Source organism: Saccoglossus kowalevskii, chromosome 1 (genome assembly GCF_978046115.1).
Source record: "Saccoglossus kowalevskii chromosome 1, keSacKowa6.1, whole genome shotgun sequence".
NCBI classification, from domain to species: Eukaryota; Metazoa; Hemichordata; class Enteropneusta; family Harrimaniidae; genus Saccoglossus; species Saccoglossus kowalevskii.
Window position 1 is genome coordinate 38,366,315 of NC_140641.1, and position 288,358 is coordinate 38,654,672.

Consider the following 288,358-nt stretch of genomic DNA (forward strand, 5'->3'; position numbering starts at 1 on the left):
TTTGATGTAAATAAACAATCTGTTGTTTTGGTCCTCCAAGGACATGCTCGCGACTACCCCTCTACTTTAATATGAGCACAAAGAGAACATACAAAAATTTAACAGGGACTGTGTCATTTTCAATGACTTGTATTTACTGTTTTCAATTATTATACCATAGCCACTTGAACCGTAATTGTAAATGATAAAGTCAAGTCTGTGGTCAAAATATGACGTTTCAATGACTTTGCATGCAATAAATACAATTTGATTTGTGTATTGGAGATGTGCTTCTAATATAGTTAATATAGTATTCCTCATTTGTACTCAGTACCCTCGACACAGTTCTTTCTAAGCTTTATTTCATTGTTATTATGACCTAATTTTTTCTTGTTTTTGGTAAGAATTGTTCCCACCTGAACTTTGGCTATTGCTTTTCCTCCCGTTGAAAATTGTTTATTATTGTAATGTTTCAGAACTTTTATTCCAGCTTTTGCCCTGCATGGAAAAGGACAGGTTTGTAATGGTTGTACTTAATAAGTTTGCTGCAGAGCTAATATTCCAAAGACTGTTTTGGTAGAGTAATATTTCTATCCTATATTGAAGGTGAATCAAGAGATTGACATGGTTGAGAAGTGCCTAGGAGGCTGGGGTTGATTATTAATTATCTTGGTAAATTATTGCATATTTACAAAATTGGTAACACTTTAAACTTGTACTATGGTACTACTAATAAGCCAGTACATGACATTTTTATGATAAAATCAATAGTTGTGACTGTGGAAACTTCTGTTTAATATGCTGGATGTATGTAATTGTGGTCATTGCGTTTACCGTGGCTGGACTGGTCATGTATCCCAGTACATCAATACTGTTACAATATAAACATATACAAGTTGATTATTTTTATTAATTTATTCAGTGTTGCATTTAATGCTTTCAATGAACATCAAGAGTTGTATCTGTCCTGCATAATCTCTACCATATGGGGACTGATTTTGTGCAAAGCTCCTAATGAAATGCATATGCATGTTAATTTGTTGTCGTTATGTTGACCTGTTTTGTGCCCAGAAATGCACTTGAACACATCAACTGTTTGCTGAAGCACATTATGTTTTGCAATTTGATTCAAAATGGCTGATTGATTGAATCTTATTTTTTTTTTCAGTGATACATTGTACCATTCAATCAAACATCAATTTAGTTATTCATGGTGTTCCAAATATACAATTTGGGAGTCTTCTCCCATAAGTATGTCAACATCATAATCTCCATGTTGATAGAAGTATAATCCAAGCTTTTTTGTCTTGTCATAAATTTGTTGAAGCATAAACATTATTTCTTTCAAAATTACAAAAGTATCATTTTTGGGGTCGATGTGTTACAATTACAATTTCCCAGTTTAATGAACACTTCTTACATTCTGTTTCAAAATTTCTTTTGAGGCAACAATTCAAGTTAATTTGAACATTTTTAAAGTGTGACACCTCCAATAGAATGTAAACCCATTAATTGTATATTGGATTATTGGTGATCCGCTCAGCTAGGATTGAGATTTGTGTGTTTTTTTCTGTGTCTTTATGTATTAATTCTGTGATTTTTATTAGCTGGTAATGCATATATATGTATTACCAGCTATAATCTGTAAAAAAAATCCTGGCCCACCATTGCCATGGCAACCGCCATAAAACTGATTTTTGGATACTTTCGCGCCTAATGTATCTCCTCCTTACCAGGCTTGTAATAGCAGTGTTCAAATGATGTTTTTTTATTTTGGCAAAGTTGCACACCAACTACAGACCACCGACATAACGTTAGTACCCATACAACTTTGAATGAACTATAAATGCTGCATTTCATCAAAGAATCTAGAAAAAATAATCGCAAAACTGTCCATAAGAAAGTTTATCATCTTATCGAAATCTAGGTTAAAGAGTCAACTTAAAAAAAAATCAAGATGCACTAGTAATAAAGTGACTTCTGAAGAGTGAATGCTTTTTGCAAACTTCGTAAACCCCCTTCTGTTTTTGTTGTAAACTGATGTTAGCGTCATGTTTTTAAAGTGGAGCAGATTAGCATGCAGGTCACACCTTCCCTCTAGTTAGGTGTTAAAATCTGTAAATCATGGCCTTTCATTGCCATAGGAACAACAAAAAAAACTTTTTTTTTTTAGTACATTCACACCAAATTTTTCTCCTATAAATCTTGGAGTAAAAATCTGACATATCTCATTCTACTCAACGAGAGTGTGGTCCCGAAGTCCCCCCCCCCCCCATTCCCAAGAAATGTCTCTAAAGTTGGGTTAACTTTTCTGTTAGATCAAAATGCGACAGAACTCTGGCTATTTTGCTCAGTTTTATATGAGTGATTGGTCGTCGTCCGTGTCAATGTTTTACAATTTTAGACTTCTTGAAAACTACAAGCCTGAATGCGTTGATACTTGATGTATGTGTACCTTGGGTAGACCTCTTATATTTGTTCGTTTCATGTTGATATCTTCAATTCTCTAATTTCTATGAATATTTTTAGTAAAAAGTGATATTTTCGACTTCTTGTTAAAAACCGCAAGTCTGATTGCCTTGATACTATACATATAGGTACCTCAGGTAGACCTCTCTCAGATTTGTTCATTTCGTGATGATATCTTCAATTATCTAATTTTAATGAATATTTTTGTTGAAAACAGCAAGGCCAATTGCTTTGATACTATACATATCTTCAGTTCTTTAATTGAAATATGCATTGCTAACAGTGGAGCTATCTCAGCCGATAGGCTGCTTGTTTTTTTATAACGGCGGCACCCAGAAAATAAGCCAGACAAAAATGTTGCCGACCATCTCTCAATATTTATGATGGTATTTTATTGGACAAGATGGGATTATACATTGGGTGTCGCTATTGTATGATTAAAAATTAGAATATTTGCTTCTGCACTTGTGAAGTAAAGTGAACAGAAATAGAGGTGTGACTATTTGAATTCATGACTATTAGTGTGTGAAAAGTATAAGTACCTGTCAAGAACCAATTTTAATTTTCCTATACTCTCAGCACACGGGAGTTCTTTCTAAGCTTTATTTGATTTTCAAGCTTGTAAAATCTATTCATCACTATAAAACAACAACAAAGTGCATTTTTGTGCGTCTGCCTATATGCTCGGAAAATTGGCTAAAAATAAAACATTGTTGTACATAAAAGTAAGTGAAGAAGTAGTTTACACTGCTGATCATAAGAACCAGAAGACGATAGTTTTTTTTTATCTCTCAAGTCGATTACTTGCCCATAATGAAGCAGTGAGGTTTTAGCAAGGAATTTTATTTAATCATTGTCAAACTTTAAAATATTATCAACTCGTATATAATCTCAGTGCAATTCAAGATTGGTTTACCTTGCTTGTGTATTTATGTGCTTTATCTGATTGAACAGGAGTTGTAACAGATATCTGAGTGGAACCATGAAACCAAGACGGGTCTAATTGAATGCAATTAGACATTGATAAGATTAACTTGGTTTGAAAGTTCAAATCAAGAATACTTGAATGAATGTGGATAAGCACTTTTTTTTTACCTTGTCTGCATCATTGATGCAGGGAAGATTTATTTGGTTGGGTGCAGGGTCAATTTTGGTGTGACCATTTTGTATAACTTTAAAGATGCATGTGAAAATTAGGCTATAAAAACCACTGCAAAAATTTAGACCATTTAGGTCTTGCCAAAAGTAGACATTTATTTCTCCCATCAAAATCATGGCTTGTATATTTTTTCTTGTCACAATTTTGCTTTGATATATTGCTATACTATTTAGTAATTTGTCATTTTGTATTCTATAAGGGACCACAAGATTAATGTTCTAAAAGTTTCTTGGGATTAATGCATACCCCAGCATTTATAAAATTTATATTTATATGGAGTAAGATGCGATAAACACAACTCAGCCTAGTTTCTTTGGGTAAAAAAACATTTCTCACCAAAAATTGTACTTTCCTGTCGAGATTTGCTTGGGTATAATTGTTGCGCTATTTTTGAACTTGCTTACAATTAACATTTTGTTCCATGAGGCACCGAGATAATGTTGCATTTAATATTGAGTGATGAACATAGAGTTAATGAATTGTTATGACCTCATTATTATAAAATACAATTTGACTGGAATCCAAAAATAGACAGATTTACTTCTCTTCATACATTCAGATTTCACGCATGCATCTCTTGTGTCACATGCATGTATATTAATTTAATGATAGATTTCAAATTGGTCCTTTTTATGAAAGCTTGCAGTTCAGTTTATAAGAGGACTTTACTAAATCGTGCAATATGCTCTCAATGGGTATACAGTATAATGCTACCCCCTCATTTCTCTACTAAAATGCCCCTCTTTCAACCAAGAGCTATACCTAATGTTATAACAGCTATTTCATTGAGTTTCTAATACTATGCAAGAAAAATGTCAGTTTTATAGCTTTTAATGTGCTGCTGGTCTTTGAGCTTGAATCTAAAGCAAAATCATGTGTGTATCCAGAAGTACAAGCTTGATGTTCTTTATACAATTGCAACTAGCATTTCTTAAAACGTAAGTATTGAAGAAGTGTATTTGCAAATGGAACTCTAAGAGTGAACATCTGACATAACTATATTTTAGTTCAATTTCAGTCAAAGAACTATGCTGTTTGCTGGAGTTTCACCTACAAGCAACCTTTGAGAGGGAGAGTCTGGCATCAAACTTGCATTGACATTTTAACTACCATATTTCCTCTATTATAAATGCATGTCAGCTGAAATTTTATTTCACTGCTACGCTTGGTTAATCATTGTGATTCTGAAGTCTAGATAATCAGATAAATCAAAGTTGTGTGTTCCCAATTGATCAAATCTTATGACTGCATTTACAATGAACCAATCAAATTTATAGTTAATAGCATTCATTCAGAGTTGTAAATTCTGTAATCATGTAATGGTCTTTGGTACTTCTAGGTCTCTATAAAAGAACTGCCTAAAAATAGATCCTAACTACGTGCATGCGATAATTAAAAAGTACAGAAAAATTACTTTTTTAATTTAACTGCCACAGAACCAGTTAATGGATGAAATGTGGTACACAATAACTAGTTTTATTTAATGTTCCAAAATTCACTAATCTACAGTATTGAGGAGTGCTATGACAAATACCCAAAGCATCAATATTCAGCGACTTCAAGCAACTGGAAAATTATGCATCTACAGAGAAGTCGAGGATTTAGAAATTTAAGTTTGAAGGATCAGTCAGAGGGATAAAAACCTTGTACTATTAAAGTAAAATTGACTGGACAGTGAGGCCACAACATTACTTTTGAGTTTGGTATTGTTATGGACTTTGTATGGTATTCATCTTTTTGTAGCACGCGTTAAGTAAATTAAGTTGTATTTTAATGATCTAATTTACAGTTAGGATGCATCATTTATTTACATGCACTTACAAATCTCCCTCAATGCATTTTCATTCGGTAAAAGGGTGACACGAAAACTGTTCAAAATGCGACCTGTAGTCTAACAATGAATATTTTTTTGAGAGCGCAAGGGAGATTTTACTAAATTCTTACACCTCCACAAATTTGTCCATTGAAAAAGACATTATTTTCAGCCTACTTGGACTTGTGTATGTGTTGTCGCCACACTATCTGGTGTACATGTTGTGCATCTTGGACGCTATCTGGAGCTGATCACTTGCAGAAATTGTGGACTTCTTCCAAATTAAAAAAAAAATAATTTACCACCATGCACTGGTACTGATTATTTTTCACTTTTCATGTTTAGTGTGCATAGCTACACTTTTTAACCAAAAACCAGTGTTTTATACCGCCTTTGTTTTCATATTTGTAATAAACTTGTAACATTAAAAGTTGAAATTTTTTTTTACCAAAATGTTTTGTTTGCTTATTGCCTTGATTGCAAATGTGGTACTAGTATTTTAGTTGATTTAAGACACGGTTTTCGCAACTAACTGGGCTCTTACTTATAGTCTTGAATGTATCTGTGCAAATGTATATATATATATATATATATACACACACAAACACACACTAGTTTTACATTCAGGTCAATTTGTACAAATTGCTAGACAATGGTCATACTTGTAATCTTTAAGTTCCAACGGAGAAAGGATCTCTTTGAATTAGCAGCAAATCTGGCACCTTGTTCTGTTTCGCAACCTTGGGTGGATGAATCTGCTGGAAAATAGTGGTAGCCACTGTATTAGTTGCTGAAGCAGGTCTTGAACTGAAATGTGAAATCGCGTGTCCCGAGGGGAAAACAAATCTGTGATAGATTCAATAGTCCTGGAATTCCATTTTAGGTGTATGAAGAGAGTGCAAGTGCTTTGATTATCCAGACCAGACCAGACTGGTTTTGTGTTAAAATTAGAATATTAATCTACACAGATAGGTCCCTTAGTAAGGATCACATTTCTGGTTCATAGAAGTCCCCAGTTGGGACACTCATTGAGGACTTGCCTTTTTAGTAAGCTTTCGTACTTTGCCATGGGTGCAAGACGAGAATGGCTCAACATAAACAATAGATTAACAAAGTGTAGTCGTACTTGTGCCCCCCCCCCCCCCTCACCTTAATCTTTTAGCAGTTTTACTCTGTAAAATTTAACTAATCCTGATTGACATGGCGTGCTCCAGCCATTAAAGAGGAATTTAGGCAAAGATAAATTGATTCCCAAAATTATTCAATTGGGTACATGTATTTACAAGTTAGGGTAGGCTTGATGTAGTAAAATCACAAATATAAAAAACTGCATTGCCACACCACCTTTTAGTTACTGATTAACTACATTCAGTTAATAGATTTATATCATTGTAGGCATTAGTCCCCGTTGAACGTAGTCTGAAACGACAACTTGTGTTTTGGGTTCCGACAGATTTTCTTCAAAGCTTGTATGTTTAAAGAGTCATTTTTTGTACTAAACTTAGTCTTTATACCCGTTTCATGCACATTTGTAGTTCATATGCTAAATATTGTTGCAATATTTTAACATAATCTGACTACACTTTTCATTGTTTGATAAAGTCACTAAAAACATGACGGCTATATCATTGACTTGTTGAACTGACCAATCACCGACAACATGACAGTTGATACTTGCTAGTGTTTTTGTGCAGAAAAGTATATTTGTGTACTGGCCATAATCCCCTAACCTTCAAGAAATACGCGATAGATTTTGATGAAAGCAATACAAAAGCACTTTGTGCATAATATGCATTAGTTATCCATTTTCAGCTGCTGCAGATGTTTTGCGAGACTGGTAAATCAATGCTTTTAGACAATCCAAGTTTTGCATTCACATTTGCAACTTTGTCCGATAATTACTTAATTTGCATAACAATTAGCTAATATTCAGCTCCAAAGATGTGCAATGAAGATTGACAGTACTGGTAAAACTAGCCATCACTCTGAAATATCTAGTAATGAGCATCCTGTAGTGAAAAAAAAACGCATAGAAATTGTTGTTTCACCACAAAAAACAGTTTTCACTTTGACTAATAATGCCATTAGTATTTGTTTAACATTCATCAAGGCCTTAAGCAATGGTCAAAGGCCTTTTAACAAGGACCTAGTCAATAATCTGGGACAAACATTTGTACATGGTACCAACAAATGCCACCAGTGAAACATTCCTCACAAGCAACACCACGGTGTGCATAAAAACAAAAAACTACAGTTTCTTGAACTACACTTTATTTTACACTTATTCCTTTACATACAATCTTAGGAGACAGAAAAATCTGATGTACCCAGCTTTGAAAATACTATGCCTCTTTGCATCCAAGACCAATATAAATGGTACAATTGCCAATAAAAAAAATCATCTACGATCCTGATTACTTCAACTGGAGTTTCAAGGCCTTGAGCAAACGAGATAATACTGTCCCAGATCCCACGTTCTGTGAAGATATTTAAGACCGGAGCTCTTTATCAAACATGTACTCTCCTAAACCTTGACCAACTCGTTTCAGGTTTGTTACATAATCGGATATCTTCTTTATAGATTCAACCTGTTCTTCCAAGTAGCTTTCCTCAATAAAGTCCATCATCTAAAAAATGCAAAAATTTAATTAATAAATGCACAATCCAAAGAACGAGTCAGCAAGCTTGTACTGAGATTAAATGAGATCAGGTTTCAAGATAGTGTGAATGCCTCATCTGTGTAACAGACATGTTGGCCATCATGAATTTAGCATGGTTACCACATAAATTTATTTTAACATCACAAAAAAATCAAGGGGGCACTTTATTATCTAGCAACTATAATCTATGTACGAAAAATGTATAACTGTCATCCAATCTTAAGGTAATTAGTATATTTAGATCAGCAGCACATTATATTTATTCTCCAACTCACCGACTGTGCAAGCGAAATTTCCAGAATTGTGTCACATTTAGGTCAAGTATGAAAAATTATAGACACAAATTGCTACTGTAGATGCACGACATGACGCCCGATAAAAATTTTGATGCACTTTCAGTCTTAAAATGGCTGCCATTAGGCAATCTTGATTCAACTGGACATGTACACAATTGGTCACAAGACGTGCATCAAGGTCCTATTCAGTTTAAGCCAAATCCATCCACAAACTAAAGTTTACCAACAATTACAAGACAAATTGCTAAACAATTTTGCTGATTTTTGAGGGAAATCAATGTATGTATGGTGTTTACAAACTAGTCCTATGCGCTGCCAAGTTGAAAGTTGATAGAATTAGACATGGCAAAGTCTGTATTGCGACACCAAAAACACGCATTGGTGAATGTCTGAAATTATTGACATACAATGGAAACAGTACCATATATTTACCATATTCCAAACATGTTTTGGTATTTTGGGAGATTATGTCACAATTTCCAATTGCATCAACTGATCAGATTATTAATAGCCCATTGAATTTCAGGGGTGTGGTAACACATGAAACGGGCACAAGTCTCCATTTTGGACTATGCCCAAACAGGGACTAGTAAAACGGTCTTGTGATGTTCTATACACTCACTAAAAAGGCATGCTAGAAATAAGTTTTTTAAATGCTCAACATGAGTGGATTTAAAATAGAAATTTAACAAGTTCAATGATGGGGACAGTATCTTCTACAATACCTGGGAATCACCATGACCCTCGGCAACTGTGTGTAAATCTAACAAAGCCTGATTGACATTCTTCTCTAAAGCCAATGCAGCCTGCATAGCATCCAGTCCAGTGCCCCACTCGTCACGTTCTGGTTTTGTGATATTCTGCAAGACAACACGTCCACCACGTTTGTTCTGGAACTTCATTAACTTTTCTGCATGCTCACGTTCCTCATCAGAAGAGTCCTTGAAGAACTTGTAAAAACCTGGTAATGCTACATCATCACGATCAAAGTAGAAAGCCTGCAAAGACAAGTACCATTGTTGAGTGGTTTTAAAGTTTACTTTGGGGAAGAGAAAACTTCTAGTAAACAACATGACCCAACAATCATTTTTTAAGCAAATGACCTTCATAACATTGCCTAAGCGAGTCAAAAAAGACTAAAGGTTAGACCAGCGCTGTGTTCAATAAGGGAAATGTTTGCAAGCTTCTAGAGTGTTTTTCTATCGAACGCTGTGAGGTGACTCACTGGCATAACAAAAATTGCGGAAGGATTCAAAGACATTTCATGCTCTGAACCTACCCTGGTTACATTTTTATACTTCCTATTTTGTAAATTAAATAATTAGATTTTTTTGGCTGGTTATGTCATAAACATTCAATTTGAAATATTAAAAATGCACAGCAACAAATATTTTTGTCTTTTAAAATCATTAACATTTACCAATAACTGTTAAAATAGAATACAACTATGGACACTATTATAGATATTTTCCATTCATCGTATCACTCGCAAGTAGAGATGTTCTGTGAAGATAACAGTTAATGCCACATTGAGGTGTGTACCTATCTGGCTTATGTTTGCATACACTGATATTCAGCGAGGTGCGCCAAAACAGAAAACCTGCAACTGTTGTTGTTGTTGTTTTCCAACACAGGCAACCTTTATTTCTCGACATATCAGTTATCTCTGCCACCAAATGTTTGTTCACTTGCGCCTCACCACAATACCTTGGCAGATTCTATTCAGCCTACATGCATTTAATTACGCCTTCTTTTTTTCTTCAAGGCATTGTCAAATCACTCGTTATGGCTGTATCAAGGACGAAATAGATACATGTCGTTTACAATAACAAATTTCTGTCCTAACCACAGTAAATTGTTTTTTATTTTATCAATTACTGAAAATCCAAATAGGTCAGTATACTCTATTAAATGTTTACCCTATTTTTTACTATAATACTGAAGAAATACAGCTGTGAAACCCAGCCACTATGAAATATGAACATAGATTTTCAACTCATTCGTTGAAAACATAGCAACTGAATTTACAGTAGGTCTTCAGGGTATAAACTGAACTGATAAGCTATGATTTTAATATTTAGTTTCTTTGATTTGTTGGTTTGGTGTATTAACACACTGTTTGCTGAAACCCTCCACGGTAAAAAAAAAGCCAGCAAGCTATGAATAAAATAAAGAATAATACGAGAATAAAAATGTCACTGTCCAAAAACAGGCATAGTGTACAAACTTCAGGAGGTGGTGGAACACTAAATGACATGTCATGCAAAGGGTCTACTATAGACTTTTTGCATGTTTCGTATTTTGAAAGCCGTCGCCTAAATATTAGCGGCCAAACTGATACTTCTTCAACAGTTCGCTGTTAATACATAACCCCATGGTTAATATTATAGAAAAACATTACGAATGACGTCATATGAATATCATTAATAAGTAACACACAAAAGGTCAAATGTATCATGCAAATTCAGTCAAGGGCTCTAGGCGTGTCATATCTGTTTCGTCAACTAAATAAAAAGGACCGAATTTACCTCCCGAGAGGTACCAAACACCCCCCGGAGGTTCCCGGGAGTTGTTTAGTGGGACCCGACCCATGAATGTACGAGAGCTATCGTGTACGAAACTAGATCATGTGGTCGATTGTATTATTAGCTCTTGGCCTACGCACGATGTGTGTCGAATTATATGACACTCATTGATGGTAATAAAAACATTCTTGCAGTTTTGTTGCGCACACATTCTCTGGCAATTTTCCCTTCATCTCAATTCGCACCACAGACGTCACTCGAGCAAGATAGGTGTAGCTAGGACGTCATTTAGTTCATGACCAGACGAGTTTGCCAATTCAATTAGTAAAAGAGATGGATAAAAATGAAAAAGAATAATATTACGCACCATGGATTGATACGCATACGAAGCATACAGCTCCATGTTGATCTGCTTATTTACAGCGGCCTCGCACTCGGTGTGATAGTTCTGGCGACACTGGGAAGTCATGTTGATGCTCTTCTTGATGTAAAATCGTAGTTGAATAAACAATTTCGGTTGTTTGGGTTAGAAATCCGTTTCGTTCAAACACTGTTGACGCGGAAACACAATTTCTACTGGAACAGAATGGAACGAATACAGACCGTGGCGAGTATTTTATTGTGGGTGGCTGTCACTTCTATTGACAACACTCCATTGTTCTCTCTGGTTGAACCCGAAAATTTGCAAAATTGCCTCTCTATTTGCTACTCACTATTCACACATTGTATTTTTGAATTATATTTCTTTTAGCTAGTAAAGCTCGTTATTTGCGAAAAAAGAAACAAAAGATGTTAAATAGAGATGATACAGGCATTTAACAGGGGAGGATGCAACATTAATGAAACGCTCGAATGTGATATTTTATTGGTTGTCCTTGTAACGAATAACGTCATTGGCTATAACTGCTCACGTGACATATTGCTACAATGTCGTCGACGTCATCGAGGTTTGTGCCTTGCAATGGGTTAATAAGGTTTAATAATAGGTTAATAATAATAATCTTTGTTATCGTATTCTCTATGGGACTTTGATTATAAAATACAATAAAGTTATAGCAATGAAAAAAGTATAAGAGTATAAAAAAAACAAAGTTATTAATAGAATATAATAAATTAAAGTAAATGTTTTTATTTATTTTGAGGCAGCTGGTATTATTTAGTATTTGTTCTCTCGAATTTTAAAACAATCATGTATATACTTAGCAATTTGAGGAGCCATTTTTTTGTTTTTTTGTCTTTGTTTGAGAGGTAGTAACAAATGTTTGAGAACTCATTTTTTTCTTTTTTATAAAGGCCGCATTCTAAGAAGGAAGTGCTCTTCATTTTCTATTTCGTTTAATCGTGGCGGTATATTACCTCCATGATTTAATTGACAAAACTGACATTTTCTTTTTGAAATGTCAATGTTTTTATGTCTTCCAGTTTCTATTTCTAACGCATGAGCACTGATTCTTAGTTTGATCATGGATGACCTGTGGACGGGATTTTGCACAGTTTCTAAATATTTGTCAAAAGTGAATTTTGTTTTTAGATGTATGTATGTGCGGAGTTTATTCTGATGTTTTGTTCCCTTATTATCATCATACATTGAATCTAAACAGTATGTTTGAAAGTTGGCTACAAGCTTTTCAGAGACTTATTTAGGCAGCTTTTCATCTTTATTATGGGCTTCTTCCCAAATGTGACTCATGTTTAAATGAATCAACAGTTCTTTATACCAGATGTCCAATTATAGATGTTTAAATTACCGAAATGAATGCCGAGTCCATAGGTTTCTGAAAGAAGTGTGTTGTTCTTTGTTTGTTTGTTTGTTTTATTTTACACTAATTTTACACTTTATACTACTACTAATAATAATAATTTATTGACACAACACCGATATAGTACAATACGGCAGTAAATACAACTATTAACTACATTTAAAATAGAATTAACATAATAGCTAATGGATATCTTCCTGGCTCTAATAGGCAAGCAAGATTGATAGTTTTGCAGTTTACTCAGAAAATAGATTTACTAAATTTTACATGCCATTTTTCCAAACAATATAGCGGTTGGTAAATTATATTTACTTTATTAGTCTACCGGGTCCTGAAAGTGTGACTCAGCACTTTGATCTGGGCTTGGCATGGGACCAACAACGATGAACTTTTACCTTTTTCCAAAAGTCATTGAACTTTGTCGTTCAGGTTTGTATTAAAAAGAATGAGAACAAAGTATTCCAGTATCGAAATGTTGACAATTATTCAAAGAGCTTGTCAAAAACTTAAATCAGAAAATGTTAACTTGTCGTTTATTCAAACTTGGTATGAACATGGAAGGTACGAATATGGTATGAATATCACACATACAAGTAACTGCCGGCCATGTTGATTTTATTTCCATGTGTCCTTACCACAGTCGTCCTTACCCATTTTTCAAACATGCCTTGACGGATTTTGTTCAAAATGGGTACAAAGACAAGACACAATGGAACAAGCCGGTAGCTGAGATTAATTGGCGATTCGCTCATCTAAAAAAAAATGTTTTTGTTTGTTGTCATGGCAATGATAGGAAAGAATTTTGCCCCAATTGTTTCCACCAACTAGACTCGTGAATGCGTAAAGCAATGTGTGATTGACGTGTACATGCACCACGCCTTGCTATATAGAAGGGGACAAGTGTTATTTTCGTTCAACGTAATTGCAATATTTTTTTGTTCGTACAACGTAAATTGAAAAAGTAAATTCCGTAATTCTGTAATCACAGACTAGACGTACAACGTAATCAATCAAATATTTTTTCGTACACTGTAAAAATGTGTCATTTTTCTCCGTACGTACAAGAATTTTCTAGGTTTTCTTTTTTTATTTTCCGTAAAATGTAAAAACGTCTTTTTTTTCTTGTAAATTGCAAAAAGCCCTTTTTATTTCCCGTAAAACTATACCAGCTACCCCCTTGCCCCCTATATATAAGTGTTATTGGCTGCATTCAACAAGCCGCGTCGTCTTGTTTGCAGTTTTTGATTAGAGGTTTATTAACACCACTGCTTTAACCAATGAGTTCGGGGGTAAATAACGATTTTGGCTAGAATTTAATCTGTGTCATGTGCGTGTCAATCCAGTAAAAGCGTCAACTCAAAAATAAAATAGTAATTTTAGGCACACATTCAAAGAGGATACATTTAGCGCGAAGATACGAGCAAAAAATAAGTTCTCAGCCGTTGTCATGTCATGTCAAATTTTTCCACCTTTCTACAGTTCAGGTGTGATCTGCCTGTCAAGTTTGACCGAATATTGCACTTCCCCCAATCACAGAAAAATTAAAAAGCCGTTCCTGGTAAAAGGTTACCTCAACTTCGAGGTCAAATATCTCGGCATTATTCAATTGTACATGATGATTTAGACGTGCAAAGTCTATATAATTAACTGTCAATTTAGCCCTTTTAACGTGATCGCGAAAACTATCGTGACTGCAAAATATATCCCGACTGGACGCATCTGCAGGCGACCCCCTGCGTTGGAGTGAAAACCGGAGCAGAATCACTCCGGTGATTATGCTAATTAAAGTTGTCGACAAGCATTGACAACGATTCAGAGTGTAGCTGTATACGTCATATCTTATCTATGTTAATGTACGTGACCTTTCACTTCCGATTAGTTACTAGTATATCATTGGACTTTTACAGCGAGCGCAAGATATTTACATACACCCCATGCTAACGGGACAGTTAATCAAAACAACGGACCTGGGTTTCAGATGGGTTCAACTATTACAACGTGTAAGCGTCCAGTCAAACATTCATCAAACAATCATGTTTTACTCATTGTTGATATCGGACACTTTATTATTTCAGGCATACATATGCTCGTTCATTTAATAAATTCTATTTTGAACGTTTCGCGAAAAAATAAACATAGTCGATACAAATATTTTAAAACGCCCCTAACATGCAAGATATTGATGTTGTCACCATTGTAAACTCAAGTAAAATAATATATAAGAAAATTTAGACTTTATTCATAAAAAAAATAAACAAATCATTTAAGAACCAATGGATCTTAGACATGCATAATGGTAATAGAAAACAAACCTTGGCTAAAACAAACAAAGAACATACATACTTTTTAAACAAGATTTAAAAATTGAAAATTACCTAATTAATATGCAGAACCATGGTCTTAGAAGGTTAATTGCAAAATTCAAGACAAGCAACCATGACCTTAAAATTGAGAAAGGCAGACATTATAATGTGCCACTGGATAAAAGAACATGTGATATGTGCAGCCAAAATACAATTGAGGATGAGCAACAGTTTGTAATGAATAATGAAATGTCCAGCTTACAGTCACCATAGGGACAAATTATTCCTGACTGCACAAAATAAAGTTCCAAATTTTGATAAAGAAAATAGTCACAATAAATTCAATTTGATTATAGGAAACCATACTCCTTAGCTGCCTTCTTAAAAACAGCTATGGAACAAAACAACAACAACTATCAGTGTATTAGGTTACATTTTGTGTTCATTCTATATTCTGTATTCACCATTGGCTGTAAATTGTCTTTATTGTTTATTCATATTTGTTTTTGATTTGTTTTATATTTTTAGAAAAGTTTTTTTTTTTCCTTTTTAGACTTTAGTTTTTTTAATTTCTTTCTGTAAGACCCTTTTTATCCTTTCCTAAGGATTTTATGCGTCTAATAAATTATCCAGTATCTTGGAATCCATGCAATACAGTACAATACACAATAACACTTTATTATCACCATAAAGAAATTACAATCTTTTTGGGCTCTGGGTAATAAGGTAAAGTTAATGAACATGAACACAAATTAATTATCAAAAAGTATCAAAAAAAACAAAGAAAGTTACTAAATGCTTCTTATCAGGTTTGCATTATCAATGTATTGGATTTAGTGTTTTCAGTATATGTTTATCTGATACATTGATGATTGTCTTAAATTTATCTGTTTTGTCCATCTCATGTAAATTAGTAAATATTAAAGAGTTTTTCTTTGAGAAGAGTAAGCTTTACAAGATGTAATGAAGTGGATTTCATCCTCTAATACATTGCATGTTTTGCATAGTCTCTTGCAGAGTGCTGTTTTTGGACGAGTATGTCTTCCTACTTCGATCTGTAATTTGTGGCAGCTAAGCCGTAATCTTGCCAGGGTTTCAACATTATGGAGTTTGTCCTGTATGTCCATTGTTTTGCGTTCTCTCTGCTATTGTCTTAATATCATAGTTTATTGTAGTAGTCTTTAGATATCTGATATAATTGGTCTTTATTAATGTTATCGATGTAAATGTTGTATGTTGTTTTGATGTTGTTGAGTTTTTGCAGCCAAGAGTTATGATAACATTGTTGTTTCAAGGCGTCATATGCAAATGTTATTGACCCACTCTTGGTGATGTGCTGATAATATTTTATGGCTCTTTGTTGTACTAAGGATAAGGGTGTCAGTCTTCCTAATTCCATTCGACATCCGATATTGCTGCCTTTGTTGTTTAGAGATAATATCTGGCGAAAGAGTCTTGGGTGACATTTTCAGTGTCTATGTGGTCCCATTGTTGTATGTTTATATGTATTCCTAATATTTATGAGCCATATAATAGTATTGGTTGTTGTATAGCATCAAATAGTTTGGTCTTCAATCTGATGTTGTTCTTGTTTTTTGGGTAGATTGTTGATAGATTACGTTCTGCTTGTTTTGCTTTATCTGCCAGTATTTGTGTTGTTTTTGTCATGGTGCCATTGGAGTTGATGGTGATGCCCAGATATGTGAACTGATTTGTCTTCTGTAGTATTGTTTTGTTGTATGTGAACAAGTGTTCTTTGATTTATGTCAGTTTTATATGAACGTCATTGTTTTTGTCTTTTCCGTGTTCACTGTCAAGCCCCATTTCTCTGTGTATTGTTGTCAGTAGTGAGTTGATGTTTGCTTGGAGTCCAGACTTTGACTTTGACAGCAGGGCTATATCATCAGCGTACATCAGATTTGATATAGCCTTATTGTTGAGTTTTGTCATATGGTCTGTGTTGAGGTTGAGGTCTTCTGATAGATCATTTATAAATACATTGAAAGGTGTTGGGCTCAGGGGGCAGCCTTGTTTCACTCCATTTTCTAATTGGAATAGTGGCGAGATTTTTTAACGATGTCTTTAATGATGTTGTACATTAGGCCACTTATGTTGTGCTTTTTTAGTTTGTACAGGAGTCCATCTTGCCATACTGTATCAAAACATTTCTTGAGATCGATGAAGCAAGCATACAGATTTGTGTTCCTTGATTGGTACTTTTCACTGTGTATATTGTTAATATGTGGTCCATGGTTCTGTGTCCTTTCCTGAATCCTGCTTGGTTTTTGTGTATGATGTTCTGTGTCTCTAGAAAGTTGATAAGTTTTGTATTTAGAATAATTGCGACAATTCTGCCTATATTGCCTAGTTGAAATGCCACGGTAATTTGATGGATCTAATGTATTTCCTTTCTTATGGATAGGTGTTATTGTGTTGATGTTTTTTAAAGCTGTGAGTAATGTTCAGCAGTAAGTACATGGTTATATAATAATTGTAGAGATTGACTCAGAAGTGGGCTACCATATTTCAACATCTCCGGCGGTATTCCATCGATGCCATTGCCAGAAGATTTCCTATTCTCACTTTAGTTTTCTTAATACTGTAGTGATTTCGTGCAATGTTATTTTCTTGTTTTAGCTATTCGTTTGTTTTCTTCATGTTTTCAATGTTTCTTGGTGCTGCTTTTATCCTTCATGTCTGATCTTTGAAGTGTTTGAATTAAATTTAAAGTGGTTTATCCATTCTGTATATGGTATTTCTGATACATGTTTATTACCGGTATTGCTGTTGTTGTGTTTTGTGTAGTCATGTATTGTCTTCCAAATTAACTTCGTGTGAACAGTTCAGTTTTGAATGCAGTTTCTGATTTTGAACAACTATTATGTCAAGGTGTTTATCGAATTTTGTCGGATATCTGAAGGATATTTGAAACTGGTATATGGTGACGGTGTGGAGATGAAACTAAGTAGAAGATTCTAGGGAAAGATTGACTGGGCGATGAGTGTTCTGGCAAACTGGCAATGGGACCAGTAGCCGTGGTTTCGCGGCGTTTTTGGTCCCGAAAAGTATTTTGCTTCGTCTGTCAATTATATACACATCATCGGTATACAGCCGGATCCAGATCAATGACTTCATGAATAATTAATAGCAGTCAAATGCCCGCAGATGCGTCCAGTCGGAATTTCTTTAGCCGCCAGGTTAGTTTTCGCGATCACGCTAAAGAACATTTTTTTTTTTTTTGGTAAAACAAAAAAGAAGTCCCGATCGTGCAAGTCTAATGGTGATTGTGAATGTAATTTTAAGAGTTATCCAACATTGTATTACCAATCATGCGTATAGATGAAATTCATTATTGATCCGAAGCACTTCCCATGTAATATCCAGTGACCAAGCAATGCATGCGCTGGATGTTGATTTTGAAACACATCTATATTTATAGATTACTTGAAGAATGACACAACAACAACAACAACAACTTGAACAAAACACAAATGTGTCACAGAAATTGCTGATTCACACATCCTTACAGCGACGCCACGCTAAATTTCCAGGTTATATCGACCCTTGTTTGTATATTGGCAAATATTGTTTACTTGTTTTATACCGTTAATTTACACTGGTTCACCTCGTAAATAGTTAAGAATGTCAAGCTAAATCTTCCAAACGTTAGCCCGTGCTAAGGATCTGGGTATTAACACGGGTCTGATTTAATCCCGTTTCTTGCCGCCTCGCCTTACAAGGCGTTCCGTTCGCGCACGTTTTTTTTGTTTGTTTTTGTGTGGGCTAACGATTTTGACCCTTTAGCACCTGTATGCAAGCCAGTGTCATTGAAAACTTATCTTATGTCGTATGGATTGTCCATGGCACATGTAAAGTCTACATCATACTACGTGACATGTGAGCAAGGACACCCTGGGTCACATTGATGAAAACGCCACAGTCGTGCCACTAGTCAGGTCCCCTGCTCCAATTTCAACGCTGAGGGTGGTTAAGAAATTGGGGCAGGTGACCAGACTATCTCGTGCCACCAGCGTCCTTTGCACGAAACAAAAACGAAACATTGATTTGAGATCCCCCATCCCGACATTAGCGATAGTTAGGTATAAACCATTTCCACGCATCATAATATTTCGCATAACAAATTTATTCTATCAAACAGCTACATACGTTCAAATATTATATTTAATTTTTAGACGATTACTGCCATTTCTAATTTCATTCTCATTCTTTTAATTATAGCTGGAAGTCGACTATTATTACCCAGACTTTCAATTTTAATTAACGTTCTCTGTTTGTTCTTGTTTTAAAACCAATGTGTGAGAATATAAGCTGACAATATCACTTGTATTAACCATGTTATTCAATTACAATAAATAGGCATGTATTAAGGTGTTAAAGGTGTAATAATTATTAATGTGTATTGAAACATTTCATTTGAAATAACACTAGATACAATTTTTACTAGTAATTTGACGAAAATTGACCATTGACATAGATGTACGCTGAGGGCGCTCATTACTCTTGATTCCAAGCACTCACTACTGAAGAGTCTCTTTGTCGTACATGTATTCACCGAGTCCTGGTCCAACACGATCTAAGTTTGAAATGTGTCGGGCAAATTCGGCAATGGACTCCACCTGCTCTTTGAGGTAGTTCGATGTTATGAAATCGGCAAGCTGAAAAAGACAAACAAGAAAAAAATAAGCTTTAAAATTCAATTCTGTCATCATGCTTTCAAGTACTTAGTCGGTAGATTACTAAACATGATCCATTATACTAACTTGAAATCTACTTATATTTGTTTACTAATTTAACAAATACTATTTGTAACTGATAATGTAATTGGGTAAAACGCGGAAAAAGATTGTGCCGTTGGACGGTGCTGCCGAATTTAATGCGACCACGAACATATAATAGCAAACGTATCTCCCCTACAAACTTCACATTACCGGTATAAGCAGTTCCTCTGTGTAACTATAACGTTATATCTAACTGTCTCGTTGTTGAGAACAATGAATTCATTTTATCACTGACTGCTAGTGTCTCGTTTTTTGAAAAAAATAGATTTCCAACTTGCTTCTTGACTTTGGAGTTGTATTGTCACTTTGCAAATTTGTAAAAAAAAAATTCCGTGTATTTTACACGGGTACAGGGTACAGACAGACAGGCTAACCTATGTGCTTCTGAAAGTGCTCCTGTGTGCTAAAAAGGTTATTTTGAGGGTACTGAAGGGTCTATCCCCCATACAAACACATCTGCAATCATATACCCTCTAATAGATAGGGAACTGCGATATTTCCTGTGATCTATGTTACTTGTTACTTGTAAGTTGTAAAATTACTTGTAAAATTTAACCAACGGTTTCTTTCAACTCGCAGATTAAAACTCAACAAACTCTCGCCATTTGCGAGACGGTGTTATGCAAATCACCCCAAAACTCGTACACCGCGAAATGTGATTATGCAAATTACAGCTGATCACTCGTTTGTTAGAGCATGGAGGTTAGAGGGTCTATGCTGCAATGTAATTCTACAAGCTGTTAATTCAAACTACTAGTACGTTATACTTACGTGAGGGTCATTTTTGTTCTCAGCCAGATTAACCAATCGTAACAGCTGCTGATTTACTTCTTTTTCCAATACCAGAGATTGCCACATCGCGTCTCTTCCGGTATTCCAATCATCTCTGTCTGGTTGCTGAAACATTGTAAGCAATGTGAGACTCTGTCAAATTACATTCTTGAGTCTGCTACACTCACTCAGTCACTCCACTCAACCTTTAATTAAACACGGGAAACGGGAGGGTCGTCACCTGCGCACGCGCGGGAATCCTAAGCGACGATAACAACACACGCTAAAAACGCAAAGGCTTATGGGTACACGCTTGTTTGTAAAGGCGCTCTCCAATAAAGACCATTACTGACCATTAGCACTAGACCATAATAGAGAGGCTACATTATCATAATACAGAATAAGCGTAAAGTATAAAATACGTGGAGAAACAACAAAATGTAACCATATGGGTTTTGACATCCACAACTTATCATCCATAGTTTTACTCTTTACTCACGATACTCACCGGAACACTTTTCATTATAATTCTACCTCCTCTCCTGTTCTGGTAACCCATTAAACCCTCAGCATGTTCCCGCTCTTCGTCCGAGGCTTTCTTGAAAAACTTGGCGAACCCAGGCAGAGCAACGTCATCGCGGTCGAAATGGTAGGACTGCAGGAAAAGCGGAACATAGATTCATTGACAAGTGTAAACGCCATATTTATCAGTGATTGATGTTCGTTATATTCAAAATGACATGGTGGGTAGTAAACTCAAGGCAGCGTTTATTTACAAGGCAGTAATTATGCAGTATGATATATTGATGATATAACCCTTCCCCCATTTACCATCTCTCTACAATAGGTTAGGACGACAATATATGCCCCACATGTATGTTGTTGGCTTCCACAGTTTAACTTTTAACTCACCATCGTCAGGTACACGTGCGAGGCGTACAACTCCATTGCAATTTGGTCATTAATAGCATTTTCGGATTCGTCGTCAAAATTTTGACGACCCAATGGCACCTTGCTCTATAACGAAATTTGAAAATCATTATATTTATTAACTGCATGTTCGATTGTATTCCCCATCGCTGCATAGAGTATTTGTGTGACCCAAAGAATCAAGAACATTACATCACGATGGTGAAACCAGTCTTATGTGTCGTATGACCAATCATTAAACCACCTTTCATTATGAAAAGGTTGTTATTAGTATCTTTTACCCAAATCATATACATGTACCTCATAACAAAACATGTGACAGTGGTTGCCAGTATTACTATCACTATATATTACTATTATAAGATACTCAATTCTTGTTGGATCAAGTTCAGTGTGCATCCCATTCCTGCAATGAAACCTTGTCTTTTGGGAGAAAACAGAATACCAGACTTTCCACTAAGTTCTCTTCACCATTTTTATTTCAGCTCCAAAACAAATTCTGAAAACGATATGCATTACAGATTTTGCCGGTGGAGTTTGAACCACTGTTGTTACATGAATCGTGGAATTAATTGAACATGACAGAGGTCAACAGTACCACAAACTACGTATCTTATTCAGATTTTATTCAAAACGACAAAACATACGTGTTTATATTAATATTAATTTTAGTTATACGATAACAAAATAATGCGTCACCGAGTACGAGTTGTCTAGGTGATAGGACATCAGTCATCGAACTCGTCCTGTTACCGCGATGATAACTTCCATGTGCTCTCGTCAAATGGAGATACAGGATGAGATTTGCGTGTTACGCCCTCACCGATGACTACGCACAAGTTTAGTACAAAGATTTTGACCGTTACACGCATCGATGTTTACGCAGATTGGTGTTATCAGCTTGTAAATAAACTACGGGTTCCTGTAAACATGGGCTATGCAAGTGAATAACAACACTCATTAGCATAGCCACACCTTCAATTCACACTTACCCGGGCGGGCCTTTAAGCACCCGATCTACTAAGTAATACTAGTAGTTGAACCCCACTTTTCTATATTGTCGATCGCACGCGCTCAATATTTAATCTTTTCAATTAAATAAAAGAAAAGTACGTACGTATGGAAAAGTAATATTCGGATCTGTTTTTAGCATAGTTTCACCGGAATCCAATTCAACGTAGTCATTTACTATCGGGAATGATGTTCGCGCTGCAATGTTCTGAAAATATATTTGCCAAAATATAAATGTCAATTTTAATAAAACATATTATGGGCGCCGATATTTTTGTCAAAGTCTCAGTCGAGTGCAGGGACGTCTGTAACACCCCATTGTATTTGTGTAATAATGTTTGGCAAAGACATGACTTGTATATTTTCAATGTATTCTAAAATAGACAGGAAGATTACCAAAGTGTAATTTGTTGTAGAAACGCTGGTTTGGAACGTGATAATGTGTGAAGATTCAGGAATTTGAAAATAGCTTTTAGTAGTACATGTACTCAGGTCAAATGTAGTGCGCCCTCATTGCTGGGGTATTTTAAATTGACAATGTTAACATGGACCTTGGTTAGCACCGTGACCTGGTCTGATATTGAAATTGACAACTTCCATTACAGGGCTGGTTTATTTTCCGCAAAATACATTGTGTTTCAGTTAGGCGGGTGAGACCTGAAATGGACACAGGTCCATGGTGGTCTCGCTGCAGCCACAGTCCCTCTATGATAGAGGGACTGTGCTGCAGCGTTATATGAATTTCGATACCAAAAATAAATAGTACTGTATTACTAATAATACCATGCACTGCCCATTTTTGAAGATTCTGTGTGTGTGTGACTCGTCAATATTCAGTGTTTCCCCACATTTGTATGGTATTTTTTATCTGGAAATTTACATATTTGCTTGTTTTAGCATGCCGTTGGCTAGTAGATGCAATAACTGAAATAGTGGCGATAGAATCAGCTGAAAATTAAATCGATGCCCATTTTTTGTTGGAAATGTATTTTTCAAGTTGACATTCTTTACACAACGCCAGCAATTGGTAACACTCTTAACAGCGTGGACGCGAAATTGGAGTGTATTTGTCACGAACTCAGCTTAGGTCAACTTGTTATTATCAACACAGAAATGTTTAGACGAAAAAGTGCTGTTAGTGTGTTGTCTACACACCGACTACCAAACATAATGTTGTTTTCGCTCATTACAAACACATTTCAAAAATGGTCCCAGTGACTACCGCCCACAAACGCTAAATAGCACATATTTGAAACCCCCTTATATGTCACTAAACTTGGATTTGAGCGACAGTCCATCGTGCAATTCCATTAGTGTGCGCTACTGTCGGAAGGGGGTCTTCCGGGTACTTTATAAAGTGTGTTGTTTCATTGGTTATCGGAGTAAAAGTACCCGTATCAGCAACAGTATGCGTACTGCGAACCGTTTAATTCTCATTGTTACAAAAATCATGAAATTTAGGCGATTCACAATTTATTCGCCAGGTGTGACTCTAAGCGGTAAAACCTTTCCAACTCACCTTTTTATATGGCGTCGCAGTGTCCTGAATTTCAGATAGTACTGCTCCACATGAAAGCAGCACAATGGCGAAGAAAATGCAATATTTCATTTTTCCAATGCACTCGAGTAACAAAATAACAGAAGATGAACCACACACTGGGATGGTGCGTAGTTTTAATCGAATAAATAGCCGAAGCAATTCAGTTGACACGTTACTGTTCTTCCGAGATGTCCAAATGTCTTACTAAGTCCCCCCACTGGGACCGTTGCCAAAATTCCCTGTCAATAGGCCACATTGACTACGTCTGTTGTGTCACAGACTTTGAAAGTGCAGTACTTACAGTGACTGGAATCAGCAATTGGCTGCTCATTTTATAAATCATATACATGTATAAATAAAATATAAAACTATTGTAGTATTAAAGAGTGTTGGTCATCGCGCAGCACGTTTCAAATTTAATGTAAAGTAAGAATGTATTTTACACGCGTTTGAAGTCCCTTATCGAACAGAACGCGGCGCCGCGGCGACGACCACCGCCCTTTATGATGCAAGGAAATATTTAAAGCAATGAATCGTAATGCATGTCGACTGTGTTTTCGTATTATGTACATTGAATCCCAAAAAGTAAGTTCAATTCTTAAAAGGAGAGGTGATGTAAACAGCGAAATAAATAAGTATTGTAATATTGATGGGTGGCCATGACAGGTGTCACGTGAACACCATTGTTGCTGTTATCAAGAGTTTGTAGGTTCATGCATACACAATCCGACAGTTTCCACTGTATTCAAATTAAAACAGCCTGAGGGTCAACATTGCAAGGTTATCACACGATGCAAGAATGTTGATACATTAATATACGAAGACAAAATACAGAAGTCAGTGATATGAAGAGAATTTAATATATTTTATAATTTTATATAAATATCCAACAATAATCTATCAATGTTACTGACGAAACTACCCGACTATATACTATATACTGAAAACAGCAAGAAAAAATGTGTTTGAATGACACTGATTTTGAGAAACATTTGAAATAATGAAATTATTACACTATTTAACCGGATTTGAAATGTGATGTTTCTTTAGGGTTGTAATAAAGAAACTATCTATCAACATATTAGTTATAGTCCGTGAATTGCGACAGTGATTAGATGGTTACACTGTTTCAGGAGTCGATAAATCATCATGATTAATTGACAATGCATAGCCCTTGGTACATACTATATTATCGCTTGATCTTTGTTCGTGGCGGTTCAACATGAGTGAGTAAAATCTGATTTGAATCTGGTACAGGTAGAGGCTGTGGTCGTGTTTGATGTACAGTTGCCGTTTTTTAGCCGTTGTGAACTGTACAGTGACAGGTCTTAATGGTTGACATGTACATGTCAAGTTTTCTTTCACTCGATCGAATTGTGTTTGACAAGATGACTGAATTAAAAATGAGGAAATATCTTAATTTCTGAGCTTCATCAAATTCTTTTCGAAATACATTGAACAATTTTCTCCATATTTGGTATAATGGCTGTGTACATGCAGGGTTACTGCTACTGGTGCATGCCGTGATGAACTGGTGGTTATTTTGCATACCCATAACAGCGGGTTATTTCACCAATGAGAGATTATAATATTGTGAGAGTTGTCAGATTACTTTAGTATAATTTTATGATCTTCAAACATTTTGAGCAATATCTGAAACTTGTCTGATCCAAATGCCATTAGGTGTACACAACGACATGCTGTTTTCAAAATTAACACCACGGTCACCTCTCGTTTCATGGAGCAATATCCGGCGACCCCTAGCGTAGACTGAAAACGCGAAGAGCCGACGTCATTCGCCAGAAAACGCACCTAAGCCCTGTAAATCCTAATGTGAAGGAATAACAGACGAAGCCCGACGCGAAGCGCGGACTCGGCTCTGACGTCGTAAATGGAACGCCATCGAACCTTGCCGCTTCTTGACGTTGGCACGCCGAATAACTATTATTCCATTACTCGGTCAGTATTTCGGTGGTTGAAGACTCACTTGGAAACTTGTTTTCTTTTACAATACCGATAATATTTCAAGAAGATAATATCTTGCAAAAAAAAAATGTTTCCAGGATCGAACGAAAACGTAACGTAAGTAGTCTGCGACTCATAGTATACTGACGCGGTTATTAACGAACCTCCTACTTTCAATAACGAGAAAACCAATTGTAATTATTGTAAACACTGTAAATGCAGTTTTCATTTGTGTTTCCTTTATGAGCTTGTCTGGGACACCGAGTAACGTCATACAATGTTCACACCGACGGATCTTTGCATGACGGGCACGGTGCCTTCTATAAACATTAATTATTAGTGCTATATTCTTTCAATTGAGTTCTACGTCGTTCCTAAGTGTTTTCTTAGCAGTCGTAGCACAGAGTATGTGAAGGAATACTGGGTTCAATATTTCTAGATATATTTTTTGTAATGATAACAAAAAGTTCATTTTAAATTCTTTCAAAAAAAGAAGACGGATACTACTATTATTCAACCGTCGTATCATTCTTTCCCGTTACCTTTCCGTTATGACACCTACTATTTCTTTTTATTATTTTTTTCTACAGACTATCCTCAGAAGTCATTGATTCTAATTCGAGTAGTCCACTATTTGGAAGTACCTGGACCCAGTTTTCTGGTTTACCAGACGACTTGTTTAGTCATGTGATCCGTAGGGCACCACCGCAGACCACTGCGTTGGGACACGATTTAACCAGGGTGGGTATCCGTATTTTGTGTTCAATCATGATTGAATTATTCCAGCATTATATATATATATAATAAAATAATATTAAATGCACTATAATTTTTAAAATGTAATTTCTATTATATTACAGTGTTGTAGCGTACCAGATTTCGTGAATATTGGCGAAGTATTGCCGCGTTCATCTGCGTCTGAACCTTGTATATTACATTTACGCCATGCGGTTAGCTTACAAAACATTCCGAAGTACATGGGCGAAGTCAATTCCCATAGCAACCACCACAGTGTAAATCCTTCCACCAGCCGATCACTTAGATATTTCGTGGGTGGTATTGGCAACGTCAAACAGATGGAAATTTACAATTACTTCACACAATTCGGAAAACTCAAATCTATTTGTATTAAGAAAGACCAGCGAAATGGTTCGAGTAAAGGATTCGGCTTCGTAGAGTTTAGAGCTCCTCCGAGTTCTTTGATACAGAGTAAGTAACTATGAAATCCTGCAGCGGTCGAACAGTTTCTGGTATTTACATATTGGATTGAATGTGGCTATTATTTTTTCGACTGTGTTCAAAATAGAAGACCCAATACGTGAAATGCTAGTTTGCGTAACGTATAACTGTAACTTTATTTTTTTAGAAAATCGATTCCACACATTACCCAACGGGATGACAGTTGATGTGAAACCAGCTATTCCGTATGACAATCCCAAACCATCTAGTAATTCCATGGAATGTTCAACAAGTCCTGACGATGGTGGAGATAGTGAAATGGTTGGAGGTTTAACTGATGTTGATGTTCGTTTAGCACTGTCCGGTTGCGCCAAGGAGGTATATATATTACATAAGTGTGTCTGAAAAAGGAGTCGAGTCACTCTACCAGTAAAGAACGGTGTATTTTTATAGAAAAAAAAAGGTTTCCAGTGATAGAACTAGCCAATTTCCTTGACGATCTAAAACGTCCATCACATAAAAATATTTCTTATAAAATGTTCATCGCGTTTGAAATTTAACTCACTGATACCATGATGACGTCACACTAGATAGGATGTAACAAATTGACGTTACGACGTTGGTTGACATAAATATGTTGTCAACATATACATTGTTACAGTATTTACAACAATGATATCACGTGACTTCAAAACAGACACTATGGCAGTTTAAGAACAATATTTCCTTCGTTTTTTTACACAGAGAACTCGTGGTAAAGTATTCCTGGGAGGCACGCAGGGCTTGGTCGAGAACGACCTGGAGACGGAACTCCATAAAATAGGCAAGACTAAACTACTTCGAATCATGAAGAACCCGAACGGGAAACCGAAAGGGTTTGGATTTGTTACCTTTGACGACGAAATGGCTGCTGATAAATTAATAGGTGATTCAGATTAGTTATATATGTAGTTTCATGAACTACATATATTTTGAGTTGTTTAATTTCCCGTAATTCCCATCTACCGTGATCACAAGGGTTTACTGCAACATACGACTCCCGTATACTCAATTGTATTGGTTATTCAATTCTCCTTTTTTCAAAATAACAGCATGTAATTTTACTCCAGTGAGCATTGAATAGTTATCAACCTTTAATTGTGGAAAACGCCAACATCACGACATTACCTTGTCCAATAATACATATGGCGATATCTAACATGTACAATTTTCGTTTTGCAGTCGATGGTCACATCCTAGTGAAGGGGAAGATGGTGTACGCCTTGCCAGCTATAGACAAGAGTCACCTTACCACAGCCTCTGTGGGCTCTACAAAGAATCATAAACAATGGATACCAGTGGCTCACTGCCCATCACACCTTTAATTGATTAAAGGCTGCTCTTCGTACGCACTCGCATAATTATATAAATTAGTATACACATAATTACACATACACAGTGCAATTTTTTATCAGAACAACTTAAAACATGTTTTTTTTCAGAGACATTATATTTACCGACTACATTTACAAAAAATAAAGTCGAATCATTTGTTTTCTCCTTAAAATAAACTTTCCTTTATATATAAAAAAAAAAAAAATAAGGTACCTTCCATGCATCGACCAAGTTTGCCGACGGAACACATCTTGCAATTTCCAGTTCCTGTCCCCGGAGCGAATGAGCTGCTTAATTAAGTTGTTCGAGTTACGAATGAACGGAGCTACAAAAATACAACCACATCTAAATTGAAACACAATGTTCGAATCATTGGCAGAATAGTTGTTTTTGTTGTTTCACCACTGCCCTTTTAGTTTAGTAAATCAAACTTCCATAAACAATTAACCGTATTTCGAGTTACGGGCAACAAAGTTCACGGTGTTTCCCTGGCGTGTTTTTTTTTCAAGAGGTTTCTTTACATTTTTTTCTTCTTTCGGTGGGAACACTTTCAGTGAGTCAAAGTAGAGGAACAGCATTCAATTCAACATTTTAAATAGGTTTCCCGTCCGAAGTTTATTATTTTTAATATTACTAGTCACATTTCTATCTAGAATAACGGAGTTGACAACATCTGAATGGAATCTTGAAAATCAGGCACACCGTCACTGTCACGTTCAGTGATACCACGGACACATAATCAATCTCAATCGTCGCGGAATGCCAGAAAATGCCTGAGTTTCTGCTTACACGGGCCGAAAACTAAACGGTGACCACGAAAGAAATTCGCGGTCACGATAATTTTTGCAATCACGCTAAAAGGGCTGAATTGACAATTAATTATATTTTTTTTATAAAACAAAAAAGAAGTCTCAACTTTGCCAGTCTATCGTCTTACTAAAAGCATTACCTCCATGCTAAAAGTGACAATAGGATCGCTAAGAAGTTTTTGAGACAGACAGACAGACCAAACTCATTACCCCCTTCGCAGACACAGGAGGTAAGAAGGACAAAACACCATTTTCCGTTTACTGTGCGTTCATGCGTAACATCGTACAGAAAAACAGGCAAAGCAAATCTTAGTGTCGTGGTCTCAAAACTTCGCATGGGATTCCACCGGATTCCACAAACGCTGGGCACATTTGATGATGGTAAATTCACTATCGCTCATGTGAGGGCGCTGTCTGGGAAGGCGGTACATGTGACTATCAGCTGTGACAGTGGAGCAGACTAGACAAACAATAACATTCCTGAATGCAAAGATTAACCTGAGGAAGGCCCGTAAAATGGTGAGGTGATATGTAGGAACTCATACGTTTAAGAGTATATTGAGTTCATAGATTCCAACATTCTGGCGACATTTACAGGAAGTGAACGAGAGTGTAGAGTAGCTGTAGTGAGTGGGCGTACCGCACAGAATGTCAGTAACAAAACATCGGTCATAAGACAACAACAACATAGCTTTAATATACGTACTGAATGTTGAGGTACACCAGGTTTTCATTAACTCGTAAATTTGTTTTATTAACATTGATAAATATTTATAAAACATATATCCTGAATTACCTTCACGCTTCATTGAAACCCAAAAAAGATTGGTCGTATAGAAAGCATTTGGTAACGATCATTACCTAGGAGTCTTCGTGGGGTTTATTTAATCATTGGCCGTTTTACTGCTATGAACACAAAAAAATAGACACTATCAAATTTGATTAAAATGCTTGAAATTACATCAATTTGCTGAAATAAGTTTAAAAGCACGCAAATACAAGTAGTATCATTATCGTTTGGCACTGGTGAGACATCATTGTCAAATCAAATAAATAGTTCAGTTATTTCTAAAATCTACTCAACAGTAATACCTCACAGGATGCAGAGGTAACTTCTAAACTACTCTGTAAAGAAAAAAAAAGCTATATGTATTACCTATTTAGATCTTTCAATCTTTCCAAGAAATCAAAAAAAGCAATTAATGCTCTTAAAAATAAAGCCTCAGCTGAGGGTAAGGTCTGTAATGAAATGCTGAAACATGGTTAACAATATTTGCTAGATGCACTTTACAAAATGTTTTATATAGTTTATTACTCTTTCCCTGAACACTGGAGTACAGCCTTTGTATTCCTATTTTAAAATCTGAATCCAAATTAGACCCTTAAAACCACAGAGGAATTGTAATTTCTAGCTTCCACTGCAAATTATTCGCAAGTATTTAATGGCATTTGCTCAAAACTACTGTCTTTATATAATAATAATTTAACCAACACTACGAAAATACTGGAGCATTCTTTTATGGCAGTATAAAAATACTCTATGACTTAACTTCCAAATCAATTTAATCAATTAATTGTACTGTTAAATAGGGTTTTCTTTTTAAATGTGGATGGTGTATATGGTGTAATTCATTAATTGAAATCATGAGGTGTTGCTGTGTCTTGTACCTAAAGTAACCATCAGACATTGTTCAACAAAAAGTGTACAGTTTGCCGTATGCATATTGATAGTCCAGCCAATCATCAGTTATATGTTCCAGACACTTGATATTGGTACATACATGTATTTGTATCTCTAAGGGGAGACTGGAATTATTTTTTTGGTACAAAAAAGAAAAAGACCAGAACCATGCATGAGTGCTGTTCTAGCTTTGACCATGTTTTTATTTTAATAACCATGTTTTGACAGTAAACTTTATTCTAATAAAGATACTATTTTTATGAACTATTACAGAATCCATTCTTACCTCTATAGTCAACTTCACTGATATCCTTCACAATGAAAGGAACAACAGTAACTGTCTGTATCATAATGATCTCATCCATATTATCAGAGTGTTGCCTAGCAACATCTTCCCAGCCACATATCATTGTAATAATAGCTGATGACTTGGTAAGTGTAAATCTGTCACTAGTTAGTGCTGAGATCATACAACTCAAGTAAGTAACACAGTCAAGTTTGAGTGTATTTGAAATAAAAAATATATATAGAAGCATATCAAATATACATATCAAATTTGCAATGATATAAAATAATATACAATAGAATGCAGGTAATAAATGTCTGTGTATAGTTGAATGCTGGTATTATCATCAAGTGAATTGAGCCAGTAGTTTCTTCATGCTGACTTCATATTTAACACTTACAGCTGAATTCTTCATTGCATAAAATGTTGAAGTATTAAGAAGTGTCTGGCAAATGCTAGAGAGCCACATACCTAAATATGTCGCTGTGACCGTTTTCTTCATCGTTATAGTGTGTAACTTGCATCTATTGTTAGAGTGAGTGTATATTCTCGATAGCAGAGCTACGTCACAGAACGTTGCTGAGATACTCACCACTGTACCATGTATTTCTATGGGCTCTGCATAAGCTGCTGTGCTGCCAGTGAAAACAGCTAAAGTCGAGAAAATAACACAATCTCAACTATGAGACAATTCTGAACAACCAAATTTATGTATGTTGCACATGTAGGGGTGATCTTGTTACACTGTTCTGGCGAGTCTCAACAACTAGCCCAAAGCACAGTTTTTTGAGAGTTTTTGACCGTTGTTTTCCCCGGCTGTGGTTTCCATACAGTGAAAATGTCTGGTTTTTCACTCCTAAGAATATTCACCACAGATAAGTGAGTTGTCACTAAAGCTAGTGACAGTGATGAATTTTTTGCAAAAATTAAAGACTGAAAGCTAGCTGCTATATTCATTTCATGCATATCAACAAATTTCTTCATTCTACATATACAACATCTCTGACTATAGCCCTGTTATATAATTTCCAAATGTGTAATATTGGACTACTCTGATATGTTATGTATAAAAATTTGTTTTGTATATTAGAATTATTGCGGTGATATAAAAATTTTCTTCACAGGGATGGGATGATGTTAGTTTCCATGGTTCTGATCAGATTCCAACACCAAACATTGATGAGTTGGCTTACAGTGGTGTATTATTACATAACTACTATGTACAACCAATTTGTACACCTACAAGGGCAGCCCTCATGACAGGAAGACATCCTATACATTTAGGTGAGAGAAACACTTTTACAAAATTTACAGTATTAAAACACAAATCCTTTGCATGAGAAAAGTAGAAGCTGTTACGTTAATTTCGGTTAATTTGAACAACACAGATATATAACAAATATGCATGTACCTGAAAATAAATTTATTGTTGACCTATGTGCTGTTTACATATACCTAAATCAATATTTCCCCCCATGCATGAGAAAAAAAAAGACTATTGCATTTGCATAATTTTCACACTTTATAAGTTTACCATTGTTACAAATGTTAGCTGGCAAGGTATATATGTTAAAAAGTTAAATTGAGGTGTTTGGTCCTCATGCCACATGCACATAAATTTTGTGTTGGTAAACACATTGAATTTCCTACAACCTGGGACTTGGTTTTCTAAAAAAAAGTAATGATGAAGATGGCAAATTTTTTACAGCCATACAACGAAGAGTGTTATCTTTCTATAACCCCAAAAATTACAATTATTTGGGATTTTATATTTTGTCACTTTTTGTGCAATTGATGATTAGCTGTAAACTTAGAAGAGACAGTTTTAGAGAATTAGAAATGATCAGCTAATCAGTGCATAGCTTGTAACGTGTCGTTGCTAGACTACCAAAACTTTAGTTATACTTCACTTGACAACAAGTGACACTGTTTTTATAAGCTACCAGTATGTATACTGATTGGTTACAAGCTTGTTGTACCATCGGTAGTTCATAGCACGACATGACAAACAGTGGCAAAATAATAAAAAATTCTGTGATTTTGTGAACAGCTCGGCAGTCTTTTGTTTATTTTTGAAAGCCAGGTCCCGGCTAAAATGCATTGCCGGTACTTAAATTTCATCTTTCTCAAATATTCCAGTATTACCGGTATACCAGTATTACCGGTATTTTGGTTTCTCAGAGATTTATGTTGATATGATAGTTCAAACTTAGCACATATATATTTACATAGGTAGAAGTATTTTTCATTATGTAGTCTGTGCAAGATTACACTTTCAAATATATTGCTGATATTTCACCTTTTCATCACCAGACTTTCTCATCCAAATTTTTATGCACTTTTTTCTTATATTCCACAATATTTCTGTAAATGAACCCTAATTTTGGAGCCAACAGACACAATTTGGGTCAATATTCAGTTTTTGCTCAATAAATTGGCTATATTTGTTCCAATCTTTTGAAGGAAAATGCAGACTATAAACAGTACTACTTTGTGAATTTGTGATGAAAAGAGGGAACTGGTGGTGAAAAGGTTAATATAATAATACAATAAATCATGAAATATACTTACCTGTAGTCAACATATGTAATACCAAAATAAACATACAAATTAAGTATGTTATTATGTAAATTATGTAGCATCCAATGCTTTCAATGAACAGGTCTTCAAGATGGTGTGATAGTTGCTTCCCACCCGTATGGATTGCCTTTGAATGAAACTCTAATGCCACAATATTTGAAGCCATTGGGGTATGATACACATATTGTTGGTAAAGTGAGTATAATGTCACCTCAATATTCAAGAAAAATTAAGTGTACACCATTTGATTTTAATCAACATCAAATAAATGTGTTTTTGTTACAACAGTACCATCTTATTATTTTTGTAAAAAAAAATATCCAACTTTCAAATAAAGACCACCTGTCTATAAAGACCCTTTTATTAGTTGTTTTACACGTGTTTGACTCACTGTAATGAGGAATACTGAAAAGTAAAGTGTGTTTGGTAATTAATTATTTAATGAAATAATGCACAGGTCAATTCTGTGAAAACCTTCTTCAGTTACATTTTACATAATATTTTAAGGTACTATCTTGAAAAATTAACAGAATGCTTGTATTTTGCTTTCAGTGGCACTTAGGTTTTTTTGCTTGGCAATACACTCCATTATACCGTGGTTTTGACACTCATTTTGGTTACTATAATGGAGAAGAAGGTTACTATGATCATACGGCTGAAGAGCCCAAGGTAAGAGACAATTTGGATTGAAAGTTGTGTAATTTTCGGGTTTAGTTGCTGATTTCAATATACCTTATGAGCAGCGTGCAACATTTTGATTTGTTTACTTATTTACTGAAACTATTGGAATCCTGTCAAAAGTATATTCGATATGTGTTTTGTTATTAATATGGATTTTTCATAAAACAGGTGGCGCAATAAAAATACCACCAACACATAATTTATCAACACTAGACGACAACTAGTGTAACTTTTCTGAGTAATCAAAGCCAACCATATTCATTATAATTATCAGCTATATTGTCTCTGACTGTCTTTGAGTTGGTGTGTATGTGTTTTGTTTAGTCACTCATACTCGGCTTATTCAGTTAAATATTCAATCGATGTCACTGTCTAATTGTCAAACTGAATTGAGTTTGTTGTATTTTGTCTTTTCTTTTAACCTGAATATAAATATTAATATTCATTCCAAAATAAGTGGTAAGTAAAATAAACGTGGTACTGCTATAGTCAGTAATGTGCAGTCGAATGCTGATTTTAATGTGTGTTTTTTTTTCTGCCTTTACTTTAATAGTATATTGGTCTGGATTTTAGAAACAATACTGAATTATTCAAATCTGCCTATGGTGAATACAGTACAGAGTTGTTTACAAGTTATGCTGAGAAGATAATACACAATCATAATAAAAACAAGGTATAGGCATTAACAATTTTTAGCATGGTGATGGCGGACACACCTGTCTGTCTTCAAGTCAATAAACTGATTTCATTATTTTACCTACTCATTGCTATTAAACTTAGAATTCAACTAAAACTATACTACATGTACTAATACGGTGTGTTACTGAACAATAGGTTACATCCACCATATGAATGGAATAAGTTTCTGTTCTTGTTTCTATGGTGACATTAATTCATGTTCAAAGTAAAGAAGTAAAAAGTAGAAATCTAGAAGGATAAAATTAGTATGTAGACCTAACATTTTGTTTAATATTTTCAAACAGCTACTTATGAAATATATTGGTTGCATTCAATTATCAATTTTTTTTGTTTCTCATGTGACTTATTTATTAAGTTTGTCATATTAAATAAATGCATATCCATACTGTTATATGACGTCCCGTAATTTCTCTATTATTCTTGCATATACTTGTTAAATGAATGGAGTTAATTCAAAAAAAAAATTTAAGTTTGTTAGTCAGGTTGCAGTGCATTGTGGGGAAACTCATTTAAAAATAAGCCAAATTAAGTGTAATTTTTGCAATGTGTGTGATTGGACGCATTATCTGCGCACATTAAATTTGTACAAGGTGCAGCATAATACAAATTTGAAGAAACAGTTTTTTATAACTCTGAAATGTTTTATTTCTTGGGGTTTATTTTTTTCTAATATGTGTCAAGTCTTGAAACCTCTGTGAAAAACAATAGAAAATCTCAGGAAAAGATTTAAATATCAAGTATACTCGTTTCAAAAACACAAACTTCATGTGAGAATACGTTCTATCACACAGTGTGGTGGAAATTATGAAATCTTTAAAACCATTATTTTTATTTGTAGAAAATGTTCTCTACAAACTCATCATCCTCATCATTTTTTATATTTTCAAGGGTCATAATTTACTTCTTTTTCTTCATAGAACCTAAGTGTTAACTGTGTGTAGGATTTTTTCTAAAACTAAGTTAGTGACCCTCGATATTTATTATTGAATATAGAAGAATAATCACCCAACATACCAAAACGAGCATGTTTAAATAATTGTTTTCAATATTTGAAATAAAAGCTTTTTATAAAACCTTTGTTTTGGCAGCAAACATAGAAATATTCATTGATAATTAATGAAATTATGTAATGCACATGTATCCCAGATTAATGTACAGAAATACAAAGTTAGCATTTTGCATGAATGAAGACTTGTATTTGCCTCCAAGACATTATTTGTACTTTATGGTAAATCATAGCAAAATGTTATATCAAGACACAATATCAAATACGTTCAAATATACTTCCACATTGTCTGCTTAACTTATCATTTCTTTTTCCCAGCCATTATTTTTATACCTAGCTCACCAAGCTGTACACAGTGGTAATAGTTACAGTCCATTGGAAGCTCCGTACAAGTATACAAGTAGATTTCCATATATACAAGATGAAAGAAGAAGAACATTTGCAGGTAGAGTGACACGGCTGTAAACAAATCTGTCCTCAAATTGTTCAATGAAGCCTGTTTATTTCCTTACATGGTTTTATCTGTACAGTAATTTTGTTTTCGAACGAAGTCCAAAAACGGGGACTATTAATTTGGATTCGTTCCGTCAGTTCATCCGTACGTACATATATGGACACCCATTGATGGATTTCATTCAAACTTTACATGAAGACAATACATAATGTCTTACATATGCACGTCAACAAATCTGTCCTCAAATCTTTCAATGGAGCCTGTTTATTTTCTTACATAGTTTTATCTGTACAGTAATTTTGTTAGTCCCCGTTCAGGCGCAGCCTGAAAAGGGGACTACTAATTCAGGTTATGTCCATAATTCCGTCTCCAACATTTTCTCAGAAATTCTACAGCAGATATCAGTGAAACTTGGCAGGTTGATGAACATGTCCCCTCCGAGTATGCACGTAATTTTTTTTCCAGATCTGAAAATCCCAAGTGGGTCTTTTTCACGATTTTATCAAAAATTGCCTCTCCCGGCAACATTGACAAAACGTCTGCGCATGCTCAGAATAAATTAATTACTGTAAAATACTTTATTTTTGCTTGCAACATTTTTTTGCTATTTTCGCTGAAGGAATGTTTCAGTTAAAATAAAATCCAGCGAATATACCCTTTTCTTATATTTTACAGTCAACTTGTCAAAAATCAATGAAAATAAATTCAATACAAAACACCCAGAAAAAGTCTTTTCAGCGAATGATAATTCCAGCTGAAATAAAATATTTTACAGTAGATTAGATCTGTGAGTAAGGCTGCTGTTATTACAGCACGTGATTTCTCCATTGCGTGCAATTTATTATAGTACTGTTTATACATGTATTCTGTTTGGCTCAGTGGTCTCGTCTCATTCACTCGTTACTAGAAGAACTAGTAACTTTATTTGATTTCAAGAACTTCAAGAAGGCGGCATAAGAGACGTGTTTGCAAAGGTAAGTTTTCGAGTTTATTGGGGTACGATTGGTGTACATTTCGTGACGTACGGACGTGAATATTATGATGATTGCCAGCTTTATATTCTTGTGAAAAACCAAAAAAAGCAAACAATTGTCTCTAATCTACGAAACTAGTTTGTGAATTGTATACCCTGTCAAATTATTGTACACGAACGATTAATTCACGAGGACATAGTTTTCAAGTACCGGTAAATCGTTTTCCGGTCTTTTGCTTGTGTAGCGATTTCCGAAATATTCACAACTCGGGGGGGGGGGGGGGATTTCCCTGTGTCGATCAATTTATTCATTATATAATAGCAGGTTGCCTATGATTATATTCGTATTTTTTATGTTGTGAGCATTGAACTGTTAGTTGCAATGAAGATTTTGGCGATCTTGTGCGATTCAACATGGCGGATGTACAGTGACAACACGTGTATGGACGGTCGGTCGAGCAGTCTGCAACGGACCACAGTCTGTGAACGGACCGTGAAATCGCCCGTTTTTTCGGCAGTTTTTTTTTTTAATGTTTTGGATATTTCATTCACTCCTGATGCCTAAAACAGTCTAATTTATATTTTACCGTAGTCATTGACACCTATTCAAGAGTATCATGTTTATTGTGAATAGCGTGAATGGGTAAGCTTCGTTTCGACAATGGGCTGTTATTTCTGTGAACAATGTTAAATTATTCTTTAAATGCTCAGTTTATTTTTTTGAAAACAACTAATTTTTCGATTTAAAAAAAATCATGCCGTTTTCCCCGTCAAAATCAAAGCATAAAGATCTTGCTAAACATCGGTGAATCCCCTGTTGCGTTCACCACGAGGTCACTGAGCCGTCATTAACATATTTAAATGACCACGTGTACTGAAATAACATGGCGGATATCGCATCGCATCGCATTTACATTCGACTGAAATCATTCGTTTACGATGAAACTAAGTTGAATATTACTTCCAATTCATAAAAATTCAACGAATTATTTTTTTGTGCGTATTATAATCATTACTGAATAATAATAAACAATTGCAATACTTCGAAAACAAGTAAGTTATTCACTTGTGAAACACAGAATGACCAGATTGTGCTACCGTGATCATTTGCTACCGGTACTAACAACTAAGCAATGTATTCGTGTTTGTATTTATTCGAAACTTCTTTTAGAAAATACTTTACTTTTCGTAAACTTTACTGAATTTTTGGGGGGATTCAATTCCAACATTTCGCAATGCCAAACCAAAGGCCTTTCACTCTTTGAGTGTGACACCTAAACCAGAAGTTTTATGGTGTATAAACTGGCACTAAATGAAAAAGCCGTTGAACCTTATTCAAATTTATAAGTACATGTTATTATGTATTTAATTATGAAAACTGACTAAATTAAATGTGATCTTATTTTTAATTTGAACAGAATTATGATTTATATCGGTAATGACGTTTTCATCCAATATTAATAGTGCAATTGTTAAAATGCCTACCTACACATTTATTGTTTTTGTTTCTGTTGCCCTGAAATAGACATTTGTAAAAAAAAAAAAATTTAAAAATCATGCTTGATTCAAATTCAAAATAAAAAGATGTAGCCATGTAGCCCCTTCCTGTTATCTGTTTCCAACTTCTTCCAGAGTAAAACTGGTGAAGCCATGTAATTGCCATACAATCATAAACTGTGGGAAAACTTATATGTTATTGAAAATCTTTATTTTGTTGTCTGTGAATTAATATATTTGAAATGGTGTAATGGTGCAAAATATTCTCAAGCAATTGGTTTTCTGGTGGCACTACACTGTGCATTTATGCATGATCTCAGCTTACTAAGTGATGATGGTGGTTGAAATGGAAAACTGAATACAAAAATCCAGTAACATCTCAAACGAATTTCCGTCTGCTGTGAATGCATGTTTCGTTACATCAAATAAATAACCCAATTTTATTGAATGTATCCAAAAACATGGTACCAATGATCTGAAATTTCAGGAGTGCTCGCTGAAGGTTTATCAATCTTGCTTATTGTCTTGTTCTTTACCAATCCTGCATTTCAGTTACTAGAATTTATACTAAAAAAAAATAGTTTCTGTTTTTCTTCTAATAATTCGGCCACTCTCAAAAACAAATATTTTTCCATGGTCGAAATGCAAGAAGAATACAAAACTACTGTGATTGCATAGCGATACCTGTAGGGCCATTGTCAATTAGTTCGCCTGATCAACACAGCGTTATACATAGGGCTGATATTGAATCACGGAGAGTAAAATCTTGTGATACTAATCTCTAGAACCGCTCAGATTGGTACATACCGGTATGTCTTATGAACCCACCTGTGTATATCTTTAACAATACTCATTTTAAACTTTTTTTTTTTTACAGTGGTGCTGTGAACTGCTTCAATTTTGCAAGGCAATTTTTTCTGGGTTCCTACAACATGGAGTGTCAGGGACTTTATTGAAATTTCATAGAATCCTGAATATATCTAGAAGTGAAAATTAAATGGTTTACAGTATTTTATACCCATTAATAATGATGAAATGCAATAATATCACTGCACTAAAAAGACTTCAAACAATTATTGTTACTTCTCCATTGAAGGTTATGAGCAGACCAACCTTTACTGGCTTCCTTAATTATTACATGTACTTGCTCTGAAAACATAGCTTTTACAATTGTTTAAATTAACAGATGTTGTTCTATGTACAATGAATACATTTTAAATAATAAACCTTACTGTATTAATAAAAAATTGTATTTGACAACATGAGAATGATTCTGATGCCCAGTGGTGATGTTGAAACAAACCCAGGTCCTGGTAATATACTAAGACCTGATTAACAAAGAAGTCATGTACATCAAGGTTCACTCAGATTTATGAATGCAGTTTCTTGAGCAAGTATACATGTATGACAAATAGTTTTGTTGCACTTGTGTACTCTGAGATTCTGAACATGGGTCAGTGGAAGTTTTTAGTTGTCAGTACAAAACTAGATTATGGGAAATCACTTTATGATGAGTTGTACCCACATAGAGTACATATTCATTCACCTGTTTGCAGATGTTCCTTGTACTACTTTATAATCAAATAACGGGGACTGTGACATTTCATGTCTTGTTGTCTTTAAAACAAAGTAGTCATCTAGGTATTATACACTTCAGCAGTGTTTATTTATTGACCACATACTAACAAACAAAGTGTACTGACATTGTGTCACCATGCGTATTTTGAGAAAACCTCTGGAACTCTCGCTTGACAAACTCAATATACAAATGGTCAATGCCATCGGTGATATTTTCAATAATATTGGTATTCTACTCACTAGGAGACCATTTTGATGTTGCTATCATCTTCAGCCAAAGTGTTCTATCACAAAAGTATTTCTTGAGGCAAAATCAAACTTTGCTGTTGGTCATGTGACTTTACCCCCCAAAAATCCCATAATATTTTTTGATCAACAGTAAATTGTCAGAACGCAATTCTATCCTCAAAGGGGTCTATTAGTTTGTTTGGTATTAGATATAGTGTGAAAACTTCACCTTGTATTGAAATTTATAGTGAGAATCACAATTACCTAATGAATTGGTTTAGTATCACACTGTATTCACCTAACTAGGAATGGTATCAGCACTGGATGACTCTGTTGGAAACATCACAAGGGCACTAAAACACTCAGGACTCTATGAAAACTGTATCATTTTATTCAGCACTGACAACGGGGGTCCCGCTGCTGGATTTGATGCTAATTATGCATCTAATTGGCCGTTACGAGGAATCAAACACACCCTCTGGGAAGGTGGGGTCAGAGGTGATGGATTCATTCATAGTCCGTTGTTGGAAAAACCTGGACGGATTTCTACTGATATGATTCATGTCTGTGATTGGTTGCCTACTATATATCATATTGCTGGGGGTAATGTATCTAGTTTACCAACCAACTTAGATGGATTCAATGTCTGGGATACATTATCAAGGTACAGTAACTACACTTTACGTTATTTTACTTATTTGTTCTTGGAGATTAATTAAATTATTAAACCACAGCTTTGGGTGTATAAAAAAAAAGATGTCAATCAGATTTTATTATGCAAATCACACTCAATTGTGATGTATCTTGTTCAAGTGCTTCACGAAATTGTTCTTTTCGATAATCAAAATGTTTTCTGTCGCATATTATGAATATAAAAATGATAAATATAAGATTTAAGCATACTTCTTGTTGAGTTTAGGAAAAGCCATGTTTTAAAAATACATGAAACGCTTCAAAATGATACTGCACCTGATCCTAGGTATCATGATACCATGCACTCTCAATGACGGGGAAAGTCAATTGTCAAGAACAAAAGCGCCCATCAATCAGTGAATTCTACTTTCTTGGTTGATGCTTCAAGGAAGGTTTGCAATGGCTTGTTTGGGCTGGTGGTACTTATTCTAGACATTCTCCCATCATCCATATTTATATCTCTATCTTCAACACATTTCTGTACTGTTGGAAGCAGTGGCCATACTATACTATATATCATTTTGGGAATTTGCTGGTATCTGATTCACATGACTTTGTTTTGTTATTTTCTCATATTGATATTTTACTTTGTTGTAATATTACAAAATCAATTTATAACAAATAAGGGAAAAGCAACTCTTGTGGCAATCTCTCTCTTGATCCCGTGAGACTTTTGTGTCTTTTCCAAAATCTGAACGAGATCACACAGAATTTAGTTGTACAAAAATTCATAATATTGATTAGCCGTCCATTGAAAGCCTCCATAGATACCCAAACTGAATGGGAGAAATGACATCAGAAGGTGATGTGCTGACAGAGAACGGATAAGTAACTATGAATGAGAGTATAAAAATGCAACATGTGTGATTGTTGGATATATTGCAGGGGAACGCCATCTCCAAGAACAGAAATTCTTCATAATATTGATCCTCATAAAAACCACAATGCTGCTGCACTCAGAGTTGGAGAATTTAAAATTATCTTAGGAACAGAAGAACATGGAGAATGGGATGGCTGGTATGAGCCTGAAGAGTACACAAAAGGTAAGTCTGTATTATTGTGTTTACATGTAAAGTTTTTATTCATTATCAATCACTTATTGATAGGATGTCATTTGGCGACTAATGTTACTGATCATAAATAAACTGATCATGGAAACTGCTATATCCTTATAAATCTTTTGGAACATTAGGAACTACGTCACCAACATTGACGTCACATTCAAACACTTTTTTGGGTTACATTTAACGTAGACATACTATAGCCCGTGACGGAAATAGAATCCCATCATCAAGACAAACATTGACACAACACAAAATGTTTTTGTTTGCCATTTCATGTTCTAACCTGTGAATTATTACTACAAACAGAAACAAATGATTAATAATAAGGTTGTTCTTCAGATGGAGTCGCATCAACTTCTGCTAAGCGCCGGTCAATATAATCACCATACTGCTTTAGTGCATACTTTGCGATATTCTTGCGATATTGTAATACAGTGGCCCCTCGCTAAGTCGCGCCTCGGTAAGTCGCGATTCGGCTAAGTCGCGGGTACTTGGATGGCTCCCAAAATTTCTATTGTGTTTTGACAGCAATTTTGAAGTACAAAGACTAATGTTTCGTGGCATAGTGTTTTTAACTAACCGTTAAAGAGACAACTTAACACCTACTGTCCGTCAATTGCTGAGATGCAATGGGTGACGGCGGCCTTACTCAAGGTGTCAACAGGGGTGTCGAGTAGTGACCGTACGTACTTCTTGGCCGGTCCCATTTTGTTATACCTCTACAAAAACTCGCTACAATGAGTTGAATTCATAGCATTCTGATCTCTATTTCTCAATTGAGCAGCATGTCAAAGCGAAAGCTATACAGCCTGTTCGTACGCCATAAACTCACGGCGATCGACCGTGTCAAACCAAGTTAAGGGTTGCACGTGGTTGAGCCCACTATTCGTGGGTGGGTAAAAAATGAAAAGTAAATTTGTTTTCAAAGTTGACCAAGAGGCGGGACTGAACAGAAAAACAAGCGAAAGTGTCCGACAATGATGACACCGATAAAGCTGTTTACGTTTCTTTAAGAACGGTCTGCCGGAACTCCACTATCTGGTCCCATCACCCAATGCAAAGCATACAACTCAGATATGACGACTTTGAATTTAAGGCCAGTTCAGGGTGGTTCTTGCGATGGCAAAGAAGACACGCTATCGACACACGCAGTCTCAATCCAAGGCGAAGCTCGATCTGGGAACATTGACGCTGTCGGAACTTTTCCCGAAAAACTGAGAGAAATTATCTATGAAGGTGGTTATTTTGACGAACATGTTTATAATTGCGATGAAACTGGTTTATTTTGGAAGCTGTTACCGTCGAAGTCGCAAGCAACAGCAAGCGGCCCACATAATATCAGACACAAACAAAATAATCAACGCAATGTTTACAGCAAACATAATCATGATTTTATTCGAATACTGCCTGACACATGTGATGATACATCAATTAACTAAACCGAGGGTTTATATGTGCTTTTTATATGTTTTTCAATGCACGACCTCCCTCTTTCACGAGGTCCCTCGGTAAGTCGCGGCCCTCGATAAGTCGCGGTTTTTGCTTGGATCCCAACACCCGCGACTTAGCGAGGGGCCACTGTATTACAATACTTCAGAAAAAAATTAATACACAATTTTTGTCAAATAATTAATTCTCAAAGTTAAGAACTGTTCCCTATTAATCTGTTCCTTGAAAACCACAGTCAGTTATCATCAGTGGTATTGTTAGCCCTGAAATATAGATAGACTTTTATTGACTCCTGTGCAAAGCACACAATGGAAGTCTTTGCAGTAAGATAGATGAATCTTATTACAGACATACTCTAAGACAATACGATCTAATTAGTTTTGGGTTTATATTCATCCATAATAATTACCTAATTTGCATAATAATTTATTTTTCTGCTTTCCATCAATTTCAAAAGAATTAATCATCATGAAACTTGCTAAATATGTGCCCAGGACATATATGCACAGTTCATTTAGTTTTGGGTTGAAATCTATGCATAATCATAATTGCTGAATTTGCATAATAATTCCTCTTTTTAAAACAAACAAACAATTATTGCATTTTAATAAGACTTAGTATATAAGTTCCTATGAATAATGCATTAGTTTTGTATTGAAATTGAGCATACTAATTGCAATATTTGCACAATGTATACTCATCAATTACATCGAAATTTGGTTCATAAATGCTTTGGGGTAACCCAAAGATATTAGTTTAATGTTGAAAACTATGCATATTGATTATCAATTATTATTAGCCAATCAGAGAGAGGCGTTCTGAAATAAATGATGTAAAATCAAATGTATTTCTGTAAGTATTATAAATTTCAATAATGTTGATCATATTGTTTTTACCTAGTACATCTCAAGTAGCAGAGAAATACCAGTATTAGTTTCCAAACTTCTAATGTGGAAGTCTCCAATACACTTAGCACACAGGGGTTCTTTCTAAGTTTTCTTTGATTATTACCAAACGCTTCAGCGTGGTATTAAGAATTTGTTTTCAGGGTTGGGTGATACGAAGGTGGAAAATGGTTGCACATATGGGGGTAATCCCAGGAATTGCAATAGAGAGGGTTCAGGCCAAAATACAATATATAGTGTTTTCATGTTTCGTCTGATATTTCTGTGGTATTCTGCTGCTGTAACTAATGCAAGATTTGTTCTGAAATTTAGTGCATTGTGTGCACTTAAGGGTTATTCGTTTTTTGCTGAAAACACCCCTATTTTTTAATGGCAGATTCGAGCTAGGTTCACTCCCACTGGGAAATGTGCATTGTCGCTTGAATGAGAGCTAATTAAACACATTTTCCAGACCGGCTAAAAAGTATGTAACAGCCAATTGTAACAGCCTATCACGTGATTTTACTCAGAATGTCAACATGGAAAGAGGCTGTTCCATTTTATGCAGGAATAATTGGGAGTAGAATATGTGAAGGATTGTATAAGCAGAGATGTGTATACTGAAAAGTAATATCTATCCTTCTTTTGCATCGCTGAATCCCGGGTTTGAAGGAGAATGTAACAGCACACCACGTGGTTCGTTTGAATACAATGGTGAAGGGTTGTCACGATAGGGCACCGTCCGATCTCGATGGAATGTTTCGAATCAGTCATACGTAGTTTAAATTAAGTTAAAAGTTGCTCCATAGAATTGTGCATTGGCAAACATGACGTCACAACTGCGGTACTCCACTGACGGAATGACTTTCGTTGACAGCGGTCGTTGATGAGCTGCACGCTAGCTACAACTTCGCTTGTGATGTTGCTTGTTAGCCCTGGATTGGACGAATCTTGAAACCTCCTGGTACTTTGATGTTGATGGTCTATGATAAGCTCAGTCAACACACATCAAGTTCTCTCAATCGTAGTATTCCATGTGGTGTACATCTAATATGCCAAAAATGTTGCTGAACGATTTGAACTGGATAAAAATAGCAGACGAAAATTTGTTCGGTTGCCAATGAAAACAAGCCGGTAAGGCTGGTTAGCGGTCCGCTCTGCTAAAAAACAAGCAACATGTTCTTGGCTGTTACCATGGCAGGACATGAACGTGAAGCTAACGTTGGTTTATAACTAAAACCGGGCACCTTATACGAAGTTCGCAAAATAACATTCAGTCTTTAGAAGTCACCTTATTTTATTGCTTGGACGTATTCTGTCTTTAAATGTATTATTTCCAATCGTTTTGCGATAGTATTTTCTAGATTGGAGGCAACATTTACCTTTCATTCAAAGTTGCGTTGGGATTACGTTGATTCAGTGTAACAATGTCGGTGCCGGTGATATTTTACTAGTGTGCAACGTAGCCAAAATGAAAGGCATGATCATTTGAACACTGCTATTACAAGACTGGTAGGAGGTAATAAATTTGGAGCGGTGGGTAAGGATTGTTTTTCCAATTAGTGATTGAACGACCTACCTGTCAAGTATAAACAAAATCAGCCAAGCCAAAATAAAATCACAGAAGAGTTACTTAGTAGTTAAAAAGCCATATCTGGTGAACATGAACAATTACTCTAAATTTGGGCTCAACTTTCTCATTGCCGAAAAAAGATATCAAAAATTCAAATAGTAAATTTGTGCCCACACTCAAGCCGAATACAATGAGCTATGTCTGAGGTGTTGTATCCTAAATTTGTAGGAGATACATTTAGCTCAAAGCTATCCAAAAATAATTTTTTTGACTGTTGATATGGCAACCCTGGACCAACATTTTTCTGCAGATTTTTCCTAATAACTAGGGTGAAGGTGTGACCATGTTTGAGTGAAATCGGCCAAGCCAAAAAAATCACAGAAGAACTAATACGTGATAACACTGGAAATCACACACACACATGATTTGAGGGGCAATCCTAGGGGAGCGGATCGCCAATACCATGTTCATTTGCATTTTGACCGTGAAAATACCAAAAACATTATTGCATGGGTGATATGCAAATTAGTTTTAGTCAAAATAAGTGACTGCCAGAAGTACCATTACTGTTGTTCAAATTTCATTTCACTCGGCAAGTATATTCATGTACCCCAAGGGTAAAATATCGCACTTCTAAATATTGTTTATTTCTGCTATGTTTTGAAAACGCTACTCTTGAAAGGACTACTTTGTTTGCATATGGGGTGTGGAAATACCGATTTCATAGACGAATCAAAATAAACTGCAGTACATATGTAATAATGTGGTATACTTCATTTTTACTGAAAACATTTTTCCCCTGAAATACATTCCAGTGAAAATGCCATTTACCTCATACTCTGTTGAGACACAGCACAGAGAAAATTGGATTCACATGTAATGCTTGACAACGTTTCAGCGAAAATAAATTAAGTGAAATTGTATGTGACTTCATAAGAGTTCGAAATGAACAAATTATATGACACTCGACCCTACCACTCCATACACAATGTAAACTATACCCCCAAAACATGCTTTCACTCACGGTTACTACCGTGTTTCACCAGTGTATTCTATTTGACTTCAGAAGAAATTGAAATAAACAAATTATATGACAACGAACTTAATTATAATTTCAGCCTCTAGTTCAGCACTGATTAAATAAACTACCTCGTCTTTATGCCAACTTGAAGTTATCATTCATTGCCTACATCAGTGACTTCAAAATACATGTTTCAATCCCAGGAATTTCACTTGCTATCAATTGCATGGGACTGCCAGTCTTTCATGATTTTCTATTGTAATATCAATTTTGCGATTACTCTGAACATGAAGCTGTAACCACAGGCCGTCTAGGTGCTGTAATTAAATCCTTGTATAAGCACCGGTTAGGCAGGCTTGAACTATGCATGTGAAGTCAGCTGAGAGGTATATTCAATCCTATAGATTTCTCATTGTTTGGTAACTATTTGCTGCAAATGCAACAAAAATCAATATAAAAATATTACCCACACAGCATTCTACAGGTTACTTGTATCTTTTATGTGTTACAGAAAATAAAAAAAATGATCCCAGAGCTGCAGTTGTTTACTGTGGAGAAAAGCCAGGCAATGCATCTACTAACTGTAACTCAGGACAGAAACCATGTCTGTATAATGTTATCAATGACCCATGTGAATATCATAACATAGCTGATAAGTACCCAGGTAAGGAACCATGTCTGTATAATGTTATCAATGACCCATGTGAATATCATAACATAGCTGATAAGTACCCAGGTAAGGAACAATGTCTGTATAATGTTATCAATGACCCATGTGAATATCATAACATAGCTGATAAGTACCCAGGTAAGGAACCATGTCTGTATAATGTTATCAATGACCCATGTGAATATAACAACATAGCTGATAAGTACCCAGGTAAGGAACAATGTCTGTATAATGTTATCAATGACCCATGTGAATATCATAACATAGCTGATAAGTACCCAGGTAAGGAACCATGTCTGTATAATGTTATCAGTGACCCATGTGAATATCATAACATAGCTGATAAGTACCCAGGTAAGGAACAATGTCTGTATAATGTTATCAATGACCCATGTGAATATCATAACATAGCTGATAAGTACCCAGGTAAGGAACGATGTCTGTATAATGTTATCAGTGACCCATGTGAATATTATAACATAGCTGATAAGTACCCAGGTAAGGAACCATGTCTGTATAATGTTATCAATGACCCATGTGAATATCATAACATAGTTGATAAGTACCCAGGTAAGGAACAATGTCTGTATAATGTTATCAGTGACCCATGTGAATATCATAACATAGCTGATAAGTACCCAGGTAAGGAACCATGTCTGTATAATGTTATCAATGACCCATGTGAATATCATAACATAGTTGATAAGTACCCAGGTAAGGAACAATGTCTGTATAATGTTATCAGTGACCCATGTGAATATCATAACATAGCTGATAAGTACCCAGGTAAGGAACCATGTCTGTATAATGTTATCAATGACCCATGTGAATATCACAACATAGCTGATATGTACCCAGGTAAGAAACCATGTCTGTATAATGTTATCAATGACCCATGTGAATATCATAACATAGCTGATAAGTACCCAGGTAAGGAACAATGTCTGTATAATGTTATCAGTGACCCATGTGAATATCATAACATAGCTGATAAGTACCCAGGTAAGGAACCATGTCTGTATAATGTTATCAATGACCCATGTGAATATAACAACATAGCTGATATGTACCCAGGTAAGAAACCATGTCTGTATAATGTTATTAATGACCCATGTGAATATCATAACATAGCTGATAAGTACCCAGGTAAGGAACCATGTCTGTATAATGTTATCAGTGACCCATGTGAATATCATAACATAGCTGATAAGTACCCAGGTAAGGAACCATGTCTGTATAATGTTATCAGTGACCCATGTGAATATCATAACATAGCTGATAAGTACCAGGTAAGGAACCATGTCTGTATAATGTTATCAGTGACCCATGTGAATATCATAACATAGCTGATAAGTACCCAGGTAAGGAACCATGTCTGTATAATGTTATCAGTGACCCATGTGAATATCATAACATAGCTGATAAGTACCCAGGTAAGAAACCATGTCTGTATAATGTTATCAATGAACCATGTGAATATCATAACATAGCTGATAAGTACCCAGGTAAGGAACCATGTCTGTATAATGTTATCAATGACCCATGTGAATATCATAACATAGCTGATAAGTACCAGGTAAGGAACCATGTCTGTATAATGTTATCAGTGACCCATGTGAATATCATAACATAGCTGATAAGTACCCAGGTAAGAAACCACGTCTGTATAATGTTATCAATGACCCATATGAATATCATAACATAGCTGATATGTACCCAGGTAAGAAACCATGTCTGTATAATGTTATCAATGAACCATGTGAATATCATAACATAGCTGATAAGTACCCAGGTAAGGAACCATATCTGTATAATGTTATCAATGACCCATGTGAATATCATAACATAGCTGATAAATACCCAGGTAAGGAACCATGTCTGTATAATGTTATCAATGACCCATGTGAATATCATAACATAGCTGATAAATATCCAGGTAAGGAACCATGTCTGTATAATGTTATCAATGACCCATGTGAATATCATAACATAGCTGATAAGTACCCAGGTAAGGAACCATGTCTGTATAATGTTATCAGTGACCCATGTGAATATCATAACATAGCTGATAAGTACCAGGTAAGGAACCATGTCTGTATAATGTTATCAGTGACCCATGTGAATATCATAACATAGCTGATAAGTACCCAGGTAAGAAACCACGTCTGTATAATGTTATCAATGACCCATATGAATATCATAACATAGCTGATATGTACCCAGGTAAGAAACCATGTCTGTATAATGTTATCAATGAACCATGTGAATATCATAACATGGCTGATAAGTACCCAGGTAAGAAACCACGTCTGTATAATGTTATCAATGACCCATATGAATATCATAACATAGCTGATATGTACCCAGGTAAGAAACCATGTCTGTATAATGTTATCAATGAACCATGTGAATATCATAACATAGCTGATAAGTACCCAGGTAAGAAACCACGTCTGTATAATGTTATCAATGACCCATATGAATATCATAACATAGCTGATATGTACCCAGGCAAGAAACCATGTCTGTATAATGTTATCAATGAACCATGTGAATATCATAACATAGCTGATAAGTACCCAGGTAAGGAACCATATCTGTATAATGTTATCAATGACCCATGTGAATATCATAACATAGCTGATAAATACCCAGGTAAGGAACCATGTCTGTATAATGTTATCAATGACCCATGTGAATATCATAACATAGCTGATAAATATCCAGGTAAGGAACCATGTCTGTATAATGTTATCAATGACCCATGTGAATATCATAACATAGCTGATAAGTACCCAGGTAAGGAACCATGTCTGTATAATGTTATCAGTGACCCATGTGAATATCATAACATAGCTGATAAGTACCAGGTAAGGAACCATGTCTGTATAATGTTATCAGTGACCCATGTGAATATCATAACATAGCTGATAAGTACCCAGGTAAGAAACCACGTCTGTATAATGTTATCAATGACCCATATGAATATCATAACATAGCTGATATGTACCCAGGTAAGAAACCATGTCTGTATAATGTTATCAATGAACCATGTGAATATCATAACATGGCTGATAAGTACCCAGGTAAGAAACCACGTCTGTATAATGTTATCAATGACCCATATGAATATCATAATATAGCTGATATGTACCCAGGCAAGAAACCATGTCTGTATAATGTTATCAATGAACCATGTGAATATCATAACATAGCTGATAAGTACCCAGGTAAGGAACCATATCTGTATAATGTTATCAATGACCCATGTGAATATCATAACATAGCTGATAAATACCCAGGTAAGGAACCATGTCTGTATAATGTTATCAGTGACCCATGTGAATATCATAACATAGCTGATAAGTACCCAGGTAAGAAACCATGTCTGTATAATGTTATCAATGAACCATGTGAATATCATAACATAGCTGATAAGTACCCAGGTAAGGAACCATGTCTGTATAATGTTATCAATGACCCATGTGAATATCATAACATAGCTGATAAGTACCAGGTAAGGAACCATGTCTGTATAATGTTATCAGTGACCCATGTGAATATCATAACATAGCTGATAAGTACCCAGGTAAGAAACCACGTCTGTATAATGTTATCAATGACCCATATGAATATCATAACATAGCTGATATGTACCCAGGTAAGAAACCATGTCTGTATAATGTTATCAATGAACCATGTGAATATCATAACATAGCTGATAAGTACCCAGGTAAGAAACCACGTCTGTATAATGTTATCAATGACCCATATGAATATCATAACATAGCTGATATGTACCCAGGCAAGAAACCATGTCTGTATAATGTTATCAATGAACCATGTGAATATCATAACATAGCTGATAAATACCCAGGTAAGGAACCATGTCTGTATAATGTTATCAATGAACCATGTGAATATCATAACATAGCTGATAAGTACCCAGGTAAGAAACCACGTCTGTATAATGTTATCAATGACCCATATGAATATCATAACATAGCTGATATGTACCCAGGCAAGAAACCATGTCTGTATAATGTTATCAATGACCCATGTGAATATCATAACATAGCTGATAAATACCCAGGTAAGGAACCATGTCTGTATAATGTTATCAATGACCCATGTGAATATCATAACATAGCTGATAAGTACCCAGGTAAGGAACCATGTCTGTATAATGTTATCAGTGACCCATGTGAATATCATAACATAGCTGATAAGTACCCAGGTAAGAAACCACGTCTGTATAATGTTATCAGTGACCCATGTGAATATCATAACATAGCTGATAAGTACCCAGGTAAGAAACCACGTCTGTATAATGTTATCAATGACCCATATGAATATCATAACATAGCTGATAAGTACCCAGGTAAGAAACCATGTCTGTATAATGTTATCAATGACCCATGTGAATATCATAACATAGCTGATAAGTATCAAGGTAAGGAACGTTATCAATGATTCATGTAAAAATTATCGGATGAAATGGAGAAAAACTCATTTTGCTGTGTTCTTCTTTGATTATTTTACAGAAATTGTAAAAATGATGTTGGAAAAACTGTCTGCTTACAATGCCACAGCTGTGAAACCAGGCAATAAACCGTCCGATCCAAAAAGTGATCCAAGACTACACAACTATGCCTGGGAGCCATGGATTAACCTAACAGATCACACATAACGTGCATGGATAAGGGGCTATCCCCTTCCCATTTCTTGCTAAAACAATGATCTTATAGTCTTATATATCATCTTCAGAAACTCTTAGTGGCAAAATAAAATTCATTTTTTTGTATATAATTGCATTATAACATATTCTGTATAAAAGACTTTGAATCTACATTTAGTACAGTAACTACTCGTTGAAATTAATTATTTTCAAATACTGCTCACCTTTCAGTCTTATTTGTATCTATAAATCATTAATTTGAATTACCATGCATTTGTACATGTATTCTGTGTTATTTTGTACAGGGAGTTCAGGTCTGCGACCACACCTTCACTATGCGTGCATCAGAAATGGAGGTGAATATTGGCAAAACTGATCACAACAAAAGCCAGTGATCCCAGAAGGCAACAATTGTTCTTGCGATATGTTTTTATGGTGAAAGGCCAAAACGTATAACAGTGTATTTGAAATAATCAGCAAATTAAATGGATGCAACTCATGGCAAAAAAATGTCTTTTTCAGAAATAAAGTACTACTTTTGTCATAGAATATTTATTTCGGTTTAAATGTGTCCACAGTTTCCACTGTTTTGACAATAGAAAAAGATGATGACAAAAACACACTTTCAGAAAATTCTGTTATGAACTGAGATAGTTCCATAATAAGGTGTCTGCAAACTTGATCATTTTGTTGACAGATTATTCACTAGTATCATCAATTTGTACTTCGTACGTAACCTTGACACTTAATGTACAGGTATCACAGCAAATTACATTGGTACCTCCTATCATATCGTCATCCGTTATTACATACTCTCCTCCACAGCGACAATGGTAACCATAGTAACCATCAGCTGTAATTAATCAGAAACAGATGTAATCATAAGTAACCATGGAATAGCTTGCGACATTGTAGTTAGACATTAGCATGATTTGGAAGATGTGAGATTTGACTGTTACTTATGTTAAAGGGCTCAGCTTTAAACAATATGCTACAATGTATTAATTTTTTTTTAGAAATTGCAAATTCAGATTTACATGATTCATGTCAATATATATCAATCTGCTGATCAGCATCAAGTTTGGCATCTTCTGACTGCCATCAAGTTAGGCATCTTCTGACTGCGATCAAGTTTGGCATCTACTGACTGTGATCAAGTTGGCATCTTCTGATTGCCATCAAGTTTGGCATCTACCGATTGCGATCAAGTTTGGCATGTTCTTACTGCCATCAAGTTTGGCATGTTCTGACTGCCATCAAGTTTGGCATGTTCTGACTGCCATCAAGTTTGGCATATGCTGACTGCCATCAAGTTTGGCATCTTCTGACTGCCATCAAGTTTGGCATCGTCTGATTGCCATCAAGTTTGGCATCTACCGATTGCAATCAAGTTTGGCATGTTCTGACTGCCATCAAGTTTGGCATCTTCTGACTGCCATCAAGTTAGGCATCTTCTGACTGCCATCAAGTTTGGCATCTTCTGACTGCGATAAAGTTTGACATCTTCTGACTGCGATCAAGTTTGGCATCTTCTGACTGCGATCAAGTTTGGCATCTTCTGACTGCGATCAAGTTTGACATCTTCTGACTGCGATCAAGTTTGGCATATGCCGACTGCCATCAAGTTTGGCATCTTCTGACTGCCATCAAGTTTGACATCTTCTGACTGCGATCAAGTTTGACATCTTCTGACTGCGATCAAGTTTGGCATCTTCTGACTGCGATCAAGTTTGACATCTTCTGACTGCCATCAAGTTTGACATCTTCTGACTGCCATCAAGTTTGGCATCTTCTGACTGCCATCAAGTTAGGCATCTTCTGACTGCCATCAAGTTTGGCATCTTCTGACTGCCATCAAGTTTGGCATCTTCTGACTGCTATCAAGTTTGGCATCTTCTGACTGCCATCAAGTTAGGCATCTTCTGACTGCCATCAAGTTTGGCATCTTCTGACTGCCATCAAGTTTGGCATCTTCTGACTGCCATCAAGTTAGGCATCTTCTGACTGCCATCAAGTTTGGCATCTTCTGACTGCCATCAAGTTTGGCATCTTCTGACTGCCATCAAGTTTGGCATCTTCTGACTGCTATCAAGTTAGGCATATGCCGACTGCCATCAAGTTAGGCATCTTCTGACTGCCATCAAGTTTGGCATATGCCGACTGCCATCAAGTTAGGCATCTTCTGACTGCCATCAAGTTAGGCATCTTCTGACTGCCATCAAGTTTGGCATCTTCTGACTGCCATCAAGTTTGGCATCTTCTGACTGCCATCAAGTTTGGCATCTTCTGACTGCCATCAAGTTTGGCATCTTCTGACTGCGATCAAGTTTGACATCTTCTGACTGCGATCAAGTTTGGCATCTTCTGACTGCGATCAAGTTTGACATCTTCTGACTGCGATCAAGTTTGACATCTTCTGACTGCGATCAAGTTTGGCATCTTCTGACTGCGATCAAGTTTGACATCTTCTGACTGCCATCAAGTTTGGCATCTTCTGACTGCCATCAAGTTAGGCATCTTCTGACTGCCATCAAGTTTGGCATCTTCTGACTGCCATCAAGTTTGGCATCTTCTGACTGCTATCAAGTTTGGCATCTTCTGACTGCCGTCAAGTTAGGCATCTTCTGACTGCCATCAAGTTTGGCATCTTCTGACTGCCATCAAGTTTGGCATCTTCTGACTGCCATCAAGTTTGGCATCTTCTGACTGCCATCAAGTTAGGCATCTTCTGACTGCCATCAAGTTTGGCATCTTCTGACTGCTATCAAGTTTGGCATCTTCTGACTGCCGTCAAGTTAGGCATCTTCTGACTGCCATCAAGTTTGGCATCTTCTGACTGCCATCAAGTTTGGCATCTTCTGACTGCCATCAAGTTTGGCATCTTCTGACTGCTATCAAGTTAGGCATATGCCGACTGCCATCAAGTTAGGCATCTTCTGACTGCCATCAAGTTTGGCATATGCCGACTGCCATCAAGTTAGGCATCTTCTGACTGCCATCAAGTTAGGCATCTTCTGACTGCCATCAAGTTTGGCATCTTCTGACTGCCATCAAGTTTGGCATCTTCTGACTGCCATCAAGTTTGGCATCTTCTGACTGCCATCAAGTTTGGCATCTTCTGACTGCGATCAAGTTTGACATCTTCTGACTGCGATCAAGTTTGGCATCTTCTGACTGCGATCAAGTTTGACATCTTCTGACTGCCATCAAGTTTGGCATCTTCTGACTGCCATCAAGTTAGGCATCTTCTGACTGCCATCAAGTTTGGCATCTTCTGACTGCTATCAAGTTTGGCATCTTCTGACTGCCGTCAAGTTAGGCATCTTCTGACTGCCATCAAGTTTGGCATCTTCTGACTGCCATCAAGTTTGGCATCTTCTGACTGCCATCAAGTTTGGCATCTTCTGACTGCCATCAAGTTAGGCATCTTCTGACTGCCATCAAGTTTGGCATCTTCTGACTGCCATCAAGTTTGGCATCTTCTGACTGCTATCAAGTTAGGCATATGCCGACTGCCATCAAGTTAGGCATCTTCTGACTGCCATCAAGTTAGGCATCTTCTGACTGCCATCAAGTTTGGCATATGCCGACTGCCATCAAGTTAGGCATCTTCTGACTGCCATCAAGTTTGGCATCTTCTGACTGCCATCAAGTTTGGCATCTTCTGACTGCTATCAAGTTTGGCATCTTCTGACTGCCATCAAGTTAGGCATCTTCTGACTGCCATCAAGTTTGGCATCTTCTGACTGCCATCAAGTTTGGCATCTTCTGACTGCCATCAAGTTAGGCATCTTCTGACTGCCATCAAGTTAGGCATCTTCTGACTGCCATCAAGTTTGGCATCTTCTGACTGCCATCAAGTTTGGCATCTTCTGACTGCTATCAAGTTAGGCATATGCCGACTGCCATCAAGTTAGGCATCTTCTGACTGCCATCAAGTTTGGCATCTTCTGACTGCCATCAAGTTTGGCATCTTCTGACTGCCATCAAGTTAGGCATCTTCTGACTGCCATCAAGTTTGGCATCTTCTGACTGCCATCAAGTTTGGCATCTTCTGACTGCCATCAAGTTTGGCATCTTCTGACTGCCATCAAGTTTGGCATCTTCTGACTGCCATCAAGTTTGGCATCTTCTGACTGCCATCAAGTTAGGCATCTTCTGACTGCCATCAAGTTAGGCATCTTCTGACTGCCATCAAGTTTGGCATCTTCTGACTGCGATCAAGTTTGGCATCTTCTGACTGCGATCAAGTTTGACATCTTCTGACTGCGATCAAGTTTGGCATCTTCTGACTGCGATCAAGTTTGACATCTTCTGACTGCGATCAAGTTTGACATCTTCTGACTGCGATCAAGTTTGGCATCTTCTGACTGCGATCAAGTTTGACATCTTCTGACTGCCATCAAGTTTGGCATCTTCTGACTGCCATCAAGTTAGGCATCTTCTGACTGCCATCAAGTTTGGCATCTTCTGACTGCCATCAAGTTTGGCATCTTCTGACTGCTATCAAGTTTGGCATCTTCTGACTGCCATCAAGTTAGGCATCTTCTGACTGCCATCAAGTTTGGCATCTTCTGACTGCCATCAAGTTTGGCATCTTCTGACTGCCATCAAGTTTGGCATCTTCTGACTGCCATCAAGTTAGGCATCTTCTGACTGCCATCAAGTTTGGCATCTTCTGACTGCCATCAAGTTTGGCATCTTCTGACTGCTATCAAGTTAGGCATATGCCGACTGCCATCAAGTTAGGCATCTTCTGACTGCCATCAAGTTAGGCATCTTCTGACTGCCATCAAGTTTGGCATATGCCGACTGCCATCAAGTTAGGCATCTTCTGACTGCCATCAAGTTAGGCATCTTCTGACTGCCATCAAGTTAGGCATCTTCTGACTGCCATCAAGTTAGGCATCTTCTGACTGCCATCAAGTTAGGCATCTTCTGACTGATCAAGTTTGACATCTTCTGACTGTGATCAAGTTTGACATCTTCTGACTGCGATCAAGTTTGGCATCTTCTGACTGCCATCAAGTTTGGCATCTTCTGACTGCCATCAAGTTTGACATCTTCTGACTGTGATCAAGTTAGGCATCTTTTGATTGAATGTCAGCGTGCCTAGGGACATCTTCAAAGTTGAAAAGAAGGGTTGCTGTGGCAGGTATATGTTATTATTTTTGATTCATTTTCTAGTCACTTGCACACCAAAATCACTGACAACCATGATAACAACCGCTTGATGTTGGCATCAACAAGCAGTACATGCAATGCGGATGGTTAGGGTTCATCCAATGACAAGTGGAGAATATGACTGAAGGAGAGTGACCTAAACCAGCATTAGACAACACATCATTGACCCGGATTGTCAAATCCTGGTTTAATCTACAAGACAACTAGGAAATGGTAAAGAAATCGTTTTTGAGTGAATTAAAAACACACTGGATGGCACAACAAGATGCAGAGTTGACGTTACTGAAGACAGCATCAACAAGTAAAATATTATTTCAACTCAGACAGTGATAGTGAATTTCTGGGATTTTAATAATAGAAGGCAGTTCTGTATAATATGATAATGAGATTGAAATGTGATAGACATACATGTATCAGTATTCCAAATAAAGAAAACTATCAAAATGCTAAAATTCAAACTTAATATGCATCACAGTTTTGTTAATAAAATCTGAATTATATGAAACAAGACATGACATGTCATGTCATAGCCCCCGCTCAGAAAAAAATTTAAAAACTTATATTGAACTTGGTTTGTGTCAGAGTGAATTAATTCATTATGAGCTGTATTAAAATTCTGTTCAGAATTGATGTGTTACAATTTTAGGGGGTGGGGTAAAAATTTATTCATTTGGCTTTTCTGAGACAATTTATAACTTGTTAAACATATAATGCGATGTGCACTTGTAAACAATTATTACCTGTCCCTGTACCAACTTTGAACAAAACTGGATGACATATCTGAGAAAAAGCTGTTAACAGCTAGAAAAAGCTTGTTTTTTTTAGATTTTTGAGGGAAAAAATGGCCTCCAAGTCGTAAAACTTTATCCAATCAAACAGGGCATGAATGACACTGAAAGTTGCAACATATAATTTGTCCAGTTTTTGGTTTGGATGTAAATTGGCAAACATGATTTCTATGGCATTCTCAGCAAGAACACCAGAGAGCAACAAACAAGTACAACAGGTAAAATGACATGCAAGTATGCAAATCAGATCTGCAAATATGTTGAAGAGTCAGTGTTGTGTCTGTTTGGATAAACTTCTTTGTACAACTGTATTCCTAATACAAGAACACCGTCAATCACAGAACTGTTCCAGCGAAAAACTTCTGATATTTCAAACAGTAACAGAGCAAAGATACCATTTGTCATACAAGTACTAGCACCAGATGAAGAACTGAGAAACTGCAATGATCCTTGGTGTACATTACCTGTGTCAACAACTTTACTTCCCATGTACTTCATGTACAGATCTACATGTAGTTTGTGGCCCTGAATTAGTTTCAATATCTCTAAATAAGGACAAGAGTACTTCTCATATGACAATGATACAAATAAAGTGCAAGAATCAAGAAAAAATATTATCAAGTTTTTATTATCATACATTAATATTAACAAATCATGTGAAATTGAACTTTTATGTACAGAGAAACACATACTGTAAAGGGGGTAATTATTCACTGTGTTTTAATTTAGCTTATTTCGCTGACTGGAAAAATGCGCTAAATTAAAACACAGTGAATATGTAAAATTTAGCATAGAACACATTATCTAAATGACGAAACCGTGAATTTAAAACCCACTGAATATGCCTGAAATGGTAAATCAGTGAAATTTAAACCCAGTGAAAATTAGTCGTTTTACAGTATTTATGCTTTGGTTGACAGCACTTCTCAAAAAAAAAAAAAAGACGACCTGCAAAACTTTATACAATTGTCAGACATGCAGCGAATAGTATGATTTTGTAATACATTGTATATGCAGTTTCAGTGGCTTTGCTTTCCGAGAAAAAAATTCTGGCTCTGCACCTGAAAAAAACAAAAAAACATTTAGTCAAAAGTAAGCAGAGATTGTAGCATATATGCTCCCATTAGCTGTTAAATTTAATTAAAAAAGATATTTTCGTACTGTCTTTTCAGTACGAAAATATATTACTTAATATATTTATACCAGCCAGAAAGAAATTGCAAGTTTTCACTGAGCAATTAGGAATATACATGGACAACAATTGATGCATTTCTAGCAATATACTGTTTGAAAGGCTGCAAGATGTAATGAAGTAGCGAAGTAGTCTGACTGGCTGGGAAACTGCACAGTACATACAAAAATGTATGCTCATGATATATGAGCAGCTCCACCAAATATAAAAATATTCTTTCCATAGTTATGACTCTAATGTGAATGTGATTTTCCACTCCTTAGCAATAGTAGTTAGAGTATTGTATTGTACTGTATCGTACAAGTTTATTGTGATTCTATGTGTTTGTAATATTATTTTTAGCTTTATTTTATTTATTATTTTTGTTTAGTTGGTTAACTTTACTGTATCTTGATGTAGTTCATTTTATTTTTATACGACCATAGAACAACTCACTGTAGTTTGTTTTAATGTTGAATAAAAATTAAAATCAGTCACTGTATAGTGGTGACGTATTGCGCAAAATTGTTGCAAGGACAATACTTTTCTCGATTTGCGTGTCGTCGTGCGTCGATAAAAAATGCATGGAATAGTCGGCAGTATCGATCAAGTTCGTCTAGTGTGACATTCGTGGCTGGCGACAAGATGCCGTCTAATCGTTTAAATAGGCGTCAAAGAGGAGTGAAAAGCCCTAATTTGGTGCTACAATAGACGTCATGGAATGTTGGAAAATTACAGTCAATCAAAATCAAAGAAAGCTTAGAAAGAACTCCTGTGTGCTGAGAGTATTGAAGACATATTAAAAATTAATTCAAAATTACTTGTACTTGAGATATTGATGGAATAGCTGAAAACTAATTATGTAAATCAGGTAACTGATATGAACAGATTTAAGTGTAAAACTAATAAGGTCTGCACAATGTACCAAGTTTCATTGAAATGTGATTAGAACCCAAAAAATATTAATTATTATGCTAATTAGAGAGTTAATATGAACAGATTTTAACCCAAAATTAATCAAGCTGCCTATTGTCCTAAAGCATTTATGTACCAAGTTTTATTCAAATGTGATGATCAATACTTGAGATATCAGTATTAATTAATTATGTTAATTAAGTGATTAAGAAGCATACATATTTACCAAAAACTAATATGGTGTATAGTCCTAGGTTCATTGAAATGTGATGGGTACTCTTTAAAAGTTTCATTGAAATCCAATGAGTGGTTTGTAGACATCAGTGCAACAGCCATAGAACAGCAAAAAATTAACTCATTATGCAAATTAGGTAATTAATAGGCACACTTATTTATCCCAAAATTAATCTGGTCTCTGCATAGTCCTAGAAAATGTCGCAAGTCTCATTGAAATGTGATGATTAGTACTTGAGATATCAGGTGAAAAGCTGAAAATTAACTAATTATGCTAATAAGGTGATTAATATGCACAAATATTTACCCAAAAACTAATTAGGTCTCTGCACAGTCCTCAAGTAACTATGTACCAAGTTTCATTGAAATGTGATCATTACTATTATGCAAATTAGGTAATTAATATGTACTGATATTACCCTAAACACTACCAGGTCTGTGCAGTGTCATATGACATCTATGTACCAAGTTTTATTGAAATGTTATGATTAGTACTTGAGATATCAGTGGAAAAGCCGAAAATTGATTAATCGTTATGTAAATTAGGTAATTAATAATATTAACAGATTTTTACCCAAAACTAATCAAATCTGCGCAGTAGTTCAGAGCATCCATGTGCCAAGTTTCATTGAAATCCAATGTCGTTATGAGTGGTTCTTCAAAAATCAGTGGAACAGTCATAGAACAACTTAAAATCAGTTAATTATCATGCAAATTAGGTAATTAATATTTATAGATTATTACCCAAAACTAATCAAATTTGCATATTGGTTCAGAGCATCCCTGTGCCAAGTTTCATCAAAATCCAATGAGTGGTTCTTCAAATATCAGTGGAACAGTCATGGAACAGCTTGAAATCAGTTAATTATCATTCAAATTAGATAATTAATATTCATAGATTTTTACCCAAAACTAATCAAATCTGCGCACTACTTCAGAGCATCCATGTGCCAAGTTTCATCAAAATCCAATGAGTGGTTCTTCAGATATCAGTGGAACAGTCTTGGAACAGCTAAAAATCAGCTAATTATCATGCAAATTAGGTAATTAATATTCATAGATTTTTACCAAAACCTAATCAACTCTGCGCATTATCCCAGAGCATCTATGTACCAAGTTTCACCAAAATTTGATTAGTGGTTCTTGAGATAACGGTGGAACAAAAAAAGTGACATACATACATACATACAGACATACAGACTGCTTCGCACACGGGAGTCAAAAACTGTTCACATGACAACAACAAATATTCACTATATTCATTATGCATTATTTTTTTGTTGGTAGCACGGCACGGTACGGTAGCTTACTTGTTTTTGAAGTGTTGTAATTGTTGATTAGTACTCAGTAGTGATTATATTAACGTACAAAAAATAAATTCGTTGAATTGTTATGAAATGCAAGTAAAATGCAACTTAGTTTTATCGTAAGCAAATGTTTTCGGTTACATGTTAACGCTCGATGAGACAATATCCGCCATGTTATCCATGCCCACGACGCGTGTTTATAATGACCAGATAGGTCAAGTCGCTAATCAACCAATCAAAATGCTGGATGGTGCCCATGTGCTCAAATTACCATAAAGCATTTAAATATGACAGTTCAGCGACCTCATGGTGAAAGCAACACGAAAGACCAGATTTACCGATGTTTTAGTGCAATCTTTTGGCTTCGTTTCTCATGGGGAAAAAGGCAGGATTTTTTTAATCGGATTTAGAAAAATAAATAAACGTACCGTCCCAAATAAAAATGTGCCGGATGGAATTTTTCTGTGGAAAAAATAAACGTACCGGTACGTTTATATTGGGACATTTAGCGTTGTGGGCAAGCTCTCCTGAGTAGCGACATATTTTTAACTTCGCCTATTGCGTGATCAGTGGATTACGTAAATAAACCAACACTTTCAATGAGTACATGCCGACCCAACTAAACTTGTTTATGGCTGTTTATGAACAGCGAGGACGCATCTCATAGAACAATAGCTGTGGAAATCATAAACAAATGTAAATGTTGCGGAAATCAAGCATGGCGATAATGATTTTGAGCGAGGCAGAGTCTGGCAAGCGTCTCAGAGCAGCATTGCGCCGACACCACCACGACGTTTGAATCCCGGTGAGAGCACTGCAAACCTCTTAAGTCACGAGGTAAACTTTCAATTTACACAATACATAATCAGTTCCTACAACCATAATAAAAAGGCAGTTTTTCTGGCGAAACTCTCGCCAGGTTAGCAATAGTTTCTCACGATCACCAAACCGGAGACACAAACGATAATACAAAGTGTATAAATACCATAACAAGCACAGTTTCTTACCTTTGAAATTGACGAGACACAATTTTGTCCATAGAAGCGTTGCGCAAATAAAGATTCCGGGATACAATATCCTCACAAATGACTGATTTCCACCGAGACGAGAACTGCGTAAGCGTCATCAAAACTCGGATTAAACTCGGGTAATTTCGGGAAAAGTCGGATTTTGAAGGGAAAATGTTAAAAATCAAGGAAAAACACAGAGAAACTTTGAAGAATCGAAAAAATAACTTGATGTGCACCATAGCACCATTAATTTCTGTCTCTGTACCAACTCTGAACTTAATTGGATCACACATGTGTGAGAAAAAGCTGGTAACATGAAAATGTGCACGCACATTGCACAGACACAACCCAAATTAATACCCCCCGCCCGGATCGCAGATCCGGCGGGGGCTAAACATGTGACGTGATCATGTACACGCATGCCCATACCCTCAACAGGGAATATGTAAATTAATGTTTTCATGTGATACTCACCTTCATTGTAGTCCATCTCATCCAGATCTATTTCTGAATTCATTGGCCATTTTCTGCTCACTGCATTCTCTGTGATGAAAGAAGTAAATATTAACAAGTCATTGTTAATGACAGTCCCAAATTAAATTCTGTGTGTGTGGATGGACCTACATGTACATTTATATCTTAGATATGCCGGGACCAATTACATTCAAACTTCACACATACATCATATATAACATTATATAAATGCACATCAATTTGTTGCATGATCTGATTACAAATAATATTTCTGGCATTCTAGAATCGCATCTTGGTCATTTATGGATGGGTTTCATTCAAACTTGGTACATGCCATTGGACATTATAGGATGATGATGTACGTCCATTTGTTCTTCAGATCGGATTCAAAATTGCAGACCAGTGGCCATTTTGTTTTAATTAACGCTGTTCCAAAGCAAAATCTCTCAATATGGACAAACTTCATGATCAGATACAAGATAACTGAATGCTAATCATTTTAATGTTGAAAAATCATCATAATTAAGCATAAGCTTCTGGATCCATAGGTCTGACATGTTTATGTTCAAACTATATTACCGGTACTATAAACAAATCTTAATTTGATAACTAACTGGGACTGTGCCATGTATGGCTTGTTTGGTATGGTGTTACCCAATTACACTCTTAACAATGTTTTCATGGCGGGAAATTAAGCACTTTACAATTTAATGTGACATAAGTAAAACATGAACTAGTAACAAGTGACTAACATACTTTGTATCTTTGAGAATATACACCTTGTTAGTTAGAGTTTATTCACACCCACAGACGTATTCTGTTGTATAAGCTAATATGCATCTCAGGAGGAAATCTTGCCATTCATGAATTCATTTGCAGCCGGATTCACTCTTGTAAATTATCTATGTGCATTTTTTTAACGTGTATCAATTTATGACACATGCTAAATATCATTGAAAATAGTGCATCGGTGAAAGAGAGAGAGTAGTATCAAGGCCAAAAAAGAAAATGGCTGCCTTTCTCCCATCTTTGATCCAATTGTAAAACAAATTGTCATTAAATCACTAAAACTACAGACTGCATAATAATAACTTTATTACGCCGTATTGTGAAATTACATCTCAATTTTAGCTAATTGTAATAAAAGTATAACAACAAGAAGTAACTAAATCACATAAAAAAGACATAACTACTACTAGGTACAGTACTAATAGTGCTTAAGAGAAGAAAAATTTCATTGTGCTTGGAAGTTAGCAAGTAAAGTATAAGATGATTTAAGATAGGTAATAACATGTTTAATGAGTTTTATTTCTGATGTACCAGTATTCATGATATACTTAAATTTTTCTATATTACTGGCAGACTGAAAATCTGGAAATTGTTCAGTGAAGACCATATATAGTTTCTCACGATCTGTATTATAGAGTTTACAGGATGTAATGAAATGTATTTCATCTTCAAGTATGTTACACGTCTTGCAAACTCTGTTGTCAACTGCTGTTTTTGGTCTCTTGTAACGTCCTAGCTCTATTTCTAATCTGTGGTTGCTAAGTCTCAGTTTAGACATAAGCTTAATTTCCTCTCTCTTATTCAACAGGTATAAATAAGGTGATGTGCTAATGTTGTTCTTATTTTTGAATCTGGTCTTTTGATGTCCTGAAGCCATGAATTTACATAATGATCTTTGGCCAACTGATAAAAAGTTTGTTTTTGTACAGACTGAATGTTAATTTTGTAAATTTTACTAATCTTAATTAGACTAGCTAGCCATGTATTTTTATAGCAGTTTTGTTGCAGTTCCTTAATAGCATGGTATGTAAAGCAGATAGGACCATTGTTCAAAATATTTTGATAATATTTGATTGCCTGGTAATGGATTCTTGCAATTAAGGGTAATCTACCCATTTCCATCCTACAACCGATCACACTTGTTTTATTGTTGACACACAAAGTCTGACGACAAAAATTTAAGTGAAACTTCTCTGTGTCAGTCTTGTCCCATTTACCATTCTCTGAAAGACCCCAAACTTCAGATCCATACAATAAAATTGGTAATTGCAATGAGTCAAACAGTTTGGATTTCAACTTAATATTGTTAAACTTTTCACTGTAGATGTTACCAATTGAATATTTGGTTTTCCTTGCCTTATCAGTAAGTCTCTGCATAGTTTTTGTGGAGTGAACCATTAGTGTTAAAGGTAATGCCCAAGTATGTGAATTGATTGGTTTTTTCAAGAATTGTGTCACCATATTTAAGAGCAATGTTATCAGATCTGTGGCCATATTTTGTGAAGATTTTGTGTATTTACTTTCAATCCCCACCTATTAGTATAGTCATGTAGATGATTACGGCAAGACTAAAGTCCCTCTTTAGATGTTGAAGTGATAACTATATCATCAGCAAAGAGGAGGCTGGATATTGTTAGTCCATCTAGTACTGGTTGATCAATGGCTGTACTGTGCATATGTCCCACATAAGTACTAAGCACATGCAAAGAACAAATGCATTCAGTTTAGAGGGTTCTGAAATACGACTGAATTATAATGAACAGTAAATTATGTTCAGATTTAGCTACAATAAATAGCAGGGGTTCTTCCAGACAGAGGAACAGGGGCGCAGTGCCTTCATACCATGGGCTTGCACCCTTTTACCGAACCTGGAACAGTCAGTGGATTATGATCAGTTATAACAAATATAGAATGTTGCCAATAGTAATAAAGGTATACTCCTTAAAAAAAATTCCCTGAATAGCATTTGTTATGATTACAAGAATAGAAATGACGTACCGTACTTCCCCGATCATTAGCCCAGGGGCCTGAACATGTAAAATTGGGAAAAATTAAGGGACACGATCAAGTAAAACGATAAAAGCACAACCAAACTACCATACCATTCACGATTATTATGCAATAAAACACACTTTTTACACAAATATTTTAATAAATGTCGATGATGCCTGGTAAAAACACCCTGGGCTTATAATCGGGATGCCCTCAACTTGTTAAATGTTGTCGCATACGACTTATTTACCACTTCCGTGTCACTGAGAATGTTCTAGAACCGTACTGTGTCTGGGTGGAATATTCTTTTTTTAGAAACTGGTTGAATAGGTAATATAACACTGTAGGAGGCAATAGAAGGTAATGGAACATTCTAGAAATTTGTAGTAAGTTCCAGACTCATTATGTATGCTGATGTAATGGTCTATTTATAGACAGTGGGGGTATATATAGGGGAGTTGTTCAGCACTGAGTTCAGATTGGAGATCTCGTTGAAGTGTATTGGAGTTTAAGTATCTAGTTATTGGAGTAGTGGAGATTTACCGCGTTATTGTACTTGATGTTTGCAGAGTATAATAATACCAGTACCAGTTGAAACCTCATCTGTTGGCTCCGTGTTCGTATTTTATCATCGCCGCCAGGGAAGTCTTTCTGTTACTGTTGCCATTTTGGTATTTGAATCATCACACCTGTACTATACCAATTACGGTAATATTACGTTGCGTGTGACAAATGTCTAAAAATAGGGTGGGCGGGCTTACACTCTGGTAGGGGCTTATTATCAGGGGAGGAACGGGGATTATAGAATGCGGTATGGCATGTGATAGAGATCAATTGACGACAACATGTGCTGCTATAAAAACATAAATATGTCATCACTGTTTTAGCATTTGTTCAATCATTTTGTTTGTCACAATTGAATGCCTTCATTAATAATTAATTACATGACATCACCTAAAATAATTTTCCTGGTGTTCAACCAATTCTAGTAGAATTTGAAACATTTATATAATCATAGATAACAAAATATTGAGAATATGAAGCAGATATGAAACCAATATTTGAGATATTCATGGTACATTTAAATTGACAAACCTTGACATTTAGCATCGTATTCTTTCCGCTTCTCGGCATGACCCAAAATTTTCCAGGCTTTATCAATTTCAATGAATCTATCCAAATATTTGTCTTTTTCATGTTTCGGCAAGTCTCTGTCAATTTTATCCGGGTGATACTACAATAAGATTCAACAGAAAAATGTTGCTGCATTAGACATTTTAGGTGTGAGCAATTAATACATGTGTTACCAATGAAGAGCACTCCAATGACTGGAAGCATTAGTTCAGAATATCATTGTTTTCGGTCAGTGTGAAAATTTATTTTTATAACAATTTTTTGATGAAAAAATGGGCGTGTGTATTGATTTTGGAAAACAACTTGAACATAAATGTTTTTTCTATTTTTTTCAGGAACATACTTTCCATTAACTCATTTATTAAATTGCACTGCCAGTTTTTGATATTCAATATGAAAACTGGCGAAGCCTAATAATATTAAAATGATACACATGTCAAATTTCTGAAGTTTATATGTATACTAGATTTATTTTCACTACCATGCTTTAAAGAGGCATTCAAATGTAGGTATTTTTGATCATATTTATTAAATAATTTTTTTTTTGATATTGCATCTTGATTAAGTTATTTCGATATGATTTATTATAGAATAAAAATAATGTTTTTGATGTGAACATAGAAATATTTGATAGATGACTGAAAGGGTTTAATTATCTTTATTTTAGGTAAATCAAGGATATGCAAGTGAATTGGATTTTCACAATATTTTATTTGATAAGGTTTGATTTTAAAACATGTGGGTCAGGATGTACTATCGAAAATAAACTACACCAGTGTAAAAATATATATTTGAAGGCTTGTTACTAGAAATTGCCATCAGTTTAACTGCTTTAGCTATATGTAACAAATCTAGAATAGCGTAGCGGTATTGTTGCCTTTGATTACTGCCATATTTGTAATATTACTCAGTTGTAACAGAATTACCAAAACACAAACGAAAAACGACAGATTTTTCAAAAACTGACACCGGTGGTGCACTTGCAATTTTAGCTAACACGTCTAGGGCAGGGATTGTGGCATTGTCGTATTAATCCACACGGGACTTGTGGTGTATACATAATGCAACATCAAAAAGTAATATGATTGCGAGGTAGCCCACCTTTAAGATCAGTTTTTGGTAGATACGTTTAAGTTCGTCGTCGGAGCACTTATTGTTTGCGTCAAAAACTGCATACAAATCAACGCTAAATTCGAGTGCAGACGTCATTTTCAACCGGAAATCCTATACTCGAGTAATCGGAACGTGTTCTTTTCGATAGTCATTGCTTTCGTGGATGTGGACAACAATCGTCGTGTTGATTTTCAGCGCACGAATCGTGATCATACATTTACATAGCGAGACTACTGTCTGTCGTTTGTCAAAGGTCATCGCCTGATGGCGCTATTTTTGAGATAACAGGCATGTTGCAAATATTCTCCCGAGTCACCTGATATATAAATTTAGCACTGAACTGGCGGTTGTATAAAGTCCCGTGGATTACTAGGTAATTGTATTTTGAAAAAGGTATACTGCTCATATGTCGTCTTCGGTTTTCCATAAAATCTCACATTTTCATTTCTTCAGATAAGGGGGCACTCCTGGAGGAGGTGGGAGGGAGTTTTGTGTTCATTTCATACATGTACATGTATACTCCACCTGTCTATACAAACAACGTAGGCGTACCTGTGTGTGTAATCTGTTTGTATGTTCACTGTTCGTATTTTTTAATCATTTGACTTTATGGAGTCAACATATTAATAGAAAAACTATTCCAGAAAAAATATCATCACTTTATAGTAACTTTTTAGACACTTAGTACTATTAAGAAATTCTACTTTATTCTAGACCTTCCACAAAACATAGCTGCATGTGTTGGTTCATACATATATCAAATGTACAATCAGAGAGATTCACTCATGTATACTACGTGCTTTTTGTTCTTGATACCCTTACCTCTTTCACAAGAAGATCAACGTAATTAAGGTAGAAGCCTAGTCATAATTTTTGACAAAATCGGTCATAAATCACATGACAATGTTAATTAGTTCTAGGTTCAATGAAATAGCATTATTTTGTGTGTTACAGTTATGCTTTTTGAGAAACGTGTCCTAATATTTCTTGAAAATTGCTATTTTTAGAACAATTCCATAGAACACAATGTTAAAGAAAAATTGCATTTTTTGACACTTTTTAAAACTCAGATTTTTTAAATAATTCAGAACAACAAAAAGTACTTCATCATTAACAATATATGATTTTTTCAGCCTATGTCACTAGGCTAGATTTTGAGATATTGCATAATATCTCTGCCATAGGAACCAGTGGTAAAAGTGTTATAATAGCGTCAAAATGGTGACTTTCCACTAAAATACAACCATCAATTTCTCGAAAAAAAGGCTGGTGACCTCCAACTTTTTAGGTCAATATCCTTATATTGCCTTGGAGTACAATTTATTGCAAAATGAATAAATTCTAGGTTTTTTACCTTAAATATTTAATTAAAGTTTACAGTTCATCAAGCCATAAACCAATGCAGTGTAAACCAATATCATTATTAAATATTAATGTGGTTAATATACGTCAATCTAACTAATTCAACAAATTGAAATATTGTGCAAACCTCTGATTTTAGAATCACAATTTTCTGAAACTCAATTTGCCAAATGTTGATTATCTAAATTTCAGATTATTTTTGCTTTTTGTAAATTTCATAGGTGATTTTTTTGGTCAAAAGAGTATTTTTTTGGTTTCTACCAAAATACTGTGAAAATTAAAGAACAAACGACCTGATGGTCAAAAGAGCATTAAGATCCAACCCATCAAAAACTATAATTTGAAAGTACTCATCTTAGTACTAATTCATGTAACTTTTATTTCAAGTTTCAGAATTATTTCATAACAAACTATTGACATCATTATAGCAACAACAAGTAGTATGGCAACTAGTATTGCATCAGGGCTATCAAAACGTGGTGAACATATCAGAGTGATGCCTAATCCACCTCTGTCTGCTGCACACTTTAAATGTGTTGCCAACGCGTATGATCCGGTGAAAAACCCAAAGGTAAGTTTTATGGTTGACATATTGATTATTTCAGTGTATGCAGAATATCTCATAATATTACCATGTGTAAAAGTTTGTCAGTAAAATGACCTGGATATTATTCATAATGGCCTATTGATGGCCATTTTTTTTTTTACGAATTGCAGTTCTTGAACCAAATCTCTGATGTGCCTGGACCAATCACATTCAGGCTTCATACATCATGTCACTTTATTAGGATTTACTAATTGTACATTCACCTTATGATAAAATTTATCATGACTGAATGGCGGCCATTTTAATGTTAAGAAATGTATTAAAATTATCAATGTGTCTGATTTCTGGCAGATTTTTTTCCATTTTTGATAAATTGATAAATGCTAAATATGCAGTTACTGGTTACATGGTGATTCTTTTTTTGTATTTAAACATTGATATCCAAAAATCTTTAAGACACTGACTTCTGACATGTTTTGTGGCCCCATGTAATTTGCATGTCAGCAATTAACCTGTTGATCTTTAACTTTTTCAATGCCAAAATCAATGCTTGTCAATTTCACAAAATATACCTGTATAACTATTTCTGTAGTTTTTCTAAAATTGTTATCAAGATCTGTAGCCAGTCCATTTGATACAAAATTTAAAAAAAAAAGTATTTTTAAAATAATAGTTTTTAAAAACAATTATTATTACTTTTTTATGGAATTTCATTTAATGGATTCATTGATATTTGAATTTTTATAAGCATAATGTACAGCAGAGGTCAGAGTTTATAGGCTATAGTTCAGTCATATCACTACATAATGATTCTACTATTTATGTTTTGTATTCTAATAACACCTCTATTTTCAGTTAAAAAATGTTAATAATGTGTGTGATAATTGATTTAATTTGTTGTTAATTGCTTTATTAATTGTGATTTTTTTTATTCTTTTAGGGTATGGTTAATTTAGGCAGCAGTGAGAATCACTTATGTTATGATCTTATTTCAGAGAAGGTAATTCCCAAGATAATATCTATTTTGACATTTGTGACATTGTTCATTATTTTGCAATGAAATTTAGCTAAATAACACATGTTATATAGTGTATGATATTTTCAATTATAGAATTTGTGTTATAAATGAGGTAAGTTTTTTTTGACTCACTTATCATCTAGACTACATTATTGATGGCGTTGTAACAAATCCTGCAGTGATTAGAATGGTCAAATCATTAATGATACTGTAAAAAATTTTGGCCACTTCTAAAATAATTATTTTTTTAAATGGTTGAGTTTTTAGAATACAAAATTATGTTTATTAAAAACATGGCATACATGGCATACATGGTCACTATTGGTGTCAGGAAGCCAAATCAAAACACAAACATTTGTTATGTTCATTGCCAAAAATACAAACAGATTATGAATATGAGTTGGCACTACGGGAAAGACTTGCAGATTTATTATGCTAATAAGTAAAATACACTCCATCATGTTATCATCATGAAAGTTGGTAAAACTTTTTCAGTACTTGTTTTACCTCTTAAAAAAGGCTAATCATCTCGCTAAAAAACATCAGACAATGAAACCCACGCCAATAAGTCATACTTCAATGTTGATAATAACAAAATTCATTTTCGAGATGTGTCCTCAGAATATATCAGTAGTACCATACAGTGTTCTGATTGGTGACTGGCATTCTTGACCTATCAGGTCAAAGGACACCTTGGTAGGTCAACTCGTTTGTACAGAATCATTTCATGTTCTAAGATGTGTTTTTACACATATTTCACAGCAAACTAAAGAGATAATATTATTTGTATCAAACCATGACTGAATAATAAACAATGGTGTTAAAAGAAATGTATATTTCATGAATTGAAGCCTATGTTGGAGTCAAACCATTGCTCCAAGAAAACAAAACAAGGTGGATGAAATTTTAGAGAATTAAAGTCAGTACAATTCAGTGATTAGATTAAAAACCAATAAATTATCAAACTTTTAGAGTACCAGTAGGTGAGTTTTTATTGTGGATTGTAATTAAACAGGTGACAATGGAATGTTATGTCTGCAAGATCCAAATGTCTGTATGATTCAAGAAACTAGAGAAAAATACACAACAATGTGAAAATGGTGAACCAATGATTTTTAACATCCATAATGATGAGGCGGTTCTTAACATGGTAAACAAATCAAATTTGTTGTTGAAATGTTTTCATGCCTTTTAGCTTTATTGAGTCTAAACAGGAATTTAAAATCTAGGGAAGGCTAAAAATAGTTAATCTAAGTTTAGTACCTGTATGATTTTAGGGCCTTTGGTTGATGAATCAATTCTTAATTAGGTTAATATCAGATTATATAACATTCACAGATAACAGTGTGACTTGTATCACAGTCCCCCCATAAATAGATAGAAGGACTGTGCTTGTATCATACTTTGGCGCAAACAAACCAAGACAACCAGAGTTTCTGCGCTCCGCTATAGGAATATAATGTAAGCCAACTACAAAATAACAGCTCCCTCTCTGCCACAGATAAAAGATTTACTCTGTTTTACAGTTCAAAGATCCCAAGATGCATTGCATTGAACCATGGATGATGCAATATTGCAATACACGTGGGATTATTCAGTTGAGACAAGCTATTGGTGACTATTTGACAATGAAAAACAAGACTTCTACTCCAGTTAAACCTGAAAATGTAAGAATACCTGCATGTTTATGGTTCAATTAAGTGGAAATAAATTGAAAAGGTATCATTGTCTTGAAGACAATCTTAAGTAAATGTGTTCATTTTGAAAGAAAACTTTTTAGAAAAAACAAAACTTGAATAAAATTACTGGGACCTAAAAAAAAAACTTTTTGGTTTTATTTGTAAAAACCGATGATCGTCAAAATACTTGGCAACAATATTTTTGATCAAAATTGAAATACTAAAATAATGGTACATTAAAAATTAAGTAATTTTACAAAAATGATATCATCTTTTTTCCATCATAATTGACTCTCATTCTCCAAGAATATTCTGTGTGTTTTGACACCAGATTCCAAAAGTACATTTTGTGCACACATACATTTGTATAAATGTTAGGCTTTTGAAAAAGAATTTCATATTACTTAATTAGATATTTTATTAGTTTGTACATTATTTTACTTTATTTGAAAAAAAATATATTATTTTTAGGATTTTGTTCCATTTTTTGTAGCTGTCAGTTTGCAACGGAGTTGAAACACTTATAGCTGCATTGATGACTGTGTTGTGTGATCCTGGAGGTAAGAACAAAAATGTAACAAACACACAAACATGATCAATTTGAATATTGAAATCTCGAAACATTGATAAACATTTTTGTGAATTTTTCATTTACTCTTGAATAAAACAATTACACCATATCAAGAAAGGTTGAGTTTGTTTAAAATAAATCTGATTATGAAGAAAGGTGAAATTAAAAATATTTGTGTATGTAACTAAAATTTGCTATGCACCACTACTGCGTACTTTGTCGAGATATGTTATGCATCACTACTGCGTACTTTGTCGAGATATGTTATGCACCACTACTGCGTACTTTGTCGAGATATGTTATGCACCACTACTGCGTACTTTGTCGAGATATGTTATGCACCACTACTGCGTACTTTGTCGAGATATGTTATGCACCACTACTGCGTACTTTGTCGAGATATGTTATGCACCACTACTGCGTACTTTGTCGAGATATGTTATGCACCACTACTGCGTACTTTGTCGAGATATGTTATGCACCACTACTGCGTACTTTGTCGAGATATGTTATGCACCACTACTGCGTACTTTGTCGAGATATGTTATGCACCACTACTGCGTACTTTGTCGAGATATGTTATGCACCACTACTGCGTACTTTGTCGAGATATGTTATGCACCACTACTGCGTACTTTGTCGAGATATGTTATGCACCACTACTGCGTACTTTGTCGAGATATGTTATGCACCACTACTGCGTACTTTGTCGAGATATGTTATGCACCACTACTGCGTACTTTGTCGAGATATGTTATGCACCACTACTGCGTACTTTGTCGAGCGAAACCTATCATATGAGTGATTGTCTGTTGTCCATCGTTGTCAGTCGTCATTCGTGTCAATGTTTTACTTTTTTTGACTTCTTCTTCAAAACTACAAGCCTAAATGCTTTGATACTTGGTGTATATGTACCTTGGGTGGACCTCTCCCAGATTTGTTCATTTTGTAATGATATCTTCAATTCTCTAATTTTGGTGAATATTTTTGTCATTTTTGGTAAAAAGTGATATTTTCGACTTCTTTTTAAAAACCGCAAGTGCAATTGCTTTGATATTACATATATAGTTACTACATGTGGACCTCTCTTAGATTGTTCATTTTGTAATGATATCTTCAATTCTCTAATTTTGGTGAATATTTTTGTAATTTTTAGTAAAAAGTGATATTTTCGACTTCTTGTTAAAAACCACATGTCCAATTGCTTTGATATTATACATATAGGTACTACATGTGGACCTCTCTCAGATTTGTAAATTTCGTGATGATATCTTTATCTTTAGCAAGTCTAATTGCTTTGATATTATATATACTACATGGGTACTACAGGTAGACCTCTCTTACATTTGTTCTTTTCGTGATGATTTTGTTCTTTAATTATCTAATTTTAATGAATACTTTTGATAAAAAGTTATACTTTTGAATTTTTGGTGAAAAAAGCAAGTCCGATTGCTTTAATACTATACATATTGTTCATTTTTCTAATAATATCTTCAGTTCTTTAATCGAAATGTGCATTGATAACAGCGGAGCTATCTCAGCTAGTTTTTTAATATAATAGCTTATGAATCATGAACATGTGAGGTAGAAAAGTATGTGTGAAAAGTAGTCACTTTGATATATATGTATACCTTACCAGCAATATCATGAATGTTTTTAGCTTGCACATGTACATACATTTATGTAGCTTGGATTGATATCTTACAATGTATTCTTGAATGGGTATTCAACAATGAATGAACATCTGCCTCTGACAGTTATCTTAACCATTAATGGATGCCCTATATCCAACCCTGGATGAACACCAGCCTCTTACAGATATTCTAACCATAAATGGATGCCCTATATCCAACCCTAAATGAACATCTGTCTCTGACAGATATCCTAACCATTAATGAATGCCCTATGTCCAACCCTAGATGAACACCTGCCTCTGACAGATATCCTAACCATTAATGAATGCCCTATATCCAACCCTGGATGAACACCAGCCTCTGACAGATATCCTAACCATTAATGAATGCCCTATGTCCAACCCTGGATGAACACCTGCCTCTGACAGATATCCTAACTATTAATGGATGCCCTATATCCAACCCTAGATGAACACCTGCCTCTGACAGATATCCTAACCATTAATGAATGCCTTATGTCCAACCCTGGATGAACACCTGCCTCTGACAGATATCCTAACCATTAATGGATGCCCTATATCCAACCCTAGATGAACACCTGCCTCTGACAAATATCCTAACCATTAATGAATGCCCTGTGTCCAACCCTGGATGAACACCTGCCTCTGACAGTTATCCTAACCATTAATGAATGCCCTATATCCAACCCTGGATGAACACCAGCCTCTGACAGATATCCTAACCATTAATGAATGCCCTATGTCCAACCCTGGATGAACACCTGCCTCTGACAGATATCCTAACTATTAATGGATGCCCTATATCCAACCCTAGATGAACACCTGCCTCTGACAGATATCCTAACCATTAATGAATGCCTTATGTCCAACCCTGGATGAACACCTGCCTCTGACAGATATCCTAACCATTAATGGATGCCCTATATCCAACCCTAGATGAACACCTGCCTCTGACAAATATCCTAACCATTAATGAATGCCCTGTGTCCAACCCTGGATGAACACCTGCCTCTGACAGTTATCCTAACCATTAATGAATGCCCTATCTCCAACCCTGGATGAACACCTGCCTCTGACAGATATCCTAACCATTAATGGATGCGCTATATCCAACTCTGGATGATCACCTGCCTCTGACAGATATCCTAACCATTAATGGATGCCTTATATCCAACCCTGGATGAACACCTGCTTCTGACAGATATCCTAACCATAAATGGATGCCCTATATCCAACCCTTGATGAACACCTGCCTCTGACAGATATCCTAACCATTAATGAATGCTCTATAATCAATCCTGGATGAACACCTGCCTCTGACAGATATCCTAACCATTAATAAATGCCCTATGTCCAACCCTGGATGAACACCTGCCTCTGACAGATATCCTAACCATTAATGAATGCCCTATATCCAACCCTAGATGAACACCTGCCTCTGACAGATATCCTAACCATTAATGGATGCCCTATATCCAACCCTGGATGAACAACTGCCTATGACAGATATCCTAACCATTAATGAATGCCCTATGTCCAACCCTGGATGAACACCTGCCTCTGACAGATATCCTAATCATTAATGGATGCCCTATATCCAACCCTGGATGAACACCAGCCTCTGACATATATCCTAACCATTAATGGATGCCCTATATCCAACCCTGGATGAACACCTGCCTCTGACAGTTATCTTAACCATTAATGGATACCCTGTATCCAACCCTGGGTGAACACCTGCCTCTGACAGGTATCTTAATCATTAATGGATGCCCTATATCCAACCCTGGATGAACACCAGCCTCTGACAGATCCTAACCATAAATGGATGCCATATATCCAACCCTAGATGAACACCTGCCTCTGACAGATATCCTAACCATTAATGAATGCCCTATATCCAACCCTAAATGAACACCTGCCACTGACAGATATCCTAACCATTAATGAATGCCCTATATCGAACCCTGGATTAACACCTGCCTCTGACAGATCCCAACCATAAATGGATGCCCTATATCCAACCCTAGATGAACACCTGCCTCTGACAGATATCCTAACCATTAATGGATGCCCTATATCCAACCCTGGATGAACACCTGCCTCTGACAGATATCCTAACCATTAATGGATGCCCTATATCCAACCCTGGATGAACACCTGCCTCTGACAGATATCCTAACCATTAATGGATGCCCTATGTCCAACCCTGGATGAACACCTGCCTCTGACAGATATCCTAACCACTAATGGCTGCCCTATATCCAACCCTGGATGAACACCTGCCTCTGATAGATATCCTAACCATTAATGGATGCCCTATATCCAACCCTGGATGAACACCTGCCTCTGACAGATATCCTAACCATTAATGGATGCCCTATATCCAACCCTGGATGAACACCTGCCTCTGACAGTTATCCTAACCATTAATGAATGCCCTATCTCCAACCCTGGATGAACACCAGCCTCTGACAGATTCTAACCATAAATGGATGCCGTATATCCAACCCTAGATGAACACCAGCCTCTGACAGATATCCTAACCATTAATGGATGCCCTATATCCAACCCTGGATGAACACCTGCCTCTGACAGATATCCTAACCATTAATGAATGCCCTATCTCCAACCCTGGATGAACACCAGCCTCTGACAGATTCTAACCATAAATGGATGCCGTATATCCAACCCTAGATGAACACCTGCCTCTGACAGATATCCTAACCATTAATGGATGCCCTATATCCAACCCTGGATGAACACCTGCTTCTGACAGACATCCTAACCATTAACGAATGCCCTATGTCCAACCCTGGATGAACACCTGCCTCTGACAGATATTCTAACCATTTATGGATGCCCTATATCCAACCCTAGATGAACACTTGCCTCTGATAGATATCCTAACCATTAATGGACGCCCTGTATCCAACCCTGGATGAACACCGGCCTCTGACAATTTTCTTAACCATTAATGAACATCATGTATCCAACCCTTGATGAACACCTGCCTCTGACGGGTATCTTGACCATTAATGGATGCTCTGTATTCAACTCTGGATAAACACCTGTCTCTGACAGTTTTCTTAACCATTAATGAACGTCATGTATCCAACCCTGGATGAACACCTGCCTCTGACAGTTATCTTAACCATTTAAGGATGCCCAATATCAAACCCTGGATGAACACCTGCCTCTAACAGCTTTCTTAACCATTAATGAACGTCATGTATCCAACCCTGGATGAACACCTGCTTCTGACAGGTATCTTAATCATTAATGGATGCCCTATATCCAACCCTGGATGAACACCTTCTCTGACAGATATCCTAACCATTAATGAATGCCCTATATCCAACCCTGGATGAACACCTGCCTCTGACAGTTATCCTAACCATTAATGGATGCCCTGTATCCAACCCTGGATGAACAACAGCCGCTGCCAGTTATCTTAACAATTTAAGGATGCCCTGTATCCAACCCTGGATGAACACCTGCCGCTGACAGTTATCCTAACCATTAATGAATGCCCTATATCCAACCCTGGATGAACACCTGCCTCTGACAGGTATCTTAACCATTGATGGATCTCCTGTATCCAACCATGGATGAACACCTGCCTCTGAAAGTTATCTTAACCATTTAAGGATGCCCTGCATCCAACCCTGGATGAACACCTGCCTCTGACAGTTATCTTAACCATTTAAGGATGCCCTGTATCCAACCCTGGATGAACACCTGCCTCTGACAGTTATCTTAACCATTAATGGACGTCCTATATCCAACCCTGGATGAACACCTGCCTCTGACAGTTATCCTAACCATTAATGAATGCCCTATATCCAACCCTGGATGAACACCTGCCTCTGACAGGTATCTTAACCATTGATGGATCTCCTGTATCCAAACCCTGGATGAACACCTGCCTCTGACAGTTATCTTAACCATTTAAGGATGCCCTGTATCCAACCCTGGATGAACACCTGCCTCTGAAAGTTATCTTAACCATTTAAGGATGCCCTGTATCCAACCCTGGATGAACACCTGCCTCTGACAGTTATCTTAACCATTAATGGACGTCCTATATCCAACCCTGGATGAACACCTGCCTCTGACAGTTATCTTAACCATTTAAGGATGCTCTGTATCCAACCCTGGATGAACACCTGCCTCTGACAGGTATCTTAACCATTGATGGATCTCCTGTATCCAACCCTGGATGAACACCTGTCTCTGAAAGTTATCTTAACCATTAATGGACGTCCTATATCCAACCCTGGATGAACACCTGCCTCTGACAGTTATCTTAACCATTTAAGGATGCCCTGTATCCAACCCTGGATGAACACCTGCCTCTGACAGTTATCTTAACCATTAATGGACGTCCTATATCCAACCCTGGATGAACACCTGCCTCTGACAGTTATCCTAACCATTAATGAATGCCCTATATCCAACCCTGGATGAACACCTGCCTCTGACAGGTATCTTAACCATTGATGGATCTCCTGTATCCAAACCCTGGATGAACACCTGCCTCTGACAGTTATCTTAACCATTTAAGGATGCCCTGTATCCAACCCTGGATGAACACCTGCCTCTGAAAGTTATCTTAACCATTTAAGGATGCCCTGTATCCAACCCTGGATGAACACCTGCCTCTGACAGTTATCTTAACCATTAATGGACGTCCTATATCCAACCCTGGATGAACACCTGCCTCTGACAGTTATCTTAATCATTTAAGGATGCTCTGTATCCAACCCTGGATGAACACCTGCCTCTGACAGGTATCTTAACCATTGATGGATCTCCTGTATCCAACCCTGGATGAACACCTGTCTCTGAAAGTTATCTTAACCATTAATGGACGTCCTATATCCAACCCTGGATGAACACCTGCCTCTGACAGTTATCTTAACCATTTAAGGATGCCCTGTATCCAACCCTGGATGAACACCTGCCTCTGACAGGTATCTTAACCATTGATGGATCTCTTGTATATAACCCTGGATGAACAACATCTACTCTGAATGCATGCTATGTACCTTATCCACAAACAGAACTCATCTTTGATTGGTATTCAAGGTGGGATAGACCCTAAATTCACGACCCTGGATGAAATTAACCATTACCTGAATGACACCCTACCATAAATAGCTGTTCAGGATGGGACCAGCGATACCAGAACAGCGACACCCTGCCCCCAAAAGTTGCCCTGGATGATCTATGCTACGAAAAGGACACGCTACCCTATATGCACACCAAATAACAATTATCATCTCAGTCAGGATGACTACTCTATCCTGAGTAAATGCCATGAATCATTGAGCTTATACTTACCTTCTACTGATTAAATTGAGGTCAAGAAGCATATTTTTGTATACATTTATTTCATATTCTCCCTTATCAGATGGATTTTTATGTCCTGCACCCATTTATGGGGGTGTACGCAATGACTTACAAAGAACAGCTATGGTCAATTTTGTACCTGTTCATTTATCTAGCCAGGTACTGTTACTTTTTTTTTGTTATCTAATTAATGAATCATTGCAGACAGATTGGATTGGCAATCCGCGATCAGCTCCTCTAGGATTGCCCTTTAGTGTGTGTCTGTGTTTTCACATGTTAACGTGATTTTTTTTGCTGGGCCGATTTCATTCAAACTTGGAAGGCATGTCACACCTTCACTATAGTTAGATGGTAAAATCTGGAAAAATTTCCTTCCCACCATTGCTATACCAACCGACAACAATTTTCAATTTTGACTATCTTCGCGCCAAATGTATCTCCTCCTACAAATGTTGGATTAACAATCTTCGACATAGCTCATTTGACTCAGCTTTGTTTTTTTGGATATTTTTTCATTGACGAGAAATTTGACCTCAAAGTTGAGGTAACTTTTCACCAGGAACAACTTTTAAATCTTCTTTGGCTTTTTTTGGCTGGGCCAATTCCATTCAAACTTGGCAGGCAGGTCAAAGGAAAAATTCCTGGCCCACCTTTGCTGTTGTCACTTTTGAATACCTTCAAGCCAAATGTATCTTCTCTGTAGTTCTGTAGATGTGGTAGTAATAAAGTCAAGTGACTTCTGAACTTTTTTTTACGAACTTCATATATGGGGGGTTAAGTTTTAATATTAAACCAACCTTAGCTTCATGTTTGTGTCCTACATGTTTTTTTAGCTGAGTGGATTGCCAATCAGTCTACTAGCGTGTTTACTGTGAGTCTGTGATGCATTAATATAGAAAGTCAGTGTCAATCCAATCATGGAATCATGGTCATGGCTTTTAGAAATTGTTCACTTGATATTATTCTTTCTATTTGTCACTTACTTATTTTATTCAAACTTGGTTTACTGCAAGCCATTCTCTTGTTTCAATTTTCATTGTAGTTTTGTTAATTTTGTCTGTTCTAAATGTCTCCTGTCTGTCATTAGATCTAGATGCAATCTTTCAAACTTAACTGTCTTCCCACATAAGAGGGGTGGCAAGGGTTATTTTCGGTCAACGTAATTGCAATATTTTTTTGTTCGTACAACGTAAATTGAAAAAATAAATTCCGTAATTCTGTAATCACAGGCTAGACGTACAACGTAATCAATCAAATATTTTTTTCGTACACTGTACAAATGTGTCATTTTTTTCGGTACGTACAAGAATTTTCTAGGTATTCTTTTTTAATCTTTTATCTTTTTTCCGTAAAATTAAAAATAACATTTGTTTTCACTGTAAACTGTAAAAACGTCTTTTTTTTCTTGTAAATTGTAAAAAGCCCTTTTTATTTCCCGTAAAACTGTACCGACTACCCCCCTTGCTTGCTCCCCCTCACATAACAATGGATTTAGATTTAGCTACAAATTGAGAAACTAATGTTTCATATTCAAAGTTGACTTGATGGGCACTCCAAATTGCTTTTTTGTAATTTTTTTAAGAGTTTTTTTTTTCATATTTGTGTAAACCATTACAGCTATCAAGTTTGTTATTACTAACCGAAATAATTAAATAAGGGCAGATAACTTTTGTATTTCTACTGAGTGAATTGATTGACAGAGTTGTGAGGGTGCATTTATCATACTAACAATGCAACAGGTTTGAGTTATCAACAACAATTATCAATTATTTTTAATATTCTGTAACTAATAGTAATTAGGGACGACGTCAAAAGATCGATGTCGGATAAAAAACTTAATTCCTTTAGTTTTTTTCCAAACCCCCCTACCCCCCACTGAAACTTAATTGATAAATATTGGTCATGGCGTCAGACTACATTCACCATTAAATACAAATTGATAATCGGACAGTAGTATTGCATAGCAGTTGTCTGTCGGGTGGGTGTCAAAAGATTTTACAAATGCACCTCATTTGATGCACAGATTTACACTCGAACCAAACCATTTTTCTGTTTTTTTCCCTTTTCGGTTATTTCTTCCATGATTGGATTGAAAAAAAAAACGAACTACAAATACTCCAAGATTTTTTTGACTTCATTGAAAAATAAAATCGTTTTTGTCGGATAGAAACTTTTTGAGGTCAAAACCCCCCACCCCCAAACTAAAGAAAATAAGTTTTTTATCCGACATCGATCTTTTGACGTCGTCCCTTATACTGCAAAATATTGAAACTCTGCTATCCGAGTAAAATCAACGAAATTTGAAAAAAAGAGGGTTTGGTTGTACCAAACACACAACAATGAAGTGATTTGTTGTACCAAACACACAGCAATGAAGTGATTGGTTGCACTAAACACACAGCAATGAAGTGACTGGTTGTACCAAACACACAGCAATTAAGTGATTGGTTGCACCAAACACACAGCAATTAAGTGATTGGTTGTACCAAACACACAACAATGAAGTGATTGGTTGCACCAAACACACAGCAATGAAGTGATTGGTTGCACCAAACACACAGCAATGAAGTGATTGGTTGTACCAAACACACAGCAATGAAGTGATTGGTTGGACCAAACACACAGCAATTAAGTGATTGGTTGGACCAAACACACAGCAATTAAGTGATTGGTTGTACCAAACACACAGCAATTAAGTGATTGGTTGTACCAAACACACAGCAACTAATTGATTGGTTGCACCAAACACACAGCAATTAAGTGATTGGTTGTACCAAACACACAGCAACTAATTGATTGGTTGTACCAAACACACAGCAATGAAGTGATTGGTTGGACCAAACACACAGCAATGAAGTGATTGGTTGCACCAAACACACAGCAATGAAGTGATTGGTTGGACCAAACACACAGCAATTAAGTGATTGGTTGCACCAAACACACAGCAATAAATTGATTGGTTGTACCAAACACACAGCAATGAAGTGATTGGTTGCACCAAACACACAGCAATGAAGTGATTGGTTGCACCAAACACACAGCAATGAAGTGATTGGTTGCACCAAACACACAGCAACTAATTGATTGGTTGTACCAAACACACAGCAATGAAGTGACTGGTTACACCAAACACACAACAATGAAGTGATTGGTTGCATCAAACACACAGCAATGAAGTGATTGGTTGCACCAAACACACAGCAATGAAGTGATTGGTTGTACCAAACACACAGCAATGAAGTGACTGGTTACACCAAACACACAACAATGAAGTGATTGGTTGCATCAAACACACAGCAATGAAGTGATTGGTTGTACCAAACACACAGCAATGAAGTGATTGGTTGCACCAGACACACAGCAAAGAAGTGATTGGTGACACCAAACACACAACAATGAAGTGATTGGTTGCACCAAACACACAGCAATGAAGTGATTGGTTGTACCAAACACACAGCAACTAATTGATTGGTTGCACCAAACACACAGCAACTAATTGATTGGTTGTACCAAACACACAGCAATGAAGTGATTGGTTGCACCAAACACACAGCAATGAAGTGATTGGTTGCACCAAACACACAGCAATTAAGTGATTGGTTGTACCAAACACACAGCAATGAAGTGATTGGTTGCACCAAACACACAGCAATTAAGTGATTGGTTGTACCAAACACACAGCAATGAAGTGATTGGTTGTACCAAACACACAGCAACTAATTGATTGGTTGTACCAAACACACAGCAATGAAGTGATTGGTTGTACCAAACACACAGCAATGAAGTGATTGGTTGGACCAAACACACAGCAATTAAGTGATTGGTTGTACCAAACACACAGCAACTAATTGATTGGTTGCACCAAACACACAGCAACTAATTGATTGGTTGTACCAAACACACAACAATGAAGTGATTGGTTGCACCAAACACACAGCAATGAAGTGATTGGTTGCACCAAACACACAGCAATTAAGTGATTGGTTGTACCAAACACACAGCAATGAAGTGATTGGTTGCACCAAACACACAGCAATTAATTGATTGGTTGTACCAAACACACTGCAATGAAGTGATTGGTTGGACCAAACACACAGCAATGAAGTGATTAGTTGCACCAAACACGCAGCAATGAAGTGATTGGTTGTACCAAACACACATCAACTAATTGATTGGTTGCACCAAACACACATCAACTAATTGATTGGTTGGACCAAACACAGCAACTAATTGATTGGTTGTACCAAACACACAACAATGAAGTGATTGGTTGGACCAAACACACAGCAATGAAGTGATTGGTTGCACCAAACACAGAGCAACTAATTGATTGGTTGTACCAAACACACAGCAATGAAGTGATTGGTTGGACCAAACACACAGCAATGAAGTGATTGGTTGCACCAAACACACAGCAATGAAGTGATTGGTTGCACCAAACACACAGCAATTAAGTGGTTGGTTGTAGCAAACACACAGCAATGAAGTGATTGGTTGCACCAAACACACAGCAATTAAGTGATTGGTTGTACCAAACACACAGCAATGAAGTGATTGGTTGTACCAAACACACAGCAACTAATTGATTGGTTGTACCAAACACACAGCAATGAAGTGATTGGTTGTACCAAACACACAGCAATGAAGTGATTGGTTGGACCAAACACACAGCAATTAAGTGATTGGTTGTACCAAACACACAGCAACTAATTGATTGGTTGCACCAAACACACAGCAACTAATTGATTGGTTGTACCAAACACACAACAATGAAGTGATTGGTTGCACCAAACACACAGCAATGAAGTGATTGGTTGCACCAAACACACAGCAATTAAGTGATTGGTTGCACCAAACACACAGCAATTAAGTGATTGGTTGTACCAAACACACAGCAATGAAGTGATTGGTTGCACCAAACACACAGCAATTAATTGATTGGTTGTACAAAACACACTGCAATGAAGTGATTGGTTGGACCAAACACACAGCAATGAAGTGATTGGTTGGACCAAACACACATCAATGAAGTGATTAGTTGCACCAAACATGCAGCAATGAAGTGATTGGTTGTACCAAACACACATCAACTAATTGATTGGTTGGACCAAACACACATCAACTAATTGATTGGTTGGACCAAACACAGCAACTAATTGATTGGTTGGACCAAACACACAACAATGAAGTGATTGGTTGGACCAAACACACAGCAATGAAGTGATTGGTTGCACCAAACACACAGCAACTAATTGATTGGTTGTACCAAACACACAGCAATGAAGTGATTGGTTGGACCAAACACACAGCAATGAAGTGATTGGTTGCACCAAACACACAGCAATGAAGTGATTGGTTGCACCAAACACACAGCAATGAAGTGATTGGTTGGACCAAACACACAGCAATGAAGTGATTGGTTGCACCAAACACACAGCAACTAATTGATTGGTTGTACCAAACACACAGCAATGAAGGGATTGGTTGTACCAAACACACAGCAACTAATTGATTGGTTGCACCAAACACACAGCAACTAATTGATTGGTTGTACCAAACACACAGCAATGAAGTGATTGGTTGCACCAAACACACAACAATTAAGTGATTGGTTGTACCAAACACACAGCAACTAATTGATTGGTTGTACCAAACACACAGCAATGAAGTGATTGGTTGTATCAAACACAGCAATGAAGTGATTGGTTGCACCAAACACACAGCAATTAAGTGATTGGTTGTACCAAACACACAGCAATGAAGTGATTGGTTGCACCAAACACACAGCAATTAATTGATTGGTTGTACCAAACACAGCAATGAAGTGATTGGTTGCACCAAACACACAGCAATTAAGTGATTGGTTGTACCAAACACACAGCAATGAAGTGATTGGTTGCACCAAACACACAGCAATTAAGTGATTGGTTGTACCAAACACACAGCAATGAAGTGATTGGTTGCACCAAACACACAGCAATTAAGTGATTGGTTGTACCAAACACACAGCAATGAAGTGATTGGTTGTACCAAACACACAGCAATGAAGTGATTGGTTGTACCAAACACACAGCAACTAATTGATTGGTTGTACCAAACACACAGCAATGAAGTGATTGGTTGTACCAAACACACAGCAATGAAGTGATTGGTTGGACCAAACACACAGCAATTAAGTGATTGGTTGTACCAAACACACAGCAACTAATTGATTGGTTGCACCAAACACACAGCAACTAATTGATTGGTTGTACCAAACACACAACAATGAAGTGATTGGTTGCACCAAACACACAACAATGAAGTGATTGGTTGCACCAAACACACAGCAATGAAGTGATTGGTTGCACCAAACACATAGCAATTAAGTGATTGGTTGTATCAAACACACAGCAATGAAGTGATTGGTTGCACCAAACACACAGCAATTAATTGATTGGTTGTACCAAACACACTGCAATGAAGTGATTGGTTGGACCAAACACACAGCAATGAAGTGATTAGTTGCACCAAACACGCAGCAATGAAGTGATTGGTTGTACCAAACACACATCAACTAATTGATTGGTTGCACCAAACACACATCAACTAATTGATTGGTTGGACCAAACACAGCAACTAATTGATTGGTTGTACCAAACACACAACAATGAAGTGATTGGTTGGACCAAACACACAGCAATGAAGTGATTGGTTGCACCAAACACACAGCAACTAATTGATTGGTTGTACCAAACAAACAGCAATGAAGTGATTGGTTGGACCAAACACACAGCAATGAAGTGATTGGTTGCATCAAACACACAGCAATGAAGTGATTGGTTGCACCAAACACACAGCAATTAAGTGATTGGTTGTACCAAACACACAGCAACTAATTGATTGGTTGTACCAAACACACAGCAATAAAGTGATTGGTTGTACCAAACACACAGCAATGAAGTGATTGGTTGGACCAAACACACAGCAATTAAGTGATTGGTTGTACCAAACACACAGCAACTAATTGATTGGTTGCACCAAACACACAGCAACTAATTGATTGGTTGTACCAAACACACAACAATGAAGTGATTGGTTGCACCAAACACACAGCAATGAAGTGATTGGTTGCACCAAACACACAGCAATTAAGTGATTGGTTGTACCAAACACACAGCAATGAAGTGATTGGTTGCACCAAACACACAGCAATTAATTGATTGGTTGTACCAAACACACTGCAATGAAGTGATTGGTTGGACCAAACACACAGCAATGAAGTGATTGGTTGCACCAAACACACAGCAATGAAGTGATTGGTTGTACCAAACACACAGCAATGAAGTGATTGGTTGCACCAAACACACAGCAATTAATTGATTGGTTGTACCAAACACACAGCAATGAAGTGATTGGTTGGACCAAACACACAGCAATGAAGTGATTGGTTGCACCAAACACACAGCAATGAAGTGATTGGTTGCACCAAACACACAGCAATTAAGTGGTTGGTTGTAGCAAACACACAGCAATGAAGTGATTGGTTGCACCAAACACACAGCAATTAAGTGATTGGTTGTACCAAACACACAGCAATGAAGTGATTGGTTGTACCAAACACACAGCAACTAATTGATTGGTTGTACCAAACACACAGCAATGAAGTGATTGGTTGTACCAAACACACAGCAATGAAGTGATTGGTTGGACCAAACACACAGCAATTAAGTGATTGGTTGTACCAAACACACAGCAACTAATTGATTGGTTGCACCAAACACACAGCAACTAATTGATTGGTTGTACCAAACACACAACAATGAAGTGATTGGTTGCACCAAACACACAGCAATGAAGTGATTGGTTGCACCAAACACACAGCAATTAAGTGATTGGTTGCACCAAACACACAGCAATTAAGTGATTGGTTGTACCAAACACACAGCAATGAAGTGATTGGTTGCACCAAACACACAGCAATTAATTGATTGGTTGTACCAAACACACTGCAATGAAGTGATTGGTTGGACCAAACACACAGCAATGAAGTGATTGGTTGGACCAAACACACATCAATGAAGTGATTAGTTGCACCAAACATGCAGCAATGAAGTGATTGGTTGTACCAAACACACATCAACTAATTGATTGGTTGGACCAAACACACATCAACTAATTGATTGGTTGGACCAAACACAGCAACTAATTGATTGGTTGGACCAAACACACAACAATGAAGTGATTGGTTGGACCAAACACACAGCAATGAAGTGATTGGTTGCACCAAACACACAGCAACTAATTGATTGGTTGTACCAAACACACAGCAATGAAGTGATTGGTTGGACCAAACACACAGCAATGAAGTGATTGGTTGCACCAAACACACAGCAATGAAGTGATTGGTTGCACCAAACACACAGCAATGAAGTGATTGGTTGGACCAAACACACAGCAATGAAGTGATTGGTTGCACCAAACACACAGCAACTAATTGATTGGTTGTACCAAACACACAGCAATGAAGGGATTGGTTGTACCAAACACACAGCAACTAATTGATTGGTTGCACCAAACACACAGCAACTAATTGATTGGTTGTACCAAACACACAGCAATGAAGTGATTGGTTGCACCAAACACACAACAATTAAGTGATTGGTTGTACCAAACACACAGCAACTAATTGATTGGTTGTACCAAACACACAGCAATGAAGTGATTGGTTGTATCAAACACAGCAATGAAGTGATTGGTTGCACCAAACACACAGCAATTAAGTGATTGGTTGTACCAAACACACAGCAATGAAGTGATTGGTTGCACCAAACACACAGCAATTAATTGATTGGTTGTACCAAACACAGCAATGAAGTGATTGGTTGCACCAAACACACAGCAATTAAGTGATTGGTTGTACCAAATACACAGCAATGAAGTGATTGGTTGCACCAAACACACAGCAATTAAGTGATTGGTTGTACCAAACACACAGCAATGAAGTGATTGGTTGCACCAAACACACAGCAATTAAGTGATTGGTTGTACCAAACACACAGCAATGAAGTGATTGGTTGTACCAAACACACAGCAATGAAGTGATTGGTTGTACCAAACACACAGCAACTAATTGATTGGTTGTACCAAACACACAGCAATGAAGTGATTGGTTGTACCAAACACACAGCAATGAAGTGATTGGTTGGACCAAACACACAGCAATTAAGTGATTGGTTGTACCAAACACACAGCAACTAATTGATTGGTTGCACCAAACACACAGCAACTAATTGATTGGTTGTACCAAACACACAACAATGAAGTGATTGGTTGCACCAAACACACAACAATGAAGTGATTGGTTGCACCAAACACACAGCAATGAAGTGATTGGTTGCACCAAACACACAGCAATTAAGTGATTGGTTGTATCAAACACACAGCAATGAAGTGATTGGTTGCACCAAACACACAGCAATTAATTGATTGGTTGTACCAAACACACTGCAATGAAGTGATTGGTTGGACCAAACACACAGCAATGAAGTGATTAGTTGCACCAAACACGCAGCAATGAAGTGATTGGTTGTACCAAACACACATCAACTAATTGATTGGTTGCACCAAACACACATCAACTAATTGATTGGTTGGACCAAACACAGCAACTAATTGATTGGTTGTACCAAACACACAACAATGAAGTGATTGGTTGGACCAAACACACAGCAATGAAGTGATTGGTTGCACCAAACACACAGCAACTAATTGATTGGTTGTACCAAACAAACAGCAATGAAGTGATTGGTTGGACCAAACACACAGCAATGAAGTGATTGGTTGCATCAAACACACAGCAATGAAGTGATTGGTTGCACCAAACACACAGCAATTAAGTGATTGGTTGTACCAAACACACAGCAACTAATTGATTGGTTGTACCAAACACACAGCAATAAAGTGATTGGTTGTACCAAACACACAGCAATGAAGTGATTGGTTGGACCAAACACACAGCAATTAAGTGATTGGTTGTACCAAACACACAGCAACTAATTGATTGGTTGCACCAAACACACAGCAACTAATTGATTGGTTGTACCAAACACACAACAATGAAGTGATTGGTTGCACCAAACACACAGCAATGAAGTGATTGGTTGCACCAAACACACAGCAATTAAGTGATTGGTTGTACCAAACACACAGCAATGAAGTGATTGGTTGCACCAAACACACAGCAATTAATTGATTGGTTGTACCAAACACACTGCAATGAAGTGATTGGTTGGACCAAACACACAGCAATGAAGTGATTGGTTGGACCAAACACACAGCAATGAAGTGATTAGTTGCACCAAACACGCAGCAATGAAGTGATTGGTTGTACCAAACACACAGCAACTAATTGATTGGTTGCACCAAACACACAGCAATGAAGTAATTGGTTGCACCAAAAACACCGCAATGAAGTGATTGGTTGCACCAAACACACAACAACTAATTGATTGGTTGTACCAAACACACAGCAAAGAAGTAATTGGTTGCACCAAAAACACAGCAATGAAGTGATTGGTTGCACCAAACACAGCAATGACGTGATTGGTTGCATCAAACACACAACAATGAAGTGATTGGTTGTACCAAACACACAGCAATGAAGTGATTGGTTGTACCAAACACACAGCAATGAAGTAATTGGTAGTACCAAACACACAGCAATGAAGTGATTGGTTGTACCAAACACACAGCAATGAAGTGATTGGTTGTACCAAACACACAGCAATGAAGTGATTGGTTGTACCAAACACACAACAATGAAGTGATTGGTTGCACTAAACACACAGCAATAAATTGATTGGTTGCACCAAACACACAGCAATGAAGTGATTGGTTGCACCAAACACACAGCAATTAAGTGATTGGTTGTACCAAACACACAGCAATGAAGTGATTGGTTGCACCAAACACACAGCAATTAATTGATTGGTCGTACCAAACACACAGCAATGAAGTGTTTGGTTGCACCAAACACACAGCAATGAAGTGATTGGTTGCACCAAACACACAACAACTAATTGATTAGGTGAACCAAACACTCAGCAATGAAGTGATTGGTTGTACCAAACACACAGCAACTAATTGATTGGTTGCACCAAAAACACCGCAATGAAGTGATTGGTTGCATCAAACACACAACAACTAATTGATTGGTTGTACCAAACACACAGCAATGAAGTAATTGGTTGCACCAAAAACACAGCAATGAAGTGATTGGTTGCACCAAACACAGCAATGAGGTGATTGGTTGCATCAAACACACAACAATGAAGTGATTGGTTGTACCAAACACACAGCAATAAAGTGATTGGTTGCACCAAACACACAACAATGAAGTGATTGGTTGCACTAAACACACAGCAATAAATTGATTGGTTGCACCAAACACACAGCAATGAAGTGATTGATTGTACCAAACACACAGCAATGAAGTGATTGGTTGTACCAAACACACAGCAATGAAGTGATTGGTTGTACCAAACACACAGCAATGAAGTGATTGGTTGTACCAAACACACAGCAATGAAGTGATTGGTTGTACCAAACACACAGCAATGAAGTGATTGGTTGCACTAAACACACAGCAATAAATTGATTGGTTGCACCAAACACACAGCAATGAAGTGATTGGTTGCACTAAACACACAGCAATAAATTGATTGGTTGTACCAAACACACAGCAATGAAGTGATTGGTTGCACCAAACACACAGCAATAAATTGATTGGGTGCACCAAACACACAGCAATGAAGTGATTGGTTGTACCAAACACACAGCAATGAAGTGATTGATTGTACCAAACACACAGCAATGAAGTGATTGGTTGCACCAAACACACAGCAATGAAGTGATTGGTTGCACTAAACACACAGCAATAAATTGATTGGTTGCACCAAACACACAGCAATGAAGTGATTGGTTGCACTAAACACACAGCAATGAAGTGATTGGTTGCACCAAACACACAGCAACTAATTGATTGGTTGTACCAAACACACAGCAATGAAGTGATTGGTTGCACCAAACACACAGTAATGAAGTGATTGGTTGCACTAAACACACAGCAATAAATTGATTGGTTGCACCAAACACACAGCAATGAAGTGATTGGTTGCACTAAACACACAGCAATGAAGTGATTGGTTGCACTAAACACACAGCAATAAATTGATTGGTTGTACCAAACACACAGCAATGAAGTGATTGGTTGCACCAAACACACAGCAATGAAGTGATTGGTTGCACCAAACACACAGCAACTAATTGATTGGTTGTACCAAACACACAGCAATGAAGTGATTGGTTGTATCAAACACAGCAATGAAGTGATTGGTTGCACCAAACACACAGCAATTAAGTGATTGGTTGTACCAAACACACAGCAATGAAGTGATTGGTTGCACCAAACACACAACAATTAATTGATTGGTTGTACCAAACACAGCAATGAAGTGATTGGTTGCACCAAACACACAGCAATTAAGTGATTGGTTGTACCAAACACACAGCAATGAAGTGATTGGTTGCACCAAACACACAGCAATGAAGTGATTGGTTGTACCAAACACACAGCAACTAATTGATTGGTTGTACCAAACACACAGCAATGAAGTGATTGGTTGTACCAAACACACAGCAATGAAGTGATTGGTTGGACCAAACACACAGCAATTAAGTGATTGGTTGTACCAAACACACAGCAACTAATTGATTGGTTGCACCAAACACACAGCAACTAATTGATTGGTTGTACCAAACACACAACAATGAAGTGATTGGTTGCACCAAACACATAACAATGAAGTGATTGGTTGCACCAAACACACAGCAATGAAGTGATTGGTTGCACCAAACACACAGCAATTAAGTGATTGGTTTTACCAAACACACAGCAATGAAGTGATTGGTTGCACCAAACACACAGCAATTAATTGATTGGTTGTACCAAACACACTGCAATGAAGTGATTGGTTGGACCAAACACACAGCAATGAAGTGATTAGTTGCACCAAACACGCATCAATGAAGTGATTGGTTGTACCAAACACACATCAACTAATTGATTGGTTGCACCAAACACACATCAACTAATTGATTGGTTGGACCAAACACAGCAACTAATTGATTGGTTGTACCAAACACACAATGAAGTGATTGGTTGGACCAAACACACAGCAATGAAGTGATTGGTTGCACCAAACACACAGCAACTAATTGATTGGTTGTACCAAACACACAGCAATGAAGTGATTGGTTGTACCAAACACACAGCAATGAAGTGATTGGTTGGACCAAACACACAGCAATTAAGTGATTGGTTGTACCAAACACACAGCAACTAATTGATTGGTTGCACCAAACACACAGCAACTAATTGATTGGTTGTACCAAACACACAACAATGAAGTGATTGGTTGCACCAAACACACAACAATGAAGTGATTGGTTGCACCAAACACACAGCAATGAAGTGATTGGTTGCACCAAACACACAGCAATTAAGTGATTGGTTGTACCAAACACACAGCAATGAAGTGATTGGTTGCACCAAACACACAGCAATTAATTGATTGGTTGTACCAAACACACTGCAATGAAGTGATTGGTTGGACCAAACACACAGCAATGAAGTGATTAGTTGCACCAAACACGCATCAATGAAGTGATTGGTTGTACCAAACACACATCAACTAATTGATTGGTTGCACCAAACACACATCAACTAATTGATTGGTTGGACCAAACACAGCAACTAATTGATTGGTTGTACCAAACACACAATGAAGTGATTGGTTGTACCAAACACACAGCAATGAAGTGATTGGTTGTACCAAACACACAGCAATGAAGTGATTGGTTGCACCAAACACACAGCAATTAAGTGATTGGTTGTACCAAACACACAGCAATGAAGTGATTGGTTGTACTAAACACACAGCAATGAAGTGATTGGTTGCACCAAACACACAGCAATTAAGTGATTGGTTGTACCAAACACACAGCAATGAAGTGATTGGTTGTACCAAACATACAGCAACTAATTGATTGGTTGTACCAAACACACAGCAATGAAGTGATTGGTTGTACCAAACACACAGCAATGAAGTGATTGGTTGGACCAAACACACAGCAATTAAGTGATTGGTTGTACCAAACACACAGCAACTAATTGATTGGTTGCACCAAACACACAGCAAGTAATTGATTGGTTGTACCAAACACACAACAATGAAGTGATTGGTTGCACCAAACACACAGCAATGAAGTGATTGGTTGCACCAAACACACAGCAATTAAGTGATTGGTTGTACCAAACACACAGCAATGAAGTGATTGGTTGCACCAAACACACAGCAATTAAGTGATTGGTTGTACCAAACACACTGCAATGAAGTGATTGGTTGGACCAAACACACTGCAATGAAGTGATTGGTTGGACCAAACACACAGCAATGAAGTGATTGGTTGGACCAAACACACAGCAATGAAGTGATTAGTTGCACCAAACACGCAGCAATGAAGTGATTGGTTGTACCAAACACACATCAACTAATTGATTGGTTGCACCAAACACACATCAACTAATTGATTGGTTGGACCAAACACAGCAACTAATTGATTGGTTGTACCAAACACACAACAATGAAGTGATTGGTTGGACCAAACACACAACAATGAAGTGATTGGTTGGACCAAACACACAGCAATGAAGTGATTGGTTGCACCAAACACACAGCAACTAATTGATTGGTTGGACCAAACACACAGCAATGAAGTGATTGGTTGCACCAAACACACAGCAATTAAGTGATTGGTTGTACCAAACACACAGCAATGAAGTGATTGGTTGCACCAAACACACAGCAATTAAGTGCTTGGTTGTACCAAACACACAGCAATGAAGTGATTGGTTGTACCAAACACACAGCAATGAAGTGATTGGTTGTACCAAACACACAGCAATGAAGTGATTGGTTGTACCAAACACACAGCAACTAATTGATTGGTTGTACCAAACACACAGCAATGAAGTGATTGGTTGTACCAAACACACAGCAATGAAGTGATTGGTTGGACCAAACACACAGCAATTAAGTGATTGGTTGTACCAAACACACAGCAACTAATTGATTGGTTGCACCAAACACACAGCAACTAATTGATTGGTTGTACCAAACACACAACAATGAAGTGATTGGTTGCACGAAACACACAACAATGAAGTGATTGGTTGCACCAAACACACAGCAATGAAGTGATTGGTTGTACCAAACACACAGCAATTAATTGATTGGTTGTACCAAACACAGCAATGAAGTGATTGGTTGCACCAAACACACAGCAATTAAGTGATTGGTTGTACCAAACACACAGCAATGAAGTGATTGGTTGCACCAAACACACAGCAATGAAGTGATTGGTTGTACCAAACACACAGCAACTAATTGATTGGTTGTACCAAACACACAGCAATGAAGTGATTGGTTGTACCAAACACACAGCAATGAAGTGATTGGTTGGACCAAACACACAGCAATTAAGTGATTGGTTGTACCAAACACACAGCAACTAATTGATTGGTTGCACCAAACACACAGCAACTAATTGATTGGTTGTACCAAACACACAACAATGAAGTGATTGGTTGCACCAAACACATAACAATGAAGTGATTGGTTGCACCAAACACACAGCAATGAAGTGATTGGTTGCACCAAACACACAGCAATTAAGTGATTGGTTGTACCAAACACACAGCAATGAAGTGATTGGTTGCACCAAACACACAGCAATTAATTGATTGGTTGTACCAAACACACTGCAATGAAGTGATTGGTTGGACCAAACACACAGCAATGAAGTGATTAGTTGCACCAAACACGCATCAATGAAGTGATTGGTTGTACCAAACACACATCAACTAATTGATTGGTTGCACCAAACACACATCAACTAATTGATTGGTTGCACCAAACACAGCAACTAATTGATTGGTTGTACCAAACACACAATGAAGTGATTGGTTGGACCAAACACACAGCAATGAAGTGATTGGTTGCACCAAACACACAGCAACTAATTGATTGGTTGTACCAAACACACAGCAATGAAGTGATTGGTTGTACCAAACACACAGCAATGAAGTGATTGGTTGGACCAAACACACAGCAATTAAGTGATTGGTTGTACCAAACACACAGCAACTAATTGATTGGTTGCACCAAACACACAGCAAGTAATTGATTGGTTGTACCAAACACACAACAATGAAGTGATTGGTTGCACCAAACACACAGCAATGAAGTGATTGGTTGCACCAAACACACAGCAATTAAGTGATTGGTTGTACCAAACACACAGCAATGAAGTGATTGGTTGCACCAAACACACAGCAATTAAGTGATTGGTTGTACCAAACACACTGCAATGAAGTGATTGGTTGGACCAAACACACTGCAATGAAGTGATTGGTTGGACCAAACACACAGCAATGAAGTGATTGGTTGGACCAAACACACAGCAATGAAGTGATTAGTTGCACCAAACACGCAGCAATGAAGTGATTGGTTGTACCAAACACACATCAACTAATTGATTGGTTGCACCAAACACACATCAACTAATTGATTGGTTGGACCAAACACAGCAACTAATTGATTGGTTGTACCAAACACACAACAATGAAGTGATTGGTTGGACCAAACACACAACAATGAAGTGATTGGTTGGACCAAACACACAGCAATGAAGTGATTGGTTGCACCAAACACACAGCAACTAATTGATTGGTTGGACCAAACACACAGCAATGAAGTGATTGGTTGCACCAAACACACAGCAATTAAGTGATTGGTTGTACCAAACACACAGCAATGAAGTGATTGGTTGCACCAAACACACAGCAATTAAGTGCTTGGTTGTACCAAACACACAGCAATGAAGTGATTGGTTGTACCAAACACACAGCAATGAAGTGATTGGTTGTACCAAACACACAGCAATGAAGTGATTGGTTGTACCAAACACACAGCAACTAATTGATTGGTTGTACCAAACACACAGCAATGAAGTGATTGGTTGTACCAAACACACAGCAATGAAGTGATTGGTTGGACCAAACACACAGCAATTAAGTGATTGGTTGTACCAAACACACAGCAACTAATTGATTGGTTGCACCAAACACACAGCAACTAATTGATTGGTTGTACCAAACACACAACAATGAAGTGATTGGTTGCACCAAACACACAACAATGAAGTGATTGGTTGCACCAAACACACAGCAATGAAGTGATTGGTTGTACCAAACACACAGCAATTAATTGATTGGTTGTACCAAACACAGCAATGAAGTGATTGGTTGCACCAAACACACAGCAATTAAGTGATTGGTTGTACCAAACACACAGCAATGAAGTGATTGGTTGCACCAAACACACAGCAATGAAGTGATTGGTTGTACCAAACACACAGCAACTAATTGATTGGTTGTACCAAACACACAGCAATGAAGTGATTGGTTGTACCAAACACACAGCAATGAAGTGATTGGTTGGACCAAACACACAGCAATTAAGTGATTGGTTGTACCAAACACACAGCAACTAATTGATTGGTTGCACCAAACACACAGCAACTAATTGATTGGTTGTACCAAACACACAACAATGAAGTGATTGGTTGCACCAAACACATAACAATGAAGTGATTGGTTGCACCAAACACACAGCAATGAAGTGATTGGTTGCACCAAACACACAGCAATTAAGTGATTGGTTGTACCAAACACACAGCAATGAAGTGATTGGTTGCACCAAACACACAGCAATTAATTGATTGGTTGTACCAAACACACTGCAATGAAGTGATTGGTTGGACCAAACACACAGCAATGAAGTGATTAGTTGCACCAAACACGCATCAATGAAGTGATTGGTTGTACCAAACACACATCAACTAATTGATTGGTTGCACCAAACACACATCAACTAATTGATTGGTTGCACCAAACACAGCAACTAATTGATTGGTTGTACCAAACACACAATGAAGTGATTGGTTGGACCAAACACACAGCAATGAAGTGATTGGTTGCACCAAACACACAGCAACTAATTGATTGGTTGTACCAAACACACAGCAATGAAGTGATTGGTTGTACCAAACACACAGCAATGAAGTGATTGGTTGGACCAAACACACAGCAATTAAGTGATTGGTTGTACCAAACACACAGCAACTAATTGATTGGTTGCACCAAACACACAGCAACTAATTGATTGGTTGTACCAAACACACAACAATGAAGTGATTGGTTGCACCAAACACACAACAATGAAGTGATTGGTTGCACCAAACACACAGCAATGAAGTGATTGGTTGCACCAAACACACAGCAATTAAGTGATTGGTTGTACCAAACACACAGCAATGAAGTGATTGGTTGCACCAAACACACAGCAATTAATTGATTGGTTGTACCAAACACACTGCAATGAAGTGATTGGTTGGACCAAACACACAGCAATGAAGTGATTAGTTGCACCAAACACGCATCAATGAAGTGATTGGTTGTACCAAACACACATCAACTAATTGATTGGTTGCACCAAACACACATCAACTAATTGATTGGTTGGACCAAACACAGCAACTAATTGATTGGTTGTACCAAACACACAATGAAGTGATTGGTTGTACCAAACACACAGCAATGAAGTGATTGGTTGTACCAAACACACAGCAATGAAGTGATTGGTTGCACCAAACACACAGCAATTAAGTGATTGGTTGTACCAAACACACAGCAATGAAGTGATTGGTTGTACTAAACACACAGCAATGAAGTGATTGGTTGCACCAAACACACAGCAATTAAGTGATTGGTTGTACCAAACACACAGCAATGAAGTGATTGGTTGTACCAAACACACAGCAACTAATTGATTGGTTGTACCAAACACACAGCAATGAAGTGATTGGTTGTACCAAACACACAGCAATGAAGTGATTGGTTGGACCAAACACACAGCAATTAAGTGATTGGTTGTACCAAACACACAGCAACTAATTGATTGGTTGCACCAAACACACAGCAACTAATTGATTGGTTGTACCAAACACACAACAATGAAGTGATTGGTTGCACCAAACACACAGCAATGAAGTGATTGGTTGCACCAAACACACAGCAATTAAGTGATTGGTTGTACCAAACACACAGCAATGAAGTGATTGGTTGCACCAAACACACAGCAATTAAGTGATTGGTTGTACCAAACACACTGCAATGAAGTGATTGGTTGGACCAAACACACTGCAATGAAGTGATTGGTTGGACCAAACACACAGCAATGAAGTGATTGGTTGGACCAAACACACAGCAATGAAGTGATTAGTTGCACCAAACACGCAGCAATGAAGTGATTGGTTGTACCAAACACACATCAACTAATTGATTGGTTGCACCAAACACACATCAACTAATTGATTGGTTGGACCAAACACAGCAACTAATTGATTGGTTGTACCAAACACACAACAATGAAGTGATTGGTTGGACCAAACACACAACAATGAAGTGATTGGTTGGACCAAACACACAGCAATGAAGTGATTGGTTGCACCAAACACACAGCAACTAATTGATTGGTTGGACCAAACACACAGCAATGAAGTGATTGGTTGCACCAAACACACAGCAATTAAGTGATTGGTTGTACCAAACACACAGCAATGAAGTGATTGGTTGCACCAAACACACAGCAATTAAGTGCTTGGTTGTACCAAACACACAGCAATGAAGTGATTGGTTGTACCAAACACACAGCAATGAAGTGATTGGTTGTACCAAACACACAGCAATGAAGTGATTGGTTGTACCAAACACACAGCAACTAATTGATTGGTTGTACCAAACACACAGCAATGAAGTGATTGGTTGTACCAAACACACAACAATGAAGTGATTGGTTGGACCAAACACACAGCAATTAAGTGATTGGTTGTACCAAACACACAGCAACTAATTGATTGGTTGCACCAAACACACAGCAACTAATTGATTGGTTGTACCAAACACACAACAATGAAGTGATTGGTTGCACCAAACACACAACAATGAAGTGATTGGTTGCACCAAACACACAGCAATGAAGTGATTGGTTGTACCAAACACACAGCAATGAAGTGATTGGTTACACCAAACACACAGCAATGAAGTGACTGGTTACACCAAACACACAGCAATGAAGTGATTGGTTGTACCAAACACACAGCAACTAATTGATTGGTTGCACCAAACACACAGCAATTAAGTGATTGGTTGTACCAAACACACAGCAATGAAGTGATTGGTTGCACCAAACACACAGCAATTAATTGATTGATTGTACCAAACACACTGCAATGAAGTGATTGGTTGGACCAAACACACAGCAATGAAGTGATTAGTTGCACCAAACGCGCATCAATGAAGTGATTGGTTGTACCAAACACACATCAACTAATTGATTGGTTGCACCAAACACACATCAACTAATTGATTGGTTGGACCAAACACAGCAACTAATTGATTGGTTGTACCAAACACACAACAATGAAGTGATTGGTTGGACCAAACACACAGCAATGAAGTGATTGGTTGCACCAAACACACAGCAACTAATTGATTGGTTGTACCAAACACACAGCAATGAAGTGATTGGTTGGACCAAACACACAGCAATGAAGTGATTGGTTGCACCAAACACACAGCAATGAAGTGATTGGTTGCACCAAACACACAGCAATTAAGTGGTTGGTTGTACCAAACACACAGCAATGAAGTGATTGGTTGCACCAAACACACAGCAATTAAGTGATTGGTTGTACCAAACACACAGCAATGAAGTGATTGGTTGTACCAAACACACAGCAACTAATTGATTGGTTGTACCAAACACACAGCAATGAAGTGATTGGTTGTACCAAACACACAGCAATGAAGTGATTGGTTGGACCAAACACACAGCAATTAAGTGATTGGTTGTACCAAACACACAGCAACTAATTGATTGGTTGCACCAAACACACAGCAACTAATTGATTGGTTGTACCAAACACACAACAATGAAGTGATTGGTTGCACCAAACACACAGCAATGAAGTGATTGGTTGCACCAAACACACAGCAATTAAGTGATTGGTTGTACCAAACACACAGCAATGAAGTGATTGGTTGCACCAAACACACAGCAATTAATTGATTGGTTGTACCAAACACACTGCAATGAAGTGATTGGTTGGACCAAACACACAGCAATGAAGTGATTGGTTGGACCAAACACACAGCAATGAAGTGATTAGTTGCACCAAACACGCAGCAATGAAGTGATTGGTTGTACCAAACACACATCAACTAATTGATTGGTTGCACCAAACACACATCAACTAATTGATTGGTTGGACCAAACACAGCAACTAATTGATTGGTTGTACCAAACACACAACAATGAAGTGATTGGTTGGACCAAACACACAACAATGAAGTGATTGGTTGGACCAAACACACAGCAATGAAGTGATTGGTTGCACCAAACACACAGCAACTAATTGATTGGTTGGACCAAACACACAGCAATGAAGTGATTGGTTGCACCAAACACACAGCAATGAAGTGATTGGTTGCACCAAACACACAGCAATGAAGTGATTGGTTGGACCAAACACACAGCAATGAAGTGATTGGTTGCACCAAACACACAGCAACTAATTGATTGGTTGTACCAAACACACAGCAATGAAGTGATTGGTTGTACCAAACACACAGCAACTAATTGATTGGTTGCACCAAACACACAGCAACTAATTGATTGGTTGTACCAAACACACAGCAATGAAGTGATTGGTTGCACCAAACACACAACAATGAAGTGATTGGTTGCACCAAACACACAGCAATTAAGTGATTGGTTGTACCAAACACACAGCAATTAAGTGATTGGTTGCACCAAACACACAGCAATTAAGTGATTGGTTGTACCAAACACACAGCAACTAATTGATTGGTTGTGCCAAACACACAGCAATGAAGTGATTGGTTGTATCAAACACAGCAATGAAGTGATTGGTTGCACCAAACACACAGCAATTAAGTGATTGGTTGTACCAAACACACAGCAATGAAGTGATTGGTTGCACCAAACACACAACAATTAATTGATTGGTTGTACCAAACACACAGCAATGAAGTGATTGGTTGCACCAAACACACAGCAATGAAGTGATTGGTTGCACCAAACACACAACAACTAATTGATTGGGTGAACCAAACACTCAGCAATGAAGTGATTGGTTGTACCAAACACACAGCAACTAATTGATTGGTTGCACCAAACACACAGCAATGAAGTAATTGGTTGCACCAAAAACACCGCAATGAAGTGATTGGTTGCACCAAACACACAACAACTAATTGATTGGTTGTAGCAAACACACAGCAAAGAAGTAATTGGTTGCACCAAAAACACAGCAATGAAGTGATTGGTTGCACCAAACACAGCAATGAGGTGATTGGTTGCATCAAACACACAACAATGAAGTGATTGGTTGGACCAAACACACAGCAATGAAGTGATTGGTTGCACCAAACACACAGCAACTAATTGATTGGTTGTACCAAACACACAGCAATGAAGTGATTGGTTGGACCAAACACACAGCAATGAAGTGATTGGTTGCACCAAACACACAGCAATGAAGTGATTGGTTGCACCAAACACACAGCAATTAAGTGGTTGGTTGTACCAAACACACAGCAATGAAGTGATTGGTTGCACCAAACACACAGCAATTAAGTGATTGGTTGTACCAAACACACAGCAATGAAGTGATTGGTTGCACCAAACACACAGCAATGAACTAATTGGTAGTACCAAACACACAGCAATGAAGTGATTGGTTGTACCAAACACACAGCAATGAAGTGATTGGTTGTACCAAACACACAGCAATAAATTGATTGGTTGCACCAAACACACAGCAATTAATTGATTGGTCGTACCAAACACACAGCAATGAAGTGTTTGGTTGCACCAAACACACAGCAATGAAGTGATTGGTTGCACCAAACACACAACAACTAATTGATTGGGTGAACCAAACACTCAGCAATGAAGTGATTGGTTGTACCAAACACACAGCAACTAATTGATTGGTTGCACCAAACACACAGCAATGAAGTAATTGGTTGTACCAAAAACACCGCAATGAAGTGATTGGTTGCACCAAACACACAACAACTAATTGATTGGTTGTACCAAACACACAGCAATGAAGTAATTGGTTGCACCAAAAACACAGCAATGAAGTGATTGGTTGCACCAAACACAGCAATGAGGTGATTGGTTGCATCAAACACACAACAATGAAGTGATTGGTTGTACCAAACACACAGCAATAAAGTGATTGGTTGCACCAAACACACAGCAATGAAGTGATTGGGTGCACCAAACACACAACAATGAAGTGATTGGTTGCACTAAACACACAGCAATAAATTGATTGGTTGCACCAAACACACAGCAATGAAGTGATTGATTGTACCAAACACACAGCAATGAAGTGATTGGTTGTACCAAACACACAGCAATGAAGTGATTGGTTGCACTAAACACACAGCAATAAATTGATTGGTTGCACCAAACACACAGCAATGAAGTGATTGGTTGCACTAAACACACAGCAATGAAGTGATTGGTTGCACCAAACACACAGCAACTAATTGATTGGTTGTACCAAACACACAGCAATGAAGTGATTGGTTGCACCAAACACACAGTAATGAAGTGATTGGTTGCACTAAACACACAGCAATAAATTGATTGGTTGCACCAAACACACAGCAATGAAGTGATTGGTTGCACTAAACACACAGCAATGAAGTGATTGGTTGCACCAAACACACAGCAATGAAGTGATTGGTTGCACCAAACACACAGCAATGAAGTGATTGGTTGCACCAAACACACAGCAATAAATTGATTGGTTGCACCAAACACACAGCAATGAAGTGATTGGTTGCACTAAACACACAGCAATGAAGTGATTGATTGCACCAAACACACAGCAACTAATTGATTGGTTGCACCAAACACACAGCAACTAGTTGATTGGTTGCACCAAACACACAGCAATGAAGTGATTGGTTGCACCAATCACACAGCAATGAAGTGATTGGTTGTAACAAACACACAGCAATGAAATGATTGGTTGTACCAAACACACAGCAATGAAGTGATTGGTTGTACCAAACACACAGCAATGAAGTGATTGGTTGTACCAAACACACAGTAATGAAATGATTGGTTGTACCAAACACACAGCAATGAAATGATTGGTTGTACCAAACACACAGCAACTAATTGATTGGTTGTACCAAACACACAGCAATGAAGTGATTGGTTGTACCAAACACACAGCAATTAAGTGATTGGTTGTACCAAACACACAGTAATGAAATGATTGGTTGTACCAAACACACAGCAATGAAATGATTGGTTGTACCAAACACACAGCAATGAAGTGATTGGTTGTACCAAACACACAGCAATGAAGTGATTGGTTGTACCAAACACACATTAATGAAATGATTGGTTGTACCAAACACACAGCAATGAAATGATTGGTTGTACCAAACACACAGCAATTAAGTGATTGGTTGTACCAAACACAGCAATGAAGTGATTGGTTGTACCAAATTAACACACAGCAATGAAATGATTGGTTGTAGCAAACACACAGCAATGAAGTGATTGGTTGTACCAAACACAGCAATGAAGTGATTGGTTGCATCAAACACACAGCAATGAAGTGATTGGTTGTACCAAACACAGCAATGAAACGATTGGTTGCACCAAACAGAGCAATGAAGTGACTGGTTGCAAAGTATTTCAGCTGCTATACTAATATATTTATCTGGAACTGCATTCTATTTATGTTGTGGATTGGTGAATAGAACAAGATTTTAAAATAATAATTTAACAATATCACATTGCTTAGTTACAAAATAATTAATTTCTAACCTTGAAATAGGTATTACATGTATATATGTCACCAATTTTAGTGTTAACTATCTTATAGATGGCTTTCTATCACCTGCTCCATGCTATGGTGGGATACGGGGGGGTATTTCCAATGACTTGAAGAGAATTGGTAATGTCAAACCAATATTAGTACAGTTAGGGAGTCAGGTAAGATTTTTTATGTGATGAGGGGTACTAATGGATAGCAGTGCATGTCAGGGTTTGTTAGATTTCCTGTTTGTTATTGTTGTTTGTTTCAAGTATGTGTCTATATCTTTGTCTTTCGTATTTCTGTTCAGACATCCATTTGCTTATTTCATCCTGGTATCTAGTTGATAATGTATACCGAGTTTATATATATTAAGTTACTGTATTTGCTCTATTAGTTGCACATGTAAATAACGTAAATAACAAATGTGTTTCTATGATCAAAATATATAATATTTTGGCGATCCAGTACAGTAAATGGTATTTTTGGTTTACACTGACTTCTAATAGAGCAAATACAGTATTAATATGATATTAACAATATATTCTAAATAATAATCATTTAGGCTTAATTTGTTGATTTCAGGTGAATTTTGATGCCGGTGAAAAACAACCATTTCAACTGACTGTGGATAAATTTGAAAAGGCTTTACAGAAGGCTACAGATGAGGTAAACTATCTATTTACTTATTCTTAATATCTCAAGAACTGCAATGCTTATATGATGGTATGCACAGTGTTCACATTTTGATGTATTGACAATACATTAAATCACAGTCCCTCCACACTCAGTTAGGAAATGCTCAGAGTTCTATTGTCACAATGTGTGTTTCGCGTTCGTAAAATTGGTTTACCGGTAATCCCCACACTGTAACACTAACATCAAATTAGCATATAGTATGACATCATTTTCACCCAGAATGCAATTCATTTCTGCGCAGGCGTACTTTATTTTCGTGTTTCATTGCTGTGAAAATTTCAACTTTCTGACTTCTGGGCATTTTATATTAACGAAATGCGGGAAAAACACAAAGATTTTTTGCGACAGTGATATTGATTGGGATGACATGATGGAAAAAGGATCCCAGTATTTAGATGCAGGATATGTGCATCGTCATCACCACTGTCGTCTGTGGCTTCAAGTTGGCACCTGACCACAAACAAGACGAAAAAAACGAATGAAAAAATAAGAGAACAGGAATGGAAATAATATTTGCCATTTTTTGGGGGATATCTAACCTCCAAATTGATGATAGTTTAAGCCGAAATGTGCATATACTAAGGTCGATCAATCAGAACTCTCAGCATAATGGCGACAATAGTAGGTATCGCCATCTTGAAAACAAAAATTCTCCCGAGCACATGTACAGAGTAATGTGACATATTGTTATTAAATATGATTAGAATGGGTCATATGACTACATAAACAGTTTAGTTATCTAAAAGCTACAATTAATTCCATCTTTTAAGTTTTGGTAGTTCCTATTTCTCACAGAATAACATTTTCTGTTAGCGACACCAAACAGAAATATTGATTCACACACAACACCTACGACAAAATCAAATGGGAAAATGAATGACTGAAATGAATACTTTCCCAGCACTTGTGCACAAAGTAAAAAATATTGTTCAAAAATTAAAGTATCAAATCACAAATTGATAACGACTGGGATTGTTTTGGGGGTGGTAACGTGATTCACCAGTGTTGAAACTTTCGTGGTATTATTGCTGGAACGCATACAGTAATAATGAATGAACATCGCTTTTTTTTCGTTATTTATAATGAATATGGGTTTTAAACTACATGTGCCTTTTCCCAAAACCGATATGATCACAGAGATTTGTAACTTTAAATAAAATTTACCGACTTTGCTCAAAAACACGCAATATTTGTAGATGTAACACTGAACGGATGTGCTTCGAACAAGCTCCAAGATAATGCTATGACGTCACCGCGCTCTCCCCGCAAGCGAAAAACGCACTGTACACGGGACTCAGGTGATTCACACCTTAGGACAATAGCATTTCTTAACCGGGTGTTGAGGGACTGTGATTAAATGTCCATCCAAAGTGATTTGAAGATGCATAACATCTCAATGCAATTTGTCACAGAGTCCACTATGTAGTTGCAATTGAATTTCAGTCCCATAAAATTTATCTACCTAATTTATATATGGGATTTATTTTATTATAATTATTACTGTAATCAAGTTAGTCCTGTGTGGATTGTCTTTCAACTGACAGCTTATTCAATAATTTAGGAATTGTGCATAGTCGATTTTTCTCACAAAGTGTATTTCTTTGCTTTCACCAGTCTTCTAGTGCTTCGTCTTGAATGTTTAATTTCTTCAGCCTATTGTGTTTTGTCTTGTTATTCAAATCTTCCTGAATAGCGATAATTGGTTTTGTCAATCGCAGTACAATTGACAGATCAATACTGGCATGTAATTCTATAGTTTTTTAGTGTCCTAAGTTATACTTATTTTTTAGTAACACCTTTACAAAAAGTAATGTGTATTTTTTATTTTTTTATTAAGGGTATAAATGTCCGAGGGTTGATTTTGATTAATCCTAATAACCCATTGGGGGAAATCTACTCACGTGAATTATTGATGGAACTACTAAATTTTGCTCACAGGTAGGATTGACCTTTACCTTGCCTGTATTATTAGATTAAATAAAAGGTGTATGAGGAGTAAATGTCTGTCATCATCGTTGTTGTCTCTGTTATAAACTCTGTTTCTGTGGTATTATTTATTTGTTCATTTTGAAAGATATTGGTGAAAATGTTACTTAAAATTGTCTTCTTTTTGTGGCTACAATATTAAATCAAACAATTTGTATGTTATTATCTTCAAACTTTATAATCATATACCGTACTCGACCGCGTTAGTGCTTAGGGTCCTCAACTTATAAAATCAGGATTTTTTAGGGGTGAGCGCTTACCCGAGCACCCCCCTTGGAAAAGAGTGCAACTGATAATTTTAATTCACCGTGTGACAGATTGAGGGGGATATTACGTCTTTGAAAGTTTCAGGGAAAATAAAATTACAAAATTAGGTGCGTCATCATTGACTCTTACAATGAAGAAACGGAAAATGTCAAATATGCACATTTTATTACAATATTAATTACGTACCACCCAAATTTATGAGATTAAAAATATTTGAGTCTGTTGGAATACAGTCAAAGTCAAAATCTTCATCATTATTGCCACTAACGAATGTGTCGGATCATACGCAAACTCTCGATAAAAAGCACTTTCCACCATGATGTATTTGCATTTGACCTGCATCAACGTCCTTTGACCTAATGGGTCAAGTCTGTTATTATCCAATCAAAATGCTGTGTGGTACCGACGCAATTCTTCAAAAATTCCCGAAAACTCTCGGGTAACACAATGCGGAAGTGAATTATTGATGTTGAAGTATGATCTGTTGGAATTGATTTCAGCGAATAAATGACCTGTTGTTTTTTTAAATGGTAACTAGCAATTGTTATCGCTAAACTGAATACGGCATGAAATATTTGCTGCATTTTACTTTTATTAACAGGTCATTGTTGAAGCGTAGTTTACGCACAGTTACCGTGGTCTACGCATTCACAACACGGCAGTCAATAGCCACGTTGTATCATGATATAAAAAACGATTACCAGTATTCGTTAAGTAATGATCAAAGACCAAGTTTAAAATTAGTGGCATTTTGAAGGGGTTGGCGCTTTGCCGAATGTGACCCAGAATATAAAAATTGCGCAAAAGTGGGGGGTGGACGCTTGACCGGCCGCTAACGCGGTCGAGTACAGTAAATTAAAATGCGGCTAAAATAAAGCATTTGTTAGACAAAGAAATAAGTGCACAGAATGAAAACATTGATATTTATTCATCAGTAATTTACTGTTAATTAAGATCTGTTACTCAGAAAGTTCAGTAAGATGATATGTCAGCTTGTTATGTTAAGACTAACCCAAAATAGAAGCCACTGAATTTATAACCAACTTTCCATAACAATAGGATGGTTTCTACTATTTGCATCAACTCAAAGTACAATAGAATGAAATAATACTGGACATTTTTTTGTTACTCTAGACATTCCCTACATGTTGTGGTAGATGAAATCTACATGGGTACTATATTCAAATCAGATGCAGTACATACCAGTATTGTAAATATTGATAATCTTCCTGATCCACAGAGAACTCACATGTTATGGGGAGTCAGTAAGGTGAGTTAATGGGGAGTCAGTTAGGTGAGTTAATTGGGAGTCAGTAAGGTGAGTTAATGGGGAGTCAGTAAGGTGAGTTAATGGGGAGTCAGTAAGGTGAGTTAATGGGGAGTCAGTAAGGTGAGTTAATGGGGAGTCAGTAAGGTGAGTTAATGGGGAGTCAGTAAGGTGAGTTAATGGGGAGTCAGTAAGGTGAGTTAATGGGGAGTCAGTAAGGTGAGTTAATGGGGAGTCAGTAAGGTGAGTTAATGGGGAGTCAGTAAGGTGAGTTAATGGGGAGTCAGTAAGGTGAGTTAATGGGGAATCAGTAAGGTGAGTTAATGGGGAGTCAGTAAGGTGAGTTAATGTATGCTATTTTGGGGTTCTTATTATATATAATAATAATAATAGTTTCATTTATTACACCATACTGAAAGTTAACAAGTCATTTTAGGCTGTTACGTAATAAATTTTAAAAAACAGTAACAAAAACAGAAGTTAAAGAAATATATGTTATATATATATGTTTTTGACGCATGCTGTATTGCTTCCTCATCAATGTGTTCAAAAGTGGTAATCTGTGTCAGGGGTTTCGTTAAGAGCGGCCGGCCATATGGCCGGCTACAAGCCCAAATTGGTTGCCTACTTTCTGGTTTCTCAACAACCATCCCCTTTCGCACTGCCAAGAGCCTTGTTATGTATTTTTTGGCCTGTTGTTACAGGATGTTGGCCTGCTATTAAATGCATTTGTGAAACCCCTGATGTGGTCAATGTATCTTTCAACAAAACGATAAATACTGAATGGGGAATAATATTAAATGCTGGTAGACATTCTAGGGGAACTTTGGCTTTTGCAGTCTTTTATTTTGATTCATGTTTTTCAGGATTTTGGAATGGCTGGATTTCGTTGCGGTGTATGTCATAGTTTTAATCAACATTTACACCAAGCTCTTGAATATCTGGGTTATTTTTATGCGATTCCTGCTAATGTGCAACATCAATTGACTGAATTCTTGTCAGACAAAGGTAAAGTTGAATCATTATTTCTATAAAATGTATCCTATCATTGATACCACCAGCTCTTTTACAGTAGATGTCAATGATCATGTAAACTATTTCACTTGCAACAATAAAATTTAAGAACATTTCCAGTTGTGTTTGTTCACAATGGGCACTTCTTGTATATGCAATGAAGGGCATATGTTACCATAACAACTGTAGCAATTCAGATTTTGTTGGTATTTTTATTTACAGAGTGGTTGAACAATGTGTTTTTTCCAACTAATCATCAGAGACTTAGGGAGACTTATCAGTGCATGTCTGATGGTTTAACCAAGTTGGGTATTGCACATTTACATCGATCAGCTGGGCTCTTCATATGGGCAGATTTTAGACTGGTAAGTTGATTGTTACAATGTATATCTATACAATAGTGTTTAATTTTAATTCTTACCGGTCACTGGTAGCATATTGACAACAGTGACATTCAATGTTCGGAACTGTCGCCTAGCACAAAAACATTTAAAAAAAAAAAAAAATGTTAATTCTAAGTCTTATGCATAGTTAATAAATGTTTGTGCCTACTACACTATGCCAGTTAAATTTTGTGTTTGTTCAAACTGGTGCCTACTACACTATGCCAGTTAAATTTTGTGTTTGTTCATACTGGTGCCTACTACACTATGCCAGTTAAATTTTGTGTTTGTTCATACTGGTGCCTACTACACTATGCCAGTTAAATTTTGTGTTTGTTCATACTGGTGCCTACTACACTATGCCAGTTAAATTTTGTGTTTGTTCAAACTGGTGCCTACTACACTATGCCAGTTAAATTTTGTGTTTGTTCATACTGGTGCCTACTACACTATGCCAGTTAAATTTTGTGTTTGTTCATACTGGTGCCTACTACACTATGCCAGTTAAATTTTGTGTTTGTTCATACTGGTGCCTACTACACTATGCCAGTTAAATTTTGTGTTTGTTCATACTGGTGCCTACTACACTATGCCAGTTAAATTTTGTGTTTGTTCATACTGGTGCCTACTACACTATGCCAGTTAAATTTTGTGTTTGTTCAAACTGGTGCCTACTACACTATGCCAGTTAAATTTTGTGTTTGTTCAAACTGGTGCCTACTACACTATGCCAGTTAAATTTTGTGTTTGTTCATACTGGTGCCTACTACACTATGCCAGTTAAATTTTGTGTTTGTTCAAACTGGTGCCTACTACACTATGCCAGTTAAATTTTGTGTTTGTTCATACTGGTGCCTACTACACTATGCCAGTTAAATTTTGTGTTTGTTCAAACTGGTGCCTACTACACTATGCCAGTTAAATTTTGTGTTTGTTCAAACTGGTGCCTACTACACTATGCCAGTTAAATTTTGTGTTTGTTCATACTGGTGCCTACTACACTATGCCAGTTAAATTTTGTGTTTGTTCAAACTGGTGCCTACTACACTATGCCAGTTAAATTTTGTGTTTGTTCATACTGGTGCCTACTACACTATGCCAGTTAAATTTTGTGTTTGTTCATACTGGTGCCTACTACACTATGCCAGTTAAATTTTGTGTTTGTTCAAACTGGTGCCTACTACACTATGCCAGTTAAATTTTGTGTTTGTTCATACTGGTGCCTACTACACTATGCCAGTTAAATTTTGTGTTTGTTCAAACTGGTGCCTACTACACTATGCCAGTTAAATTTTGTGTTTGTTCATACTGGTGCCTACTACACTATGCCAGTTAAATTTTGTGTTTGTTCATACTGGTGCCTACTACACTATGCCAGTTAAATTTTGTGTTTGTTCATACTGGTGCCTACTACACTATGCCAGTTAAATTTTGTGTTTGTTCAAACTGGTGCCTACTACACTATGCCAGTTAAATTTTGTGTTTGTTCATACTGGTGCCTACTACACTATGCCAGTTAAATTTTGTGTTTGTTCATACTGGTGCCTACTACACTATGCCAGTTAAATTTTGTGTTTGTTCAAACTGGTGGCCCATTTTTTTTCAGTCCAACATTCAGTCAACTGTATACAAATTTGATTTCAGTATCTACGTTCTCAAACTTACGAGGCCGAGATGGATTTATATAATAAATTCTTATCAGGTGGTGTCAATATCTCACCTGGTCACAATTTTGATTGTGCTGAGTTTGGTTGGTTCAGAATAGTGTTTGCCCACCCCACTCATGAACTTCTAATAGGTAAGTATACTTACTTTTCTTTCCAAACAGCTCTGTAAATGTTAGCTATTCTTCATGTACTACCATTTAATCAGCATTTTCTTATACATATATTGTGAATCTTTTTTGCTGTAGTTTAAAATCAATGTGTCCTCTAAGTTGATATGATGTGCCACTTGCGCACAGAGATTTACTGTGACACAACTAGTTATGATAATTTGCTGGCACATCATTGAAAACAAAAATATCTTATTATAGTTACAGAATTTGTAATTTGGGAAAACAAAATTCACATTTCTTGGCAGAAAAAGTGTAAAAATGAAAGAAATCAGGGGTCACAACATTTTTCTTTGTTCCTCAATTCAACTACAGTCACATACAATATTATTTCTTTCTTGAAGACCTTTCTGCCTCAAACATTTTGACTCCAAATCCCTACATTATCAGTCCTGCTAGAGTGCACACTGCTTGGAATGGTCAGTAAGAATATTAGACATGTACTTCTACAACTGATTTTTGCTGATTTGCACCATTCGCTCATATTCATACCATCAAATATTTCACAATAAAGCTGAATGGTCTCAGAATGCAATTTTTAACACTTGATTAATTTAGGAGGATGAATGTTTTTTTCATTTTACTTAACAGCAATTGAAAGGATAGGTAAAGTATTAGATGAGATAAAAAGTGAAATATGTGGTGATAGTTTGGAATTGAATCTGGTAGGACCTGATCAGCCTGTCCTAGGTGCTGCTAGCCATGAAGACAATACTCAGAAAAAAGGTAACAGTTGACTTTGTTTTTATTTTATGCCAGGTGTTATGTTTAGTATGACAATAACACACCTGGTATTTCTATTATGCAAATGACACACCTGGTATGTATGATATGCAAATGGCACACCTGGTATATATGGTATGCAAATGGCACACCTGGTATATATGATATGCAAATGACACACCTGGCATGTATAGTATACAAATGACACACCTGGTATGTATGATATGCAAATGACACACTTGGTATATATGGTATGCAAATGACACAAGTGGTATGTCTAGTATGCAAATGACACACCTGGTATGTATGGTATGGGATAACACACATGGTATGTATGGTATGGAATGACACACCTGGTATGTATAGTATGGAAATGACACACCTGGTATATATGATATGCAAATGACACACTTGGTATATATGGTATGCAAATGACACAAGTGGTATGTCTAGTATGCAAATGACACACCTGGTATATACGGTATGCAAATGACATAAGTGGTATGTCTAGTATGCAAATGACACACCTGGTATATATGGTATGCAAATGACACAAGTGGTATGTCTAGTATGCAAATGACACACCTAGTATGTATAGTATGCAAATGACACACCTGGTATGTATAGTATGGAAATAACACACCATGTATGTATGGTACGCAAATGACACACCTGCTATGTATAATATGCAAATGACACACCTGGTATATATGATATACAAATGACACACCTGGTATATATGGTATGCAAATGACACACCTGGTATGTATAGTATGCAAATGACACACCTGGTATGTATAGTATGCAAATGACACACCTGGTATGTATAGTATGCAAATGACACACCTGGTATGTATAGTATGCAAATGACACACCTGGTATGTATAGTATGCAAATGACACACCTGGTATGTATAGTATGCAAATGACACACCTGGTATGTATAGTATGCAAATGACACACCTGGTATATATAGTATGCAAATGACACAAGTGGTATGTCTAGTATGCAAATGACACACCTGGTATATATAGTATGCAAATGACACACCTGGTATATATGGTATGCAAATGACACACCTGGTATATATGGTATGCAAATGACACAAGTGGTATGTCTAGTATGCAAATGACACACCTGGTATGTCTAGTATGCAAATGACACACCTGGTATGTATAGTATGCAAATGACACACCTGGTATGTATAATATGCAAATGACACACCTGGTATATACAGTATGCAAATGACACACCTGGTATATATGATATGCAAATGACACACCTGGTATGTACAGTATGCAAATGACACACCTGGTATGTACAGTATGAAAATGACACACCTGGTATGTACAGTATGCAAATGACACACCTGGTATGTACAGTATGCAAATGACACACCTGGTATGTACAGTATGCAAATGACACACCTGGTATGTACAGTATGCAAATGACACACCTGGTATGTACAGTATGCAAATGACACACCTGGTATGTACAGTATGCAAATGACACACCTGGTATGTACAGTATGCAAATGACACACCTGGTATGTACGGTATGCAAATGACACACCTGGTATGTACGGTATGCAAATGACACACCTGGTATGTACGGTATGCAAATGACACACCTGGTATGTACGGTATGCAAATGACACACCTGGTATGTACGGTATGCAAATGACACACCTGGTATGTACGGTATGCAAATGACACACCTGGTATGTACGGTATGCAAATGACACACCTGGTATGTACGGTATGCAAATGACACACCTGGTATGTACGGTATGCAAATGACACACCTGGTATGTACGGTATGCAAATGACACACCTGGTATGTACGGTATGCAAATGACACACCTGGTATGTACGGTATGCAAATGACACACCTGGTATGTACGGTATGCAAATGACACACCTGGTATGTATGGTATGCAAATGACACACCTGGTATGTATGGTATGCAAATGACACACCTGGTATATATGGTATGCAAATGACACACCTGGTATATACGGTATGCAAATGACAGACCTGGTATATATAGAATGCTAATTGTAAAATGTTGTCTGAAAGTTTTATAACATTTTTGTAATATTATTAAAACTGAAACCGTTATGTTTGTTAGAGACAAGAACTAGATTCAAATACTATCATTTCTTTCTTTAGAAGACTGTCTTGAAGATTTATTAACTGGTCTACAACATCAAATCAAGACATCTAATTGGTTGAAAGATAATACCGCAGAGAAGTGGATTAATGAGAATCCAATGCTTTATCAGGAATACAAAGAAGCAGCCAACAAGCATTAATTATATGACACTCCTTATTTGAGCATTGTGTGACATTGTCATTCCTAGAAGATTCTACATTACTTATAAGTCTATTCTCTTAAAAAAATAGACCCACCATAAGGGAATCCATTCTAGTTATAATATAGCATTGTGAACAGTGTGCACAGAAACCATTAGATTCATGTATAAGGCCCAGCAAAAAAACAAACAAACTAGTCAACCTGTTTTCAAAATTTGATACAGCCATGCATTAATTTTAATTAACATTAATAACATTCATTTGGACCTTCCAGCTGATCAACATAAAACAAAACAAATCAACTTCTTACTAGGCTAACTTTCATTCGAAAATCTATTTTTTTGTATTCAAAATATTATACAGAAGAAAATAGCAAATTTTGTATGCGAAAATTTCATCAGCGGTTATCAGTGAGTTCCATCGATGTGTTATACATGTTATGATAATACATACAATACTACCAGTACATTTGGAAGGTATTCATTAAACACACAAATACATGTGCTAGACAGTTTTTTTAACTCAGAGTATGTAACTCAGAATTTGTGTCAGTTGAATGTGCGCTTGAACTACTGGTATGTTTGATTATGCAAATTTAAAATATGCCACTGACTGATGTTGTGTACTAAGGTTATTCACAAAATACTTAAATTTATGTCCTCAAACATTGTATGCTTTAATATAACGAGAACCCATCTAGAAATTGGTGGGTTAATACATATCATAATGTTACTACCGGTACTGTATATATCGCTATAGTTGCTTAGCCCGTCTATAACCTTGTATTTCTTCAGGGTTAAAACCATGCATATTTACATGTAGATGTTTTATACAATATGGGTACTATCATTCAGTTAATTGTTCCATGACTTCCACAGTTAATTAGTTTAAGAAGGAATTATTCAACTGCACTTTATATCAGTTGAATACAATGAAATAGATCCAAAGCTAATACCAACATATAACCGATAACATATTACAGATATTACGTTTAATGTCAAGGACATTTAACGTAAAAAGGGGAGGGAAAATGGATATTGTCTTTATTTGATTCGCTGTAATTTTAGTCCCCATTTGGACAAAGTTTGAAAACGATGGTTTATGGTTTAGTCTCTGTGCGTTCCTGTATCTCAAACATCCCTGGACCAATTCTCTTCATATTTTTCACATAGATAGTACCTTATCTGGAACAAATATATGTGCATTGATTTTGTGCTCTGATCAAGGATGGCATACTACTAGTAATTTTAAAATGCAATAACAGTGCAGTCACAGTTAGACTGATTTGTTTCAAACTTGGTATGAAGATTGTACATTTGGGTGTCTGATGTATGTCCAGTGTTTGTATATTTAAATTCAAAATGGCCGACTGGCAGCTATTTTTTCAGTCAGTTTTGTCATCAAATCAAACATCCCTTGGCATTTTTAAAATGACTGGAGTCAGATCTTGCACATTTGTAATCTCATTTGTAAAGTCGTTGAACATCTGAAATTGTAATGGTTTGTTTCATGTAATTAAAACTGTCTATAAATAATTGAACTAATTTACAAAAAGTTCATGCAGCTCAAAAAAATATATATTCCCACACCTGTGTAAATACATTAAATGAAGTAATTGCATATCACATGTCAAATCATTTAATTGAAACAGACATGGTGAATATCATCAATGCATTTTTAATGGAAAATGATTCTTATTTCAGATTAAAAACTTAAAAACATATATTGGCTTTAGATAATCTGCTCATTAAAGCTTGTCAAATTATTGATAATTAAATTTTAAAAAAATAACATACAATCTTTTTACCAATGAACAGCGTTGACTTCACTGTGGCATGAATGAGTCTTGTACTATGAATCACATATCAAAATAATAACAATCAATAAAAGATTTACTAGATATTTCAAATAATTTAATTTTTTTAGTTGATTGAATTAGTGTTTGGGCATAGTTCATCATTGCAGCTTATCTAATTCCATGATTTCTGATCCTCATTCTGTCTCCAGGAAGCCATTTAAAGATGCATCTTCAGGTTCATCTTTGTTTAGCATGTCATAACCTTTATGCTTTGATCTGAATTTACCAAAAACTTTTCTCCTTCTAAAGTTGGCCCAAAGTCTTGATCGAAGTTTTTCCGTTGATTGGCTCGTGTCACTATCCCCAGTAGAAATTGATAAAGAATCAAAGCTGCTGTTGTGCAATAGGCTTGTATTATCTGGCATATCATAGTCTGTGATATCGTCTGGCATATCATAGTTGGTGATATCGTCTGGCATATCATAGTTGGTGATATCGTCTGGCATATCATCAGAAGCCATAGCATCATGATAGTGTAAATGTGGTGAGGACACTGTTTGTAGTGAATTTGCATGAGTACTGACATTGTCACCAGGTGGTCTCAGTAAAAAGTTGTCCAATCTTGTCTGGATATCTTCAGACATATCATTAATACTACAATCAATGGCATCATGATAGTGTAACTGTGGTGATGTTTGTTTTAAATCTTCACAAATATCATCACTATAATAAAAGGAGTCATCGATATAAACTGGTTCAGTCTTTTGTCCAAATTCACCAGGTGGTCTCTGAAAGAATTGTACTAATCTAGTCTGGATGTCTTCAGACATGTCATTTACATCGCAATCCATGGTGTCATGATAGTGTAACTGTGCTGGTGATACTGATTCTGGTAACTCTTCATGAATATCAGAAGTATGATCAAACACGTCACTGATATGAACCAGTTCACTCTGTTGTTTAGGTGATTTCTGAAAGAAGTTTTCCAATCTAGTCAGGATGTCATCAGGCATGTCATTGATGTCAAAATTGATATTGTCAGAAGAGTGCAACTCTGATAATGATAATGCTGTTCTCGTACAATTTTCTCGATTATTGTCATTAGCATCAAAAAAGTCATTTTCATAAATAGGTTCTAACTGTCGTTGATATCTTCCAGGTGGTCTCAGTAAGAAATTGTCCAATCTAGCAAGAATGTCTGCAGGTTTATGCGATCTTGACTCTGCATTGTTGACAGAGTGGCTCCTACCTGCAAAATCCCACAGCATTCTAGAAAATTCTATGATGAAGTTCTTTATAAATACTGCAAATGATGTTAGAGATTTCTTTTCTTCCCTATTACTGCTCGGTCGACCTAGTTCACTTCTGATTTGTGTTAGTGATGAGGGGGCTGAAATTAAAAGAAAACTAATGAAACTAGTAGTAATATTGTGTTGTGTGTATGTGGTGATGTTGTATATCTACAATATCTAATATCTGAATTAAAGCTATATATATATATATATAGGGAATGCAGTCAATGAGAATTAACATTCAAAATGTAGACAATACATAATGGGACCATGGATGAACTGTGTAAAAAAACGTGCATGAAACTTGAATTTCAAGCGTATATTCATACTTGGTATGTGGGTGGACCTCTTCTTCTTAAAAACTACTAGCCAGATTGCTTTGATACTAGATTTATTCATTTTGTGACAATATAAATCTATAACGGAAGATCCAAATTCATTGTTTAATTGACATTTCCACTTTGCTTTTACTTTCTTATGTGAGAGTTTCTTGAGTACATTCTGTCATAATTTTTCCTTCAGTTCATGTTTCAAAATGAAAACTGTTTTCACATTCTGCCGAGTCGATCAATTGCTGATGCGTTTTTAACACTCTTATTGCACCAGGACATTTTTCATCAACCTTGCTGTTAAACTTTGTCATTGTAGTTATGATTTTTTTCTAAGGGTCCTTCGCTGTGTACAAGAAATAGCTATAGGAAGTGTGGGTCAAGAATGCCATTAAAAGGGCCTGCACTATTGAATGACGCCATTTTAGAAGCCTGGTCTCTGTCCTGATCTATTTAGCGATCAACGATCGCAATTTCTTGTCCTTCAAGTGGTGATGGTAAATTAGCCTATTCGATGCAACCACCTGTCACCCCAAAACACTTCCACTGTTTTATTTGGAACAGCTAAAAGCCACTTTGATTGTTCATCTGTCAACTTTGGCCTGTTGTATCGACTGATGATAAACTATATCAATGATGATGATAGATGATGTCTTATATTGTGAAACAAAAACGATTCTACTCGCTGCAAATTAATAATTATGATTGCTCAGGGAGCTTAAGCTATGAGGCCTGTTTTCGTGGAGTTATTTTATAAGTGCGTGATTAGAAGTGCCAATCATGCAGATGTCTGAAAGCCCATTTATGGGGTACGAAACACGGCCACGTGCAGGTCGGGGTTCCTTATGATCCCCTTTCATTTCAGTGGTGGTGGACCATGACCAATACGCACACCACCAGGCTTACTGGCACACATTCCCAAATATTATAGCCTATTTCTCCAAAGAGGGCAGAATTTGGTTCCCATTTCTCAACTTTCTGGCAGAGTAGATCCTGGCTTGGTGTTACCAACACAAAATTTTACTTTTGTACAAAGGCAGCAATGGAATTCATTACGCCATAGCAAACACGCTCGCCCAGACGCGGAGGCAGGTACATGTAGTTAATAATTAGAATAGATTTTAGTTTGTTAGAACTGCGATCAAAATCCCCTTCAATCTATGTAAAAACCCTATAAACACTAAGGCACCTGTGTAGTAAAAATTGGACGGAAGCAGGATGGTCAGTTAGAGGGGTGCCAGAGGCGGCGGCACACAATTTTGCATGGAGGGACGAGATCTGATCACCAACCTTACTATGGGTTACCGGCCATTCTCCCTCTTAAACATTTTGAAATCTAGACCCTCTGATACGTCATTTCCTGCAAATTTTGCTGACACAAAGGATTTCAGCTTGATTTTGGAGGGGCGACGCCCCCAACATTTTTTTTTCTGCCACGAGGCGCACCTTGACGAATCTGTCATTGCCGCATTGCATTGTGGAATATATGTTTGTATAAGTGCATTTCTAATTGAGAAAAAATATCGTACATGTGCCTTTATCGGAAATGTACTTCTATTAGAGAACAATATGGAATATGTAGCTTTATTAGAGACGCAATTATGTGTAAATGTACCATATTTTTCTATATCAGAAGTGTTTTTCTAGTAGAGGCGCATGTTCCATATTTTAGTCAAATTTAGTCGCATTGTAGTAAGGCCTCATTCAGTGATTCGATTATTGGTGATTAAACCATAAAAAACTATCAGGAATGACCAATTTCCTCGTAACCTAAATATCGCATCTCACGTTTTATATAAATGTTGTTACAATGACTAACAAAATTTGAAGAGTAAGTTCACCGGTCATCTTAAAATCATTCACCTCTGCCACGGACAAAGGTAGTAAATATTGAATGTGTATTAAGCAACGCAGAGTCATTTATTCCATGTTAATTTGTTCATACAATTCTCTGACTTTCTTTGCTATCTTCGCCTCACCTTGTCTTTTCTTATCCGATTTTTTTATCTCTTGAATCGCAACAATAATAACATGAATATTCATGGCTAAGACCATTACTCTCACTGCTTCAAAATAGATGGTGACAGCGGCAGTAACAAACTCTTCCAACAGCTCTGGCAGCTGGTCTGGTGGACAGAAAAAAACACATAAACGAAATCGTAATATGTATTTGATTTGAATCCCTCCTCTTGTAATTTGCGTTTTAATGAAATGTGAAAGAAAGACACTACACTTTGCCGATATATTTAGCTTAGATTATCAGCATGTTTTAATTCTTACCAGAATAAATGACACATAGTGTACAGACAAACCCGGTGAATACAACATGTAGGAACAACTCGGGATCTGCTGGAATAATAAAACATGAGACTAGTAAGAGAACAAAACAAAACTCAACACAAATTAACATTTGTTTCGTAGTTGGAAAACAAAGACGTAAATTCAATAGAAGAAACTTATTGCTTTCAGCTCAGAGACCTTTTTGGCGGTCCAATCTTACTGGTTCTCGCCACAAGAAGTTTGTCTGTGTGTCCAGATGAATTCTATCACAACGCATGTTTGAAATGTTAATATGACCACCTGTTACTGTAAGACGCAATGCGAAAATGAACATTTTGATTCTTGTTTTAAGTTGTATCCGAAGAATCGTGTAATTTAACTAATCTGGTGCGATTTGGAACACTAAACTGATTGAGACGAGATTATTAATTGTACATCGTACTGACAAACAATATTCACCCACGTATACGATGATAACAAATCTCGCTGACATAACCACTTGATCTCGCAGCTGAATCGCATGTTTCGGAAATTAGTTTTGCAATAAGGGTTAGACCAATGGGGAAAATGGAGACGAGCAACTGTATATATTATGAAGTTGAATATTTAACATATAAATACCAAGTCCGATGGTTATATCAGGGTTATTCAGGGCACTGACATCGACTGCATAACAAACTTACAAAGGTTACTTAGATAGCGTATATTCGGCGTTTATTGTATTGTCCTGTGGTTTTAATAAAACTATCTAAACGAGCTGACACGTACATAAGACTGATATACACCGTTACTGTTTCCTAAATTCCCGTACTAGACAGCCGACTAGAACGGCTTACTGGTCTGGGAGTAAATTCAAATTAACTTAATGATCTCATTTGCATTATTATTTGATTTTATTCTATATATATGTATGTGGTTATTTATTAATATAGTCAAAAACAATACTTGGCCCAGTCACTGGTAAATAAGTACCTGTTATTTAAGGGACTATCGAGACTAGATAAAATAAAATAAACTGAACTATGAACCGACTTATACATTGTATATTTTAAATATTTTCAATGGGTTAATTTCAATGATTAACTGATAACACTATCTATGTCATGAATGAAATACCCCCCCCCCCCACACACACACACACAAAATACCCTCAGCATATAAGAGGTATTCCTAAGCTTAGGTTGTTGCCCCTTTCTCTGGAAATAATTGCTCACCATTAAATTGCATTGTTCAAAAAGACGCATTATTTAAACCACATTTCATAATACTAGTATTCACTGTAGTGAGGGCAACATACCACTTGTGGACAATTTACTACATTAACTTCAGCAATTATATGCTTTTATTAGAAATCATATGTGTTACAAATCCTACTTGAGTAAACGTGATAACAAGCAACACACAGTATAACATCCACCAATCACGGTCGGATCTGTGCAACAATTAAATGTGTTTTGAATTGACACAGTACACTGCGTAAGACAGTCAACACCACTGTGTAACAGCCAACCCCACTAATATAACCATGACAACAACGTTGTCACGTGCCAGGCAACAGCAACTTGATGTTTGGTTTGCAATATTGTGACCTGTCAGTGGGCTAAACATGCCGGACGTACTTAATACATTCAATGAAAATATTAATGTTAATACTATCTATCGTTTACGTATGTGTATTAGTTTTGTAGCCATATTATGTGTGCAAACACTAGTTAGTGAAAGAATTGCAGTGCTCTTCTAGAGAGTGCAAACTTATTATTGTGGGAAAATTATATTTACTTATGTACATATTATAGGAAGTTTGTCGAATTATCACAACTGGCAGGTAACAGACCTACAAATCAGCATTGGTCAGAATAGTTCCAACTGAAGTTGTAATATCATACACCCGGGATTAAAATACAACGTACAATCTAGCGTTTGGTGTTCACCCGCACTAATCACAAATAATCCTCTGAAGTTAAGTCAGTCTTCATTGTAACCAACATGTATTCACGATAACATCGAATATATTACTCCCATTATAAGATAACACAGATTGGTAAATGCTGACATGACCTTTTCGTGTTCAGAATACCAAGACCACTTACCCGACGCTGGTTTCATAGTGACGCCTCACAGATTACCGTGGCACCTGTAACTTTAAAGCAACGCACCAGTAGTTTCACATTTTGAACTTCCAGTGCTGGTAACAAGATGGACCCTATCGCCACAGACATCGACGTCTATCGCTATGTACCGATTAACTTTTCGTCAATGATTGATATAGTTTATACGCATGCTGGACTTTATGCCAGGTAACATAGACATTTACGACGGGTCCTTGGCATTCCTGATTGGCAACACCTGTGTGCGTAGTACGCTTGGATTCTGATGAAATCAACACCGTCAACCTTTAACCTCCTACTAGGTCTGAAAGCCATTGGACATTCAGTACTTCGTGGTAAATGCGCCGCGTCATACGGTCTCGGGTTTACAGTTCCTGAAAAATCGTATTCAACAGAGTTCTGAAATTAAATTTAAATGCCCTTTTAAATTTAAATAATTTTCGCAAACATCAAAATGCGATTACAGCAATTAAATTTATATTTGATTTGGTGATTGATAAGACACCACGAACTTGTCAAGTGCTGAATAGATTTAGTGCTCCAAATATAATGATTTGGATTATATCATTTTACATGACATAATGGAAATAATAATACATAATAAAGCAACTTGAGATTACTATTACAAGCTGTTCATCAACTACTCACCTTGCAATTGATCGGAGTTATTTTTTTTTATTTTTCAACGTCAGAAAATAATTTCGTTCTCTAATCGAGATTAAAATATGTTGCATGTAATAACAAAATATTGACAGTTTTAGTAAAAATAAAACATAAAATAAAAAGTACACGCCATATGATAATCAGATTTCATTATTCAGATTTTACATGCACAAAGGAGGTATATACATTAAATAGAACACTCATTACTCTTCTTAAATATAACGTGAATATAATTCATATAACTAGTAAGAAAACGAGGACATTATGCGAAATATCAAATCAACCAGTTACGAACATTAGTTACTAGTAATTGCACTGAATCTAAAAAAAAAATTGAATTCACATTCTTAAGCAAAAAGAAGTCACAGTAATTAAAAAATATGAAACGTGACATATTCTAACCTGCCATACTATATGTAATAATATCTACGTGTAACTATGATTTCATCAAAGTTTCTTCTGAATACGGAGAACATAAGGTTTATACAGTGTTAGATTATCAATGTCTACAAAGATGATTCAATAGAGAGTTGTTTGCACAATAATTACTAACGTGTGTTTGCGGTGTGTATTTTAAGATGTATGTTGTGTGATTTAATAATTCAGGCACTCCAACAAGAGAACATGTGGCTACATTTGAGTATTTTTGAACATATTTGAATAATTTTGTTTGATAATCCATTTATATATTATGATATGATTTATCGTAAAGTAAAAATGTATTAGTTCAATGATCTTGTTGTAGTTTCGATTTCTTTTCTTTTCTGTATTCAGTAATTTTTAATAAGTATTACTATATAGATACGCTTCCATTTTACTAAAGAAAAACATGATTTGTTGTTTCAAGAAAGACTCAATTCAGATTTAAGGGCGAAACACATGATTTGTTGTTTCAAGAAAGACTCAATTCAGATTTAAGGGCGAAACACATGATTTGTTGTTTCAAGAAAGACTCAATTCAGATTTAAGGGCGAAACACATGATTTGTTGTTTCAAGAAAGACTCAATTCAGATTTAAGGGCGAAAAACATGATTTGTTGTTTCAAGAAAGACTCAATTCAGATTTAAGGGCGAAACACATGATTTGTTGTTTCAAGAAAGACTCAATTCAGATTTAAGGGCGAAACACATGATTTGTTGTTTCAAGAAAGACTCAATTCAGATTTAAGGGCGAAACACATGATTTGTTGTTTCAAGAAAGACTCAATTCAGATTTAAGGGCGAAACACATGATTTGTTGTTTCAAAAAAGACTCAATTCAGATTTAAGGGCGAAAAACATGATTTGTTGTTTCAAGAAAGACTCAATTCAGATTTAAGGGCGAAACACATGATTTGTTGTTTCAAGAAAGACTCAATTCAGATTTAAGGGCGAAACACATGATTTGTTGTTTCAAGAAAGACTCAATTCAGATTTAAGGGCGAAACACATGATTTGTTGTTTCAAGAAAGACTCAATTCAGATTTAAGGGCGAAACACATGATTTGTTCTTTCAAGAAAGACTCAATTCAGATTTAAGGGCGAAAAACATTTGTATTTGAATGTCGTTGTAAATGTTGCCACTCTTTGTGTGTTGTATATATATAATGTTGTATGGTTTCACAGTTGTAATTTAATGTAATAATTTGGGTGTCTGACTCTTCCATGCATTAATCACCGTGACGTATTTGATTATTCCTATCTTTGTTGTGTTTTTTACATTGCTGAAACCTAATACATGAAAAAAATATAGTTTGATCATCGAAAGGAATTTTCAGCTCTCTATATGTAGTATACAAATATCTTTTAACTTTAATGTTTATTCATTTGATACAACACAGATAATTTCGGTCCAGCATTACATGGATTAACAATAAACAAAAGCGTGATGCATGTATAACTGCATTAATTATTTTATCATTTGAAACAAAGACGGCATGATCGTACATTAGATAATGAAAAACGAGACATTTGCCGTTTCCTTGCATGATATAAACACTAAAATAGCGACTAGAATAGCAATGAGACCGCGAATGCGAAGGTTCTGTGTCTTCAATCAATTATAATAAATTAAAATTATATCATACGACCGCTGCTAAGTAACGGTGGTTATTTTATAAACAGGTCATTATATTTGTCAACGATACAACAATGTGCTGTTTCTGTCCTCTTTTCATGTAACAAACAGCGGATTACCACGTGATGACTGGAACTAACCCTCATTCCAGATATTTAATTGAGGTTACCCGTTGCGTAATAAATAAATAAAATAATAAAAAAATAACGTCTGTGACTAATTATATCTAAGAAATACCTAAGAAATCATACGTACCACCCAGATCGAGGTTGTAAATTGTACATGCATAATATTTGTCCTTATATAGATTGAAATTACAACTAAATCGCTTTGTTAGTTTGGCTGACAACTCGTTTGTACATTCAAATCTCGTCCAAAGAGTCACTGAACTCCGCCATGCTCGTACAATAAGTTATCCACTAACAAATCGTGACGGAAGTGACGCAGTGATTAATTGCAGTGGGGAAAGATACATGTTTTCCCGCCAGTGAATAATAAACTCTAAATAAAGGTCGTGACCCCGTGCTTTTTTCAGACTGCTTGGCAGAATTCGTAGTTTGTTGACATATATTTGCGGTTAACAACAACCAACAGTGTATCCTGCGTCTGTATCGTGTTGGAACCAGCACACGTCCAGCGACACAATAATGTTGCAATCAAATCGGACACGGTTGATACAAAGGTAGACAACAAGTTATATATATACTATTGAATTGCATGATATGACCATGTGATATTAAGAAGTGACGGTACATATTTTGATATTTAATTAGACATTCAATCAAATCATCACATTCCTACAATCTTAGCAGATTCAACTAACAATTTTACCACGGCACGACCACATCATGACATCATGATGATGTTATACCACTACGGTATCTTTGCAATGTCAAAAGGAAATAACGAATTCAACTAGAGCATAACTTTTTTAATATTTTTTTTTTTTTTTTTTTTTTTTGGTAAATGAGAATGTAAATTCTCCTAACCTAGCGTACACAAGACACAATATCACTATCATGATGTAAATTATTGTCTTGATATCCGCATTTTGTCTTTACTTGCGACTTTTAATTAAGAAATTTGGTCACAGAAAGGTCAGTCGTGATTTTATTCAGCGTCGTATTTGCAGTTAAATCGCTTTACGACCAGACACGTACGTTTGAATAGCATTCATATTATGTTTCACTTTAAATTCAATTCAATATCGTACCTCGCATAGGTATGCACTGCACGTATTGTATTATTCTGCTATATGAGCATTCACCGCCCTGATTAGTTCTCTCTATTTGTATGCAGCCAGTACAATAAAAAGTAGTATGCGTATGATTGTAATAACGTTTCTAACTGGATGAGTATTTATATGATATGTAAACAAAACATGAAAAGGTGGCGTTGAAGTTAAATATCAACAGGGCCTGAGTCACAGGTCAAGCCGTACATGCTTGAAGTCACATGCACATCGTGTGAACTCCTGAACTGGTGGCTCTATAATTCACATTTCGACTAATCGCATACGATTCTGTATGATGATAAGATCGATCGACCGATCGTCTGAATAATATTGGTAACCTCGTTTCTATTTCTATAGCATGGGCATGATTGAAGAATTCCTATCAGTGGATCGAATTGAGACGTTACGGTACATGTGTATTGTTGTTATCATAATCGTGTCAGTGAAACTTCTTGAAGGTAATGTCTGACTTTAATCTTCATTATGACTATTTTAAACTGATTTTCTCGTAATAGAGATAAATTGATTTGTTAACCGTAAGTGGCGTTTATGACAACAGCGCCACCAACACATTGGCGTTGACCTTGCAATTCACTTGTTTTGTTTGTTTTCGTAGATAGTATTTTCGATTTCTTGGTACGAGCGTGGGCAAGAATTTTGGAATATCCCAGATTATTCGGACTACAAGTTGTAATGGCGGTACTGCTTTTCTCCGGTGGAGCTCGAAGTAAGTAATATGGCCCGTGGAAGTCGACTATAATTGTTTCAGTTTATATATCGGAATAAACAAATTAATTAAAGCATAATTCCCGGATTATTTGTTTTGATGAGCGTAAATCATATTCTGGCATTATTCCAAATACTCCCAGGATGCAATATATAATTCCATTTCCTCTTCTGAACGAGAACGAGACAACGAGAAGGGTAAGATCATTGTCTATTATATTGAAATATTTTTGATGTGCTATAAATCCGTGTTAAATGACACTTAAATGAGTCAACTTAATATAATTAATAACCAATAGCAAATCAATTGTATTAAAAGATGGGACCGCGCGGTCACTTTGAAACTGGAGTGCTCCCTACAGGCCTGGAATCACATGAGCTGTATGAGCAGACAAGCTTCGTTGAATGACAGTACATGGAATTCCATGGTCAGAATAATCTCTGCTTAGATATTCTTTTCCCACATCTAACGTGTAGTCAATAAACATTTCTATAACAATATGGATATGTTTGACAATCCTATGTACAGTGTACAGAGATTTCGTGAAAGGATGGGTTTTTGTAGGTGTGTTCAGAAGTCAATACTTATGGCTCCGACATTTCAATGACGGTTAATGCAAATATTCTCATAACTCCATCTACGTGGCTCGCAATATATTCAGGATAATACCTAAATATAGATTTGGACATTCAATAAAAATGTTTGGGTCTTTAACAAAATCTGGGACGCGTGTACTCTTCAATATGTTTGTCAAGATGTGCCACCAAGTAAGCGCGTGGTGGCGCCATTTAATAAAAGTACTGTAAACGCTTAAGTTGGTTTTATACGCTACTTTCATTGACAAGTAAAATTCGCCAAATCCATTTAAATATGTAGAAACAATATAACTACAGTTGTAAAAGTTCGTGAACTTTGAACCTAGTGAAATCGCTCAAATCTTAAAGGTTCTCACTGACAAAATGTGGGTTATTCTGAGTCGGGTGACCCCGGGAACGTCTGTCTTCGACAACGGGATTGATGGTGAGGGGGAATTCGCTCACTCTATACTTACTTATGACATGGAAGGTAGTAGGATAGGAGAGAGGACGGATTTCAATCCGATTCTCTTGTTTCAAGCCTTATCGCTAGTGTATTTATTTTTTCTTACAACCCATCATCGCTTCCGCTTATTTACTGAACAAAACGAGTTGGACTCACGATTTTTGGAACTGAAATGTTTTTGACTGCAACTTGCTATGCGCATGAGAAAAGAGGTGGCGGTATACATGAGCAGAACGTTCCACATGACGTCATAGTTCATTGGCAAGACATGACATCATAGGTTATTGGCAAGACATGACATCATAGGTCATCGGCAGGACTTGACAATGGGAACACAATACTTGTTAGTTGTTTTCCAGTGTCAGTAGACGGTTGACTGCTCCGTTCCTGTAGTAAAATTGTTTCAGTTTGAAAACGAAAAAAAAAAGTCGATTACAGGTGCACTGCTCTCCGAGTGCTAATTATTTAAGTACTCATATTATAGGAATGTGTAGCAAGTAAAGACATCGAAGCAATCATGGATCATTTCCCTGTCTCTTTGTATAACCAGGGAGCTGTAATGATTACAGCTCCCTGGTATAACCATGGAGGTAGAAAAGCGACCTCCATGGTATAATTTATAACCACGGTTACTAGAAGAATAACCGTCGTATAATTAAAAGTAGACCACTTTTTATAGGGAGACTCCCTTGATGCAAGCTGTATTGACGCCAAGGCGTTGCGTCACTGGTACTCACAATAGTACGCGTGGTGTTACGTCACTAATAGCTACCCACATGTCACATGGGTGTTAAAAGCGTCCGCCTAATATAATGTGTATTGTCTTAGAACCCACGCTTGCGCGAGTATTGTAAAGGACTGTTTGGTATTGTTTTCTAAGCAAGCGGTATGCGTGGGAATTCTAACAAGTTTCACAGGATGTGAACGACTTGCATATTATTCATGTACTTGTACAATCTGCGGCTTTTCAAAACCAATCGTGTCAGGAGACTGTATGCTCATGACAATAGACAAAATATGGCACACGTGAATCTCAGATAACGCTGTTTCAAACACACTTGAACGTCATTTACTATGAACTTGGAATAACATGAACAAATATATTTTGTTATTAGCAATTAATATTTCAAAAAATAACTGAAAAACAAAATTGAAGTTATTAAGTGGAACGAGTGTGGTTTAAAACACGCGTGGCAGCCATTTGGTCAGCTCAATGTTGCCAAATCTGACATAATTAAAAGTCGGACTTTTGTATAATATATAGTTTAAAACTCAATAGTTGAACATTTTGCATACTGAATATGAAAAAAGTTAACAAAATAATAAGCATATTTACGTCACGTGTTACTATTCATAACTCATTTAGTCGTTATTTAAGACGGAATGTTTCCAATTGTAATGTGTTATACTCACTAAATCATTAATATCCACCAAGCTCCATGCATCCAGTCTTCGTTGTGAAATACTTAGTGTTATCTGTGTTAATTTAAGATATTATATTATATACATAATAAAATATATCAACATATTACATGATTCTCTTTGCAGTTCGGCTTAGTCTTCCGTTCTTTTTATCATTTTGTTCATTATGGTTTTATAACCCCGGAGAAGTAAGCGAATGCATCAACGTGCAAGAATGTGAATCTGGTAATGATGCAACCTATTCTGTTGTTGTTGCAGGTTTTTTGCAAAACATCTTTCCTGCAGTGTTTGACGGTTCTATGTATACGGTTAAGAACGCTATGGCGGGGGGAATCGCACTGTACATTGTTATGATGTTACGGGAGGTCATGTCCCAGGTACAACACAGCGAACAGGGTAAGAGAGAACATTTTATGATCGAATTCGAACCCATCTAAGTACGGTTCAATAAAAAATGTGGCTTTGTTTCAGTTATCAATTTATAAAAAATGACAGATTATTTTATGTGGGGTCTAGATCTTGCAATGAATTGTTCTTTTTCTAAAGATGCAATAAAATGGTACTGTTAATGCGATACCGCTGAAATTTCCATAATTGAACCTTGGTGTCCCTCTATAACGACATCTACTGAATAATGAAGATTCAATGATGTGATATTTAGAACAACTATTTTGTAATACCTCAACATTGAACTCAAGACAACCGTTCGAAAAGTGTTTGAACTCAAATTAAATAAATATCTCCAAACTCTTTTGACAGAAAGCCAAAAACAACCCCTGTCACAGGCATCGGTAGATTTGGAAAGATGGCTCCTACATGAGAAGGACAAAAGAGAGAAGATATTCCTAAGAAAAAGGGTGTTAACGGAGCACCTGATTGATTTAACACTCTTACAGACAATACGTGACAATGGTTCGTTGACGCAACAGGTACTGTCAGCAATGGCGGACATTTTCGAGAAAGAAATCAAGGACAAAGATGATCGTCGTGAACTGGCCTTGTACCTGATCTCAAACAATGCGGCAGTGATCGAACAAAAAGTGTTACATCCCCACCTTTCAAAGACAGATAAGACGGACAGGTGGCCGCTATTTCGTGAACTGTGTCGCAGTGTTCGAATCCCTTGCTGTGAATGCGACGATTTCGCTATCAGCGTTTACCACTCGGGACTATGTGGCGATATAGTGCGAATACTAGAGAACGATTATTTAATGAACAATTACGAAAACGATAAGGTGAGCCACTACATTATTGGCAGTTGATGTCAAATAGTAGTCAAGAGCAAGTACACACGTACTGAGACACAACGCATTCTTCTGAACTTGAAGATAAAAAGTATGTTTTAAGTTCCATGTTATGAATAATGCCGAGTACCTAACTCACACAAATGTCGAGTATAGGTATATCGAGCATTGAAGACAATGTCCAAAATGTTGATACCCCTGAACAAACAGTTTAAGTCAGCCAGCTACACACTGGCACATGAAGCTCTATGCTACATACAAACTTAACCAACCAACCAATCAACATATAATTCTGTACACATACAGTAGTGGGTGATATGTTTACTGATATGTTATATTCAAAAAACTATTCGCATAATAGCAACAGAGCATCCTGGGTATTTTCTAGTTAACTGATTATTAACTCCAAAATGACGAGTGGCTAAACAACTTTAAATTCGCCCTTCATCCACCCTTCAACAATTTCTAACACACATAATCAAAATTGTGAGTGAAAGTATTGTAGTTTGGGTGTTATTGAAGACATAATTTTAGTTGTTTGTGACTATTAAAATGGGTAATTTGTGAGACAGGCAGAGGAACAAAGAATTTCACATTTTGCTCTGTTTTTCAAGTAACTCGATCTTTTAACTTTTTTTCTGCCGTTGTTATGTCCATACAATTATCACCTTGCTCGTATGTGTATAAAATATTGTGATCTCTTGTTGAAAGTCAGGTAATGAGTTTTTTTGTGCACTTATCGAATGTTTGGCAGTGGTCTTTACATGTATGTTTTGTTATTTGGCGCGCTTCCGTGAAATCAAAATGATTTAATGTCGTTCGAGTAATCAAATTGTTTGGTTGTTTATCGTTCGTTTTTTTTTTTTGGAATATATCTCTCTAAAAAAACAATATCTTTCATTGACGGGCGACCATGGATCAAAATGACATAAACGTTGCGAACATAGTTCCATCTTTGTTTCATCGCCAGGGGGCGCCATCTGTGGGAACGGTGTTTTGGATGAGATAGCTACGATTAGAAGTATATACAAGTGGTGAGTTTCATACTGGCAATGCAGGAAATAGCGAGAAATAGTAACAGAAGTGGTGATTGAATAGAAACGTGAAAAACGATTTAAATTGATATTAAAATGTATATTCACGAATTTGTCCATTGCAGATACTACTTGATCTCGTGGGACTGGGACTATTGATCTGCACGGTCTGCTCAGGCAACATATCACCCGCTACCGAGGGTGAAACAAAAACATTGAGAGACATAACAACCTTCTATCTGTTATCCAACGTAGAAAAAGTAAAACAAGCAGCTACTATGCTTTCACAGATTGTTGAAGCCGCAGAGAAGGAGAAAGAGGGAACAAAACGAAGAAGAAAGAAATCCAGCAAGGTGATGCACGATAATGACGCGAATAAAGAGAAACCCGATAAAACAACATCTGAGGTTAATTCCAGAAAGGAACCAGTTCAGCGAATGATACAGAAAGAAAGCATACACAGCAATCAAGACAATGAGACAAAGAAAAACACGGATTCAAAACCGCTAAAAGTCTTTACACAAAGGCAAGTCAGTACGGTGACAACGAAAGACACCAGGCATGCATCAAACGCGAAAATTATCGAAGCATCGGGAGTCGTTACAAACCAGTCCGATGTGACCGAGAACAACACAAACACAATCACTAAGGTATCGTCAAATGAAGATAATACCAGTGAAAACCACGTGCAACTTGTAAGACGCGACTCAAAGAGACACTCACTATTGAGAAAACTAAGTTTTTCAAAGGGTAAAAAATCGTAAGCAGTCATCTGAAATTAACTTTTATATACACCACGTTAGTCAGATTATGTACTACAACATTACATTAAGACCCCCCCCCCCAAGACGGACGGTCGTAATGTATATCCCGGAGACTATTAGTACTTTTATGAAGTAGATCATTATAATAACAATGCCTAAATGCACAACGCCTTAATCCTCGATGAAGTCACGCTCTAGGGAGCTGTACATTTCTATTGGGGTCGCGTACTGTACGTACGCGACCTTCTCAACACCCTGGGCTGCACAAAACCAGGCTGTCACACAGGCACAAAACTAAGTTATGAGACACCATGTATAATGTTCATACCAAGTTTAAATAAAATCGGTTGATGAAACATTGAAATTTTGCGTTTTGTGTATGTTTTTAGTCAAATGATCGTCAGTCGAACTTGAATGTCACCTGATCCGAATTCACGTACACGTATTTCCAAGGACAAGGATCACAAAAATACAAAATACAGAGGCAACAATATTTAATGAGATTTCATATTAATAAACAACAACACTCGTACATCAGCGGATACCTTATTCCTAAAGCACGACAAACAAGTGTGTTTGTATGTGTATGTTTTTGCGCAATTGCACAACACGTGTATCATAGAATCGGGGAAAACTGCGTGTGGTAGTGTCATGGAAATTAGTCTAAACGTGTTCAATCGTCGATAGCGCTGAAGCCATTTAAAAACTTGGGTTTGGTGGTAAGAAAAATCGTTGAGGTTGAACCCATTGAGGTGAACATAAAAGCCAAATATTTGATTAATTTCGTCCTGTATATTTACTATACCAGACACAAAACACTCGATATGCTCCGTGTGGTGGAACAGTACAGTGGGCCAAAGTACTCTCACTTAAAGCCGAATCTAAAATTTACCGACACGAATACTGATTTTGTCGACGCATTATATATCTGAGTTTGTTTGTTTGTTCGTTACTGAAGCCAAGAGGACGTGACATCCGATCTTTCCCAGGCACCACACTATGTTTGAATACAGGCATTCATTCCACCATGGCACCATTCCATGGTTCTATTAACTGCAATTGTAACATGGTGTACAATTATCTTTCATTGTTTTCATTTATGGGCCTTAGAGGTAGATACCCACATTCATTGTAACAACTATTTTTCTTATTTTATATGATATTGTCACCATATTTTGTTCATGATAAGAACTATGCCATATTGTAACTATAATTAAGCCTTTTTTATTTACTTTGAGTAAATATGTATTGATACCATTCATATGATGTATTAAAGAACGACGGTTGTTCCATTCGACGTATACAATGATAAGTCAAATTGTTAAAAATGTTAATTAAACTTGTACTGTCCCAGATACAGAACAGGGGTGTCAACTAGAATGATTGACACACTCGTACTGTTCTTGGTATTGTCCCAGGGTCGCAGTACGAATTATGTAATAAAAGGAGTCTACCGTATATAAAGAGCTCATCTCAGGCGAGTGTACAGTATTGTTTGGTTCACCAAAGCAGTCACTCGTCAGCAAAACCATGGATTCCAAGGGAAGCACGATGCAGCCTGGTAAGTTGTATTTCACAGATTTCTTGTAAAAATGTAAACGCACGTTCTAAAAGACACCATGTCACATTTTACATGCATATGTTTATCCAGAAACAGTAGTTATTATCACAAATAGTTTTTAATGTAAAACGAATAATTCATCCCAAGCATACACATAATGCAATTTTACTGACATTAGACACACTTTAAATCACTGTTAATCGCAGTTCTTCTATAAATTTACTGTGTGTTGTCATTCCTTCAATTCGCCGTTGTTTGGATTGGGTATCGTCTTTTGGAGACGATAGCACTTCAATATGCCCGTAGTTTCAACGTTTGTTTCGCTGTTACCTTGATCACTGATGTGTCGAGTGAAAATCAGGTTCATTTATTGTAACCCAAAGACTAGATTCATTATAATTAAGAAAGTACAGTTAATTTAGAATCACGAATTCGCAGACCAGTGTTTAAATGGGCGCGGCTCAGGAAAGCGTGACTTTCTCGTCTCGTCTTGGTATGTGCACGGGACGGTGGTATGTGGGAATGACAGTGCTAAACGCATTTACTATGCATGAGTGCGTACGTTTAACTGAAATGCGACGAGCGTTCACGTGATAAACTCCGAATTTTATTTGGTTGTTTCTATTGTATTCAATTATGCTCATCGCAAGCTAACCGCGTTTCGGTACCTGATGAATACCATAAAATAGCATCGATCTCTCGTAAAAACGCTCGGTCTGTGTCTCGTTCTAAACCAAGCGCTGATTGGTCATTTGTTTTTCATGACGAATCCTCATGAATATGTAGCACTGTATATTCATGAATTTTTGTACCCGTATTACCTCATTCCAAATTATGCACTGTGAATCGATCCTTGTCGGAACCACATGAACTACAAAGTGATTATTAGGTGTGTCAGTTTGGAGCTATATCAACACCACGTCAGCCAAGGATGTTGATTCTATTATATTCAGCAATGTGAACACTGACACTTCTATTGATTTCCACCATGCCACTTATTATAGTGCTATCCTCAATTCGTTACGGTACAAGTTATTTAACATCCTTACGAGAGTCACCGATAATTCCAATACTGTCGTTGATCACGTGCTTACAAATGCAACTGTCAATTTTATACTAAGCGGAAGCATTCACACAGATATTAGTGAAATTGTTCATTTTTGGTTTTACATTTAAATATTTGTGTCTTCAAATGTGGCTATATTAATTATGACCATGGCAGCCAGTGTATGGCCACTCCAACCCTAATGATGTTTATACATTTTTTTTTGTTTTTGAAAGCATTTGCAGGTCAAATTAAACATCCATCTCAAACCAGGATGTCCAAATATCTCAATAAGTCACCAGAATAACGCGGTAACATACATTAGTGTGATGAGACACTCGGCGAAACGCCAAATGAAACATAAATGATCAATAATAGGTGCTGACATTTGTACTCTCTTGTCTCAGGTACGTTCGACTACGTCATTGTTGGCGCAGGCCCTGCTGGGCTTCAGATGGGTTACTTCATGGAGAAAAATAAGCGTAGTTACGTTATTTTGGAAGACAAAGACATACCAGGTTCGTTTTTCAAAAAACACCCAGTGCATCGTACTCTGATATCGCTCAATAAAAGATTCAATCCATTCCCGGAACCAGAATTCAACATGCGACATGACTGGAACTCGTTGTTGAGCGATGATCCTGAACTCCTCTTCACTAAATACTCAAAAGAGCTGTTCCCACATGCCGATGATTTGGTTCGCTACATGAATGATTACGCCGCCAAGTTCAAGCTCAATATTCATTACAATACTCGAGTGGAGAAGATAAAGAAACTAGAAAATCAGGCCAAATCTGGTGACAATTTCGCACTGCTGACATGGAAAGGCGAATACAAATGCAAAGTTCTGTTGATGGCGACCGGTGCCCGCTCTGAAAAAATCCCCAAACACATCAAAGGCAAAGAGCTCATGGAGACGTACTCTACACACGACGTCGACCCAGAGAAATACAACGGGAAATCCGTATTTATTCTTGGTAATGGCAACAGTGCTTTCGAAGCGGCTAACAACCTTGCTGGGTCAGCTAGTTTGATACATATATTTGGAGATCGGAAGTTAAAGCATGCTTGGGACACTCACTTTGTAGGTAAGTTAATATGATGTTTCAGGTAATTCAGCATTTATCACATACTACATGGTAATGTGATGTTCAGTCGACATTCTTGTACACTAAGCACCACCCATATTCAATATTCCATATTTGGTGAACACCCCAGATGTTATGCCATACTTTATTCAATATTTGATATTTACTAATTCGACATTATATTATGCACACATAATCAATCATAGTATTTCGTGTCTGCTCTTAATTCGACATTCCATATATGACATGGCTTTAATACATGTATCTGATGCACAGTTCTAACTTTCTTCGACAGGTGACCTTAGAGCTGTTAACGATACTATACTTGACATGTACCAGTTGAAATCTCTGCACGTTTACCAGGCACTGGACTTATTATCTGTGGAGAAAACAGACAACGGTTTTGTCCTTACTTGTGACGACATTGTTCCTCACTGGAAAGAAAGACAAGGCCATGTGCAGTTTGAATTACCTCCATATGATCACGTGATCTGCTGTACCGGATTCAATTATATTGATTTGTCAATATTTGACGACAATTGCAAACCAGGTAAGCATTAATTAAATATTTTCGATTAACTGTTTAATCGAATTTGATAGCTAGTCTTACTGAAATATACAGTTATGTTCTAAGTTTTATCTGGAAATGAATAAATTAATCATATCGACCAGCGCCATGTTATTATTATTTAGCCAATGGACACAGACTACATAATTTATTATTATCACGTTATTTATATTAAACCAGTGTGTTTATATATTATGAATACTCCATATCTGATTGGTCTACTAGCACAAATCAATTAAATATAATCCAAGTGTGCTAAAATAGCCCAAGTATGAAATGTATTGGTGTACTACTAACTCAAAACTTTTTCCCTCTCCAATATTCTCATACAGAGACCAAGCAGGACGACAAGTTTCCATGTGTGTCCAACATATGGGAAACTAACGTTCCCAATATGTTTTATATGGGCACAACAATGCAGTGCAACGACAGGAAAGCTGCATCTGGGTTTATTCATGGTTTCCGATACAACATACGTACATTGAGCAAGTTCCTTGAAGAACGTTACGAAGAAGTCCCATACCCACGCGACTTTCTTCCAATTGAAGTAGACGCACTCTCGGACAAAATCATGGGTAAATAACATACGCCATCAGAATAATATGCGTATATGTATTGAGATGATTGTCTTAAAATGCATCTAGAACACGTTTATGTAGAAAATGATTGAACTCCGCTCGAGCACCTATAATTAGGAATTAATAGTATAATTAAACAGATAATAATTAACGATTTCTTTGTTTTCAGAACGTGTAAGTGTCAGTGATGGTATATATCAAATGAATAACGTGTTGTGCCACGTGTTAGCTATTCCCGACTTCAATGACAACACAAAGGGAGAAGTTAAAGCTGAATTCTTCCAAGAATTTCCTAAATCATATGTACTTGAAAACCTGAAAGGAAGGTTCTCAAAATACAAGCACGTCTTCCTTATTGTACTTGCGTACGGATTCGAATAGTAAGTGACATCATTGTAAATATAATCGGAACGAGTTGATGAAATGACGGATAACCATTGGACGATACAATGAAATGGTTAAATGTCATAATATAACTTAAAGGCAAAATGCAATAGTCAATGGCTAATGTTGAGAGAGATCGGTTTTGGCCATCACCGTGACTAATAAAAATAATCGTGCGTACCAGTTCTGACGCATGATTTTTTGTATACTGAACATTACATTTTGAATCAGTGTCTCTCTTAATAAGAGTAAATAATTCGTGCATCCATCCAATTTTAATGTACCTAATAATTCCCAACTATAATTTCTAAACATTTTAAGGTTTGTCCGTTTTCCCAACCAAATGGCCATGATTTCGGAGCTAAACGCTACGGGGTACAACTACCGTATGTTTATCACCGGAACTGACTAGTAGAATATACACTATCAAAAAGTAAATAAGCTCAGGAAATAGTCACGAATGTATGATTTATTTGCTACCATCTATTCTCAGGGGTCAGATGAACCCTTTGATGGCATTTCTGGTCGAATCAATATGTGGAACACATGAGAGAACAAATGTATACCACAAAAATATCTACATATTGGAAACATTTGTAGCCATTCCATTTGATTGTTACTTTGATTGTTCTGACACATTTACTGATCTCTCGAGGACGAATTCTTCAAATGCATCATTTGTTACGGATAGCCATGTTAAAAGTTGCTGAGATTCCATTTTAAGGTAGAGATGCAGTTTACCTGACAGGTATTTTAATTAGTTAACTAGGAAACCAAGATGACCTCCCTTGTCCACAAAACTATATATTTTCGGAAAGCTTATTGTATGAATTTTAAAGTTTTGTTAGTATTTTATTTTTATGGACACTGTAGTTTGAAATATGCACAAAAAATGTGCTTTTTTGGTCAAAAGTAATTTAAAAAAATTAGCTTCTAAACCATGCTTCTGTTTCCTGTCAAAATTGGTTTATGGGTACATCTGTTTACTATGGAGAAAGCGTCGTTTTGAAAACTGTCTACCAGTTGTCAATTTTGTAGGGCAGCAGCTCAAATTTCACTACTTCAAGTTTATGCATAAATTAACACCCAGGCTAGTTGTCTGAACGATTGCTGTAACACTATTCAACTAAAAACAATGCCCCGACGGCGTTTTGAAGATATACACATTGTCAATCATTTGTGAAAATTTCAAAATAAAAGGTCAAAGCGTCTAGGAGCTATTTTTTTTAAAGTTCTGGAATGTGCACTAAAAAGAAGCTGAGATAATTGCTAATTTGCATAACAATTCACTCAGTAAGAAGTTTGCTAATGCTCATAATTAAAATTGCTGTTACAGTTTCAAATTTAAATGTATTATCGTTTTGTAAAAAAGTTAAATACAGTGCATAATATGGAGATCCCGTCATTCCTTTTTTTCACCATGTTTTTTTTTATATTATTTATGTACAGCCTTGCTAAATCTTGCTAAGCATTCAAAAGAGATAATTTTGCATCTGTTATCTATATTTTAAAATCGTTTTTTGAGTATGTTCCACTATTCGCAATTCTACAAAATTTCAACAGTCTATAGCCAAGATTATTTGGATAATAAAAAGCAAAAACAAAAAATTTGATTCCAAAGTGCCCACGAACCTGCATCTCTACCTTAAGTAATCCTGTGTAAATACATGTCAATCTGAATTACAACGAGTTCTCACATGTATTTACTATCATATCCCCAAGTGTTATTTCTCAACGTACAATAAAAATAATCTAATGTTTTTTTAATAGCTTTGGAGATGCAGGCAAGTACGCCATGGAATTCGTACATTTTCCCGATCTACCTAAAGGTGATTGTCAGGCATTTCTGCATCCAGTAATTACCTATTACAAGGATGGTGAGGAGATAGATTTCGTGAGATTACCCGAGTCTTTGGTTCTGAGATTCGACCTTCCCACAGTAAGAAACCAAAACCCTCTTCATGGACCAAATAGGATGAAGAATTTCCTCAACAAACAGGTGAGTAGAGCAGCAGTCTAAACGTTACTCTTTCATTATTTATTATATATATTGTTTCCTATATGACAACATGCAGTATACATGTTCTCGTTCGCATTGCAGTTTTGAAGATACAAATCCTTTTTCGTCCTCGACCGAGGCGTTGATATCGTTCTATGATTTACTTATATATTATGTGTACACTATATTACAGCTGAATTTGATGCCTGGCAAAGAATACTACGACGGCTTCTTCATGGAGTCAATGGAAGAGAGAATTACCCCGTTTACAGAAAAAGAGAAAATGAGATTACCGGACCTGAGCGTGTACAAGGCGTGTTTGCCGTACAGTATCGACTTCAAGTCGGCAGCATCTTAAATAACTTTTACACACCAATACCTCACTGTACGTCAAGTGGGCCACAATAATAACACGATATGATACAAATGCTAATTATGTTTTCACATAAAACGTGCACTAATCTGCACACACTTTTGGTTATTATATATTTCGATCTTTGTCTGAAATAAAGTGGTACAATACTCACTCTGTACACGAGGGACGTGATTAATATAGTAATGTTATATTATATAACTTTATAATAAGTGTTTTCAGCAACTAAATACTATGAAGCGTATTGTATCACCATTGACATAATAACGAACATTTCGTAATAATCAGAGCGAATTTGCATTATTCACTGTTTCTGAAGAAATAATACTATACATATTATAGAATTGAATAGACTATTCGACAGAAATAGTGAACTCACCTCACCGAAGGAACTGTTTTACCTCATTTACATATTTGTATATTACTATTCAACAGGAAATAACAGAGTAATCTGTAGTTACATATTATGTAATTACTATAGAGAACAGCCTGTAATTGTTGTATATGTTTGGATGACAATGTACACGGATAGAAGATACAATTAAACTAATAATGGTGCAAAGAAAATCTAAGTCTTACAATTGTTATATGTTATATCACTTATGTCTAACTTATTACCAAACGCTTCAGCGTGGTATTAAGATTTTGTTTTCAGGCTTGGGTGGTACCAAGGTGGAAAATGGTTGCACATATGGGGGGTAATTCCTGGAATTGCAATAGAGAGGGTTCAGGCCAAAATACATATATATAGTGTTTCCATATTTCGTCTGATATTTCTGTGATATTCTGCTGCTGTAAACAATGCAAGATTTGTTCCGAAATTCAGTGTGTTGTGTGCACTCCAGGGTTATTCGTTTTATGCTCAAAACACCCCTATTTTTTAATGGCAGAGTCGAATAGTTTCACTCCCACTGGGAAATCTGCATTGTTACTTGAATGAGAGCTAACTAAACACATTTTCCAGACCGGCGAAAGTGTATGCAACAGCCAATTTTAACAGCCTGTCACGTGATTTTAGTCTGAATGTCAACATCAAAAGAGGCTAATCCATTTACGCAGGTATAACTGGGAATAGAATATGTGAGGGATTGTATCAACAGAGATGTGTATAATGAAAAGTAACATCTATCCTTCTTTTGCATCGCTGAGCATTTCTGTTTTAGTATACTGGTTTGAAAATGTTGAATTTGCATGATTTGCAATGTGTTTTTTTTACTGAAACTCCCCTATTGATCGAATCCCGGGTTTGAAAGAGAACGGCACACCACGTGATTCATTTGAATACAATGGTGAAGGCACGCAAGCATGACTTACGTTGTCAGCAGTAGTCGCTGAGCTTCACGCTACAACTTCACTTGTGATGTTGCTTGTTAGCCGTGGATTGAATTAATCTTGATTACCGGTTAAAATGTTGCTTATTTGGCGTTGGTGATCTTTATTTGGAACTGGGTAACGTCGCCAGCAGAAACCTCCTGGGATTTTGATGTTGATGGTTGCGCCTCCATGGCAATCGCTAATTTTACTGCGGGTGGATCTTCCAAGAGCCCTTCGGGGTTTATAAAACTCATTCAACATACATAAAGTTCTCTCAATCGTAGTAGTCCATGTGATGTACACCTAATATGCCAAACATGTTGCTGAACGATTTTGCCAATGAAAACAAGCCGGTTGGCGATCCACTCCACTAAAAAAAAAACTAGCAATATGTTTTCGGCTGTTGCCATGGTAGGACATGAACGTGAAGCTAACGTCGGTTTATAACTAAAACCGGGCACCGTATACAAAGTTCGCAAAAAAACATTCAGTCCTTAGAAGTCATTTTATTTTATTGCTAGGACGTTTGCTGTTGTTAGGGATTGGTCAGTTACTTCGGCCTGGGGGTGGATCAGTAGGGGGGTTTACCCTGTTTTTGATTTTGCGAATGGGGGGTCACCCTGTTTTCCACAATTCACACACGCGCTTATGCATATATTTTTTTAAATTTTATTTCAGAACAATAGATTAAAAAGTTAATCGTACAAATGTGTTCTTAATAATAACTATTACCCATAATGCCTATAAATTTGTTGATGCAAAAAATGTTATAGGCTAAATATTTTGGGGTTGAAGTTGACAAATAACTAACAGATTATGCAATGCGGCAGAGCCCCGTGCAATTATACAGTTAAGTTTTGAACACATCCCAAGTCCATGTGATATCAGATTATTTTATTTAAATTCTGAAGTCACCATTGTATAAGATATTTACTGGATTTATCCAATTGTAGCTGGAGACGGAAAAACACAGCAATTAGTACAAAGAGCAGTGACAGTTTTTGTTCAGCAAATCAAAAAAGTTAAATGGATTCATGTATATAAATTAATAGTTTTTTTATTTTTTTAACTTTTAAATATGCATATTTTGCTCTGTAAAATACCAAAATCCAACACAAATTTATACAAAAATCAAAGTGTCCTTTGTTTTCATAAGCACAGACTGTGCTTCAGGTGTAAAGCTTTCCTGGTCTATAAGATATGAAAGATATATTAAATCCAAATTAGTTTTCAAACCGCCTAGATTCAAATCCTCTTCTCCTATCTTATAAGGGCGTTTATCAAGTGAGTACTCCACAGCTTTGTTTTTATTTACTATCTTTAGCAGCATAGATTTCCCTACTTCCTGCAGCCTTTTCTGTAGTCGTTTTTGGCTTTATGCTTCCCCTCCCCTCCTAAGGTGACTGGTCTATTAAATGCAAACACTAAAAATTACGGCAAACCACGATATTTTCAATGCACATCATACATTTTGTAATCATGTCAGAGCCAAAACTGTTAATGTTTCTTTGTTTTTCTGGGGGGGGGGGTCAGCATGTTTTAAAATATAATGTTAGGGGGTCGCCCACTTTTTTTTGTTGATAGGGGTGGGTCAACTGAGATTTACAGCTGACAAAATGGAATCTGCCGACCCCCCCCCCAGGCCAGAGTAACTGAACAATCCCTTAAATTTATTAATTCCAACCGATAGTATTTTCTAGATTTCTGGCAGCATTTACAGTTCATTCAAAGTTCAAAGTTGCGTCGGGATTACGTTGATACAGTGTCGGCGTCGGTGATCTCTTACCGGTGTGCAACGTAGCCAAAATAAAAGGCATGAATACAAGATTAGTGGGAGGTAATAAATTTGGTGTCGAAAGTATTCAAAAAACAGTTTTGGGCTGTTGCCATGGTAGCTGTGGACCAGGATTGTTTTGCCAATTAGTGACGGTACGACCTGCCTGTCAATTATAAACAAAATTAGCCAAGCCAAAAAAAATCTCAGTAAATTGTTGCCCACACTCAAGCGGATTAGAATGAGCTACGTCCATGCTTTTTAATCATAGAAATGTAGGGTGTGATACATTTGGCGTGAAGGTATTAAACAATTCAGTTGTTGGCTGTTTCCATGGAAACGGTGGTCAGAATTTGTTTTCAGATTTTACCAATAGTAACTTTGTGCCCACACTCAAGCTGAGCAAAATGAGCTATGTCTGAGGTGTTGTATCCAAAATTTGTAGGAGATACATTTCCTGATAACTAGGGTGAAGGTGTGACCTACCTGCTAAGTTTGAGCGAAATCGGCCAAGCCAAACAAATCACAGAAGAATTAATACGTGAAAACACTAGAAATCACACACACACACAGATACACAAAATTAAAGTGATTTTAAGGGCAATCCAAGTGGAGCGAATCGCCAATACCATGTTCATTTGCATATTGACCGTGAAAATACCAAAAACATCATTGCATGGGTGATATGCAAATTAGTTTTAGTCAAAATACGTTACTGCTTAGAAGTACCATTACTGTTGTTCAAATTTCATTTCACTCGGCAAATATATTCATGTACCCAAACGTAAAGTATCGTACTTCTAAATATTGCTTATTTCTGCTATGTTTCGAAAAACGCTACTCTTGAACGGACTACTTTATTCGCTCTCAGACCTCATTTGCATATGGGGTGTGGAAGTACCGATTTTGATTTCAGGAACGAATCAAAATAAACTGCAGTATATATGTAATAATGTGGAATACTTCCTTTCACTGTGAACATTTTTCCGCTAAAATAAATTCCAGTGAAAATGCCATTTCCCTCATACTCTATTGAGACTTGACACAGCACAGTGAAAATTTGATTCACACCGTATGCTTGAAAACTTTTCATCGAAAATAAATTAAGTGAAATTCTGTGTGATTTCATGAGAGTTGAAAATGAAAAAATTATATGACGCCCAACCCTACCACTCCATACACAATGTAACCACACCTCAAAAACATCCTGTCACCAGTGTATTCTATTTGAATTCAGGAGAAATTTAAATAAACAAATTATATGACAACGAACTTAATTATAATTTCTACCTCTAGTTCAGCACTGATTAAATAAACTACCTCGTCTTTATGCCAACTTGAATTGAAGTTATTCAATGCCTACACCAGTGACTTCAAAATCTATGTTTCAATTCCAGGAATTTCACTTGCTATTAATTGTATGGGAGTGCCAGTCTTTTATTTTCTATTGTAATGTCAATTTCTTGTGATTACTCGGAAAATGAAGCTGTAACCACAGACCACAGTGCTGCAACTAAATCCTGGTATAAGCACCGGTTAGGCAGTCTTGAACTATGCATGTGAAGCCAGCTGAGAGGTATATCCAATCCTATAGATTTCTCATTGTTTGGTAACTATTTGCTGCAAATGCAACAAAAATCAATATAAAAATATTACCCACACAGCATTCTACAGGTTACTTGTTCATCATATTGAAATCTAAAGTGCTCTTGTCAGTTACGTTCTATGTCATTGCTGTTATCGAAACAGATGCGAAAATGAACCTATTTAACGTAGAAGCTTGCTCATATTTATTGAGAAGTTGGCCGTAAACCGCATGACAATCTTCATCGGTTTGTTATGTAACATGAAAACGGGTTGACGACCCCACATTGTTTAGGTCAATATCTCAACATGTACCATATAAGTACAATATATTTGAAAATGGTAAACACAATCTAGGTATTTCATTTAAAAGTACGATTCTACCTTAAAGTTGCATCCCCGCTTTGTATTATATGCAGAACACCCCTCCCCCCCAATGATTGTCGTGATTGCCATACACATTTGTAAAACTATTTGTTTGGCTACAAATCATGAAATATTGGATGGAGTACTGATGCTAGCCGCCGACACTTAAGATCCTGATAGCCAAATCTACCATAATTGTATTTGTTGTATTCACTGCACGTTAAATTATTTTAGGAGGTTTTTCTGAATTCGATTGGATTATGTTTCTCATAAACTGTACAAAATCCAGCCTCCTTATCATACTTTACAGGTCAGTGAGATGTTTTCTACAGGTCATACAAATGTATAATGCAAATATCTTGCAATCCGCTCACATTAGTCTGTATACAGGAAGAGGAAATACAATCAGTCGATTAGCGCAAATTAGTCGAGGAAGTACATTAAAATTTCGTTTTATATAAATCCGGAGGTGGCATCAATACAGTTAAATGTTAGTATATGGTCAGAATATCTAACAGACGTTGGAATTTCCCAGTGTTTACAGTTGAGGGGGCTGTGCACTTGATTGGTACTCTATGGGCATTATAAGAAAATGTTTTATTTCCTCAAAAAACGTTTGTTCTTGAAACCCTTCGAGTATGTTAACAACAACAACAACAACTTCGATTGAAGTCCCCAAATTCAATTAAACACGTGGAGTTGTTACCTGTTGTGTAAATGAAGAATTGCTTCCTTGCAAAAAGTCGCCAGTAGAGTGGTTAGCAACGGCACTCAATTAATCTGAAAATCTAGGGTATTGGATGTTGCTGCAAATACAAATATATCTCTTTTTGAAGATATCTACCTCTCGAGGTATATTACAAAATCAGTTCTATACATATTGTAGAATAATATGAGCATGGGTAACGTTTGAAAAAAACAATTTTAACATCTTAAGATTGAAACATCAATGCATACAATAGATATTTCATCAGCAATATACTAAGAATAGTGTCCGAAATACATTTTAGAGTTTAAGGGAAAATACATCAAATGATGGAATGTTAATAATCAACGCACATGCGTAGTAGTGTTTATTACTACTTTGGTATGTATCGCAAACGTAACGTTTTTAAGTTTATGATAAATTCTAATCGGATTTGGTCTACGGTATGGAGTGTCCAACAATAAAATTTAGACTTTCCGTTTTCGACATTGTGAAATTCTTTCGTTTTTTGGGAGAAAAAATCCTTGAAAAACTAATTTTGACAACATAATTCAGACATTTATAATTACTGATTATGAAAGAAAATTAAAGAAAAAAAGATAATTTGCTATACTCTCTATATTTTCGTCTTTTATTTGTCTTGAATTATGACTGAAAGAAGCTGAATAAAATTACAAACTATGCAGTGTGTTCAACAACTCATGTATGAACAATAACTTTAATAAATATGATTTTACTTGGTAAAAATACTGTATTTTTCTTCATAAAAAACAATTTCACAATGTCGAAAACGGAATGTCTTTATCGACAGGTTGAAATTATTTAGCGTAAATCTCAAAAACATAATCTTCATTGATAGATTGAAATTATGATAAAAATTGTCATTATTCGAGTGAAAAATATATGAATCACACTATTATTCAGGGAATAAATAAGTAATAACAAAATAACAAATGTGATATAAAAAACGAAATTTCACACATCTGCTGTGTCTCAAGTCCCCTGTATATATATAACAAACAAACAAACATCCATAAACTTATACTGCGTCACTGTCTTTGATCTCAAAATATGGCAAGGCCTTATAACGCGCGCGCACTCACATGACATGGAAACGTAATATAGTGAACACCGCCCACAGCGACGAGATTGGTAATGCGTGGTAAGGGATAAACCATTTGAAAAGTCATGAGGGTGGTTGGAAGAGTTGAGCAGTGCATTTTTTCTCAGTGTCTAATCTCTACATTTTCTTGATTGTGACCATGTTCGCCAGCCAAGGACCATTTATTCGGCCGAAGTTTCAACATTAACCCTTGACAGATTTCTCCACGATTTACTGTATGTCGCACGCCCGCAAACGATTATAAGATTCACTTCGGCTCATTTGCATCACCCAATCAGAACTCACGAAAGAAACAACACATTTCTTGGTAAAATTAAAATGGCGGAATCAAATAAACGTATTGCTAGCTTTTTCTCTGAACGAGCTTAATGATCACTAAAATAAAGCGCTTAGTGATGTATCTGAGGAAAATGACGTGTTTGTTGCAAACACAGTCCCTGGACTGTGTTGCATCGAGGACCGAATCGGGAAAGTCGATATGTTATCAGTTTTGTCAGTTTACTAAAACACAGTTTGCACAAATATTTAGACATTCCATCGCCCTCATTCACTTGCCCACAAACAATTTTCAACGTTGGAATAAGAATTTCAAATTTCATAATTTCAAATTGACGACCCTAAGTCGAATCACATAAAATTATATATCAATTCTAAAATCAATAAATTTGATTAGCGATGACATTTACTGTTTTATTTATTGTCGTTATTATCGCTGTATAACGATACAGTTTTGTCAGTTTACTAAAACACAGTTTGCACAAATATTTAGACATTCCATCGCCCTCATTCACTTGCCCACAAACAATTTTCAACGTTGGAATAAGAATTTCAAATTTCATAATTTCAAATTGACGACACTAAGTCGAATCACATAAAATTATATATCAATTCTAAAATCAATAAATTTGATTAGCGATGACATCTACTGTTTTATTTATTGTCGTTATTATCGCTGTATAACCACGATCTGTTTACGAATACGTCCTACATGAAACATTGTAGTTCGATGTCTCACGTTGACACAAGTGTGTTTGTTTTTTAAATTACTTCAACATCAAACAAATTGTCAGGAAAACTGTTTTCATTACACTTGAAAACACGTTTCACCTGAAACTAAGACACTTACAAATCCTCAACTTGTAATAAATCTTCGGCAAATGACATCACTCCCATGTGGCTCGAAACACCAAACCGTGGTTGAGTAGCCAAACCCGCTAAATGCCGCCTAAATTTCAGATTTTTCTTCTAGACACAATAAATCTATGGCATATGACAACGCTCCGCTGTTAATTGGACTATCAAAACACGGTTGAGTAGCCAACCCAACCAAAAGCCACAGTTCATCACGACCGCAAACACTTTTCATCTGAAAGTAAGACTTTTTTATGACTTTTTGTTTATTCAAACATATAATAAATCTTGCACATGACAACACTCCGATGTGATTTGTTCTATCAAACTACGGTGGAGTAGCCAACCTCTGCTGAAGTTTACTAAAGAAAGTTCGATTGCACAAGTATGGCAAGGTCAAGTAATGTACATTACGGTGATTAAATTGGTAAAAGTATTGTGTTGTTGTCTACATCGACGAAGTAAATCAAAAGCCCCAGTTCTACTCACGGCCAAGTTTAAATTATGACTTTGTGTGTTTGTATTGCTGGTGACAACATAAACGCATAAATGACCCATAAATAAATCAATGACCTCGAAAAACACAAAAAAACGCACTTTGTGAGTTTAAAATGTTTAACATTTGAGATGGTTTATTCAAACAGCGTTTTAATTACCGCGACAAACACTTCCAAATAGTGAAACACAACTATATACTATATATCGATTGAAGAGTGACTTTAATTAAAATTGCATACAGTAATACTTTCTCAGACAGAGTGCAGGCATTTCATTCATAAATTACATACAGTAATACTTTCTCAGACAGAGTGCAGGCAATTCATTCATAAATTACATACAGTAATACTTTCTCAGACAGAGTGCAGGCATTTCATTCATAAATTACATACAGTAATACTTTCTCAGACAGAGTGCAGGCAATTCATTCATAAATTGCATACAGTAATACTTTCTCAGACAGAGTGCAGGCATTTCATTCATAAATTGCATTAACTCACTTATAAGTCGGTAATCATTGAACGAATTTTGACTCAAAAACTATCAGCTGGATTGTGAAAATCTGCTGACTTTGATGTTTCGATTGTTAAATTGGGCATTCAATTATAGGTTTGTATGTCACCCCGTCTCAGTACTATACAGCAACACTCAATAATCTATAGTTCAATGGACGATGGGAAAGTATAATAGACCAAAACATACACACACAAATGTACACGCATTTTGCAAACATTGAATGCCTTGGATTTCGAGGATTGTTAGCATGTTTAGCATGAATGTTTTTTACTTACTTATTGATAGCAAGTAGATTGGACTTACAGGACTGTGTGTCGGGAGGTGATAGAAGCATACATTCATATGAACCGTACGAGACGCGGAAAGTGGGCGTGGCAGTCGAGTTTAGAAATACATACATTTAGAAATTTACAGATTAACTACTGGAGTAGTTTTGTGGTATGTAGACTTATATGGATATGAATATCTACCGTTTTTCATATTGTTTTAAGCCAAAATGACGTGGTGAAATGTCATGCAACGTATTCTATTTATGATAATGATTTGAAAAAAGCTTAATAAATGCTGTCTAAAATGTAGTGCGTTCTTTGTATATTCATAGCATCGTGAAACTGTATTTCGTTTGTATTTATTTAGTGCAACAAAAGTCTTTAGAGCTAAGATATAGGGACAATCACGCAGTAAATAATATTAAATATAATAAAGTTAACATTGGCGTATTCTCCTAGATACACGGTACGGGGTGACCTGTCATTATAATGGCACTGAGAGTGATTTAAATGTACCGTACCAAAAGACGTATTGTCCACGGTTTACAGTACGATCTGTGGAACAATACGAGGCTGCTATATATAAAGAACACATCGCACAGGTGGATGTACAGTGTTCTGCCATCAACCAAAGCCATCACATCTCAACACCCATCTCAACACAGTCATGACTTCCAAGGACAGTAAGATGAAGCCTGGTAAGTATTCTTTCATAGATCTGTCAGAGAAAAAATTTAATCACACTTTCCATGTTAACATTCCATGTTATATAGGGTTGCTGGTACTTCACATACAACCATTGACCATTTGGTAACTAATATCACGGATCATTTCTTTGAATGTGGTAGTATACACTCTGATATCACTGATCGTTTCTCCATTTTTGTCATAATTAAGACCCATGTTTCCAGATAAGATAAAACCCTGTATAAATAAAATTTTGATAATTAACAATGTTGACGTTTTTTGGCTGACTTGGGCAACGTTTCCTGGCAAAAGGTGTGATTGTTTCGACCTAAATATGGCATATACACAATTTTATGACATCTTCTCGAAAGTCTCATCAGAACATCTCAAGTTGAAGAAAGTCCCAAAGAGGAGTTCAGCTCGTAAGCCTTAGTTAACCAAAGGGCTCAATAAATTACTAAAATGAAAAGGGACCCCCCCAAATCATCAACATTTAAATAATTATAAATCGTACAGGAAGTTATTTACCAAGCTGCTCAAGTCAGGCAAAAAATGCGTTACTCAAGTAAATTTTCACTTTACGCCAATACCAATAACAAATTGGAAAGTTATTAACGAAATCCTAAACAAATGTAAGATAGTTCCAATCCTTTAAATTCAGCAGATGACCTGTGGTGCTGATATTGGTGAGGAATTTAATGAATTCTTCACCATTGTTGGCCCTAACCTCCCATCTAATATAACTAATGCTGGTGATTTTAGAAACTATCTTAACAATAATCAAATTAATTCTTTGTTTGTCGCCCTGTTTAATTGAAATCACTGAATTGGACTGAAATAAATCTGCTGGTCAGGACCAAATCCACCTCGAAATAATTGTATTATTGCTCGCCCCTTGCCCACATTATGAATTATTCACTAGCCAATGTGTTTTCCATTCCCCACTGAAAATAGCTAAAATTTTCAAAAATTATTCCCCAAACCGAGGCCAGTAATTATCGTCCGATTTCAATTCTTAAAGCTCTTAGTAAGGTGTTTGAATCTGTTGTTAATAAATAAACAATTCATTAACTTCCTTGATAAATATGACATACTTTCAGACTAACAGTTTGGTTTTCGGAGAAAACATAGCACCAATTAATTTAATTTAATTTAATAATTTAATTTAATTTAATTTAATTTAATTTAATTACAATGTATTATTATATCTCAACTGTCATTATTGACAAATAATTTTGCTATTTATTGGTCAAACGCTTTTCCCCTCTGCAGTTTATGTTATGTAATCAGTGCCTTCATGTACATATTATTTATTTATTGATTTATATTATCACTTGCTTGTTTGTTAACTATGAAATGGGTTACAGGCCCGACTATTTCAGTGATCCCCACCACAAAATGCTTCTTTTTTCCTTCTGGTGAAATTAATTAATTAATTTATTCCTTCATTCACTCCTTCCTTCCTTCCTTCATTCATTCATTCATTCCTTTTTTCATTCATTCATTTATTCATTCATTCATTCATATATATAATATATCGATAATCGCTCAAGCTATGTGATGTTTAAAATCATAAACACGCAATAACGACTTGCGATTAACGACTTACATCACGACAAACCCACGAAAATGTCAAATAAATGCACAAAGTATTTCCATTCATTCGAACCGAATGTATTGTAAAGCTTACAGGTAGCAACTTCAATTACCAATATTTCAGCAAGAACTGGTAGTTGCCGTACCCCCGCAATTAACAGCCTCTTTTAAAACTTCGGCCGAAGCGCGTAACATTTTTAAAATCCCTATCACTGTTCATGGGACAGTCACAGCTTTAGGTTTTACTTTAATTTACACAGTTATGGGTAAACACAACATTTTACTCTCTCGTGCTAGCTCTTCAGTGACGATAAAATGACAACCCATCGGGCCATTCACTTGTATCTATGGTAACGGTCATTTAATATCACATTTATCTACTTATGTAATAATACTATTATTGCATTTATCATCTCCTTCTTTCAGGTAAATTTGACTACATCATTGTTGGTGCCGGCCCAGCTGGACTTCAAATGGGCTACTTTTTGATGAAAAAGAAGCGTAGTTACATTATCTTGGAAAATAAAGACATACCAGGATCGTTTTTCAGAAAACATCCAGTTCATCGTACTCTGATATCGCTCAATAAAAGGTTCAACCCATTCCCAGAACCGGAATACAACATGCGACATGACTGGAACTCGTTGCTAAGCGATGATCCCGAACTCCGCTTTACTAAGTACTCTAAAGAGCTGTTCCCACACGCCGATGATATAGTTCGCTACATGAATGATTATGCCACTAAGCTTGACCTGAATATTTGTTACAACACTCGAGTAGAGAAGATAAAAAGGCTGGAAAGTGGACCAAATTCTAGTGAAAATTTCTCTCTGCGCACGACCAAGGGCGAGTATCGATGCAAAGTTCTGTTGATGGCGACCGGTGCCCGCTCTGAACGAATTCCCGATCATATCAAAGGCAAAGAGCTCATGGAGACGTACTCTACACACGACGTCAACCCCGAGAAATACAACGGGAAATCCGTATTTATTCTTGGTAATGGCAACAGTGCTTTCGAAGCTGCTAACAACCTTGCTGGGTCAGCTAGTTTGATACATATATTTGGAGATCGGAAGTTAAAGCATGCTTGGGACACTCACTTTGTAGGTAAGTAAATAGGATGTTTCAGGCTGCAGATAATTCAGCATTTATCACATACTACATGGTAATGTGATGTTCAGTCGACATTCTTGTACACTAAGCACCACCCATATTCAATATTCCATATTTGGTGAACACCCCAGATGTTATGCCATACTTTATTCAATATTTTATATTTACTAATTCGACATTATATTATGCACACATAATCAATCATAGTATTTCGTGTCTGCTCTTAATTCGACATTCCATATATGACATGGCTTTAATACATGTATCTGATGCACAGTTCTAACTTTCTTCGACAGGTGACCTTAGAGCTGTTAACGATACTATACTTGACATGTACCAGTTGAAATCTCTGCACGTTTACCAGGCACTAGACTTATTATCTGTGGAGAAAACAGACAAAGGTTTTGTCCTTACTTGTGACGACATTGTTCCTCACTGGAAAGAAAGACAAGGCCATGTGCAGTTTGAATTACCTCCATATGATCACGTGATCTGTTGTACCGGATTCAATTATATTGATTTGTCAATATTTGACGACAATTGCAAACCAGGTAAATGATAAATAATATCGAGGAGGTGCTTGCTAGAAGTCAAATTGCAGATACATAAAAGATAATACAGTGAATATCGAATTCATATCTTAAGAATCCAGTTCGGCGTTTGTCCTATATACTCTATACGGTTTATGAGAACACAGGCATAAATTAATGAAGTACAATCCATATGTGTTAAATACTACATTATGTCGATATCTCCACAAATTAACCATCCAACACACTGTAATATATGTCAGTACAACGTTGTTTAGTAACAAGTCTTTTCACAATGGGCTTTTATATTCGATATACTTTATTTTCGCTGGAATTAATTTTCGCTGAAAAGACTTTTTGGGCGTTTTGTGTGGAATTTATTTTCACTGACTTTTGATGAGTTGAATGTGAAGTATAGGAAAAAAAGTATATTCGCTGGATTTTATTTTCACGGAATCATCCCTTCAGTGAAAATGGCGAAAATAAATTCGAAAGCAATTCTGTGTTAAAATAACTCTTCATGTGTGTGTTTTTTTTCATATAGATACCAAGAAGAACGGCAAGTTTCCATCTTTGTCTAATATATGGGAATCTAGCATCCCCAATATGTTTTATATGGGCACAACAATGCAGTGCAACGACAGGAAAGCTGCATCCGGGTTTATTCATGGTTTCCGATACAACATACGTACATTGCATAGCTTACTTGAAGAACGTTACGAAGATCTCCCATACCCACGTGACCTTCTTCCGATTGAAATTGAAACGCTCGCGGACAAGATCGTGGGTAAATATAATACATACCTATAACGTTCGTGTAGAAAACTCCGTGCGAGCAAAGAGAATTGAGCAGATTGCTAATCAAATTTGTTCGTTTTTCAGAACGTGTAAGCGTTGGCGATGGTATATATCAGATGAACAACGCTCTGTGTCACGTGTTAGCTATACCCGATTTCGCTGACGACATGAAGGGAGAAGTTAAAGCAGAATTTTATCAAGATTTCCCTAAACCATATGCACTTGAAGCAATTGAAAATGGGAGGTTCTCAAAATACAAGCACGTGTTCCTTATTGTACTGGCGTATGGATTTGAAGAGTAAGTGACATTATTGTGAATATAATCAGAAGTTGATGAAATGACGAATAATCATTGGACGATACAATGAAATGATATAAGGCAGATACATTAGACAGTTCATTGGCCATTATTGGGCGGGATCTAACGTGTTCATTACTAAAATGAAACTCGAAAATCTACAATTCCGACGCATCAAAAATTTTTGCCGAATAAAACAAGACTAAATAAAAGCCGAATAAAATGTGGGACTCAACGTCACTCAACCAATACCTATTTTAAAAGATGTTTAACAAACATAGGCGTGGATATGCTACCCCTTTCTATTTGAATTGAAAATGGGAGGTTCGTAAAATGCAAGACCTATGTCCTCTAAGGAGGGTGTTAAAAAGCGCTAGCCTGGGTGCTCAATCTCTTTCAATATTTCTATATTTGGATTATTTTACACGTGTTGTATACGTCGTTATGAGTCCCACATCGACGACCACCACCCTTTAAATATTACTATTGTTTGGCTCGCCTCTATTGTTCTAACCATAGTCCTTTGAGGTATTTAACGGCCTATTTGGGGCTTTTACTAAAACCACGCCACAAATAGGCCGTTAACTGCCGTTAGCGTCTTTGTGCTCGTACTTTAAAGCGGGGGAGTCATCACCTACGCATGCGTCAGATGGCCATAGCGTATCATTGTTTACAAAAAAGCGTCTACCCATGACCCTTTGCGTTTTTAGTGTGTGTTGTTATCGTCCCTTAGGACTCAATCTCCGCGCGTGCGCAGGTGACGACCCTCCCGCTTTAACTATCAGTAATCAGTGTTTTTACTGCTAAACTAAACCTCACCGAGAGATTTCAGGTTAGTATCATTACTCCAGATACTATATATGACACATACTCTACACTGTTTATTACTAGTTTTGGAGACGCCGGCAAATACGCCATGGAATTCGTACACTTTCCTGACCTAGCTACTGGTGATTGTCAAGCATTCCTGCATCCCGTGATTACCTATTACAAGGATGGTCAAGAAATTGATAAACTGAGATTACCCGAGTCTTTGGTACTGAGATTCGACATACCTTTGGTGAGGAACCAAAACCCTGTTGTAGGACAAAACAGGATGAAAAATTACATCAACAAACACGTAAGTACAGTGTCAGTCTGAACTCTACTTCTTTATTTGCCCTAGGGGTCCGACTTGTTGAAATACCTGGAACCCATGTCTGTGAAAGGGGTTTTCAAAATGACCCTAAACACATTTTAAAAGGTCAAAATTTCGTTCCCTTTTCACTGTTAGAAAGCTAAAATTCATATCCTAAATGCGTTGAGTGTTTTAAAATCTATTTACCTTGAACTCGCGCCTGATCTCGCGATATTTGAGCTTTCTAACCCTTCAGTGTAAGCACGGGTTGGTCATATGCCCGTCATATGCCGTGATCGCCCGTGATGGAGGGTCGTTAACCAGGGGGCCGGACGTTTTCCACGTTTTTGCGATCATTGAATTCCATAAAGCAATAAAAAAAACGATAATCTCATTTAAAAAATAACCACCCTTATCACGTTGGCTGTACCGGAAAAGACATCCTTTTTGTCTATTTTGACTGATTAATGGTAACCCTAAACGCGTAACCAGTTCATTCTTAAAGTCAGACCCCCGGGTTATTTGCATCCGGTTGTTAATTATGTTGATACAGTTTATAAGTAGTTTTTGCATTTTCATCCTACATTACAAATGAAGATATATAGATATTAAATTTATAGATAAAATTCTTTTGCGTCATCATTATCAAGACATAGAAAACATATATTTTCAATACTACTGCAAAACAGCGTGAACATTCGCGTAACCCTTACAGCTCGTATTCGTCGTACATGGCGATCGACTTTACGAACAACTGTACAATATCGGGTGTTATCTTACAGTGTATATATTGTCATGAATTTGTTTTTGCGTATCTGTTAACCGACTTAATTAGTTGATTACGAGCGAATTGATGTGTTATGTCTGTCATCGTTAAGGTCTATTTGAAGTTTTGGACGGAACTTGGCTCAGTGATTTGGAACTAATTACCAGATAACCACCGCTTTTTAGACTACTCATTCTGACAGTTTACATCCATAGTTATTAATGTAGTGAACGATTAATCAAAAGATATGACGTATTCAGTACTTAGTGTGATTGGCTTTATGATTGAAGACCCTAGAGTCTTTTTACTGTTTTGTAATTGGTTAGAGTTTTGAAAATGAATAAAGAGAGTTTGAGTTGGTCTTGGCGAATACTCCACGATAGACGCAGTAGAGAGAGAGCAGTCTGAGAGTCCGAGAGAGTCCAGGGGCGAGCCTTGAGGCAGTCCAGTCTTGGGCTAGTCTTGGGTCAGCCTTGCGAGAGTCTTGGGGATTTTTTCCCCAGGGCGCTGTGTCTTATAGAGTGCTCGATTGACCGACTAAGACGAGAGCTGAAACGTATTTCGTTGTGTGTGTCTTATTTGACTGTAAAGTATAAGTGACTTTCCCGATCCCGTACCTCAAGGGGACGAGATAGAGAGACGAGGCGAGATTCCCCCCTGACAAGTGTGGAGAACCCCAGAGAGAAGAGATTTACCCCTGATAATATCACGTATTTTCTATTTCAGTTGACTTTACAGCCCGGTAAGCATTTCTACGATAAATTCTTCATGGAGAAGATGTCCGAACGAGTGACTCCTTTCACAAGTGAAGAGATAAATAGAATACCAAACCTGAAAGTATACAAAGGATGCATTCCATTCAGTATTGACTTCATGTCGGCATCCTAGACCTAGCTTGCACATCAACTTTTTTACTTCAAGTGTCAGAGTAACAATATTAGCCAGATTGTAACGTCAATATGATACGCATTAATTTCATATTCGACGATTTTACGCAAATCTTGAACTAATTACTTAGGCATATTAAAATGAGGTAATAGGAATGCCAAGACCCATGTAACTAATAATAATAATATTTTTATTGCATTAGTCTCAGGTTCATACGCAACGTGAAAACACACAAAACAGTATTTGATCTCAGTTTTGAAAGTACAACGTGCTAGTCTGACGTTTTTAGAGGACGTCTACTTTCTTTTAAAACTTAAAAGTACGTTTTTCATACTTGTTCGGTAATATTGAATTTTGATCTGTTTTAGTTCAGTCATGATGAGCTTTTATTCCAATTACTTAACGCAATATTCCCCATAGTCCAAGTGACAAGAGAATATATGCTGTATTAATATACATATACGTGTTATATAGAGATAGATTATTCAAAATGATTTTTATATACAATGTATGTTTTATGCTAAACATCGTAATACAATGGAAAGTAGTAGTATAATCGTCGATATACCAATTATAATAAACACTGCGTTATGTTTCGTAATAACTTTATATAACGATATTGCACTATACATTGTTCTTAGATAATGTCGTTACCACAAGAAGGACATGTGTAACTACTGTAATTGGTCGATTATCTGCAAAATAATGTATATGGTTAATGTGATATTAAACTATGATGGTGACACAAAGACAATCTGGGTCCGAGTCAATTGTATATTACATCAGTTAAGGTAGCAACAATCGTGAAACGTGGTAAATATCAGTGATTCAGACATTCTCTGATACTGTGTAAAAACATTTACAGTTCCGTATTCAGTTTATTTTAAGCTTTCTCTACGCGATTCTTGGTCAATGCGCCAACATTATCTAGCGGCGCAGGCTGTAAAAGCGCTCCATACACTTTATCTTTATATTTGACACAAACTTTTTTCCAATAATGCAATACGGAAGTGAAATTCTAGGTCATTTTGAAAATGTTAATTTGTTTGCTTCACATGTCTATACACCTTTATTACGAAATATACAATCATTTTTGTTTAATATAAACATATCTAAGATTTTTTCAGACTTTGCAAACATAGCCTGAAATGAGATAATTGATATGCAAATTAGATACCTAATATGCACGGACATGGCCCTAAACCGATTCATGTTTGCCCATTAACCCAATGTGCCTTGGTACCAAATTGGACTTAAATCCGCTTTGAAGGTTTTGAGATTTTGCAAGCAAATTAGATACTTAATATACACGAAAATGGACACAAAACAAAGCATGTACGAATCCACTTCACATGCTCAGAAGATATATCACGTGTCCGAGACTGTCTGTTTTAACATTGATCAGTCAATGGCATGCGGAAATGGCCGTTGTGACGTAATTGGTATCACACTGAACTGAATAAACCCAATGTTTATCTAGTTACTAGTAAGACGGCGATTAGGTGCCGTACGCGAGCGCCGGTTCGAGTCACGCACGCAGTACATATTTACTATAATTCGACGTAGTTTATTCAAAATACGATACATATGTAAAACAAAACTTAAAGGGGCACTTCCAGATAGATTAATTTTGTAAACAACATTAACAATAGTGTCCCATGATTCTTTGGTGCAATCTATGGGGTTGAGCGGTTCCCCTTTAATAACGGCAAGTGAATCAAAAAAATATCCGTAAATAAACAAAAATAACAATAAAAAATATACATGAAAAAAGAAAAAAAATGGAGCCTATACCTACGTCGAATTTTAATTACTGACAACACCACAACATTGTTTCAAACATCAACATTACCAGCTATGTTTCTGACTGGTTTATTATGCGCGTCTCGAGATAGTCATGTGATTAGAACTTGTTAGTTCAAACCACTTTTAAGAGGGTGTGCCGTACGGCCCATAGACACCATCGCATGTGTCCATACATTTCATACTCCGTAAATAAATAACTTTGCCATTCAATTATATAGAAAGAATTGATTGAATAAAATATATTGAAAAGCAGTCTCATCGTGATCTTCTATTTATATACCGATGTGTCCCCTACTATTAGTTTGATATTTCCTGTTCAGATCGGATTGACCCAACTTGTTCTAATCTAGTAACGTTCTCCAAGCACACTTAGCAAACCAGTCATCAACTTAGCTGGCTATGTTGCTGTTTTGGTGTTCAGAACAATATGGCGGTGACAGTAAATTGACGCTGAACTGTACAATGAACAATGTATATGCTTCATCAACAGACTATGCTAAAACAACGTGTTATGGTTTCCCTCTGATGAGTTTGACTGGTATTAAATCTAAAACGATTTCAAAGTTATCGATACAATAAATGAATATTGTGAATGAACAACGGGCAACGGCGTGGGTCTCTAGCGTAATTAGCTCGTCATTATTTCTTGTATGTTGCCCGTAACTCGAAGTTCGGTTAAATAATAATTGGACAACGAGGTACAACTTTGGCGTGGTTTCGTAAAAGTGGGCGTGGTTTACTAAAATATGGGTGTGGTTATTTTTGTAACTCGATGATGGCTCCTGCATAGTGTTAAATTCAAATAGTCGGCTAAACCTGAGTTTAACTAAAAAAATATCATGTACTCGAACAGGAACCATCAAATCATTATCAAGTTAAGAGAAATACTACTATGATAAACACAGTACTAGTAGAACAGCTTAGTTTAAAGTTCACTATGATAAAAAAGTACTTAATTTACCCAACATTCCCCTGTAATTATATGGCGTAGTTCAGGCAAAACTTTGACAGTTCCCCATAAACTTAATGCCTGCATCATTTTAATGCAACATTACTTTCACTTAGGTAATTTTCTTGTCATTATTTTGGGGGTTGAGATTCACAGTGTCATAATTTCAAGCTATAATCTATGTGGGGAGGGGCAACCAACAAATTTGCATTTATTATAAAGATATTTTCTATATTGCGTGTTCTTCTGAATCGCGATGACAGTTTACCAATCACAAAACGATAGGATGGTTGTGACATTGGCGACAATCTACATTATTTATTTATATACAAATCATATGCAAGTAGTTTGCATAATATAATATAATATAATATAATATAATATAATATAATATAATATAATATAATATAATATAATATAATATAATATAATATAATATAATATAATATAATATAATATAATATAATATAATATAATATAATATAATATAATATAATATAATATAATATAATATAATATAATATAATATAATATAATATAATATAATATAATATAATATAATATAATATAATATAATATAATATAATATAATATAATATAATATAATATAATATAATATAATATAATATAATATAATATAATATAATATAATATAATATAATATAATATAATATAATATAATATAATATAATATAATATAAGTACAAGTCTCGTCTACGTTCAGTAAAATTATATTACTGATTTGTTTTATTGTTCATAAATGATTGACATACCTGGTGAGATTTACTTGAACATAAAAATGGAATAAATTGACATTCCACGCCTCGCACAAACACAAACAATGGATTAAGCACCGGTGTATAATATATCGATGTTTTTTTTTATATAATTCAATTAATAATATATGTATCCATTTTCACGAGTTTTCAGAATATATACCACACTTTGTGATTACATATATCTTTAATCTGTAAAATACATGAAAATAATGTTGTTTAAAAAAGCTGATAAAATAATATAATAAATACAGTAACCTAATCCTCACATAATCACTCTAGAATTAGCAGTTATCTCTAGATTCGATAAGTTACTTGTATTTAACTGTAATTTAATTATTTTTTACATGAAACCTGTGATCACTACGCATAATAGTGATGTATCTTTGAGAGTACATTATATCGGTGGTCGTTGTTACTCATGCATTATTAATAATTTTATTCTGACTATTGAAAACACCGTGTTTCTAATATGATATATTGAAGATAATATTTGGTAATCGTAGTCCTAAATAACTATTAAAAATAGCTAGACGTTTCGAGCAATGGCTCTTTATCGATAGCATAGAAGCAAGTGTGTGTATAGATTATATTATATCACACTTGCTTCTATGCTATCGATAAAGAGCCATTGCTCGAAACGTCTAGCTATTTTTAATAGTTATTTAGGACTACGATTACCAAATATTATCTTCAATATATCATACTTATCAGTCCGAGCAGCGTTTATTTATTTATAAACTACTATTACGGTGTTTCTAATATGCTCAGTCACGCGATTCACCTGTGAATTGCACCAGATGTTCTTAACGCCACAGGCTAGATAATCGCGTCTCGGTTTTTTTTATTATCTGGCTTTGTGATTAAGTACGACCTAATAAATACAGAGATCTACTGGCTACGTCCTGAGTAATTCACGGGTCATTCGAGTGAATGAAAGTGTTAAAATGGTGTTTTCATAGTCGTAATAATAATAGTTGCATGCTTAGTTATTTTTACAGATGTAACACGTTTACCCCTGCTGCTATCTTATTTGACTTGACTATGTTCATCTTCTATAGAAAGAATGATGTCAATAAAACCGCGGTTCTCACTACAACATGTGCAGACAAACTTTGTTTGAAATCAAATGCTTTTCTCAGATAATATATCCTTGCCGTATTGACCATGACGAAAATATATCGCCTTGGAAAGATGGACTATCATATTGTCTCTTCTTGATGAAGTCTGTTCATTTCAAATGAAGTAAACAAAACTGGGGCTCAAACTATTGAACATATTTGGAGTGCGTTTGTACATTTCAATTTGAGTATATGTTAATTCGGGGATAAAACCACTTGCACTGCGAGTATATGATAACCTAGATAACATACGTTGGAATTTACAGTTAAGGGGTCTGTGCACTTATAATAATTGTAAGGCGAATGTAGATAAAATGACCCCTTACAGTGCCCTCAGTGGACGAATTGATTAAACCTACAGAATGTGTGAACGATCAAATATTTAGCCGAAAGAAAATCAAACCCCACCACCCGCTCCCATTTTGACCCCCTCAACAATTTGACAAGAAACACTTGTTTTGCAAGATTTTAGAAAAGTTGGATTCCGATTCTAATTACCTTCGAAATAGAGAACAACGCTTTCTGCCGAGAGAGGAAAAGGATAGGAAGATCAGTCGCGTTTTGTTGAGAAACGACACACCCGCTACAATCATTGACTTCCTCGTTAATCATCACCAGCCTATACTAGTATACTGAAAATGCCAATTCGGTATACCTGCAGTGGTTCTACATAAGAGGTGACTGACAGGGCACTCACTGCCTGTGCAGTCTCAAAAGGTTGTAAAAGTAGGCATTGCCGTACCGATAAGGGTCGCCAGACCTGAGGTGGAATCGAACAATCTTGCGATTGTCTTGTGAAGCATTTCAATGGACGTACTGCGTACCTGTGCTGTAAAGTTCATTGATTTTGAACAAAGTTGTCTGGCTATATATGTCTATATATATACGCTGACCTAATTGTCATACAAAGGCGAAGGTGGGGTGATGTGGCGTGGACTACTTTACCAGAGTCACACAAGCCGAGTTCGCTATCGATGGAATAGTCTGTATAGCTGTATATAACTCAGTTGTTTAGTGACCTCAAAACAACACCCCCCCCCAAAAAAAAAAACAACCTTCAAACCTTGGTCCTGGAAAAGAAGTTACCACACTAATCGTGATATCATTGCGCTACATTTAGAGGGGCCTATTCGCACGAAAAATTACCGACTGAGTTCAGCTGGCTACCATACAAATTCGACACCTAAACTTAAAAATGACCAAGCGAAGCTTTTGCTTCCCTCGAGATGATACCAGTGAGCCAAATTTTCCAGTCCTCCCTCATGGCCTAAAACGATTCAGCAGGTTGATCACTCAAATGAACGTGAACTTAGTGGGGAAAAGTAGCGTCACATGAGTGTACACAAACGTTGTTATTGAAGCGAAACTCGTGAAAAATTTATACAATTTGGTTAAAAAACTCACGCTATGTTATATTCAAGAAATGTACCTATACAACTTTGAGTCTAACAATCAGCACTGCGAGTAGGGGTGGTAACAACTGCACAGTTATTTCGGTCATTTAACAGTCGAACGTGATAAACGAGACAGTCGCGGAGAACCTAAACACACACAACAATCAGATATTTACGCACAAAAATCACCGATATAGCAAACCATGTATTGCAGTATTTGTGAAATCACATATTTGTATTGTTAAAATTCTATTTGTATTGCAAAATCTTATATTTGAACCGATAAATCACGATGTATTAATAATACATAGCATAACACCTTTGTCGCCTGCAAACCAGAAGTCACTCAAAAACATTAATTAAATACTTAAAAGGTAAAACGAATAGACAAACAACAATATTCACACCCCTGGCAATGTAATATTTCAACTCGCTGTCATGTCAATAGGACACACCCTTCTAATACAGGTATTCAACATTTCACGTGGAAAGGCTTAATCCAGAGAATTACCTTGGCGAAATGAACAATGTAACGTCCTAACTTATTACATCGAGGTCTTCGGTAGTTTTGATCTATATTGAGCCCAAACTATTAACTGTCTTTATGTTTATTACACAGTGACGTTTTTGGTCTACGCAAGTCCTGTGTCACGTGAATACTTTCCCACGGGGAAGAACATGGCCTAATTTGCCATAATTTATAGTGGTTCTCTATCTGCTAAGTAGGGTCGATTGCCAACGATTATTCGAAACAGACCTTGGACTAACAATGAATTTGAACTGTCACCGACCCATGACTAGATGAATAGATAGCTGGAACTATAGAATGTGATTGCCTTAGTTTATGGGGATAAGTTATTTTAGGGCTGTACCTGTTTTGATTGAACAGTCATTAAAAATAGGAGGTAGAAAACCACAATGAACGACGGCAAAATACGACCATACTGTTCCAGTGGAAAACATCATGGTAACAACCTAGAACGTATATCTAGCCGAACAGAAGTTAACGACTACGAACGTATAGCCTTGAGATCTAGAAAAAATAAGTTCTGAGTTCCCCAAACCGAGTGTTTGCCTTAAGATAGTAACGACAGGAGTACGTTTAATAATTAGTTTACAATTAAAATATTCTCGATAAATTAATCGTATAAATGTAGCAATAAGTACATTTCAGGAAGCTGGTGTCTGGGACAATGACTTTATTTGTTCACGAAATAAATCACGAAACAAATCGAATGTTACGTTTGTTTTCAAAATAGGGGCGTTACTGGGTGCTGCGTCATATTATTCTCAGTTCTATATTGCTGTATTAATATTTTAGTTCATTATTAAAAGATCAGAGACACACAGACAGGTTACTCAATATAAGTTGCAACATAACTGTAGAAATAATGGATGAATGAACGACAAGAAACGGCACGCGTGTTGATTTCTTTCGGATATTTCCCATAACGCATCTTCGTATAAAACAACGACTTGAAATGCATAGATCCGCCCAAGATCCACGCCAGTTATTTAAAAAAAACGAAAACAGGTCATTCAGCAATTCATAAATCCTAGTTGTGGGTAATATGTTACACGCATAAGTTATTCGTCGACCTTTGAATAGTAATGGTCAATGATGGGTCATCAGTTTCATAATTGGATCACTGATTCGGTTTGGAACACCACAAAATAAAAATGATGGTTCACACGGATCAACACGTTCAATATTTAAACCTTGCCTGTGTGTGGTTTAATGGTTAGCGTGTCCTCCCATCATCAGGGAGACTTCCGCGGCTTACTTGCCAGGCTCGCGGTATTCAGGGTTGGGAATGTGGCGTTCAGTTGGAGGGGACTTGACGTCATGTGTGCTGTTCCTGTCATCAGTGTACGTAGAAAATATCACAGCATCCTTGTCGTAACGAGTAGCGAAAATAAATAACAAAATAAATTAATAGTTTAAATTTATATATTTATACAACAAAAAAATATTACATTAACTGCCATCTCATTCATTCCCCAAGACAGGTCGTTAACATAATATAGCTATATCAATATATCAATAAACAAGAACTGCCAGTGGAAACTAATGTCAGTATGATATTTGTCACATAAAGATATTTGAAACCCCAGGTTATTTAAACATGTAGCCACAATATGTATCATTAACCAGTGACGTCAGCATAACTAATTCCGACAAACTATATGATGTAAAATTGTATCAATCTCATGAATGTCCAGGATGTTGGATTCTGGCAGACATTTGACAGTAGAGTTAGAGTCGAAGTTGAAGCGCCACCTTGAGTTGAAATGTATGATAATGATGATGATTTATTCTCATAACCAACATTGCTGCTGTTATGTCAAAATAAATACGTTAAGCTAAGTCATCCAATCTATTCTGTCCTTTCGGTGTTAACGAACAAAACACAGAGCCGTATTGGTCTCAATAATTGCTTATTTCGCTACGAATACATTTTGATGACGAAACACACAATTCATTCCATATTGTGTCCATTTTGAAGTTTTATTTCGCAAACAAAGTTGGAAGTCCTTTTAATTTTGAGTAACTTTATTTAAAATCAAATCTGAGTCACGGTGCTCATGTTCGGAACTTGACGTATTGCGCCATTTATCGGTTAAGTCCCGGTTAGTAACCGTGGTTAGGTTATTTGTTGTCTCCTCTACAATTGACGATTTTCGAAGAAGAAAGTTTATTCCATTTACACCGTACGCGAGCGCACGCGGTGGGGTGCAGAAACATACTAGTACTTTAACAAATCTGTATCAATACACACTGAATGTGGTCAATATATCAAGAAGTAAAACACAATAAGTAGTTTTTTTATTATCTAATATTTTTTTTATCTTATTTTGACCTGTCAAATCCGTTTGAGATTATTTATCACAGCTAACAAGTGGAAAGTTCCAGCATCACAGTCCAGCATCACAGTCCATCACCACAGTCCATCACCACAGTCCAGCATCACAGTCCATCACCACAGTCCAGCATCACAGTCCAGCATCACAGTCCAGCATCACAGTCCAGCATCACAGTCCATCACCACAGTCCAGCATCACAGTCCAGCATCACAGTCCAGCATCACAGTCCATCACCACAGTCCATCACCACAGTCCATCATCACAGTCCAGCATCACAGTCCAGCATCACAGTCCATCACCACAGTCCAGCATCACAGTACATCACCACAGTCCAGCATCACAGTCCAGCATCACAGTCCATCATCACAGTCCAGCATCACAGTCCATCACCACAGTCCAGCATTACAGTCCAGCATCACAGTCCAGCATCACAGTCCAGCATCACAGTCCATCACCAAAGTCCAGCATCACAGTCCAGCATCACAGTCAGCATCACAGTCCATCACCACAGTCCAGCATCACAGTCCAGCATCACAGTCCATCACCACAGTCCAGCATCACAGTCCAGCATCACAGTCCAGCATCACAGTCCATCACCACAGTCCATCACCACAGTCCAGCATCACAGTCCAGCATCACAGTCCAGCATCACAGTCCATCACCACTGTCCAGCATCACAGTCCAGCATCACAGTCCAGCATCACAGTCCATCACCACAGTCCAGCATCACAGTCCGGCATCACAGTCCATCACCACAGTCCAGCATCACAGTCCATTACCACAGTCCAGCATCACAGTCCATCACCACAGTCCAGCATCACAGTCCATCACCACAGTCCAGCATCACAGTCCATCACCACAGTCCAGCATCACAGTCCATCACCACAGTCCAGCATCACAGTCCATCACCACAGTCCAGCATCACAGTCCATCATCACAGTCCAGCATCACAGTCCATCACCACAGTCCAGCATCACAGTCCATCACCACAGTCCAGCATCACAGTCCATCACCACAGTCCAGCATCACAGTCCATCACCACAGTCCAGCATCACAGTCCAGCATCACAGTCCAGCATCACAGTCCATCACCACAGTCCAGCATCACAGTCCATCACCACAGTCCAGCATCACAGTGCTTGTAATCTTGTTTTCATATTTTTTTCTGAAATAAGTAATACGGTTTTTTAGTATATATGCAATGACAAGAAAACAGTTGTCTACTCGAAGTTCAATAGATACCGAGTATTGTTACTATTTGCTACATCATTTCCGCCAACCAAATAATCAGAACACGGCGACTCTGGCATTCTCGTGAAATTCATCTTTGAAGAGTAGCAACATTTGTAATTTTAACTTAGACCGAAATATCATTGCCCGTTAACACTGTGCTTCTTCTTTAGATGGGGAGTCATGACATTTTATTCATATTTGCTTCATATTTCGTGATATTTTTCAAATTATGTGTTAGTAAGTGTTTTCACTGTAGATATTTAATTTAGATAGCTATATAAAATCGTATGATCCTATTATATAAATGTCTTCACAAATCACATCACAGTATAATCTGTAGGGTTTCATTTGAAAAAAACTAAGCTTCCATTAATTGCTTTTGTTACATTACAAATTTACATGAATTGATCTCGAATACCTTATTTGATCAATTATAACTGCGTCTCTAATAGAAGTGTGTATAAACCCCAACATTGCAGTGGATGTATGTTGAATCATTAAAATATTATTACTATTACTGTATTAGATATACCGAGTCATTAAAATATCACCTACTGTAAAAAACTTTATTTTAGCTATGATGGAATTTATTTTCACTGAATTTTGATGAGTTGAATGTAAAAGAATAGTCGCTGATTTTTATTTTTACTTAATCACCCCTCTCAGCGAAAATAAATTCCAAGCAGAAATTTTAAATTATTTTGTTCAAAAAAAAATACTTCTGTAATTTAAATATATACATGCTCTAGTAATAGAACAAATATGATAAAGTGAATATATCATTTGCCAACATGTAGCGCGTTTGAGAAGTGCTTATAAAAGACTTCATTTTGCCTGCCAAACATGATTATTAACTTGAGTAATTTATTAACTGCTATTTTATTAATCACATTGTGGTCAGTGACCTGATATCTTTTGTGTTGAGAATTGTTTGGAAGCCATAGGTTAGTTTTTTTTGCTGTATTTGTTATAATTGCATCTCCAATAAAAGCTCATAGAAAGTATTGTACATATGTATGGTATGGATGTCATGGTAACCATTTAACAGTTTTTATAATTAATAAAAGCTCTTGTCATGTCACAATCTGATTCTAATACCCCATTAATTCACTTACTACCACTTGTCCCAATATCTAGACATTGTTTTCATTCAAAGAATACCCACCATTTAAAAAAGTAATTTCTTTCTTAATGGCTCTTTTAAAATTACTAGAATTTATTCTGGAGCTGCTGTTAGGCTTTTGTGGAAAAGAAAATTGTTGGCCAATTCCGGAGACAGATGAATGTCAAATTCTTCGCCTTCATTAATGGCTTGTTAAGTTAATATATTGTGTCATTGGTACACCAGTATGGGAGGTAAACAATAATCTTTTGACGTAGAATAATCTAGGAATCTACTAATCTTTTCTGTTTAACTGTGTCAACGGACATATTCGAATAAAATAAATGAGTCGTACACAAATCTGCATTGCGTAGTGCCAATTCTGAACAGTTCATGCTGATTGGCTGAAATAGTGGTTAATAAATTAGCAAATATTATCTACTATATTTCTAAAGAAATCGCTGAAATTATTTCATCTATTCGTGTGTCCGTTGCTAAACAATTCAATCGACGTCCAGTTTGGCGCTACTAGTTTCTTGCAGGAGTGAGTTCTATGTGTGATTTTATTGCGTTCAAAATTGTTCCATTTCAAACTGAATAAGTAATTTGTCACTGGTGAAACTATTGAAAAGATTATGCGCAATTTTGAGCAATAGTACTAGAGAAATATCAACGTGCTTCTGCATTCTCCATGAATTTCGTCGCTTCCCATGAACACGTTAAAAGAATAAACCTGGGGTAATCTGTAACAGTTTGCTAGACTCTGGTCAAAAACATGTCTCAAAAACACTTTTACATCAGTTTTCGATTATTTGTTCAGCTCGTAACGATAGAATCAGTCAATTTAGAACTACCAAGTAGACTATCGGAAAGCATTTTGGCACAATTTACTCAAAAGATGAGTTTTTCATTTCTCGTGATTATTAATTATGCAAATTACGGGTATTTTAACGAATCGTGTCATGCAACTCCCCGCCATATTTATAGTGAAACAAACTGACTTTAGCTGAACACAAACACACACCAAGTCATGAAGTGAAGCGAAATCATTCTCCGTCGGTGGTGGCGCTGTTAAATATTTCTTGCAACTCTCATGTTATCGATAACTTTCTCTATTTATCCAATAAATGTCTATTCGGTGAAAAACTAAAGATAAAATAAAGATAAATAGTGGAGCAGTATCCATTTCGTGCGTATATTTATTACGTATATATTCTATTAATTATTATTTAATAATATGTAGTTACCTGTGGAAATATTATATTAACATTTTACTCTTTCGTTACTCTTTCGAAGCAGAGTGTATCATTTTTCAGTGGCGGTCGCCCCTTTTAAAAAAAGTTGGGGTGGGGGTAGCCCCTCCAAAATCAAGCTGAACCCTTTTGTGTCAGCAAAATTTGGCTCGCAAAATGCAGGAAATACCGTTTCACAGGGTCCATATTTCAAAATTTTTAAGGGGGAGCATGCCGCGGACCCCATAGTAAGCCGCCGCCTCTGATTTTGCCTAACGCTTTTGTACCGACCAGTAGCGGCATCGAGCTCATCTTCAATCGTCGATCAAAGATTGCCACGTGCGATTCAGTGACTTGATGACACCCTAAGATACTGGAAATTTATTCACAACTGAACATCGGATCCGGTCGGTGATGTTCTAGTAATGACAAGGGTGGAATCTTGCGAATACCTTAGCGGTATTTATTACAACACATATATCATGTCAAATTAACATGTCAAAAGCTTCAAACTCAGTCTGTCAATATTACAACTTTTAAATTGGTGATTCGATCACATTGGTTGTGACTATGGGAATTCCTGATTATATCTAAACTGTTAAGCACGACCATGATTCTGTAAACATGGTGGAATATCCCTGTTGCATATTACCAAACCTCCCTGTTGCATATTACCAAACCAGACACAACACGTACTTGTGTGTTTATCATATTACCAATATGCGACAATGTTACAGCAGTTTTCACCTATTTTGGTATAAAACGACTAAATTAAGTTGTAATAGATATAGGTTGTAATAATTCTTAGTATATGTATGACGTATTGTATGGCGATTAGAGTAAATACAGTGAGAAATATGGCATGGAAATTATCAAACAAAATATATATTTTCAATCGTTTCATTCATCGTCTTGAAGATTTGTTATGTATATACATTTACAACATTATGTGCATCCAGGGTGAACATGTCGCATTATGGGGCATCAGTTCAGTCGGCAAGCTCTAATTTGTTGGTTGTTACGAGTCATACACATGACATCACATATTAGCTATACACATGTAAATATCCTCTAGAATGATGGAACATTGTTCATGTTATCAGAGTAAATGTATGCATTGTTTCATGACGTAACACCGCGTGTTTCATTTATTTGGCATTCCAGCGTAATTTGTATCAGTAATAAATGAATAAAAATATGAAAAGAAATGTAAAAGTTTTGGTTATTGGCAAAACAAATCGTTGTGGAAACTACCCAACAATTCGTGCAGGCATATCTTTTACACTTTTACATCTACGAAGGATCAAATACAAATGATAGGGTTTTTGAACTAAAATATTAGCAGTGACAACACACATTATTGAATGTTTTATACATTTACGAACAGTACAAGAGGGGTCCTTACTCTTCTCTCGGCGCGTTATTTAGTAAAATACAACGACAACCATATAATTTAAAACAATCAAAATTTGTACCGTATTTACATATATTTTTTTAAATAATTCAATGTAAATTCATGAAGTCTGAGTTCAAGACAAAGATTTCAGTGTTCATAATTTATTCAGGTTTCAAATATGCCAGATTTATTGCTTTGTTTTCTGTATAAGTGATCATGTATGACACCATTCATTACATTCAAAACCAAAGTAACATCATGGGAATAATAATAAAATCTCAATATTCAAAAGTGAATGGGTAAGTTTTTCTCTTCCGGACACGTTATTCTGTAGCGGAATTGGTATAGTATATGTTTCAGTTGGCTTGACTGTGTACGTGGCACGTATTGTTAGTAGTACACGTTACACGTTGTATTAGGATTCCACTATACAGAACAGCTGCAGATTGCATGATGTGTGTCCTGGTGAGATATGTGCAGAGCTGGTGTCTCATTGTCGTAAGTTTGTTAAACAATAGTGAAGCTGAAATCAGTGTAGAAATCGGAAGACGGTAGTAAATTCTCTGCGGTTGATCACACCATCACCTAGAACGAATGAGAAATATATAGATAATGTTGTTACATGGAAAAGGGATATAGTACAATCAACTGAAACATGTACATCATATTAAAATATCAATTTGTCTAGAAACATCATCATTATATTATAGTCGCCCACTAATTTAGGGAAAACATAAACCAGACACCATTACGAGTTAGTTGATACAAGTGGGCCCGTCGTTATTACACTGATTGATGGAGCTATACTACGCGAAGCCATAAGTGCCATATCGCCATTCAGCTAATAACAATAATTCACCCAATTAGTAAATATCATTATAAGTGCTGTGCAAAGTCGCTACACTCATTATTATATTGTCACACAGAGACGGACAGGCTGAGTCGGTGGCGGAAATGAGCTTAGTACCAATAAAGAAGCGCCAAACTGGTAATTTATCACAAACATGATTTCTGTATTCGAGTTGGACTGAGAATGACCCGAGTACGATAAACTACATCCGATTCAATCCTGTTTCCATAAAAATGATGACGTGTACTACTGCGAACCTGGAAAGCATGGTGACTTTGTACTTTTTGTACTTTTGTATGAATTATGAAATGTAGATTTATGCATTTTTTTTATATTGAGACTTCAAATAACGAATTATTCACATACATCGTGACTGGTGGATTATGAGGTTAACGATGCGCAGAGTTCATCTATATCTCATGGGCAATTTCATATTATATGTTGGCTTATATCATCGTACTTTTATAATTGACAACCGCGAATTATTCACGTTTTCGCATTCCTTAAATATGCACGCCCACTTCTACCTTATATTCCTTATATGGAAATGCATATTGTATTTTTTAAGTTGTATGGTTACAATGATTTACATTTATGAAGACTACTGTCGTTAACTAACGACTCTGGAGACAGCTCGAATAAGAAGACACATTACCGGTATCCCACGTGATTGTCTCATGCTATTTTCGTAATTACCACCTCTGATTAGCCGCCTAGGTGGCTGATATTAACAGGCGCCACAGAACATCAAAATTTCTGCCTGGGTAAAACTAATCTACACCGGTCCATAATAACATGATATTTTGCGGTTGGAATGCAATTAACACAAACCAGATTTCCATAGACTGGGTAGACTGGGAGTCGCTTGCAAAACTCGCAGCGTTTGTCACTCGTAAAGTGAAATTTACTACTTGTCACTAATAGGGGACACACGTGCACAGTCTCCATCCGATCATCGTTATTTGGAATGAATGAGTTTATATTGAAAACATTATTGTGAATATATCGACTAAATAGCTTGACACGCCTTCAAGTTCAACGTATATGCGGATATCAAATCTTACAGTGCGGTGTTCGTTGTCCGACAAGAGCGCCATTCGACGTATATAAAGCTTGTAAAATATACGGTTTACATGAAATTCGAATACGCACTGAACTGAAACGTGAGTGTACTGGTGTACCAGCAGCAATGCCCAAGACGCCGCGTATCGTCGTGATTTAGCACACTGCCTGCTGATTGGTTTAATAAATAAAATACAAGTCAAGACTATTTAACGTCGTTGACAATGTCATTCATGGAAAATGAATTTAATTACGAGGCGACACTTTCTCTAGTGATCCATTACAAGTAGACGCCGCCAATAAACACATTAAAAACGAATCAACCCGTTGTTTAAATTAGGTTTCGCGAGATTTTACTGACATCGTCTAGTGAATCAGGAACAGGCGTGAAACGATACAAACCCGATCTCATTCAAGCTGCTACAGTGTTTGTGGCGGCGATCGTTTAAAAAATGTGGTCCCAAGACACCCACTTCAATACTAAGTCTAGAAGCGATGTGCTGGTTAATTATAATTCTGGGCACGAGACGTCGTCGTGTGAACCCACTTTGTCATGCTCAAGCAGTGATCAATCCCCTGTGACGTCGTTGGATTCAAATCACATAGCTAATCATTTGCAACACAATTAAGTAAATATTAGTAATATAAAATAATTAATAGAAATGAGTGGCGGAAGTATGAATTTGAATGGATTACAAATGTATAATTATGACTCTCACATGTATGTACACAAGTCTATTGAATTAAAGCATAACTACTTATAGTAGAGTGGACTACGGCTACACTTAAATAAATATATACGAAGTAATAATGTATTTTTGTAAAACCCTATTTCTTAAAAAGTTAAACAACGACAAGACCTTTTCGATTGTCTAATGTGGTTTAATACCATCTTTGCCTCACATACCCATACTGCTCAATATACCAGCTGGCCCAAATAGAAATTTAAATACATCGAACGTGTTTCCTTAAATGTATAACCCTTAGTTATAATGCCAGTTACGAATACTCAAATTGTTTTAATAGAATATGTTGAAATGTTACGTAATAAACAGAATGTAAACTACGTCGAATTAGGCGACTATGGTAGATGGGTAACACGGGCTCTGAATAACTAACATGCCTATATACCATATCTTAATAGCGGAGAGTTGTAATATTTTGCGTTAAATTATATATCAAAATGTTTCGGCATAAACGTCTGAGCTAAATTGGCACAGCTGACCTCATGGTGAATCCGGAAGTGTGTTTAACTTCTCGGCATTTCTTGCGATAAAAAAACTTATTTAACAAATTAAGTCGTACATAATATCACGTCTTACACCGAACATAGATCGAGGTGAAGTTAAAAAGTACTCACTATTAAGATCGTAGACGTCAAACAACCTACTCAATACATCGCCCATTCTTTCTGCCTGCAAATCTACGTCAATTCCTTCAACTTGTATATCTCGTAAGTGTCTTAACTGCAAACGTGATAAGTCCTCCATTGTATATGCAACATGTTCTGCTTCACGTTTTAAACGGTCCCCGGAACGTACTTTAGTATTTGCAATGTTAATAGGTTCATCATTTGTTTTGCCATGTGATAGTTGACAAAGAATACATTTAGATTTCACATCGTTCGTTAAAGGCTTGCCCTCACTTCCAGGCATTCTACTACAAAGTATATATAGTAGCAACAATATCGCAAGATGCCTTAGTATTTGCAAGGCGCTTAACATCGCTTCTATTCCGCTAACGGCGGGTAACCTCCTGCAAAAGAGAAGAGAGTATTTATCAAAACCACTCTGCTGCCGGTCTCGCTCCAAAACAAATTACAACCGCGCATTTTCGCTTTCTTATACGACATGTCGCCAAGTACCCTTCCGCTAACTCTTACGCAATTTCCGGTTCTCGTGACGGTGGACGCCTCCTTTTTCATCATTCGCGAAATTATCTGTTTTATAAATGCATTCCCTAAGTGCACTGATAAAAGCTCTCAATAAGTGTGCCATCTACACGAAATGGTGCTAACAACTCATCAGAGACATCTAGTTTTTAGCTAGTTAGGAGGGCATGGTGGAATCTCTTTGCCCCAGTGCGGCAAATCTAATTTACCTAACCTCTAATTTGTCGCAGGAAATTCCAATAAAAAGTAAAGTAGGATATACGGAGATGCGCATGCACAGAAGTCATTAACATCCATCTTAAAAGAAAGTGAAATTACCGTAGTTATAACCGAAGACACCGCTGTGAGCACTACTCCCATACACTCGGCGTCGGGCGTAATATTTGGAATCCCGTATTACGCGGTCAAACATATGCGATAGAAATGTCCAGCATTATGACATTTAGTTCAATACTATAAAAGATACATATCAACCACCAAGATTATTTTCATATTAAACTATAAATATAAACAAATATAACTATACATATACCAATTGACCAAACATAAAAATACATTGGGCATACCAGAAAATACGATCACAGAGAATCGTAAAACCAAATAACAATATTTGTTCTTATTATTAATTGTTTTCTTTATGACGATAATCGGCGAACACGTAGAATAAGAATACGCAGCATGTATAAACCCATAAATATGTATAGACTGGTAACTAATACTGATGATTAACCGGAAGTCACATATTAGCAAATATATACTATTTTTTGTGATCATTTAACAAATTAAAAATGTGTAATTTTAAAGAGTTTGTTCTCACGTATGAGTCACATTTTTTGAAATAAATGAGGTGAGACGAGATATTCAACTCCGGTATACGCTATGCACAAGATTGATTTGTGCTTAAAGCGCGGTGGTCGTCGCGCAGCGCGTGTTCGAATTTCATGTAAATAAACAATGTATTTTACACGCGTTGTATACGTCGCTATAAGCCCCATATCGAACAGGACGCGGCGCGACGACTGCCGCCCTTTAATCTGGAATCCCAAAATATTATTCTTTTTGTCAGATAACAATGCACTGTTTATTCCAACTAGAACGAACTATATTTATAAGTTGATATTGTGGAACTTTGAAATGTATATAGTGAATGTGTTCTTCTGACTATCATATAGTTAATCCCAATATTTTGCATTCAAATTAGTTAAATTTTTAACCACTTTCCGAATGTGTGAGAGGTTTATATGTTTTGTAATACAATTTCAAAGAGGTTTATATGGTTTGTAATATAATTACACGAAGGTTGATATGGTATGTAAAGTAATTGCGTGTTTAGTACGTATATTATCAACAAGTATTTCATCGGTATTAGTATATTTGAAAATGTTGCTTTAGTACATGGGGTGTGTAAAATCAATAGAATGTTTTTTGTCAACTATTTTGTCTTTTTTTCTTGTTGACGTGAACCGACAGTTAATTTCCTGCCGCATGAGCCCTAGGTAATACAGGCGCCTTCTTAATAATATCATAATCATATTAGATAAAATAAATTACTGCCTTGTATGTAGCGTATAAATAACCACCAATGATTCACGGCAGTGTCATATCATTAACACTATATCTAGCGATTCCACATATCTTAATACGGCGGGGCAATACAATACGCATGCGTATACTATATGGATTTCTATATGTGATTTATCTTTACATGCGTCCATCTGGGCGATTTTTGTTGACGTTCCCGAGACACAAACTTCATGCACTAATTATGAACCGACTAAAGTGAGTGCTAAGGTGAATCGAGGTATTCTATTAGGTTGTGTCGTGTATTGAAATTGAATCATGCTTTGTAAAAGCCCTGTTGGTATGTACAGCTACAATAGTCCATCTATAGAATACGTTTAGAGTGTGTACGATGATAATTCTATCTTTATTGAACGACTAGCTAAATGTCACAGTCACTGAAGTTTGACATGCTGTTACACAACTTTGGCTCAGGGCCATTTCTCGGTTACCATTCCCATGGAATACTTATGACCTGAACAAGGTAAACCAGCAATGTGTAGCAATGTATTAAAAAACCAAAAGGTCACCCTCAACACCATTCAAGTTTACCCCTTTCCATCACGTGTAGCAATGTATTAAAACACCCAACGGCCACCCTCAACACCATTCAAGTTTACTCCTTTCCATCACGTGTAGCAATGTATTAAAACACCCAACGGCCACCCTCAACACCATTCAAGTTTACCCCTTTCCATCACGTGTAGCAATGTATTAAAACACCCAACGGTCACCCTCTACACCATTCAAGTTTACCGCTTTCCTCCACGCGAATTCCATGTGCCATATTTTCGTAATACAGTGGGCTAGAAGATCGAGTCTCGTTTTATTTGTATCTGCCTTTGTTTTCTAGCTACGTCAAAATAACTACACACATACTATCGACAGTTTTGACATGCTGTAATTAGAGACCTAATGCATAGAAACAAAATCGAGAACCTTTAGATTTCTTTTGGTACGATTTGTTTTGCAATACCATGATTGTTGGTTATACTAGCATGCTGAGTAACTGCGAATGACTGAATCACAGATTAATATTTAACTTGTCACTTATTCTGTTTCAATAGAGAACGATGCACATCGTGTACAACAGAAAATTTCGATCGTGATAAAACACGATGCAGACTTGCAGAATTTCGCTCACCAAAATGTTTCTCGCCTGTTATCAATACTCCGAAACAAGTTAATATAATCTCCTTCTAAATTATTCAATTTGAACATAACAATATGTAAATGTCATGAATACGTCGTCGTGATTGGTCGTGAATACGTCGTCGTGATTGGTCATGAATACGTCGTCGTGATTGGCCATGAATACGTCGTCGTGATTGGTTATGAATAAGTTGCCGTGATTGGTCATGAATACGTCGTCGTAATTGGCCACGAATACGTAGTCGTGATTAGTCATGAATACGCCGCCGTAATTGGTCATGAATACGTCGTCGTGCTTGGTCATGAATACGTCGTCGTGATTGGTCATGAATACGTCGTCGAAATTGGTCGTGAATACGTCGTCGTGATTGGTCATGAATACGTCGTCGTGATTGGCCATGAATACGTCGTCGTGATTGGTCATGAATAAGTTGCCGTGATTGGTCATGAATACGTCGTCGTAATTGGCCACGAATACGTCGTCGTGATTGGTCATGAATACGCCGCCGTAATTGGTCATGAATACGTCGTCGTGCTTGGTCACGGATACGTCGTCGTGATTGGTCATGAATACGTCGTCGTAATTGGTCATGAATACGTCGCCGTGATTGGTCATGAATACGTCGTCGTGATTGGTCCTGAATACGTCGTCGTGATTGGTCATGAATACGTCGTCGTGATTGGTCATGAATACGTCTATGCTAAAAATGCATATAACAATAATGATTTTAACATGACGCCATATTGGATTAGTTGGTTACTAGTTGGGAGCTTCAGGTGAACTCAGTCTTCAATGTAGAATTATTTTTAGATGTGCCAAATAATTGTATGTATAATATTTTAATCAGGAAGGTGTTCCAACCTAACTTTTAAACAAGGAAAGGCTCGCAGGCGGTATCACCCAGAGCAGGTTTGCGCATGGCACCATACGTAGCCGACACACTGAGTCACTTGTAACCATATTATAAGATTCACACCCGTTTTGCGTGAAATGCTTTATTCCAGTTATTATTTTAGCGCATATCTTAAACTAATAATTCAACATTACGCATTTCTGTAATTTCTCGATAGCAAATCCAAAATTATGCAAGTTCAGAGTAAATAGAACGCAATAGAGTAATGTTCTGTCGTGACTGTCTAATAATGTACTGTAATATAATCACGAATAAGTTAATCTTAGCTATTCATGAACGTCACGACGTGAACGAACGTGATTTATACGATGACGTCAGATTTTAATTTACACAGCAAAGATGAAAACAGAAAATCGTTGGCAGTCAGAAAAACAACCACTACCTATAGAGTGGTCAGATTGAAGAGAAAGGTCAGATCAACTGTTGCTCTCTCTTATTGGTCAGTAGTTTGTCAGTCTCGCTACTCATTAGCATAACAACTTGAGTGAACACTTGTTAGCGTTGGTACCAGCGATAGAGGGCGCGACGGAAAAGACCAGTTAATCCCGCTTTGGAACCAGAGCCTAATGGTGCTGTCTCCACATTTATGAAAAATGGTAATCTGTCTGACGAGACAGCTGAAATTACCGAAGCAGGGAACTGATTTAATTCAGTGTTTAGATAATTTTCAATTTAACAACACACGTTAGTATTGCCTACGTGCAGTATGGAAAATGATACATGACTAGTTATTATTCGTCAAACCAGATAACGGAGGTGTTTCAGTTCATTTTGATAAAACCCAGTATACAGAATTCATTTTTATTATAATTCTTATATGAAGAGTAACATTAAATAGACCACTTGGGGGTGGGGGGTAATTGGAGTATGCTAAGTTGACGCGAGTTTTTTGTCACAGTCGTCAAAGAATGCGTGCGTTCGATTTTTGTGTGAATCTTTTTCACATGCGTTGTATTTGGGCGCTTAAAAACGAAATAACAAACAATGAAACTGTCAAGCTGATGCTGATAGAGACGATTGTAGGCGAAAACATACCCTGTAGTGTAAATGAATATGTTATTGTTTAACGCCTCCACTTGAAGTAATAGTAAATCAAACCAGGGGGCGCCCACACTTGCACCGTAAAAACGTACACAATGACGTGTCACTCAAACGCGTGACGTCATGCTATTTTAATATCTGACAATCTCTTACACACTACTATATAGGGACTTAATATACAACGTAGCTCCCTAAATCATGTAAGTTGTGAATACACCGACATAAAATAGAACAGTAATAACGCTTACAGTTGTAACAAACCACGCCAACAATACCAGCAGCGATTACTAGTATAAAATTACTGCCATGACTTTGAATTTTAATGCGACATTAAAACCACGGGAAAGAATAACGGCGCTCGGGGCGATACAGGAAACGACGTTCCTATGCCTCTTAAAAAGACCGTGACATTTTACCGCTGTCAACTTTACCCAATACTGAGCCAAGTCTCAATGGGATTGATTCTAGTTCAATCACATATAACATTCAGAGACCCAAAAGACTTGATATAACTTTATTTTCATTTAAATGTGGCGGATGGGAAATTTTTCGGATACAGCAAAACTGAATCAAATATGTTTCACGGGGTTTAAAACAAACCCTTGAATTCAATGAATAACATACACCCGCTGTACACGATCTAGACCTTATTGTTCCAAAAGAAAAGAAAATTTAGAAGGGAAATCTGCAACATTGTATAACTCGTGGTATAATGAGATGGACGTCATATGTAATACAGCAATATCTGATGTAACTTACGTCAAATATTTCACTTCTGACAAATTTATTTATACATTTTTTTAAATTTGTAATTATTGTTGCACTAGAATGGTAATTATAACATTGCGAATGCCAATTGAGTCTCGACCAGTGAAAAACTGTGTTGCATCAAAAAATAAAGAATAAAATAATACAAAACATTAATAAAATGAAAACAATTGCACCCACTGCAACAACAACATTTTTTTTAATAATATCTCGTAAAGACAGTCTTCAAGCCTATCTCACGTTTACACCTTTTGGTTGGATAATTATGCTATAGTTATGAGACATATACAATTATGCCAGTGGGGATTGCTTATATGACTTTATGTATTTTTTCCTATTTTAGTATTAGTGATATTTCATGTTTCAAAGGAAACAGTAGTTCATACAATATGCAAGTAAACTATGTTTTGCGATTAACGTTTTCTTATTTCGAATCATACCTGGTAAACACATTCTAGTGACCGACCAAGATCAGTGTCGTTGCATTTTTGATTAGTTATGAATTAGATTAAATCATTAAACACTAATTATCGAGAAGCATTAAAGAACATCAAAGAATTCGAGGTGCACAATGAAATTCATTTTTAAATGTCATGCTGGCGAGATATTTGTTAAACTGAAGTATAAATATAAACTCCTAACAAACAAACTTACGGGAAAATGGATTAGGAAGGAAAAGGAAACAAAATGAAATATTTTATCCTATGATCTCTTATTACAATTTGTTTACTGGTAATGGTGATTTGAATGATATAACGATGCCAATATAGGCGTAACTCAATTAAAGGAGCACCACACAAGGAAGCGATTAATAACAAGTACACGTTGATCGCCAAATGAGCTGTGCCTTATAGTAGAATGGGATCAGACAGTTAATTGGTAGAAAAAACGTTCCATCAAATCTATTTTTAGACATCATTAATAGGATTGCGTGCGATCGGCGTTAAAATTAATTCAATAAATAACCTGTTCCCATAATTTACAGCATTTTTAACCCACCACAATCGTAAATACGACAGACCAATATTCACACTGTGTATGAATCGTATGAATTAATTGGTGTTGATGACGTAATCGAATTGAGAGGTCAATACAATACCATTCCTAGTGTTCTGTACATTTGTGGTTTGATTGGAAATGCTCATTGGGCAGAGTGAACCCAGTGCATCAATCAATGATACCGTATCATTTAGGGCCAAAATATGTTCCGTGATTGCAAACGCTCTAATAGGTTTATTTAGAGGGCAATTTGTCAACTTGGCAGACTTGAAAACGCCCTCATTGTCATCAGGCTCCATGGACTCATTCATATCCTCGGGGGCGGACATCCGGGCATTTTCACCGCCTGGCAACCCGCGGCGGTGAAAACAAAGGACCGAAACTCGCATAAAACGGTACTTCGGGATGATTGTTGAGACTCCTCTGAACAGTGCAACAAAATTAGCCCTACGTGTGTAACATATATAAATTTAGTTGTTCGGGATTATTTTAAAGTTGAGTTTATGTTGTTTTCTCGAATTTTCACCGGCTCGACCGGCGTTCCACAGCAGCGCGCACAGAGCACATAGAAATGCATGGTACAGTGGTGCGCGTCTTAGCAACGTGGAACGTCTGTGACGTAGCTCCGCCCCCGAGGATAAGGAGAGATGCTTTCCAGCAAACTTCGTTTATATCGTGATTTTCATCAAACATACCATTTTTCTTTGCATCCGGTAGACTACGAACTTCTCTAAAAATTGATTAATTGGAAAGAAATGACGGATTAGTGTCAGTGATGAAACTGACATCTTGTGAATTGCAAAACTGATCAGGGATCTTTACTGGCTATACTTCATCTGCCGACAACATGTCAATTACCAATTCTTATCTATCATTTCATGGAGAGAAAATAGAACTACGATGGCAGCTTTCTGACACGGTATAATACCCCCTGCTTACTTTAACAAGTAAGAAGTTAATTGTCTGAATTTTAAATGGCAGGCGATAACTGTTTGCTAGCGGATTGCCGCCCCCACTACAGAATAATTCACTCTTTGTCGGTTCATTACAAATGTGTAACTAACTAATTTGTCAACTGCTGGGATTACACCATGGAGAGAACGGTTGACATTTCTAGAGCTCTGCTTTTAAAAGAACAGTATAATAAACACTGTTACAAACATGTTTCAGCCACGAGCGCAATTCCAACGGAGACTAGCCAAGAGGTTAAGTAAACCATCACTTATAAGAAATGTGTCTATAATTTTTGAAAGTACCATAAAACAAAAATGCGTGCGATACTCCATATTAAGTTTTTTTTGTATGTGTTAACTAAACAAATACTGAGGCATTATTACGCCGATTAATATGTGCATGTTTGTGAAACACCTGACGGGAGCTGCGTTTTTTATAATTATTACATAGTGTTTTAAGACTATGTTTAACACATACAGTGAATGTCTTGATGGCGAATATCAGAGTTATTATCAATAGACTATTTTAATTATTAAATATGTATTCCAATAAATAAAATTTAACATCCCAGGCGGGTTGATTCGATTGTGTATTTCTTATTAAAAATGATATACACTTAATTAGTTTGAGACCCTATAAATTAAACACACCCACACTAAAGTACACCACTGTCAATCCGTTGTGAGCTATGTCAATAAAACTACATTTTAAAAATGTACACGATTACGATCTATATCACGCAGTGATATATGTGTATCGACGAGTCAATGGCATGAGCAACAATCAGATCACTCCGCTTAGTCCGAGGCCAAAACCAATTGAACTGCATGACAAGAAGACTTATAGCTAAAAAAATAATAAAGATAATTATTCCTTTGAAAATTGAATTTGTAAATGAAAAATAATGAATAAGACCAGCAAGTCGTAATGTGTAAATTACTATAAATTCTTAAATATTAAATTTCATTGAACAGTGGGGCAATCAGTATAAGTTTGTTCGCGATCGTTTCTATGGTTATAATATTGAATACAGGAAACACCGGAAAATGTCTACAGGGCTGCACAATTATGTACAATTTCAACAGTATTGATCACCTATTCGATTAAAGTTCAATGAATGTACTAATATTAACAAATACTACCTGTCGTGTATGATGTGAAAATAATAGCATATTAGTGTGTCCAACAGTGTATTCGTATGTATAAACAACATGGTGTACAGCAAAAATTATCTCCTACAAATCAGTTATAAATTATACTTATGATGAGACACAGTAAAGATTGATTGAGTAAAGATAACAGTCGAATTAGCTTCAAGCAGACTAATTGGCGTAATTGCTCACCTGTGAATAAACACGCCGGAAATGCAGAACAACTGAACCGCACGTAGCCTGGCTTGATTGCCACTGTAGAATGATGAACTCATCAATAGAATAAACGGCCGTAAACTATCCTAACTACACTCCATTGATATGCATGCTTTGTGGTATACGTGTATTTCAATACGATTCATCGTTTCAACAGTTTCAAGTTGTATCGAATAACCAACAGAATACGGGACATGGTGATAGAGAGACTGAAATAAACTTAATGGTGATCATTCACATTGATTTCAAGTATCAGATCGAACGAGTACTGTCTAAAGTCTGTATTTGATTTTACAACTGTTTGCGTATTACAATTAATGCAGGCGCTGAGAAATCGAGTACAATTGAATGTTAAGTCACATCACAGGAGCTTTTATACTGTGCATATCAGCATAGTTATGCTCGACTAATTCTTAGCTTTGTCGAGAGGTACCATGGGATCGATGATGACGACTATTTGTATATCGTGCTGGTGTTGCTATTAAGGCATCTATACGCGAATGGCAAATTACTAGGCGGTCGGATACGTCACAAGCAACGTATGGTTATTATATCGTTGTCAGTTAGACTAATAGTTAATATGACAATTAGTATTAACGAACACACATGTGTAAAGTATTTTGTTTTAATATACGCGACTATAATTAATGATATATGTATATATTGCTTATCGTCCTGGGGATCCGTCGCGCTTAGCAACTATCGCGAGCTCAAGACAAGTAAAGCTCATACTGCTATACTCTCAGTGGAAGGTAAATACACACACTATAGTTCAAAGATTCCAATGTACCACACTCGTACGACCCTTACCTTAATGCTGGGACCGTGTTTTCTTGCAAACAAATACTTTCACATACAGGTGAAGCTGTAGATAGCACAATGTCGAAATCATCTGCAAATGGTCAAACTGAAGAAAAATGAGACAATTAGCTTCTCATCACTTTCATATCCGGCCTGTGAACGCTGGTTCTAAGGATAATTAACTCTTGGGCGATATGCAAAACGTGAGACCAATTCCAAAATATGTCACGTGAATCGTAGATCGATGGTCGACGAATTCAAATCGGTGATATGACGTCAGTTTTTTAATCAGTGACGTCATTCGTCGCCGACCAGTAGATTGTCATCATTTGTTATGTCAGTTCACTACCACAAAAGAAACATCTTTCTTTTCCTGGATGTAAATTCATGTGGGATAATGACATTAACATTAATCCTTTACAGTGTCATTATTGTATTCGTGTCTAGCAGGCACATACACGCAAACACACTACAACACGTCATTCGCCGCCTAGAGTTTAAACTGCGTATGAGTTGTTAAATGAGCACTAAGACACGAGATTTCCGATTGCCATCTATAACCGTAAATTGAATTGACGCAGAACTGCTACGAAATGCGTCTATAAGTTCACATGGGATTACAATGCCATGGCATATAATCTCCGAATATGTTAGCATACATCAACATTAACAACTTGCTCAAGATTTATAATAATTGCCATCTGACATATTTACGATCCTTATAGTAAATTTAGTGGTAAATCCCAATACTACTTAATATAAATTGTCTCTTCTATTGGATGTAATCGTGTTCGTGTATCATTGCTCCGAACAATTACGAGAAGGTACAAAAACAGGACAGTTACAAGAAATTTGGAAAGGTGCGATAGCAAAGGTAATTAACGAGTACACCTTACCTTTGAAAATTAATTCTCCATTGTGTTACTAATCGCAGCCTGTCTGTTGGGAATGTGAATATATTTGCATATTAATGTACTTATATATCAGCGTGAAGGTTATGGTTTAACAGCCGTGTTAAATTGACCTCATAAATACAAGATATTCATAACAGTTGACATGTAAATCACAAAACGTTTTGCACTGTTGGTGATGTGATCCATCAAATCACACGCACCCGAACCTTTCCTTGCCAACTTGTTCAATAATTAAAAAAGAAGTATATCTTCTCTCATTAAAGCTGTTCAGTTCTAGCCAATGAAACAAGATTTACAATAGCAGTTTACAAAATATGCCACAGTTATGCAGCCACGACAATGCCAGTTTACATAATATGAATGAATAAATGAATGAATGAATGAATGAATGAATGAATGAATGAATGAATGAATGAATGAATGAATGCAACTGTTGAAATTACACCTTGGTTTACAATTCGCATAAAAGACAAAGATGTGTGTGGGTTTACGACAATAATCACGACCAAAAGTGGTATATAATAGTTTGTAGGGCAAAAACGGATCTTTCTTTCTTTCTTTCTTTCTTTCTTTCTTTCTTTCTTTCTTTCTTTCTTTCTTTCTTTCTTTCTTTCTTTCTTTCTTTCTTTCTTTCTTTCTTTATTTATTTATTTATTTATTTATTTATTTATTTATTTATTTATTTATTTATTTATGAAAAGGGTTACAAATCAGATATTAGTAAAAGACAAATAACAATATGGAAAGTAAAGAAACGTAAAGCAAAGATATTAGAAAAAATATATATTGAAACTACAAATGTCTTGAAAAAAAATGATAGAAATGTGTATACAAGGAATGTATCACTAGATTAGTTATATTAAAACAGTTTAAATATTGTGCTAAAGGAATTTTCTCGTCACTTAGTAATGATATGAATTTATTTTCATCACTAAGTTTGTCAAAATTTTGTATACATTTATTAGCTACAATGTAAAGTTTTAACCTTATTTCATTTTAACGAGTACAATTTAAGACAAATAGTTGTTCATCTTCAACATGGTCACTGTCGCACATATTGCAGACTCTGTCTTTAAAATCCAATCCTGTATGCCGGTTTCAATTTTCAGACAGTGGTTGCCAAGTCTAAATGTTGTTAAGGATTTGCGAAGTTCACTGTTTTCTTGTTCTATTTTGGTTTTAAATAGTTTGTAGGTTCTTAGTTTAATTTTATAATTTGATTTTTTTTTTCTGTTGTCATTATTTATTTCATTTTTCCATTTCCATTTAATTTCTCATCAATTGTTTTTAATTTTGATAATGAGATAATATTCGTTTCGTTCAAAAGATAAGAATGATTTATATTTTTTAATATCAAATCAAGTTTTTTTAAACCATTTACCTTTAATAATTTCATTGACATAGTACGTTTCTCGAAGTAGAGTATTTGTGGAATTTGCAATACGATTGGCATATTTTATCATTTGTTTCTTAATAAAAGTTTCAAGAGGTAATTTTCCCAATTCACTATATATTGCCATGATTTGTGTATTTTTTTGAAATACCAAGAATGTACCGATAGTATGTAAGCTGGACGTTCTCTACAATTGATTTTTTAGAACTTTCTTCTTCCCAAATGTCGCTCCCATACACAATAACTAGTCTGATAAGTTTATCAAATAGTGACAGTAGTATGGACATGTCCAGATTACCAGATCCAATTTTGATCTTTAATGAGAATAAAGCTTTTATTCCTTTCCTCTTTAGGTTTTTCATGGCATCTTTAAATTTAACAGAGTGAACCAAATATTGCTTCCATTTGCTTGATGAAAACTGTCCTATACCAGAAATAAACACCATGCTCAGAACAATAGGCACGAGGCAAAAAGTATTATTGTGTTAATAACTGATAGTTATTATAGCGCCATATGATTGCGGTTTGTGTTTTTTAGAATTACGTAACGCTTTTGGAATAGAAAGACAATGGGTCACTGACCTGTACATAAATAATATGATATCTCAGATTAAAGATCAACATGGTTTTATTGAGCTAAACACCCAACGAATCGATAAAACATTTATAGAGTTGCAGCGACTTTCACAACTACCCACTCATTGTACGTAACAAACGCACTCTCTCATTGTACGTAACAAACGCACTCTCTCATTGTACGTAACACACGCACTGACTCATTGTGCATAACACAAGTACTCACTCATTGAACGTAACAAACGCACTCTCTCATTGTACGTAACACACGTACTCACTCATTGTACGTAACACACGTACTCACTCATTGTACGTAACAAACTCACTCACCCATTGTACGTACACGTACTCTCTCATTGTACGTAACACACGCACTGACTCATTGTATGTGACACAATTACTCACTCATTATACGTAACAAACTCACTCACCCATTGTATGTAACACACGTACTCACTCATTGTATGTAACAAACGCACTCACTCAATGTACGTAACACACGCACTCACTCATTCATTGTACGTAACAAACGCACTCACCCATTGTATGTAACACACATACTCACCCACTCTACGTAACACACGTACTCACTCATTGTACGTAATACACGCACACACTCATTGTACGTAACACACGTACTCAATCATTATACGTAACACACATACTCACCCATTGTATGTAACACACGTACCCACTCATTGTACGTAACAAACGCACTCACTCATTGTACGTAACACACGCACTGACTCATTGTACGTAACACACGTACTCACTCATTGTACGTAACAAACTCACTCACCCATTGTATGTAACACACGTACCCACTCATTGTACATAACACACTTACTCGCTCATTGTACGTAACACACGTACTCACTCATTGTACATAACACACATATCACTCATTGTACGTAACAAACATACTCACCCATTGTATGTAACACACGCACTCACTCATTGTACGTAACACACATATCACTCATTGTACGCAACACACGTACTCACTCATTGCACGTAACACACGTACCCACTCATTGTACATAACCCACGTACTCACTCATTGTACGTAACACACGCACTCACCCATTGTACATAACACACATATCACTCATTGTACGTAACACACGTACCCACTCATTGTACATAACACAAGTACCCACTCATTGTACATAACACACGTACTCACTCATTGTACGTAACACATGTACTCACTCATTGTACATAACACACGTACTCACTCATTGTACGTAACACATGTACTCACTCATTGTACGTAACACACATACTCACCCATTGTACGTAACACACGTACTCACTCATTGTACGTAACAAACTCACTCACCCATTGTATGTAACACACGTACCCACTCATTGTACATAACACACTTACTCACTCATTGTACGTAACGCACGTACTCACTCATTGTACGGAGCACACGCACTCACCCATTGTATGTAACACGCATACTCACTCATTGTACGTAACACACGTACCCACTCATTGTACGCAACACACGTACTCACTCATTGTACATAACACACATACTCACCATTGTATGTAATACACATACTCACCCATTGTACGTAACACACGCACTCACCCATTGAATGTAACACGCGTACTCACTCTTTGTACGTAACATACATACTCACCCATTGTATGTAACACACGCACTCACCCACTGTACGTAACACACGTACTCACCGGCTGTACGTAACACACATACTCACTCATTGTACGTAACACACGTACCCACTCATTGTACATAACACACGTACTAACTCATTGTACGTAACACACGCACTCACCCATTGTACATAACACACATATCACGTATTGTACGTAACAAACATACTCACCCATTGTATGTAACACACGCACTCACTCATTGTACGTAACACACATATCACTCATTGTACGCAACACACGTACCCACTCATTGTACATAACCCACGTACTCACTCATTGTACGTAACACACGCACTCACCCATTGTACATAACACACATATCACTCATTGTACGTAACACATGTACTCACTCATTGTACATAACACACGTACTCACTCATTGTACGTAACGCATGTACTCACTCATTGTACGTAACACACATACTCACCCATTGTATGTAACACACATATCACTCATTGTACATAACAAACATACTCACCCATTGTATGTAAAACACATATCACTCATTGTACGTAACACACGTACTCACTCATTGTACATAACACACATACTCACTCATTGTACATAGCACACGTACCCACTCATTGTACATAACACACATACTCACTCATTGTACATAACACACGCACACACTCATTGTACGTAACACATGTACTCACTCATTGTACGTAACACACATACTCACTCATTGTACGTAACACACGTACTCACCCATTTTACGTAACACACGTACTCACCCATTGTGCGTAACACACGTACTCACCCATTGTACCTAACACACGCACTCACCCATTGTATGAAAACACACGCATACTGTGATAACACAAAGCTCGCGATAGGGCTGCGAAATAAAAACATCTAAAACTCACAAAATTCTCAGTATTACTCCGTTAAAGTACGGCAACTCGGATGCTACCGGTAGTTACAGTAATGGTCTGTTTGTATGGAACGCCATGACTGTCTTAGGTAGTTCTTTTTTTAAACATGGACATAACGATGCAGTAAATGAATATAACAATGTAGTAAATGGACATAATGATGTATTAAATGGACATAATGATGTAGTAAATGGACATAACGATGTAGTAAGTGAACATAACGATGTAGTAAGTGAACATAACGATGTAGTAAGTGAACATAATGATGTAGTAAATGGACATAATGATGCAGTAAATGAACACGATGATGTAGTAAATGGACATAATGATGCAGTAAATGAACACAACGATGTAGTAAATGAACATAATGATGCAGTAAATGAACATAATGATGTAGTAAATGGACATAATGCAGTAAATGAACATAATGATGTAGTAAATGGACATAACAAAGTAGTAAATATATTTAACGATGTATTCAATGAACATAATGATGTAGTTATTGGAGAAAATGTTTTTAAAAAAGAACTACCTAAGACAGTTATGGCTTTCCATATTATGTTTGGGTCGATGTTCTAGGAAACCTACACGACCCTGTGGGCTTCGGAGGTTTCCTAGAACATCACCCCAAACAGGTCGATAACAATCGGTAGCGTCATCGTTGCCGTACTTTACTTGCCTTGTCACATCTACTGGTCAATCAGACAGTTTCAGACGAAAGTTGTTCTTCGTGATGTGCAACTTCCTTTTTACTTTTTAATATAGTCATGTTTTAGTCGTATTAAATACCAGAGACTGGAATCACATTTCTTTTGATCAGCCATTGACGAATGCACTACAATGATCGAATCCCGATCAAGCTCTCTCCAAACAGATTCACCAGAACGGTCTTACCAATCGGATACCCCGTGGCATTCTATCGATATGTACTGTAGCCTTTTCATTTGTGCAACATCTACTATCGCATTCATCAAGTCACATGTTTGAAAGTGAGTGGTGTGATCTGCCGAACACTTAAAGGGCAGTGGTCGTCGCGCCACGCATGCGCGAGATATGGGACTCATATGAACAAAAGACGGCGACTTTGACTGTTACGCAGCCCAACGAGTACAATGTGAGGCGTACCTAAGCTTTAACTATGTAATTTCTTCGGTAATTGGAAGGTATCGAAAGAGTCACTGGCGGTAATTAGTGCACGTTGCGCCTTGGTCAAAATTTCACTAGAAAAGCGCATTGAATTGTGGGAGAATCAATGTTTATCAACACAAATATTTAAAGACGGGTTTAACGCTGATATGGCAAGGATTGTATTTGAATAGCCACGATGATACAGAATTTGTCAATAGCATTGTATTCCAGTCTATCACACCCAGCTGTATATTAACTATAACGTCCTCCTAGTGAAAATTACTTTATATACAATTTGCGTTTATCCAATTATTGCGTACTGTAATACACAGGCAAGTCACGTGACACGATCGCTCAATCTCATAATAACCTAATTTAGTAGCTGTAAAACTGACATTTGTTTGGCTGCGTCAAATATACTTGTTTGAAAGAGAGAACCTCTTAATATATGGAATAGTGCAAACACCACGATAAACCGTCAGTTTCCGTTGACGACTTAATTCAAATATTTGATGAGCTAGTCTGCAGTAAAAATAAATAACATTACCATTGTTGAGCAAAATGTCAAAAGTTGGTCTCATGGCCAATATTATTCTCCCGACCGATTACTATGCTATTAAGATGACGTCATACTCTTATTTACGCGCCAAACATTCTTGTCGTCTAATCACATTCGGGTAAATTAACTGTTAGAGCTAATTCATAGCTGCAAGGGGCCGGGAGTTGTGTTCGTTTCTAAGCATAACATTTTCAAAAGCGCAGATATTATGATGCAATACTAAACTTCAAAATAACATAATATCAGTGTGTCGCAATGTTCATTGAGCATAACGAGTATATTTTACATTACATTCAAACTCTTGATGGGACTCGGACCTAGCGTTGTGGTCCGAGAGTGGCTTAGCGTGAGGCAATTACAGAAGAGTGAACATAGTTTCAATCAGAGTATATTTACTGTAGAAGTGTATATTTGTCTCATTGGTCTTCTTTGTGGTTTCGATACATATCGATTGACATATTGCCAAATAGTTGTTACTTACGATGTTGCTACAACGGCTATTCCAATATGGCTTTTAATACATAATTAATTTTCCTGCATTCCCACACCAGTCTGTCCTTCGTCTTTTTTTTTGAACATTTATGTAACAGGTTTTTATTCTACTCAGACACACATATTTAGTCCGAGCCTTTTCAAAAGCGACTACACATATTGGATCAGCAATCCCGTTTCAAAGAAACAATCATATTATACAATTATAAACATGACACATCTGATATATGACATAAACTATTTGATATATGGAGTAGGGCGAGTCTACGTCTTTTAAATCACCTCATCACTTGTTGGCTGAACACCTTTGGTACTTATTCTGCAGATTTCTTAATATATATTTTAGTTGTTTGCTCATTCTTAATTTGTGTTCATGCAAGTGTAAATTCCGTTTATGAATTATGATTTTGATACAGATTAGATATGACGTCATTTCCACGTAATGATATCCCAATAGCGTTGATTTTAGTTACATTATACCCCTTAAATCTGCACGAAGTCGACTTATTCGTACAAACAAATCAGTATTAAAAGAAGACAGATGTAATTATAACCTGTGGTGTTGAAATATTTTTCAATGTCTACGTCTTTATTAGTAAATGTTTCTGGACAACGTTCAGTGGTTATGTCAGTTTTGATAAGACCTCGTAATCGTCAACGCTACAGAACAGCAATGGTTGGACTTAGTTCCAATACAAAACATTGATTTGAAAGTTTTGTGAGTTGTTCTATGCAAGATTATTCTTCCGCCATTTCGTGTTGTGCAGCATTTGATTACCGTATCCATGGAAACTAATGCCAATCTTCAAAACCATCATGTAACACATACCGAATTGGCATGATAAATGGGATATGGAAAACTTGAGGAACTCAGCCTTCAATGATTAATTGAAAGCGTAACCTCACATTAAAGGTAAGATTACTTCACATAATCAGTCTTTTGCTGATAGTCTCGACTTGGGTAAGGCTTATGCCAACATCACATTTTCTTTACCTTACTACTCGGCAAAGTGAGATTAGTGTAAGCGATATTTACTCTCATCAGTTTAGTTGTCCCAAAGTGAAAATGAATAATAAAATTATTTAAATCAAAGTTGAGCTGCCCTGTGAATTGTGAAGAAAATCCATAACATCAACGTTTACTTTTGTTAATACTGCAGTTTTGAAAAAGTAGTGGCATCGTGACCGGACAACTTGTGTACTCACTATAATGACACGCCAGGGGTTAAATACGCATTTAAAAATATAACTTGATGCAGTGATTCCAGGTGGCTATGGTAAAACAATTATAAATATTTATCATGATCATATATTACGACTTGATATTTTAGTCATATTGTCTGACAACACAATTATAGTACCAGTTATGCATATTAATGGGGTCACTAATCAGGTCTGTGCATAGTTCCAGGACATAGTTCTATCGAAATCTGATGAGTGGTTCTTGAGATATCATTGAGAAAGTTGAAAATTATTAGGCAAATTAGTTAATTATTATGCACCGATTTGAATAAACTTGTCTCTGAAGGAGTCAAAAAACTGCTGGGCTTTAGTTGAAGCATATGTTCCTTCTGTGGCCATGGAGTTTCTTCATGATCAGACATGTTTCAAGGCATCAAAATCATACTAATCTAACAACAAATATGATCCAACTGTAAACATGATTCTTGGTTTTAGTTCTACATGTAGCACTCAGCAGTGAAAAATGGAATGGAAAATTTTTGATATAAAACCAAAATACCCTCAGAAGATCGGCCAGGGGGATGCGGTCAAAGGGAGGTATTAATCCTCAATCCCTATGACTATCATGGGATACTTTAGTTCTGGAACAACTAATCTGATTATTCTTTCCTATCATCTTGTTAAGCCAGTAGGAAAATTAAAGTTAAACAGAATATATGCAATCATTGTTATTTCATAAAATCATATCTAGGAAATAAACAAATGCCAACAGCAGTGGAGGAGCAAGGACAATGGCATTAGGATCATCTGCAGATGTTCAACACCAATATTTAGCAAACTTGATCAAAATACGTTCTGAAGTTTTTGCTTACACAGAACACAGTCCCTCTATCTATGATAAAGGGAGTGTGCACAGAATATAATGAGACATGTAAATTAGCTTGCACATGGCTCTATAACTAATCATGTCTGCACACCACCCTAAGGTACTAAATTTGATCAACATCTGCTGAGAAGTTCATTTTGCTTAGAGATGGACAGAAACAGACTAACTCATTTGCTACGTTCATGTTATGGGATCAATGTCATGTCAATCAATGATTTCATGTAGTTGTGAACTAATAACCTGAGTGAAAAATACAATGTACATCAATCAAATCGTGTTGTTTATTAATAGCCTATGTACAAACGTGATGTATTAAAATTGAAACATTATTTACAATTAAAGCTCACCAAACGTGATACAAACATACTTCATCTAAAGAAGAATTGATCATGATCATGCACATCTGCTACAAAGAAAACCCACAGTTTAAGGAGGAGAATCTATGTTCAATGGGGTAGGTTCTGACAAAATTAAATGCCATTATATGATCAAAACACCATTGGGAAACAGAAAACAAAAACTAATTGTCAATTTTTTGAGAAATGAGAGCAAATGATCATATTGCTCATATCTAGATATTTGGCTGGTGACATGTTGCAGGATACAATTTCTTTTATTGTCACAACTTTTTCAAAACATACTATACTCTTTCATAATTTCTCTCCCATAATGCATAATGCATTGTTCAGTTCAGTAGTGCAATTTTAATATGGTTTGGACTATTTCAAACATAGTATTTTGGCACAAGATAATAATCTAATTGTAGAAATTTAAACCATTGAATAAAAGAAGTGTCAAAACGAATACATGAACAGGATATTTGGTAGTAATTGGATTTGGTTTGATGATGGTGTTTATTACCAAACAAAGATGTATTGATTAAATAAGTGAGCTTTTTTGTGTACTTCACGTTTTCAACATGAGCACATCCATAGACCTTAGAAAAGATCTAAGGCACATTCTGAAACACAGTATCATTTATGTGTGCACTATTTCATCTTTAACCCTACTTTCTGAAAAATACATTATGTCATAAATAAATAATTCTATATCCATAAACAGAAAATAATATTATTAATGCATAAAAATACTTGTGAAATCAAAATGGGAGTTGTTTTTACAGTTGCAGTGAAACAAACTTGCTACAGCCCTATGGTTGTGTAAGGTACTATTACAGTACATGAGAAATATGATTGATGATAATCCTAATACCATTAATTTGACTTTCAAGAATTGCTCTAACCTCACACTTAATTTACCATCAATACACATTAGAGAATGCATTTATCTTAAAGTTAATTCTGAAGAAAAAAGAAATATTTCAGCTTTGTTCAAGTAAATACCTGTAATGAATGGAAAATGTTATCAACAGTGTTGCAAAAGTTAACAGGTGACAGAGCTTTTTTTCAACTGCAATACATATAGCACCAACAAATAAAATAAATTTCAACTGAAATCAGAGCAAACTAAGTCTGGCTGGATTTTCAATATTTTTTTTAAACACTTCTAAAAACTTGGAAGCTAAATGGTCATCAACAACTCTACAATCACTGCACAGTGTGGCAGACATAATTGTTCTAGGTATTGGTTGTTCACTTTCTTCATCCATTTCCAGTTCTAATCTTGATGTACCGACAGCCAATATGCATGCCTGGGGTGGGTTAATAATTGCCGTAAAGTCATGAATACCAAACATACCAAGATTAGATATGCTAGTGAAATAAACAAAGATGTTTAAATTATTTTTACATGTATCAAACATTTTCAGTTTCATGTACATTTTGAGAAAACAGTTGTCTATGTAGAGATACAATGTATTTGATTACATGCACACAATGCATATTATATAATAAATACATCACATGGGACCCATATTACATGTTGTATACATCACATGGAATCCATATTACATGTTGTATACATCACATGGAATCCATATTACATGTTGTATACATCACATGGAATCCATATTACATGTTGTATACATCACATGGAATCCATATTACATGTTGTATACATCACATGGAATCCATATTACATGTTGTATACATCACATGGAATCCATATTACATGTTGTATACATCACATGGAATCCATATTACATGTTGTATACATCACATGGAATCCATATTACATGTTGTATACATCACATGGAATCCATATTACATGTTGTATACATCACATGGAATCCATATTACATGTTGTATACATCACATGGAATCCATATTACATGTTGTATACATCACATGGAATCCATATTACATGTTGTATACATCACATGGAATCCATATTACATGTTGTATACATCACATGAGACCCATATTACATGCTGTATACATCACATGGAATCCATATTACATGTTGTATACATCACATGGAATCCATATTACATGTTGTATACATCACATGGAATCCATATTACATGTTGTATACATCACATGGAATCCATATTACATGTTGTATACATCACATGGAATCCATATTACATGTTGTATACATCACATGGAATCCATATTACATGTTGTATACATCACATGGAATCCATATTACATGTTGTATACATCACATGGAATCCATATTACATGTTGTATACATCACATGGAATCCATATTACATGTTGTATACATCACATGGAATCCATATTACATGTTGTATACATCACATGGAATCCATATTACATGTTGTATACATCACATGGAATCCATATTACATGTTGTATACATCACATGGAATCCATATTACATGTTGTATACATCACATGGAATCCATATTACATGTTGTATACATCACATGGAATCCATATTACATGTTGTATACATCACATGGAATCCATATTACATGTTGTATACATCACATGGAATCCATATTACATGTTGTATACATCACATGGGACCCATATTACATGCTGTATACATCACATGGGACCCATATTACATGTTGTATACATCACATGGAATCCATATTACATGTTGTATACATCACATGGAATCCATATTACATGTTGTATACATCACATGGGACCCATATTACATGCTGTATACATCACATGGGACCCATATTACATGTTGTATACATCACATGGAATCCATATTACATGTTGTATACATCACATGGAATCCATATTACATGTTGTATACATCACATGGGACCCATATTACATGCTGTATACATCACATGGGACCCATATTACATGTTGTATACATCACATGGAATCCATATTACATGTTGTATACATCACATGGAATCCATATTACATGTTGTATACATCACATGGAATCCATATTACATGTTGTATACATCACATGAGACCCATATTACATGTTGTATACATCACATGGAATCCATATTACATGTTGTATACATCACATGGGACCCATATTACATGTTGTATACATCACATGGAATCCATATTACATGTTGTATACATCACATGGAATCCATATTACATGTTGTATACATCACATGAGACCCATATTACATGCTGTATACATCACATGGAATCCATATTACATGTTGTATACATCACATGGAATCCATATTACATGTTGTATACATCACATGAGACCCATATTACATGTTGTATACATCACATGGAATCCATATTACATGTTGTATACATCACATGGAATCCATATTACATGTTGTATACATCACATGGAATCCATATTACATGTTGTATACATCACATGAGACCCATATTACATGTTGTATACATCACATGGAATCCATATTACATGTTGTATACATCACATGGAATCCATATTACATGTTGTATACATCACATGAGACCCATATTACATGTTGTATACATCACATGGAATCCATATTACATGTTGTATACATCACATGAGACCCATATTACATGTTGTATACATCACATGGAATCCATATTACATGTTGTATACATCACATGGAATCCATATTACATGTTGTATACATCACATGGAATCCATATTACATGTTGTATACATCACATGAGACCCATATTACATGTTGTATACATCACATGGAATCCATATTACATGTTGTATACATCACATGGAATCCATATTACATGTTGTATACATCACATGAGACCCATATTACATGTTGTATACATCACATGGAATCCATATTACATGTTGTATACATCACATGGAACCCATATTACATGTTGTATACATCACATGGAATCCATATTACATGTTGTATACATCACATGGAATCCATATTACATGTTGTATACATCACATGGAATCCATATTACATGTTGTATACATCACATGGGACCCATATTACATGTTGTATACATCACATGGAATCCATATTACATGTTGTATACATCACATGGAATCCATATTACATGTTGTATACATCACATGGGACCCATATTACATGTTGTATACATCACATGGAATTCATATTACATGTTGTATACATCACATGGAATCCATATTACATGTTGTATACATCACATGGAATCCATATTACATGTTGTATACATCACATGGGACCCATATTACATGTTGTATACATCACATGGAATCCATATTACATGTTGTATACATCACATGGGACCCATATTACATGTTGTATACATCACATGGAATCCATATTACATGTTGTATACATCACATGGGACCCATATTACATGTTGTGTACATCACATGGAATCCATATTACATGTTGTATACATCACATGGAATCCATATTACATGTTGTATACATCACATGGAATTCATATTACATGTTGTATACATCACATGGAATCCATATTACATGTTGTATACATCACATGGAATTCATATTACATGTTGTATACATCACATGGAATCCATATTACATGTTGTATACATCACATGGGACCCATATTACATGTTGTATACATCACATGGAATCCATATTACATGTTGTATACATCACATGGAATCCATATTACATGTTGTATACATCACATGGGACCCATATTACATGTTGTATACATCACATGGAATCCATATTACATGTTGTATACATCACATGGGACCCATATTACATGTTGTATACATCACATGGAATCCATATTACATGTTGTATACATCACATGGAATCCATATTACATGTTGTATACATCACATGGAATCCATATTACATGTTGTATACATCACATGGGACCCATATTACATGTTGTATACATCACATGGAATCCATATTACATGTTGTATACATCACATGGAATCCATATTACATGTTGTATACATCACATGGAATCCATATTACATGTTGTATACATCACATGGAATCCATATTACATGTTGTATACATCACATGGAATCCATATTACATGTTGTATACATCACATGAGACCCATATTACATGTTGTATACATCACATGGAATCCATATTACATGTTGTATACATCACATGGGACCCATATTACATGTTGTATACATCACATGGAATCCATATTACATGTTGTATACATCACATGGGACCCATATTACATGTTGTATACATCACATGGAATCCATATTACATGTTGTATACATCACATGGAATCCATATTACATGTTGTATACATCACATGGAATCCATATTACATGTTGTATACATCACATGAGACCCATATTACATGTTGTATACATCACATGGAATCCATATTACATGTTGTATACATCACATGGAATCCATATTACATGTTGTATACATCACATGAGACCCATATTACATGTTGTATACATCACATGGAATCCATATTACATGTTGTATACATCACATGGGACCCATATTACATGTTGTATACATCACATGGAATCCATATTACATGTTGTATACATCACATGGGACCCATATTACATGTTGTATACATCACATGGAATCCATATTACATGTTGTATACATCACATGGAATCCATATTACATGTTGTATACATCACATGGAATCCATATTACATGTTGTATACATCACATGAGACCCATATTACATGTTGTATACATCACATGGAATCCATATTACATGTTGTATACATCACATGGAATCCATATTACATGTTGTATACATCACATGGAATCCATATTACATGTTGTATACATCACATGGAATCCATATTACATGTTGTATACATCACATGAGACCCATATTACATGTTGTATACATCACATGGAATCCATATTACATGTTGTATACATCACATGAGACCCATATTACATGTTGTATACATCACATGGGACCCATATTACATGTTGTATACATCACATGGGACCCATATTACATGTTGTATACATCACATGGAATCCATATTACATGTTGTATACATCACATGGAATCCATATTACATGTTGTATACATCACATGAGACCCATATTACATGTTGTATACATCACATGGGACCCATATTACATGTTGTATACATCACATGGGACCCATATTACATGTTGTATACATCACATGGAATCCATATCACATGTTGTATACATCACACGGAATCCATATTACATGTTGTATACATCACATGAGACCCATATTAAATTGCTGTATACATCACATGAGACCCATATTAAATGTTGTATACATCACATGCGACCCATATTAAATGCTGTATACATCACATGGGACCCATATTAAATGTTGTACCCGGTATATATCACATGGGACCCATATTAAATGTTGTATACATCACATGGGACCCATATTAACGTACATGTTGTATACATCACATGGAATCCATATTACATGTTGTATACATCACATGGGACCCATATTACATGTTGTATACATCACATGGGACCCATATTACATGTTGTATACATCACATGGAATCCATATCACATGTTGTATACATCACATGGAACCCATATTACATGTTGTATACATCACACGGAATCCATATTACATGTTGTATACATCACATGGAATCCATATTACATGTTGTATACATCACATGGAATTCATATTACATGTTGTATACATCACATGGAATCCATATTACATGTTGTATACATCACATGGGACCCATATTACATGTTGTATACATCACATGGAATCCATATTACATGTTGTATACATCACATGGAATCCATATTACATGTTGTATACATCACATGGGACCCATATTACATGTTGCATACATCACATGGAATCCATATTACATGTTGTATACATCACATGGGACCCATATTACATGTTGTATACATCACATGGAATCCATATTACATGTTGTATACATCACATGGAATCCATATTACATGTTGTATACATCACATGGAATCCATATTACATGTTGTATACATCACATGGGACCCATATTACATGTTGTATACATCACATGGAATCCATATTACATGTTGTATACATCACATGGAATCCATATTACATGTTGTATACATCACATGGAATCCATATTACATGTTGTATACATCACATGGGACCCATATTACATGTTGTATACATCACATGGAATCCATATTACATGTTGTATACATCACATGGAATCCATATTACATGTTGTATACATCACATGGAATCCATATTACATGTTGTATACATCACATGGAATCCATATTACATGTTGTATACATCACATGGAATCCATATTACATGTTGTATACATCACATGAGACCCATATTACATGTTGTATACATCACATGGAATCCATATTACATGTTGTATACATCACATGGGACCCATATTACATGTTGTATACATCACATGGAATCCATATTACATGTTGTATACATCACATGGGACCCATATTACATGTTGTATACATCACATGGAATCCATATTACATGTTGTATACATCACATGGAATCCATATTACATGTTGTATACATCACATGGAATCCATATTACATGTTGTATACATCACATGAGACCCATATTACATGTTGTATACATCACATGGAATCCATATTACATGTTGTATACATCACATGGAATCCATATTACATGTTGTATACATCACATGAGACCCATATTACATGTTGTATACATCACATGGAATCCATATTACATGTTGTATACATCACATGGGACCCATATTACATGTTGTATACATCACATGGAATCCATATTACATGTTGTATACATCACATGGGACCCATATTACATGTTGTATACATCACATGGAATCCATATTACATGTTGTATACATCACATGGAATCCATATTACATGTTGTATACATCACATGGAATCCATATTACATGTTGTATACATCACATGAGACCCATATTACATGTTGTATACATCACATGGAATCCATATTACATGTTGTATACATCACATGGAATCCATATTACATGTTGTATACATCACATGGAATCCATATTACATGTTGTATACATCACATGGAATCCATATTACATGTTGTATACATCACATGAGACCCATATTACATGTTGTATACATCACATGGAATCCATATTACATGTTGTATACATCACATGAGACCCATATTACATGTTGTATACATCACATGGGACCCATATTACATGTTGTATACATCACATGGGACCCATATTACATGTTGTATACATCACATGGAATCCATATTACATGTTGTATACATCACATGGAATCCATATTACATGTTGTATACATCACATGAGACCCATATTACATGTTGTATACATCACATGGGACCCATATTACATGTTGTATACATCACATGGGACCCATATTACATGTTGTATACATCACATGGAATCCATATCACATGTTGTATACATCACATGGAACCCATATTACATGTTGTATACATCACACGGAATCCATATTACATGTTGTATACATCACATGAGACCCATATTAAATTGCTGTATACATCACATGAGACCCATATTAAATGTTGTATACATCACATGCGACCCATATTAAATGCTGTATACATCACATGGGACCCATATTAAATGTTGTACCCGGTATATATCACATGGGACCCATATTAAATGTTGTATACATCACATGGGACCCATATTAACGTACATGTTGTATACATCACATGGAATCCATATTACATGTTGTATACATCACATGGGACCCATATTACATGTTGTATACATCACATGGAATCCATATCACATGTTGTATACATCACATGGAACCCATATTACATGTTGTATACATCACACGGAATCCATATTACATGTTGTATACATCACATGAGACCCATATTAAATTGCTGTATACATCACATGAGACCCATATTAAATGTTGTATACATCACATGCGACCCATATTAAATGCTGTATACATCACATGGGACCCATATTAAATGTTGTACCCGGTATATATCACATGGGACCCATATTAAATGTTGTATACATCACATGGGACCCATATTAACGTACATGTTGTATACATCACATGGAATCCATATTACATGTTGTACACATCACATGGGACCCATATTACATGTTGTATACATCACATGGGACCCATATTACATGCTGTATACATCACATGGGACCCATATTAAATGCTGTATACATCACATGGGACCCATATTAAATGCTGTATACATCACATGGGACCCATATTAAACGTTGTATACATCACATGGGACCCATATTAAATGCTGTATACATCACACGAGACCCATATTTTTTACATGCTGTATACATCACATGAGACCCATATTAAATTGCTGTATACATCACATGAGACCCATATTAAACGTTGTATACATCACATGAGACCCATATTACATGCTGTATACATCACACGAGACCCATATTTTTTACATGCTGTATACATCACATGAGACCCATATTAAATGTTGTATACATCACATGCGACCCATATTAAATGCTGTATACATCACATGGGACCCATATTAAATGCTGTATACATCACATGGGACCCATATTAAATGTTGTATATATCACATGGGACCCATATTAAATGTTGTATACATCACATGAGACCCATATTACATGTTGTATACATCACATGGAATCCATATTACATGTTGTATACATCACATGGGACCCATATTACATGTTGTATACATCACATGGAATCCATATCACATGTTGTATACATCACATGGGACCCATATTACATGTTGTATACATCACATGGAATCCATATTACATGTTGTATACATCACATGAGACCCATATTAAATTGCTGTATACATCACATGAGACCCATATTAAATGTTGTATACATCAAATGCGACCCATATTAAATGCTGTATACATCACATGGGACCCATATTAAATGTTGTATACATCAAATGCGACCCATATTAAATGTTGTATACATCAAATGCGACCCATATTAAATGCTGTATACATCACATGAGACCCATATTAAATGTTGTATACATCACATGGGACCCATATTAATGTACATGTTGTATACATCACATGGAATTCATATTACATGTTGTATACATCACATGGGACCCATATTACATGCTGTATACATCACATGGGACCCATATTAAACGTTGTATACATCACATGAGACCCATATTAAATTGCTGTATACATCACATGAGACCCATATTAAATGTTGTATACATCACATGCGACCCATATTAAATGCTGTATACATCACATGCGACCCATATTAAATGCTGTATACATCACATGGGACCCATATTAAATGTTGTATATATCACATGGGACCCATATTAAATGTTGTATATATCACATGGGACCCATATTAAATGCTGTATACATCACATGGGACCCATACTATATGTATGCTTTATCTCCATCACTTGAGTATAATTCTGCAATATAAAGTACAGACTTACGTAAACGAACCACCTTGAAACTCATCGAGCTGTAGTTTGCCTTCTCTTGCTCGACTTGCTAAATCCTAAAAATAGTATAGAATCGATTTACATTGTTATCATCTGGTAATAATAATGTTGTATTTTCTCCAAACCTCTTATATTGTCACCATTATCAATATGAACAATCAATTCATCTAATTTTACAAGTCCATAGACTAACCAATCTCATAAAACATGGCATTAAAGGTTCTTGAAAGTTTCACATATAACTCATTGCTCTATACTTAAGTGAGGTAATTACAGGTATGAGTCTCACTTGAAAACAAATCTTCCTCATCATTTTTTTTGGAATGTTATAAATTACAAGTAATCTGATAAAATGAAATCAAAGAAAGCTTAGAAAGAACTCCCATGTGCTGAGACTATTGGAGACACATTAAATATAATTCGAAATTACTTAGCTGAAAACTAATTATGCAAATCAGAAAATTAATATGAACAGATTTGAGTGTAAAACTAATGAGGTCTGCGCAATGTAACAGAAAATCTATGTTTCCAAGTTTAATTGAAATGTGATTAGAACCAAATAATTATGAATTATTATGCTTATTAGGGAATTAATATGAAAAGATTTTTACCCCAAACTAATTATGTTTGTACATTGTCCTAGAGCATCTTTGTACTAAGTTTTATTGAAATGGAATAATTAGTACTTTAAATATCAGTGTGAAAGCTTAAAATTGATTAATTATGCAAATTAGGTATTTAATATGTACAGATTTTAACCCACAATTATCCAGGTCTGTCTATTGTCCTACAGCATCCATGTACTATCATTCATTAATATGTGATGTTTAGTACCTGAGATATCAGTGTGAAAGTTGGAAATTGGTTAATTATGCAAATTAGGTGATTAATATGCACAAATATTTACCGAAAACTAATTGGGTCTCTGCATAATTCTAGATTCATTGAAATGTGATGATTAGTACTTTAGATATCAGTAGAAAAGCTGAAAATTAATTATGCAAATTAGGTAATTAATATGCAAAATTATTTACCCTAAAACTAATCAGGTCTCTGCATAGCCCTAAAGAATCTATGTACCAAGTTTCATTGAAATGCGATGATTAGTACTTGAGATACCCGTGGAAAAGCTGAAAATTAACTAATTATGCAAATTTGGTGATTAATATCCACAAATATTTATCGGAATCAATCAATCTCTGCATAGTCCTTGAGTATGTAAGTACCAAGTTTCATTGAAATGTAATACTCACTACTTGTATCAAATGCTGAAAATTAATTAATTAAGGTAATTAACATGTACTGATATTACCATAAAAACTATCAGGTCTGGGCAGTGTCATATGACATCTATGTACCAAGTTTCATTGAAATGTGATGATTAGTACTTGAGATATCAGTGGAAAAACCGAAAATTGACTAATCATTATGCAAATTAGGTAATTAGTATTCACGGATTATTACCAAAAACTTATCAAAACCTAGCATTAGTTCAGAGCATCTATGTACAAAGTTTCATCAAAATCCAAAGAGTGGTTGTTTAGATATCAGTGGAACAGTCATGGAACAGCTAAGAATTAGCTAATTATCATGCAAATTAGGTAATTAATGAGCACGGATTTTTACCAAAATCTAATCAAATCTGCGCATTGGCCCAGAGCATCTATGTACCAAGTTTCATCAAAATCCAATGAGTGGTTCTTTAGATATCAGTGGAACAGTCATAGAACAGCTAAGAATTAGCTAATTATCATGCAAATTAGGTAATTAATGAGCACGGATTTTTACCAAAATCTAATCAAATCTGCGCATTGGCCCAGAGCATCTATGCACCAAGTTTCATCAAAAACCGATGTATTGTTCTTGAGATAGCAGTGGAACAGTCGGACACACATACACACATACACACACACACACACACACACACACACACACACACTAACTGCAAAGACTCCCATTATGTGTTTCGCACATGGGAGTAAAAAATTTGAAGGAGATATAGAACAATCCCCCTTTGCTAACACAACAAATGTTGAAACAATCTGATAATCGGTTGAATAAAAACAAAGTGATGGACTGACTGAATGACCTAGAGTTGCAGGGTTGGTAAATGCATATATGTAGCTGTACATTCAGACAGGCATAGATAACAAATCACATTCCTTTTTTTAAGACTTAAAAACAAGATCTTATTAGAGTCTAAGTATAACAACTGTTTCTTAACAATCACACCAATGTCTTTGTGTCAATAAGAAACATAAGTCATATAAATATTACCTTAATATCATTAGAAATATCCATCAGACCTTTACTTGCAGCACTCTTAACAATCGGTGTAATCAGGCCATTGGGTGTTGCCACAGCAACAGATATATCAATATTTTGCAGAAATTTAACTGAATCACCTGCCCATGTGGCATTGACCTCGGGAACATTCTGGAACAAGCCCATACATAAAAAGGTGACATATTTAAATGAATTACTGTAAAATCTGTATTAAAAGCCGCAGCTTCTAATAAAATGGTACAATGCAACAGAGGGGATGCGGCTTCTATTAGAGCATCTACACATATGAGAAATGGTGAATTTGTGGGTCTCAATTGTTCAAAAAGAATCGGTGCGGCGGTAATAGCAATACAACTCAGCAATAGATCTTGCATAAAAGGTAATTTACAAAGCAAACTAATAACCTTAAATAATGCCCTTTTTTTATTTGTGCTAGTCTAAGACATTGAATCTCATCTTCGTCTCTCCTGACTTTTTTTAATGTGCATTGCATTGCATAGTCCATGTGAGTTTAAGAAATATATAAAGTTAGAACATCAAGAATGTCAGAGATATGGCTCCAAAATTGCATTCACTAAAACCAAATGGCCACCAGTTGACCATTTTGTGTCAAATCTGACAAAGTGACGTGCATTGAAGTTCTATAAAGTTTAATGTACTTACCCAGTGTGAACAAAATCTGTCTATGCAATCAATTGTAGAAGTAGCTTAGTAAAAAGACTTCATGTAGATGCTACTTCTAAGCGGAAATTTTCAAATCATGAATAAGGTATGGTTGCATGCAAGTACAAAACATTATAAATATGTCTCACCTTTAAAGTTACAGCTATGGCTTTAATTAGGAAGTCATTCACAGAAACTTTTACATTTTCTTTAGCAAGATTTTTACGCAACTGCAGAACCTCATCCATCCGGCAGTCTACGGTAGCATACGCATGAGGTGTAGATTGCTGCAGAACAAAGACACATGGTTTAGTTTTTTTAATAACCTTCATGCACTGTTTTTTCTGAGAAGATCTTGAAGAGATTTTATAAGAATACAAATTCCTTAAGGAAGCAGAACAGAGTAAGATATTTATAAATATTTTATTTGAAAAATTGAGGAAACAACCTTGCACATGTCTTATGAAAGTCAGTGTGACTTACATGTGACAATTATATAATCCCATAATACTTTCTCTTAAGTTGACGTAAGTACACACACAGGATTACTGTCAGAGTAATATCAATCCTTGCCTGTGGCTCGGATTGGTACAAAACTCAGTAATCACTACGTCTGCTGAAAATATCATGGGATTATGTACAAAAATACCCCAAGACATATTGAATGAGTAACATAAAATATGAATGATTTAAGAATGCAATTTTAATACCGTTGGTTATCTTAAGCTAATTCAAACTTACGATAATGTCTGTTGATACAAGTTAATTATTATCTCAGCCCTTTTCTTCACAGTAATGAATAGAAAATACTTTCTAACAGCAAAAGATGAATCCTAGCAGAAATGCTCACCTTAGATTCAAGTAATCGCCTGGCTATCGTCTTTCTCATGTTATTGAGTTCTAAGTCAGTAAATGTGTTCTGTTGGAATAAAAAAACAATCAGTATTGAGATACAGAGTAGTAAGGTAAAGTAACATGTAATACATTACACAGTATGATATGTAACAGAAAGAATTATAGGGAAATTCTCTCATCTCAAATCAATTGTAAGTAAATAGTTACATTATAAGTAAACACATCATCGTGCATAATCATTTTACTCTATGAGCTATGTATATGTCTTGATAGACGGTCAAAAGCAGCATGTAGTTGTTGCTTGCCTAGGCTAGACAACATTAGCATATGTATTAAACATATTGTGGTGCTATGCAATCCATCACCTGCTGCTGACAGTTTCTTCCATTCATTTTGACTATCCATGGAGACTTTCAGCTGGTCATGTGTTATAGTATTGTGACCAGTGTTTCCCTATAAAAGCAAATTTGGCAACGAAATGTGTTTTCATCTCAAAAACTACATGGGGTCAGGTGTATTTGGATACAAAATGCATAAAATTAAAAGGAATAAATCTCTCACTGATTGAGAAAATTTCTGAAAAAGAAGACACTGATTAGAACAGATGAATAATTTATATGAGTTATATGGATTTATATGGATAACACTTATGATGAAAGATCCACTACACTCTACATGCTGCACAGATTTTTTATTTTGACACACCTGACACCACATAGTGCAAAACACCATGCCAGTACAGTATCAGAACACTGAACTAAAAACCTTAAACCAAATTGCAAACTCTTTGATTTAAGGAAAACATCAACATACTTTCAATATTAAAATACACTATGCATAAAGTCAGATATACTGCCAAAACACAAAATATGCAACAAACTCGAACACAATGGTGCAGCGACAAAGTCCACGATTCTTAGACCCTTTATAGGGACGAATTGCGCAAAATCTAATTCTCAGAGCTTGCAGCCTCAGTGTGTTGGCAATACATGCAGCGAGTGCTACTGAAAATCTTGCGAAAATGCAACAAAACTTTCTCTCCAATAAGTCTAATAGAGAAAACAAATATTTCCACATTAACATGTCCCTTGACGTTATTTGCTTACATTCACAAAGAAGGTACCTGAATGGAGGTAAGACATTGAAATATGTCTACATGTAATGCATGAATCTGATTGGCTGTCATGGTCATGAGGTATACATCATTCAAGGCATAGCATATCGTTGTAGAGTCTTACCTTTGAGGGCAGTGTTGGAGGAGTTGTAGATATTGGCTTTGTAGTTGATTTAGGACTAGCTACTGTAATGTCACCTGGTGATTTTGGTTTTGCATCTATACTTGCAGGTTTGGATATTCTGATTAATGTTTTATCACCAGCAACCACCTTTAGCAAATCTCTAATAAATAAACATAACGTAACTATTACAAGCTTGTTAATTGAGAATGTAGATTAAATACTGTAGAATACTTTATTTTCGCTTGGAATTTATTTACGCTATTTTCGCTGAAGGGATGATTCAGTGAAAATAAAATCCACTGAATATACTTTTTTTCCTATATTTCACATTCGATTAATCAAAAATCAGTGAAAATAAATTCCATAAAGAACGCCCAAAAAGCCTTTTCAGCGAAAATTAATTCCAGCGAAAATAAAGTATTCCACAGTAACAAACGGATGGATACAAACTAAAAATACAAAATACTGTTGAAACAATTCTGATCAAAAATGGACAAGAAAAATTAAGTCATCATGATTACATAAACAAATTAATTAATATTCATGTTTCTCAAATAATACATGTACTGTATTAATCTCAGTTTCCCTTATAGAATAAGACAACATGAATTGTATAAAAAAATCCAAACAATGGCGGAAATAGATGTCTTTGTAGAGCGTCCTCAAAATAAATTTGATAATACTCTGTACTATGAGATACTAACTATTGTCATGATTATTAGTGACCCCATGATGCTTTTGCCATATGCCAAACATGGTAGTTTATTTGGCTGTTGCCATGGCAATTACAATTGTTACCTTGTTACAAATCCCAACCCATGGATGAAACATACAAAATGTACCAAGTATAAAAGCAACTGAGATGGTAGCTTTTAGTAGAAGTCGAAAACATATTTTACCAAAAATATCAATACTATAGTATAGAAAATATTGTCATGAAAGGATAACATTTCATAGACCCCCTCCCACATAAATACTAAATATACTGGTAATAGCATGCATGAATTAGCAATTACCATTATGATTATTATTAATGGCAACAAAATGTCGTGAAATGGATCTGTGGGATAAGAAGGATCTCATAATTCCTGACCATGTGATATTGGATTCATTATGTTCACATGTTCCTCGCCAAATAACTACACTCGTTCAATAAATTCAATACCATAGAGTAATTAATAGACAAGTTTTGAGTTCCACTGTGATCTTGCGCACTCTGGTATAAAAACATTCCAATATTGTTTGCATACAGGAGTTAATTTTGCTGCGTAACGTTCGATAGCTCATCTGAATGCCAAGGGCCATTGAAACCAGAAAATAAATTGCGAGAGCTAGAAATCAACTCCCTATTCTTGCACAGAAACTGACTAATGGTGTTATGACTTGAAGATCCTGTACATTGTACTAGACGAAACTCACCCTTTAAGAACTCTACCATGATGTCCACTGCCAATTATATCATTAATATTCAAATTATGTTGTTCTAATAACACTCGGACAGCAGGTGATAAAAGAGTACTGTAAATAAACATATATGAACACCTTAGAGGTAAATACCCTGAGCACCACAACCTTTATTGGTCAAGTTCATTAACAACTGTCATGAAATGATACCAGCCCATTATAGGGTCAAGGACTGACTATTAATCATTGTCAATGCAACTGACAACACAAAATAGAGAAAGATGTCAGGTAAATTTCATTGAATCCAAAAACAAAATGGCATGCATATAAAAACCATTATAATATGTCTTGCATTTGTACCTAATTAAACAGAATTGGGAAATGCCTGTAATAGAAATGGGAAAGGCCACAAAAAATGTCTTCTACTATGCCTTGTCTACATACAAATGTATCGACTGGATAAAACTGGTCCAGACATGTCTGAGAAATAGCTCTGAATAGATTTATACATTAACAGACCCAAAAACAGTTTTTCACAGGTACAACAACTCAGTAAATAGCCTACAACTTATTACACATAGACAGTATAAAAGAAAATGATTTGAATTGAGTGCAGTTTATAACATATATAGTAATGAAATTGTAATATAATTATTCTTGTTACAATGGTAAATTAATTCAGTATATGAACAACTGTAATTCTTGATTCCCAATTTTCCATTAGTACATGTGTAACCTGCCAGGCAACGGGCGAGGGTAGGACAGAAATATAAAATGTCAAAAATGAACAATAGACATGCAACTCCCAAAAAACTCAGTGGCATATTCAAAACAATTATTAAAAGATAACAGAGTGAGCATGGGTGGATAAAAAATAAATATGACTGTGATGTTGTTTTTTAACTCCCAAAATACCTCCAAAAATCTGAAAATATTACGCTATAGCCAATTAAAATTTGCATGTTTGTATGTCTTGCTTAGGCAGAACAGTGAAAACATTTTCAAAGGCTGATACGAGTAAGTTGAAAGATGATGGCCCTTTTATTTGAGGTGATTTTAGGCCACAAGTTGGAAACATGAACTAAGACTGTTATTACATTTGAAATGGATGTCACTGTTCGCAATAATTATTGACTGTAATAGGGTGAGTTTTCACTTGTCAAATAACCCTACAGCGCCCTCTCTGGTCACTTCCTATACTTCAGTATATGTGACCACCAAGATCTGGTATACATTGTATGATAATCAAAAGGTCTATTTATCTGTTTTGAATCCAGTAAAAATCAAATACCTCATATGATCAGACTGATCTATTAAACATCTACAATCTAAAGAGAAAAATTCAATGACGTTTCCATTTCAATCTGAAATCATATTTTATAAGAACATCCTAGAAATGATTTATTTAAAAAACATGTAATAATTTGTTGAACAAACAGGAAATTGTTGTTTTGATAAATTTGATTAAAATAATTATTATTGCAAGAGCTCTGGCATCGCTTACAAATTTGTGACAATTACCATATTTATAAATTATTTTGAACGTCAAGTCAAATATGTAAATTATGGTAACACTACAATTTCTTAAATTACTTTTCTCTATTACTTTTACATTGTTGGAAAAATAACAAAATATGTACAAATATTCATTTGTACATGCAGTTTTATAAAACAAGTTGCCCATGAAATATACCTTGATTTGTTATCTGCAGCTTGTGCTGTACTAGTACTCGCATCAGGTACAGTAACTTCCCCACTAGAGGGCGCTGATGGCCCTGCTTCAGCTGGTATCTGTACATTTCTATAATCAGATCCTTCCTCAACTATAAGAGCTATTAAAGAGCCGATTGCCACATTACTGGTACCCTCCGCAACCTGAAGTTTAGAAGAAACATAGCCATGAAAATATTTTTTGGAATCTATTTACATGTCAACATTAATTTTGTTAGTACAAACTGGATTAATATGCTTCCAGTTTTTATTTTTTAATTGAAAAAGACAGTCCTACATAATTTTTTTTAGCTCTGCTTATCATACATGTATGAGTGATTGCCCATCATCCGCATCAGCTTTTTACTTTTTCAACTTCCTCTTGAAAACTACAAGCCTGATTGCTTAGATACTTGGTGTATGTTTACCTTAGACAGACCTCTCTTAAAATTGTACGATGATATCTTCAATTTCCTAATTTTGATGAATATTTTTGTAATTTTTAGAAAAAGTGATATTTTTAACTTCTTGTTAAAACCGTTAGTCTAATTGCTTTGATATTATACATATAGGTACATACAGGTGTACCTTTTCCCAGATTTGTGTGTAAAGCAGAGGAAAAGAAATATGAAAATGATGAAAGACTCCATGACTTTTAAGATCTAGTTGAGCATTATAAAACTGTCCGTAGCAACAGACTAAGATCTAGTCGAGTCAAATTTTATTCCATATCTACCCCAAAATTGCACTTGCTAGTTACACCAAAATTAAACATGGTTGACAATTCATAGTGATTAACTTTCAAATTTGAAGATTATGAGATAAAAATTTTTTTTGAGGTAAATCATTTTAAGTGAAATTTGATGAATATCTTGAAAAGTACAATGTATATATATAAAACATGTACCATATTAAAATTCGCCGAGATTGCAAACTGGTTTACCATAATATCCAAGTTTGCAAGAAATCGGATTAAAACTGTTTCTGATCAGTTATTGTAACCACAAGAAAAAGTTTTAAGACAACAACGAGGACATATACAATGTACCTTGCCTATTATCCATGACAAGGTAAAAATGGACAATTGCTTAAGAATCTTGAAACAGAATTCAATACAGGATGAATATATATTTGAAATAAATCTATACTGTGTAGTCAAATATCAATTTAGTAAAAGACTTCTTACTAAAATTTTAGCTAAAATTCCCTCTTCTTCTGTGTCCATAGAATTTACATTTTTATCAGTTTCAATATCACATAGGTAATCACCAGGGTGGACTGTGTCACCTGTAAACAAGAGTACCATTAAGGCCAAGATAATAAGGATCAAGAAAGCTTAGAAAGAACTACTGTGTGCTGAACATATTGGAGGCATGAAGTACATGTACAAATAAGAAATACTACATATTTACAGTTAGCACATAATGCTTCTATTAGAATGAATACACCATTTAAAAATACATGCCATGCATGGCACAGTACTCGTTAATTATCAAATTTGAAATATATAGTTTTGTTTACAGTAATATAGTTGGAACATAAACATGTCAGAAGTATGGATCAAGAAGATGATGCTTGATTATGATGGTTTTTTAACATTAAAATGATTGACATCTTGTATCTGATCGTCAAATGTGTACTTGTTCATATTGAGAAATATTGCTCTGGAACAGCATTAATTAAAAACAAAATGGCCACCAGTCGGTCAATTTGAATACATATATATGTATAACAAGATGTAAAATGAATATATAAAATTTGATCATAATCAGTCAAAGCATGGCAGAGATATGGCACTAGAACTGCATTCATTAAGACAAAATGGCCACCAGTCGGCCATTTTAAATTGGATCGGAAAAATAAAATAATGTGGATCAAGGTCCTATAATGTCAAACGTATGTACTAAGTTTGAACAAAATCCATTCATAAACGGCAAGATCCAGTTCTGAAAGGCCAGAAATGCTTGATTTTTGATGATTTTTTCAGCACAAAAACGGCTGCCATTTGAATTGATTCAGGCATGTCTAAGATACAGGTCCGGACGCAAGCACAGACCCACGGACGCGCAAAAGTTAAAACATAAGTCCCTGTTTTCAGACTGTGTCCGAGCGGGGACTAAAAACTGCAAGCAATGATCAAGGTTGTTCCAAGTACATGTAGCTATAAATATTTAATGAAATAATGACCATATACAACAACTTGATATTTTGTTCATGTATGGATATTTTGTTCATGTATATTTTAACCAAACACTAATCAGGTCTAAGCTTTATCCCAGAGTATGATACTATCTATGTACCATGAAAATCTGATAATTGGTTCTTGAGATACATGTATCAGTAGAACAGACACACACATACACGTATTACCGTCATTAACTTTTAATATAGTTGTGATATGAGCTCAATTAAAATGCGCTCCTATATAGGGTTGCGTTTTAATTAAAGTTTAATTAAACTCAACTACAAAGCAATTCAACATAGAAATGTGTTTTTAATTAAGTTTAATTAAATAAAGGCAATTACCTTCTTTCTTCAACCATTTTACAATGGTTCCCACTTCCATTGTAGGTGACAATGCAGGCATTGTAACTGGAATACCTGGTATATCTCCTCCTAGTGGTGTGGATACAAAAACACATAAACATGAGTGTTGCCTTTAAAGTGAATCAGAATATTAGTAGTGATATTCCCATGTGCATGTACATCCGACATATTAGTTGTTATGTTACAAGATGTATAGGAACCCAGGTCTCAAACAGATGCAATGGTTTTATATGATGTACAAAACCACCACTTTAACCTTGACAGTGGCCGTAGACACTACATTAACCTTCAGTGTCCATATACACTACATTAACCTTCACAGTGGCCATAGACACTACATTAACCTTCAGTGTACATATACACTACACTAACCTTCAGTGTCCATAGACACAGCATTAACCTTCAGTGTCCATATACACTACATTAACCTTCACAGTGGCCATAGACACTACATTAACCTTCAGTGTACATATACTAGGGAGTACAGCGAAAAAATAAATTATTCCAAATAGTTTTATTGACAGTATGACTTTGTTACTCAGTCAAAAAGAAACAAAACAAAAAAAAATTGAACAAAATTGGTTCAGTAGTTTTCAAGATATTGCATGTTGAATGTACTGAAAAACGTGCATTTTTGGTAAAATTGCTGGAAAAATCGTCAAATCAAGCATTTTCAAGTTTTAGATCACTGATAACACCAGGAAAATGTAATCTGGAAAGATGTTTTTTTTTTTGTTAACAACAGCATTATACTTGTTTTAATAAAATTTAACTAAGTAGTCTCTTACAATACACCACAATCTGCACAGAAGACAGGCAAAGTTTGACAAAATTCAGTTTGACTTAGTTTTTTTGGGTGCGGCACCGTTGAAAATTGGCATATTCATGAAGTTTCGAGACCTGTAACTCAAAAATTAGAAACTGAATCACAGTAAAATTTTGGCTTGGTGATGACATCAGTTTATAGACAGCATAAACAGTATGTTTTGATTCATAGCATCCTTACTTTTGTGGAGACAGTTTGTGCAAAATTGAAATAAACATTAATTTGTCTTTTGCAAGGTGGCGGCCATTTTGGATTTTCAACACTTTTGAATGTAAATTAACATTCAATACTTAGAGTTTGCTTTATTAATAAGAAACCTTTATAATATTAAATTAATATTATTCAACTATTCAATTTTCATTTTAAAATGAAATTTAGGGGTTAGGGGTGACCAAGGCAGTTTGTGGGGGGGGGGCACGCAACTTAGAAGGAAAAACCCATAACTATGGGTTGACTTTTATTTCTATCTCATAAGATTTGTACATTTAATTATAAAATGTGTAATTAGTAAACAATTATACATGTGAATCACTGGGCTATACAAAACAAACCCACCCCCTCAATCAACATTGAGGTGAACATGTCTTGTACAACAAGCATATTTTAGCATAGTAAATTTATATTTAACACCGAATAATTACACTTTAGTTTTCTGCAAAAATTGTCAGCCTATAACTTTATGAAAAGTACTTTGTTTTAAAATTGTTATACAGTGCATCAATCCTGGTTACGTTGTCCACTTTCCATGCCCTCAATAAAGAGTCCTTTGGAGCGATGTTAATTTCTGATAAAACAAATTTTATGTCAATGTTATCGATGTCATTACGTGATGGCCACCTAAATGAGTCACCAGTTTTCCTCTCCAGACAATTTACTGTTACAGTGGTAGAGTCAGAAGAAACCGCTATTATTTCACCAGCAAACCACTGTGCTTCATATGCTACAGCTACATACATGCCAACAGTCACATGTTTTATTCCAAAAGTATTGTGTACATTCTTCTTCACTCTTTTCTTGCTCCGTACTGGTACTGCATCATTTGCTTTTCTTTTCCTGATGTTATCATTTATTTCTTTCACATACTCTGGCATGCCTCCATTTGCTCTTATGATTGATTTCAGATTGTCTGTAAGTTCTTGTACAGTTAAAACAATTTTGTTACTTTGCCATTTTGCTAATTTCTTGTTTGGTAGATTTGATTTCAGTACTTGACAATGGTAGGATATTTGATCTTTTATTGCTTTCATTTGTTGCACTCTATTCATCTGTGTCAGCATCATGTCAACTTCTCTCTCTGTTTCCCAAATTCCCCACTTATTTTTTATTCGTAATTCTAATTGTGCTTTTATTTGTCTTTTGCGCTCTAGCAGTTTACGTTTTTTTTCCAGTCTTTCAGTCTGCAGCAAAAGTCTTTTTTTTTTAATGTTTCTGCTGTGAACAAATTCCTTCTTTCTTCTTTCAGGGGCTTGTTTTCGTGCGATTGATAAATATTTTCTTTTGATGTCTGTTCCCAAATTATAGAGATATAATGAGGTTTTGTTTTTGTTGAAACAGATACAACCAGCTTTTGAAACCCGACTTTTCTGTGGCGCCCTGTGAATGTTGCGATCAAGATCAGAGAAATCCGACTCTGATCTTACATTAGTTAAGGGTGCACTTGCAACTTCTTGTCGCAATGACTCAGAGGGCTGGTTTTCTAAACCACCAGGTAATTGATTACCAACCTGTCTCTCTACGATGACCAGCATAGCTTTGCAGATACACTGTGCACTTTCTAATGTTAATGTGTTTAGTTCTGGACTACATTCTTTGAATAGTGCAGCATAGATTTCATCCTTGTTTATTAAACTGTTGGTAATGTACTTTGTTTCTTTCAACAGTGGTGTTGCATCAATCGCGTTGTCTGCTAGGCAGGTTTTTAATTCTAACCAGTGTATGTTCATATCATAATAATTCATATCTTTTTCCAGAAGTCGCATCAAAGGTCCAGTTACCAGCTTAGAAATAATTCCAAGGGCTCTGCACTCTGCAATTATAACCTGTTCATCCAAAACAGTCTGAACCTGGCTTATGAGTTTATTTGTAGAATTACATCGTCCTGATGACAGAAAATCTGAAATGTGCTGTTTGTGATAGTACAATGCAGCTCCCTGGTAAAATGCAACGTTGAATCTATTGTGTTCAAACTTTATCAATCTATTTTTCTCTTTCAGCTCATCTTCTAAATATGGCCCAAAATCAGTGTACACACCAGATTTTTGACAACCCTCATCAGTAAAACCTTTACTCGCTTGATATAACAAATTAAAACAAAATGACTGATTAGATTTATACCAAGCAAGTTTTTCAGTGTTAATTTGATCTTGTTTTTCCTTTTCAAATTCAATGCATGCTGAACTGGCTGCGGCAGCCATATTTACCAATACATGCATTCCGCATAGAAGATGGTTCACAGTTTTCATTTTTGTCTTTTCATTTTCATCAAATGAGTCCCAGTTTTGTTCAACAATAGGCAATAAAGATTCACGCATTACTTCCATCTTGCTTTTATATTTTTTGTTCACAACATGTCTGTCACTCATAATATTTTTGCTTCGAAGAATTAGTTGTGCGTATATATTTGTTTTTTCTTCATCATTTACAGCTATTGACTGAGCTAGTTCTTCAAATGTTTCTATGGTAGCATTCATGTAGTCATCAGCTGACCCACTAAGCAATTCTTGGAAACCAAGAGACAATGATGACCTGTCTGGCAATGAAACCTGAAGGCCAGCATAGTCAATAAACTTTTTTCGAGTGCCATCACTGTGAAGTGTGTTTGGATCCTGTTGCTCAAGTATTGCAGTGGCAGCTTGGGCTTGAGCCAATACCAGGGCTTCGACCTGCATCATGGATGTCAGGGACTTACTTGGCAACCTATCAACATCAACATTCAGGATGTTCTTGAGCACTGACTTTACAACTGCTGTGCAGTTTTGTACCGAAACATTGTGTGTCAAAAGATCATAATAAACCTGTCTTATACTATCTGTATACTTTCCATTTTCAAAGGTTTTAATTTCGTTTGCATCCATCAAATCTTCTATTTTTTCACGTAGCTTCATATTGTCATTTTCTAAATGTTTCACGTGTTCCAGATTACTCTTCACTTTCTGAGAATGGTGTTCACTTGCTGACTGGGCTTTTGTTTTCCAGTAACTTTTGCTTTTCTGAAGGTTTTTTTTTTCCATTAAGATCTGATCTAATTTCTCTTGTAGTATTTCATTATCTCTTGTTGATTGGTTTATGTCATGTATATATTCTTTCATCACTTTATTTTGTTCTTCAATCTGATGTGTCATCTTCTTTATTTTCTCATCTCGCCTTTTAATTTTTTTGTTGAAATTTCTGGGAGTTAATGCTGCAAGTTTTGCTTTTAAATCATTTATTTGAATCAATTTCTGCCTATACTTGTCTTGCTTCTTGCTCATTTCACTAATTTTATCTAGTGCAGCTAATTTCTCACGTGAAAGCTCTTCCATACTTTGAGTAATTTCGCTAATTTCTTGGTAACTGTCAGCAAGATTTCTACTCAAACTTTCTAGAATGTTTTCCAGATCTTGATTACTTCTACTTGTTTCACTTACAGTTTCACTGACTTCATTGGGATTTGTCCTTGGAGCTTTGTATGACTTGCTTAGGAAGTCATCTAACTCATGCTGACGTTTGCTGCATTTCAGTTTTAAATATGCATCATGTAGCCGAGTCCACTGGCGTCTAATTCCAGTGACATTTAGTTTTGTTTCAGCACTAGGCCGCATAAATACATTTAACCAATTTAAAGCATTAGCCCAGGGAAGATTGTTTCTAATAAGAAAATTACGAAGTTCTAACACATGCTTAATTTCTAGGTTGATACTGTTATCCTGACTGGCTGTGAAAATACATGATATCAAAACTTGTGGTGTGACACTCTTTTCTGCAAACACTGCTGATAAACATTTTGCAGACTGTGTTGCTATAACTGTACTCAAGACTTGAACTTCCTTTCCATCTTTTCTAGCTTTCTCTACATTTCTCCGTACTCGTTTTGTTAAGTTGCTAATTTTCACTGGTAAAACAATATCTGGGTCAAAAAGCCTAATTATATCTGGCATGGTTTGTTGTATATTAATTCCCATTTTCTGCAGATCATCATGTAAATTTAAATACAGACCATAACTTAGTGGAACATTGCAGCTAATATCAACTAACTTCTTCTGCCCTGACAATAAACTTTCTAAGTTGTCCCTGATTCTAAGTGACACATCCATATTGGAATATCTAAATATAAAAAACAAACAATATTTATTATCTGTTTCTAATGTCTAACAAGAGTATATTAACGAGTTTAGAAATTAATTACTTATATGTTAGAACTAGGAAAAAACACAGAAAACAATTGTGACTAAAAAGTGTATTTTATTTACAACATAAACAACTGTTGAATAATAATAAAGTGAACACAAATTAAACAGGCAAAAATAATTGAAAAAAAAAATCCAAACAAACAAATAATTGAGATGATTTAATTCTCTCATGCCATAAGGTAATAATAATGTGATTTTCGAAATCTTCAAAATCAAAGCCACGAAAGAAGTAAAGTCGATGTTGAACTTTGAATGAGCTACCGGGTACTCAGATTTATAGTGCATAGCGTCGGCATATGGTTTCAAAATGCACGTAAACAACACAGAATTTCCCTAATAGTATACCAAATAATCGTGCAAAGTACAATTCACAAATAATTAATGGTAATGCCGGCGTAATAACGATAATATCGCGCTTTTGAAGCTTTGCGAATAATTGCAGTATTTTTTGAACCCGGCAACTAAACCCGTAGAAAATTTGCATTCAACCACTTCATTGCCGATTATGTGCCGAAATTAATGTAAAATAACAAAGGACCTTGTAAATTCGGTCACAAAATAATCGTACGAGAATTAGTTTCTTTGGAAATCAATGTTACTACCCAGAAATTGGCGTCCCGTGAAGTGTAGACCTCCAAGGAAAAGTTCTGGTCGACTCAAAAATTGGCGCGTCGCCATTTTTACGTTCGATCTCAACTTTTGACCTGTCTTCCGATGACCTCGATTTTGTACCGGAGTTTTCTCAGTGGAGCTGGTCAATGAATAATTACAATAATAGTTTTAAACGACAGTTAAAATAGTAAACATGGTGAAACTTTCAGTTTAAAAAATTTACATACCGTATTTACATAAGAAAACGAACGGACAAAACTTTGACCTCAATTTTCTTTCGCATGAGTCATAGCTGCATAAATTAAACTAGTACCATCTTACAGCGAATTTTATTGGCCATATTTTCATCTGTGTTTGAAAGTTCTGTGTTGATTGGCTCCCCTTTGGCTTTTCTGTTTTATATCACGCACCCTGCAAAATGTCGAGGGCCATGTTTATTTACAGCGCAATTTTATCGCTAATGGTCGATTTTTCCGGCGGGAGTGTGATTCAGTCACACATCGTACCAAGCTTTTTACGCGCGAAATAGACACACGACTAACCTATTTCAATAATTAGCGTTATTTTATCGATGTGCAACGTCTAGAATTTGTAAAATAAAAGTTTAAAATTCTTGGGAAAAGTTACAGCGTGCGTGAATTCGTACGGCCGCCATATTGGATTCTGAACTCCCTACATATACACTACACTAACCTTCACAGTGGCCATAGACACTACATTAACCTTCAGTGGCCATAGACACTACATTAACCTTCACAGTGGTCATATACACTACATTAACCTTCACAGTGGCCATAGACACAGCATTAACCTTCAGTGTACATATACACTACATTAACCTTCACAGTGGCCATAGACACTACATTAACCTTCAGTGGCCATAGACACTACATTAACCTTCACAGTGGTCATATACACTACATTAACCTTCACAGTGGCCATAGACACAGCATTAACCTTCAGTGTACATATACACTACATTAACCTTCACAGTGGCCATAGACACTACATTAACCTTCAGTGGCCATAGACACTACATTAACCTTCACAGTGGTCATATACACTACATTAACCTTCACAGTGGCCATAGACACAGCATTAACCTTCACAGTGTCCATAGACACTACATTAATCATCACAGTGGCCATAGACACTACACAAACATTCACAGTGGCTATGGAGACTACACTAACCTTCACAGTGACCATAGACACTACATTAACCTTATGACAGTGGCCATAGACACTACATTAACCTTCACAGGTACCATAGACACTACATTAACTTTCACAGTGGTCATATACACATTAACTTTCAGTGGCCATTGACACTACACAAACATTCACAGTGGCCATGGAGACTACACTAACCTTCACAGTGGCCATAGACACTACATTAACCTTCACAGTGGCCATAGATCCTACATTAACCTTCACAGTGTCAATAGACACTACATTAACCTTCACAGTGGCCATAGACACTAAATTAACCTTCAGTGTCCATAGATCCTACATTAACCTTTAGTGGCCATAGACACTACATTAACCTTCACAGTGTCAATAGACACTACATTAACCTTCAGTGGCCATAGACACTACATTAACCTTCACAGTGTCAATAGACACTACATTAACCTTCACAGTGGCCATATACACTACATTAACCTTCAGTGTACATAGATCCTACATTAACCTTCACAGTGGCCATAGATCCTACATTAACCTTCACAGTGGCCATAGACACTACATTAACCTTCAGTGTCAATAGACACTACATTAACCTTCACAGTGGCCATATACACTACATTAACCTTCAGTGTACATATATCCTACATTAACCTTCACAGTGGCCATAGATCCTACATTAACCTTCACAGTGGCCATAGACACTACACTAACCTTCACAGTGGCCATAGACACTACATTAACCTTCACAGTGGCCATAGACACTAAGTTAACCTTCAGTGTCCATAGATCCTACATTAACCTTCAGTGGCCATAGACACTACATTAACCTTTACAGTGTCAATATACACTACATTAACCTTCACAGTGGCCAAAGACACTACACTAACCTTCACAGTGGTCAAAGACACTACATTAACCTTCAGTGTCCATAGATACTACATTAACCTTCACAGTGGCCATAGACACTACATTAACCTCCACAGTGGCCATAGACACTACATTAACCTTCATTGTCCATAGATCCTACATTAACCTTCACAGTGGCCATAGATCCTACATTAACCTTCATTGTCCATAGATCCTACATTAACCTTCACAGTGGCCATAGACACTACATTAACCTTCACAGTGGCCACAGACACTACATTAACCTTCACAGTGGCCATAGACACTACATTAACCTTCATTGTCCATAGATCCTACATTAACCTTCACAGTGGCCATAGATCCTACATTAACCTTCATTGTCCATAGATCCTACATTAACCTTCACAGTGGCCATAGACACTACACTAACCTTCACAGTGGCCACAGACACTACATTAACCTTCACAGTGGCCATAGACACTACATTAACCTTCAGTGTCCATAGACACTACATTAACCTTCACAGTGGCCATAGACACTACATTAACCTTCACAGTGTCCATAGACACTACATTAACCTTCAGTGTCCATAGACACTACATTAACCTTCACAGTGGCCATAGATACTACATTAACCTTCACAGTGGCCGTAGACACTACATTAACCTTCACAGTGGCCATAGACACTACATTAACCTTCACAGTGGCCACACACTACATTAACCTTCACAGTTTCCATAGACACTACATTAACCTTCATGTACTGTGCTGCCTAATAGGACTATATACACTGTACACTGTAGAACCATAAATGACAAGCCTATCAGCATGTAGACAAAAGAAGATAGTAACAAGTTGAATATACATGTATAGAAAGCGAAAACAAAAAATTCACAGTTTTTTCAGTACATATAAGATGAACATATTTCATGTATCACTTCCTATTTATATACCAATCAAGAAAAACGTGTACATGTATTTAGCATATCTAGTTTTAATATGTTAAAGCAATACCTGAATGCCAATCAACAAAATCTAATACATACATATACTTTCCTCAAAAGCTGGGATTATTTGGAAGAAGTAAAAATGAAAAAGCATTAAAGTGGAAGGGTGTGGTCAAATTTGAATATCCATGGTTCAACCTGTTAGCAAACTCACCTGTTGGTGTTGGTGGTGGTGGAGGAGCTGGAGATGATGGAGCTACTTGTGTTGTGGTTGTTTTACTTTCTTGATTAGGTATTACAACATCCTTGTAGTTCTCTCCTTCAGCCACTATTAATGCAATTAATGTTCCTATTTTAACATTGGGTGTGCCATCAGAAACCTACAATTGAAATGACAATTGAATTAGTGCAAATAAGTTGAAATATCAAAATACCGTATTTATCCGGCTAAGAGCCCATGCCTGGACAAACGCCCACTCCCAATTTTGAAAAAATAAAGGAGTTGAGGTCATATCCTAGCAAACGCCCAGGGGTTTTTTTTCTACACCTGTAATAAAATAAAAAAAAAAATGTATTTTTGTTCGTTGTATTAACAGTTTACTTCCTTGCAATCTGTTTTGATTCTGATAAAAAAATTTGAAAAATAAATGTCAATTGCGTAAAACGAGGAGTGAACACGAAATAGCTGTGACATAAATAGAGCAGCGCGTTCACCACTGTTTACGTATTTAGCGTCGCTGACAATAAAACCAATGTTGCAATATTGTAACAACCCGTACCTGGGAGAGTGGTTTAAAGCACGTTATTTTGGCTTTATAAAATATTTGCGAATCCAGCAATTTTGCAATGTCATACCAAAGACTACCAACTTTTTTAACATCTTTCACCACAGCTATTACATTTCATGGAAATTATTCTTCTGTCATTGGAAAAAAAATCTTTCTATTTCAAGCCCAACGCGATATCCATATAACTTTCTGAATGGTAACTTTCACCATGATTGATGAACGAACGCCTAGTCTGATAAAAAAGCGATGTTGAATTTACGAAACACTAGTAGTGATGTCATTCTTAGCCAATCGGTAAAGTGGATGCTTAAAGGTCAAAGATGATTGCCAGACGGTAAACAAACGCATCGTGCAAGTCGTTTGCCGCAACCCCATTTTTCTTGTCTCTTTATTCTGATTAGATGTGAATTAAAAGTGTCAAGCTACCAGACAGTAAAATCCGTGGATTAAATGTGCCAAGACCAAATTGTGTGGGACTACATTTTAGGGATTTTGTGTGATTTTAGTTCGATCGCGACAGTGGCGCCGACTTGGAATTTCAGGGTTTTGACTTTTACAAAGATAGCAATGAACGTACAAATGGAGATCTTATTTGACCGAGTAAATTATTATTGTTCTTGTATGGCTGTTGATCCGGTAATTGTCGAAACCGGAAATAATTCATGCGTATGGGGCAGCGTGTTTGTCGACGGGGATATTCTAATTCAAATGAAACTTCACTGTCGATTTTTGTTAAAATTTGTCACATTCTAAGCAATAAATTATTTCTTGTTACACTTCTAATGCTGCATTTTGTTCATTTATTTTTGTTGCATGTTTTTATTTGCCGTTTTTCTCCCTGTCGCAGTTCGATCTGCGTGTTGCCAATTTTCTCGATTTTTCCACCCCACGCCCATCCCTTATTTTTGGCAATTTTCCATGTTCAGGGCCCTGGGCTTATACCCGGATAAACAGGGTATGACAACTCAATTGGTCAATGCACAACCACAAAATAACAACATACATGTATATGCTAAAAATATTGTGCTTATTGACTAACAAGGAAGGGTGCGTCTTACATTGCAAATGTAATGCCATGTCCCAAGTTTGCTGAAGACATAAATCATAAACTGAATGGCAAATTATTGAATACATCTTACATTTGTCAACTCAATGTTTTCAGTGAAAATAATTTGCATTGCGGTAGCATCCAATATTGATGCCACTTCACTCAGTTGTTCTAGTGTTGTCAATGCTTTTTCAATGCACCATCAACAATACCTGGAACCACTAAGAAAATATTGAGCCAAATTTACATTTGCATTAATGTAATTGGCATTCACTTGCATGAACTACTGCCAATCAAAGCAATGCAGACACACTTTAAGTGTCTCTGGTGGAACAGAAGCATCATAGCTGGGGGGAAAAGTATCATGGGCCATGATGGTTGAAAGGCCTGGGCAGTTTGAGCATGGTGGTTATACATGTACAATACTTGGCCTCTGGAACGCCACACTTGAACTTTCATTACAAAATACTTACTATGCTAATGAGATTGTCTTATTATGCAAATTAGTCACTATGCCTAGGCATTTAATGGTGAAGAAAACATTATTATTAGTAATGGTTGTCATAGCAATTATGAAAAAACAAGTGTTCTACAGTCTAAAACAAGAGTCTCCTGGAGGTAAAATACTATATACTGTAGGTGATTTTTTTCCACATTCAGGTTACGTAATGATTACACAATGCTCATAAATTACTGTGGTAATTCCTCACTAAACAAAACTCACACAAGTATTACATTCACCCCCTCATCCCTACAGAAAAACCAAACCAACAAACTTACCAAGATTTTTGCCAGAATGCCTTCTTCTTCAGTATCCATGGAAACAATAGCTTTATCAGTTTCAATTTCACATAAAGTATCACCTGGTTGTACAGGGTCACCTTTTAATAGTAAGAATGAACCAAACAATTAATCAGAGAAATATTACTAGGCACAAATTTCACTGAGGCCATATACATGTACATGTACCAAGCAAAACAATATCAATAATATTGAATAAAATGTATGGAGCTGTGAATGTGTCTACTTTATCACACACCCAATTCTGTCATTTTAAAAACTAAGGATATTGTATTGGTACATAGAACTACGAGATATGAACATTGTGACATCAGTAGAAAAAGGTTTATACCATAACACCTTGCGAGTATTTATTAATATCCTGTTGATGAATGGTGTAATTAGAAAGCAATTAATTACTAACGAGAATTGATTTATTTGAGCAGTTTCCATGGACAAATACCATGGCAACATTACGTACTAAAATTGGCATTATTATACCATTGTTACAATGTCATATGATGAAATATGGTGATATATACCTTCTACAATAACTTCAAATAATTTAAGTGTAGACATTTAATTATGTTTCCTTTTAGGTTGTTACTATGAAAAAAAAATTTAAAGAAAGCTTAGAAAGAACTCCCGTATTGGAGGCATATTAAAAATTACTTCACGATTAGCCTTTTAAACAAGAAGCTTGGCATCTGATAATGTTTATAACTATTTACAATACTCACGGGAAAATAAGTTAGATTGTACATTATGGTTTTCTAATTTTTTCCAGAGCACCTCTACCACAAGTTCAATTTAAATCTGATTTTTTTGAGATATCAGAAATTGGATATTAATAATTACATACATTTGTAATCAATATGCATGGTTTTTAACATTAAACTAATCATGTCTGTGGCTTACCCGAGTATATTTATGTAGCAAATTTCAATGAAATGTGATGATTATGCAAATTAAGAAATTAGTACATTTGTATTCTTGAATTTTAATCTAAAACTAATCAGATCTTTATCATTGTTCCCAGGCACTTTTATACATGTATCATGTCTTATTGTAATTCAATAAATTTATTTTGAGATATAGGAGGAAAAGTGGTTAAATATTCTGCAAAAAAAATAGGTAATTATTATGCAAGTATTATTAATCAGGTCTGTGCATTGTCCAAGAGCATACATGAACTAAGATTCATGTGATGATTAATATCAGAGGAAAACCGAAAAGTAAATTATTATGCAAATTAGGTTATTATAATGGATGTATTTAAACAGAAAACTAATTAGATCGTTGCATTGTCTTGGAGTATTTATGTACCAAGATTAATTGAAATTAGGCGAGGGTTCTCCGAACCCGCCTATTCACATAGTTCATACCCACCATAGACTCCGGTCAGTCAAAATGACTATTTTGAACTGTAGGCATTAATCAGCGATTCTGCCGGTGACGGAGAGATAGAATCCAGGTCAGGGGAGGCCCCATGACCTCAAGATTCTTTTACCCCTTACGTCACGAACCCACGTGACCGAGGCCACCTGGCAGCGCCACAGGTAGCCATCCATCACTCTGGTTCCTTTCTCTCCGCCTCGAGGACTTAGACCAACTCGACGGAAAAAGTGGGGAGGTTGGGGGGGACCCGGAGTCTATGGTGGGTATGAACTATGTGAATAGGCGGGTTCGGAAAACCCTCGCCTAAATTCACTACGTTCAATTACCCACCATAGACTCTGGTCAGTCAAAATGACTATTTTGAGCTGTAGGCAGAGTCAGACACCGATAGGTGGCGGGTTTTTCCGAGCAAACAGAAAAAAAAGGAGAATGATGAAAGACTTTTCCCCAGTCCGGGATGAAAACACACCCAAAAACCTACGTTAAGACCCAAGAAGGATGGTGTCTTACCTTGCCTGTGCTGTCCCCGAAGCAAGAAGCCAATGCTGCTGTGGTGACAGGGTTTGGTGTGCCTGAGAAAGCTAGACCCCAGCCAAATTCGGGGTGATAAGCTTGAAGTAGGACCGAAACAGTTCGCATGAGGGTGTAGGTCGACCGAAGCGAAACCTGGAGGCTTCCAGGAAGTGCTAGTGGAACAGACAATCTGCCCGCAAAAATGCCGAGACTGACTTATTGCCTATGCGCAGAGGTCCCTGTGGTCGTTCGGGCTGGGTCAGCAAACAAAGCCTGACCCGCTACGACAGGGCCTAACCTGAAGAGACCCTGCTCAATAGATTGGGTGTCTCTTAGGTAGTAGTTGATGAAGACGTTCCGCGTTCTCCAGAAGCCTGCCCTCAGAATGTGTTTGAGGGGGCACCTGACGCTAGCGCTAGTGAGTTAGCAATCGCACGGACCTCATGTTCTCATACTTGGTATCTCTGCAAGGTCTGTGTTGAGGAGGATAGTGTATTATAGACCTCCAGTACAGTCGCAGTAATCCACCTGGAGATGGAAGTCGGGGAAGCCGGCTTATCCTGTTTGCCAGGGCCGTAACACAAAGACATGTGTTTGGTTCCCCGTCTAGAAAACCTGGTACGGTTCTAGTGGCAACTCAGCGCTCGGACCGGGCAGAGAAGCAATTCCTCCTGATCCTCCGGACTGACAATATTTGCCAGCCGGGGTATGACGATCGGTTGAGGATCGTGTCCTGGGATTTGGATCTTGGCAAGAAACCCGATTCGTGTCTTTAGTACAACTTGATGTCCATAAAAGTGGCACAACCGTCCGCGAAGGACAGTGCGCGCCTAGCTCTGACCGGTGCCTACCCGAGGCAAGGGCCAGTAGGAAGACTATTTTCCACATCAAAAATTTGAGTGGTGCTGATTGGAGAGCCTCAAAGGGCGGTCTGCTTAGAGCAGACAACACAGCCAACGAGTCCCAGTTGGGCGGCTCCCTTGTATGGGGTCTTGGTGTCTGGAAAGCAGTAAATAGTCTCCTAAAAATAGGACAATCGGCTAGTCTTGTTCCCGTACATTGGTGGTGGTGGGGGACAAGACCGACCTGTAGCCAACACTCGCTGCGTAGGACAAACCCACTTCGTCAAACAGGTGGATGAAGGAGCCTGCTACCTGGCCAATAGGCCGCGTAGGTGGAATTCCTGTTCGCCCTGGCCAGCCCGCTCAGATAAGGCTTTCGTATGTGCGGGTCTACTGAGAGCCTTTATGCGTGTAAGTGATACCTGCTGGGCTCGTTGGTAGTGCGCCGTCTGGTTGGGACGGCAGGTCCGGTAAGTCCAGAAGCACTGCTGACGCTTCGACTAGCATTTCCAACAGAAGTGCTAAACTAGGCCTTGCTTGGCCAATTGGGTGCAACCCATTATAATATGCGGGTGTGCCCCTGTCGAAGTTTTCTCCGGTGAACTAGCGGGAAGGGAGGAAAGGCGTACACAACTAAGTGGGTCCACGGGGCTAGCAAAGCGACCCTGGCCCAGGCTCCTGGAGTCAGCAGGAGTGTTACGTACGTCCGAAGCTTTGCGTTCCGGGGTGCGGCAAAACGGTCCAACCTTGGACCGTCCCACGGCCGAAACAGCCTAAAGGCTACCCACTGGGGTATCAGCTACTCCGTGTTCTGGAGACGGAGCTGCCCTGAAATGGCGTCGCCAGACTGTTCCTCACCCCTGGAAGGTGGTGTGCGGTTAGCTCCACATTGTATTCCAGGCACCAAAGGAAGATTTTGCTCCGCTAGGACTGACAACGATGGGGAATGCGTCCCCCCCCTCCTTCTTGAAGGAGACCACCGCTGCATTGCCTGTGCGGAGCAGAACTCTGTGGTCTCGAACTACGGGTAGAAAGCGTGGTAGTGCTAAGTACACTGCTCTCAGTTCGAGCCGGTTGATATGGTAGTCCCGAAACTAATGCGGGGGCCATAACCTTGGGCTTGTTGGCCCAATAGATGCGCTCCCCAACCCTAGGGGGAGGTATCTGTTACCAGAGTCATACCTGCGGCGAGCGGGCCCAAGGGGCTCCCCTGTCCGAGGTTAGCCAGTGACGACCACCAGGGCAGGGCTTCCTTCACTTGGTCCGAGATCGAAACCCGCCTATCTAGTTCCCATAGAAGAGCTCGGCATTATAACAAGCGTTATACCGGGCGGCTGCGTAGTGCGGCCTGGGGAACGACCCTTTGAACCGAGGTCATCATTTCGATGATCCGTATTAGTTCACGGAGGGACACCAAGGGAACGCTGACTAGGCATTCGGCTAGGCTGCTTAGCGCTAAGCAATACGCTTGAAATAGCTAAGCCAAGCTTACCTCTGTGCCAAAACTCCATGCCCAGGGACACCAACTGTACGTTGGGTCGAGGTGGGACTTGTCGATTTACTAATGAGCCCAACTGGTGGAGTAAATCCTGTGTTAGCCTGATGCGTTTGGCTATTACCCCTTGCCCGGGTTGTTGGTAACCGGAAGTCTGGGTACGGATTGAGTTGTACCGACATCTGGTGCAGCAGCAGCACTACCTGTTTCATCACTCTGGTGAACATGTAGGGCGCTGTGCCTAACCCGAATGGGGGGCACCCAAAATTCGAATACTTGGCCCAGCTGGGCGATTCAAAGGAGATGGCAACTCACTGGGTGCATCGGTACGTGCAGGTAGGCCCCGCTTAAGTCCAGCAGGGCTTGCCCGTCAAAACGGTGGATGGAGAGAAGAACCCTGAATGGTGTCTCCATGTGGAACCGATCGAGGAGCACGTACTGATTCAGTCTGCCGAGGTCCAAAACTGGACGCCTGCCACTTGTAGATTTGGTACTACGAACACATTTGGGTAGAAGCCTGGCCTTAGTTCCGGCTGATGTACCCTGTGTATGGCGTCTTTCCCCAGCAAACTGCTACTTCCTGTCTGATTGCTTCCGCCTTGCGGGAGTCCCCTGGTAGTGCCCAACAGGGGGGACACTGACGGGGGGAAATGGAGATTTCAGCGGTATCTTGGAAACGGATGTCACCACCTGGAAAGGTCCAGGGATCGGTCATCCACCGTCTCCAAACCGGACTACACCGGCGCAATCTGTGTACGACAGGGATATGTGGCCATGTGTTCGGCAGTTGCGAGGGGGGGGGGGGGGCTCCCTTCCCCCAGGAGGTGAGTTCCCCAAGGCCTGAAGTAGTCACTAAGTTGTGACCTGGCCATTCACCGAACACGTGCCTAGGAGGCTGGTGCGTTCTGCCTCCAAGGTCTCCAGAGTGCTGGTCATGCATAATAATGTGCTCAAGCAACTCTGCCCTCAGGGCTGGATGGGTCGTCTTCAATTGGCAAAGACACCCATGGAACGCGGCTATCCCCCTTTGCCCGGTTTGCCAAATTCGTGGTACCAGGGTCTGGGGAAGGAGCCTTGGAATCCGGTTGGGGGCGTTTTGGTCTCATCCCACGCTATGGGGTCTGATCCCGAAACCACACCGATCGGGTAGTGTTTGGTCCAGTGGGAAGTGTTGCCTAATGTTATCCCCACCCGGGGGCCTTAAGCATTACATCCTCCGCGGCTGACCAATGCTGCCCATCAACACCGTTTGCGTGCTCTGCGCCCCACTTCGCACTCAGGCGGACAGGGAGAGACTTGCCGACGGGGTTGCTTTGGATCCCGACGCCTGTGATCCCATAAGCGTTGAAGCAACCTTAGGTGGTCGCTCTAGGATCAAGGGTGGGGGTATATACATCGTATCACTGAGATCGATGATACTCCGCCTCACCCCAAAAGCGTGGCTCACAGAGTCATATAGATGGAAGACTCTGAGGGACCGCCCGGAGTACCGGCGGTATCCGACGCGAGCGAACTGCATCTCCTTTCACTTTAAATCTGTGAGAGGGAGCGTGTTCGACTGTGTGTCTCATGACAGGGTCGGATCCCTCTGGGGACACCTGTGGATCGGAAGAAAGAGGAGTCAAAACCCACAGCGAGGACCAGACACAAGGAAAAATTCATTACCGTTGTACCGTTACCGCGTGACAAACCCTAGCTGGCTGAAAGTAGGGGGGTCAACGTGTGCCCTGCTCTGAAAGCCCTGCCCCGAGATCGGAGACTTGGCTGCCAGCACCCTGTTGGCATTCGGTGCCCAAGGATCCAGAGAAGGACCGGTGCAATTAGCCTGAGCCTCGGCCACCCCCCAAAATAGTGGAAGAGCCGTGCCTGGGAACGGGGGTTCCCCGGAAGAGACGTGTTTGAATGCAAACATGCCTTCGTGTCTCTTCCTGCTTGCCCACCGAGGGGACACAGTGGAGACAGCTTGCTCCGACTGCGCCTGACCTACCCGGCCTGCCAGGGACGCTATGCCCCGACAGTCCTTCGACCAAAGCCCTCAACTCGAAGGCAAACCCGGCGCCGTGCGAGGAAGGGTCCACAAAGAGACCCGCAACGGGCCCCATAGGAGGAAAGCCTCCAGGGGCACAACCTTGATGCAGCCGGTAAAATCGGGTAAAACAGCGCCTGAAAAAACAGACTGTGAGGATGCCCTCCGATCAGCGGGGGAGACCAAGAAAAATATCGGTACCTCCGCCGTCGGGCCTCTTACTCGACGTCCCGGTACATGAAGTACCGGTAGCCGAGCGTGAGGACTTTCCACTCATGCCAAACACGCAACTCACTTTAACCGATCTGTTTACTGGACGCGTGACCCTGCTGTGACGCGGTCAGTCTTAGCGATTTTGATGGCTCTGAAAGAAAATCATGCTTTTACGCAAAAACCCCGAAACCCGCATGTAGCTACGACAAAGTATCTCGGATGCAGGTTCTATGCTGGTAAATTCTGAATATAACCACTGCACGATCGACTCGAAACACGAGGAGACCGGAAAGAAGACGGCAGCGAGCCCTGGTGCTGTCATTACATCTATATATTGCTAAATACATTGAAAATAAAAGACGACATGCATGAGGAAAACGAATTACAGTTGTAAAAGGTGCCGCCATGAAAACCAACTGGTTACGTAGTGGCGCCGGATTTTGATTTTTTTTTGCTGTGAAAAATACTACACACAAAGGGGAAAACGACACGAGGGTAAAAATGACAAGGAAAACTTATCCTACCAGCTACAATGTTGGATGCCGAGCAGCGGCAACAACCCAAGCCATAAATCCGGACAGGAAAAAAGGCAGGCGATCCAACAGAGCTCGCTAGATTTCATCTCCACTCGAGGCGGAGAAAAATTAAGAGTGATGGACGGCTACCTGTAGCGCTGCCAGGTGGCCTCGGTCACGTGGGTTCATGACGTAAGGGGTAAAAGAATCTTGAGGTCATGGGGCTTCCCCTGACCTGGATTCTATCTCTCCGTCACCGGCAGAATCGCTGATTACTGCCTACAGTTCAAAATAGTCATTTTGACTGACCAGAGTCTATGATAATTGAACGTAGTGAATTAAGATGATTAATATTTGAGATCATGATAGAAAAGATGAAAACTGACTAATTATCATGCAGATCAGGTAATTAATAAACTACAGTGTCTGCAAATCTATGTACCAATTTTCATTGAAATGATTAGTACTTGAGATATCAGTAGAAAAGCCAAAGATTTATTAATTATGAAAATTAGGTAATTAATATGCATGGATATTAACCAAAAACCTATCATGTTTGTGCATTGTCCTATAGCATCTATGTATCAAGTTTCATTGAAATGTACAAAGATATCAGTAGAAAATCCAAAAATTTACTAGTTATGCAAATTAAGTAATTAATATGCACATATTCTAACTTGTAACTAACCAGGTCTGAACTTTGACTCAGAGCACCAAGATAACAAGATTCATTGAAAACTGACAAGAGTTCTTGCAGTAGATAATTGTGGAACAGACAAGAATACATGTAACATGAAACTGGAATGAAATGAAAATAAATTTAAACTTATTTCATCATAAGCGAATGATTCTGGTCGCATTTTGATGCTGTAGAAATGAATATCCGCCATGTTTTGACCTGGACGGTGTTCTTTGATAGGTTAATTCACTAATTAACCAATGAAAAAGATGGATGATGCCAACGTGTTCAAATTACCATAGCTCATTTAAATATGTTATTGAATGCAGCAGCAGCAGAAGATATTTACCGATGTTGTACGATCTTTTGACTGGGATTTTGAAAGCAGCATAATTTGTTTTTAAATTTAACATTGTTTACAGTGATAACAGCTCATTCTCGAAATGAAGCTTACACATTCACGCTAGTTACAATAAACAACATACTCATTGAATATGCATCAATGATGGTGAAACTTTTAGTCATCAGCATTTTTTTTAAAACCCAAACTGCTGTTTAACAGCCCAGGACGAATTTACGGCAGATTCCGGTACAATGTATAGACATACACAAGCAGGGTAACCACAAAAACTCCCATTGTGCTTCATACACAGGAGTGAAAAAACCATCAACAGTTTATGAACAATTACCAAAATGAATTCGCTTTGGGTACAGTTCACAAAACAGTGTGAGAAGCACTCTATTGCAGATGTACCTTTTGTGAACAAGATGTGTTCAACATGACATTAAATAATATCAGCAGCAAGCAATCAGAAGATTATGCCTTTCTCCGAGGAGGAATTGCCACAAACCATAAACCTATTCAAGAGTACTATGCAGTACTTTACTTTATTGCTGGGCTATGAAGAAAACATTCTTGCAGCAAGTCACTCACTGATATCCACATTATAAATTCTCTGAATGTAGCAGAATATACATGTGATGTGTTATAAAACAGTTCTGATTTGCAAGGCATTGATGTTGACCAACATAGGCCTGTCACAGATGTTTCAACCATATACATGATGTACACACCATGTATTTCTCAAAATCGCAATCATACTAACCTTCATTTTTCAACCACTTTGTTATTTTTCCTTCTTCCATGGTTGGTGACAAAGCTGGCATTTCAATTGGTAAACCATCAACTTCTATAAAAAAAGAAAAAAACAAAACAATAACAGTTTTCTACACAAATAAAATTTAAAGAGGGGCGCTATTTTGCATATAATTAGCATACCAATCAAACATTTCACAGAAAATTCATAGCACTTTTATACATGTATTTACATTAACCTCAAATACTGTGTACAAGTACTATATTAATGTTCTTGGATTGTTTTGATGAATAAGTTAAACCACTTGATGTAAAAAAAATATCAACTTCGACAGATGAAGAATACTGTAAAGGGGTTAATTATTCACTGGGTTTTAATTTGGCTTATTTCGCTGACTGGAAAATGCGCTAAATTAAAACCCAGTGAATATGTAAAATTTAGCATAGAACACATTATCTAAATGATAAAACCGTGAATTTAAAACCCACTGAATATGTCTGAAATGATAAATCAGTGAAATTTAAACCCAGTGAAAATTAGTCATTTTACAGTATCCATTTTATTCTCTGTAATGGGACAAGTTGTGAAATTCTAGCCTTTCATTCATTTCTTTTAAATTTCTTTCAAGTATTTTCATTTTCATAAGTTTTATAAATGCACTGACATATTGTGATAGTTGAAAAACTCAAGTAATCAGAAGAAAAATATTTTCACATAACAAAATTACCATTTAAAAGAAAAAAGAAAAAATCGAATCCGTTGACTGTAAATTAATTGATCATTATATTGATTGCATTATGGGTACTGAAGACAAAGGTCAAATCAGATACCATGTCATTCATGTTGTTTCAGTGTTTACCGTACGTTTTGTTGTGGCGATTCTTTTGATGATTTTTTTTTTACTTTTCGACAATAAAAGGCAAGTAACAAGCAATTTGACCAATAAATTGTTGTTGGTTCTTCTATTCTTAAGTATCTCAGCTAATTCAGGAATGATGAACGAACTTGTTTTGACTCTCCCATTGCGTGATTAACGCAATGCTTGTGACAATCACTTCGCGCATCCATTCATTGTTTTTTGTTTATTTATTCAGCCAGTGTTTCCCCAGACACCCAATCCATTGTCCTAGTTGTCACTTATGCCACTATCTGTCTCTTAGTTCTTTGTTTTATCGCCTGTCAATTAATAAGAGGTCTCTCAATAACGTCGTCCGGACATCTTCCGGGACTGGTAAAACAGCTGTCCACCGAAAACAAAGGAGGGCGCTGAAGATAAATAGAGGGGCGCTACAAATTGAAGAGGGGCGCAAATAAATTAAAGAGGGGTGCTGCGCCCCTCTTAAACCTCATTCCATATTTGGAATTCACATTTCCTAATATGGTAGGATGATATGGTAGTCCTATTTCACAAACAAATTGTGATACAAGTTCATTGTTAGAATAATTAAAAACCAATAGAAAATTCAAGATCATGCAAATTCAACACTGGGTCAAGCAGTTATATCAAAGACCTGAATTCAGATAGGACATTCATGGCATCCATACATGGTTGCTATGAACTCAAGTGTGACCTTTTGTGTGTACCCAAGTAGTTTGTGTATAAAGTTATAACCTATACATCTTTCTTTTTTGTGTGTCTTTAGAAGGGTTTAAATGCATAAGGCCAAATAAAAAAAAAATAATGTGGCTTCTATAACATGCTTTTCCAAAAAAGAGTAGGTAGATAAGGAATTCTACATAATATTTATCGTCGTTATAACTGTGCTTCATTTTGTTTGTATAAAAGACTTGTTTTGCAGATACATGTATGAATGTCATGTTTGATGTTGTTTACATTACCCATTTTTGAATTTTTGTAAAATCTCATTCCATGCCTGGCACAATTTTGTGACGTTTCTCAAATTTGGTCAAAAACAGTTAAGGGGTCAGGGAGTAAAAATAGGTTTGACCTAAACAGAAGCGAAGGAGATTATTGCTGCATTCGAAAGTGCAATAGTACAAATACGATTTATACGATCAATAACAAGCTCTTTGACAGACTTGAGCGTTTTTATAATACAGTGTGATTCTATAGATGTAGGCTTTTCATACCCTCATCACAGTCATGTCACTTTGCTCTCACTATCTGCCTAAAAAAATCTTTCTAAAACAAGTGAAATGTGATGTGAGCTACACACACTACTGTATACTTACCAACTTTATTACACTACTATGCCATCAGAGGGCGCAGTATGGTAAATAAAATACAAAGCAACAATCTTGTTAGAATGTTTGAAACGTACTCACCGAAAACACGAGATGAAGTCCTAATCATCCTGTGTAGACGCAGTGGAGTTGAAATTCGACTTGATGTCACTAAATGTAACATTCGCCGATTGAAACATCGCCGAAACAACCCGGCTGACGCCATCTTGAAAAATCTCAAAATGTCCTTAACTGGGCATGCGCAAACAACTTTTACTTGAAGAAATTAAACTATCACTGCCACTTTCGAAAAAAATACTGCCAATTCACATTAAGAGCACATTACATGTTAAACTGGATACCTTCACGTCAGTTAGTATAATCACGATGCAATCACGCGCAACATGTACAAGAGTCATGCAAGACGTAAGTTCAAAGGTTAATCATCAGACACGTGTGAACAGTTCACAGGTTACAGAGACAGGCATGAATCCGAGCTATGATAAGGTTTGTGAATTAGCGCGGCAGTTTTAACATTTACCTTGTATATGTCTGCATGATGTATGGGCTGTTATATATGTTATCATACTTATATATATCTTTTTTTTTAATGCTACTCCCGTCAGTTAATTGCCTAGCTATTATGATACTATTATGATAGTATTTTAGACATTCCTATTCTTGCTATATTAAGGTTAGGTTAGTTATTATTGATTAACCATTGTTTTTTGTATGTAATTTAATTGTTTTGTAATAGTTTTCTGGTCCTAGGTTTTATTGTTTGTTTTGTGTATAATCAATTTAATTCTTTCTGGGGAATTTTATGTGTTTAATAAGTAGTACAATTAGTATACTACAATGAAATGATTTAAATATTTCGATATCACAATAAAAACACAGACACAAGGACTGTTCTGTGTGTGTACTTCAAGATCAACCTTTTGACTCCTAGCCTATTTAACCGAGGTCAAGACCGGGTTAATCTGTTCATGCGTTCATCATCACCTGTCCATGACCTTCTAGAAGAACATTCTCTTATTTGACCGATTTGAGTTTTTGACAGAATTGGTACTCAAAGTAGACAACTCATTGTAATTAATTGTAAGTAATGTATGCAGGCCATGCTAGTCTAGATAGTTGCACTATTAAAAAATAGAATAGAATAGAATATTATTACTCAAAATATGTACATCGGTGTGTTGATCAGATGAACTAAATGACCCTACTATGATACTAATCCCTAACAGATAGTCCATCTACACAGGGCTACTTAAAATTAATTCATTAGTCTGAGAAAATAACAAAGTTAAAACAACAAATAACAAAATAATTGCAACAAATTCTACTTTTTGTTTGTGTATGACTGTACTAAATCATTCTCATTGTTTTCAGGAACACCCAAGGAATTTGATTCCTGAATTGTGTCGAGTATTCTATGAATTGCGATGGGTTACTGGAACCGGAGGTGGCATTAGTATCAAGTCTGGGTAAGTAATTTTACCATTGGATTGAATAATTGTAAGGGAGTTGTGTCACTACTGTATATGACTTAATTTTTTCTCTGTGTTTTAGTTATTTCATTCACTGATAGCTAAATGTAGTAAATTAAAACTCAGTAAATTCTAGTGTGAAACCAGTGAATTAATAACCTCATAAATATCCCCGCTTGATCTGCTAAAATTATACCCAGTGAAAACTGAAAACTAGGGCATACTTCCAGGATCCTCAAGGAAAGTACCTCAAGCCAATGTGAGTAAATTTGTAAAAGATGAGAAAATTAACAGTAATATGAGGTATTTGTACTTTGAAATAGTGGGCCCTTAGGAAAGCAGTGTGAAAATGTCTGAAAAAAAGATTATAATAATCATTAAAGCTTTGGTAGGAATGCTGAGAGATTCAAATTACCTGTTAAATCTGTATTAGAAGCCGCTATTAAAATAGTACAATGCAACAGAGGGGATGCAACTTCTATAAGAGATGCGGCTTCTAATACTGATTTTATGCTACTGTTTCCCACCATAGCAGTCTCAGTAACTGATACGTTACTTATATTTAATACAACTCTCATAAATAATCTTCATGAGTGCAAGCATATAATTTCAAATTATAATTCAATCAGTGTAAGATAATTTTAGGTGCTCATAAATTACAAAATATTGAATATTTTGCTTGATTCAAATTACCACTTTACAATTAATAAATGAATTGTCAAAATTGTGTTGTTTTCATAGCAATCTGATTAAAATCTAATGCATTTACCAAAACTCCTAAAAAGCTGCCAGCAAATAATAAATTTAATAAAAAATAAAAATAATTAATTATACACATATTTAAATAAAAAAATGAAGCTCAAACTGGAATCTGATTTTTAATCGGATTGCTTCCAGGGTTACCTTCACCATTTTTGTGATTTATCATTTTAATAGATTGAGAAACAATTCATAGTTGTTTCCTAGCAAGAGTTGATGAGATCTACCATATGTTATGTTCAGACTTTCATATGCATCTACCCCATCTGTAGTTACAGTATCTCAGTCTAAGTGAGGTTATGACATTCCATGCAACACTACAGTCGCCATTGGAATACTTTGTGCCATGTTGTGTTTGATATGTGTGTAAAAACATTGTTTATGTAACCAATGTAACAGAACCTATGTTAAAAAAGTACCGGTAGTCATTATAGGAATAATGAAGTGGAACTACACTATTTGGTCTACAGTGCTAATGTTCATGATTCACATGCATTGGGATAACCTCTCAGATTTTTCCATTTCGTGATGATCTCCTCAATTCTATATTTTTGACAAATGTTTTTTTTTTTCATTTTTGTTGAAAACCTACCAGCTCAATTCAAATGATACTTGGTACATGTGTGTTGATACAATGTTTTTTAGGATCTCTGTCAGATTTGTTCTCTTCATGATGATTTTACTTTTTCAATTTTGGTAAAAAATGCTATTTTCAACTTACTAATATTTAACAGTGTTATGCACTATCTGTTCTAGGAATGAAATCTTTGTAGCGCCATCTGGAGTTCAAAAAGAGAGAATTCAACCTGAAGATCTATTTGTGATAACTACTGATGAGAAAGATGTAAGTGGACCTCCTCCAAGCAAAAAATTAAAAAAAAGTGCCTGTACTCCATTATTCATGAATGCTTATAAATTAAGAGGTTTGTACTTTTAATTATTACATGTTATTACATCTCTAAATTTATTCTGGGATTGGTTATAGAGGAATACAAATGTCTATTGGTTGTGGAACTGTTTGAATGTACTGCCTGCCTGTGCACCTGATGGGTAACTTTCTAATAGGGCAGGTAAAAATTAAAACTTGCATACCCTGTGGACGAGGATATCATTTTATGGTCTACTTCACTAACAATTTTGTAAATGCAATTTTTACTAATTAACTAAATAACAAAATTGGATAAACTTGAATGTCATTCTCATGACCATGGCTGATACAAAGATTGTGTCTGTGTCTATAATACCATACTGCTCTACTAGAAGTACATCTTCATGTGAGCCAAAAATTTTAATTATGAATTTAATTATGCACTCCAAAATTACACTGATTAAGTTATTTTCAGCTGGTCACAGCAAGTACAGTGCTTGCTGAAACATTAGAAAACGTATCTGGATGTTTGTTATTTTTAAAAATTCTTGTGTTAACACTTTTTTACCAGCATTATTTGTTTTCATATTGTTGTAGATGCTGGTGCAGTGATTCACAGCCATTCTATGTATTCTAATCTTGTGACTCTTATCAACACTGGTGGAGAATTTTGTATCACTCAACAAGAAATGATCAAAGGAATCAGGAATGATCAAGATGGGACATATCTGTGGTATGTTTAATGTAATATCATCTGATATTTTGATTACTTATGTGATGTGCTACAAAGTAAAGCTTTTAAAGATTGCATTTTAAGTAGCTGAGCAAGACAGTTTGTTAAACTGTAAATTACCTTTGATATAATTGGCAAAATAATTATTGAAATTTGACCCCTGAAAGGGTTTGAAGAATTAATCATTTAATATAACAAGAAATTCATACTTTGTAAAACAATTTGCATACAAACAAGCAGTGTGAACCTTCATTTTTTAGTCCCCGTTCGGACGCAGTCCGAAAAGGGGGACTTATGTTTTGACCTCCATGTGTCCGTGCGTCTGTGTGTGCGTCCGGACCTGTATCTTAGAAATGTCTGGACCAACCACAATCAAACTTCACACATACATCATACATGATTTTATACATATGCACGTCAATTTGTTTTTTGATCTGATTCAAGATGGCCGAATGGTGGCCATTTTTGTGCTAAAAATCATCAAAATCAAGCATTTCTCGGCTGTTTACAGAAGGATTTTGTTCAAACTTGGTATATACATTAGACATTATAAAACCTTGATGCACATCATTTTGTTTTTCAGATAAGATTAAAAATGGCCGACTGGTGGACATTTTGTTTTAATGAATGTGGTTCTCATGCCATATCTCTGACTTGCTTTCACTGATTATGTTCAAATTTTAAATATTCATTATACATCATGTTATAGATAGACAGATATATCGGTTTGACGATCCTATTCAAAATGGCCAAATGGTGGCCATTTTTGTGCTAAAAGGTCATCAAATATCAAGCATTTATGGATGGATTTCGTTGGTACATATATTAGACATTACAGGTTCCTGATGCATATCATCGGATGCAAAATGGCTGTCTGGCGGCCATTTTGTTTTAATGAATGGGCTTCTAGACCCATATCTCCGACTTGTTTTGACTGATTATATTCAAATTTTAAATATTCATTATACATCATGATATATTGGTTTGACGATCCTGTTCAAAATAGCCGAATGGTGGTCATTTTTGTGCTAAAAAATCATCAAATATCAAGCATTTCTGGCATTTATGGATGGATTTCGTTCAAACTTGGTACATACATTAGACATCATTACAGGTTCCTGATGCACATCATTTTATTTTTCAGATTGGATTCAAAATGGTTGACTGGCGGCCATTTTGTTTTAATGATTGGGCTTTTAGAGCCATATCTCTTAAATGCTTTGACTGATTATATTCAAATTTTATATATTCGTTATACATCATGTTATATATATATACATGTATTCAAAATGGCTGATTTTGAATGCTGTTCCAGAGCAATATCTCTTAATATGGACAAGTACTTTTTTGATGATCAGATACAAATGTCAATCATTTTAATGTTAAAAAATCATATTCCTGACATGGTTATATTCCAGCTATATTACTATAAACAAAACTATATATCTTAAATTTGACAACTAACAGGGACTGTGCCATGCATGGCTTGTTTTTATTAAAAATAATAGTTACCTATTGTGCAATGTGTGGACCAGTGTAGCTAGCTCACCTTTTGATACTTGTACTCACTGCCGACATGTTCGGTATTTTTTTTAAAGTCATATTGGTGGGAGAGGTATGTAATGAAAATATGACACCCTATAAGAGGTATTTAATTGTGGCCTGCATGGAATATAATTTTGACATTTCAATGTCAGGTCCATATGCTGCCAATGATCTACAATTATATTACCATAGTTCAATGTCAACTGATTATTCAAGCATTGTTTTTTCAAGCAATACTGATACACTTGTGATTCCAATTATTGAAAACACAAAACTAGAAGAAGAATTAACTGTAAGTAGTGTTTTAAATTATCTGACAGCTGTGATTTTCTTAATTGCCATCTTTGAAATTAAACATACATTGTACACTCAATATGCAATTTTGTAAGTGTGCCTCTACAGGCTAGTTGCATGGAGAAAGGATGAGGGAAATTTTATTCTATATGCCACGAACCAGATTTGCATGTGGCATTCTAATCACAATTTATGCACAAACCAGATTTGCATGTGGCATTCTAATCACAATTTATGCACAAACCAGATTTGCATGTGGCATTCTAATCACAATTTATGCACAAACCAGATTTGAATGTGGCATTCTAATCACAATTTATGTACAAATCAGATTTGCATGTGGCATTCTAATCACAATTTATGCACAAACCAGATTTGAATGTGGCATTCTAATCACAAATTATGCACAAACCAGATTTGCATGTGGCATTCTAATCACAATTTATGCACAAATCAAATTTACATGTGGCATTCTAATCCCAAATTATGCTCAAACCAGATTTGCATGTGGCATTCTAATCACAATTTATGCACAAACCAAATTTGCATGTGGCATTCTAATCACAATTTATGCACAAATCAGATTTGCATGTGGCATCCTAATCACAATTTATGCACAAACCAGATTTGCATGTGGCATTCTAATCACAATTTATGCACAAACCAAATTTGCATGTGGCATTCTAATCACAATTTATGTACAAATCAGATTTGCATGTGGCATTCTAATCACAATTTATGCACAAACCAGATTTGAATGTGGCATTCTAATCACAAATTATGCACAAACCAGATTTGCATGTGGCATTCTAATCACAATTTATGCACAAATCAAATTTACATGTGGCATTCTAATCAAAAATTATGCACAAAAAAATGTGCATGTGGCATTCTAATCACAATTTATGCACAAACCAAATTTGTATGTGGCATTCTAATCACAATTTATGCACAAATCAGATTTGAATGTGGCATTCTAATCACAAATTATGCACAAACCAGATTTTCATGTGGCATTCTAATCACAATTTATGCACAAACCAAATTTGTATGTGGCATTCTAATCACAATTTATGCACAAATCAGATTTGCATGTGGCATTCTAATCACAATTTATGCACAAATCAGATTTGCATGTGGCATTCTAATCACAATTTATGCACAAACCAGATTTGAATGTGGCATTCTAATCACAATGTATGCACAAACCAAATTTGAATGTGGCGATAAAATACTGTTGAGAACAAATGAACAAATTCTGAGTTGTGCTAGACATAGACTTTGTCATGTCTGTAATTTGTACATAACTTAAATTGATAACAGGAAAGGATGAAAAAGGCCATGGAAGAATACCCAAAATGTCCTGCAGTTCTTGTGCGGAGCCATGGTATTTATGTTTGGGGCCCTTCTTGGCAAAAAGCCAAAGCTATGTAAGTAGCATATGATCAATATTCCTCATAATAGTAACATAAAGCAAATTAACCAGCCATCTTTTGCATTATCTAACCATATTATGCTACCATCTTATGCAGTACATTATGTTGTGTGAGCATTAGCTGAAATGCTTTGAGGCTGACAATATTGAAGCTCTTGTTATGGGGTTAATCATTAGTTGTATTTATCACAGTTTCTTTTGGGATCTACACACAATTGCCAGCAATACTGCAGTGTCTTGATGTCAAAATGAAGTCTTCTCACTGCTGAAAATTGAATGACAGAAATTATATCACCATTCGTTGCCAAATGACTGCCAGTCAATTCCTTTTTTATGTTTGGGGAAGAGATGAATGTTAGATGTTCTAAATCAGATGAATATGGCAGATGACAAATAAAACATCGATATTGCCACTACTGACTTGTTGGCTGGTGCATCCTGCTGATGATCGAACACCCTTTTGTGAGCTTGTCAGCCATGTTTAGATTCTGTGGCACTTGCAATCCTTCTTTTCCCCTCATGTCTTTCTATATATCTAGTTAGTATATTTCTATATGGCCTAGACTGTATCAAAAACCATTTCACTTCTTCTGTGCATTGAATGTGATCTAATTTTATCACTGATCGGTAATTGCTACACATAGTAAAAGAATGAATCATGCAACTTTGTAATAAGATCTAGTAGAATTATGTATTGTTATTTTCTTGTACATTCTATGTAATTATACATGTCAAATTTGTTTCACTTTAGGTGCGAGTGTTTGGATTATCTTTTTGAGGTTGCAGTTGAAATGCATAAATTGGGAATGAATCCAGCCAAACCACCTGTAAAAAACATTGATGGTGAACAAAAAGAATAGAAGTCTGTGTATATTACATGTCAATTTATAGAGTCACAAACTATGACACTTTATGCCTATTGGTCATAACCAGTTTTATTAGAAATTCTAAAACTTTAAAATATAAGATATTCACACTATCATATAGGCTTATTTTGCCATCCTCTTTTCAACACAATCGTGTTAGGACAACAGGGTGTATTGATATTTCTTCATCTAATAAAAAATCCATTGGTCAATGATGTCTTAAATTTGTCTTTGTTTCAATTTGATCAGCAATAATTATGAGTGATAATAAACACGAATCACGTTTTTCACTTTCAGCATGTACATGATACCATTTATTTATTTGCATTATACCGGTACTACTTTCTCTTATTAGTCCCTGTTCAAACGCAGTCCGAAAACGGGACTTGTGTTTTGAACCTCCATGCTTCCGTGTGTGTGTGTGTGTGTGCGCGTCCGGACCTGTATCTTAGAAATGCCTGGACCAATCGCAATCAAACTTCACACATATATTAACATGATATTATACACATGCACATCAATTTGTTTCATGATCTGATTTAAGATGGCCGAATGGCGGTCATTTTTGTGCTAAAAATCATCAAAATCCAGCATTTCTCGGCTGTTTACAGATGGATTTTGTTCAAACGTTGGACATTATAGAACCTTGATGCACATCATTTTGTTTCTCTAACTTGCTTTGACTGATTATCTTCAAATTTAAAATATCCATTATACATTATGTCATAGATATACAAATACATGTACATGTATATTGGTTTGACGATCCTATTAAAAATGGACAAATGGTGGCCATTTTTGTGGTAAAAATCATCAAATATCAAGCATTTCTGGCATTTATGGATGGATTTTGTTCAAACTTGGTACATACATTTTACATTACGGGTTCTTGATGCACGTCATTTTATTTTATTTTCAAATCTGATTTAGAATGACTGACTAGCGGCCATTTTGTTTTAATGAATGGGCTTCTCTGACATGCTTTGAATGATTATGTTCAAATTTTATATATTCATTATACGTGTATTCAAAATGGCCGATTTTGTTTTGATTAATGCTGTTCCAGAGCAATATCTCTCAATACTCGTTTGACTATCAGATACAAATGTCAATCATTTAAATGTTAAACAATCATCATAATCATATTCCTGACATGTTTATATTCCAGCTATATTACTATAAACAAAACTATATATCTTAAATTCGATAACTAATGGGAATGTGCCATGCATGACTTGTTACAATTGTTCTGATACATGATACTTTTGATAATGGCATTCCTTGTCATCATTTACTAGGAAAGTACTAGTGAGCAGACTTTTTCTAAATGTTCTCACATGATCCAAGGGTACAACTTTTCTTCACATTTTTGGTACATTTTTTAAGCAGCAACACCATGAGTGTTAAGCAGATCAACGAGTGTGTGAATGTATGGTCTCTCTACTGAATTAGTTAAAGCATGTGATTTGTGATTGATATAGTTTACTATATGTACATGAAGGTGTGAAGGTGTTCGATCCATTGTTATATACAAACATAGCCATTCTTCAACTATCAGTTTCAAAACCTATTTTTACTGTCTTTTCTAATATACTTCCTATAGTCACCTTAAATTCCTATAGTCTTGTTACATATTTTCAATGCAAATCTAACAAACATCCGATAAGAGCATTCAACTCAAATATAAAAAGTAAATGAGCACCATGGAAAAAAAATACATATTTGAGTGTGTGAAGAGAAGCCAGATGTACAGAAGTACATACTCCTTGTTATTTATGTGCGCATGTGTTTTTCACAACTGATAGTTTGATTTTAATTGGTGTTTGACATTTTTGACTCCCGTGTGCAAAGCACAAAAAGGGAGTCTTTGCAGTTAGTGTGTCTGTATGTATGTGTGTGTGTGTGTGTGTGTCTGTCTGTCTGTCTGTCTGTGTGTGTGTGTGTGTGTGTGTGTGTGTCTGTTCCATCGATATCTCAAGAACCAATTTTCGGATTTCAATGGAACTTGGTATATAGCTTGTCTGGGGCAATGCGCAGATTTGATTAGTTTTTGATTGACATCCATGCATATTAATGAGCTCATCTGCATAATAATGTGTGAATTTTACACTATTTCTGTTATATCTCAAGAAGCATTAAAACGATTTTCATGTAACTTGGTAAGAATGTTACTAATGATTGGCAGCTGCAATTCATTGTTGTATTTTACATTTTAATTAAAATTTAGCATTTTTTATGTATTTTTGTATTATTTTTTTTAATTTTTCTGCCCAATTGCATGAATACAACTAATAGGAATCGGTGAGTGGACTAATTTGCATAATGATGCGCATGCGTATTCTATTTTTTATGACCAGCAATTTATGATGGTGTCAGCCATTTTGTTATTTCCAGTGTGTTGTACAAAAACGAAGCAAGCGCTCGGGAGAGGAAATGTATCAGTTTACATTATGAAAAGGTCTAAGAAATTACATGTATGATTTTTTATTATCGTATAAGTAAATAAATAAATAAGTAATTGAACAAATGTATAACCTCAATGACTGTGAAACGAATTACTGTGCAAGCTAGTTTACATTCATGTGTGGTGTACAATTACATTCAAGCCACGGAACATTGAACCCTGTGTGAGCCCAGTCAAGAAAATAATGAATGTGAAATTCATCATCGCTAAAACCATGGCAGTGTTGAAGATATGAAAATGGTTGGTAGGTTCGATTTCATGGTAAAATGTTGTGTAAATTCGTTGTACTTGTGAATCCTGATTTATCACCGTATTATTGAACGCGAGAACAAATATGGTGACCTCCAGCATCAATGTAGTTGTATCAAGTCGCTGCCGTAAGGAGATATTTCTTTTGTATCGCTTACCAACATTGTATTGTACTTCTTTCCTTTATTTTCCTTTACACATTTGGAAACTTGCATGGTGCACTTTCACCCCCACCTTCCCCAAATTACGAAGCTATCAAGTCGATTAGTAGGTATAGGATGTCTATGTGTGTTGATGACTACTGCGTTGTGTAAGGGCTTCTCGTACGTAAAATGGGGCCCATTCCCAGAAAAAATATCTATTTACACAGAGCTGACAAAATTCGCCTACATGTGTGAATATATGTTGGGATTTGGAGAAAAAAACTCGTAAAACATACCGAATTTACCGTGACAGCAGTGATAAATTTTGGTGCCGATTGCTGGTGGGCTGATCAGCATGTCGGATTATTTCTGAGAACGTTCTTCATGTGGGAAATCACAAAATTATTAGCACTAAGTTGGCTGGTTTACCTTATTTTGTGTCAGAGTACCCTGTACAAATGACGTGAATCGACATGCGATGATTACCAAAACAATTTGACAATCGGTGTCTCATTTGTTCACCGCCCCCTGAACACGGTGATTTGTTACGATCGACGGTGATTTGTTATGAGGGGTATTTTTCCCGGCCCTTTTCGTCGGAAATTAGGAATTCATTGGCTCTAATATATCCCAGTTTACTTTACTTATTTCATCCGATTATTCTGTACATTGATTTTACCTTGCAAAGGAAACAATCGGTGTCTGGCTTTGTTATATTTACACTATTGCAACACCTTATGTGGGCCCCCAGCGTGGGCCTCGTGTTTCACTATTTTTTTCATTGAATATTACATGGCACGATATCCCTCAAATCGGAAGGCACATTTATTACTCGAGTTACTGTTCCTATTAAGTTAAGCCATGGAGCAAAAAAGAAAATATGGTTAAGCTGAATACCATGCTTCATGTGGAATGTATAGACCGTGATGTCGGCATTAACTATTGGATGCACAGTGGAAACCACTGGAGCAACGCCACGCTGACCGGCGTCTCCTGCCTGGTAAAAAAAAACATGCGGGACGGGCTGCAGGGTTTTAAGCTGTCGTAGATGTTTTTGAAACGAAAATTAGCGAATAGGTTTTGTTTCGAGCCACTTAAAATGTCCTATGTGTATTTTTGGTTGGTACTCATCGCGTGCGACGTGCCCCAGATAGTGTCAATTTATACGCAGTAACAAATGAGACGCGTTGGGGATTACTTTAAATTTTACGTACCGAGAAGTACGTCTGCCGTAAATTATTAATATTTGTTATGGTACTGAGCTGTACGGTGGTTGTAATTTTACCATGTCGATTTTCGGGATATACGAACCAATCGAAAAGATTGTGATGCCTTCCTTATTTAATATACGTAACTGAAAATAAATAAATATAATATTTATTGACACACATATTGATATTAAGATAGTGGTTTGAATTTTAGATATTTAGATTGTGATTGTTTGTCAGAAATTTACATAGTTGTTCTTGCTACTTTACGTTTTCCGTGTTAACTAAATTTCTAAAATATTTTTAAATGCCCTATAAGTTTCTTTTGGGCATTTATTTGTTTACTATTTTCGTTGCATTTCATTTTCCTCAATGTTTTATGAATTATTTCAGTTTTCTTTTTAATGTTGCAATTTTGTGTAGACTTTTTATGCATATTTTTAAGTAGGCTTATTGTAGGTATACGATCTCTATGTGTGTAGATGACTACTGGTGGCTCCTTATTTAATAGATTATTCATAATTTGTTTATCATTTTCAAATATTCCCGAATATTACATCATGATCCCTATTCCCTCAGCACACGGGAGTTCTTTCTAAGCTTTCTTTGATTTTCTATTGTTACATAAACAGAACTGCAAAACACAAAAACGTGGTGAAGACTGCTGCTAAAATGGTTGCATGTACTATATATAACCTTAGTGGGATACTAAATCTTAGGGGAGAATGAACCTAGTTGCTTGAAAGTTAAAATTGTAGATGCTACTTAAGTTAATAATTTGTTTTCTAAAATGAACATATAACTGACAAGCACTACTTCACATGTGACTATGAGCTCTGTGTCAAAATGCCACATGGCGATGCGATAATCTATCAAAATGCCACATGGCGATGCGATACTCTATCAAAATGCCACATGGCGATGCGATACACTATCAAAATGCCACATGGCGATGCGATACTCTATCAAAATGCCACATGGCGATGCGATACTCTATCAAAATGCCACATGGCGATGCGATACTCTATCAAAATGCCACATGGCGATGCGATACTCTATCAAAATGCCACATGGCGATGCGATACTCTATCAAAATGCCACATGGCGATGCGATACTCTATCAAAATGCCACATGGCGATGCGATACTCTATCAAAATGCCACATGGCGATGCGATACTCTATCAAAATGCCACATGGCGATGCGATACTCTATCAAAATGCCACATGGCGATGCGATACTCTATCAAAATGCCACATGGCGATGCGATACTCTATCAAAATGCCACATGGCGATGCGATACTCTATCAAAATGCCACATGGCGATGTGATACTCTATCAAAATGCCACATGGCGATGTGATACTCTATCAAAATGCCACATGGCGATGCGATACTCTATCAAAATGCCACATGCCTTCAGCAAAAATTAATTCCAAGTGCAAATAAAGTATTCTACACATTATTGAGTGCAGAAATACTCCCAAAATACTTTCGCACTGTTTCTATGTTCGATTTCACACATAACATGAGACCTGGCAGTGAGTGGTAATTGTTTATTTTATATATATATATTACATTAATTGTCTTTAGCTGTAACATTTCATTGACTTCTTGTTTGAACTTCACTGACGCATCATCAGCTTACACAAGTGTATCGAGTAATGGAACATTGGTAATAGCTCCTATTATATTGGGGGATGGCTGATCACCATCAAACATTGACATTTTAGCTTCAAGATGTCGTTTATTATATGCCGCCATCGCAATATCATGAAGATCCTTTGCTTCACTTCTACCTGTCTGTGCAACCATCCGTGAGAGTTCCCCCAAGGGATTTTGTAGCAGTAAGTGTGGTTCATCAAATTCTGCAACTCTACCGTTACTCATAACTAATATTCTATCCGAGTCCATGACAGTATTCAGTCGATGCGCTATTGTCAGTACAGTGCAATGCTGAAATCTGTTACGGATTGTCTCCTGTATTATAGCATCAGTTCTGAAAATTAATGAAAATAATACATTTCATTATATACGCCTATAACCCTACAATTTTCAAGGGCTGTTTAGAACCATGAGAATGGCACACAAGCCGTTTTTAGTATTATAAGATGATGCAAATTAGCTGGCTTGCTATTTGTAGACAATTCCGGGGAAGTACTGTGATAAAACTGGAGCTTAAATTTTAATCATGTCCACGTATTGGTATTAAGAAATTATACCCTAAACACAATAGTTAAAATAGTCACGTGAGCTTATGTACCAATTGATTTTATGGTTGCAAAAAAAGAGCAGTTCTGGCGGATGAATGAAATAACTGGATAAAAACCTGCTGATGTTGGTTTCACTTCTTCCATTTAGAAGTCTAAGCAAGGTTTCCGTGTGCAACACGCTGGATGGCAATTTATACCCCTAAATGTCTTGCAAGTTTCTACTCCAATTTCTTTTTACTTTTCTTTTTACCTGAATTTCAGCTGATTGTCTCCCAGTAGTACTAATAATAATTTAAAAAGGTACTGACATTGCCCAGGTATGTAATGAAAGATTATAAAAAAAAATTCACCAGTAAAACCTGCATGCATCTTTGATGCTCACCTTTTGTCGATATTTGCTGTTGCTTCATCTAATATCAGTATTTTATTTTTTCGAAGTAGAGTTCTTGCCAAGCTCACTAATTGCCTTTGCCCGACACTCAAATTCGATCCCGATTCTGCAAGTTCGGTGTCTAACCCTCCTACAAACCTTTGCACTTCATAAAGTAGTTGTACCTTTGAAATAAAAACACATTTGACGCTTATAGTTCAACGTTATCACATAAACTCATTCATTGCCACAAGGATAATTCCCCGACAAAATATTTATGCGTTTAGTACGTGGATCATGTATTCTACGCAATTGACTTACAAATGGATATCTGAATCCGTAAAATAGTTTTCACATGCAAATTACCCACGGCTGATGACAAATAATTGCTGAGAGTAAAATACTGAAAATATGCAATTATTTAATATCAAACATTTACATTGAGAGTATGCACATATATATTTAATATGTCATAATATCATTAAGAGGCTACACGAGAGAATTAAAAACATATATATTGAAGTACAAAAGGGTTTTGATAATTGATGACGTGGTGCTGTATCGATTGTTGTAACAACTGTTTTCCCCAAATATTGAATTTATATTGCAAATAAATATATAAGCTGAACGTAATATACCATTATAGCTTTATGAAAATATACGAGTACAGTAAATAGTTGATGATTGTCACAATATTGCAGTTAAAACGAAATGGTATAATCATGAATACAAAGTTGATATTTAGCTTGCATTGGATTGGGAGTTTACACCTGCTTCTTCGTCGGCACTGCATGATCGAGTGTAAACGCAAATGCTTGAAAATATTATATCAGTAAGTAACTCGAAAACATGTGAAAGGGGATAAGAAATAACATTTTAGTATAGATTTTGTGAGTTGCTATGCTGGCATATCTTTAATCACATATTCTCAAAGAACATTCCAATAATATTACAGTTTCGAATTATTAACATTTGTCCTTGTATAACATGTATTGTTAAATGTACTTGAAATGTAACTTTGTTCTCTTAAACATTCGTCTGTCAACACCATTTCAATATACTATTGTGGGTTTAACTAAATATATCATCGATCATATTAAAATACTCTCACCTGTTCTAAGGCTTTCAAAATTTCAGAATCTGCATATTCAGTAAATGGGTCCAGGTTTGAACGCAGGGATCCTCTAAACAATACAGGCTCCTAAAACGAAAATGTAAATATATATAACATAGACCTGGTATGTGAAACCAGTCTAGTCCTGCAATGTATTTTTATAATGGGATGTTTGCTCAACCATATATAGTAGAAGTTCCGAATACTCTATTTGCTTCCATTTAATTTACATATGAAAGAAGCAATAATTGTAATAATTCTAATGATTGTGATAATATTATCTACATTGATCAAGAAACCTGGGTTATAATAGATATTTTCGATCTTAAATCATGTAATCCTAGTCTTGTGATATCCACACCATCTATCTTTATAGTACCACTCGGTTCAGCCATACGAAATATACAATTGATTAGTGAACTTTTACCAGCACCAGTCCTTCCTACAATACCAACCTATGAATATAATGACAAAATTTACAAGAGGCAAATTATACAAATAGTGTCTACTACTTTAAATGATTTGTTAAATTCATATCATGATACCATTGTTGTTTAATAGGTAAAATTGTAAAGTTTCGTTATGGTATTCTATTGTAAAATATATGATCATGAAGATTCAAGTAGTTTACATTCCCTCAAGATCTTTCAAAATATCTTGTTCGGTTTTCATAAATACCACGAACATGTAGATTCTAATTGTAATTAATCATATACCATGAATATGTAGATTCTAATGTTAAATAATTGCACACCAAGAATATGTAGATTCTAATGATAAATCATCGCACTCCACAAACATGTAGATTCTAATGGTAAATAATTGCACACCACAAACATGTAGATTCTAATGGTAAATAATCGAACACCAAAAATATGTATATTCTAATGATAAATAATCGCATACCACGAATAAGTAGATTCTAATGATAAATAATCGCATACCATGAATATGTAGATTCTAATGATAAATAATCGAACACCAAAAATATGTAGATTTTAATGGTAAATAATTGCACACCACAAACATGTAGATTTTAATGGCAAATAATCGCATACCACGAACATGTAGTATCTAATGATAAATAATCGCACACCACGAATATGTAGATTCTAATGGTAAATAATTGCACACCACAAACATGTAGATTCTAATGGTAAATAATTGCACACCACAAACATGTAGATTCTAATGATAAATAATTGCACACCACAAACATGTAGATTCTAATGATAAATAATCGCACACCACGAATATGTAGATTCTAATGGTAAATAATTGCACACCACAAACATGTAGATTCTAATGGTAAATAATTGCATACCACAAACATGTAGATTCTAATGGTAAATATTCGTATACCACAAACATGTAGATTCTAATGATAAATAATCGCACACCACGAATATGTAGATTTTAATGGCAAATAATCGCACACCACGAACATGTAGATTCTAATGGTAAATAATTGCATACCACAAACATGTAGATTCTAATGATAAATAATCGCACACCACGCATATGTAGATTCTAATGATAAATAATCGCACACCAAAAATATGTAGATTCTAATGGTAAATAATCGCATACCACGAATATGTAGATTCTAATGGTAAATAATTGCACACCACAAACATGTAGATTCTAATGGTAAATAATTGCACACCACAAACATGTAGATTCTAATGATAAATAATCGCACACCACAAACATGTAGATTCTAATGATAAATAATCGCACACCACGAATATGTAGATTCTAATGGTAAATAATTGCAAACCACAAACATGTAGATTCTAATGGTAAATAATTGCATACCACAAACATGTAGATTCTAATGGTAAATATTCGTATACCACAAACATGTAGATTCTAATGATAAATAATCGCACACCACGAATATGTAGATTTTAATGGCAAATAATCGCACACCACGAACATGTAGATTGTAATGGTAAATAATTGCATACCACAAACATGTAGATTCTAATGATAAATAATCGCACACCACGCATATGTAGATTCTAATGATAAATAATCGCACACCAAAAATATGTAGATTCTAATGGTAAATAATCGCATACCACGAATAAGTAGATTCTAATGATAAATAATTGCACACCACAAACATGTAGATTCTAATGATAAATAATCGCACACCACGCATATGTAGATTCTAATGGTAAATATTCGCACACCACAAACATGTAGATTCTAATGGTAAATAATTGCATACCACAAACATGTAGATTCTAATGATAAATAATCGCACACCACGAACATGTAGATTCTAATGATAAATAATCGCACACCACGAACATGTAGATTCTAATGATAAATAATCGCACACCACAAACATGTAGATTCTAATGGTAAATAATTGCATACCACAAACATGTAGATTCTAATGGTACAGTAAATATTCGCACACCACAAACATGTAGATTCTAATGGTACAGTAAATAATTGCATACCACAAACATGTAGATTCTAATGGTACAGTAAATATTCGCACACCACAAACATGTAGATTCTAATGGTACAGTAAATAATTGCATACCACAAACATGTAGATTCTAATGATAAATAATCGCACACCATAAATATGTAGATTCTATTGGTAAATAATCGCATACCACGAATAAGTAGATTCTAATGATAAATAATTGCACACCACAAACATGTAGATTCTAATGATAAATAATCGCACACCACGAATATGTAGATTCTAATGATAAATAATCGCACACCAAAAATATGTAGATTCTAATGGTAAATAATCGCATACCACGAATAAGTAGATTCTAATGATAAATAATTGCACACCACAAACATGTAGATTCTAATGATAAATAATCGCACACCACGCATATGTAGATTCTAATGGTAAATATTCGCACACCACAAACATGTAGATTCTAATGGTAAATAATCGCACTCCAAGTATATGTAGATTCTAATGGTAAATAATCGCACACCACGAATATGTAGATTCTAATGATAAATAATCGCACACCAAAAATATGTAGATTCTAATGGTAAATAATCGCATACCACGAATAAGTAGATTCTAATGATAAATAATCGCATACCATGAATATGTAGATTCTAATGGTAATATAATCGAATACCACGAATATGAAGATTCTAATGGTAAATAATCGCATACCATGAACATGTAGATTCTAATGATAAATAATTGCACATCACGAACATGTAGATTTTAATGGTAAATAATCGTATACCATGAACATGTAGATTCTAATGGTAAATAATCGTATACCATGAACATGTAGATTCTAATGGTAAATAATCGTATACCACGAACATGTAGATTCTAATGGTAAATAATCGTATACCATGAACATGTAGATTCTAATGATAAATAATTGCACACCACGAACATGTAGATTTTAATGGTAAATAATCGTATACCACGAACATGTAGATTTTAATGGTAAATAATTGCACACCACAAACATGTAGATTTTAATGGTAAATAATCATATACCACGAACATGTAGATAATCGCACACCACAAACATGTAGATTTTAATGGTAAATAATCGCACACCACAAACATGTAGATTCTAATGATAAATAATTGCACACCACAAACATGTAGATTTTAATGGTAAATAATCGCATACCATGAACATGTAGATTCTAATGGTAAATAATAGCATACCATGAACATGTAGATTCTAATGGTACATAATCACATACCACGAATAAGTAGATTTTAATGATAAATAATCGTATACCACGAACATGTAGATTCTAATGATAAATGATCGCACACCAAAAATATGTAGATTCTAATGGTAAATAATCGCATACCACGAATATGTTGATTCTAATGGTAAATAATCGCACACCACAAACATGTAGATTCTAATGGTAAATAATCGCATACCATGAACATGTAGATTCTAATGGTAAATAATTGCATACCACGAATAAGTAGATTCTAATGGCAAACAATCGTATACCAGGAACATGTAGATTATAATGGTAAATAATCGCATACCATGAACATGTAGATTCTAATGGTAAATAATCGCATACCATGAACATGTAGATTCTAATGGTAAATAATCACATACCACGAATAAGTAGATTTTAATGATAAATAATCGTATACCATGAACATGTAGATTCTAATGGTAAATAATCGCATATCATGAACATGTGGATTCTAATGGTAAATAATTGCATACCATGAACATGTAGATTCTAATGGTAAATAATTGCACACCAGGAATATGTAGATTCTAATGGTAAATGATCGCACACCAAAAATATGTAGACTCTAATGGTACATAATCGCACACCAGGAATATGTAGATTCTAATGGTAAATAATCGCATACCACGAATAAGTAGATTCTAATGATAAATAATCGCATACCACAAATATGTAGATTCTAATGGCAAATAATCGCATACCAGGAACATGTAGATTCTAATGGTAAATAATCACATACCACGAATAAGTAGATTCTAATGATAAATAATCGCATACCATGAATATGTAGATTCTAATGGTAATATAATTGAATACCACGAATATGACGATTCTAATGGTAAATAATCGCATACCATGAACATGTAGATTCTAATAATAAATAATCGCATACCATGAACATGTAGATTCTAATGGTAAATAATAGCATACCATGAACATGTAGATTCTAATGGTAAATAATCGCATACCATGAACATGTATATTCTAATGGTAAATAATAGCATACCATGGTCATGTAGATTCTAATGGTAAATAATCGCATACCATGAACATGTATATTCTAATAGTAAATAATCGCATACCATGAACATGTAGATTCTAATGGTAAATAATCACATACCACGAACATGTAGATTCTAATGGTAAATAATCGCATACCATGAACATGCAGATTCTAATGGTAAATATTCGTATACCACGAACATGTAGATTCTAATGGTAAATAATCGCATACCATGAACATGTAGATTCTAATGGTAAATAATCGCATACCATGAACATGTAGATTCTAATGGTAAATAATCGCGTACCACGAACATGTAGATTCTAATGGTAAATAATTGCATACCACGAACATGTAGATTCTAATGGTGAATAATCGCATACCATGAACATGTAGATTCTAATGGTAAATAATCGCGTACCACGAACATGTAGATTCTAATGGTAAATAATCGCATACCATGAACATGTAGATTCTAATGGTAAATAATCGCATACCATGAACATGTAGATTCTAATGGTAAATAATCGCATACCATGAACATGTAGATTCTAATGGTAAATAATCGCATACCATGAACATGTAGATTCTAATGGTAAATAATCGCGTACCACGAACATGTAGATTCTAATGGTAAATAATTGCATACCACGAACATGTAGATTCTAATGGTAAATATTCGTATACCACGAACATGTAGATTCTAATGATAAATAATCGCATACCATGAACATGTAGATTCTAATGGTAAATAATTTTGATACATAATTCATTTCACAACACAGGATTTTGAATGCCGTGTCATACTGAACACTAATTGCTAATATTTAACTGTCAACACAAATCACGTGTGATTTGACAACGTAAATGCATTTCACAATGCAACAAACCATCTTTGCAATCAATTGCATAATGCACCAATAGTTTGATAACTAGTTTATGCTTCCTCCATAGTAACCAAAATAGCCATTGTTATGATTAAAGGGCGGCAGTCGTCGCGCTGCGTATGTGCGACATTTGTGTTGATAAACATTGATTTTCCTCCAATCCAATGCGCTCTTCTAATGGAAATCACAAGTATGAGGTTCGACCTGGGCGCGACTTGCATTAACTACCGCCAGTGACACTTAGATACCTTCCAATCACCTAAAAAATACCTAATTAAATCTTTGTAACGTCTCAGTTTGTACTCGCTGTTCTGGGCAACAGTCAAAGTCGCCATCTTTGTTTATATGAGACTCATATATCTCGCGCATATGTGGCGCGACGACTACCGCCTTTTAATAGTTATTGTATTGTTTTATCAAAAGCTATATAATTGATTATAAATTGTCCTGTTTTCGGATTGAATGATTGATGTTATATTACCTTTTCCATTGCTCTTATAGAAAAACATATATTTTTAATCACGGCTGGGGAGTTTTTGGAATATTTGAATGATACATCGGTCATGGTAATATTGCCGTCTTTTGGCCACCCAGGATCTGTTATATTCAGGATTTGTAACGGGCCTTCTGGACAAATGTTACAATAAGATATAACACGTTCCGACGACGTCATCTGTGAAGCCAAGGACATCATGATTAACAATGTAATCGAAATACCCATAACCGGTCAATAACATAACTTGTACCTTCTGGATCAATCTGGCGTACTCGTGTGACACACAAGTACAACATAATCATATTAATATTACGCAGTGACAAATAAACAAAAATAATCAAATACTTCTCCTGGCGAGCTAATAAAATCGTGCGTTATATTTCGCAATGCATGTCGCAATAACATTATGAAATGATTTATTTAGTTCACGAATGTTCCCCAAACATCATACAGACATGTTATATAAAGGTTGTAGTTGAGCATGAGTGCAACATCTATTTACATCGGTACCTCATCAAGCTTGGCCGATTAAAGGTTTCCAACTGTTATTACTCTATCTGTCTTACCTGGTTCTCGACCTCTGTACTAAATCCAATAACCGTTTGAAAATCCGTCATCAAACTCATGGAATAAGTCATAGATAGTCCTATTAAAATTACATTTAGCCCTGATTGATAAAAGCAGAAACGTTAAAAGACTTTTCATGATTGTAGTTTTTTGGCGAAAAAGACCACAGTCATACTTGATCGAAATTAATACATTGTAATCCCATGCATTGCATATCTGTGAAATACGTAAACACATAATAAACCAAATCGAAGAAAACTCAGAGAGAACTCGTGTATTCTGAGACTATTGGAGACATTACAAATTAATTTAAGATTATCCTTTAAAACAAGAAACTTGGCAACTAATATTTGTTTTCTATTTGAGATGCACAACGTGCATCAATGTGATCCACATTACTGGAGTTCATAATACTTGCAGAAAATATATTTGATTTTACATTTGACTGTGGATTTCAGTCTAATTTATTCCATAGCATCTCTACCACAAGTTCAATTGAAATCTGATTTTTTGAGATATCTAATAATAATTAGAGAATCAACATGTTTTTGTTTTCAACAGTATCTAATCACGTTTGTGGATAAGCCAAGAGCATCTACAAACCATATTTTATTGAAATGGAATGATTATGCACATTGTCTAAAATAGTATACTCGAATTTCAAAATATTACGTTTCATCGAAATCCAAGTGGTTCTTTAGACATCTATGGAACAGACACCCCATACTGATTGTCAATATAATACAACTGAATATTTTTTTATTGAATTTCTGCATAGATGCAACCCCGTTTGACTTATCTTGTTACCAATGATGATATACAACAAAATTGTATGGAAAGATTATGTGTCAGTGTTCTATTACACAATGTTTCAAAGAACTAAACATCTATTTCGAAAAGAACTATGTTTTACCAAACTTAGCATCGTTTCGAGTCAGGTCGTTAAAGCACTTTATATGGATATGTTTCATAGTACATATATAAAACACTAAAAAGTACTCTACCTTCTGCAACAGCAATCGCTGTAAATGCCACAGACGAAATAAAACAGGCACATATTATTTCCAATCGTAGAGATAACCAGGCCCTCATAGTTATATGCAGAAAATAAGCTCCAGTGTGCAAATTTTGATGGTCATCAAATTCTCGTACAAAAATATCTTCTGCATTGAAAGCACGGATTGTGCACAAGCCCTGTAGAGTTGCTGACAGATGAGAAAATACTGGACTACGAGCTGAATAAAAAAGTGATTAACCAGAATTAATTAGGCTAGTATTTCATTCCAGAAACACAAGAAAGTGAAAGAAAAGTATTGGGCGACTAACCAAAAGCGGTATGAGGATTGCTTTACCATACTTTACTGTTTATGTGAATTGTTTATTGCTCTCTTCGTCACGGTGTATCCCAATAGTTCAATGCATATTTCAGAGGGCAAGCAGTTGTTAAATATATGATCTATAACACTGTCAGTTTTAACTATAATTCAATGGTATTTTCTCCGCGGTACGCACATCACTTAGCAATACAGCATGTTATATTTAAGTGGGAGCATATGTCAGCGACCGACCTCGTAGAACAAGCAGTTAACTAACAAAGTAGTAACCCCTGGTCTACATTATGCGCAAATATCTGCCAGTGGGGCAGACTCTGTAGTAGCAGGTTTTAATAGAACCTCGTGACTTAATAATGTCCATGTCCAGTTATATACACCCCACAAGGAAAATGAATACTTGTTTTAATGTCTGCAATAAAGAATTATTCTGAATCCGTAGCAGGAAAGATAATGAACATTGGCTCTGCAGATCATACTCATCTTAAGCAACGGTTTACCTGGATGTATAACAACCTAGTCAGCTAGCGAAGACTGTACGTGGGCTAGAACATGGATTCTGTGATTTGTTGTGAAAATTGGAAACATACCTAACCGTAGATCATTAAACAAAAGTCGCATAGAATGTGATACTTAACAGAATCCACAAGCAAATTAACAATTCTGGAAAAACAAAGGGTCAAACACTGGTAGCACCCGCCCTATATTATTTACAACCATATAGTTGACAACAATCGACAAAACAATTCATAAAAACAAAACAACTGACATTACACAAAGTATATTACACTACATAGTCAAATTAGTATTCATGTTTCGAAAAGAGTGAGCATATATCCTGCTCTACATGTGACACTCGACATACTGTATTTAATTTGGAGTTATAATCAAGTGGTTTATGAAACCTGAATATACAATGGTGCAAATAACCATGACATAACATGAGTAGTTATATATGACAAACCTCAGTTGCTTGATGTAATGGGTAAGCATTGCGACAGCCAAAAAACAGCAACATTCTGAATATTGAATACAGCATCTCTTTTCAACTACGCAATTTACAATTTTCAAATAAATTACTTACTTGTGCCTTCAAATCGTTTTATATCCCTTGATGTTTGCAAATAATAGCTCCTGATGTACATAACTAATGGAACCATTGGAATAGCAGGTATGAGTACCCATGGATTAATAACACAAGCTAAAATTATACTACCACATACTGCGAAATTTGGCTGCAACAAGAAAATCATTACCAGATAGGTTGAATTTAATTGTTAGTAGTGACTATCATTCAGATGAAATACTACATGGAATTGTTCAGACACCATTGATGAAAGTGAAGTGCAATACAGGCTACTGAATAACAAGGGCTCACAGTTAATATATAATATTACTAGATGACATCATGTTCCATAGATTTATATTATAATAAATCTGAAATTCCAAACTGTTACAATACGCAATGCATGTGATACTAGTTGTCATTGCGCGGCGGACACATTCTTAGCAGCTGGGTTGATTATAGTATAAAACATATACTATTTATTATGAAATTGTATGTTTAGTGTAAGTCGAATTAAGGTTTTTACGCAAGCTTTGATCATATGTTTATGTTGTCCCTTTAATAAAATATAATAATTATGCAGTTTGAATACATGTACAACCATACATTTTAGTGATACATTTTGGTAAACATTCTTCAACACATTATATACAACGTGCCAACATCATATAACCAAAAATACCTGGATAAAGTCGAAAATTAATTTAGGAAGTACTTCATCCATGTAACCAATATCTCTAGAAAATCTGTTCAATATTCGGCCTGGAAATAAAAGGCACATTTAGCAAAATGGTAAGTATCCACTCTAAACTATAAACAATTGAATGTTCACACGAATTCATGCATTGACTTTGCAGTGAGGTATCAACTAATGTGTAGTTATCAAGTGTGGAATTGTATGTTGAGATTTCATGTTCACTCATTGCAAGACATCCGGTCCGAAAATCTTATCGCGAATTCTGCACTATGTCTCTAGATCTGTATTAATCCTTCCATATAATCCCTTAATCTTCCCACATTTAACTATTCATCCAAGCTTACTTGAAATAAATCACCGAAACACTTGTTCAACTCCACCTTCGATTCCTCTCTTCTATCAGCTTAACATTCTCAATATTTACGAACCATGCAAACTACACACTTCTTTAATCGTCATTGATCTTAAACATGACCGTTTTGCCTATAATCTCAGCCAGTATATGGTTAACGCGTCGCTACAATCTAAAATTTGTTTCTAATGGGAATCCTTACAGAAGAGGGATAGGCAAATACAGACTTATTCTTATAAATAAACAACCACATCATTCTAAACACATTTGTTTTCAGAATATTCTGGCAGTCACACAATTCTTAACACAACATACATTTAAAAAAACTGTTTCGAGATAGATATCTATCTTGTAATAGTACACATAAGGGTCCTCACACTGTAGTCTGGCTACCCTATTATATTTGAGGAAAAGTGGTATACCATCTGCTGTTAAGTCACCATTCACATATGTTTACTACTTTAAATTACATTTGCCAAATAATAATACAGAAAAGTAAACAACAAACAAACAACAATTATCAAAATCAATAATACTAAGTTCATAGAGTTTTGTGACGATAAAAGTCTTACTAATGACTGTTAGCTATATGTATTAATGGACACCGATTTTCCGTTTGATTAAACTACATAGTGTACGTAAAGTAGCTAAAGACTAACCAGAGAACAATATATAGGTGTTCATTTAACAGCAATGACAAGCGCAAACAAATATATATCATTTCTAAGAAGACACTGCAAACATTTTCTGTTGATTCATGCCATTACCAGAAAAGCAAGGCGATAATTTAACTGCTTCAGGTAGCTTAGTGGAAGTTACACTAAATAAATACTTCTGCCTATCTGTGGTTTCTGATATCAAGAGTTGAGAATATATATAATTGTCATAATTTCATGTTGCGAAACTCACCTCTAAATATATCCGAACACTTTTTGATGACAGACAGATTCACACCAAAATAAAAACGTCATTATTCATTGTAAATGGCAAAGTGAATTACGGAACATCACTTCAACCACATTATAAGTAGCTGATTATTTCATGATTGAAATATACCAGTACATGATATTTATCAGCTTGTGTGTATTATGTTATTGTACTACTCACCCACAGGATTTGTATCATAAAACAATATAGGTGCCCTGATAATGGCTTCAAACATTCTATTATGTAAATTCTTGGAAGCATTCAAACATACTTTAAACAGTAGATATGTTCTAAGTATGGCAAACGTATATAGACTCACAACAAGAACCGAGTATATATAAATATGTTCATGTGTACTCAAACCAGGATGAAACCAAGTCTGAAATTCAAAATATAAATAAAGATGCATATAAGTATTACAAAACGTAGTATTAATTTATATCAGATATATATTTCTCTGAACAATAACTTTTTCCTATTATGATTTCTTTATTTCCATTTCGTTTTTGACGCTATTACGACAATCATATGTGCAAAGGAAGTCTATTGACAGCTATATGACGTATTAGGCAGTATAAATAGTTCTATGATTTGTTTTCGAAATCCAAATACTGGCTCACACTTCGATATTTTTGGCTGGATGGACACTGTAGTTTTGGGTACTGTTCTTTGTCACTATGAAAATTGATTTCTGTTCATTGTTGTATGGTCAAAATGATTCCATGTCGTGCCTGGCGAAATATACGATAATAACAGTATTTCTGGTATTCTGGTAATCCATGTTAAATATGTATTGCTAAGCTAAAGTTTTGGTTTATTGAATAATTTTGGAATTGATTTTAAGTAACAGACCGAGAGTTGATTAGAATGACCTGGCTTTCAGTTTCAATATAGTGACTATTATTTATATTAGCATCTATTCACCTGTGGTTACATGTGTCAGTTATGTTATTGCTGCTGAATACTTACACCAATTTGTATTAATTATATATGATGTAGCTTAAGTGGTGGTGGCCAACCTGGCCGGCACTCTGTAAGACCTATTTCAAACTTCAATAAGTCTTAAGTCTTAGAATTGTACCAACTTGGTTTAAAAGATGGCTGTGTAATTCTAGTTTATTTCCATCTTCTTATGTTAGTGGTTATGCTAGACTAGCTTTCGACATGCTCTGCTACATTGTGCTTCATTGTGTTTTGCAACAAATATTTGGAGCTAAGTAATGATCTGTCAATTTCTCTTCATGCTATGACATTAAGTATAATACAAGATGGCTGCGCACCCAGTTATGATGACAGGAAATCTGATAATCATGTCCCACACCCCCAGTTGTGTAGTGCATGTATGATATATATATTTGGACTCTCACTAATGGGTCGTGGCTACAAAATTCCGATTTCAGCAATTTTTGACAACTGAATTCCTGAACAACTGAACGGAATCCAGAGTAGGCATAGGTTATTCAGCCAAGGCAAATGCTCTGATCCTGGATTCAACAATAACCAAAATACAAAAGCAATCAGCCAAAATGAGGTAAATTATGACCTCGTTCAATGAGCTAGATTTATAGTCGAGATGGCCATATCGCCCTTAATAAGAAACTTTCTCTTGACACTAGATCAAAAGGATGCGTACTTATATATATATAGAATCTTTTGTTTCATGTTGTATTATTTCTGTTTGTTTACTATAGACCTGAATTAATTTGCTCGTGTAATACAAATTATTGCATTATATATCACGAGTCTTACACAGCTTTTCTACTGAAATAGATTTGCCTACTCAATCATATCCATAGTTGGGGTCTAACCAACATGTGTCTATCAGTGCAAGCTCGCGTAAGTATTCAACAAAAATTAATAAACAATAAAACTAGTTGATGTATGGAGTTTGTCTAAATGATTGTATCAAATAGAAATCACAATAAATGAGAAATAGGATTGACATACTCACATTATTCATGTTAATGCTACTTGAATTGAAAGCAATTATTTCTAAATCGTGATATCTTTCTTCTGTTTGTGCCCAAAATGATAACCACCAATCCGTCATAATAATAACAACCTAACAGAAAAAATGATGGTAAATTTATAATAACACAGGTTTCTTCATCATTCAAATTATTTAAGACCAAATTGCATGCTACTATCTTTATGTTTAACCACTGGTACGAGACAGTATATATACCACAAAATAAACATATGTCATAAGTCATACGACAGAGGAAGTTCATCGAACCATTTCTGTCCAGTAAATTCAGATTAAATCTCTACCTGTGCAAATATGGTAATAAGTATTGAAAATATAAACAGCCAAATTCCACCGGCTTTGAAATAGTCTATATAAATTTTCCAATCTATAGAACCACTATGCCTTTCTTCAACTTCAAATTCTTGGATAGCAGTACATTCCATGTTATCTTTCTTTCCTGACTGTGGAAAGCATATTGGAAAACGTTGAACAATTTCTAAAGTATATGCAGGGAATTCGGGTAGGAAACCAGGCTAGATCAGGTCTAAGTAGTGCAAACTATACACTAACCCTATTTGCTACCTATATTCTGAACTGTGTGTCTTATTTATTACACAAATAATTCATCGCAAATGCAATGTTATTTTATTATAAAATATTATCACGAATGGCTTTCTTGGCTGTTATTTATTATCACCATTTCCGATAATGATAACCAAGACATTGAATCCATGGGAGATTCATGTGCCAGTGAAATTCTTCTTCGGCTTGGATATGTTGTTACATTCCCCATATTGAATATATTATGGCCCTGGTATACATGTTGCTTTGCATTTTTCTCTTTCTCCAATGAGTTATTGAAATCAACACCAGCCATTACCATCTCGTCAAATGTACAAATTGTTGATGTTTTTCCCTATAAAAAACAACAACCATGAAGTATGTGAAATGTAGCAGAATATTTACTGAAATCAATGACATATTTTTGTACCAAGTTTGACAGAATAATTAATATAGAAGTCAACACATTTCGTGGTGATTTGCAAGATTCTAGTGAAAGACTAACCAACAAAACATGGCGTAATCCATGTTCAAATACTCTAAAATCTCACCCTTTTTCATTAAAGCCAAAACATTGTTTTTTTATTTTGAAAAATAACAGGGAACGGGTTCTGAATGACAGTGAGCAAACTGAGTATCTGACCGAGTATCTGAAGCAGGGAAATTAATATTATTGTAAAGGCAAGGAAGCAGTACAGGGTTTTCACCCACCTGACCCACACAATTGCATATATATGTTTTTGTAATGTTGTAAATACTGTAGTAAACAAGTAATCTGTAGAATGCTGTGTGGGTAATATTTTTATATTGATTTTTGTTGCATTTGCAGTAAATAGTTACCAAACAAAGAGAAATCTATAGGATTGGATATACCTCTCAGCTGGCTTCACATGCATAGTTCAAGCCTGCCTAACCGGTGCTTATACCACAATTTATTTACAGCACCTAGACGGTCTGTGGTTACAGCTTCATATTCCGAGTATTCGCAAGAAATTGACATTACAATAGAAAATAAAAGACTGGCACTCCCATGCAATTAATAGCAAGTGAAATTCCTGGGATTGAAACATAGATTGTGAAGTCACTGATGTAGGCAATGAATAACTTGGCATAAGGACGGGGTAGTTTATTTAATCAGTGCTGTACTAGAGGCTGAAATTTGTTTATTTCAATTTCTCCTGAAGTCACATAGAATACACTGGTGAAAGGATGTTTTGTGGGTGTAATGTATATTGGGGGGTAGGGGCGGGTGTCATATAATTTGTTTATTTCCAACTCTCATGAAGTCACATAGAATTTTACTTAATTTATTTTCACTGTAAAGTTTTCAGGCATTACGTGTGGGTTTAATTTTCACTGTGCTGTGTCAAGTCTCAATAGGGGAGTATAGGGGAAATGGCATTTTCACTGTGATTTATTTTAGTGGAAAAATGTTTTCAGTATTCCTACTTAGGGGCGTGTCAGGGTCAAAAGGTATATTTGTGTATCAAAATGACAATTGTTAGTTTACATTAGTAGTCACATATACAAGTACAAATAATAAAGAAACTAAGCGTTTTAATTTGTGAGTAATGATTAACACCGACAGTTTGCAAAATATTGAATAAATATTTAAAATATGACCTCAAACTGAAGGTAAGATTGAGTGAATCTTCTTATGTAAATTCAAGTGAGATACTGCACACAGTATAGTATAAAATATATTTTTTGAAAGAGGAAATGATAATTGTTTGATTTAAATTGGAAGACACTACCACTTAAAAGGTTTAAGTTATTGAGGTTAAACTTGCAGCACAATGTACAAGGTAATGAGCGAGTGATAAGAACTCATTAGATAAGTGAAAAATAAATCGTAAAAAAAAACGAAAAGGATTTTCATATATAGTAATGTTAAAGAAATGATAATAGTTTGATACCGTGTGTCCTCTATTAGCAGCGCATGTGCTTACGTAATTTCACAAAAGTGTTTGTATATTCAAAATACAATATTTAGATAGTACATAACATAATAGAAAATTTCAATAAATGTTTGAACAGAATCCTTGTAAATTATAAAATACAAACGACCTTAGCAATGGTAAAACTACGACATCCTGATATATATTTTGTGTGGAAATAACATTTTCAACTTCCCAGCAGAAGCACCCTTTTAAAAATAAAATAAACATTGGACAGTGTATTAAATTGGAGAGCCCCGCCAAAAATGAAATTCGTGAATACAGTAACCCTTTTTGGAAAAAAAAATTGGTTGGTTGAAATAAATAAATTAATATTCATGTGCAATGAAAAACTCGTCTTTTCAGTAAAATTGTACCAAAATGCTTTCTGAGATCGCGCATAATAGTTTTAAAATGACTGATTCTATCGCTAAGAGCTGAAAAAATAAACGGAAAACTGATGTAATACTGTTTTTGAGACACGGTTTTGGTCTAAACTGTTGAAAGTAACCACAGGTTTTTTCTTTACCCTGATCATAGCAAGTTACGAAATTCATGGAGAATGCAGAGGAACGTATATATTTCACTCTAGTACTATTGCTCAAAATTTTTTCAGTAACTTGCGCAGTTTGAAATGGAAAATTTTTGAACGCATTAAATCACGCGTAGAAATTGCGGCGTCAAACTGGTTGTCGGTTGATTTGTTTTGCAATAGACATAATTTTAGAGCCTGTTACTTTGTGATGTTTCTGAGTTGTGTTGAAGACTATTCTGTAACGAAATCGCTGAAATTATTCTATCTCACTGTAAAAGGAATGTTGTTTCTTCGACGATGGCCTACGGACGACCATGGACCATTTACCTCCATGGGACGACTGACTTCGAAACGTTCCACCGAGACACCGTCCCTCAACACCCGGTTAAGAAACGCTATTATCTAAAGGTGTTAATCCCTCAATCAACCAGACGATGCGAGTTTTGCTCAAATCGACTAACAGTGACGTCATCAGCGTCACTGTACACTATCAACTCTACGTCGTGTTGAGGGACAGTGACCGAGATCGGACGGCGCCCTATCGTGCCAATCTTCACCATTGTGTTCAAACGAATCACGCGGTGAACTGTTCAAACACGGGATTCAACCATTAGGGGCGTTTCAGTAAAAAAACATCGCACAGCATGCAAATTCAACATTTTCAAACCAGTATACTAAAACAGAAATGCTTAGCGATGCAAAAGAAGCATATATATTATTTTTCAGTATACACATCTCTTTTGACACAATCCCTCACATATTCTACTCCCAATTATTCCTGCGTAAAATGGAATAGCCTCTTTCCGTGTCAACATTCAGAGTAAAATCACGTGATATGCTGTCAAAATTGGCTGTTACATACTCTTTCGCCGGTCTGGAAAATGTGTTTAATTAGCTCTCATTCAAGCAACAATGCAGATTTCCCAGTGGGAGCGAAACTGGTTCGACTCTGCCATTGAAAAATAGGGGTGTTTTCAGCAAAAAACGAATAACCCCGGAGTGCACACAATAAACTGAATTTCGGAACAAATCTCGCATTAGTTACAGCAGCAGAATACCCCAGAAATATCAGACGAAACATGAAAACACTATATATTGTATTCCGGCCTGAACCCTCTCTATTGCAATTCCAGGAATTACTCCCATAGGTACAACCATTTTCCACCTTGGTATCACCCACTCCTGAAAACAAACTGATGCGTTTGGTAATAACGTAAATTATTATATATCTGTCACTGTTAAAGTGTGCCGTAATTTTGCGGTATTTTACGGGGTATTTTCATCCTACCATATTAGGAAATGCGAATTCCAAATATGGAATGATTACGCGCGTAAGCGTCCTCTAATAATAAAAACAAACATGGCTGCGACCAGAGTTTTACCGGACTCAACACAAAAAAGTTCGCTGATTCTGTTCTAAACATTTTGGATTTCAGCATTCCCATAGTGTATCCTTGGAAGGAAAAGATGTATAATAATAAGTTTATTACGAGGATACCTCAAAGTATGCACTCAGACAGTACGCCGCGCGCGTCGGTCGATACTTCCGCTGTTACAGTACTGTCTTCGTGCATACTTTGAGGTATCCTCGTAATAACATCATATTATTATTTGAGGAAACTAATTATTAATCAAAGAAAGCTTAGAAAGAACTCCCATGTGCTGAGAGTATTGGAGACACATTAAATATAATTTGAAATTACTTAGCTGAAAACTAATTATGCAAATCAGAAAATTAACATGAACAGATTTGATTGTAAAACTAATGAGGTCTGCGCAATGTAACAAAAACTCTATGTACCAAGTTTAATTGAAATGTGATTAGAACCAAAAAATTATGAATTATTATGCTAATTAGGGAAATAATATGAACAGAGTTTTACCCCAAACTAATTAGGTTTGTACATTGTCCTAGAGCATCTTTGTACTAAGTTTCATTAAAATGGAAATTAGTACTTTAGATATCAGTGTGAAAGCTTAAAATTGGTTAATTATGCAAATTGGGTAATTAATATGTACAGATTTTAACCCACAATTATCCAGGTCTGTCTATTGTCCTACAGCATCCATGTATAAACATTCATTGATATGTGATGATTAGTACCTGAGATATCAGTGTGAAAGTTGGAAAATGGTTAATTATGCAAATTAGGTAATTAATATGCACAAATATTTACCAAAAACTAATTGGGTCTCTGCATAATTCTAGATTCATTGAAATGTGATGATTAGTACTTTAGATATCAGTAGAAAAGCTGAAAATTAATTATGCAAATTAGGTAATTAATATGCACAATTATTTACCCTGAAACTAATCAGGTCTCTGCATAGTCCTAAAGGATCTATGTACCAAGTTTCATTGAAATGCGATGATTAGTACTTGAGATACCCGTGGAAAAGCTGAAAATTAACTAATTATGCAAATTAGGTGATTAATATGCACAAATATTTATCTGAAACAATCAATCTCTACATAGTCCTTGAGTATGTAAGTACCAAGTTTCATTGAAATGTAATGCTCACTACTTATATCAAAAGCTGAAAATTAATTAATTATGTAAATTATTATATGTACTGATATTACCATAAAAATTATCAGGTCTGTGCAGTGTCATATGACATCTATGTACCAAGTTTCATTGAAATGTGATGATTAGTACTTGAGATATCAGTGGAAAAATCGAAAATTGACTAATCATTATGCAAATTAGGTAATTAGTATCCACGGATTATTACCAAAAACTGCCAAAATCTGCGCATATGTTCAGAGCATCTATGTACCAAGTTTCATCAAAATCCAATGAGTGGTTCTTTAGATATCAGTGGAACAGTCATAGAACAGCTAAAAATTAGCTAATTATCATGCAAATTAGGTAATTAACGAGCATGGATTTTTACCAAAACCTAATCAAATCTGCGCATATGTTCAGAGCATCTATGTACCAAGTTTCATCAAAATCCAATGAGTGGTTGTTTAGATATCAGTGGAACAGTCATAGAACAGCTAAAAATTAGCTAATTATCATGCAAATTAGGTAATTAACGAGCATGGATTTTTACCAAAACCTAATCAAATCTGCGCATATGTTCAGAGCATCTATGTACCAAGTTTCATCAAAAACCGATGTATGGTTCTTGAGATAGCAGTGGAACAGTCGGACACACATACACACATACACACACACACACACACATACAGACACACTAACTGCAAAGACTCCCATTTTGTGCTTCGCACATGGGAGTCAAAAAGGCATACATACAAAGCAGTATGTGATATCTGAAAATATGACGTTGACAGATACGGCGATAATGCTCATTGATATGTATAGTGACGATACCAGTTATATCATTAGATCGCCAAAAGAAGTAATAACTATTATCTTTTTCAGAACATTATATAAATGCCTAACTTATGTATGATCTGTACTTACCTGTTCTAATATTAATATCCTATCTGCCCCACATAGGTACTGAAGTTGGTGGGTCACCAAAATACACAGTTTGGATGATAAATATTCCTTAATGCATCTACAAAGATTACAAACAAAAACATCGATTGCAGTACTAAATACACGTCACCAGGATTAAAACATTCTGATGAAATATTTATGCATTATGAATAAAACCAGCGTTACGTCACGTTCGTTTGGTAACATCATATATTAGATTATATGACATAGTATAACACTCATTTGAAAAGCAGGAATACACTTATCACAACGGCAAATTATTCATTCTCACTTGTTAAATATATGTCTTCCAACAGATGCGTCAACAGCACTAAGTGGATCATCGAGGAGATACACATCCGCATCAGAATAAAGAACCCTGGCTAGACTAACCCTTGACCTTTGTCCTCCACTCAGTGCCACGCCCCTCTCTCCAACCAATGTGCGATCACCATACGAAAGTGTCCTAATATCCTGGAATAAATAAACAAAATGATAGTAAATATAACAATATGTATATAACAATTTGTATATAACGATAATGAAAAGTTCGAACGAAAAAAAGCGTTAGTAATGTTTAATAATATAGTTTTACTACGCCAGTTTCGTTCTCTGTAGTTCGTATCATACTAATATACAAATACACTGAGATTTTAGTACTCATAGAGATTTGATGAATGAGTGTGTTCTTGTCTGTCAATAAGTGTGCGAGTTAGCAGTGATGACTGATTTTTAGTGATAACTCTACGTATGGATCTGAAATGCAAATTAGTAGTGTAGGAGCCACTAAGGTGAACACTACCCTGAAAAAGGGATCATCGATATACTCTACTGTATGTTGAAAACATAAACGTTTTTTGTCTGGCATTCATAAACATATATTGGTATGATTTTCAAATGTGAAGGTGCCACACTTCGGACCTTTGTGTAGATATTACTGGGCATTCATAAAATTGTTCAGGACGAAAAGCGTATTGTATAATAATATCGTAACGTATGCATGAAAACGTAAATTGTTGTGGTTTTTGTATTACTTTATTATACGCCTTTTTGTGACTAGAACGACGATATTGTTACAAATTCATCTTATTTGCATATCGAATGCCGAAGTCAATAGTCTAATGTAGTACAATTACGACAATTATTGTAGTGTTCAATGCAATTTTGAATAAAGAGTCGGGTGTATAATAAGTTGCGAGTGTTGCATCAGTACAGTGATACCTGATACTTCAGATCATGTGCATAATCCATATGTGAGTGTTTAACAGTGTCTCGATTCCGTGTACTACGCAATAGTTAGTGGGGAAACAAACATGCGTGAATAATTGTTGGAAGATAAAGAATGAGACACAATATGGGTATTAACGCTACTTGAAATTAAACAAATAAAGGTTAACCACTTGCTTCATACATTTCATTCTATCTTGATAGGGTTTGCGTATAGGCTGATAGAGTAAGTATGTTCGATGTGTCGCCTCACCCACTAAAAACTTTAGAAGAGTGAGGTGAAACTGACATGATAACCAGATACGAACAATAAAATCGCAATGATTAATCGAGCCACTAACCCTTTCTAAGTCACACAAATCTATTACTTTATCATACTTCTTTTTATCGTAACGTCGTCCAAAAATAATGTTTTGTCTCAGTGAGGCTGAGAAAATCCATGGTTGTTGAGATGCATACGCGACACTGCCCATTACTTCCAAACCACCATTACTTATTTGCAGTTCATTCAATAGGGCCATTAACAAGGACGACTGGTAACATAAGCACAAATTTATAATATAATATAATATAATATAATATAATATAATATAATATAATATAATATAATATAATATAATATAATATAATATAATATAATATAATATAATATAATATAATATAATATAATATAATATAATATAATATAATATAATGATCACAAATTTGTTATGCATATATAATTATTCCAATAGGCAAATAGAAATATTAATATTTGTTACTGTTGCGTATTTCTAGATTCGAGTATTTCATTTCGTTCTTTAAAATGTTCAGTATATATCATACCTTTCCTGATCCAACTGGTCCAACCACAGCCAGTAGTTCCCCAGGTCGCACATTAAAGCTGATGTCTTTCAGGGTTGGAATATCGACACTCTAATAAATACCGGGTCGTCAAAAATAGGTTATTAACACTTGAAACATTTAATTTGAATTTAAAATAAGACAATTATGGGAATGTGGCAATTATGACACGTGATTTTTGTTGATCCAAATTATCAAGCAATTTGGGAATGGATCATTTATAACTGCTGACCATGACATAACTATAAATCGTGTAGTTTGATATAATGTGCATATTACATTCCAAATCATGATAACAGGGATATAAATGTAAACCTATTATACATAGTCAAATGTGTGAGTACACTAGTGTCTTGTAGTTTGAGTGAGTGTAGCTGTATCTGCCAATATACAACATGTAATGGTTAAGAAGTATACCCGCGGCTTGTAAGTATAGTATACCAGGTAAATCTCTCTGTCGTTCACACAGTATTGAATTAATCTCTCCATATATCATGAATTAATGTCGTTCAGTAAATCCACAAATGCCAAAAAAAGTTTGATAAGAAACAAATAAGCGAAAAATACTTGCTACATGTCTTACTTTATCCCAAGTGCAAGTGATAGACTTCACCGTCATTCCGCGTTTACATCTATGTGAATGATTCCAATAACATAATGATGCTGTTTCATCCATAAGCAACAAGTTCTAAGAAATATTTTGAAAATTATACAGTCAGTGACTGAAAAAATGGCATTAAAAGTAATTAAATGTGTAATGTTAAAAAATACTCTTGTATAAATAAGTCAGTATAACGAGTACATTTAATACACAGTACAATGATAACAATTATAGTACATTATGTAAATCACTTTAAAAATACATAGAACATACCTGAATTCTTTGAACTGTAATATAGGACTGTGATAACCTTGTGATAGCTTGAGGATAATAGTATGTCATCGGCAAACGAATGGACAATACCAGCGGCATAACAAGGAACACAGTTTTTATGTCAACACTGTTCTCACCAACCAGAGAAGAAATGACGAATAATAGAAACATGAACACTGGGATGAAGCATTGTGGGTTACCATGCATTAGTGCCAATAGTTTGCTTGTTTCTTGGATTACTTGTATTTCTTTCCTATGAAAATACCCCATAGAGATTTAGCATTATACTGTTATCATGAATTCAGTCACATGATATTACATTATTATATGCTAGATGTCCCATTAAGTGGATGTTACATAGTGTACAAAATAAATGACGACTCTGAAAGTACTATGGAACAATCCGTATGCCTATCGAAAGTATGGTTTACATATATAAAACCTACAGTTGTAGTCAAGACGCTAGCCCGAGTGCAATGTACAAGACTCTGACCAAAACCATGAGTTTTATATCAGTAAACCCTGACATTCAAGTGAGTGGTTCGTACTTATTATCAAATAGAAAGACTCAGCAATCAGTTGCATTGTCAGTGCATAGTGTCGCATGTATGTTAATTTACATAAATAAAAAAGATATATTGTACGCTTTGTCATTTTCTCCCGAATAATTCAATATTTATCACTTGACATTGAAATAATTCTTGTAGTAGAAATCACATTCACAGTTATCCGTAGCAATACACTTATCATATGAATTCAACTGAAGACATCACACAGTTATCCGTAGCAATACACTTATCATATGAATTCAACTGAAGACATCACACAGTTATCTGTAGCAATACACTTATCATATGAATTCAACTGAAGACATCACACAGTTATCTGTAGCAATACACTTATCATATGAATTCAACTGAAGACATCACACAGTTATCTGTAGCAATACACTTATCATATGAATTCAACTGAAGACATCACACAGTTATCTGTAGCAATACACTTATCATATGAATTCAACTGAAGACATCACACAGTTATCTGTAGCAATACACTTATCATATGAATTCAACTGAAGACATCACACAGTTATCTGTAGCAATACACTTATCATATGAATTCAACTGAAGACATCACACTCTGCACATGAACATAAAAGTGTGGCCGGTTTACAATTAGCAACAAACATGTGTGGATTTACAGGAATTAAACCACACTTGATCACTGACCATTGTTTCGGCCGTTGATTTATTTCTGTAAACCTTTTGTTCTTATGTTGATTGTAGACCACCACAGTTTTATTCATAAGTACAATTAATGATATACAAAATATACATAACAATGCAATACAATCAGTAAGGGCATACGGTCATAAAAGCCTTGCACCAACTCAGCCTCATGTGTGAGGTATCACCTATTAAAGGCAACGTTTACGTTTATTTAAATATGTATATATGTGTCCTGGGCAAGATTTTAAACTACATCCGGTTGTGGAGTCTATGGACGTGGGAGAATGAGGTTACCCTTTTCCACAACTACCTCCAGGCCACCCTTGGGCAAGGTGTAGCACCTGTGAGCCTTGGGTGCCAACTTCCCATATAACAAGTTTGGTTGACGTCAGTAAAGGCACACGGTCGTAAAACTCCTGCACAAACAGATCCGCATAGGTGGAAAATTTTTCATGTAAATATGTATATATTAGTTTCAGTTGTTCTTAGCATTTGGCAGGGGGGATCGTAACCTCTTGTGGTGAGAACCAGTGTGACTGGCCTGCCAACGGGGTGCTAAGGATTTCATAGGAAAAGTTATCAGTTACATCAGTTAATGTAATTTCGTTTTACATACCCGTAAATCAAAAATCACAATACAATACAATACAATACAATTACAAAAGTACTACAGATTACCGCACACAACAAGGGATTCGAACATGTGACCACGGCAAGCGCTTCACTACAGCAGGAAAACTCCTTCCTTACTACACACCTGACTGCCGTAAATGAACTAGAACTAAAGTGGGAATAACCATCAAGATAAACTAGACAATATTATATGCAAGTATAAACATGGATAATCAATGGTTCCACATGAGAACAATGAGTATAGAGCTGTACATCGAGCAGACTCGTGGAATCAGACTATATTCAATTAAGGATGCATATCAAGGAATGTTACAAAATAGCTTATTCTGTCCAGTAACTGTACATACCTCCTAATGTTTCGAATCAGTTTAGAAAATGTTTCCTCCCAGGCAAACATCTTAATAGTTCTCATTGCTGAAACAATGTCACTCATTTTCTCCACTCTTTCGTCGGTAAGGGTGGCGGTTTTAGCCCTTTAGCAGAAAAAAACGATTAATGTTAAATTGTTAATCCCGTATTGGAAGAACAATTGTCAACACGACTATGCAAAAAAATAAAACTTATCAAAGATTACCAACTTTTGAATACATATCAATTTAACCTTTAATAACGTCATTTTACTTTTCATGCTATGGATGAAGGCCGGTCAACATAATAACTAATTATCAAAAAATCAATCAATCAATCAACTTCAAGTATAATGTTTGTTTGCCAAACAAATATTTACTTAGCCAATGTCATCTATTTGTGTTTGTGTCACGCTTGATATGTTTATATCTGATTGGAGTGGTTTACAATTAGAAACACTAATGTGTACATTCACCTGAGCCGGGAAAAATACTTTCCCGTGAACACTTGTCCAAACATGGCCAGGGCTAGGAAACTAAATGCAACCAGACACACAGGACCACTAAGTCTCCATAAAACTACCATAACAAATATGAATACCAATGGACTGATCCACAAATAATGAATATAATAAAATACCTGTAATATAAAGATTGTAGAAGTGAACAATAAGATTCTCGCATACGATGTGCACAGTTGTGGATTTATTATTGTGTGTTTGTCGTATTTATAAATGTTCATCTTTATAGTGTCTTATTGAATAAAGCGCACACATTTATATTTCATGTCTGGTAATAATATGACAGGCCATCAACTCATTGACTACTACACCACTACATCCTCTTCCCATTTGTTCACATCATTCGATAACTTACCACTTCAAATTTGTTCACATCATTCGATAACAAATTTACTATGTGTCCAGTGCTTGTTCCACCTAACGCTGTGTTACTTAACCTCAATACCTATAATTTATAAGAGTCATTAGTGAATAGATACATTCCACGTGTATTCTCTGCACGTTGCAGGACATATAGCAGGACACTCATATATACATAAATATTGAAGATTGAGTATTGAGGTTCATATACGTTACTCGTTCTGTTTTGGAAGAGTACTTGGATTTATTTTGTTTGATTGTTTGCCCGTCAACATTTGTCACCGCCGAATGTTTTAATCTATCTAGCAATTACTTACCTTTCTATAAATCAAAGAACAACAAGCTATCTTCAGTTGCATTCCGATACGTGCCAATCGAAACTTTGACATTTGATAAATTAGAATCCTAACTCCCAATGACAAACTGATGGCTGTGGCCCACAGATATGCTTCTTTGGTGGTCATGTTTGAACTCTCAGAGAAGTAAACAATGAGGTTAACAATCATGAATGCCTGGCATAGTGAATTGACTTGCTGTAAACGAATAATGGATTATTCCTCAACAATTTTTTTGTATTATCATTTTTTCTGAACTACACTATATAGGTCTCGCCTGAATTTGTTACTGTAATCTTTGGATGGCTGAATGAACACACTAGTCAATGTCAAATGTGATGCCAGACATTAACCTAACTACTTTGCTATTAACATATTGTAGTGGTATTGTATTCACAAGCACAAATGTATTGATTTTAGTATTCATACATAATTTAACTATCCCATCTACACATTACACAAACATATAGGTTTCCCATATTACAGTAAATTTAGTAAATAGGCTTTTAAGAAATACCAAACATTATTTCTTTGAATATAGTAAACAATTATTTTGCGGATTTGTATTTACCTTAACAGTAATAATTATGCAGCAGATCGTTTAATATCATAGTTATTTTGAAATAATATAGGTAGATCAGAAAATTCGCAACAACGTTACCTCTGTTAAATTAAGGAATGCAGGTAGAATTAAAGCAGGTAAAACAAAATATAAAATTGATTTTGCTAGACTGGGTTCCTTTCGATCGTCCATATTGCGCACACTGTATAGTTCGTTGTTCCATTTCCTGACAATATAAGCAATAAATAAATCAACAAGTCATTGTCAATGACACGTCCCAGTTCCGTTCATATTTGAGTGACATATACATTCAAAGCAGATCATGACCGAAATGCACCTGCATGTGTACAACACATTGTACTAAATCTGAACAAAATCCATCCATGCATGACTGAGATCTGGTTCCGGAATTGTGAAAATACGTGATTTTAATGCATTTTCGGTCTTAAAATGGCCATCATTCAGCTATTGTTAAGCGGATCATGAAACAAATGCACATATCTATTTGTGACATGATGCACCATGTGTGTGTGAAGTTTGAACTTGATCAATCCAGACATGTCTTGGATACGGATCCAGAACTGAATTATTTAAGAAAATGGCCGCCAGTCGGCCATTTCGAACTTGATCCGGAAAAAAAATGACGTGCATCAAGGTCCTATTATGTTTAATGTAAGTACCAAATTTGAACGAAATCCGTCCATGCATAACTGAGATCCGGGTTCGGAATGGTGAAATTGTGCGATTTCAATGCATTTTCGGCCTTAAAGCGGCCGCCATTTGGCTATCGTTAATGGGATCATGAAACAAATGCACATACATATTTGTGACATGATGTACCTTGTGTGTGTGAAGTTTGAACTTGATCAATCCAGACATGTCTCGGATACGGATCCAGAACTGAATTCTTTAAAACAAAATGGCCGCCAGTCGGCCATTTCGAACTTGATCCGAAAAAAAAAATGACGTGCATCAAGGTCCTATTATGTTTAATGTATGTACCAAATTTGAACGAAATCCGTCCATGCATAACTGAGATCCGGGTCCGGAATGGTGAAAATGTGCGATTTTGATGCATTTTCGGCCTTAAAATGGCCGCTATTCGGCTATCGTTAATCGGATCATGAAAAAAATGCATGTGCATATGTCCCATATAATGTGTGATGTATGAGTGAAGTTTGAACATAATCGGTCCATGCATGTTCGAGATACAGGTGATCACGGACGGACGGACGCACGGACGGACGGACGGACGCACACAGGGCAAAACATAAGTCCCCGTTTTCGGACTCCGTCCGAACGGGGACTAATTAGTATTGTTTACGTTGTATACCACTGTTGTAATTTATGTTTTTGCCAGCGTCCGTTTGTTTCGTTTGTGTGTTTGTCTGTGAATAGGATTACGTTTATAGGTCGATATTTCAAATTACTGGAGAATTTAGCCTTAGTAGAGATGTGAAGCACGTTGCCATAGAAACACTAAATGAGGGCATGATTTGCCATTTATAACCTGATGCAATCGCGGGATTGTCCTGGACACGGGCGCTTGCAACAGGATTTATGGTTAAGGGAGATAGGCTTGGGTAGGGTTATATACTAGTATAGAAATAAAGACAGGGTATGAAACGTCCGCACTTGGAATCGCTGTACACCAAACGAATACGGCTGGTTTGTGAATAAACTCGCACACTACACTCACCAAAAAAGCAATCCACTTGACTATCAGACTCTTATTTATCCAATTTTGTCATACGTTTGTAATAATTTGTCTGTAAATTCGCAAAAAAATGATAATTTCTGGCGCTATCGAGCGTCGCGGCGTGAAAAACACAACTACTCCCTGACAAGCTCCGCCCATCGAACGCTCATTGGTAGAAAGGGTTCGGGTCAAAGGGTAACACTCTTTGCTCACCTCACCGGGGGATATCACCCTATATAATCAAAAGGTGACTCGTTTCGTTGGTGCTCTCTCCGCTTCGTCGCAAGTCTGGCATCTCGCCGTTGATGCTTAATGATGTGAATGTCATTGAATTCTTCGCCCAGGTCAATTTCACCGACATATTGATTTTTGCCGCCCTTATTTTCAAGCTGCAAATCTTCTTATATGCTCATTTCATCCATTATTATATTGTCGTACATCCACCTAAACACATCTGGGTTGAATCCAGGCCTTTGATTGATGACATTTTTATACATCATTGACAATCTCGTGGACGGCAGAATCAAGTACTTGTTGTCAATGATATCCTAGTAACCTTTGAACTCCTGCACCAAAGTTGAATTGCAAACTTGATTACTGCCCTGTCCCAACTACGTTCTTTGGGTTGCACTTTACTATTATTGATTATTGGAGTCAATAACGAAAGCATGTTTGAATCATCGTTCGGTGCTATTATGTTTAACACATCCCTTACATTAATTTCCGAAACGACACATTTCTTCCTGTCAGGGCTAGGCTCATCTACAGTTTTTGGCTGGTAGCTCTTCTGATAGCAGAACTTTGCTGACAGCTTCGACAAATATCGGAAGCAGAAGCCTATGATAATATGCGACAATACTTTATATCACGCACACTTTGAACAGTTTTACCATTTACTGGATTAGATTCAATTAGTAGGTTTTGTGTGACAGTAATATTACATGGTTTGGTCACACCCAGTGCATAGTTTTATCCTGTCTAAGAAAAGTACTAGAATATCTAAGTTATATTCTGTAGAAAACATGGCTGTTGGAAACCCATACTGTTTCAAATCAACTGCCGTATCATTTATCTTAACACTAAAGGAGTCATCACTGGTAAACGTTACAGACATAATGTTGATACCAATCGGCTTCTCTCGGATAATGTGCTTTCACAAGGTTACAGTCACAGTGTTACTGGTAATATCAGACTGAAAGAACCTTTTATTCAACATTAATGTTGCGATTTCACACATGTCAAGTGATTCGTTATATCCATCCTTATTGTGGCACTATGTCATACCTCTGTATATTTCTGAAAAGAAAATACACATCGTACACAACTAGAAATACAGTCAGATTATTATGACAGGGACCATGAAGAAAATTTGTGAAAGCCTCAAACACTTTGAAAAATATACTGCGAGTAATAATTGCGTGTAATAAATTAACTGTATAATAATTAGCCACTGCAATTATTGTTTAAATAACGAAATACCCGATTGTGATTTCGCATTGGAATTGTGCACGAAGAAGGATGGGCAAATCAACACGCACGCATACTAACCGATTGAATACATTGATTTCTAAATTAGCTACAAAGGCTTGCAAAAATGACGACGATACAAGTTTAATATAAACTCATAATATTTCAATTTCACCAGGGACCGGACACCTTACAATCAGATTATTTTGTGTATGGCTATGCAATGGCATTTTCTCTTTCCATATAAAAGTGCTGAATTTGGGACCCCATCTGGTGGCACATATGTGTATATCTTTTCAACGGGAGTACCCCCTAGAGGCCGAACAAATCCAGTGACGTTAACGACTCAGGCACGTTGTGATTGGAGTTTGACTGGAAACACAAGCTAAGGTAACGAGGGTGATTGTGACCAGTCGTAAGCGTGAACAGTGTGACCGGTTTGTCTACGTTCTTTACACATCTTCAACGTGTCTTTTTTCACTTCTCGGTATATATTCTGTCTTACTGTTGTCTATTGTGGTTACACCTATATATTGTTGGTACAAGACATTTCAGAGCTCTAGAAAATATCTGCCATTGAAATCGGAAAATAATGATATTATACATTACTAAAAAAACAAAGTCCTAGTCTATGTACCTTTTTACTGACAATCTTGTCGCTACCAGTGGTGGCCGCAAATGACATAGAATACGTTTTGTAAACTTTGTAAACTGACCCACACACAATACAATCACTCTCATTTGCACTTCTCAAGTTTGACAAAATCCTGTATATACATATACATATACATGTAAAAACAGAATTTCAGTAAAAGGAGACGAACTAGCTTGCAGTGCATATACTGTGTAGATTGATGTATACTTATGGTGAAAAATAAATTCTAATTTATTCATATTAACGATTACAGTCATATTCGATCATCTATTCATTATAAGATATATATTATGTAATAGCGTTTTAAACGTGTTTTACAAGTGTTGTTTTAACTTTAAAGCAATCGGTACAAACGCGAGACCGTGTTCGACGAAATGCTACTTTAAGAGTGGCACCCCCTGTAAAGCAGCGAATTTTCGAAAAAGCATTTACCAACGCGTTGAGATTGGTGTAAAATAGTTGATGTTATATGCGATAGTACCTACCAATAACTATAAAATGCCATCTTCCAGCTTTCATAAGAGATGAAACGCCCATTTTCTCCGGATTTTGGCTCCCGTATTTGCATTCGTAGGTGACCGCTATTGTATTTGAAATCAGGGTGACCCTTTGACCCGAGCCCTTTCTACCAATGAGCGTTCGATGGGCGGAGCTTGTCAGGGAGTAGTTGTGTTTTTCACGCCGCGACGCTCGATAGCGCCAGAAATTATCATTTTTTTGCGAATTTACAGACAAATTATTACAAACGTATGACAAAATTGGATAAATAAGAGTCTGATAGTCAAGTGGATTGCTTTTTTGGTGAGTGTAGTGTGCGAGTTTATTCACAAACCAGCCGTATTCGTTTGGTGTACAGCGATTCCAAGTGCGGACGTTTCATACCCTGTCTTTATTTCTATACTAGTATATAACCCTACCCAAGCCTATCTCCCTTAACCATAAATCCTGTTGCAAGCGCCCGTGTCCAGGACAATCCCGCGATTGCATCAGGTTATAAATGGCAAATCATGCCCTCATTTAGTGTTTCTATGGCAACGTGCTTCACATCTCTACTAAGGCTAAATTCTCCAGTAATTTGAAATATCGACCTATAAACGTAATCCTATTCACAGACAAACACACAAACGAAACAAACGGACGCTGGCAAAAACATAAATTACAACAGTGGTATACAACGTAAACAATACTAATTAGTCCCCGTTCGGACGGAGTCCGAAAACGGGGACTTATGTTTTGCCCTGTGTGCGTCCGTCCGTCCGTCCGTGCGTCCGTCCGTCCGTGATCACCTGTATCTCGAACATGCATGGACCGATTATGTTCAAACTTCACTCATACATCACACATTATATGGGACATATGCACATGCATTTTTTTCATGATCCGATTAACGATAGCCGAATAGCGGCCATTTTAAGGCCGAAAATGCATCAAAATCGCACATTTTCACCATTCCGGACCCGGATCTCAGTTATGCATGGACGGATTTCGTTCAAATTTGGTACATACATTAAACATAATAGGACCTTGATGCACGTCATTTTTTTTTTCGGATCAAGTTCGAAATGGCCGACTGGCGGCCATTTTGTTTTAAAGAATTCAGTTCTGGATCCGTATCCGAGACATGTCTGGATTGATCAAGTTCAAACTTCACACACACAAGGTACATCATGTCACAAATATGTATGTGCATTTGTTTCATGATCCCATTAACGATAGCCAAATGGCGGCCGCTTTAAGGCCGAAAATGCATTGAAATCGCACAATTTCACCATTCCGAACCCGGATCTCAGTTATGCATGGACGGATTTCGTTCAAATTTGGTACTTACATTAAACATAATAGGACCTTGATGCACGTCATTTTTTTTCCGGATCAAGTTCGAAATGGCCGACTGGCGGCCATTTTCTTAAAGAATTCAGTTCTGGATCCGTATCCAAGACATGTCTGGATTGATCAAGTTCAAACTTCACACAC

At 36.1% G+C, this 288,358-nt stretch overlaps 13 protein-coding genes across 17 annotated transcripts; 6 read left to right on the forward strand and 7 right to left on the reverse strand.

Moving 5' to 3' along the window:
* Positions 1-7,669: 7,669 nt before the first annotated feature.
* Positions 7,670-11,526, reverse strand: LOC100371852 (soma ferritin-like). The gene is made up of 3 exons (XM_002742252.4): positions 11,269-11,526; positions 9,102-9,374; positions 7,670-8,047 (listed from the first exon to the last, which is right to left on the reverse strand). Exons 1-3 carry the CDS (start codon positions 11,368-11,370, stop codon positions 7,910-7,912), a joined length of 513 nt encoding a protein of 170 aa, XP_002742298.1. The 5' UTR covers positions 11,371-11,526; the 3' UTR covers positions 7,670-7,909.
* A 7,564-nt stretch (positions 11,527-19,090) lies between these two features.
* On the reverse strand, positions 19,091-24,230 carry LOC100371699 (soma ferritin-like). The gene is made up of 5 exons (XM_002742251.4): positions 23,995-24,230; positions 21,447-21,551; positions 21,043-21,189; positions 20,535-20,660; positions 19,091-19,640 (listed from the first exon to the last, which is right to left on the reverse strand). The coding sequence occupies exons 1-5, from the start codon at positions 24,082-24,084 to the stop codon at positions 19,503-19,505; spliced, it is 606 nt and encodes a 201-aa protein (XP_002742297.2). The 5' UTR covers positions 24,085-24,230; the 3' UTR covers positions 19,091-19,502.
* A 5,525-nt stretch (positions 24,231-29,755) lies between these two features.
* Positions 29,756-53,586, forward strand: LOC100372000 (arylsulfatase J-like). The gene is made up of 11 exons (XM_085501940.1): positions 29,756-29,861; positions 31,297-31,455; positions 32,434-32,593; positions 33,972-34,084; positions 34,442-34,558; positions 35,124-35,243; positions 36,594-36,720; positions 41,312-41,669; positions 42,584-42,741; positions 48,201-48,353; positions 52,904-53,586. Exons 2-11 carry the CDS (start codon positions 31,342-31,344, stop codon positions 53,047-53,049), a joined length of 1,566 nt encoding a protein of 521 aa, XP_085358066.1. The 5' UTR covers positions 29,756-29,861; positions 31,297-31,341; the 3' UTR covers positions 53,050-53,586.
* On the reverse strand, positions 53,574-69,396 carry LOC102804043 (dnaJ homolog subfamily C member 24-like). The gene is made up of 4 exons (XM_085501941.1): positions 69,137-69,396; positions 67,997-68,135; positions 64,121-64,189; positions 53,574-53,890 (listed from the first exon to the last, which is right to left on the reverse strand). The coding sequence occupies exons 1-4, from the start codon at positions 69,242-69,244 to the stop codon at positions 53,736-53,738; spliced, it is 471 nt and encodes a 156-aa protein (XP_085358067.1). The 5' UTR covers positions 69,245-69,396; the 3' UTR covers positions 53,574-53,735.
* A 75-nt stretch (positions 69,397-69,471) lies between these two features.
* Positions 69,472-118,831, forward strand: LOC102806205 (1-aminocyclopropane-1-carboxylate synthase-like protein 1). 3 transcript variants are annotated; one of them, XM_085501943.1, is made up of 14 exons: positions 69,472-69,541; positions 70,898-71,081; positions 71,998-72,057; positions 73,602-73,742; positions 74,248-74,314; positions 106,502-106,611; positions 107,018-107,101; positions 108,969-109,069; positions 110,519-110,654; positions 111,518-111,659; positions 111,888-112,030; positions 113,693-113,846; positions 114,474-114,608; positions 116,776-118,831. In XM_085501943.1, the coding sequence occupies exons 2-14, from the start codon at positions 70,953-70,955 to the stop codon at positions 116,916-116,918; spliced, it is 1,545 nt and encodes a 514-aa protein (XP_085358069.1). In that variant the 5' UTR covers positions 69,472-69,541; positions 70,898-70,952; the 3' UTR covers positions 116,919-118,831. The 3 variants fall into 3 exon arrangements, with proteins under 3 accessions (XP_085358069.1, XP_085358070.1, XP_085358068.1); XM_085501944.1 differs by lacking the exon at positions 106,502-106,611 and adding an exon at positions 81,396-81,493 and having other exon boundaries at positions 69,484-69,521; XM_085501942.1 differs by having other exon boundaries at positions 69,484-69,521.
* On the reverse strand, positions 117,571-124,996 carry LOC102806321 (uncharacterized). Of its 2 annotated transcripts, none has more exons than XM_085501945.1 (4): positions 124,709-124,996; positions 122,619-122,684; positions 122,318-122,464; positions 117,571-120,107 (listed from the first exon to the last, which is right to left on the reverse strand). In XM_085501945.1, exons 1-4 carry the CDS (start codon positions 124,722-124,724, stop codon positions 118,912-118,914), a joined length of 1,425 nt encoding a protein of 474 aa, XP_085358071.1. In that variant the 5' UTR covers positions 124,725-124,996; the 3' UTR covers positions 117,571-118,911. The 2 variants fall into 2 exon arrangements, with proteins under 2 accessions (XP_085358071.1, XP_077864775.1); XM_078008649.2 differs by having other exon boundaries at positions 122,619-122,687.
* A 3,007-nt stretch (positions 124,997-128,003) lies between these two features.
* LOC102805841 (uncharacterized) lies at positions 128,004-135,275 on the forward strand. The gene is made up of 6 exons (XM_006815625.3): positions 128,004-128,127; positions 129,037-129,137; positions 129,296-129,406; positions 132,128-132,265; positions 132,629-133,104; positions 134,273-135,275. The coding sequence occupies exons 1-6, from the start codon at positions 128,093-128,095 to the stop codon at positions 134,909-134,911; spliced, it is 1,500 nt and encodes a 499-aa protein (XP_006815688.3). The 5' UTR covers positions 128,004-128,092; the 3' UTR covers positions 134,912-135,275.
* A 1,116-nt stretch (positions 135,276-136,391) lies between these two features.
* On the forward strand, positions 136,392-143,074 carry LOC100370952 (FAD-dependent oxidoreductase domain-containing protein 2-like). Its single transcript, XM_002734042.4, has 7 exons — positions 136,392-136,472; positions 137,925-138,605; positions 138,901-139,155; positions 139,506-139,748; positions 139,921-140,131; positions 141,906-142,134; positions 142,328-143,074. Exons 1-7 carry the CDS (start codon positions 136,442-136,444, stop codon positions 142,490-142,492), a joined length of 1,815 nt encoding a protein of 604 aa, XP_002734088.2. The 5' UTR covers positions 136,392-136,441; the 3' UTR covers positions 142,493-143,074.
* A 9,333-nt stretch (positions 143,075-152,407) lies between these two features.
* LOC100371104 (FAD-dependent oxidoreductase domain-containing protein 2-like) lies at positions 152,408-159,861 on the forward strand. Its single transcript, XM_006815626.2, has 7 exons — positions 152,408-152,486; positions 154,498-155,178; positions 155,481-155,735; positions 156,259-156,501; positions 156,597-156,810; positions 157,702-157,930; positions 159,420-159,861. Exons 1-7 carry the CDS (start codon positions 152,456-152,458, stop codon positions 159,579-159,581), a joined length of 1,815 nt encoding a protein of 604 aa, XP_006815689.1. The 5' UTR covers positions 152,408-152,455; the 3' UTR covers positions 159,582-159,861.
* A 13,738-nt stretch (positions 159,862-173,599) lies between these two features.
* LOC144350468 (uncharacterized) lies at positions 173,600-177,166 on the reverse strand. The gene is made up of 2 exons (XM_078008650.2): positions 176,727-177,166; positions 173,600-174,039 (listed from the first exon to the last, which is right to left on the reverse strand). Exons 1-2 carry the CDS (start codon positions 177,088-177,090, stop codon positions 173,984-173,986), a joined length of 420 nt encoding a protein of 139 aa, XP_077864776.1. The 5' UTR covers positions 177,091-177,166; the 3' UTR covers positions 173,600-173,983.
* A 19,609-nt stretch (positions 177,167-196,775) lies between these two features.
* On the reverse strand, positions 196,776-240,882 carry LOC102802337 (pyruvate dehydrogenase protein X component-like). Its single transcript, XM_085501946.1, has 14 exons — positions 240,459-240,882; positions 238,182-238,265; positions 229,395-229,495; positions 226,993-227,158; positions 217,931-218,020; positions 216,591-216,691; positions 215,388-215,569; positions 213,710-213,808; positions 212,291-212,450; positions 211,048-211,116; positions 210,347-210,484; positions 209,526-209,684; positions 207,240-207,304; positions 196,776-198,224 (listed from the first exon to the last, which is right to left on the reverse strand). Exons 1-14 carry the CDS (start codon positions 240,580-240,582, stop codon positions 197,969-197,971), a joined length of 1,794 nt encoding a protein of 597 aa, XP_085358072.1. The 5' UTR covers positions 240,583-240,882; the 3' UTR covers positions 196,776-197,968.
* On the forward strand, positions 240,622-248,570 carry LOC100378732 (methylthioribulose-1-phosphate dehydratase-like). Its single transcript, XM_085501947.1, has 7 exons — positions 240,622-240,863; positions 241,749-241,843; positions 243,362-243,528; positions 244,071-244,206; positions 245,983-246,043; positions 247,369-247,475; positions 248,232-248,570. The coding sequence occupies exons 1-7, from the start codon at positions 240,744-240,746 to the stop codon at positions 248,338-248,340; spliced, it is 795 nt and encodes a 264-aa protein (XP_085358073.1). The 5' UTR covers positions 240,622-240,743; the 3' UTR covers positions 248,341-248,570.
* A 5,380-nt stretch (positions 248,571-253,950) lies between these two features.
* On the reverse strand, positions 253,951-282,788 carry LOC100378585 (ATP-binding cassette subfamily C member 4-like). Of its 2 annotated transcripts, XM_085501948.1 has the most exons (24): positions 282,663-282,788; positions 281,984-282,199; positions 281,662-281,751; positions 281,262-281,425; positions 280,786-280,911; positions 278,577-278,829; positions 278,286-278,390; positions 277,685-277,774; positions 277,201-277,392; positions 275,925-276,106; positions 275,615-275,711; positions 269,845-270,063; positions 269,450-269,608; positions 269,130-269,240; positions 267,359-267,557; positions 265,885-265,964; positions 265,221-265,371; positions 263,810-264,040; positions 262,805-262,905; positions 262,224-262,415; positions 256,405-256,560; positions 256,103-256,192; positions 255,004-255,176; positions 253,951-254,407 (listed from the first exon to the last, which is right to left on the reverse strand). In XM_085501948.1, exons 1-24 carry the CDS (start codon positions 282,753-282,755, stop codon positions 254,053-254,055), a joined length of 3,825 nt encoding a protein of 1,274 aa, XP_085358074.1. In that variant the 5' UTR covers positions 282,756-282,788; the 3' UTR covers positions 253,951-254,052. The 2 variants fall into 2 exon arrangements, 1 of the variants encoding a protein (XP_085358074.1); XR_014930044.1 differs by lacking the exon at positions 253,951-254,407 and having other exon boundaries at positions 255,160-255,176; positions 256,391-256,560.
* Between the last annotated feature and the right edge of the window lie 5,570 nt (positions 282,789-288,358).

What these genes read in the sequence shown, in the direction of transcription:
- LOC100371852 (XM_002742252.4), bottom strand. Translation starts at nt 11,370, where the DNA reads ATGACTTCCCAGTGTCGCCAGAACTATCACACCGAGTGCGAGGCCGCT. An exon ending in CGTATGCGTATCAATCCATG is followed by an intron (nt 9,375 to 11,268) that starts GTGCGTAATATT and finishes TTGTCTTTGCAG; the next exon opens with GCTTTCTACTTTGATCGTGA. An exon ending in AGGGTCATGGTGATTCCCAG is followed by an intron (nt 8,048 to 9,101) that starts GTATTGTAGAAG and finishes TGCATTTTTTAG; the next exon opens with ATGATGGACTTTATTGAGGA.
- LOC100371699 (XM_002742251.4), bottom strand. Translation starts at nt 24,084, where the DNA reads ATGAAATATTGCATTTTCTTCGCCATTGTGCTGCTTTCATGTGGAGCA. An exon ending in CGCACGTGTACCTGACGATG is followed by an intron (nt 21,190 to 21,446) that starts GTGAGTTAAAAG and finishes CTTTTCCTGCAG; the next exon opens with TCCTACCATTTCGACCGCGA. An exon ending in TTATAATGAAAAGTGTTCCG is followed by an intron (nt 20,661 to 21,042) that starts GTGAGTATCGTG and finishes ACAATGTTTCAG; the next exon opens with CAACCAGACAGAGATGATTG.
- LOC100372000 (XM_085501940.1), top strand. Translation starts at nt 31,342, where the DNA reads ATGAAAGGAACAACAGTAACTGTCTGTATCATAATGATCTCATCCATA. An exon ending in ATACGGCTGAAGAGCCCAAG is followed by an intron (nt 34,559 to 35,123) that starts GTAAGAGACAAT and finishes TTACTTTAATAG; the next exon opens with TATATTGGTCTGGATTTTAG. An exon ending in CATAGCTGATAAGTACCCAG is followed by an intron (nt 48,354 to 52,903) that starts GTAAGGAACCAT and finishes ATTATTTTACAG; the next exon opens with AAATTGTAAAAATGATGTTG.
- LOC102804043 (XM_085501941.1), bottom strand. Translation starts at nt 69,244, where the DNA reads ATGACGTCTGCACTCGAATTTAGCGTTGATTTGTATGCAGTTTTTGAC. An exon ending in ACCAAAAACTGATCTTAAAG is followed by an intron (nt 68,136 to 69,136) that starts GTGGGCTACCTC and finishes ATCTTATTGTAG; the next exon opens with TATCACCCGGATAAAATTGA. An exon ending in TGAGATGGACTACAATGAAG is followed by an intron (nt 53,891 to 64,120) that starts GTGAGTATCACA and finishes GATTAATTACAG; the next exon opens with CTGATGGTTACTATGGTTAC.
- LOC102806205 (XM_085501943.1), top strand. Translation starts at nt 70,953, where the DNA reads ATGGCAACTAGTATTGCATCAGGGCTATCAAAACGTGGTGAACATATC. An exon ending in CTCCAGTTAAACCTGAAAAT is followed by an intron (nt 73,743 to 74,247) that starts GTAAGAATACCT and finishes CATTTTTTGTAG; the next exon opens with CTGTCAGTTTGCAACGGAGT. An exon ending in CACTCATGAACTTCTAATAG is followed by an intron (nt 113,847 to 114,473) that starts GTAAGTATACTT and finishes TTTACTTAACAG; the next exon opens with CAATTGAAAGGATAGGTAAA.
- LOC102806321 (XM_078008649.2), bottom strand. An exon ending in ACTATGTGTCATTTATTCTG is followed by an intron (nt 122,465 to 122,618) that starts GTAAGAATTAAA and finishes TCTGTCCACCAG; the next exon opens with ACCAGCTGCCAGAGCTGTTG. An exon ending in ATCGGATAAGAAAAGACAAG is followed by an intron (nt 120,108 to 122,317) that starts GTGAGGCGAAGA and finishes TTTTAATTTCAG; the next exon opens with CCCCCTCATCACTAACACAA.
- LOC102805841 (XM_006815625.3), top strand. Translation starts at nt 128,093, where the DNA reads ATGTTGCAATCAAATCGGACACGGTTGATACAAAG. An exon ending in TTTCTCCGGTGGAGCTCGAA is followed by an intron (nt 129,407 to 132,127) that starts GTAAGTAATATG and finishes TTGTTGTTGCAG; the next exon opens with GTTTTTTGCAAAACATCTTT. An exon ending in GGTACAACACAGCGAACAGG is followed by an intron (nt 132,266 to 132,628) that starts GTAAGAGAGAAC and finishes CTCTTTTGACAG; the next exon opens with AAAGCCAAAAACAACCCCTG.
- LOC100370952 (XM_002734042.4), top strand. Translation starts at nt 136,442, where the DNA reads ATGGATTCCAAGGGAAGCACGATGCAGCCTG. An exon ending in TTGGGACACTCACTTTGTAG is followed by an intron (nt 138,606 to 138,900) that starts GTAAGTTAATAT and finishes TTTCTTCGACAG; the next exon opens with GTGACCTTAGAGCTGTTAAC. An exon ending in ACTCTCGGACAAAATCATGG is followed by an intron (nt 139,749 to 139,920) that starts GTAAATAACATA and finishes CTTTGTTTTCAG; the next exon opens with AACGTGTAAGTGTCAGTGAT.
- LOC100371104 (XM_006815626.2), top strand. Translation starts at nt 152,456, where the DNA reads ATGACTTCCAAGGACAGTAAGATGAAGCCTG. An exon ending in TTGGGACACTCACTTTGTAG is followed by an intron (nt 155,179 to 155,480) that starts GTAAGTAAATAG and finishes TTTCTTCGACAG; the next exon opens with GTGACCTTAGAGCTGTTAAC. An exon ending in TGACGACAATTGCAAACCAG is followed by an intron (nt 155,736 to 156,258) that starts GTAAATGATAAA and finishes TTTTTCATATAG; the next exon opens with ATACCAAGAAGAACGGCAAG.
- LOC144350468 (XM_078008650.2), bottom strand. Translation starts at nt 177,090, where the DNA reads ATGTTAAGCGCCTTGCAAATACTAAGGCATCTTGCGATATTGTTGCTA. An exon ending in TGACGTCTACGATCTTAATA is followed by an intron (nt 174,040 to 176,726) that starts GTGAGTACTTTT and finishes CATTCGTTCTAG; the next exon opens with GTGATGGTGTGATCAACCGC.
- LOC102802337 (XM_085501946.1), bottom strand. Translation starts at nt 240,582, where the DNA reads ATGGCGTCAGCCGGGTTGTTTCGGCGATGTTTCAATCGGCGAATGTTA. An exon ending in GCATTCTGGCAAAAATCTTG is followed by an intron (nt 227,159 to 229,394) that starts GTAAGTTTGTTG and finishes TTTCAATTGTAG; the next exon opens with GTTTCTGATGGCACACCCAA. An exon ending in TTTCAAGGTGGTTCGTTTAC is followed by an intron (nt 198,225 to 207,239) that starts GTAAGTCTGTAC and finishes TTATTTCACTAG; the next exon opens with CATATCTAATCTTGGTATGT.
- LOC100378732 (XM_085501947.1), top strand. Translation starts at nt 240,744, where the DNA reads ATGCAATCACGCGCAACATGTACAAGAGTCATGCAAGACGTAAGTTCA. An exon ending in TGAATCCGAGCTATGATAAG is followed by an intron (nt 240,864 to 241,748) that starts GTTTGTGAATTA and finishes CATTGTTTTCAG; the next exon opens with GAACACCCAAGGAATTTGAT. An exon ending in CAAGATGGGACATATCTGTG is followed by an intron (nt 244,207 to 245,982) that starts GTATGTTTAATG and finishes TGTTTTTTCAAG; the next exon opens with CAATACTGATACACTTGTGA.
- LOC100378585 (XM_085501948.1), bottom strand. Translation starts at nt 282,755, where the DNA reads ATGGACGATCGAAAGGAACCCAGTCTAGCAAAATCAATTTTATATTTT. An exon ending in TCACTTGCACTTGGGATAAA is followed by an intron (nt 277,775 to 278,285) that starts GTAAGACATGTA and finishes GGTATTTATTAG; the next exon opens with AGTGTCGATATTCCAACCCT. An exon ending in AAAACGATTTGAAGGCACAA is followed by an intron (nt 264,041 to 265,220) that starts GTAAGTAATTTA and finishes TTTTTTATTCAG; the next exon opens with CTCGTAGTCCAGTATTTTCT.